The sequence below is a fragment of the Ochotona princeps genome, chromosome 1, assembly GCF_030435755.1.
Source record: "Ochotona princeps isolate mOchPri1 chromosome 1, mOchPri1.hap1, whole genome shotgun sequence".
In the NCBI taxonomy this organism is placed as follows: domain Eukaryota; kingdom Metazoa; phylum Chordata; class Mammalia; order Lagomorpha; family Ochotonidae; genus Ochotona; species Ochotona princeps.
In genome coordinates this window covers 125,246,837-125,535,194 of record NC_080832.1, presented here as the reverse complement: position 1 = coordinate 125,535,194, position 288,358 = coordinate 125,246,837, and positions in this window count along the sequence as shown.

The window sequence follows — 288,358 nt, the reverse complement described above, 5'->3', positions numbered from 1 at the left end:
ATGGCGGATCAGGATTCTGTTCATCACTAGAGAAAGCTCTCAAGGAGAGAATCGCCAAGTTGGTGATTTTTGGGAAAAAAAAATTTCTCTTGTCTCTGTGGTTTAATTTTTAAAAAGTGCAGTGTATTGATTGTAATATGAAGTCAAAACCTTTATAGTTAGGCAAAATTTTAAAATATTTATTTTGGACGCACAATATTTTAAGTGATTCTAGATGAATCGTTACTGCTTTTTTTAGTAATTTAATGTTTATAGTAAGTTACAGAATCTCTGAACTATTGAAACCATGTAAGCAGTACCTTCTGAATATGCTCCACCTTGGGAACCCTGGGACAATCCTGGGGCGCCGACCCCCTCTCCCGGGCACTGATGTCATTGGCAGCTAGGAGCAGACTTCTCTTCTCTTTCCAACTTTTCCCAGCTACAAGAAGAAAAAGGAGGTTAGAAGCAGTTCTCTCATCCACTTTCCACCATTCCTTGGCCCTACCAACCCTAATTGGTGGTCCACATGGGCATGCATCCCTCTCAACTATGTAAACATCATCAAAAATAAGATGAGGGCCTGGCACGGTAGCCTATCTGCTAAAGTCCTCACCTTGAATGCACCAAAATCCCATATGCGTGCTGGTTCTAATCCCGGCAGTCCTGCTTCCCATGCAGCTCCCTGCCAGTAGCCTGGGAAAGCAGTCGAGATGGCCCAATGACTTGGGACCCTGAACCTGCATGGGAGACCCAGAAGAGGCTCCAGGCTCCTCACGTCGTATTGGCTTAGCTCAGGCCATTGTGGCCACTTGGGGAGTGAATGAATGGACAGAAGATCTACCTCTTTGTCACTCCTGCTCTCTGTATATCTGACTTTGCAATAAAAATAAATAAATCTTTCAAAAATAGATGAATTTATTATTAAAAAACTAAAACAAAAATAAATAAACCACCAACATTAGTACATCGCTAAGAACTGAACTTTATTCTTTGTTCTCATCACACCAGTTTTCTACTAATGTCATTTTCTGTTTCAGGATCCAATCTACTAATTCACAGTAAATGTCATCTTCATGTTTAGTCTTTTCTGGTTTGTGGTAGTCAACAGTCATTCTCTGTAAACATTTCACAACCTCAAAAGGTATGGGGATATTGGTCAGGTATATTTTTTAAGATTTTTTTTAATGGAAAGACAGATATACAGAGAGAAGGAGAGACAGAAAGAAAGATCTTCCATTCACCGGGTTCACTCCCCAAGTGGCTATTGTGGTTGGAGCTGAGCTGATCCGAAGTCAGGAGCCAGAACCTTCTTCTGTGTCTCCCACGCGGATGCAGGGTCCCAAGGCTTTGGGCCATCCTTGAGTGCTTTCCCAGGTCACAAGCAGGGAGTTGGAAGGGAAGCAGAGCAGCCAGGACACAAACTGGCACCTATATGGGATCCTGGCACATGTAAGGCAAGGACTTTAGCCACTAGGCAACTGTGCCAGGCATTTAGTAGACTGTCCTTCAGTTGGAATTTGTCTAACGCTTTTCTCATGGCTACACAGTAGTTCTGAATTTTAATGAAAACTAACACAAGTTGAAGTACTTTTCTTGTCAAATAGCAGATACCTGCTCTTCATAAAATACGCTGAAGTATCTCCAATGTAACGTTTTGTGCTCTGTCTCTGGAGATGATCCATTAAGTTCAGCCCATATTTGGGGGTATGGTGTGGTAGGATGAAGCTTTCTTTCATATATTATTTGGATTTTCTCTCTAAGGGCGATTTGGTCTTGTATCCCTTCAGTTATTTAGTTAGTTAGTTAGTCATTTATTTAATCAGTATGTACTCATATATACATGCTGCATAGTCCTGGTTATCACATTATATTGTATAATTTCAAAGTATTATCAAAACTTGTGTATGGAACCATAAAAGACCTTGCATAGCCAAAGACATTTTTTTTTTTGCAAAAAGAAAATACAGGCGGCATCACACTGACTTCAAAATATATTACAATGCAAAAATAGTTTAAGTCACCTGGACCTGCCATAAAAACAGACCTATAGACAGGGGGAACAGAAAAGAGAACTCAAAAAAAAAAAAAAAAAAAACCCAATGAATCTGCCTTGACAAAGATACGAAGTACCTGCATTGGAAAACTGATCATTGGTTTTGCTGTTGTTATTTATATATCAGGAAGCAGTGCTGGGAAAATCTGATATCCATATGCAGAAGAATGAACCTGGACTCAAAGCTTTCACTGTGTACCAGACTCTGAACATAAAAACAAAGGATAGGGAAAACATTTCAGGCCATTGTAATGGGCAAACTTTTTCTGAATCAAATCCAAAAGCACAGAAAATAAAAGATATAATACACTTTCTTTAAAGAGTTTTTGCACTGCATAAGAACCCATCACCAGTGTGAAGAGATAGCCTTTAAAATGGGAGGCAATATTTGCAAGTTATAATCTGACAAGCAGCTAATATCCAGAATTCATAATGAAATCAAACAAATCAATAGCAAGAGGACATGATTATAAAATAGGCAGTAGATCTGAACACATTTCTCAAAGGAAGACATAGAAATGACTAACAGATAAAAAAAAAATCCCCAACAAGACGAATCATCTGCTAAATGCAAATCAAGACCACCATAAGATATAGTCAAAATATTACTGGACTGTTATGATAACAATGATTAAGAAGGTGAAGAAAATGGGACACTCGCTAATGGGAAATTAGTACTGCAATTGTATGGAGGGTCCTCAAAAAGTGAAAATAGAACTACCACATGGTCCAACAAGCCCTGATCCTGGGTATATACACAAGGGAAGTGAGATTTGTGTGAGGAAGCAACATCTGCATTCCTATTTTAATTGCATCTCTGTTCAGAAGAGCTAAGAAATGGAAACAGTCTAAGTGTCCACCAATATAAAGTAGGTCCTATAGACATTGGAATATTGCTCAGTCATCAAAATGATGACTCTTAGAGCTGGTTTGTGATTATCTCCTTTTAAAGATTTTATCTATGTATTTGTGTTGTGCCATACCGAGAGAGAAAGGCACATGTATACAAAGACTGAGGCAAAAAGGGAAGAAGAAGGAGAGCCAGAGGGGAGAGAGGGAGAGGGAGAAGAGAAGGGAGAGAGGGAGAGAGAGAGAGAGAGAGAGAGAGAGAGAGAGAGAGAGAGAGAGAGTGTGTCTTAAATCTGACGATTCGTTCCTCAAACTCTGGCAAGAGTCTGGGGTAAGTTATGTCATAGCTTTGTTAGGAAGCTAGGTTAGAAGCACAGAGCAGATCAGACTTGATCTAGAAACTGATATGAGAAGTCGGACTATGAGCCACAGATTAACTTGGGCCACCACTGGTCCCTGGAAACCATTGTGTTAAACGGAATAAGCTAAGTATAGAAAAAGAAATATCACATAACTTTTCATACACTGAGTTCACAAATAGATCATTTCGAAGGTGTGAAAAATAAAATGGTGATTATTACAGGCTGATGAGGGAAGTGATGAGGAAGGAAGGGGGGGTTGTTGATTGGCAGTTGCTAGGTTATAGTTATAGAGGAGCAAGTAGTTCCAGGGTTCTATTATGCAGTAATGGAAGTATAGTGTTGTCTATTTCTCTGTATTAAAAAATTCAGAATATAAGATTTGGGAGTTTTTACCATAAAGAAGTGTTAAATGCTTGAAAGAATAATTATATTTACCTTACTAAACATCACAAATATGTACAGTTTTCATATATCTACTGACATTTAAATTTTTTTAAAAGATTGAGGAAGCAACAACAGACAGGGAGGTTATATTTATCCTTGTCTACAAAAAATTAATGTATAAAATACATAAGAATATATAAATGACTTAAAATGTGAATTACATTAGATAAAAATGGGCAAAATTTCCACGAACACCTTGTCACAGAAGATGTGCAAATTGCTTCCAAACATAGTATAAGTAATCACTAGGGAAATACCAATAGAATCAAATAGGTATTCTTGCATACCTACTAGAATGACAATAATTAAGAATGATCATATTAAGTGTTGGGAAGTATGCAGAACAACTGGAGCTTCCCTTCTTGGTACAAATGGTTAAAAATTCAGGGTGAATGAAAACCAAATGTATGCGTATCTTATGACTAAAAATAATTTTGCATACACACTTTCAGAAATGCATTTATTTCATCACTAAAATGCTTAAAAATTTTCACAGGAGTTTTATCACCAATGGAACAATACTTGAAATAATCAAAAGGAGTAAATTCAATAGGGAATAAAAGTATTGATTTTTAGATAGTGACATACAATTAAGTTAAAATTCTTGCTGAATTCCAAGTTTCTGTCTCAGCAATTAGGTGGAAATTTGGTGGCATTTTATTCCAAAAGAACATAGAGGAGGGGCTGCTTAGAGGAAGTGGGTAAGCACTTCTGTAGACCTACGGAATTTTAGGAAAATGGGATCTCCAGTCATTTAGTATTTAGTGCAACAGAATAGCAAGTCCCAGAAGAGGAATTTGAAATATGGACAAAATTTTGACCATGTTCAGCAGTTAAAATGTATAAAATTTTCCATTTCTGCAGGCTGCTGTCCAATTTTCCCAAGTTACTGAAGAGACCAATCTTTTTCCTTGGATTATTTTCTATTCTCTAGTTGAAGATTGATTGGCTGTACATGTGTGAGCTCCCTTCTGGGATTTCTCTTGTGTTTCACTAATCTTTTTCTCTATTTCTGTACCAGTACCAGACTGCGTTGATTGTCACTTTCCTGTAGTGTGTCTTGAGGTCCAGAATTGTGATTCCTCCTTATTGATTTTTATTCTTCAGGAAAGCTTTGGCTATTTATGGTGATTGTGTTTATAGATGTGTTTTTCTGTCATCTTTTCTGTTTCTGAGAAGAATGCTGTTGGGATTTTGATTGGGATTACTTTGAACCTGTTCATTATTTTTGGTAAAATGGGCATTTTGAGGATGTTGATTCTGCTGATTCAATGACATAGTGAATTTCTCCATCTTTTCATGTCTTCTTCAATTTATTTTAAAAACATTTTATCATCATGGAGACATTTCATATCTCTGGTTAGGTTAATCCCAAGGTCTTTAAGATTCTTCTTTGCTATTTTAAAGAGAATTGTACATTCCTTCTCATCCATGGGGTTATTTGTGTATATTAGGGCCATCAATCTATGCTCATTAATTTTATTCCCTGACACTCTGCCAAACTCTCTCATGAGTTCTAATAATCTCTTGATTGAATCTTCTGGTTCTATGTATAGAATTATGTCATCTGTGAACAGGAATAATTTTAATTCCTAATTTCTTTTTTTTTAATTTGAATTTCTTTAATTTTTTTTCTTGCTTAATCACTCTAGTGAAGACGTCAATACCATGTAGAATAGCAGTGGTGAAAGTGGACATCCTTGTCTCATTTCAGATCTTAGTGGGTAGGCTTTCCATTCTTTCCCTGTTTAATATGATTGCTGGTAATGGACTTGTCATAAACTGCTTTGATTTTGTTGTAAAATGTTCCTCCTATAACTATGACACTTAGAGTTTTTAGCATGAAATTGTGTTGGATTTTTATCAAATTTCTACTCTGCATCTATTGAAATGATTGTACGATTTTTATTTTTGCAATTTGTTGAGGTGGTGTATCACATTTAACTATTTGCTTATGTTAAACCATTGCCACATGCCAGAGATAAATCCCATCTGGTCCAGGTGAATGATTTGTCTGATGTACTGTTGGATTCTGTTGGCTAGTATTTTGTTGAGGATTTGTTGTGTCTATGCTCATCAGGAATACTAGTCTGTAAACCTCTTTTTCTGTTGTGTCGCTATCTGGCATCGGTATTAAGGTGATGTTGGCTTTGTAGAAAGAGTTGGGAAGGATTGCCTCCCTTTCTATTTTTTGGAATAGCTTGTGGGGGATTGGAGTAAGTTCTTCCTGAACCATTTGGTAGAATTCTGCTGTGAAGCCATCTTGTCCTGAGCTTTTCTTTTTTGGGGGGAGGAATTTAATTACTGATTCAATCTGCATCCTGGTTTTAGGTGTATATAGATTATTATTTGATGCAGGATTCAATTTTGGCAGATTGTATGTGTCCAAAAATCTATCCATTTCTTGAAGGTCTTCTGATTTGTTAATGTATAGTTGATTGTATTTTCTTGATGTATATTTTCTGATTAAACTCTGTATGTCTGAGGTTTTCGTTGTTGCATTTCCCTTTTTTTGTCTCTGATTCTACTGATCCATATCTTCCTCCTTCTTTTATAAAATAGTTGGTTAGTGGGAATCTATTTTGTTGATTTTCTCAAAGAAACAGCTCTTTGATTTATTGATCTTCTGTGTGTTGTTCTTTTGCTCTCCTTGGTTTATTTCCCTCTTATTTTGATTATTTTTCTTCCTATTAATCTTGGAATTACTTGGCTATTATTGTTCTAGCTCCTTCAAACATGGTTAGTTCATTTACTCGGTGCTTTTCTAGTTTCTTGACATACGCGTTGATTGAAAGGACGTTTGCTCTTAACACTATCTTGATTATGTCCTAATTTCTAGCAATTTTTAAAATTCCCTTTTTGATTTCTCCTATAACCCATTGTTCATTTACAGCATAATGTTCAGTTTCCAGGTATTTACATATCTTCTGGGATATTTTGTTGGTCTCCATTTTTACTCCATGATTGCATGTGAAGATGCAGATATGATTTTGGTTTCATTAAAATTGTTGAGGCTTATTTTGTGGCTTATGTGATAAATCCTGGAGGAGGTTCCATGCACTGATTTAAAAATATGTATTCTTGGGTCCAGGCACAGTAGCCTAGCAGCTAAAGTCCTCCCCTTGAACACACTGGAATCCCTTATGAGCAACAGTTTTAATCCCGGCAGCCCTGCTTCCCATCCAGTTCCCTACATGTGGCCTGGGAAAGCAGCTGAGAACAACCTAAAGCCTTGGGACCCTGCACCTGCACAGGAGACCTGGAAGAAGCTCCGGCTTATGACTTTGGATTGGCTCAGCTCAAACTATTGCAGCTGCTTGGGGAATGAAGCTTCAGAAGGAAGATCCTTCTCTCTGTCAAAAAAAGAAAAAAATGCATTCTCTATAGGATCAAAGGCTATGTAGATATAGATGAAGTCCATATGTTTCCTTGTTGAATTTCTCTCTTGTCAATCTGTCCATTGATGTTAATGGCGTTCTCCACCATAATTGTATTGGAGTCTATTTCTAAATAATTTAAATCCATTAGTATTTGTTGTACATAGGTAGATGCCCTGGAATTTGGTACCTGTACATTTATTATGATGATTTGTTCTTGCTGAATGGGTTCCTTGATCATTGTGTGATATCCTTCATCTATTGTAATGGTTTTCATGTTGAATCCTATATTATCCTATGTAAGAATGGATACTCCAGCTTGTTTTTCCTTTCCTTTGGCCTGAGATATTCTTTTCCACCCTTTCACTTTCAGCTCCCACATACTTTTGTTGGTGAGGTGTGTCTCCTGTAGGCAATAGATAGATGTGTCTTGTCCAGGGTAGTGATCTATAACATTTGACTGATAAGTTTGAGCTCTTTAGATTTAGGGTTAATATTGAGAGGCAGTGATTTGGTTATGTCATTTTAGTCATGGGTTGCTTATTATTTGATTTAGTCTTCTTTTATCTTTTTATTGGGTTGTTGTCCACATATGTTTTTGGATTTGTTAGTTGTTATTCCGTTTTTTCTGTCTGGAGCACATTTTCAACATTTGTTGGGCAGGTCTAGGAGTGGCAATGTTTTTCAGCTTTAATTTGCTATGGAAGTATTTTCTTTCATTTTCAAAGACAAAGGCAAGCTTTGTTGGATGAGTTATTCTGGGCTGACAATTTTTTTTTCCTTTTAGGATCTAGAATATGTCACTCTATTCTCTTCTAGCTTGTAGAGTTTCCTCTGAGAGATCAGTTGTGAGTCTGATTGGTTAATCTATTTTTCTCATGAGTATATTTAAGCATCTTTTCTTCATGTTCAGCAGAAGCGAACTTGATTATGATGTATCGATTGTTTTTGATTGACTTATTGGGAGTGCTGTGTCCCTCCTGTATTTTGTTTCCCAGTGCTTTCTCCATGTTAAGGAAATCCTCAATTAATATTTCATTGTATATGTCTTTCAACCCAGCCTCTCTTTCTATACCTTCTAGAACTCCTAGAACTCTGATTTTTGATTTTTTGATGATATCTATTAATATCTGAATACTTTGCTTAGCTTGACTCTGTCCCTCTTCCAGCTTTTTGAGTGTTTCAGTGTGAATACAGAAGGTGTCTTCCAATTCTGCCTCACTCATTTTATTATTGAGGCTTTCCACTGAATTTTTAATTTATTGTATTGTGTGCTTCATTTCTAATAAGTCAACTTGATTTTGTTTCAATGTTGCCATTTCCTGAGTAATGTACTCGTTAAATTCCTTTAGCTCCTGTATGTGCTTCTTATTGTTTTCAGATGAATTTTTTAATACTTTTTAAATTTTTTAAGGAGACTACACATGTTGAGATAGTTCAAACATGATGGAACTGAATTGACATTTAGGGGAAAGCTCAGGAATTGTCCTCAAGAAAGTAAGAAAATATTACCAATTATATTTCTATTTTAAATATTTACTTATATGCAAAGGAGATAGAGAAAGAAAGAGGAAGGAATCAATGAATCTATCATTTGAGAGTTCACTCTCCAAATGTGGACAGTGACTTGGGTCAGACCAGGATAAGGGTAAGAGCCAGAGGCTTCATCCTAGTCTCCTACAAGGGTGGCAGGGAAGAAATATTTGTGTCATCTTCTCTTTTCTCTGGCCTGTTAGTAGGAAGTTGGATTGGATATGGGGAAACTTGATGACTTGAACATCACAATAATGATGCTTTTAGTAATTGTATACAGATTTCACCGCATGTTTTCAATTAGTATACACTCACATGTGAAACTGATGGGACATATGGGAATTCTACATTTTAATATTTTAGAGAGCCATCTTAGTGTATTGCATAATGATGACACCAGTTTACATTCCCACAAATAGCACACAAGAGTTCCAATTTCTCCTTATCCCACTAATGCTTATTTTAAGTAGCTTTAAGTAGAACAACATAATACAGTTATTGAATACTTAAGGCTTGATTTAATCTTAATAAACTGAGGGATTGTTCCACATTTCTCTGAAGAAGAACGATCAGTGATAAGAAGATTGAGGACAAAAAAAAAAAAAAGAGAAACAAAAGTAAGAGTCATCATGTAATTTAGGAGATGATTAGAAAGTACAATGGTCAACAGCAGAAAAATAATCAATGCTATTTTTCGTCCTTAGTTTTATCCACTTGAAGATGAAACTTGCCTTTACAAGATTCATTTTGATGGAGTACCTTAAGCACAAGATCAACATGCATGGGTTGAACAATGAAAATTATGTGTAGCCACAGAGCAAGTGTTGATGCTCTCTTTTCTAGGCAATGTCATAAAAGGAAAGGGAAGGGCAGGGTAGTGAGTTTAGAGAGAACACATGCTAAACAAAATTGCTTTGCCTCTAGGAGATGATTCTTTGGAGCAAGTGTGAAATGTTGATGGGAAGAAGCCAGTGGAAGAACAGGAAGTGGTAGAAGATAAAGGAATGAAAAGATTATCAATAAAGGAAAGGCATCTCTGGGAACATCTAGGAGCTCACGATCCAGCAATGGATTGGCCGTTGATGGAGGGTGGATGGAGGTGATACAGCTATGGAAGAGGATCTGCACAGCACACCTTTTGTTGTTTTTTATGATGGCATCTATTTTCTCTGTGAGGGGTGGGATTGGACGTTTAAGTCAAGGAAAGAGAATGTGAACCTTTGTGGGGGAGGAACATGACTAAAACAGAATGAAAGGATTCATTAGTACATTTGCTGTTAGAAACATACATATATTAGCTACTTAAAGGATTAATATGCTGTATAAGAAACTTGCACTACTGTAAATAATTTGCATATACTTAATCACACCCAATGATTGTCTAGATGGTTTGGTTCATGCATCTTTAACTTGAGACGGAGGCATCTATCAACTGATAGCAGCTGCAGAATTGGGAATAATAATGCTTGGAAGGAAAGAATAATCCGATTCTGAAGACAACTTTTAAACTCAAACCAGGAAAGTAATGGGACTGACGTTGTCTAAAATAAAAGAAGTACTGTGAATCACAACAAACATTTGCAGTTTAAATCAGTGTAAAAGTCTTTGGAAGTACTTCCATTATCTTTGCTGCTGTAGGATTCTTGGTGAAAGACTGAGCCAGCAATTATACACTTTACAGAGGAGGATGACACTTGTCCCCTGCCTGGTATCTGTTGCAGTTGCCCTTTATTCAATCATCCACAGCTGGAGTAATTGGAGCTTTAGGTACAGGTTAATGGGATAATTAGGCAAACATGATCAAACTTGTATACTATGAGGAAATGGATGACTGCTGTCTCCAAGCCTGCTGTTGTACACCGTGCTTGTGCAACCTGTTCTTCATTTCTATGGGCAATAAAGTAGGAGATGGATTAGCTGCAAGTGATTTCGTCTGTCTGTAATTGGAAGTGTGGCTTGATTTAAATGATTTTTAAGAGGAAGCTACTGGAATAACTTGCTAGAGATGAAATGGATGAGGTATGCCTGCTGCACAGTCAATGCAACTTGGCCTTGGTATTTCATAAAGCCCTTTGGCTATCACGTGTTTCTACAGTGTATTCACAGGATTCTCATTCAGTTTTTGTCAGAGACCTCACTGGAAGGATTAGGAAATGACACAAATTCATAGAAAAGTATCATAAGGAAGCATACACCCAGCAGAGATCACCCAAATGGATCAAAGAATTAGATAAAAACATGAAAGGCTTGTGACACTGTCTTCTAAAAGTAATAGGAGTTCATCTCACCTTTTCACCATCATTTCCATGAGTTTCTGCTGCCTAGGACTCTGTGTTATGGGAAACCATGGGACTCTGCTGCCTGACTTCCCACTGCTGTTCTAGAATGGTAGACCAACTTTAGATACACAGCTCTAATAAGGGAATATTGGCCTAATAGCACCATCTTTACCTGCTAGTGCCCTCCACTCACCTTCTTAATTGTTGGGAAGTGTCATTAAGTGGTGAAGATATCTTGTCTCCAGGCGTCCTCAGTTGAAGATCCAACTAAGTTATCCGAAGTTGCTCTTCTATCGTGTGTGTGTGTGTTACCATGGATTTGCTTATGCAAGCTCATTTATTGACAGTAATTTAGAGAGGAAATCTGATGGTTGACCTGGAGAGTCTATTGGGGATAGATGAAAAAAAATATAGATTTCCAAATTCAAATCATGTTTTAGAGTGAGAATTTGAGCAGCTTAGTCATATATACAACTTTCCTATTTAATTCTGCTTAGAGTCCATCTCATTTTTCGGAGGCCTACATCCCATATCAGGATATCCGGATTCGATTCCTGGTTCTGTCTCCTGATTCTAGCTTTCCACCAGTGTGAACCCTTGGAGGCAGCAGTGATGGCTCAAGTAACTGGGATCCTGCCACCCACATAGGATACATAGATTAAACTCCTAGCTCCAGTCATTGCAGGCATTTGGAGAGTGAACCAGTAGATCGGAACTCTCTTTTTTTGGCTCTTTCTTTTTTTCTGTGCCTCACAAATTTATATATATATATATATATATATATATATATATATATATATAACATATAATATAATAATAATCATATAATTATAATATATAATTATTATATCGGATACATATAATATATAATTATAAATATGTAATTCTATCATTATTATATTATATGATTATATATATAATATAATTATGTATAATCATATATAATTATATATAATTATATGATATGATTGTATCATATCATATATGATATGATTATATGATTATATGATTATATCATATCATATAATTATATAATATATATAATTCAAACTAGAATATTTCACTGATTTTGAAAAGCAGTCTTTCTTTGAATCAAGTATTGAAACCCAAACCAGGCATTCAGCTATAGGTTACAGTTATCCATCCCAAGTAGTGGTTTAACTTACAGCAGTCTGTCTGCCCCAGGCTTTCTGGGCAGCTAAACAGGGTGCTTGCCAACTCTGTGCTTTATAGGTACCCATGTCTTCTTTTATGCTTGCCTCATTCTCTTGATAACTCCAACTTTCCCATTGTTGTTCCATTACAGATGTTAAGGCAAAATCCCAGGCTACTAGAATAGACTCAGCCAGGCATTATTGGTCTTCCGTTGTTCTCTTAACCTCGGCCAGTTTCTATGCACATGTTTTGAAGGACTTAATGCTAGCTGGGTTGTTAATTAGTTTAGTCTATTCTGGTTGTTTTGGTAGACTATGAAAACTGCAATGGACAGACATATACACATAAATTCAATAATTTGTATGTCTTGTGTGTGAGATGTCATTTTCAACTAAATTGAACAAGAAACCTTTTAATCATTAGCTAGTTTCTGAATGTCCAGACATTAAAAATAAGTTTCAACAAATAACCTGTTTTTGCCTGTTTTTATTTCAGATATTAGTACTTAAAATATTTAGCTGTTCGATCAAATTCTTTTTTATGAAAGCTGAAGAGTTTCATAATCAATTTCCTTTTTTTCCAGAAAATTCAAATCACACCTGTAGCAATCCAGTGGCTCAGTTATTTTTAGCACACTCTTATGCCAGGCTATGTTAAAAAGAAATTCAGAGAATACCACCCTTTCTAAGCTGTGATGGTAGCATCATCCTGCCATCTAACCTGCTGTCCCCAGACTTCCGATAGCTATTGACTCAAAGTAGGATGAAATAAATAGCTACATTATTAAATGTATACACATTGCCTTTATCTTACAGACCTACTGCCAAAGTTACCAAGTTCGTTCTTTGTTCTCCCACTCTTTTTGTATTTTTAGTTGACCTAGAGTATCAGAGTGACAGACTCTACTGAGGATATTGTCCAAAGGTTCAGTATCCAAACCTTTGAAAAGCTGATTGCTGTTGTGACCATGTTGTGCCCTCTTAGCTGTCCTTTACCTTTGCTTTGTATCTAACTGAATAGAGCTAACTATGAAGGAGCGAGTAAACTTATCCTTTCTATCTTGTCCTAGGTTACAATCACAGTCATTAAACTCGGGCCACCCTGTGATGGCAAGTGTCATATCATGGGAAACAATGTTTCAAAATGATCAAGACTCTAAACTGTCTGGATACTTTCTGAATTTTCAGTTTTGTTTCTTTCATCTTCTATGCCTAATCTTTGCAGATTCACTCTTGCTCAATTTTTGAAAATCCAGAAATATTAAGGTGGATAAATATTTTAAAGGATATGAATTAGGCAAAAACAGGGCACAAAGCACTTGTTAGGAAACATACATTATGTTGCTGTAATGATGGGGAAGGTCATTATACACTTGGCTAAACTCATACAATATGTAACACCAAGCAGGAACCCTGACATTCACCATGGACTTTAATTGGTGCTGCTGTGTCAATGTAGGCTCAAGGGTTTTAGCAAATGTGCCCTTCTGGTGTGGAATGTTGTTAATGGGCGCATCTAGCCAAAAGTCAGGGCATGGGGAGGGGGTATATGAGAAATTTCTGTGTTTTCCTTTCAACTTTACTGTGCACCTACAAATGCTCTTAAAACTTAAATCTTTCAATAAGGAAAAAGAGCACTTCAAAATTTCTTGAGCTTTTCAGAAGTTTTATATCCACAGTACTGATAGAGATCAAAACCATCCTAGGAAAATTGTTAGGAAAAAACTTTTTGGTTAATTACTGATCAATGTAAGAAAATGAAAAGTAATTATGAAGAATCTGAATAGCATAAGATTAAGCCAACACAGGGAGGGGTGCTTAAGATAAATATTTGAAAATTCACTCTATTTCAACTTCTATTTTAGACAAGCCAGAGCAATAGCATGCTTACTTATGATACATTACACATACTGCTTTATTAAGTATTTCTAGAAGTCATATCAGAATATTAACATGCATAAATTGGATTCAGAGTAGATGATTTTCTTACTTTTCTCTAACTAAATGTCTTCTTTTACATTCTTTGCCATTTCTCTGTTTCTCTCAGGGTTGTTTTGACTATCCCTAACTGAAGGTTAAGGGAGCATTCTAACTCAGAAAGTTGAAATGTTGAAGTGAGCAATAGCAAAGGGCAAGGACTGCTTATAATATTGAATTAACAATATCTTTACAGGAAAATGACCTCCCAGGCACAGGGGGTGATATTTAATTGGAGAAATTGGCATGGAAGATGCTGTTGTACTGCCAAGTCCACGCTTCTACTCTCATTTTGGTAGAAATGAGATCATTGCTGAGTCAGCTAAAGGTGCTGAGGCTGATTTGATTGGATGAGGGGAAAGATGAAATGAGATTTGCTGGTCAGAATGGCCTGTCTGGGTTAATTTTTTTAAAAGACTTGTCTATTTTTCTTGAAAAGCAGAGTTAAAGAGAAAGGGAGAGAGAGAGAAGGGGAGAAAGAGAGAGGGGTATTTTACATCCACTGGTTCACTCCCCAGATGGTTATGATGGCCGGAGTTGGGCTGGTCAGGAGCTTTTTTTGAGTCTCCCTTTAGGTGCCAGGGCCCAAGGGCTTGGCTCATGCAGAGCTGCTTTCCCAGGCCATCAGCAGGGAGCTAGATCTGAGTACAACAGCTGGCACTCGAACTAGTACTGATTTTGAATGTTGGTGTAGCAGGTGGAGGATTAGCTTGATATGCCACCATGCCAGCCCCATGGGTTTAAATTTGTAATCAGCTTCCCATGTTCTGTTCCAGGTCTGACATTTTATCTACATGTATGCATTTTATCAGTTTTCACAATGGTTAGTACACCAAGTGAAGGCATGGGGAGGTTGATGACTAAATAAGAAAACTGGGACATATAAAATAAGAAAGAATATAAGATGTTTAAAGAGACAGGCAACCGCTTCTTATTGTAAAACCTACCAAAATTCTTATATCAAAGGGAGATATATGAAGATACAATTGAACCATCACAAGGTAAGAGCTTTATGGCTTTATGGGCTGAACTATTATCAGAATAAAGCATTAAAAACAGAGACGATGGGAGGAGTTGTTGGAGGACAGGCCCTCGGGATGTGGAAGATATGGTTTTCCTCTTTCCCTCCATGATTTCCTCTTTTACACTGAGTACCTGCCATCTTGGAAAGTGGCTGAAAAGAAAACGTGAGGAGGATAGAATTCTTCAGGAGATAAAGGTTTTCATTATGTGTCAGAAGTAGGATTTCTCAGTTGGTATAGAACTATTGACACCTAGCTCCAGATAATCCTGTTGTTTGTCCTGTGTGTTGAAGAATATGTAGAAGCAACCTGGTCTCTACCCACTAGATGCCAGTAGCAGCCTGCTGATTGTCAGAACCAAAAATGTCTCCAGAGGTTGGTAGATGACCTCTGAGAGACAAAACTGCTTACGAGAAAGGATCACAGATCTATAATCCTTCTTAATAAAATATATATACAGTACATTTTTAAATGTGTGGTTGGTTCTTCTCTTTATACAGAAGCCAAGTAAAATAAGGACAATGAAAATGTCCACATCAAATTTCTTACTTGACATTTTTATTAAATAGTAAATGCTCAATTAAGTTTAGCCACAATGATCTGATTCAGGATTAAATGGTGCAGTGAGCAGAAGTCCTCTGGAACACAGCTGAAATTTAATAAATGACATTAATTTCCTGAAAGTCTGTTTCATGTTACAAATTATTATGTTAGTACCTAATGTGAGCACAATGTAGTATAAGAACTTTACTAAGCAAAGGCTGAGAAGAAGCTGAATAATAAAATATGAATAATCTCTGTAGCATTCTAAAGATTTATATTTGCTAGCAATGTGTACATGTTTTTATTTATAATGATGCAGCTGATTATAAATTTCAATTGTGTAGTTTGTGTTGTCATAAATATGTTTTGGAAGTATCTAACGCAAGAGTGAAGATAAATAACTCTGAATAAAAAAAGTCCTGCAGTTATAACAGTTTGCATTCTCATAAGTGGTTCTACAATCTCTCCAACATTTTGTATATTATCTTTAATCAATTTACTCATCATAATGAGAAGTAGTGATATTTCACTGTTGTTGCATTTGTGTTTTTCTGATAACACAATGTGGCTGGTAGTGTTGCTGGTATTGGGGTCACTTGTACATCTTTTATTGGGTAGTGTCTGTTCCAATACCTTAAAAACATTCATTTATTTAATTGAAAGGCAAAGTTACAGAAAGAGAGAGGGAGAATATTTCTCAGGCTGCTTCTCTCCTCTGATTTCCACAACAGCTAGTGTTGGTCCTGACCGAACCCAGGAAACTGGATTTCTGGGTTTCTCCTTTGGCAGGAAGCCGAACACTTGAGCTGTCTTCTGCTTTCTCAGACATTAGCAGAAAGTGGGATTGGAAGTGGAGCAGCTATGGCATTCACGGTATGCTGAGGTCATCGGTGGCGGCTTAACCTTATGCAAAAACACCAGCCCCACATATCTTTTTACCATTTATTGCAGGGCTGTTTCTCTGGAAGTTTTTTTTTCTTAATTATGGTCATTTGAATATATACTTATTAACTATTTCCAATATACAGTTCCATAGTGTTGAGTAAATTCATGTTATACAACTGATTCTGGAACTCTTTGACCTTCCAAAAGCCATTAAACAACTCCTCTTCCCTCCTTCCACTGGCTCCTGACAACCATCGCCCTAGCACTTTGTCAATATATGACTACTCCAAGTACCTCCCATAAGAGCAATTCTGCAGTGTTTGCCTTTTTGTTTTGATTGGCTTATGTCATGTAGCAAAATACTCTACAGGCTCATCATGTTGTAGTCTGTATCAAAATTTTGTTTCCTTCTAAGGCAAGGCAATATTTTACTTATTCATTCATGTGTTGGTGAACTTATGAAAATGTCTTACTTTTGGCTATTGTAATAGTACTGGGAAACTGGGTTTACAGATGTTTTCAAGGCCCTGCTTCCGTTATTTTTGGGTATAATAGGTATTTTCAAATAGTTTACGGAAATGCATGTTATGAAAAGTATGTATGAATATTTTTGTACCACCAACTTGCCTTTTTTATTCAATTTAAACATGAGTTTTTCAAGTATCATTTAAACAGAAGTTGAATTTCTGGATAATTTGATAATTTCATTTGAGGGAAGTCATATTCCTTTCAATAGTGGCTGCTCCATTTTATTTTCTGCTGAAAGAATATTTATAAATTCTGGTATTTCATCCTTTTCATGTGTTGCAAAGATATCTTCCAGGCAATGGTTGCTTTTTCATTTTCAGAGTTAGTATTTCACTCTTAACTGTTGGTTTGACAATATAAGACAAAATTTACTACTGTGATTTTAATGATCTAAAATTTTTTAAGTGTATTTTATATGAGCGAAACAATGATCTTTTCATCTGATTACTGTTTACAGCATTTGCCTCAATTCCCACTGAGCTAGAGTCTTTTTACTTATGGAACTCTTCTTAGTGGAGCATTAAACCTTTGACTACAGTGTAAATTAAAAATATGTTATCCCAACAGCTAAAGTAAAGGCAGGAAGGAAGGAAGAGAGGAAAAAGAAAGACGGGGAGGAAGGGAGCAAGTAAGGGAAGCGTTTCATTCTTAGAATTTAGAAAATATATGGAGTCTGTTCTTTCTGTATTAATCACATCACATGACAATGGGTCAGAACTGTGTTGTAATCATCATGCGTTTACTATGACCCTGAGATTCTAACGTATTCTGATCTAAAGTAAATTCCTTAAAAATTTTAAAAAGATGAGTATTTTGAATATGACTTAATCTGTTATTCTTTTTGCTTATTTATTTTTATGTAAGTAACCTTTGCTTATTTCAGAGCCACAGATTTCTTTTCATGTTCTTTTAGAAGTTTTACAGCTATAATTCTTATATTGAGTCTGATTATTTTTTAGTTAAGTTGTATGTGTTTAATTTTTTTTATCTTATTATCTGGTTGGTCGCACAATATTTTGAAGATATTTATTATTTCCCCGTTGATATTTTGGCACATTTGTTGAAATTGTGTGTGTGTGTGTGTGTGTGTGTGTATACTTCTGTGGTCTCTCTTTTGTTCCAGTGATTGATTCCTATCTTTTGATCAATATCAAGCTGCCTCAATTTTTGCAACTTACTAACTGGTCTTGATCTCAGGTAGGATAACTTGTCTGACTTTGTTCTTTTTTATGAAGATATTTTTGTTTTTTATGGGCATTTAACTTTCCACGAGCATTTAGAGTTGGCTTGTCAGTTTATACACGAACCTTGCAGAAACTTACTTATGCATGAAATTCCCATCTTAATAACAGTAAGTTTTCCATCTATGAACATAGCATATGATTGCATTTATTTAGGTATCATTTTTATTTATAGTGAGGTTTTAAACTATAGCTGTTAGAAAGTTTTCTTAGACTTATTCTTCTATCTTTCAAACAACTGTGTATGGAATTTAAAATTTTTCTATGTTCTTGTTTTTCGCTGCTAATGCTGCACAGCTTATGCTTATATTAAAACCTTGTATCCTACAACCTTGCTGAAATTGTGTATCAGTTCTAGTAAATTCCCCAGTTTATTCCATTAACAATTTTATGTTCTGCAAGTGGAAAAGCAGGAACATTTTATGTCATCGTTTACAATCTGTGATTCTTTTGTTTTGTCTCACTGCTGTGGCTAATAACTCTTGCTCAACAGTGAGCTCAAGTGGGGAAACGATGTCTCCTAATGCTTTTTTTTCTGAACTTTTGCAGAAATAGTTCAGGTTTTCCTCATTGTGAATCACCTAAGATGCAGGTTTTCATAGACACTCTTTACTGGCCTGAAGATTTGTAACTATTTGCTAGCTACTTTAAATATAATGAAATTTTGTTGAGTGGTGGACCTATGTCAGCCGCAATGATTAAGTAGGCTTCTCTTTTATTGGAGTAAGATAGTGAATTAGTTTGAATTGTTTTTTCAAATGCTATCCCACTCTTGAATTCCTACAATAGATCAGATGATCTCAACATATTACTGGATCAAATTACCTAATATGTTGTAAGGGATCATTTTTTTAGCCATATGTAAGAAACAACCTATGCACTATTGCTTCCTGTATTTTTTGAAAATGTCGCGTAACTTTAATGTTTTTGGTTTACTGATTTTTTGATAGGATTCACCCGAGAAAACATGAACCTTAAATTTCTTTTTGGGGAAGATTATTGATATACTTTAATTTCTAGATATAATCTTGTTGTAACTTTCCATTCCTTCTCCTGTTGCTTATGGTAAGTTGCATAGTTCAAGAATTCTTTTTCTTAAATTTCATCTAAGTTTTTGATCTTTTGGCAGTCTTTAACTTACTGTCTCATTTTAAAATATCTCTCTTGAGCTTATAGTGTGCATACGTTTATTTCCTAATATTGCAGACTCGTCTTTTTTTTTTTTTTTTGTCTTTGTCAGCTAGGCATGTATCAATTTATTATCCTTCCCAAGATTGACTCTTTCGATTGTCATTATTGGTTTTCTTTTCTATTAGATCATGGATTCTGAACCAACATTTATGATTCTTTTCCTTTTAATTCTCCAGATTTAATTTGTATTTTCATGGACTTCAAGATTATTAACTTTTTGTTTTAATATTCACACAAACCTATACATTTCTCTCTGGTCACTGGTTTCCACAAATACTGACACATTCTAGCTTTTAAGATTTATTTATTTATTTTTATTTGAAAGGCAAAGTGAAAGTGAGAGCTTTTGTTACTCCCCAAACACCTGGAGTAGCCAGGTCTAGGCCAGGCTGAAGCCAGGAGCCGTGAATTCCAATGCTGTGTCCCACATGGGTGGATAAGGCCCACACATTTGTTCTGCTTATTACCGCCAAAGATGTGTGATAGGAAGCTGGATCTGAAGTGAAGCAGCCAGGACTTGACACTGCAATATGGGTTGCAGGCCTCCCAAGTGGCCTGCCACAATGCTTGTGTTCTATTTCTGTTAGTTCAAAATACGTTTTAACTTCCCTTGTAATATCCTCTTTAACTCATACATAAATTAATGTATTTGACCCGTGCATTAATTAATTTCTGGGAATTTTAGGTTTTCTGAGACAATTCGTTAATGATTTCAAAGTTAATTATCATCAAAGAACATGCCCTGAATGATGTTAAAACTTTATGAATGCTATCTTTGTTGTCCAGCATTTCATTTAACTTGACGAATATCATCAGGTGAACATGAAATCTACAGTTGTAAACTACAGTGTTCTGTAAATACTAATTAGATTGAAATGACTTTTTAATGCTCAACTTTACTAAGATTTTAGTGCTTTTGTTTCATTTTTCAAAGAGTTGTTAAGAGGGGAAAATGTAATACAATGTGTTATTGTCTTTTGCTCTAATTCATTATAATTTTTTCTTTGTTGCTTTGGAAATCTTTTATAAGCTTTTCACAATTTTATTTGTATCTTCTGCTATATTTCCTCCCCCTATTATGAAATGCACATTTCTGTGTTTTTTGTTGGTTTCCTTGTTTAAAGTTTATCTTGTCTTACACTAATATCATCCTTCCTTTGTTATTTGCATGGCTTACACTTTAGCTTTGGGCCGTCCTTGACTGCTTTCCCAGACCACAAGCAGGAGCTGGATTGCAAGTGGAACTGGCAACCATATGGGATCCTGGCACATGCAAGACAAGGACTTTGGCTGCTAGGATACCATGCCAGGCCCTCTAATTATTTTTTGAGGTTCTTGATTCAGATTACTGGATTTGTACTTATTGAACTTCTTGGATTATAAATTGTACATGTTGCTGAATGTGTGAATGTTTCTACCATTATTTCTTCAAATATTATTTCTTCGCAGTTGTACACTGATGTGACTCTGGTTATATACATGCTATTGTTTTTGCTATTGCCTCCCAAATTCTTGGAATTCAATGCATTTTTCATCATCTTTCTCTAATTTCTGAATGGATAGCTACCTGTGTGTAACATTTCTATGTTAACCGACTCTTCCTTCATCATTTAAAAATGGATATTAGGTATATCTAAATTCAAATATTAATTTCTTCTCTTTCGTTGTATGTTGTCACTTCTCTGTTAAGATTTGTGTCCTTTGACACATGCCAAAGATATTTTCCTTTGTGTATTGTTCACTCTTATGCTGGATGCTTTTAATTCTTTTTCTGATAATTCTAACTTCTCTTCAATTATCTGGTGTCTTTTTTCCCTCCAATTTTAAAGATTCTTCTTATGTTAAGCAATTTCCATGTGCATCACAGACATTATAATTGTGTTGTGTTCAGACAGCTGAATAGTATCCTATAGCCACTTTAAGGTGTATAGCAGCCGGTTCTGTGCATAAACAAAAACTGAAATGTCCATGAAGTAGTCACAAGATGTGGTTAAGAACTTTCATGGTTTTAACATATTGATTACTCAATACCATGTCAATTAATTCCATAATGTTGTAAATTGTTGTTGATGTTGTGGTGGGGCTTCTAATTGATCGGGATGATATTCTGCCAGCTCTATCTTCAGACCAGAGATGGTCTCCCCAAGAAACTGTTGAGTTTATCTGGACAATGAGATGATGGACTCTGTGCTTGCCATAAGTTTGCAACGAAAGAATCTTGACCGAATTTGTACTGTAATACTGCAACAAGGTGGAGGAATCCACCATGGGGGGTGGGCACGGGGAGGAATAGGGGGAATCCCAGAGCCTATGAATCTGTGTCACATAATGCAACATAATTAATAAAAAAAGTAAGGTTAAAGAAAAAAATAATTGTGTTGTGTTATCTTTGAGTTATGTTATAATTCTGAAATATGCTAAATTTTAATTTAAATTGGTTCTTAACCTTGTCAAGTTTTGATGTAGCTTCTCTCTCAATGCAGTTGGCAGTGTAAATCTCAATTTATTTTTTCAAAGTTTTTTTTTTTAATGAAGTTTCAGGATTTCTAATTGATGTTTGAAGTAAGCTTTGTTTCAATGTTTTAACTTTATATTTTATAATCTATAATGTGCATTTAATCACAACTATTCGAAACTATATTTGATCGCTAGTGTCTCTCCTCCACCTTTTGTCTATTTCTGCATTTATTTTCTTCTTTTGTTTTCCTGCTTTTCCCTACCAATCATCACTTCCTAAATAACTAACAGCACACAATGGTTTATAAATGACTGTGAAGAAGTCTGAGGCTACGAACAATACCATTCTCCTTCAGATGGGCTACCTAACCTTTACTTCTGAACAGCGATTAAGATCCAGAAAATCACTTTGCAGTGGCAGAGTTGAGTCGAAGCTGGTTTTAGTTTCTGGAAAGGATGGTTAATTCCAGTTAACCTGTTGATAAGGTTCTTGGCTTGAAATTCCCAAGCACCTGCTACGAATGCTTGACTGCTTTTCTTTAGCAGATGCTGGATGCCGATACTCCACCTTGCTGGCCTCTTAAGACTGCTGTTGTCTCTGCTCCCTTTCTGTCGTTGAGTGTCTCTTGATTACCTTCTCAGCTTGTCAGGCACTGCTTGTGAATCAGCACCTGTTCCAATGGGCAAAGCAGCACTGAGTGTTAGACGCATCTTTCTGTGCTTGCACTCCCTCCGGGTTTGGCCTCTCATGTCTTTGCTTTGTTAGTAACTCTCCAATGTGCTCAAACAGATGGCTTTCACTTTTTTCCATTCAATTTTATAGTTGTCCTCAGAAAGAAAAAAAAATTATTTTGAGCTAATTTTGCAACTGCTAACAACAGAAGTCTCCTGATAATGAATTTCAGCTTGGAAACAATTATTTGTATTTGGCATCTATTGGTTCATTGCCCTAAAAGTAGAAAAAAATGGATTAATTAGCATTTACAAATATTAGCTACTACATGCCTTATCATCATCAACTTTATCATTATCATCACCACCATGAATTATCATGCCAGACAGAGTAGATCTTTGAAGAAAAACCAAGCAAACAAATTTCCTCCCAAATACAAAGTGATTTAATATAACTTGAGCATGAATGTTGAGATAGGAATCAAGAAAGACACAGGTGGTAGCCAACATCAAGGAAAAAAGAAATTTGAATCTTCTGCTCTGGGGCATGTAGATTCTTTGAATGCAGGTGGTGACCACCTGCTCTTTCGGAGAGTAATGTTAGGATTTCACATCACCTTAACAGTTACTAGGAGGGTGACAGTGAGTCCATTTCCCTTCAATGTGCAGCACTGTTCCTCATAAGCTTTCCCTTCCTTATGCAGATTTCAGATGTCTTATTGCACATTCACTTGTATTGATTCACTTAGTATGTTCTGAAACCAGACTACAACTCTGTGTTAGATACACGTGTACTCTGTGTGCTCTAGTATCTACCATTTTTCCCACCAAGTGAACTACCCGGCAAATCCAACATAGATTATTCATTGTACTCGTGTTGGTAATTTAACCAGTAGTTTCATATTTTAAATGCTTTGAATTTTAAGTTTAAATATGTTTATTATTAATATTAATATTTGTAAAGAATTACAAAGAAAATAGGGAGAGGGAAAGAGGGAGCAGATGAAGGAGGAAGGGACAGAGTGCAAGAGAGAGAATATCTTCCATCGCTGATTCACCCTCCAAAGGGTTGCAAAGGTGAGAGTTAGGTTGGTTTGAAACCAGCAAACAGGGTTTTCTTCTGGGTCTCCTTCATCGATGCAGGAACCCAAGGACTTGGCCCTTCCTCCATTACTTTACCAGATACATTAGCAAGGAGCTGGATTGGAAGTGGAGTAGCCAGAGCACAAAGTAATAATACTAATACTAATACTAATACTAATACTAATACTAATACTAATACTAATACTAATAATACTACCACACTACATGTCAGATTCTTTTGTTTAAATTAGCTTTTAACAAATTCATTGTGATTTGTAGATGTGATTCTGAGTCCCTAGTAATATTCTTTTCCTTCTTTCTTCTGACTCTCCTTTCTCCTCTTCTGTTTTTGCTTCTTTAGTTTTTGAGATAATGTGTTTAAAAATGCATTAGGGTAAAAAGGCTTAATACTTCACCATCAAAGCATACTGCAAAGCTATAGTAATTTAAAAAGCATGGTACTAGCAGAAACTGATTCATACAACAATAGAACAGAACAGAGAGCCCAGAATTAACCTGGATGCATGCAATTGAATTCTGACACATATGCTCGGATCATACAGTGGAGGAGGGGTAATCTTTTTGAAAAATGGTGCTGGCCAAACTGAATAGATGTAGAAGAATGGAACTAGATTCATAGTTCTCACCCTATACAAACATTGATGCAAAATGGATCAAAGACAAATTTAAGTCCTGACACTGAAGTTGACAGAAGAAAACATAGTGAAAACACGCTAAGACATTGGTGCAAAGGATCACTTCTTGGATAAGACTCCCAGAGCACAGGCAAGAAGAGCAAAACGAATTTTATGTTTTAAGGAAAATGTGTCATCATTGACAGTGTTATGCACAGTATTTGTTTACACACACCTGCATCCAACTGCATTTACTCAATTATCCATTGAAATTTCACATTGCAGTATAAGAAATGACCTGTTTTGTTATGGCATGTGATATACTGCTGTCTGAATATTTACATATTAAATTATATGTTATCATGTTACTCCTTTTCTGTTGATTTACTGATTTTTGATATTAAGTCATTGATGTGTTAAGATATCCTCAAGTTTAATTTTTGAACTGGAGGTTGAATTACGAAACAAATTATATAAACAAGGAAGCGTTTGGCTTTCCAATGCCAGTTTTCAGAAACATTGTTGCCACACACGTACTTTTGTTCCACAAAATGACTTTTCTAGGAATGCAAAAAGATCACCATGTGTATAAAATTAAGAACAGGTGACTAGCTGAGTAATCATTTTGGTGGACCATGTTAGATAAAATTCTGTGCAAATCAGTTTGAGGTTGAAGAAAGGGATGTTTCTATGAAGAAGGTAGAACTAGAAGGAAATAGAACACAGAAAAAAATCAAAGCTTGTAAAATGTTCTAACTTAGATGGACCTCAAATGTTTCTGATTTTTTAAGCTACAATGTTAGATTTGTTTAATCCAAGAAATGTGAATTCATGAGAGTGATTTGTTGTTTCTTTAACTCAGCAGAAAATCTTATTACTTACTATACTTTGATGTCACCAATAGTCTAAGGCATGCGTGTGCCAAAAGAAATATATTTCCTCATGAAAATCTTTTATTCTTTTACTTTCCTATCATAACACATGCTTGGGGCCAACTTCAGCTATCTCATGTTCAAGCTGAAACTCTCAGTCTTACTGCATTTTACCACAATTTTCAATGAGCTTTCTACAAGTTCTACTGTGCATAGTGCAGTGTCCATTGTGGGTCTCAAGTGTCTCCACAGGTTTGAGCCTTGTCACCTTTTGCAGAGCCCCCTAGACTACTTCTGAAAGAGTTACCAGCCTCCAGACTTTACCATCTGTCTCTATGCATTACTGCAGAGCTGTTTAAAGCTCCGATCTAATCATGTGTTTCTCTGTTTAATGTAAATTAACCAGGAACTGATTTCTGTTTACTTGTGACTTTCTATAACTTTAAATGATTTCTGAAACATTTTCAATGTATTTGTTATTTATATAAAAGGCAGAGAGTTAGAGAGAGAGAGAGAGAGAGAGAGAGAGAGAGAGAAGGAGAGCTAGAGATAAAGAGATCCTTTTCCAGCTGCCAAGTCTCTTCCCAGATGGCGGCCTAGGCTGAAACCAGGAGCCAGGAACTTTATCTCTGTCTCACATATGTTGGCAGGACTCAGGCAGTTGGGCCATATTCTGCAGCTTCCTCAGGCACATCAGCAAGAATGTAGAGGTGATTGGATAGGAGGTGGAGCTATAAGGACTGGAAAGCCTGGCATTAATCATAGTGGCCTAACCCCATCAGCTACAACAGTGGCTTCATAAAACAGCCTGTTGACCTACATTCTAACGGTTACTTCTCTACCTAGTCCTTGGTTCTTCTGATAGTAGATTCATTTTCCTTTACCAATTAGAGATTAAATAAGGTATTTGTGGTTATTTCAATAAAATGCTTTGTGCATCACACTGTTGGTAAGAAATATAATTGTCTGTCATAGCACCTTATTCCAGTGTGAAAGTGAAATCAACTTGTATCTTTTGACTTCCTACTTATTCCTAGAAAAAAAAAGACATTCTTCATGCTGACAACACTCTGTCTCACCAAAATCAGTTGAAAATAGTAAATTATTCCTGCTAAACAGACTGTGGTCTTCAACAAAGCCCATAAAATGTGTTTAGCTTAATCAACTATTATTGGAAATGAGAATCATTTTCAAATTGCTCTAAAGGAAAACAAACCCACAAACTTGTAAACATGTACTTGGCACAGAAATTCAGCTTAATTGAACTAAAATTTTGAAGAGGGAATGAAAGAGAGCCGGAGTGAGAAGCATATTTGATGCAGGCTGGAAAACCTACATGTCAGCAATAATAAACTTGTTATTTAATAAGGTTAATAATAGTTAAAGTCCCCTAAAGATGACTTGTTATCACAATTGAAGGCCGTTTTATTAAAATGTTAATGGCCTGAAGCAAAAGCAAACTGTTCATCTGCAAGAACTGTTTTTTTTTTTTTTTTCAGGCAATATCTTAGCCCCAACACATGGGATTTGAGCAAGCTGTAATAAGCAAATTTGAAGTTTTGGTTAAACATAGCTCCTGAGATCTTAACTATGGATGTGTTGACATAGTTATCCATGGTCAGACCTCTTCCTCCTATTAGCAAAATATGGCATTGAGTTTTGCACTTAGAAATTCATTGAAAGAAGGTTTCATAGTTTCATCAGTTATTTCATGTTTCTTTTCAAGATTGATGGAAATAATCAGTGAGGTTTTCCTCACTCTACCTGCATTCACATAATAAACGAGCCAAGGGCATTTTCCAGCAAATGTAATTGCGTGTACAATGCAATGCACCTTTTCCATAATGGTTGAAATGAAATAAAAGTATTGAATGGAACCCTCAAGGACGAAAAGTGAATCAACTCGAAGCTAATTGTGTGAAAATGGGATAGATTATTATTATTTATTTCACACCCATTAGAACCCAAAAAGATCTTTTCAGAGAATTCTGTTTTCTTCCCTTTTTAAAAAAATATTCATTTATTTCTTTCTTTGAAAGGCTGAGATACAAAGTAAAAGGGAAAGTTGGACCTGGGGTGAGTGGTTGAGGTGCAGGAGACAGAGACACACACACACACACACACACACACACACACACACAAACACACACATGGAGAAAGAGAGAGAGACAGAGAGAGATTCTGCCATCCTCTGACTCATGCCATAACAACCAGACCTAGGCCAAGTTGAAGCCAGAAGCCACGCACTCCCTCCTGTCACTCAAGAGTGGCAAATGGCATAAGTAAGTGAGCCATCATCTACTATCCTCCCATGAGTACTAGCAGGAAGTTGGACAGGAAATGAAGCAACTGGTAAGAGATGCCTATGTCATAAATGACAGCTTAAACCATGTGCCAAAGCGCCAGCCCAGATAATGCTGTTTTTGATCAATGTAATTAGCTCAGAACTCAAAGGAAACTACTAACTTACAGCTTTTTCCTATCAAGGTGTTTGAAAATTTTTTTCCAGTATGAATGTCACATATGTAGTATAGGTGAATGAAAATAGTCCCTACTACGCATGCTTTAACATTGAATGTGTTCATGCATCCCTGCAAGAGAATCAGCAAGACACATTACAGATCTTTAGGCTAAAAGTGACTTTGGATTGTAAATGATCAGGATTGTGAGAACATGGAATTGACGGCTGTGTAGAATTGTTGTGTGAATATGTATGGGGTATGAATTCAGGGCAGAAAGGGTGGGTAGGAGATTTTTGAACCTCTAAAGGTTAATTTTTCATTTAAAAGGTCAATGCCCTCATTGTTAGCTTTCTGACTAATTATACATATGTTATTCACAAAATACTTATATCGAGGATTTAGTTGCATGGTTGTGTCACATAATGTGATTTCATTAATATATTTTCATATTAAGTATGCAAAATTACATATTGGGACAAATAGAATAATGTTGATTGGTGTTTTCAGCTTCTTCCATTAAGCAGCAAAGCTTTTATTATTTACTTTCTTCTTTGCTCCCACCTTCCCCTCCTTCCCTCCTGCTTTTCCTACCCCCGCATTCCTTCCTTCCTTCCTTCCTTCCTTCCTGCCTGCCTGCCTGCCTCCTTCCTTAGTGGAATCCTGAAGCTTTCATTATTTCTTAAATTTTGGATTGAAATGAAATACTTATACACTTTATCGGGTACAGTGAAATATTTCAACAGATCTATATACAGCGTCAACAAATTATACCAGCCAATTAGCTCTCCATTTCCTTTACCATAGTCTATAATGATGCCATCGAAATGTTACCTCCATGAAAATGCATAGGAGAGAGATATCTGTACACCTATGTTTATTACAGCACCAACCAATAAATGGACAAATGTGGTATGCACACACAATGGAACATTACTGCTGGGTTACAACAATAAGCATAGGTTACTGAGGGAAGAATTTGGCTTAGCAGAAGATGCTACTGAGGATGCCCACGGAGTACATATCCTTGACTCGAGCCTCTGTTCCCGTTCCAGCATCCTTGATGTGCAGCAGGTGATGGCGTATCAGATGCCTGTATCCATATGTCATCCATGTCTACACCTGTGGCTGAATTCTTTGTTCTGTTACACATCCACTCTCCTAGGCAGGAGTTTCTTTCAGGTCTCCTATATGGTTGGCCACAGCCCTAGTACTTGTGCTATCTCCAACTGTTTATTTTTAATTGCATAAATTTTATTTTTGATAATTTTTACACATTTGATTAAGGTGCAAAAGGTGACGGGCTAGAGGAAAGCTGGTGAGATATTATTTTCACATTTTCTTTTTTCCTCTCCTATTGTTTTTCGCAGGACATGAACATGGAACTGGATTAGAATTGAAGCAAGTGGGGCACAAGTTAGCATCCATATGGGATGCCAACATCATACATAGTGATTTTACCCAACACCTGCCCATTGAAATCATCTCAATAATAAAACTGATGCCTGGCTATAGATTTAAAAGTTATGCGTTCCTAATGCAAAAAGACTCCTATGCATGTTCTACTTAAGTTAAAATTATTATTCTTTAATGAAGAATCAGGAAATATAAAACCAATGATTAGAATTCCAAATTCATAAAAAGCATATATATGAGTGCAAAATTAATTTTCTAATTTAACAGTGCAAGGTTGACAACATTGCTGTATCAGTAAGATGATCAAATAGAGCAAAAGAGAAACAAAAAAAATTTGATTAAATTCAGTGTCTATTTTTTTCATAAACTTTCGATGAAAAAGGCAGCTTGCTTAATTTGATAGAGTGTCTTTGCACATCTATAGAAAAAATAACAATAATAATAATCATCATAGTAGCATCAAAATGCACATAAAAAAGAAACTAGAAGCAAAAGAGACATTTGGGAAGCTGCTATTTTCAGCCTGATGTGTAACTAAGGGCTAGGCCAGTAGGTAAGACACCCACCTTGTCTATTGGAATACCTGAACTTCGTTCTTGGATCCAGCTGTTGCATCAACCTTCCTTGCAGTGTGTATCCTGGGAGGCAGGAACGCTTGCTCCAATAAATGACTTTCTGCCGCTCATGTGGGAGACTTGAATTGCATTCCCAGAAATTGGCTCTGCCTTGGTCTAAAATTCCGCAGGCATTTGGGACACGTTTTCTTCCTGCTATATAAACTTTAGAGATAAGCCTTGATCCTATCTAGTTCCTTAAGTCACTCCAATAAAAGCTGAAATAAATTAAATGTAATATTTAAAAGCTTATGTACAAAGTTCGTTGGAAGTCTGAGATATGTGTGTGAGTATGTGTGTTTTCCTCTCCCATGTCTTCAAGCAATCACATTCAACTCATCTCTCAAGGTTAGATCATATTCTGTGTGTTCAGTGAATTCTTTCTTCAGTCTACCTTAAGGTGTTTTCATCATCTTTAAAAACAAGAAAGTTTGTTATGAAAATGAAAAGCATATTATTTATTGTTAAATTATTATCTGATGAATTTATATATGATAATCTAAAAGCTTCTATATGTGTACCCTTTGAAAAATCTATGAAGATTAAATATGCAGTATAGTATAGATAAACCTTAATAAATATATTCAAAATGGATAACTTAAAGGTGAGCATGAAATATATATTGATCAAATTATAGAATACACACACAAATCGGTTAGTACATCTGTTTTTCATATTTTTTTAAGATTTTTTTATTATTATTGGAAAGCCGGATATATAGAGAGGAGGAGAGACAGAGAGGAAGATCTTCCATCCGATGTTTCACTCCCCAAGTGAGCCGCAACGGGTCGATGCGCGCCGATCCGATGCCGGGAACCAGGAACCTCTTCCGGGTCTCCCACGCGGGTGCAGGGTCCCAAGGCTTTGGGCCGTCCTCGACTGCTTTCCCAGGCCAGAAGCAGGGAGCTGGATGGGAAGTGGAGCTGCCGGGATTAGAACCGGCGCCCATGTGGGATCCCGGGGCTTTCAAGGCGAGGACTTTAGCCGCTAGGCCACGCCGCTGGGCCCTGTTTTTCATATTTTTTATCTTTTCCTCTAAAAGCATTGATTATCTGTATTATTGATCTGGTAGTCTTTTATCAAGTTTGAAATAGTCTAGTGTATAAAATTATAATACCCATCAAATGTCATGGTAGGAATTCTGAGGAGAGAATGCAAAGAAAGAGAAATGTGTATTATTTTCTGTCAGACTGGAAAAATCCAGGCTAATTTATCTGAAAGTATTTTATGTTTTCAAATAAATACAAAACACCCAGAGATCTTGCTAAAATACAGATATTGTGTTAGTAAGGCTGTGGTACAAAACATAGCTTGAAATTGCCAGATGATATCAAGGGTATAAGATCAAGGAATACCCTGAGAGCAGTGATATAGTTTATTACATATTGTTGGCATTTAAATGAATAAAGTAATTGGAATGTTACATAGTGTTACAATAAAATTCCAAAGGCTACCTCTATGAAAAAACACAAGGTGAATATACAAAATATGTTCCGTGATTATATTTTTAAAATTTAAAGAGTTTTTACAGAGGTTTTGAATTGTATTTATGAATCTTGCTTTAGCTGCTCTAAATATCTGTGTTTGCCTATATTTCCTTGTTCAAGTGCATCAGTAGAGAATAACTTTTTAATTTTGCTTCAGTGTCTGGATTTGAAATATTTACTAGCTAAAGCTACTAAAAAAGGGACTTTTTAAAACAGACTAGTTTTTAAAAAGGACCAAGATGAGTACTCAAGGATTATTACAATATGAACTATAATGGAAAGGGACATATTTCCTTAAAAGAAATATTTTACCATGAACTTCTTATAACTTACTATTATATATTGCCTAGAGATCACTTTTAAGTTGAGAAAGCAGTATTTTTATATACAGTCACCTAAGAATCACCCTGACCCCTATTCCTCACAGCTAAATAAACTGCAATGCAGCGCTCTCTGGTGTTCTGCCAGCAGGAGCATTGAGATAAGCATTCCCACTATGAATATTGTGTTCTCCTTTTGCCACTATCTACTGATTAAACCTCAAAGGTCCCTTCAAGCTGTCAGAGGAAGCACACACAAGGCGTCCTGTGTGGATCTGTGTGGCAGGGAAGGACAGGGAATTCTTGAATTCCACATTTGGTGAACACCTCGCTTTCATCCTTAAAGCACCTTGTGTTCCAGGTTTTGGCCCTAGTGCAGAACTGTGCTGCTAGGGAGGCTTCTGGTCATAAGGGAAACGCCAGGTGCATGCTCTAACTAGAACTCAAGGGAAATTATTAGACTGCAACATATGAGGTCATCTAGAGTCACGTCCAGAGCTAAGTAGCAGAGGGCTCTGTGTCGATTAGCAAACAAACAACTTAAACCTATTGGGTCACAGGTGGCAGGAAGCTTATATTATCAGCAAAGGGAAAATACGCATCACATGGGAAACACTCAGAGGTGGAATGTAGAATAGACTCTTTCATCACTTTGGTAAGGGTGGGGCCGGGAGAAGGTTACAGAGGATGAGCATGTTAACTCACAACCTTGATCAGCATCACAAAAGTGCCCTTGAACTCTCAACACAGTAACATCATTAACAGATGTAGATCCTTTCCTCTATGAAATAGATCGGACAGGAATGTAAAGACCTGGTCTGAGGGTGATGGGTGTTGAGGGCATGTTCTTAACTCCAGAGAGCATGGAAGTTTGCCAGGTTCTCCACTTGGTGAACAGAATGAGAGCTCACTTGTGAAAAAAGATCATGCCTGAGTTTTGAGGTGTCAGTTTCGGAAACTTGCCTTAACTAAATGTGATTTACGGGAAGGGGCTCCTAAGAGAGGGGTGAGGTGGTGCCACAGCCAGAAAGCCACCTGATCTCTCGGTAACAAGGCCCTTGTGACTTTGTGCTGATTTGTTCACTTGCCTGAAAAAGGAGACCTTGTTGTTGGGTTCTTTTTTTTACCAAGGAACTTTGAAAATGATCTGATACTTTCATGCAGGGCTCTTCTTGATTGCTTAACAAATGGTTGGCCGGCATTGCTTCTGATGCTTCTTACCATCCTAGAGAGAGGTATCAGGGCAGACTATTTCTGCTCTTTTCTTCATCCTGAAATCAAAATAGATCTATTTTCAGAGATGAGGAAAAATCACTTCTTCTATGAAAATGGCTGCATCTAACAGAAGCCATTATAATAATAAGCTCTTCTTTCAGCTCCCTTCTGAGCATGCATTATATCCGGGAGTAGGTTTTTCACTCAGCTTCTGTTCTCTCTTTGGTCTGCATTAGCTATAGTCTTAGACTCAGAGAAGAAAAGATTTTTTGGCAAGGTCTGTTTTAGCAGTAGCATATAGGGTTCAGCAAGTTTGCCAGCTCTGATAATTCGTTTGTAGTTTTGGAGAAGGACAGAGAGGTCCTTGCAACTATGCCTCCAAGTCAACCGAAACACAGTGATGTGTCAGTATTGCTTTAAATGGAAGAAGTGAGAGACGTGGTACCATAGGCCTTTTGATCTTGACAAGCTCTATTAGTTTCCAGATGAAGAAACTTCAGAATCAACAGTATAAATCTTTTGTTGGGAAGTAAAGAAGCTAAAATAAAAACTTATGGAGTCCTAACCCTATTCTCTGTGTGCTTTCCGGTGTATTACCTAAGCGTGACCTTCATGCTGGGTGTCTGTAGGGAACAAGGTAATAAAGCTAGCCATGGTTTATCCGTGGAATAGCATACACTCCCTACCTCCTTTCATTCATCTGTGAACTAACTCAATGGAAGGCATATTGTATCAGTTAAAAATATTTTAAATAACAGAATGCATAGAGGTAAAAATTCACATTGGAATGAAATTAGAATTCCTGACAACACACTGGAAGGTGTATGTGTAGCCGGGGAGGGAGTCTACTTTTGACCCACTGTTTGATTGCTCATTTTGTGAGTACATATTGGTACAAATTGGAAAGCAGAATGGTGCAGTGGGATAAACATTAAGCCAAACAGATGTTAGTCCAAACCTCAAAACTCCCATTTAGATGTCTGTAAAACCACAGAAAAGTCATTGTATTTCTTTGGAACGTGGATTTTTTTTTTTTTAGGTAGAAAATTTTGGGCTAAAAAATGCTTTCCTTCTGTGATTGCTCCAAGCATTGCAACAATGAATCGAAAGTTCACAATAATACGAGTGACAAATGCTATTTAATAAATCCAGGTTTGGCTTAAAAGTTATGTGAATTAAATGCAGAAGCATAATAACCATTTCAAAACGCATTTGAAGCAATGCTTCTATGGTGATCATGAGAACCCAGGGAAGTTTTACATGGGGCTTTTGCTAATAAAAAAAAATAGTTATCAATCAAGCTGTCTATGGGTGCTATCTGGTTATTTGCATTGTTTAGCAGTCTCTACTCTTGGTGATAATGCTGAGAATACTCTTCATCACCTGAATTTTTTAAACTATTTGAGAACTAAGAGAAAGGAGTCAACACAGTATATTGATAACTTTTGAGATTTGGCTTGGAGGACAAAGTTGGCATTTGTGTAAGCCAGCTTGCCATGGCTGAATATCCCTCAGTCACAGGCAATGATGGTCAGGAAGTTCTCAACACGGGGCTGCAGACTTCTGCAACAAAAGAGGATGGACTGTGACTTTGGCAAGCCCACCAGGAAGTGGCAGAATCATGTTGGACCTATGTGTCAAGTTTCTTCTTTCAAAATCAGGAGTTGAAGTAAGCCACTTTGCCTGTTGAGCAGCCAAGGGCAAGGAAATGGAAAGAGGATGCAGGCATAGGGGTTCTCTTTAATTCACACTGATTCTTACATATATGAAATGGATCCTTATCAGTGAGGAGAAAACATTGATCATTTCTCTGGCAACATGCTCAGCACTTCTCTTTATGTTCATCCTTTTTAAGATCCTCTTAGCTAGTGAACTTTCATAGGCTAGCATAGGCACACGCTCACGATGAAACACGACATTGCATGCCTGGTTTGTTGGAAGAGAGGTTGAGTGTCAGAAAGGTGGTACCCGCGTGCTGCTCTCGTGTGCGTTTCTCGCCCTTGTCATTAGGACACCAGTGACACTGCCCTTTGCCCGCCATTGTGTGAAAGGCCACTGTGAACAGATATTAACATGCCTGTGTCGGTGACTGGCTCCTTAAACATCAAAACCTTAAAGAAAAAAGGGTGTAGTAAGGAAGAGAAGAAAAAAACATCAACATGTGCATACACAAGCGTGGGAAATGTTTTCTTCTATCAGAGATCATTTGGCATGTTTAGAATATCATTTCTGGGCCATAAAATTATCAGCTTAAACTTACTTAGCCTGCTGAAGGTTTCTTGAAATATGAGTTTTGTCTGTGGTTTTCTTGATAGTGCCAGACCAAACTATGTCTTGGGCCTTATATATTCCTTGGCTAGGATTGTCCCCATCTCTGAAAAGAATTGGTATGAGGAGGAACAATTACCATTTAAGAACATAAATGACCTGTAAAAATCCAAATATTTGGCTTCTTATCACCCACGGGCTAAAAACCACACATTTACTATGCAAAATGATTGTAGAAAGAACCATGCTGTAAGTGTTATTGCATGGCTAATGTTGTCATTACCTTTATGAGTTTTAAGCCAATAAAAAGAGTATTTCATGTTTGAAAGTCAAAACCTAAAAATAGGAAAATAGTGCCCTTGTAGTTTAGAAACCACAAGGAAGACAGAGAGCTTTCTATCTGCCACTCCCGACACCATCTCCTCCACTAAAAAAGTCTGCAATACTACACAGCTATAAATTATTTAAAACAGAGTTTAGGGACTGGCATTGTGGCCGAGTGGGTAAAGCTGCTGCTATAGGATTGACATGCCATATGGACACTCTTTCAAGTCCTGGTTGCTTGGCTTCCAACCCAACTCTTTGCCAGTATGTCTGACAAGGTGTCAGAACACGGTCTGTGTTCTTGGAATCCAGCATCCAGGTGGGAGACTAAGAAAACACTCCTACACTTTGGCTTTGTACCAGCCCAGCTTCAGCTGTTTTGACCACTTGGGGAGTGAACAAGCAGACAAATTTCTATATCTCTCTCCTTGTCTGTCTCTGAAACTCTAAAATAAATAAATGAATAATATTTAAAAGAAGATATGGTTTATCTGGGTGTTTAGTTTCAATGAACTATTTGTAACAGCTGTGGTTAAAAAAAATCACTTTTAGAAAACAATTCTAAAACACAGAAAGACAGAAGATCCTGTTGATGAACCAACAAATAATGGGCTTGTGAAAGATAACCCTGAGAGGCTGAGAAACATACGAAGAGGTGATCAAACTCATGAGGATAAAATGGCTGCTTGAATCGGTACAATTGATAAGGCAAAGGTAAGTACTGGTAAGTACTGAAGAAAGCCATTTAATCAATTCCTGCAAATTCCTAAGGGCGGATCTGGTCATTTAGGGGTGAAATTGAGTGAAAGATGCCCCTCATATGTCTCCAGTTCTCGCCTGGGTTTTTCTGCAGAGAAAAACTACTTCTGATGGTAACAAAAGTTTGGAAACATCCCTAATGACTATCATGTGTGGATCAGTACAGTATTCATGAAAAGGCATGTTATATGGAAGGAAAAAAATTAATAAAAATAGAAGCATGGAAAGATTCCAAAACATGCTACAGTGATAAATGATGAGAAATATAGCAGCAAATAAAATGTATATACCTTAGAAAAATACACAAGACATAGCCTGTTTTCACAGATACATATATAAAGAAGAAGAACTTAAATATGTGGGAGTGAGTGTCTTACAGCAGGAACTCTGGAATTAGAGAAGAGATTAAGGAAATGAGACACACTCTCTGGAACTGGGAAGGTGGTTTAACCTGCTTCCCCAGCCGGGGTCCCCAGATTTGGCTTCTGACTGATTATCAAGACATGTGTGACCAGAAAACCAGGACACTCTCTCTTGATCACAAGGGCCATCCACAAGGAGAACCAGAAAGTCATTTCAGATACAATTTCCTATATGCGAGGCCATGGAGGAGTGGACCGTTATCAGTCATGGTGACTTTCAATGGCTTTATTAATATGGATCAGTGTCCAAGTGTTTGGGCAGCTATTAAAAAATTCTGAGACTTAGAAAAAGTAGAAATGTGTTTTTATATTTAGTTCCAAAGGCTAGAAAGTCCAAGATCAAAATGTGAGCAGGTGCAGTGCCTGGTTGGGGTGGGCCTCTCTGCTCCCAAAATGGTGCCCTGCTACTGGGGTCTCTGGAGGGGTGGAGCGCTGATACCTCAAGTAACAGAACTCAAAACTGAGAGAGCAACCTCTGTCAAACTCCTGGGTAGGGTTACCTGCTCCCATTCATAGGAATAGATCCCTCTGGCAAGGCCACCTGTTAACACAGTTGCCTTGAGGAGTTAGTTCCAACATGTCTTGAAAGAGCTACTGTCATTCAAATTACAACTTGAAGAACTAGAAATTATTTGAGCAATTTCTATTTTTCTCTCTGTTGTTGATTTTGTATTGTGGCTTTTCATTTAAGAGGGATGTGTGGTGACTGTGTCCTGGAGATTATGATGTCCAGATGTGAGGATACAGTGCTGTGTGCATCTCTACTTCCAGATCAAAGATGGACTACTAAGGAAACTATTAGTTGTACTTGACAATAGCATGTTGGACTCTGCCACTGTCCATGCATGCAGTGATGAACATGAGACTGTTTATGAAGAACTACACAATAGTAATAATATAGGGGAGTTTGGTGTGTGGGGAAGATGAGGTTTGGGGAGGGGGCAGCAGAAATCCCAGGGCCTATGGAACTGTATCATAGAATGATGATAATAATTTTAAAAGAAGTAAAAATAAAATAAAATTTAAAAACAGTTAATGGAATTGGTGTGGAGGCAACAGCAAGTGAAGCTGCTGTTTCCAATGCCTGCATCCCATTCCTGAGTGCTGGGTTGAGTCTCAGCTGCTTCACTTCTGATACATTTTCATGCTAATGAGCTGGCAAAGGCATCAGAAGATGGCCCAAGTTCTAGGGACCCTGCCACTGATATCAGGGGCCAGAATGGAGTTCCTGGCTCCTGGCTTTGGCCTGCCCAGCCCCAACCATTGCATCCATTTTTGGGTGGAGGATCTTCTCTCTGTTTTTCCTTCAGTATCTGTCATTTTGCTTTTCATACAAATAAATCTTTAAAAGAAAAAGAAAAACTATTCAGTAATCAGGGCCTGATTAAATAAATTAAAATTATAACTACATGATACACCTGTTATAATCATGTTTTTGAAGACTGCTAAGGATAAAGGGAAATAGTCATAATACTTAGTGAAAAAGAAAAAAGATCAGAAAGTATTCTTTCTTAAAAATATGCCTATGATGATAAAATTCAGAAATCCCATTAAAAATGAGTTAAAGGTATATTTATTTGGTACACATTTTTTGAAATCTACAGTTTTTAATACTATGCATTTTCCATGAAGTTTTTGAAGGCTCCATATGTGCATGAATTTCAAAATGTTCTTGTGCCTAAACAAATGTATTTTTAAATCTAACTTTCCATATCCTTTAAAAATATTCTCATGTATGCAAAGGGTAAATATACCAGAATGTACAGTGGAGGGGTTTGTGTTTTTGGAGTAGGTATAATTTTACTTGTCTTTGGGCCTCTGGATTCCTCAAATTTTTGACAACAGGTGCAGTTTTTAAAATAAATAGTGGGCACAGGAAAACAATGGTAGCTGATACTGATAGCTTGCTCTGTTCCAGGCCTTGTTTCAAGTAGCTCATGTGGATAAAACTCTTTGCATCCTCACTAGAGCCAGGAGGCTGGTACTATAATTGCACCATTTATCTTGCCGTCAGGGCTCCCTGAGGCAGAGGCTGGGCACATGACACTTTGGTTTTGGACTCTAACCCTACACCTACATTCTGCCAGTGTTCTGATTCCATGCTGGGAGATAAAGTTTTCGTGTCGCTCTGTGATGTAAGACGGAGGTTTCTAAACAGCACTGGGGCTAGGGAGGATGCCAGGGTACCAGGAGAAAGATAAAGAGGGGGAAGGGAAAGCAAGCACTGAAAGAGAGAAAAAAAAACAACTTCTTACAAACTACTGTTTTTAGTTCTAGAGGCAAGTAACAATTAACAATTGCTTAAAGGAAAGGAAAGAACGAGTTTGGTTTTATATTGCTTCTTCCAGAAAGAGAATGCAGAGGGCAAAGGTGGCATGTGTTAGCATCAAGATTAGCCACACAAAAATCTGTGGAGCTGCGTGCTTAATTAGACACTGACACTGCTTCCTGATGAAGAGAGTGCTCAGTGGGGGTCCCACTTTCAAGAGTACACTAGTATGAAATTCTTCCTCCTTGAAGTGTACCACCCACGGGTTGGTCTTCATTGCTGTTGAGTTCTGGCCAATACATTGTTTGTGTCTCTGAGGCTTCCAGCCCACCCTGCCTGTACTAACTCCCTGGTCCAACTGTTGCCCCCAGCACTTGCTGCATACACTTACACTTTACTGATGCGAAGCCCCAGTAATGTCAGCATCCTAAGGGAAAGGCAACCTTCAGTAAGCTAACCAGTCCGGACAGTCCTCATCTCACGCCCAAGCAATGATCAGTGGTCAAAGTAGAAATTCAACCTTGCACCTGCAGAGGTTAGTATTCCTGGAAAGGCCGTGTGCTCATCACATTGTTGAGACCATGGCTACTAATCATCCTTCCCAGTCAGGTCAGTTCTAATTGCTGTAAGCTCTGATGCTGGGGTCAGGCTCAAGGACAGAATTTAGCTTTCAAACGTTTCCTCTGGGCTACATGGTCTCGACAACACTGGGCTGTTGTGACGCCCTTCAAAGTACTTTTTCTCCAGTGTTGTGGTGAACTGTGGGATCTTATTTAGCATGTATTAAAGAGTAAATAGCTAATTACTCAAAGTAGCTATTTACATATTGAATTTATTTTTCTTGGCATCTCTAATGTCTGATTAACATTTTTTTCTACAGCTGTAAGACACTTACACAGAATAAAACATTCCCTTATCTAATCTCTAGTGGAATATAGGATAAGTGTGATCGTTTTAATTTGTGTCATTTATTAGTGGGAGAGAGAAACTGTACAGGTGGGATGCTCTATCACATGCCAGTTAGCAGGTGGCATAGAGGGCAAGAGGGAAAACTTTTCCACTGTGGGGATTACAGAAGTTACAGAAGGAGAACTACAGCCATGGGAAACGGAAAATGACATTGGGATGCCTCGTGTGAGAGATGGGGGACACAGCTTAAAGTAATCATGATAATACTGTGCACATGTCCTCAGGGAACACCCAAAATTAGGAAGTCTGGTGCCTTCCATGTAAAAGCCCCAATTTCTTTTCTGTCATGTGAGAAGCATAAAAGATAGAGCTACAGGGGACTTTACTGACCTAATTTTAATATACTTACGGTCAGGAAACGGAGGCACAGAGAAGTCTTGTCATAATACGATTCAAGTTAGCATTGTGTATGGTTGTGAAAAAGAAGAGCCTGAAGTTCCCTCTGCCAATGAGTGTTTTAAAAATCCATGTGCTGGGCTAGGCGCAGTAGCCTAGTGGCTAAAGTTCCGCCTGCATGTCCCGGGATCCCATATCAGCAGTGGTTCCTGTCCCAGCTGCTCCACTTTCCATTCAGCTCCATTTGTGGCCTGGGAAAGCAATAGAAGATGACCCAACGCTTTGGGACCCTGCACCTGTATGAGAGACCAGAAGAAGCTACTGGCTTCTGATTTCAGATCGGCTCGGTTCCAGCTGTTGCGCTCACTTGGGAAGTGAATCATTGGACGGAAGATCTTCCTCTCTGTCTCTCCTTCTCTCTGTAAATCTGACTTTCCAATAAAAACAAATAAATCTTTAAAAAATGTGCTAGCGTTTCCTGCCTGTTGCTTTTGGGAGGGGGGCATTGATTGGTTTTCTGATGGCTTGCATTAGGGTATGTTCCTGCACTGATGTAGCAGGGAGAGATCCAAAATATGTTTCTACAAAAGTATTGTGACATAAAAAGAGAGGAGTTACAATCTGTCTGCACACAGTCTGTGGTTGCAGAATTTGGAACTTTTTTGGGAAAATAGTCACTGGCATGATGTTGTTTTTGCTGAGCGGCAGTAATCGCTCATTGACTAACTAAATTTCTTTTGTTGTTCTGTTCCTGGGAACCAATACTTGCATGTTGCAAAAATTTGTTATGATGAATTTGGAGTTCATGGCCTACCCAAGCCTATCTATTTGCTGCAACCCTAGCTCAACTAGAGAACTAAAACATGGCAATGCAATTGCTCGTATTGGTCTGTAATAAATATCTAATAGTTTTTCATTATTAAGCAATTTCAAAAACATGTAAAGACAGATTAACCGCATGTGCGTGTATTTTGTGTGTTTCTGTCTGAATGTGTGTGAGAGATATAGAATTAGAGATACAGATTTAGAGAGAGAGAGAGAGAGAGACAGCTGGACTCTCCAAGTGCTCAAAACTGCTGGCATTGAACTAGGCTAAACATAAAGATCCCTTTGGGAACAGGGGCCCAAGTACCTGAATTACCTGTTACCTCCCAGGGTTCACTTCAGCAAGAAGCTGAAATAGGTAGTGGAGCCAGTTCTAATGGCTAAGCTAAACACCAATCCCTCTCTAATTGTTTTCTGAATGGAGAGATGTGGTTCTGTCTTTTTTGGGTTATGCAGGCTGTGTTCTACACATAAAGCTCAGCCAGAGTGAGCATAAAGGAGAGAGCCCAGTCCAAATCACCTTAGATTGTCAAGCAGATGTTCAGGCATGTGGCAGCTAGCACCCTGTAAAGGTGTCTGTTTGATGCTGGTTCAATCTCAGGAGGCATCTTGATTTCTCATTTATACAAGGATACTGTCACCAATGCCATCTTGAACTACCAGCAAGTCTGTGATATACAGCAGTGGCTGATGAGAGGTTCCCAGTCTGTAAGTGTGGAAAGCTCTCCAAAGTACAGCTGTTGCATTCAGAGCTCTTCCTGATATGAGTCCAGTCAGTATGGGAATTTGTTGATTTCTTTCTTGCATGTATTATTTATCTTTTATGAACTCTATGTCCCTATGATTAACATATCATTTAATCATCAACAATATTTTCTATTTTTTTTCACTGTTTGAGATTTTCAGGTGATTTTTTACTTTTACTATCTCCAAAGGCTTATTGCAAAATCTCTCTGGTCTTATCATATGTTAGTAATTTAATAAGCATTTGTTTGTTCTCATGAATAAACTCGATTGTGAAACTCTTGGCAGCAGGAACGATGCCATACAGCTTTGTCCAGTCTTGTTCAGCTTACAGCATCAGGTGTATTATCAACTTAGTCACTGAGACATTGCATTGGACTGATTGAATCCAACATTGTTCTTGAAGGTTTCTAGAAAATACACACACTTTATTTCAAGGATGATGTTCCTGGTGTGATGGTTTATAGTGGCAGCAAGCTGTGGAAAAGGAAGCAGCTTTGACTGTATCCTCTGCCCTCACTCCTCCACCCTACTCTGTTTTGTGTTGATAGGCCTGGTCCTGCTTACCCAGATCTGGTGTCTTGCTATTCATAATTTACAGTTACTGGCCTTTGGACTAATAGAGTCAAAACTTCAACTGATTGATTCCTTAAAATTGAGACTTTGGGTTGTCTAAAATCAAATGGCTTTCCTGATGTGATCAGTTCTACAAATCCAACATTCTGTTGTATTTACATAAAATGAAGGTTCATTAGGTTTTATCCTCTTTGTACTCTATCCCCAAAAATGCTATTATAAATTTTTCCCCTGGAGTTCTTAATGGTTCAAAATATACTCTTTAAGGTCTACAGACAGTGTTCTGAAATGCAGAAATGCTGCCCAAACCCAAACCATACAACTTTTTTTGCCATAAAAGATGTCACTGTTGATATTTGTAGATTTGTCTTAAAAATGCATGTGTGTGAAATAGCAATCATTGAAAGCCAGGATGTGATGGATAAAAATGCTGTCTGCCTGTGTGTTAGAGGAAAGGCCTTGCTCATGAAGTATTTGTGAGAAGGCAGAAGGCTGCTGATTAATTAGGGGCTAAAACACTTCTTAAATGTCAAGTTAGCATCAATGATAGCATTCACTTGATGCTACAACAAATGAAGTAGCAGAACTGGGCAAACCACACTTTCCAAGGGAATAGATAGAAGGAGTGATCAGTGGGAATCTATCCACAAAGCACACGGGTGGTTCTGCACACAATAGTAACAGTTCCTACAAATCAGAGTGGACCTCTGACAGACAAGGGGAATCTGCTTGTCAGAACTGCCCTCCAGCAGGTTGTATGCTTCTGAAGGTGCCTCTAGTTGTATTGCTTTTTGCAAGATATGTCATGAGAACAGAAAGAGAACGATCGAAACTACCAGGAAACCATCCCATCCTGTACAGGTCTACCACGTGTTGGTAAGGTCATTGGGGTGGTTCCCAAGAAATCATTCAAACCCAAATTTATAAGCAAGTACTTTCACTTTAGAAGTTTTTGCATGTTGCTTGAAGGAGGAAAGCAAATGCTTACCCATCTCATTCTGTGTGTGAGACAATGTGTTGGAATAGGTGAGAAGCGGCTGTAATGCATATACAAGAATAAGCATCAATTGCTGCATGTGAACATGATTGTTGGCAGAATCCTGGGAAAACTGGAAACCACAGGTGAGAGTGATGGCAACATTGCTGGGGGGTATGCTTGAGTCAGGATCCAAATATATGGTTGGCTACAGAATATTTTCTTCTTAAAAGAAATCAGGGCCTGGTACGATAGCATAGTGGTTAAAGTCCTCACCTTGCATGTGCTGGGATCCCATATGGTCACTGGTTCCAATCCCAGTGGCCTCTCTTCCCCTCCAGCTCCCTGCTTGTGGCCTGGGAAAGCAATTGAGGATGGCCCAAAGCCTTGGGACCCTGCACCCGCATGGGAGATCTGGAATAGCTCCTAGCTTCGAATTGTCTCAGCTCCAGCCGTTGCACTCACTTGGGGAGTGAACCATCGGACAGAAGATCTCTTCTTTGTCTCTCCTCTCTGTATATTTTTCTTTCCAAAAATAAAATAAATCTTAAAAAAAAAGAAATCAAAAAGCAAGTACTTACAAAGCTAATCACCACTGATCCCTGTAGCTTTCCAAACCATTAGTCCCAAATTCAGTTGCTCTTCTCCCACAAATTTACCTTCACTCACTGAAAACTCATTAAGCTCTGTGTGCAGACCTTCCACCAACACTTATTTCTCTGACTTGCAACTTCAGTTATCTTAACATTGTGTTAGTCCCATGAAATGTAGGGCAAATTTCTTATTATTTATTTAGTTATCAACATCATCTTAGGGCTTTCTTTATAATATGAGCACATACTAAACACCCTCCTTGGCAGGCTGAAAAAATGATGAGTAGTCAATGTAGTGGTTGTTAGGCTGACCCTGACATTGCCATTGTGTTCTGGAATATTCCCATCTAGGAAAGTCGGTTGTTCTGGATGTCAGCACTGCTTGTTACCAGCTGGTTCATACTCGTAGTATTCAACGCACTTGACCTTACAAAGACACCCAAACTATGTTGCATACTGATTTACTGTGAATTCATAAAAGGACAAATGAATAAGTCGATCACTAATGACTCTACATCCCTCTAATCCATGTAGTCATTGGAGCTGAGTCTTCCCACACTGCAGATCAAACCTGATGCCAGACTTTGTTCCCAAGGATATGTAGCAAAAGGAGTCATGTCAGCATCTGCAGTTCATTGTCATGCTGATTCCTTTGGTGGCTGTGCCCTGAACTGGTCTCCCTGGTGCCAGTAACTCCGTCACTCCGTGGCATGTCTATAACACATTTGATACAAACTGGATTTCTTGTCTCTTAACTTGAGTGTTTTGTTGTTGTTGTTTGCCTGGAATATGCTGATTCCTGATCTTACTTCCAAGCACTGTGTTAGCCCAGGTAAGGCATTAAATTCAATTCTGAAGTCACGCTGTGACATTGAAGAGTTTAAATATAAATGTGTTTACCTTTCAGTCAAACCCCACAGTCATTTAGATGAATTCCTGTCTCTTCAGCGCATCATGAAAGCTCACCTAGTATCCAAACAGTGTCAGTCTGTTTACTTCTTTTCTTTGTATTCCCTGAAACACTTTTCACTACATCTACAATTTGCCATTTTGTTTCATTGCATCCCACACCACAGCACTAGTTTGAGTCCCAACTGCTCCACTTTCAACCCAATTCTTACAAATATACCTAGGAAGGCAGTGGAAGATGACTCAAGGATTGGGTTCCTGACATACATGGAGGAGATCAGGATGGAATTCTTGGTATAATTTTCTCTCCAATTTGGCATAATTTTCCCATTCTTCTTTCTCTAGTTAATTCTTACACAGGCTTCAGGTTTAATTTTTCATAATATTTATTTTATTTTTATTTGAAAGGCAGATTTAAAGAGAGAAGGACACACACACACACACATACACACACACACACACACACACACACACACAGATCTTCCATTTGCTGGGTCACTTCCCAAACATCCACAAAGGCTGGAGGGAGACGGGCTAATCTGAAGCTGGGAATGAGGAACTTCTTCCAGATTTCCCATGTGCGTTCAGGAGTCCAAGGACTTGTGCCATTCTCTATTGCTTCCTAGACCATAAGCACGGGCGGATTGGAAGTGGAACATCCAGGACACATACCAGCACCCATATGGAGGGCTGGTGCTTGCAGGTGGAGGCTTAACATACATGCTATACAGTACCAGCCCCTAAATTTAATTTTTGAAGAATATTTATTTATTTATTTATTTGAAAGGCAATACTAGAAAGACAAGAACATACTCACACACAGAAAGAGAGAGAGATACAATAGCCAGGTTTTCACCAGGCTAAATGCAGTAGCCAAGAATTCCATCCTATCTCCTCCATATCTATCAGCAACCCAGTCTTTGAGTTGTCTTCTACTGCCTTCCTAGATGTATTTACAAGAATTGGATTGGAAGTGGAACAGTTGGCTCTCAAACTAGTGCTGTGACATGGGATGTCAGCACCACAGGCTGGGGCTTCACCTGCTCAGTTTCGCCTTAGATGTCACTCTCTCTGATACATTTTCTGTGACAAACTCTCAGTTGTCTTCCAAGGCACTGCACACTTGTCCAATTAAGGTGAGATATCACACTGGCACATATCATAATTTATTGTGTTTATTTTTCATTCAAGGAAAGGCCTAATTTATTTTAAATAAAATGTATTTTCTAGAAATGTGGTCAGTAAAATGAACTGTTACTAAATAAAATGAAGCCACTTAAAAAATGTTGATAAATTCACATAGCATGATGTTCCCACCTAACCCCAGCTTTCACCTTGGGTTCTGGTTACTTCACTGTGTGAGAAACACTCACCATTTGTTGAAAGACAAGGAGTTTCTGACTTACTAAAGATGCCTAGGACCCCCATTGAAGAGCTCTGCTTCTTTAACAAACCAAAGCTCCACTTTGCCTGATTTGTAAATGTGTGGCATCCCAAAGCGAGTTTTGATGAAGAGTTCACTGATGACTTACACAAACCTTATGGAGGGCCTTGTGGCATGAGAGGCAGGGTCACTGCATGCAAAACCTGCAGTCCACGTCTCACTGTTTCTCTTTTTCAATTCATCTCTCTCTGTTCCCATTTCAAAAATAAATAAATCTTTCTAAAAAATGGTTTGCTGAATCAAGTTACAAATTGAGGAATGCGGAAAGGATGAAGATAAAACAATGAGGACCAAGCAGGGACAGGGCACTGTCATGTGGGTTTTATAAAACCACTGCAGAGGGTAGACTATTCAGATGGGTTGGAGCAGTATGCTACCTTGAAGCACCTTCATGTTTGGCTTGGGAATTCTTAGGGATTTGCAGTTTATCAGAGCCCTCGCCTTTTCCAAAAGGGGAGCGGGTTCTGAAAGGAAAGGCAAGTGGAGTTTCACCCTGCGGTAGCTGGGGCAGTTTCTGCTTTGAGAGAAACGGCCCTGCTGACAGGTGCAGTGATGTTGGCAAGAACAGGCTGCTGTTGCCGTGACAGATGCTACCGTGCATCTGACTGCCTTCTCAGCTTTCAGGAAAACAGCTTAGTAAAGCCCACCTACCTGCCCTTCCTCAGCTGGTGTGTACAGTACACATAAGCTGTTGAGTGCAAAACAGAATGTCCTGAAGGGGACATAAACTGGTGCTTTGTTCTCTGAGATGTTATATAACTCTGCTCTCCAGGATGTTAGAAACATCATGTTTCCCAAATACCTCTCCTTCTGAAATGTACACCTTGGCCATGTGGAGGCCCTTAGCGCCCTGGCTTTCCTTTTTGTCCTGTTATTCTGTTTTGGCGTCACATGAAGTCTGAACTTGGGAGTGTGGCTGTTTGAGACAGGAGCATAAAGACAGCTTCTGAATCATTAGAATAGCTAGGGGCCAGATGCTCTCTGCTGCACCTCTCTGGCTCTGAACCGAGCAGCCATTTCACTGGACACAAAGGAGGAGCTGTTCCTATTGCAGACCTGCCGCAGTGACATCTGGCATCTCTATAGACTCTGGACACTCTTCATAATTCTGCTCCCATGAGAAATTCAAGTTCACATGATGTGAGGAAAATTCAGGTAACATTACCTACTATATTTAGTCTGCGTTTAAAGTTTGCAATTGGCTTTCCAAGCCTTTCCATTTTTTGGCTCATCATGCAGACTCCAGTTGCTATAGAAGGAGTGCATGCTCTTTCTCTGTCTCTTCTCTAGGACAGGGCTACTTTTAATCTCTTTTTCGTTTCTGTGGCAATGATCTCTTATTAGGAAAAGGCATCAAGTTTAGAAGTTTCCAAGGCCACTTTTGCTTCTAACGCTGAGAGTTCACTGGTTCCCAAGACAACCAATGGTTCAGTGATCTGCGAGATGTTCTGAGAACTCACTGAAAGCTGTTACTCTCATAGTTATGATTTATTACTGCTGAAGAATCTACATCAGCCAAGGAATGAGGGCACATGCAGAGCCAAGGAAAGTTGCAAACACAGCACTTCTAGTTGTCCTCCCTCACTGTGGATGGGTCTACTTGTCCCAGTCTGGAAGCCCCCATGTGAGGGTCTCCCTGGTGCTCAGTCACGCAAGCATGCTCAGCCACTACATGTGGTTGACTAGTCCCCAGCCTCTCCAAAGGTTGACCTAATACTGTGTTGCATTTAGACTCTAGGTCCCCAGGTAAACAAAGACAGCTTTATAAGGCAGGACATTCCAAGGACATAGGGAGAACTCCCAGGAGGCAAACCTATTTTTAGGCAAGAACAAGTAGGTTATGACTCCAGTTGGAAATGTCTCACCATCTGCTTCCCTAATTCAACTGAGGCCCACCACTTACTTGCCTGATGTTCTGTTCAGTCCCTTTTCCTAACTTCTGTCTTGAAATGGCTTTATTTTCTCCAGCTGTCAGTGGTGGTAGCTTTTACGGTTAACCCGCAGAAACGTTACTTGTTTAAAATAAATGAGGATTTAGTGCCTCTTTCTTGATACAGTTGACACTGCGTCGTTTATCTCAAAGCACAATTCCCAAACAGAATTTCCACACATGCAGATCCTTATTAGCAGACAGGTAAGAAGCCACTTTTGAGATAAATAACAGAAAATAAATAAATAAACCAAACCAACGAATAAACAAACAAACAAACCAACCCAAAGCAAACCAAACAAAAACCATTTTTATAAACTTGAGGAGGTCTTGGCTCTCTGTTGTTTCTTTGTACCAACGTTGGGCACAGAGAGTAGATGTGGATGTGTTCTGGGGTCAGATGTCAGATAAAGCACACAGGGTCTTAGTGCGAGAGTAGAAAAAATACAGCATCTTCTTGAATCTGAATATAGAATCCAAGGCCTAGGCCCAAGGTGTCCTTCCTGATGGCCTTTCTTCTTCAGTCCTTACCTTGCACGCAGTGAAGGCAGGGGTGTTGTTACAATATTTTGCCATCCCCGAACTCATTTCCCCAGGGGGAAACCCATTTCCTAGCCTAATTGTGACATACTTCCGTCATGGTGAGGCCATGGAGAGAGCTGAAACTGAAGTTTTCTGGAGTGTGGACTCCTGTTGATTCTTTTCAATGTTGACTAAACACTGTGGAATAGTGTGCAATCCTAATTAAAGCATGTAGCTAACTGATCACCCTTAGGATTAACATGCAAACGAATCTATGAGGACGGCATGCCATTTATGCTGGAGTATTTTAAAACTGCACTTCAGACAATGGGAAGGTCTTTCAAGAAAAGAGAATTTCTTCAGCTCATTCATTTTCAAGGGTTCTTGGACCTGGGTTCTCAGACTCTCCTTATGTTCTTTTCTCTTTTTCATTCTATCTCATTTTGCCAAAAGACCTTTTACCAATATTGTAATATGGTTCATTTTAAAGAAACAAACGAACATGCTTATATTAATTTGGAAGATAAAGACGGAGATCTCCCCAGGTGCTCACAACAACTAAGCCTGGGCAAGTTGAGTTCAGGGGCCCAGATCTCAAAGCAGGTTTTCTACAGGGAGGAGCAGGGCCTCAACCTCTTGAGCCATCACTGCTGCCTGTGAGGGGAGATTAGCAGGAATTTGGAATCAGAAGTGAAGCCATGACTGGGATCCAGGCACTCCAACATGAGATGATGATTCTCATCCTTTCCCCTTACTCTTAGGAGTGAGGAGTGGTCAGGCTTCTTAGAAATTGATTGCAATTTCACAGCATTTGCTTCAACACATTCTAAGAGGAAGATCAGATAAGAATAAGTAAATGACACGGAAAAGATCTTGAAGATTTCATAAAGCAATTATTGCCCGTTGGCTTATATATAGCAACCCTTTGGACAGAGGATCGCTGCTTTCATCTGTAAAAGCACATTGTCAGAAGTATACACAAATCAGGCTCCTATTTGGAGTTATTTTTAACCACTGTGGGCCTTACTGATTTAAGACAGTGTGCTTTTTCCCTTCACCGAGCAGTCCTCCAAATCGGCTTGCTTCACACTGAATTTTGTTCTACTTTCAGTTTCTACTTCAAGAAGAGTAGCTATTATTTCGCACCCAGAATAAATCAAATTTGTTGAATTATTTGATGCATGTCCGTGCGCATTGTTCAATATTGTACTTTGGGGCTCATTTTCTTTTCTTGTTGCTCCCTTGGCCCCTTCATCTTTATTAATATCTTTCACAGAGGATTTGACTGTCAGGGTTGGGAAATATCTGGCCTTAGGGCATCATACAAGGCCCTGGAAGATATTTGGTGTGGCCCTGCAGAGGCAACAGCAGACAGCACACAAAATGCAGTAGATATTTATCAAGCTGATTTTTTTTTAAGTTGATAATTGTGTATGGCCTTTGAAGGATGTTACAAAATGTATCTCTTGGCAGAAGCAAGTTCCCCACTCCTGTTCAGTGATAAACTCTTCATCCTTGTCTGCTTCATGAATGGGTGCTAATTGTGTATATATTTTATTTTCTCAGTTACTGTATTGACTTTTGTTTCTGTTGTTGGTAATGAGAAGTCTAATAATGATTCCTTTGTTGTCAATTTATTTTCTTGGTCATTTAAGGGTAGGCAATAAAAAGGAAGTCAATTTAAGGTTGAAGGATCTCTCCATGAGGTGCTAAACTCCACAGCATTTATTGGTCAGAGAAGTAGAGAAGTCAGATGGTAGCAAGAGCCCCATTCGCTTGTGTAAGTGCTCAAACGTTCTTGCTGGGTTTTATACATGGGGGTGGAGAGCGCTTCTGACTCAGAGTGGTCCAACAAATCATGGCTAAGAGAGAAGCACTCAGGAACATTCATGGGCTTGAGTGAAAGGCGGACATCAGAAGCAGAGGCCTCAGCACCCCATCAGCCAATGAAACATAAGTGTATAAAAGGGGCTAGAGACACCATCTCCACCGGAACACAGTGCCGCCCATATGATAGTGGGACAGGTTACCTGGCTGAATTCCCATGTCAGACCAGACATCTTCATGAATTGACTGAGATGCTATGAGAATTTACCCTACGAATTGCATTTAAATTTTAGAAACAGTATTTTGAATGCCATTTTTTCTAAATAGCAACTTGGACATGTAGGTGGTGAGCACCATATGTTAGTAAAATACTGATATCTGATTCTGCTAGTTAGAATCACACTCTAATTCTCATATCCTGCTCTAAGTGCTCTTATAGGGAATACTATGTGGACTAGCAATGACTTAACACATCTGTTAACCACTGGGGATATTGAACTATGAGACGCCACACTTCAAGTTACACCCACACCGACACACACTTCCCTGAGCATATACAATACGTGCTCACGCTCACACAGCATCAAGGAGGGTGGTGGTGTTGAGTGAAATGCAGCACTGTCACCAAATTGAAAATCTCTGAGAAAAGGGTACTAACGCTTCGTTAGGATGCAAAGAAATAATGGTTTATAAAAGTTAAGGTCATTTTAAGCTGAGTGGTACACTGATTGAACTGCCAGCTGGAATTCTCACACCTCATTTAGGTGTGCCTGGGTTTGAGTTCTAGTCTTGCTCCCGGCTCCAGCTTACTGCTCATCCCGGGTGCAGTAGTTGATGGTTCAAGCAGCAGGGTCCCCGCTGTCTACTTGGGAGGTCTTGGTTGAATTCCTGGCTCCTGAGCATTTCAAGTGTCTTTTTCCTTCTGCTGCTCAAAAACAAACATACATCTATCTCTACATGTATCTCTATATCTCTAACTACACTTTTTGAATGAATATTCTACCTCCCTTCCCCCCACTCCCCCCCAGTTCTGGTGAATTGCCAGGTGCTGCTATGTCTTCAAGGCTGCCTTTTTTCCTTCTGTTCTACAAACTGCTTGTACCTCACTCCTTCCTGAGGGATCGCTGGACGTTCCCTTTCATCCAGAGCTCTATGTAGTCAGAGGTGTCATTTTTTTGGTGATGTTTGTGTTTGTGACTGTCTTTGGCTCTGTCCCCCTTCAGTTGCATTATAGGTTCAGAATGGTTTTGTGGTTCTGTTCTCTTCTGGAGGTGGTACCGTATATTCAGCTTTCAGTCCCTCACCAGGTAAACTTCAGTTTCTCTTAGAAGCTGGCAAAACAGGCTCCAACACACATTTGCTTCCAGCTGCCGCACAGCATGAACACACTAACGTGGCAGGGGCTGACAATTGTAGAGTCCTAAAGCCAGGGAAACTAGATCAAGGGGGAGGTTTGTTCTGTGAAAATCACACTGAATAAAAAGTGAAAGGATTCAGCTTTTTACCAGCAATTTCTAGTTCCCTGTCTTGAGCTAATCCATTTCCTCTGAGTATGAAGTCCAGTAGACATGATATATCCTAAAATAATTGATGGGGGGTTGATTTTAGAGGCGAACAAACAGAAATGATTTGTTTCTCTAAAACTGGGCATGTGCTTGCTAGGTCAGTTCAAAATTCCAGTTGAGGTATTTCTGCCTCTCATATACGTTAAAAAGTTCATTGAAAAACATTCATTCAGGTGCCAAAAAAATCTTGATCTATGCATAGTTTTTTCAGAATACGTGTTTTTCACCAGAATTTTGAAGACTCTTTTTCTGTGTATGAATTTCGTGATTTTTTTTGCACCAAGATAATTCAATTTTAGTTTGATTTTGCATGAACTTTCTGGTAACTGTGTTGTTTCTCCTTCTTTTTCTTCTTCAGAGTGTGGCCAGAGAATGAAAAATTCTGTGGTAACAAAAGAAGTTCTCTTTTCCCACATTCTTCCTGGCCTCTGCTGAGATGTCCTCTGTGTGGAACTGTGCTTCTCTCTCTCTCTCTCTCTCTCTCTCTCTCTCTCTCACCTATCCACTTGCCCAGATAACCCAGCTCCACTCTGATGGTGCTTTTGGAAGCTCAGTTACCTGCCTCCTAGATTTGATCTTGCTGCTTTGAGATTCCTCTGCTTGTCACTGTGATAAATTTCTGGCATGAAATCCCAATCTAGCTTCTTAGCTAACTTTTTTTATCTGTCGTGTTGGGAATGGGAGACAGAAACTTTTCTAGAAGTTTCCTCCATGTCTTGCTGATATCATGATAGACTTGTGGCAAGAATGTAGATAGCATAAATAGTATTTTTCAGTCCCTCACTGCTCACACTTGCCTTGAAGCCAATATTTAGGCTACCTGCTCCAGGCTGGGCTAGGTGTACAATGAGTACTGTAGGCCAGTGAAAGTGGGAACAAGTGTCCAATTGACCTAAGACCTTGGCTTTGTTTGGCTCTGTGGGAATTGGAAGAGGAATATTGTGAGTGAGCATAAACCTTTAAAGACTCTACAAAGGCCCTAACAGCCCTAAAATTCTGGCCCAAAGTGACGTTCAATAATCCTACATACACTGTAAGCCATTATACTAGAAGCCTTCAAAAGGCTCCTGTGAAATGTACACTGTAAAAAAAAGTAAAAAAAAAAGACTGCATGAAATTTAAAGGCTTTTTGCACCCAAATATACTTCTCTTTATATCTTATTGTATTTTCTTGACCAGCACCATGTTTAAAATTTAAGTATTATAAACTTCTAAAAGCCCTTGGTGGTTCATTATTACTTTAAATATTTAATTTTCCATTTGGTGTATTCTAATTATCTATTATTTGGTAATGTACTTTTTAAAAGATAATGGAGATTAAGTTTAAGGGTCCTATTTATATGTCTAGAAGAAAATAGTTTTTCTGATAAACTTGCTCATTCATGTTTAGCCATTTCTAACACGGTCATTCACACGGAGTAATTCATCTTTGTGGTATTGCAGCAAAAGAAGATAGGAGTCAAATAATTGAAACATCATTTTTGAAAGTTGCACACGTGATTGATGCTTTTAAGTGATGCAAAGTGTAGAGTTTTATGATAGGAATAGAACCTCTCCTGTCTCAAGTCCTCTAGCTTACAAAAATAACTATCTTTTGAAGTTTGGTGATGTTTTCTGATCTTAATAGCTATCAGGAAGCATGTGAGTAAGATGCAAATTAAAGTGTATCCTGAAAAAGCTGTCTTCAAAAGCTGTACATGCTGTATGCAGCCATACATTTGTTAACTTGTATTGAGGGCATGACCGTATTGTTGCTTTCTTGCAAGAGGATAATAGAACGGCATTTGATGACATGAAAGTTTACCATTGTGAATTTAGGAGTGGGGAATCCCACTTCTGCGTAGAGGAGGAATATATTCATAGGAATTAGAAAGTCAACTACAAGGCATGAATGAATATGTAAGTAGTTATAATTATGCATAGCATTTCTATCACAATTATAGCTTATAAAACATTATTTCATTTGGTCTTTACAACTAAATTTTAAGGGAAAATTTATGTCCCCTGAATTTACCAATAAACTTAGCTACTAAGCTTATTTTTTGCAAAGTGAGTCAAGTAGGAAATAAAGAACAAACTTATATTTCTGGTAATTACTTCGTTAATTAATTCCCTAAGAAGAGTTCTTTGGGTGCATTTATGAGCATGTTTAATATGTGTAAAAGGTACTGAAATAACATCATCTCTATAAAACAGCTTAGTTAACTCAGATTCATTTGCTTTAATATTTAATTAGCAACATTTTAAACATATAGAAAAGTAAACAGAACACTCATTGAGCAACTAAATTAGTAATTTTGAACCTTTCACTTTACACGTTTTTGCTGCTTTATTTAAAATAAGACTTTCTATTTCATCTGTAAATACTGCAGAGGATATTCTCTCCTAGTCTTTTCTCACTTAGCCATGGTGCCCATGGTTTGGTAGTACGCTGATAAATAAGCGTTACACACCTTCACATTTCTCCTTTTTTCCCCTCAAAAGCTCATTTGAACCTAAATTGTAATTGATTGCATTTCAGAATAAAGAAAATGTAGGAGGAGACCTGAACTAAAGTCAATTAAAAGCCACAAGGAGAAATCTCTTTCCTCTATATTCTATGTACTCTTGATCTCTTCCACAAAGTGGTCCTGATATGTTAATAAATGTGAAGGAGTTTTGTTTGCAGTCAGCGTAGCATCTTGAGAGCTCTGTGGTGGAGGGCCATGTGGCCAGGCTTCACCGATCTGCAAACAACACCCCTTGGAGTACTATTGTCATCCAGACGGTTTTCTTACTGAGCAGTTATGAAGGTTTATGACCAAGTTATAAACCGGAGAAGGAAGCTTGTGTTAATGAGGTCAACACTGTTCCTCTTATGTCTTTGACTTACTGAACAGTCCCCAAAGGGAATACCTTTTCCAAATGGACTAAACAGAGGTACACTTTTACCAGCTGAAGTCTTAAACTGCGACTGTGTCTAATGAGGCAGAGTTCTATATGGTTATACCCGAGTGAGCCGATTTAGAAGAATGCCACACTCTGATGAGATTTGAAAGTCTCTTATTTGCCAGTGGTGGAGATGGGCACATGTCTCCAAAGATCTCTTGACCCTGAACTACAGAACAGCAGGGGTTATAAAAACGAAAACCACAAATCAGGGATTCAGGGGGACTGAGCTAACGCAGAACTACCTTAGTCATGAAAAGTGAAGAACTTTGCAAGATTTTGTTGCTGAGACAAGTGAAGCTCATTGTTCTCTGGTCAAGCCAAAACAGCCTCTCCTGGGGTTCCAGCATTCTTGCTTTGCAGGGTGTGGTTGTTTTGGCTGAGTGACAGTTTCAAAGGTGGGGATGGGTACCGCACCTAAGATGGAGCCCAACTTTACATGGAATCCCTTATGTCAGGGCTGGCGCTTCGATATCTACAGCTCCATGACTTTATCTTTGTCTCTGTCATCTTGGGTTGCCATAGCAAAAAACCCTAGACTGGAAACAACAGAACGTTTTTGCTGTTTGTGAGTCTGGAAGTTCATTTTTAGGGTACCAGCTGACTCAGTCTCCATTGGGCGCTTTCTTCCCTCCTTATGGGCAAAACTGTTCTTGCTGTGTCTTCCCATGAGAGAAAGGGGAGAAAGGAAAAGAGAGTAAGGTCTCTGGAGACCTCTTACAAGGGCACCGATCCCTTGAGAGGGGTCCCACACTCATGACCTCATCTAACCTTAGATACCTCCCAAAGACCCTGCAGACACCATCTCAGCAGCAGGTTAGTAAGCCATTCAGTCCACAACAACCAACATACTTTGGGGGAGCAAGGAAATGGGGTGGAATATCCCATTTCATTAGATTTTTTTTTCCCAGAAATCTGCCTTTGGAGAGTTAGTTTGCACCTTTACTCTCTAGCTGGATTCTGTAGCAGAACAGATTCTTTCACTTTCCACCATAGGAAGCGCTGAGTTAAAGAGAAACGTTACAGAAAAGTTGAACTATTGAGTTTGTGGTTAATAGTCAACATATATTAGCTTATCCTAGCACACACTGTTGGTTGTAGTTTTGTGGTCAATATTGCAATGCCTTATCAATTTGCAGTTATAGCCTTAGCCTAAGATTTATAGAGCTTCTGATAAGGAAGCTACTAGCTTGCTGTTGGGTGGGTTAGGTGCCCAGACAGCTGCTCATGCATACCAATGAGGGTTTTGTGGATGCAAATTTGGACAGCCCTTTATGAAATTTAGCCCTAAGTGTCTACTTTGAGCTTCCCTGTGATATGTGATAGGGGACCACTTAACCAGCAAGTTTACCTCTAATTTTAGCTTCACCTGAATTAAAGCTGGCGTGATATTGCATGCCACCACAGACATCAGCGACTTTAAACAACAGGAAGAAGGAACCTGAAATTAGATGCAGCGCAAGGAGAGAATCACAAGAAAGTCACTGGCGCCTTTGTGTTTTAAAAATTTCAGGAAATTGCTGACGCATATTAGGATAAAAGAGAGAATTCGCTTCTTCGCAGGAACACATTTTCAATGCCATTTTACTTCCCCCACTAGCAGCTTAAGACAATCTGCCTACATCCAAAGGAAGCAAAACAAAACAAGCTGTTTGGGGAATTGATTCTCTTACAAATCCCTGTTGAATGAGCCAGTCTCTCCAGTGGAGAAAGAGGTTATCCATTCCTGGCTTACTCCTCTGATGCCTGGCTGGTGGGCTGTTAGATGCTGAAATAAAACTGTGGTTCCACTTTTTTTTTCCTTCCTAGATATCAAGCCAGCACAGGAGCACAATATTTGCTTTTCACGTGAGGCAAGAGAACAGTAAGCAGTCTTCTCACCATCCTTCCTAGATGATAGAAACGATGCTTGTATGTATCAGCTTAACATTACTGCTTCCTCTGTGTGAGTGCCACCAGTGTTGGTAACCACATGACAATAAAGAACTGAGATGTACCTCCCCTGCAGAGGTGGCTGCTTCAGATGACGGCAGACGGCAGACGAGCAGGCAGGAAAGTTACAGTTAGAGCAATAATAATAAAACGAGGACGCACCAAAGAGCTTAGAATCAATGAGAGCTACCTAGGCAAGAATTATGGTATCTAGTAATGAACTAATTCATTGAACAAATATTTAGTGCTGGAAAACAGTCCAGAATTCAAAGACACAAAGACATTCATGTGTTGTTTCTGCCTTTGAGAGATTGGCTGGGAGAGAGATAAAATGGAGACAAAAAAGTGTCTTATAAACTGTGATCTAAGTTCATACCAGGGAGACTTTTGAAGGTGAGCCGGGGCCATGCCTGGTGAAGCCAAGGTGGATTTCAAAGGAGAAACAAGAATGAATTGTGGGCAGAAAAATCACAATCTTATGAAACAATGTATAACAAAGATGAAATATCAAAATCTGCTTAGAGAAGGGGAAATTGCATCCATTTGAAATGGAAAGAATGTTGTCTGTTGAGTAGTTTGAAGGTGGCGCGTTCTCAAAGCTGAGCTGGACTGTGATGACCTTAACCGTTCTGGAGCATGCCAGTACAGGGGGCAGGCTTAGTCCTGCATGATATCCGGGGTAACAGAAAGTCACTATCTTCTAGATATGTGTGTGGAGGGAAAACAGAGGGCTGAGACAGTGAAGTTGGGCCTGTGATTTTCCTTGCTCTTCTCATGAAGCAGTGTTATTTCTTTTTCAGATGTTTTGCTAAATAGTGATGTGCTTCTGCAGAAACATGGGTAAAATTAACTGTTTTCTACTGCAATGAAGCTCTTTATAAAACAGCAAGAGGTGGAAGTCAGGCTTGCAGGAATCTCAATATCAAACTGTATATGAAAGAGGAATGTGCGATTTAAATCCTTTAAACAAACTCAGGAGGGAAACATCTCAGTTCTCATTTTGATTTTGATTCTGCAGCTCTTACACCATAGCCCAGATATTTTTTTTTGTACACCTATCTCTTCATAAATCTTCTAGTCCTTGGAGTCCTGAATGAATAATTTCTCCCTTGAAGACGTAAGAGATGCTTGCCACTGTGTGAAGAATGGATTCTTTGCTGGGTAGATTAAGCAGTCTCTAACAGTTGCTAAGGCACTGGCCATTGGCTTGGCAGGAGAAGTGGTATTTGGCTTCACAGTTAGGATGTTTACATTCTATATCAGTGTGCCTAGGTTTGAGTCCCAGCTTCTCTACTTCCAATCCAGTAGGGAAGATGTGAAAGAAGGTCCAAGAATGTGGACACCTGCCACCCCATGTTAGAAACCTGGATGGAGTTCCAGATTCCTGGCCTAGCCTGGGCTAGTCCTGGCAGCCGGAACCTTTGGAAAATGAGCCCAAGATTGGAGAATCTTTTTGTCCTCTTTGTCTTTCCCTCTACATGTCAAATACATAAGTAAGTCTTTAAAAAAGATGATCATTTGTAGGTATGATGGTTGTAAGATTAAGATAATAAATCTTTAAGCCTTTTTAAAATGATTGTATGTATTTCCACCTCAGGGAAACCAATCATAAGCAATAATATCTGAATGTAGACATTTATATCTCCAGGGAGGGTGTGTCTTTTTGTGGAAAACAAGTAACCAAACATGCTGTGGGTGGGTTAACAGGCTGAACAGCAACTGTAATTGATACGTGGTTTGCATTAATTCCTGCAGAGTCTTGGTGAAATTCTTTGATGTACAGCAGTCTAGGAAGTCATGTTTTATAAGCTTTTGTGGTGCGGAAGACATACCAGAGCTGTAAAAGTGGCAAGATGTGCTCTCATTTCTTAGCTGTATCTTTAATTATCTCTCAGGCCTCAATAAAGTCATTTCATCTGGGGAAACATTTTTTTTTTCTTTTTAAATAAGGTGAGTTTGACGAGTGATCTTAAAAAAAATTCTTCCTATTCAGTATTCTATGATTCTAGCAAATACACTGGAGTGATCTTAGTTTCAAAAAATACAACTTGTAAAAACATACTTCCAGTTCTAGGAACATTTGCATTGTTGAATTCCTAGGATGCCTAAACGAAGTTGACGTGCAACCCACAGCTCCACATCACGCTGTTGTGAGGCTGATACAGGATTTGGCAGTATTGTTAGGATTTTCAGACTGAGTCATGATTAATACACAGATGGGAGGAGGCAATTCATGTACGTTCATGTTTGTCATACGGGGAACAAAGCCTGCTAAAGAACACCACCTTTTTCTGCAGCTCTTGGCTGCCTCCAAACAATTCTACCTTCACTAGTGCTTCTGTTCTCTGAATTTATATTATGATGACAGAAAATCAGTAGTTGATGACGCCCTTTGATAATGTGTAAGGGCTCTGTTGTTTAAATATAGAGAAGCTGTCAATTTGAACTAAGGTCTTGCATTCATACTTTTATATGTATTTGGTCGATAAAAGCAAGAATTCGTTTATCCTAGATTATGAATAACTTTTTCTTATACAGGGCATTTTTTAAGCTCTTTAGGAAACACAATAATTGTCTCTTTTATTTAAAAAGGCCAGAAAAAAGGTAACCTGGAAAGAGAGATATAGCATATATTAAACAGTTTTAATTGTTATTGAGATAATTATGTTATTTTTAAAGCAAATGCTAATTGTACTATTAATATGATTAAAAAGATTGCTTGAGAGACTTAGGACAAAATTATAAAATTGTTAGGGTTTTTATTTGTAATTAATGTTACATTATGTATCAGAAATACCTGATAGCCTAATGTTTAGAAATTTCATCTAGTTCAAGCCTAATGGTAGAATCCCAAGTGATCCATGAGAAATACTTGCATGATGAAAATACTTTTCTCATTTTATATGAAAGAGCTGATTTTTTTCCCAAGTTGAAATGTGCAGGACAAATTACAATGTATTATCCCACTTCTTAAGAAATTCTGATTATTTGGCCTATATAATACTCTTCTCTAAATTGTTTCACCTATGTATCTTAGATACTAATACAATTTTATAGTTTAAAGGCATTGGAACTTTTATATAGATATTTTATATAGATATTTATAGATATTTATATTTATATTTATGTAGATATTTTATATAGATATTTCAGTTATGGCCTAGGATGTAGACAGAGATGAGAAAACATAATTTTTTATTGTGAATTAGATTGATGTTTGTGTCTTTTTCCAGAGTTCCAAACAGTGAGAGACTCACACTCCTTGTACTTCTGAGAGAGAATTGCCTTACATGTCCTAGCTAGCTTAAATAAGATAATAGCTGGTGACAAGGCCTTTCGAATCCTTAGTTCTGTTGGTTTATAAATTTGATCACAGCCTATAGAGTAGTTCTTAGTATTTTATTCTTGTTGCAAAAGAGATAAAAACATATCTGAAAATACAGTGTGACGGATACTACAGCCTAAAATGTTTGAAGTAGAGGTACTTACATTGATGTATGCTATGAGGTTATGGCATTTAAAATTCTCTAGCAGGTTGAAGGCAGCATAGAAACTCTTAAGAAACTCTTAGCTCTTTTGTAGATGATTTTAACAAACAAGAGATACAAATTTATGAAAATATTTAGAAATATAATTAAAACTTATTCTTTTTTCTTTATTTATGTAAAAGTAGGAAAGGGTAGGAATTTGCCAAAACAGTCCAGATGTGGTTTGCAACACCCAGCTCACATATCAGAGTGTCCCGGTCTGAGTTCCAGCTGTACTCTCCGTCTTCCTTTGTGATATGGGAGGGACGATGCTGACTCAAGTTACTGACTCCCTGCCATCCTCGTGGAAGTTCTGGGTTGAGTTCTGGACTCCTAGATTCCACCTGGATTCTTTTTTGAGATTCTTAGGGGAGTAAATTCACAGCTTGAAGACTTTCTACTGCTTCTGCATTTACCTTTTGGAAAAGAAAATAATTGGAAAATAGAAGGGAAGGTGCAGAATCTGGCCAGATTTTATATTTTATATTTTAATAGTGCTTCCAAAAAGCTTTATGATAAACTTTCTCTCCTCAAACAGGTTTTTTTTTTTTTTTCCAAGCCCCCAAGTGAAGTTGTTTCCATCAGCCTGTAAGCATTCCTGATTCCTGGGAAGCTCCACACAGAATCATGGCTTGCCAAGGGGCACTGTTCACTCCGTAGCTTGGGACGGTGAAGTATTCTAACTTTTTCTCTGGGCAAAATTTCCTTTGATTAAGCTCTGTCTTGGGCAAGATGCAATTTAAAAAGAAGAATCATTAGATAACAGGAAATGTGCAGAATGTTGGATTACCTTGAATTCATAGTTATGTCTCTGCCAGGACTTCTCACGGTCATTAATCTTTGAATGTCCTTTATGAATGTGCTTGTGGGAGATGCAATGGATATTGTCCTTTAAATGTATTTGCCAGGAGCCCCCTTTTCTTTTAAACATCTGTCAAGAGTGAAGGAGAAGATTTGGAGAAGAGTTGGGACAATGCTAACCTAGTGGTCAACGATTTTTGTGCTGAAAGTGAGCAGGCTGGGCACTCCCATTATGGTGTCAGCTTGTAGGATTCTACCCAGTGGCCGCTGTGGAGCTTCTGCGGCTGTATGTTCCTGTCTCTTGCAACTGTGTCAGAGCTCAGTCAGACCTCTGCCCTGTCTCCTTTGGCATGGAAGAAAGGAATGTCCTTTGTATCTTCATGACTTAACTTGGTCCTCTCCCCAGGTTTTCTGTTTTGTGGCTAGCTCCCTTCTCTGAAGATGGAGTCACTGTGGACTTTGTCAACTCACAGTACACTTTCCTGGGATGATATTTCTCTTTTCTGTCTCTCATTTTCAACCTGGTCCCATTGGGAATTTTCTTGTCATAGATATTCTTAGTCTTCCTCTTCTTCTTTCACTTAGAACTGTGACTTAAATTCGTAAGGACAGCTGTCAAAGTATTGGTGGGAATTTTTTTTTTTTTTTTTTTGCCATAAGGATTTTATGGCAGGGCTGAAACACTGAAGCCATCATGCACTGATTCCCAGGGAATATTAGCAGGATGCTGGGTGAAAAGCAGGGCAGTCAGCATTCAAAGTGATGACCTAACCCTCTGAGCCACAACACCCACCCTATCTCAGTATAATTCCTAGTGGCTCCACATTCTTCCAGTTGAGTTCACTAAGCAGTCCTTTTTTTTTTTTTTTTTTTAAGATTTTATTGTTATTGGAAAGCCGGATACACAGAGAGGAGGAGAGACAGAGAGGAAGATCTTCCATCCGATGTTTCACACCCCAAGTGAGCCGCAACGGGCCGGTGCGCGCCGATCCGATGCCGGGAACCTGGAACCTCTTCCGGGTCTCCCACGCGGGTGCAGTGTCCCAATGCATTGGGCCGTCCTCGACTGCTTTCCCAGGCCAGAAGCAGGGAGCTGGATGGGAAGTGGAGCTGCCGGGATTAGAACCGGCGCCCATATGGGATCCCGGGGCTTTCAAGGCGAGGACTTTAGCCGCTAGGCCACGCTGCCGGGCCCAACAAAGCAGTCCTTTTAAGTCTGTATCCACCATTCCCATGAAAGTGTAGCAGGAAACGTAAAGCTGGATTGCTCTGTTATTTTCTTCTGTTGTTTGTTTATTTGTCCTCCCTCCCTTCTCTCTTCCTTCCACCGCTTTAGTCTTTCTTCAACAAGTTGAGTGTGAAAAGGCAGCACCTGGATTGACCTCAGGATTTTGCTGCAGGCTAGGCATGCAACTTTGAGAAATGTCACGTCTGTGAATTCTGCTGCTTCTTCTAAAAGACTGTGGAAACTGGAAGGATCTGATGGGGACACACTTGCAAAGCCTCCTGCAGGGTGTCTGGCAGCCTACGGAGGGAGTCTAAATCTTTCTTCATTGCTGTTGCTTCTGTTGCTGAGCTTACACATGATGTTCTGGGCGCTCAGGGGGAGGAATTCTGCAAAATGTCAGTGAAGTCAGTGCAGCTGGACAGTAGGGATAAAGCTGATTCCTGCTTGTAGGCTCCAAGGTGCGCACTGGTGTCTGCAGGTGTGTAACATGGCTAGACCATAGTGTGGTTCCTGGCAACAGTGAATTGCCACATGAGTCACCATTGACAGCTGTGAGAGCAACTGCAGCACCGGCCTGTATTGGGTGGTCACAATGCGTGATGCTTGCCGTGCACCGTCAGTTCACGATTCAGACATCTGACTTTCAGTTCGTTGCCTGATGTGAGGCTTCTCCAAGTTGGGATAAAATCTTGCTGTAGAAACAGGAGACAGATATTTGCGCATCGAGGTGCAGTCCAGACAAATCTGACACCTGTCAGAGGTCACAGATTTCTCCCTTCTCATGTGTGTAAAGGTGTATTATTTTTCACTCTTTTCATTCAAATATAAAATGAGAGATTTGGATGGGGATATGAAATAGCACCCAAATTAACATGGACAAAATATACACAAATCAATTTTGTTCTGTAAGTTTAATATACACTATTTCCTTTTCATGTCTCTGTGTTCCTTTTGTCTGTCAGTTTTTCTCTCTGCCTGTTTTTGTCTCTTTAATTTTCCTCCTCCACATGCTAACCACAAAAAGAAGTAGTCTTGGCCTGTGAGTGCCATACAGTAAGGATCACGAGGCAAGTCATACATTCTCATGCACCACAGACAATAGCTTATCTTTTGGAAGGAGATTATGGAAAACAATAATTTTCATTTCTGTGGTATCCCAGGAAAATCGAAACACAGCCCTCACACACATAATTTAATTTGATCCTCACCCATACTATCACTACATCACAGATAAGGAAAATTTAGGGATTTGGGGAGGGTTGAACAAAGTAATTTGAGTGAAATGCTTTGGTTAGAGCTGGGGCGCAGTAAGTGGCGCCACATTTCTCTTGGTTTGCTTCTTTAGATTACTTGTCCAGGCTCATTCAATTATAACAAAGAACAACCTCTCTTTTGTGTTATGCCATTGCCTCTAGCACAGAGGAATGGCCTAGCCTCACAGCTTTGGAATAGAAAGGAGCAGAGTTTAGCTCTATGACTGTATTGTTTCTGAAAGTGGAATTCCACTCACATAAATACAGAAAAGGATTGCTTTTCATTGTATTTGCTTCCCACCCTCCTCTACTCACTTATCATAGGTGGACTGCCATGCAGAACAACACCATAAAACACCCTGTCCTGCAGGGCCTTGAATTTGAGGCACACTTGGGGCTAGGAGAGGCATATGCTCACGTGCACAGTAAGCAGTGGTACAGAAGAGTGAGTGTCAAGTGGTCATTTTGTTGGAACGCTTCACAGAGCAGATGGGATTTGATGGAGTTTCCCGAAGTTTGCAATTATGAGTCTAAACTGTTGTTCTGAGTATTCTTTTCTTCTGTATACATTTATCATATCTCTACTTGTTTTTGGTGCTTATGAAATGCAAAGACAGTTCCCCCTCAGAAGTGGGAATTGCATGGCTGTATAATCTCCTGTCAGTCTCCCCAGAAATCTTTATTCTGTGCATTGAAGCTGTTTGGCTGGAGGAATTGCTTTGACAATAGAGTCTGTCATTACACCAGAGGTATTGGTCGGGGAAGGTCATTCTGCAGAAAACCATTTAACCACTAGATCTCATAATGCACCCTATTAGTTAGCCTTTCATTGCCTAAACTCACATACTTGGGAGTAGTTTCCTGGAAAGGAAAAGGTTTGTTTCAGCTCACACTTTGGAGGTTCCTGGTGTGGGATCAGGTGGTCCTATTTATCTGGTGTCTGGTAGAGGGAGGCTCACTGTTGTGGAAGGATGTGGAGGAACCGTCACATGGTGAGCCTGTGAGCAGAAACAGAAGCTAAACCAAGCTCAGCTTAAATGACCAACCCTCCCACAGAAACTTCCTTCTGAGGGCAAGCCAGCAATGACCTAATGACCCCCCCTCCAAACCCACCTCTCAGAGACCATAACTAGACCAAGTTTCAGCACTTCATCCATTGGTTACTAACATGAGCCTGCAGTTGAAGCATCTGCGTGTTTGTGTAGCCAAGTGTGTTCAGTCCACCACTACATCACTTGCTTAGTGCCTGCTCACCCCTTCTAACCAAGGTACAGGGGTACAAGGTGGGGGAGCATGGGAGTGGGTTCCACAGTGTCACCCAGAGATCCAGGCTGAACGTGGCTCCATGACAGCCAGCAGAGCCTTCAGCAAGAAAAAGGAAGAGTCTTGGTAATCACATAGACTCTCACAGGGATCGTGCTTTTTTCGCTCCCAGATCTCGTAAGCCAGGACCAGTGACGTCTGTCTGTAAAGGAACAGGTTTTCTGCAGGCCAGTAAGGAGTAGAAAATGAAGCTTGGTTAACTTGATGTTGTATTAGTCTAAAATGATATTTGTGGAAACCCCTGAGTCCATCATCATTGGGAATTTTAGCCTGGGTACACACTTTATCACCTCTTGTCTTAATTAAGGGCAGAATCAAAAACAAATCTATTAAGAATGACTAGGGGGCCCAGCTGGTGGCCTAGTGGCTAAAGTCCTCGCCTTGAACGCCCCAGGATCCCATATGGGCGCTGGTTCTAATCCTGGCAGCTCCACTTCCCATGCAGCTCCCTGCCTGTGGCCTGGGAAAGCAGTTGAGGATGGCCCAATGCTTTGGGACCCTGCACCCGCGTGGGAGACCTGGAAGAGGTTCCAGGTTCCCAGCTTCGGATTGGCTCAGCACCGGCCTGTTGCGGCTCACTTGGGGAGTGAATCATCAGACGGAAGATCTTCCTCTCTGTCTCTCCTCCTCTCTGTATATCCACCTTTCCAATAAAAATAAATAATAAAAAAAATAAAGAAAGAATGACCAGGTCATAAAAATATCTAGTTTTGCAGTCACAGTTTGATAATCAGCTAATAAATGAAGAAACTTTACTTTTGATAAATGCACATTAACTATTGAGTGAGGAAGATTCTAAAATTTTCTTGACAGTCAGGGCAGGCCAGACTGGTAGGAATGAGATATATCTTTGATGTTAGGGCCCTTAAAACAAAACAAAACAAAAAAGGAAATTAATGTGATGGAATTAGAAATTGAAATTTTGGCCATTCCCTTGCTGCTTCAGGCTCAGAAGGGGACTCTAAATAGTTTCTTTGTCATGCACATTTTCCACTACCTTTAAATATAGAAAAAATATGGAAAACAAACCCCACGAGTTCAAAGGTGAAAGGAAATCACGTGTCTCATGAATTTCTAGTAGCATTATAAATTAGTGCACTCTTTTTGGAAAAGAGTACATTAAAATATATATTAAAAAATTTACAAGTACAGTATTGCCACCAGTAAATCAACAGTCATAAAAACGATAAGCCTCACTAATCCTAACTCCAAGAACTTAACTTGAAGAAACACAGTAATTCCTGAGCACTGTCTTTGGTGACATTCTTAAAAGCTGGTGTGTTCATCCTCTGCTCCAAAAACTACTCTGATGACACTCAAAACGGATTCAAATGAAAAATAAACTACAACGTCAGTATGTATTTTCCCAAAATGATATGACACTTTTAGAAGGATTTATTAATCTTAATATGAATAAACTAGGCTGTAAGATGTAAGGCTCTATTTCTTTAGTTTTTTGTCCAGCTAACTCTTGACTATGGGCTGCTGTGGCGCATTCACCCTAGAGTTTCATGTTCTACAGACTTTCTGTCTAGTTTGCAAATGAACACTGACTACTTCAAAATCTGATGTGTTTTCCACTTGCGTTCTTGCGAATTTCTATTAATCTCCGGTTCAGCAAAAACCTTAATAAACAAGTGGCCTTGATAAATATTGCTGTTGTCTAGTTTCACATTTGTTCAGGTATGGTTTTCCAGTCACATGTTTCTCTCTTTTTAAAGAGTTATACACAGGGAGAGACAGATAACATTTGTAATATTTATTTATTTTTCTTAAACGTCAAAGTTACAGAGAGGGGGGTGGGAAGAGACAGCTGCTGGTTCATTCCCCAAACGGTTGCAATGATTAGAGCTGATCTTATTGCAAAACCAGAATCCAGGCGTTTCTTCTAGATTTCCCACATGGGTGCTGCGTACATCTTTTGCTACTCTCCCAGGTCATAAGCAGGGAACTGGATCAGAACTGGAGCAGCTGGGACTAGAACCAGTACCTGTAGGGGATGGTGGCTTTGTAGCCCAGGGATTAGCCTGCAAGCCCCAGTTCAGACTTCAAGTGTGAACCATCTATGAATTGGTTATCTCCACATTATATGTATAATCTGCTATAATATGAACATGGATTAAGCTGGGGTTTTTTGGCATGCTTTTTGTTTTGTGTGATTAGTTTAATTTGGTTATTCAGAGAGAACATTAAATTTCAGTTTATCTTTAAACTTACAGCTTGTAGGAAATTATTACATCATAATAGTTTATTAATAAAATGCTGTTTGTCAAAGAGCAGCATAGATTTAGTTCAGCTTTATTTGTTTCAGAATTAAGTGACCTCTCATACATCAAAAGAAAACCATGCAAAACAAAATAATGAGCAATCTACTGCCTGAACAATTATGCAACTTGAAATAATTGTGAAGATTATGAACCACTCTATTATAAGATGATTACTAAATAATAAAAAAAAATAGCTACTTTCTGTGGCCACCAACTCTGTGCTGATCATGCTTTTTTCCCCAATCCCAGTCCCAATGCCAAACATGTATCATGGAAGAAGTTCAGAGTTGAAGTGACAGGGGGGCAGGCTATGGTGAATACAGCCATCTTTCTTCTCTTTGAGCACTTTTAACTAGTCTCTAGCTCAGTCTCTCTGGATCTGAAAAACTTGGGTAGCTAGTATAGATAAGCACAAGTTCTGTTGTCTTTTTCACGATCCCTAAACCCAGCTCTAAATTGGAGGCCCCATTACCAGGTCACTTTGAAGTGTCTGAGTTACTGAGCATCCTAGCAGTGGTTGGCTGTATGACCCTTGCGATAATGTGGGATTCACTGTGTGTTTATTTTTTATGGAGATCTTTAGATCTCCAGTAAGTCAAGAGGAGTTGCTGCAGTACAAGGAGAGTACAATAGAGTTAGGCGGCAATTTAAAGTATTTGAGTAAGCCATGAGGTTTACACATACACAAAAGTTTATTTTTTCTGCATAGAAATGATATAAGTGGATGGATTCAAACCGTACACCAACGGAAAGTTGGAAGAGGTTTCCTTCTGTTAGTATCCATAGCTTGCTATCATTTGCTGGATGTGTTTTCTTAAGATTTCATGAGGTTCTTGAGTGAAGTTTTGTTTAGATATGCTTCTTTGAGCATCCTCTCACTAATGTTTAAGAATCATGCTGTATCGTATAATGGTCTTTAAGTAGAGTTTATTTCGCTTAAACAAATGCAATGTGAATACCAATTGCTAGTTGTGATTCTGGTGTAAAAAAGGTGCAAGACAGGACACACAGAGTCCTCATGGTATTCACACACGAAGGATTAAGTTTGTGAAATTAATTATGTTTCTATCAAAAAGCATAGAGGGGGAACAGTTTCAATTTGGAAGTGCAAACGTATAATTTGAAATGGAAAAAAAGAGCTCTGTGTGTGAATTATGAAACGTACATTCTCAGGAGAATGTGTCATGTTTAGTTATTTTTGAAACCCTTGTGCATAGATTAATAGCAGAGTCTAGAAAGCCTTCAGCCTTCAATGCTTGTTTATTGAACAAATGAACGACTGTATGGTCCAAGAGTTCTATGTGTGGTGTTGATCACTGAAGGTTGAGAAGAATAGCAGATAGAACAGGTAGGTACAAGCAGTGCAGATATGTGTGCAGTGTTTTAAATTCTTATCATTTTATTGTTCTTCATGAAAAAGAAAATACTACATTTGTATTGCTCATGTGATGTTTACATGCCACGGGAACTGGTGATTTGTGCATACATCTAAATATAAATAGTGAGATGCATTTAGTATTATATCCAAAAGCAGCACGTGTAATGCCTTGTGTAATGCCCTGACTTCTTTTTTTCAAACAAACAAATGTAAAAGAAGAAGCAAACACTAAGCATGAATTTTTGGTTTGTGTATGTGTGTATTCTCTTCCCAATGGGCTATTAAATATTTTAAAGACATTTGTTTAATATTTATCACAACATGGTGAAAAAGAATTCATAACCTTGTTTCCTTCTTGGAGTATTTTTGAGCAGAGAAAAAAAATGAGACTAGGATCATTTTAGTCACTTACACCAATTTATGTGGTACCACAGAAGCAATAGAGTTGGATTTTTAAACCACACATGGTACTGAGTCCTCCTCTTTCAGCTACTCTACTACATTCTCTTTGTCTTCAGAAAACAAGGTGTCCATGGTTTCTTGGCTAGAGTATAGCCATTTTAAAGCCAAATGGGAAGGTCGGGGACGAACACAATAAAGGCAAAACAAAAACTCTAAAAATGGCTTTTACTCTGGCTCACTGAACCCAGCAATGGTTTCCTAGGAGAGTGACTGCTGGAATTTATCTTTAAGAAAGAAATAATAACGGTTCTTCTTTTTTTCCATTTGAATCCTGAAAAACTCAGTTTCAATGTGTTCCCTGAATGTTCTAGTTTCTCTGTGGTTTAATTAGCAGCTGTTTCCAAGTGTGATAGGTGATTCATGCTAGTCTTAATATTGTATATAATTGCATCTCTAAGGCAAATTTATCTGTCAGAGTAAAATTGATCTACAAGTAGTTCCCTCTAGCTAATACCTAAATTAGTTTCACCTGGACTCTGCCCTCTGCTTGCTTCTGAATTAGACCCCAGGAAGAAAAGCTAACAGCTGGTGTAGGAAGCAGCAATTTTATCCTAAAGATCCTGAGGTGAGTCCAAGATGATTATGAAAGGAACAAAAAAACCTGAACGTATTTATACGCCAATTTGGGGAATGTAGCTTATAATCCATTATGTTTCATTTATGTAGCATATGCCATTCTGAATGTATACTTCAGTGTGGGTCAGTACTCTTAAACCACTGAGCAATGGCAAGTTATGATGAGTAGGGTGTATGGATTTCACTGTAACAGTTTATTGTACAAACACAGGCCATATATGTGTGTGTCTATACGTATAAATATGTATGTGCAGATAGGTAGACAAATAGGGATAGCTCGTTTTTCCATGCTTTTCTCTTCTTAAGTTGAAGTAAATCCAGGAGGTTGTCCTAACCTATTTCTCACTCTTCATTTAGCAGGTACACAATGGTTTCTCATGAAATGGAAAAGAGATTAAGCCTTACTGAGAGGCAGAATAAATAATGGTTTATTTGTTATTATTGAAGGAAGTCTTCCTGTTTCCAAGGACCTCTGGGCTCCATGCAAAATTGGTGACATGTCCTCTGTGTCTCACCCCTCTTTTTACCTTCAGGCACTCACTGTAACAGCATAACAGTAATTTTGTCTTTCTGATTATAGCATGCGGCTCACTACACTTATTGTTTATGCCTCAACCTGCTAGCCCATAAATTCTCTTAATTCTGCCTTTTTCGTATCTATTCCCAAGAACAAATGACCTTACAAGAGCTAAAATTCTACATCATTATTTATTTGAAAGTATGCTAGCTAAAAATTCAGAAGACCTAGAATTGATCACAGTAAATCTTTGAGTATAATATCGAATCTCCCTGATTGCCAGCTGCCACATCGGTCAAATGCAAAAATGTTCCCATTAATTTTGTCCAGACAGTGTTCTGAAGAATAACAGCTTTGTGAGATACCCTGCCAATAAAACAATTCTTTTCCCAATTTGGAGACATTGACACATCCTTCTTAGATGTCAATGATATGGGAAAGGCTCTTAGAAATTTTCATTAATAAAATATAAACAGATTAGTCAATTTTTTAAAAATTATTTATTATTTAACTTCATTAATTACATTGTATTATGTGACACAGTTACATAGATACTTGAACGCGCCTGATCTCGTCTGATCTCGGAAGCTAAGCAGGGTCGGGCCTGGTTAGTACTTGGATGGGAGATTAGACAATTTTTTAAACCATGATACTCTATTTTAAGCAAATATCAGGATTTTGGAAACAAGGAAATATACTAGTATCTAGGATTCTAGCATCCTAGAATTCCAAGGCATATAGTTGGGAAGTCAATCTGTAAATCCCTTTCCTACACAAAGCCTTCTAAGATTTGTATTATTTTGTTTTAACCATGAACAGGTCATTGTTAAGATAAAAATATGCCCACAGAGGTAGCATATTAATGATTTCCAAGGATTAGCCTTTTGTTAGTGTCCTCCCTTTAAGAATCAGCCATCAAGTAACCAACATTGCAGGTTATGCAATGGAGTCAGTCCTCTTCATCCAAGGTTTCCTTTTTTTGTTTTAATTTTTTTTACATTTTATTATTATTGCTATCATTTTATGATACACTTCCATATTCCCTTATCCCCACCCCAAATCACTCCCCCCCACCTAGTTCCTCTATATCATTACTAAAATATAGTTCTTCCTACACAGTCATATGTCCATCATTGTGGGCATGGACAATGGCAGAGTCCAGAATCCTATTGTCAATATATAGTCAAATATAAACAGTTTCATTGTAAGTTCATCTTTGTCTGGAAGTAGAAATGCATACCACACTACATCCTCACATCTGGATGTTAGTCTCCATTTCACAGCTACTGTACATCCCCTTAAATGAAAAGTCACACTACAAAATCAACAATAGAAAGAAAAATAGAAATTTACAATGCCATGAAGTTAAATGACATGTTACTAGATATGACAGTCTCCATTACACAGCTACTATACATCCCCATAAATGAAGAGCCCCAAAGCAAAATCAACATCAGGGAGAAAAAAATTAACAGCACTAAGAAATTTAAAAACATGCTATTAAATGACTAATGTGTAGCTGAAGAAGTGAAAATCAAGAACCTTCTTGAAGAAAATGATGCCACTGCATGATCTACAAGTCATTTAATGATTTAATCAGAAGAAAGTGTTTTGAAGACATGAAATCAACAGAAAGCAACAAAACCCATGTGATACAGTTTCTGCTGATCTTTGTTGAAGTGTGTCTTCTCCAGACAATAAACGAAGGGTTTTGTTTTTAATCCAGTCTATTAATCTATGACGTTTAATTGAGTTAAGCCATTTACATTCAGAGTTTAATATACTTAGGTGGTACTTTAGTCCTGTCATTTTAGGAATGGGTTGTTCATTGGTTTAGTCTTCTGTTGTGATTTTACTGGGATGCTTTTCCCATTTGCCTTTGGTTTTGGTAGGTGCTATTCCACCTCTCTGTCAAGAGAACATCTTGAAGTATCATTTGTAGGGCAAGTTTGAAAGAGGCAAATTCTTTTAGCTTTTCTTTACTGTGGAAGAATTTTATTTCATTTTCAAAGACAAAAGAAAGCTTTGCTCGATATGTTATCCTAGGCCAACAATATTTTTCTTTTAGAATCTGGAATATGTGGCTCCATTCTCTTCTTGCCTGTAGAGTTTCCTGTGAGAGATCTCCTGTGAGCTTAATTGGCATTCCTTTATTTATCAATTGATTTTTTTCACGTGTACATTTAAGGATCTTTTCCTTATGTTCAATTGAAGAGAGCTTGATGATCATGTGTCTTGGTGAAGATGGCTTTTGATCAAGCCTGTTGGGAGTTCTGTGCCCCTCCTGGAACTTGTTTCCCAATTCTTTCTCCAGATTAGGGAAATTTTCCTTTATTCTTTCATTAAATACATTTGCAAACTCAGCTTCTCTTTCTGCACCTTCTGGGACTCCCATAACTCTTATATTTGGCCTCTTCATAGTGTCTTTCAATGCTTGAATACTTTTTTTGGCCTGATCCAGCTCTGCTTCCAGCTTTTTGTTTTCTTACCCCTGGTGACAGGAAATATCTTCCAATTCTGAGATTCTTTCTTCTGCTTACTTCTTTCTATTTTGGAGACTCCACTGTACCTTTAATTTGCTCTACTGTGTTCTCAATTTCTGATATATTAGCATTGATTTGCTTTATTGCTTCCTTAAATTCTTTGAACTCTTGCATGAGCTTCTCATTTTTGATCAGAATCTTTAAAATGAGTCTTATGGATTCTGTGTGCCCCATTTTCTCGATGTCTTCCTCAGTTAACTCTGAGGTTGGCATAGGGTTTTGCTCCTTTGCAGGGGAGTTTTCAGTAATATTCATTGTGTCTTTGTCTCTTTTTTGCTCTTGGTCATTGTACTTCTGGTTAGCAGAGTCTTCTCCTTGGTGCAGGTTTCCAAGCTGTGTCACCCACAGGTCTACAACGTGATTTTCCTTATTGCAGTTGGTATACAACTTTTTGCTTACAGCTTCTTGTGTCCCAACCTCCAGTGAGTGCCAGGTCTGGGTTCTTATGTCAGCTTTCCACCGTGGTCTCCACAGCCCCAGCTCTTGGCTTACCACTCTCCACCTCCTGTGATACCATGCTGAGGCTGCGCCGTTGTCTCTGCAACCTTTCTCCCACTTCCGGTTGGAGCAGGTCCCAGGATTAGAGAGACACCAGGTGTCCTAGATAATTAGGTTGTTGTTGGTGCTGATCTTGGCAGAACCTGTTGGACGTTAGGTCTGGGTGCCACATGGACCTATTTTGACTGGTACAATGCCACAGTCGGTATTATTTTCCTGCGGGACGAGTGCAATACACTGACCTCAGCTAGCTCTCGCAAGATCAGCACATGTGCAGTTCACTGTTGTCTCTGAAGTCCCAAAGCTATTGCCACAGTGTGCAAAATGGCGCCTGACGTGCCACTACTACAATTCTTGATTTGCTATCCAGACCAAGTGGATCCCGTACAATGCCATGTCGTTACAGTTCACTGAGTCAGAAATGAGCTCACTCCCAGCTCTGCGTATGCTCCGTCCTTTTCCTTACCCTTTCCTCCTTACGCAAAATGGCTCCTAGTTCTGCTCTAGGGGGCTGACTGGGCTATGAAATCCACTCTGTTCTTGCACTGTCCGTCTGTGCTCTGCTGCTCTGTCTCTGCTCTTAGTCAAATCAAACGGACCAGCAGGATGGGCAGTTCTTTGTCTGGGTTCACCTCCCAAGCTCCCAGTGAAAGTTCCTTCCCACCTGGTTGCTGGTGGAGTTCAGATCGCCGTGTTGGAGTATCAGTCACGGCAACACCACACTGCCATGCCCGCTGCTTTCTTGTGTCTGTCAGTCTCCAGGTACCCCTCTGCTGCTGTTCCGTCCTTTCCTATTTCCCGAAATATGTCCTCTCTGCTTCATCCTGAAGGATGTTTTCCATCTGTTTAAACGTGTCCTTACCCTATTCCGCCATCTTGATTCTCCAAGGTTTCCACATATGTGGATCCAAGTAGCTTCAGCATAGAAAGGTTTTTCAAAAATTTCACCTGTACAGAATGTACAGACTTCTCTACTTATCATTCCCTAAATTACACAATACAATTATTTACATAGTGGTTTCATTGTATCAGGTACAATGAATAATCTAGAGATGCTGTAAAATATGCAAGAGGATAAGTATAGATTATGTACATCATTTTATATAAGGAATTTGTTTTTGTGTGCAATGTAGTGTTGAGAGAGGTCCTGAACAGTAAGAAATGACTGTATGAAGACTCACAGGCATGCCAATATAATTGGTAACACTTTGCTAAAAGGAATTGGTGATGTATCAGAGGAAACCAAAATATAAACTGTGAGAACAATAAAGTATTCTGATAGAATTCTATAGTGAATGCTATGGAGACCTGAGGAGTATAGAGCAATGTTAGAAGATAAGCTATGACCGCCGTCAGCCCTGGAGACGAGTGCTGAGTGTGAACCCAGATTTCTAAGGCAAAAAGGAATGAACTTATCAGAGCCCAATCCTTCACCATAGGGAGGCAGTAGGAAGCAGTGGTGTAGCAACAGGAAACTGCTGAAAGGGAGGAGAAAAGATTCAAAGCATTGAAAAAAAAATAGATCAAGTGGCATAGAGATGCTCTGGCCAGGCAGCTTATGGGAAGTTGGAAAACACTGAGCATAAAAACACGCTTCCCTTTATAATGTGACTGTGATAAAAAACAAAAACCTGTGTATCAAACTCTGATTTCTATCCTTCAGTATCCATTTCATTCAGATGCTTCCTAAAAAACCACAAAATTACTTTTCCTTTTTCCAGGCTTCTAGACACCTTGAAGATATCCAAAGTCTTTCTTGGCAAGCTGCATAATATGTTGCCCCGAGGTAGAGAAATCCAAGGATGAAGCAAAATGGAGCTGACACAGAGATCTAGCCTGATTTTAGAAAGTATTTGTTGAGATAGAGAATGTAATCCACAATATACATTCTGGAGGAGTAACGTTCCCAACAAAGACACCTGTATTATTGTAAATACCAAGCAACTCCAGTCCTCTGTGTTCTCTTTAAAACTTATCTGCCTCGTGTTGATAATAATAATAATAATGCATTCACTACTATAGCATCTCAAATCCAAGGACTTCTGAGTGCTTTGTAAATGTGAATCAGTGTTAAAATACACTGGGGAATCAGATAAAAACTGCTACTAATATTTGATAAGGAAAGTAATAGATAAGGGACTTAGTTCACAGAGTCATCCATTCATTGGCATCTGAAATGGAGATGAAAATATTCATGTACACACACACACACACACACACACACACACACAGAGACACAGAGCGGAACCTGCTTTCTATGAGGCCACAGGGTACAAAGAGGCACGTATACAAAGAAATTACTGTGACAAAATAGAAGATTCAGTTATGGCATCTTAAGAATCCAATGATGACCTTTGCTTGGGAAAGCAAGCATGAGTTGCAAAGAGAAGAGACATTTAGTCATACTCAAGGATGATGATTTTGTGTTCAAAGATTGGAAAGTAAATGGAGCAGAAGGCACATTACATATAAAAACCACACATAGAGAAAATTGCACAATGTTTATAACTAAATAAAGGGAGTTGTCTGTGACTGTAAGAATGACCACAAACTCAAATAACCACCAGGCCAAGAAATCATGTACACGAAGTAAGTATTTCACATGGAGATCTTGGCAAGCTGCAACCCATGTCTTTTCCATAGCGACTGGCATTAATTGGGGGTTTATTGTTGTCTCATATCTTGCTTTATCAGCACAAGCCAGAGAGCAGGATTTTCTAATGAGTTCTACCTGTTTTTGAATGTTAGTGCCTAATTTTATTTTTTAAAAAAATGACCATATGCTAAAATTTCTCTCATGTCTGTAAAGTGAATTCAGCCAATTGAAAATTATGTTGCCACGTATAAAAACTTTGGAGAAACGAAAACAAAAAGATCCCAGCTTCATCTTTTTACTGGCTGTAAGCCACAGAAGCAAAACTTGACAAATTTAGGGCCTCTAATCTGGAAATTTGGAGAATATGTAGGAAGATCAGAGGAGAAGGGTAGCGAACAAGGAGAATTAGAATGAAGAACAATTGAGGTCATACAAAAGCATTGCTAGACTCTTGGCGGTGATGCACAGTGATGGGAGACTAGTGACACCCCTGTGATTCAAGCTTCCTCTCAACGACGGTTTGCAGTCGTTAAAAGATGCCCACACACTTTCTGATAACAGAGTGGCAAAAAGAGCTGCCAAAGTGTGGCATAGCATGGCAGATAATGGGGCTGCCTGTAATGCTGGCTCTAAAATGAGTGCCAGTTTGAGTCCTGGAAGCTCAGGTTTCTGCTAATGTTCTTGGAAAAACACAGAGAGTGGCCCAAGTGTTTGGGTTCCTGTTACCCATGTCGGGGATCCAGAAGGAGCTCCCTGCTGCTGGCTTCAGTCCAGTCCAGTGAGGACTGCTGTAGTCATGTTGAGATAAACCTGGGGAAGACCCCTCTGTCTTGGTCTCTGGCGCTCTTCTTTCTCTCTATCTCTGACTTCAAATAAATTTTAAAAAATCTTTTTAAAAAGGAGTTAAGAGAATAACATGGTCCAACCAATTCTGCAGTATTTTAGTGACATACATATTTTCCAACAAATGTTAAAGATAGTGGTTCAAGGGGCCTTCAGAGAGTTTATGCAAAATGCATATTGTGAAAACCTATGCATGAAATGCAAATATTTTCACATCAAAATAGTCCTATAGTTTATTCCACGAACTCCTTGAAGTGCCTTCATGTAATCAACGTTTTCATAATTGGCCTGGAAAGAGTACTTTCCATAGTAATCTTTCAGAAGATTATTACTGGTATAGGCAGGTCATTTTACTTCGCTGGGCATACTTTCCAGATCTGTAAAAGAAAGAGGCTTAACCAGAGGAGCTATCATATTCTCTCTGTAATTCAATTGGCATTCGTATATGTAAAAGGTCCAGAAAATAGATATGACTTCTGTAGGTCACATAATTTTGTTTTTTGATAATCTTAATGTACCTATGAAACCATTATAACGAATTTTAAGTGAGTTTGAAGACATGGTGAATAAGTAAAAATCAATTATAGCAGTTTCATTTCTGAAATACTGAATAAGCTTCCCTCACATGTACCCCTTCCCCAGTGCTCCCAAAGTGAAAATTTCATACTTAAAATCATACCTAAAAAAAATCTTCTACCTCAAACCACTAGGAAGAGAGCAAGAGTGAGCAGGATATGAAGACATTTAACAAATGTCAATAGAAAACCTGAAGAACTAGAGGAGAGGGAACAGCACACACAAAACCACTCTGATGTGAAGGAGGAGGGATTTCTGAAAAGGAGGCAGAGGAAGGAAGACAATAATTGTACGCAGGATTTTCCTAAATATCTGACTATCCCTTGAGACAGACTCGTCTGTGTAGAGCATGAGTAAAGCCTCAAAAAGTAAAAGGGACTGAACTGAGAGGGTTGCTATTGCTCATGACGAAGGAAATTTAGTACTTGAAATCAGTCAAAACAAAAGGACATGGAAGAAAAGCTAAGGAAAAGAAACAAAACATATCTCGAACTAAAAATGTAAGTTCCAACATAATAATTCATTCAATAGGCTTAATAACAAGCAATCAGAGTAGAAGAAAATAAACCATAAGCCATGGGAATGAAAATAGTTAAAAATGTTGTATAAAGAACGCAGATCAAAAATAAAAATAAACAGAGCCTCTGTAATTTTTACCACAACATTAAAATATCTGACTTAGTAATCTTGGAGGTAGGAGGAAGAGGAAGTATGGCAGAAAACGTATTTGAAGAATTAATTACTTCACATTTCAAACTTTGATAAAAGACAATAATTTACAGTTTAAAGGAATAGGACCTTTGTTGTTATAGAGCAGATAAAGCTGCCTATAACACCTGCCTCTTCTACGGGCAATGGTTCATGTCATCCTGGCAGTTCACTTGAGATTCAGCTCCCTGCAAATGGCCTGATAAAGCAGAATGGCCCAGCTGCGTGGCTCCCTGCCTCAAGCCAGAACCTAGAAGCTGCAGCTCCTGTCTTTTGCCTGGCCTCCCACTGGCCATGTGGTCATCTGAGTGTGAGTGAGCCCATGGGGAGTGAACCAGTGGATGGAAGAACTCTGCCTTTATCTCTCTCTCTGTAACCCTGACTTTCAAACAACTACACACATCTTTTCAAAAGTGCTAACAGAATAAGTCAAAATAAATTCATGCTGATTCACTTGATATTCAAATAAATGAAAGCAAAAAAATAGAGAACATCTTGAGAGAAGTCAGAATTAAGTGACACATTTTGTGGCAGTAAGCAACAAAACTACTGTTTGCAGTCTTGTTATCAGCAAAGATGAAGGCCAGTTGTCGGTGGAACGCATCCTTAAAGTCCTGAAATAAAAACAGTGTAACACGGGATATTTTAGTCTGGAGAAAACATGCTTTAAAACTGAAGGTGAGCAATAGGCATAGTGGCACAATGGGTTGAGATGTCGTTTGGGATGCTTGCACCCCATATCGGAGCGCCTGAGTTTGGGTGCCATTCTAACCTTCTGCTGATGCATCCTGGGAGGCAGCAGATGATGAGATGAGCATTTTGGTTACTGCCATTCACATCGCAGATCTGGATGAATTTACTGTCTCTTGTCTTCAGCCTGGTTCAGTCTCAATTGTTAGGAAGTGAAAAGGATATATAAAATATTCTCTGTCTTCCCACTCCACCCCACATACTCACCCTCAATTCCCTCCCCCTCCTTCCTCTCTCTTTATCATTTTGCCTTTCAGATAAAAATAGGAAATGAATCTTTGTTTAGACCCTGAAGGTCAAAAACAAAGACATTTAAGATGTTAGTGATAGAATCAGTGATAATATGCAAAAGTTCACTGTTTAATGTGAGGTTAACTATTTCCTTGACAAAGCGAAAAAGTTAAGTGTGTTTGAAATATTGATAACAAGTAAGTGAAGATGAAATTTGAAAAGATTCTTTAATTGTAATAGCAATAAAAATAAAATATGTAGAAGCAAATTTTAAAATTGTATGCAAGACCACTTGCTGAAAGCATAAAACATTGCTGAAATAAAAACCTAAATCAGTAGAGATATACATTTTGGGGTCACTAATGCTAGTGACAATAATTAGAACTCTATATTTTGCTGGTGAGAATGTAAAACTTTACAACTGCTTTAGACAGAATCTTACAGTTTCTTTTTAGTTTAAGTATGCAATTACCATATGACCCAGAAATTCTACTCCTAAGTATTTGTCCAAGAGAAATGAAAACCGTGGTTTACACGAAGACTTTTACCTGAATACTTGACTATTAGACCTACAGAAGACAGAACTCAACATCCATCAATGATGAATAAACAAATTACATTTCCTATATACGTGTGTTATATATATTTATATGTATGTTATACAACATACATGTATAGATTATAATAGAACCGTATATAATAAAAGATACAAAATATGGATATATTCAATTACAAAGATAATTCTAAAAACACTAGCAAGAATAATAGAAATAGACTGGGACACCAGACATAGGTTCTAGTCATAGGAAATTATAAAGTGGATGAAAATAATATTGACAGTACACTATTGACTGCTTAGGGTCAGGGTAGGGGAATTCATCAGAAAGAGCACAAAAGTATTTTGGGGGTTATTCAACTGTTCTATATTTGTTGCTATGGTGACTTACGTATTTGAGTTTGTCACACAACTTATTGTCACGTAACTTATCAATGCATACACTTGAACTGGGAGCATTTTACTGTATGCTACTTCTCTGTCAAAAAAGTTAATTTAGCAACTTAAAATTTATTGTGTGATGAGAGTGACCTCTGGCATAAAAGAGATGTACATGGAGACGCCTTACGAAGGTGACTATTGATGATTTTTCTTAAAAAAATAATAGGATTGGGCTCGGTGTGGTGGCCTAGAGGCGAAAGTCCTTGCCTTGAATGCACTGGGATCCTATATGGGCACTGGTTCTAATCCAGGGTGCTCCACTTCCCATCCAGCTCCCTGCCTGTGGCCTGGGAAAGCAGTTGAGGATGGCCCTAAGCCATGGGACCCTGCACTCCCGTGGGAGACCTGGAGGAAGATCCTGGCTCCTGGCTTCGGATCAGCGCAGCACCAGCTGTTGCGGTCACTTGGGGAGTGAATCATTGGACGGAAGATCTCCTTCTCTGCCTCTCCTTCTCTCTATATATCTGACTCTGCGATAAAAATAAATAAATCTTTTAAAAAAAATAGGATTGACTGACAATTTTCTGCATTCTCTCACTCATCATACTGTACTGTACCTGAATTACTCAGCATGCTAAAGATATAGTGATGCCTATAAGTATCCATTTCAGTTGTGCCTGTAATCTTGGTAAGTTTCTGAAGTGTTGAGAAGTTCTTTAGCAATCAGCTTGGTTCAGAACACACTATTAATAAAAATACACATGCAACAAAAACTCTAGGTAAGGTTGCATTTTCATACCTGTGTCCTACCACTAGTTCTAACAAATTTTAAAGTTGGGACAGAGTTATGCTCCTTAGTTTGGAGACAACATGTATTTCTAAGAAAATAAAACTGAAAGAGTGTGCTTGGAAATGGTTCACTGAGTTTCCAAAAGAACATTTTCTTGTTTTATGAACATCGATAACAGCAAAAGCGACACATTGCATTCATGTTTTGCAATAATGTTAAACACGCTTATTTCTACACACATAGTCCAAGTTGGACTTTGGTTCATTAGTCCTCCAAGGGGAATGGTCTGGGAAAGCAAAGAACCACAAACAGGTAGCAAGACACTCACTCGGTTTTCTCACATTATGGATTGTTTCCTCTTATTTGTCAATGAGCCAATTCCAAGTGGGCATCCATCTCTTTTAATCCATGGAAACATATTCTCATCACAAAGAAACTCTGTGATTTGAAGTTACTGGATGCTTTTTAGATTCTGTCTTCCTTGACACCGCAGTACCTTTCCACATCGCTTCTTATTTGCTCACCTTTGAGACTTCTTTACCTTGGTAATCCTGGCAACATATGTTCTCCTGGTTTTTCTCTCACCTTTGTGGTTTCTATTTTCAGTGTCTTTTGCTGGCTTATCTTTCCCCACCCGATTTTTAATTGGAGAAGTTGGTAACTTCTCCAATATAAACATTATATTCTTGTACCTATTTCTTCCTTTTGGCTATTGCTTCTCCATAGAAGAAAAGTGAATTTAGTCTCAGACTTCTAGACACTTCAAAAGTCTTCCTGAATAACATTTATACCCATATTCAAAAAGAACTATAGAATCCTATATTAAACTGTCAACCTTATTAATCTACACGAATGCCTCTCAGACATTTGTAGACTATCCTATCTAAAATACTATTTATATTTTCAAACTCTTTTCCACAACTCACACTTCTTAAACTTCTTCCAAGATTTCTCCATGTGAAGAAAATATATCACAGTCTAGCTGATTCATGAAGCCTAGTTTGCATGCATTATTCCTCACTATTTTCTTACTTCCTACACAAAAGTAGACCTGGTCTTTGCATAAACAATGCTGTACTTGAGAAGGAATACGTAAGAAAATACAATTCACCACAAAAAAAGAAATAGAAATAACTTGAAACAAATCCAACCAAGCATGTAAAAGGTCCCTTAATGAAAATGACAAAATAATAAAGAAATAGAAGATAGAAAATGTGAAAGTCTTCTATTTTCATGGCTTGAAAAAATCAATATAATCAAAATGTCTATACTATCCGAGGCAATTTACAGATTTAATGGAGTCTCATTAAAATAACAACAATCTTCTCAGATCCAGGAAAAAAATGCTGAATTTCGTATGCAAACACAAGAGCCCAGAATAGTTAAAACAATGTTTAAAAACAACAACAAAGCTAGTGGTAACACAATACTGTAGTTCAAGACATACAACAGGGCAGTTACAATCAAAAACAGCTTGGCACTGATGCAAAAATAGACGTGTAACAGAATAGAAACCTCAGAAATTAATCCATGCAGCTGTAAACATCCAATCCTTAACAAACAAGCTAAAATAAATCTTTGGAGAAAGGACAGTCTCTTCAATAAAAGGTGCTGGGAAAATTGGATCTCCACATGCAGAAACATGAAATAAGACCCCAAATTACAACTTATATAAAAAATCAACTCACAGTGGACCAAGGATCTAAAGCTATGACATGATACCCTCAAATTACTAGAGGTAACCTTAGGGGAAACGATGAAGTACATTGACATGGACAAACACTTCTTGGAAAAGATCCCAGAAGCATACTTGTTTCAAAAAAAAAAAGCGAAAATCGACAAATGAGACAACATTAAACTAAGAAGCTAATGCACTGCAAAGGAAACATTCAACCAAGTGAGGAGACACCTGACAGAATACAAGGAAATATCTGCAAACTATGCAACTGATAAAACATTAATATCCAGAGTCTGTAGAGCTCAAGAAACTTAACAATGAAACAAGCAATCCAGTTAAGATAAACTTGTGACTGTTGTTAATGGATTAAACAGTTGGTACAAAACAAAGGAAAACAGTGGAGGTAGGTGGGGGAGGCATGGAAGCAGGTGGGAACTGGAATATGGAACAGGGAACAGGGAACATGGAAGCCTAAGGAACTGTTACATGAAAAATAAAGAATTTGAGTAAAAAAAAAAAAAGAAGAAATAATAAAGAAATGAGCTAAGGACATGAGCGGGCATTTTTTAAAGGATAAAGTATACATATGAAAAACTACTTAGCATCTCTGGCAATTGGTGAAACGCAGATAAAAAAATGAGATTTCACTTCACCCCAGTTAGAATGGTAATCATTCAAAGTCAAAAAGCAGTAACTGCTGGTGAGGATGTGGGGGAACGGCATCCTAACTCACTGTTGGTGGAAATGTAGCTGGTACAACCATGACAGAAGATAGAATGGAGATTGGAGATTCTTCATAAATCTGAGAATAGATCTACTATATGACTCAGTGGTCCCACTCCTGGGAATTTACCAAGATGAGATGAAATCAGCATATGAAAGAATTACCTGTACCCTAATGTTTATAACAGTTCAACTCACAATAATTAAGATATGCAAACAACTCAGGTGTTCATTAACTGATGACTACTTAAAGAAAATGTGGAAAGATACCCTAAGAAATATTACGCAGACATAAAAAAGTAATGACCTCTTCACTTTTGCAAGTAAACGGGTGCAAGTGGAAACATTACACTTTGGGAAATAAACCAGTCTCCAAAACACAGATATCAAACTTTCTCTGATACGTAGTGGTTAGCATACAATACAAAAATTACAGAAAAGAAATGGACATCTTGAGATTTATTGTTTTATCCCTTGTTTCAACTCCTGTGGTGCTGTAGCCTTTATATATATATATATATATGTATATATATATATATATATTTCACTTGTTGAATATTATTGTTTGTATTACACTAAGCCTGTGATTGTAGAGTTAAATTACATTTTAATTTAAGAAAATAAAACTGAGATATGGATGGAAGGAGAGATAACGGGAGGAAAATGTGGCTATCTTCCTAGAATTGGGTTTAGAAAAATATGTGAAATCTATTCTTTTATATGTATCAAATTTAAAAATGAAAAAAAATAGTCTTGAATTAATATGCTATTCTTTGAAAAGATTCTTCAGTCTGTTCATATCTCTTCCTTTGATTGCCACCTTTCATTCTAGGTCATTGTGACCTTGTGCCTAAATTATAGCAATCATCTTCTCACGGATTAGGAATATTCCATTCTTGATTTATATAACCCATTGCCATATGACAGTCGGAGTGCTTTGTGGTGTTAAATGTTAATAAATTATGTCACTGTTTAAAACTTTCAATGGCTTCCAACAAATAAGTTATATTTCAATATTTTTGGTGGTCTACATGATTCTCTTTGAGTAGACATTTGTTCTTTCCCAATCCTTTTCTTCTTATTCATTAGATACTCCATTCCTACCAAATCTTGCTCTTCAACTGTCACGCATGAGACATTGTATTATGTCTGTTGCTACCACCCTTTCTCAGTTTCCCTGAATATTTTTCTTTCCTAGTACTTTAAGTCTCAGTGCAGATAACTCCTCGAGTCTCCTATTCAGATAACCCTTTTGGAATCAATGGTTTTCCTTTCTTCCTTTTATACACCAATTAATGTCTTTCACATTGCCTCCTTATCTTTTACAGTATGCCTTGCATTTTGAGATTACATTACTTGAATATTCACATAAATGTTCATACATGCCTCATCATTCAAATGCAAACTTATAGAAAACAGTCATTATCAGTTTTAGGCACAATTCTGCCTTGGGAGTTCAAAATATTGTTTTGTATGGAGGAATCCCAAAGTATTTATTGAATGAATAGGTGAACTTCACAGCCAACAGTTCGGTAAGTGGTACGAAGGAAATAGAGTATTATTCAATGTATTGTATTTTGTAGTTGCTAGATATAGTCCTTGGTAAATATCTAAAACATAGATCATGAGTCCAATGAAATCACTCTCTACGGGCAAAGTATGCAGGATTTTGTTAACTGTTCTCTGACTCTTACTTCCATCTCGTTTCTTCCATTTTCCCCATGTCTACCCCATTAGGTGTACTTCTAATTACTATTTCCTGTCCATGTTTGTATATATTATGGAACGACCTCAACTTATTAAATGCTTGGGTTTTCAAGTTGGTATTTACCTGCATTGTTGTCAGATATTCAGCTTTTTGTGCCTAGACTCCTTATCTGAAAATATAGTAAAACTCACCTTTCTGTAGAATTATCATCAGGATCAAAATAGTTTAATGGATGTTAATTGTTTATAACAATTTTTGGCATACAGTTAACACTCGATAAGAATGAGATGGTGGTGGGCCTGGTGCAGTAGCCTAGCAGCTGATGTCCTCGCCTTGCAAGCACCAGGATCCCATATTGGTGTCAGTCCTAATCCCGGCAGCCCTGCTTCCCATCCAGCTCCCGGCTTGTGGCCTGGGAAAGCAGTAAAGGATGGCCGAAAGCTTTGGGACCCTACAACTGCCTGGGAGACCGGGAAGAGACTCCATGCTCCTGGCTTCAGATTGGCTCAGCTCCGGCCGTTGTGGCTGCTTAGGGAGTGAATCTGCAGCTCTCTGTCTCTCCTCCTCTCTGTATATCTGACTTTCCAATAAAAGTAAAAAAATAATAAAAAGAATGAGATGCTGACAAAGATAATTGCTACTATTGTTGATTTTTTATTTAATTCAGTGTGTCAAACCCTGAATAATCAATGGGCCCAGGAACTACCATGCCTGAAGAAAACAGGCAAGGATTTATGCTCTTGCTTTTGTTATTGGCAACACTACGCTAGCTGAACTTGAGATCGCCTGGATATTGACTCTATTAAGGAAGGTCTTGAGCTGTTGGAATGCCTTGTAAGATTTCAGAGGAATCTCAGGTTTCTAGTTTAGTGTATAATGAATGCAGTCTTCGCAGAGGAAAAGAAATGTGGTCAACATTAATTAAGTTACTCTTTGCTATTGTATTCATTGATCTTATTGGTAGTCCTTAAAATGATTAACATCCTCCAAGATATTAATTCCCTATGAACTACATCATTAAAATATTTGAACAAAAGTACTGACATATGTAGGAATTATAATATACATTGCTTTATACTGTGTTTTGTGGGTGATTTGTTTTGACTATTTGCAACAGTTCTCTTACATTATGTTATTCACACTATTCCTCCTTCCTAGAGCTTCTGACCTGGAAGCTTCTGGGGCAGTTTTTGTGTGAGCCAAACTCAGATTCATGTTCAAATGGTTGTCTGGGAAACTGCTTATTATGGATATTGAGTTCATTGTTGGTTACATATGTTTGGGTGGGAGGCTCATCTAGTTGATATATCGCTTTTTTTTTTCTCTATGGTATACTGAACACGAGTTCTATTTTATATTCATAACAGAAGAACCAGCAAAAAGGATTTATGAAAAGAACAGCCACCTAGTTTAGCAACACATGGGAAATTGTTTATGTCCCCTCTTCTAAATAACAACAACAACAACAACAAAAGTCCTTAAATAAAGATACCTCCGAAGGCTTATTGGACAGTTGGTCTAAGGTTCCTGTATATTCATATATGTAGGCTTAAACTTTTAGAAGTAGTTTTTAGAGATAACATACTTTTCACATACTCTTATTGGGTCCAACAAATATAAAGCAGAAAGATCATAGTTCAGCAGGAATATAGAAAAGGCTGAAAAAAAATATCCATTTTACATATATAGTCAGTTTTAAAATAATCACCAACCATCCAAACTCTAACAGTATATATCACTTAACTATTGGTTTTTACAAAGATATAAAACAAAAGCAAGCCCCAGTCTCTGCTCTTGGGGATGAAAACTCTGGAAATATACTCAAGTAAGTTGAATTTCATGTCATTTTAGATTTCTAAAATGTCCTGAAGTCTTCTTCCCTGAAATTCAAGTCTGCTGTGTATATCTTCATAGCTTTTCACTGGAGAATGAAATTGATTCACTTGACATAATCTCATGATGTTTCACTAAGGTGTAAAATTCCCTCCATCAAATGAATGCCCGCCGTGACATAGGAGGCAAGATGTCAGGCACTTCGTGGGATCAATTTAATCTAGCATGAATACATTTAATTTTTATGACAATTTTCCAAGATAGGCAATATCTTGCTCATTTTTCCAAAAGGGAGACTCAAAGCTTTTGAGAGGTCAATTAGTAGTCCAAGATCATTAATCCAAGAAGTGTAATTGATGTCAGTTTTGTATCATTTCAGATCAGACGAGATCGGGTGAGTTCAGGGTGGTATGGCTGTAGGCAAGATCAGTGCTCTGGCTGGCTTTCAAAGCTGTGTATATACTTGCAAACTCCATTCTAAAACTTTTTCTCTGTTTGCCTCTCTCTCTTTGTATATATGAGATGTAAAAATCGAAGTCTCAGCAGTTCTTAGACACTAGGAAATCAGTTTCTCTTGAGCACCACCTGTTTTATTACAGCACCATTTGGTGATAACTGACACTTGATGATGTCTTCATATTTGTAATAGTAGTGGAAGAGTATAGGGTTGAATTGTAAAACACTGTAACCATTAGGTGGCTACGAAACAAATTTAAATTAAGGTTCTTCTATAATGGCATAGGAAGCTAATCTTCTACCCAAAATGCCAGCATCCCACATAGGCACACATTTGTGTCCTAGCAGCTCCCTTCCATCCAGCTTCCTGCTTGTGGCCTGGAAAGCAGGGGAGTCCCTGAGCATCTACATCCACATGGGAGGGCTGGAGCAACTCATGGCTCTTGGCTTTGAATTGGTTTAGCTCCGGCCATTGCGGCTGTTTGTGAATCAGCGAATGGAAGATCTTTCTCTGTATTTCTCCTCTCTAGCAAAAGTAAATCTTTAATATGCAAATTAATCAACATTGAATAAGGTTAACCAAATTCTAAATTTAAATTCTAGTACTTTTGCCATCCTACGCATTATTAAGTGTTCAAATACCCAAAAGCCACATGTGGCTACTAGCCGTTGTGTGGGATGTTTCTCCCACCACAGAAAATCTATTTGGCAAGTGCTGTTTTAAAGGATGTGTGGTGTATGTACTCCTGTAAGTAACTTGAAAAGCGCATGGAATTTGTGACTGATGTTGCAGATGCTGCAACAGTTGCCACATGGGAGCAGAGTCAGCAGGGGGAGGGGCTGATGGAAGGAGGAGGAGGCAATTTTCTGAGTGTGTGGCTTTCTTTTCAATATATCCAAGAAACAGCTTTGATTTTAGCAGTACTTCTTGGCTGTTTGTGATTTTTGCTCTTTTAAATGAGAGGAACCTGTGCCATTGCAAATCCTGCCGTCTCCGTCCCTGACGGACTGATGGCGTGGGCCGTTGGAAAAGGCGTGGAGAGGATGCAGTGGGCTTTTCAAAATCTTCACACCATGCCGTATATTTAAATAATAGGCTGAGATGGAGAGTGATGAGTCTCTCAAGGAAATAAATACGATGCACTCATTAGAAGGCTCATTAAGAATAAAGTGCAGGAAGGGGGCTTTGAGAGCAGACTCTTACCGTGGTATTTATTAGGACAAAGCACTCTTTTTAATGGGGCACCTGAAGAGCTCTCTGCTGCCATCATTATTAGGCCTTAGTGCTTTTGCTAATTTCTTGGGATCAGCCTTGCCCTTCTCTCAACCCTGGCAAACCGTTGACAACCACATCCTTGTGTTCCAGGCTGCCATTGTGAATCTGTTCCTGCTTTTCTGCTCTTTTCTCAATGGTTCTGTGTGTCCAGTCTGAAGGGCCAAGTGCTAATCGGACCTCTCTTCAGAGCAGCAGGAACTGAAGGGCATCACCTCACTGTATCACTTCTTTCCTGGGCCTCTTTATCTTGCATCCATTTTACATGCAACTCTGTTGTTCACTCTGTCTCTCTCTCTGTATCTCTCTCTCCCTCTCTCCTAAGCTGGGGTTCACAAACATTTTTTTAAAGGGATAGATAGTAGAGACGCTAACTGTTTTATGGTTTGTGGACCATAGGGTCTCCATTTCAATTCTGCTATTGTAGTACTAAGGCAGCCATACACAATGCACAAATGAATGGATCTGGCTGTTTTCCAATAAAGCTTTATTTGTGAAAACAAGTTATGAGTCAGATTTGAACCACAGGCTGGAGTTGGTTGTCCTCTGTTCTAAAATTTTAAGAGAAAAGTTTCTGCTGAATTTTTAAATAAAAATAGCTAGATATTATACTTGATTTTACTTTCTTTCCTACCATGGCTCACCAGGTAAGTTTTTTGAGTAGATGGGCCTCCACCTCACAGGCAATCCAATGGGCTGTTAAATTTTAGAGAAGAGTTTACATGATAATTCAATGTGCCCATCAAGGTGATTTGGGGGCCAACATGGGCAAATATGATTAGAATGTGAAGCAATTAGAGAAGCTGAAATCAGGGTCAGCTGTCTGACACAAAATGACAATTCACAACCTTTGTTCAACGAGCAATGCGGTGGGGACAGAAGGTATTTTAGTGCCCTTAAAGGCACTAAATGTATGTTTTCTTTCATGGTTTCTCCCTTAACTCTTCAAAAACTATGCTTACTACTGTCATGTCTCTTGGGTACAGGAATCTCTGCTGTTTGAGTGAGAACTTTCACAACTACCTAGCATGCTGCCTTATGAATCAGTGCATAGGAGCAGCCAGCCCACTGGCCCCTGGCACATATACCCTGCTACAGCCAGGCATGGAGAACATCATCTCTCCCTCCCTAACCAAAGCAAACAGGTGAGTTAGTAGATGGTGGATTAGTCCATGGAGCCACTCAACCCAGAAGCTTCACTGTCCCATTGGACTTTACTTGCAAGAGTCAAGTTCAAAGACTGTGTTAGGAAGAATTTCAGGTTGATATCTGAAGAGGATGCTGTAGACAAAGTTAATGAATATCCTTCTGAAAGTGGGGCTCTGGGTGACTGTCATGGTACCCTTGCCTCCTCCATCAAGTTGACCCTGGTTGAGACTTACTTATGTTGTATCCAGTCTGTGAATGAGACTGATTAAGCAGGGTGCATTTACAAGAAACATTTTAAAAAGTTAAGAGATTTGCATGGCACTGGTTACTGTGCTGTGTTGGCGACAGTGATTTTAGTGTTCAGGAAACCAAGCGGGTAGAATTAGTCTTGGGTAAGGATGTTCACTCTGTCTCATAAAGGATAACTCACTTGAAGATAGCAGACGAACTCAGGATTATTCAGGTGAACTCAGGATAATTACAGTGCAGTTCAGGGGGATGGAAGAAGAGGATGGAGGGAAATGTGGCTGCAGAAGAAAGATGTGGAGATGTGATACTACCGACTTTGAGAAAGTGGGCATGGGCCAAGGGATGTGGGCAGCCTCTAGAAAATGGACGGGGCAAGGATACATGTTCCCCACCCCACAGGAACCTCCAAAGGGGGCTTTGTAAGACCTCTGTTGGACATCTGGCCTACAGAATTGTAAGACAAGAAATCTCTCTTGTAAGCCACTGAGTTTGTATTAATTTGCCATGGTGACCACAGAAAACAAATGCAGGCCCTAAAACAAAACTTTTTAAATGTTACAGGAGGGAGGCACTGTACTTGGAAAAAGAAAATCTACCCAAGGTTTGGTCTCTTTTCCATGGGGGCAGACTTCTGATACCTTCTCCCCAACCTCTTTACTTGCCTATAAGACGTAGGTCTGAAATACGGGAATCTCTCCTAGACCTAAGGAAAAAGATCTTATGAAGTGATATGATTGTCAAACCCTGTAGCCCCTGGTGAGGTGCATACTGCAATGGTACCAGATGCTGTAGCGTCTCTTCCTACACTAAGAAGGGCGGTGATAATGGCTGGTGTTGCAGCATCATATGTTAAGCCACTGACTGACACCACCTTCTTCATTCAGATTCTGGCTGTTCTACTTCTGATCCAACACCGTGCTAACGTTCCTGGGAAAGCAGTGGAAGTTGGCCTAAGCACTGGGGACCCTACAATCCATGTGGGAAACCCAGAAGAGGCTCCTGGCTTATACCTTGCCCCGTCTTGGGTGAACCAGCAAATGGAATATCTCTATTTGCCGCTTCTTCCCTCTGTAACACTGCTTTTCAAGTAAATGAATCAATTATTTCAATAAAAAAGTGATGGTGATACAGTTTTGAGTAGGAAAGCCTACTTAAAATATTTCATAACAAGGACTCTAAATAATAAGCTTTGTGACATTCCTGGCTGGATTAACATTTAAAAAATAAGCTTATCATGGCGAATGGTTTACATTTTACATAAATGGACCTCTGTAAATTCAGTCCTTGAGGACGTAAATTGAAAAGGCTTAGAATATATAGAATAAAGTTGCTTTCAGGTAAGACTATTTCTTCATAAAATTGTTAGAAAATATCTTCTCAAGCATTTGTCTTTTATTTAGAAATCAACATACTTCCAAAACCAAATGCAGGAGATGGTAAATAAATTAACAGTGGCATTAGATGCACATTAAATTATCTTGACTGTCCACACACTCAGGCACTTTAGCACAGACTCATCAGTCAGTTAATCGCCATTTGTAGTCATGAGCTTCTAATCTTGGAAAGGCAATGATTATACACACCGAAAACAAGATAAGCTCTTTGGGTTATACTTCAGGAATAAGAAATCAGGTTTTACTGCTGATGCATATGGGATCTCTTTTAGTGACCGGCAGGTTATTTCTGTGATAAATTCTTTCAGCTATTGCCATATGATCCAAAAATGAACATAGCAGTGTTGCCAAAAAGGGAATTCTCCTTCTACTGTACAATATTCATTTGTTTTTATTAAATTAAAAGCCTGTTGGGATGAAGAACACGGAAGTTCATTCATTCAGTCCTACTAAGACTGTGTGATCAGTAAGAAGTTTTACAGAATGTACTCAACCAGTGTTTCAGGAGATGGTGCCTGCATTTTCATCCAGTTACCTCAGGCTTCCCTGTGGTTCAGTCATTAGATTGTTATTATTATTTTATGATTCTATTTTGTTTGTTATTAATCACAGTGAAAGGTAGACTGGTGGTACTCTCTGAGTATATCAGTATATCTGAAGATTATCAATGCCCAATTTGATTTCTTTTTTCATAGTCCAATAACACTTATTCTTCAGAATTTTTATGACTTCATTTATGTTGATTCTCCACATGTTTCATATTTTCCACATAATGACATCAAAAATCATACATATGTTTAGTAAGAGCACAAATCTAGTTCTAATGTACCGCAGTATGTTTTTACAGCACTAATATTGTGCAGAATGGTTGTATTAAAATATGTCCGAAGTCGCTCTATAGTAGTGATATCATCCCCCATCTTTTTAATGGCTATTCATTGCATAAATGATTAGAAGACATTAAACACCATTGCTTTTAGATACTCTTGTGTAGTTGTAAAATGATCAAATTCAGTGAATACGCTCTCAAGATTTAACCTTTCCATAACATGAAAAATGAGACCCTGAACTTTACTCGCCAAGACAACTTTGGATATGAAAACAACTCTGACAAAGCGGGATCATCTCTTGTTCTTTTCATTGTCTTCCTTCAGTCAATTCCTACAGGAAGCGGAGTAGCCTGAGAGAAAGTGATTCGGGCAGGCCAGGTCTTCACCTCGACCTGGTGGTTTCCGAGGAAATATACTGAAACATATCTTCATGACTTGAGTCCTCTTCCACAACTGAAAGGTCACAATGTCAGCAAATTTTATCACTCTTTGAGAGAGAGAAGCATTATTTTTAAAGTGACACATATGGGAGAATTTTATAAGTTTTTCTTCGTTTTCCAACCAGAGAGCCATGTGGAGTGTCAGGACATGGCATCTTGGGTATTTACCCATATATTTAGTTCCATTCTTGGCACATTGCTTTTCTCACATATTGTGATTGCCATGCTGGGCACATTGTGATTTTTTCATGTTGTCTGTACAAGCCTCATGAAAGCAATGAATTCACACCCTGGGAAAGCAACATTTCAGGAGGATGTTCTACTCTCTGGAATCCATTTTTGGATATCAACATAAGAATTCTGACAGTGTGACAGATTTCACACCATTTCTGTGAAAGGTGGAGGTTGTATGATAGGGGTCACATTCCACAAGTAGGTTTCAGGGATCAGTATAATTCTTCAAAAGCACAGGTACAAATTGACAGAAATCAAGAAAAATTCATTTTTTCCAAGAAGTCGTAAGATGGGAGAAATAAGGCGGGCCGGAATTGGTCTAGAAGAAAATGATTCAAATCTAGATTCTTACCTAGCAGCTAAAGTTCTCCCCTTGAACACGCTGGGATCCCATATGGGCCGGTTCTAATCCCAGCTGCCCTGCTTCCCATCCAACTCGCTGCTTGTGGCCTGGGAAAGCAGAAGAGGATGGCCCAAAGCCTTGGGACCCTGCACCCATACGGGAAACCCAGAAGAGCTCCTGGCGCCTGGCTTCGGATCAGCTTAGCACCGGCTGTTGCGGTCACTTGCAATAAAAATAAAATAAATCTTTCTTTTTTTTTAAAGCTAGACTCTCAGGCTCACTTCTACACTGTTTTGAACTAATAGGAGAGAGATATAGACGGCGGCATCACACACCACCCACATCGGCTCATCGAGGTAGCATGGAGGAAAATCTAAAGCCAAATCTCAAGTGTTCCATCTTTCATCGTGGATTCATGGAGCGGCTGGTGCATGCTAGAAACTTGGGAAGCCCCGGTACCCGGCTTCATGGTGCACAGCTGTCCCCGCCTTGTAAACCAGAGCAGCAGGAACGATACAAAACTGCTTGGAGATTAGGAACTGGGCTTCCTGGGCTGTTCTGCCGTGACCCTCAACAGGGGCTCAGTAAATATCGGTTGACTGATTGGTTGATCGCTATCCCTGAGGCTGCACTTTTGCTTCAGACTCGGAACACTTGGGGTTAATAAAGGAAAAGTTTAGTTTTGAGAGGGGCATAGAACTACATATACTAATTATAATAAAATATTAAAAAGCTACTTAGGGTAACATAGTTATGAACATGAAATGCATACTAATGTAAGATTCATTTTGATGGAAAGCATTTTTAAAATCAGCTATGTATCCTCAGAGTGGCCAAAATAGCAGCCCAGAGACGGCCAAGGAGCATTTCAAATTCAGCAGTCTGCTCTGATTGGCCCAGCGATGGCAATAACACAGGCAACAGCTGCTAAGAGGCTGAAACTGTTCTGACGAGATCATGCTGCCTGCGAGTCTAATTTTGCTTCAAAAATCGTCTAATTTTGTGCATTGTGGAAAAAGCGGGATATTCCTTTCATGTCAACAGACCAGATTGGAGCTCCAAGTGTGTTTTATGGCGGGAGCTTTGGTTCTGCTCCCAGATACGGCTCTCCTTCATAGATCATTGCCTTACACCAAGTGTTTTGAACAAAGTCAGTTGCAAAACCTATTTCCTGCTTCCCAAACCTTGGGATTTCTCTTCAGGCCACTGTTGCAAGAGCCTGTGAGTGCAGGAGGAGGATCTCCTATGAAGCTGTGGTCGCCGGTTTTGTCACGTGCACAGGCAAACTCTCCAGAATTGGATCCAGTATCCAAGGCTCTCACAGAATGCCATAGACACTCTGCAATTCTGAAAGCACTGGTTGGTAATTGGAAAACTTTTTTTTTTTGTAAAGATTTTTTTTTTTGTCAAAATGTCAGATTTACAGAGAGAAGGAGAGACAGAGACAAAGATCTTCTACTTGCTGCTTTTCTCCCCAAGTGGCCACAGTGGCAGGAGCTGAGCCAATCTGAAGCCAGCAGCCAGGAGCTTCTTCTGTGTCTCCCATGTGGGTGCATGGTCCCAAGGCTTTGGGCCATCCTGCTTTCACAGGCCACAGGCAGGGAGCCGGATGGGAAGTAGAGCAGCTGGGACCTGAATTTCTGTGTTCCAATGGGATCCTGACGTATGCAAGGCAAGGACTTTAGCCGCTAGGCTACCATGCCGGGCTTCTGCTGCTGTGGCTTCTTCTTCTTCTTCTTCTTCTTCTTCTTCTTCTTCTTCTTCTTCTTCTTCTTCTTCTTCTTCTTCTTCTTCTTCAAGGTTTATTAATTTTATCTGAATTGGAGATTTACAGAGAGAAGGAAAGACAGAGAGAAAGCTCTTCCATCTGCTGGTTCATTCCCTTTTAAGCCACAATGGTCAGATCTGAGCTGACCTGAAAGCAGGCACCAGGAGCCTCTTATGGGTCTCTCATGTGGGTGCATGGTCCCAAGACCTTGGGCCATCTTGCATTAGACATAACAAGGGAGATGGGTCAGAAGTGGTACAGCCAGGACCTGTACCAGTGCCTGTATGGGATGCTGACATTTGCAGGTGGAGAATTAGCCTGTTGAGTCACCATGACAGCCTCAGGAGACCTTTCTTGTGTTGAAAACAAACATGTACATGAAACAAGTCACACAGCTTTGTTTATAGGATGCTCTGCCTTTCAGCAGGTGGACTTGCAATATTTTTCTCCTATTCCCTCATATTGCTACAGAAAGTAGGATCTATTACTTTATCTGTGTTTTAATTTTTACCTCTAGGCTTTTTTCAAATGAGGGCTCATTCCCTATTTTTAATTCACTTAATTTCAAACTCCCTGATCTTAATGTAATGAGCCATGAAGGAGACCAAGCTGGAGAATCACCTGGCAGGCCTCGTAGCCTCCCTGGGGCTTGGGCCACTCTCTGGGTGAGGTGCCCTTTCTTTCCAGTGTGTACTCTTCTGTGCAGCTGCTTGTGGCTGCCACAAGTCACAGGAACCTTGCTCCAGGCAGACTGCGCTTCACTGAAAAGCTCCCTTTCTTAGAAATGAGGCTAGAAAATATTGAAGGTGGCGTGTCTTTCCTTCTAAGCGACACCATCTCAGCAAGAAGCAAAGGAAGAGGGGAGAGGGGAGGAAGGAGGAGCGGCTTCCTTTAGACTGCAACTGAGAGGTTAATCTCTCCCATGCATTTGCAGGAGCTTTGCAGCTGCCAGAACAGAAAGAATGCTGGGGATGTCTCTGGTAAAGGACAAGCTGAGGTCAGACTTGAGCCTGACTGGGACGGGCAGGTGGGTGACCTGACCCTCCGGCAGAACCAGCAGAGGACTACCAGGCAAGCAGCGGATCTTGTAGTGAACAGGGAGAACACCAGGAAAGAGAAAATTATTTCAAAAAAGCTCCCTGGGAGAATTGTGAAGAGCTTGCTTCTTTCCCTTTCTTTAACGTTCTTCTTACATTCTATCTGGTTTTAGGGAAACTGTTTTTAAGAAGTTTTCTCTAACTCGTAAAAGTTCAACAAAATGTAAGAAAAGTTCATCACGTAATAGAGTTTAAGAATTGTATTGCTACTGCCTGCGGTGCCCTATAGAATGGATGGTTCCTTGTACGCAGTACCTGGGAGTAGGATTTAACATCTTCTCATTTCTGAAATCCTTTGACTGTTCTGAGTTCCTAGCTTCTCTTTAGTATTCCGGGTTACGAACAAGAAGGACCTGCTGCAGTTAGTCACTGGAGTGTCTAGGAAACCTTCTTTGGCGTGCATGCTATGCTTTGCTGGCCTAGTTCCTCAGGATTTCTTTGGATTGAATGTAGCCAGCTATAGAAATGGGTGAAGCCATCCCTCACGCTGACATTTAATTTACCTGGGAGTACAGTAATCTGAGACAGAATCAAATACTTGAAAATTTTGCTTCAGTGAGCAAAAGCTTAACATTTCCCCATACTGAAAAGCAATACTTCAGCTAAAAAACAAAAAAGCAATAAGAGGTGATAAGATCACTGACGAAAAGACCAAAAGAATGAACAAATCCCTTTTTGGGAATTTTTACTATTATGAAGTTGAACAAAATTTTTCTAATTTTGCACATTAAGATAATATTTTATCAACTGCTATTTGGTAGAACAGGATCAGCAAGGTCTAGATACAAGATGGGATGGAAAAGCCTTAAAAAGGGAAAGGCATTTACAACTGTAATATGGAGAAGAAAACGGCTGGACCCAAAAACAGACATTATGAGGGAACCGAACGTATGCATAGGAGTTTGATGACCAGAGAAAGCGTGGATAATGCTGTCCAAATAAAAACAACCGTCTACTGTTAGCTCCAGTTATGCTAAAAAATTTATGCTTCCCTGTTGTTTCTCATTTGTTGATATTTTGGAACCAAAATCAATATGCAGGCTCTCTACTGTCAAAACTTGCATTTATATTTATCCATCTTTATTTTCTCAGCAACAAGATATCTGACACAAGATATCTGACTCCGGGTAGATGTTCAAGGTGCAAAATAATTGCATTAAATGGCAAATCCATGGCACGCTTAAGCTCTCTGGTTTCCCTTTGAAACAAATCTGGCTAGTTTTTTTTTTAAGGTCATTTTTTAAAGGTCTATTTGAAAGGCAGATCAAAATCATGGAGAGACGGAGAGACAGAGAGAAAGATCTTTTGTCCAGGTGGCCGCAACAGATAGAACTGAGCCAGTTCGAAGCTAGGAGCCAGGAGCCAGGAGCCAGAAGCTTCTTCTGTGTTTCCCATGCACGTGCAGGGTCCCAAGGCTTTGAGCCATCCTCTACAGCATTCCCAGGGCACAGGCAGGGAGCAGGAAGGGAAACAGAGCAGCCAGGGTATGAACTGGTGTCCATATGGTGTCCTAGTGCTTGCAAGATAAGGATTTAGCCATTAAGCCATTGAGCCAGGCCCAGGCTAGTTTTATTAATTGTTTTCTTTAATGAGTTGTTTATTCTGGAAATCTGGCTTGATAGCTCCTATTTTCTGCAATGCATTAAGAATAGGACACTTGGAAATTAGTATCTGCTTTAGATCAAACTTTGAAGGCAGTCATCATGATAAAAGATGGACTATTTGGGTGAAACGACCAAGTTCCCAGTTTGGCAAAGCAAGGACAATGGTCAGCACTCTCTTTTTACCAGCCTTTGTGTCACATGGCTACCTAAATATTTTATGCTCCAGATGGCATGAATAGGTATTTCAGCCATCACTCCATTAACATAGATTGTTCCTCTGCTGGAAAGATCTCTCTATATGTCCTAAACCTCTGGGAGTGGTTTGTGGTGGCGTGTTAGGCTTCTCATGATAACACGTACTTTATTCCCACAATTCTCCCCAAGGGAGGAACTGGACTCTCAATAATAATCAAAATCTAGGAAAGCTGAGACTAGACTGGTTTCACAGTTGTCCTACAAATCATGAATGATAATTCATCTGTGAATTATCATCATGATTACTACTGAGAAGTGCAGGTCAGTAGCCATACCACCTCAGTTGCTAGCTAAAGATTGTGTTTGTCTGAGATGTCAGGTATCTGATGGAACATGACCTGAAGCTCACTGCACATAAGGCTTCAGGAAGCTTATTCTCAATCTACTAAAGGCATTGAATGAAGACGTTAAGAACAAGCATTTTGGAATCAGACCCTAGACCCAGGGCTGTTTTTCAACCGTGCCCCTGTATAGCTACAACAGCTTGGGCAGGTTACTAATCTCTTTCTATTTCAAATCCCTTATTGCAAATTGGTAATAATAATAATTTTGAAACACCAGTGTCATATCATTGTGAGAACTAAATGAGGTCATGCTTGTAAGATGCTTAACAGAACATCTGGCAAATAGTCATCAATAAAATTACACATCATCACAATCATCATTATTTCATCACACTATAAACCTGTGAATTCTCAACAGTGCCAGGGTAGCATGAGACTGATTTTTCAAAGTGAAGATTTCCTGCAGATGGGAGAACATAAGGGGTCTTCATGGGCCAGGGCCACATCTCAGGTCTCCCACTGTGACCACCACATCTACCGAAAGAAGACACTTGGTGTGCAGGGTCTGCCGTGAGGCAAAAGCAGTAGAAAGACACCGAATGACCACTTTTCTGTGGTTATTTCCCCAGAGCTTTGGTGTCTGTGACTCACAGGATTATGGAGATTAATTTTTCCAACAGTGAAAAGAAAACAAAAACAAAAACAAAAACCATCTGGGCTTCTGGTGAACCATGAATTGCACCAAAGAAGTAAGGATGTGATTGGTTGTAAAATGACCAACTCAAGAATTAAAATAAAACCTACTTATAAACAGAAGTTAAACCCATCCACTGTTTACTGTAGGTTAATTTTTGGCTACATAAATCAGCACACAATAATGCTAATTTCTTGGAGATTAAAGAGAAAGGAAAAAAAAAAACTCAAGAATGCCTTATGAATAAGAAAACTTTACAAATGAGAAGGCTCTGAAAGTGCTTTGCTCAATGTCTTTATGCAAACTGCACTAATTAATCTCAGACAAACATGGATATTTTTGCAAAGCATAAGCCCAAGTGCCATTTTATGACCATGTAATTTACAAGTCCTCAAATTACATTAAAATCACCACACACAGTGTTTACAGTTTAATTACATGGTTATTTACCATTCCCAATCAAGTGTTATTCATTCAGTACCTCTTTGCCTGATCTTACCTAAAACAGAAAACACTTTTGTGCTGGATCTGAGGGGTAAACATTGAAACATGGCAATGCTCAAAGGCAACAAAGATAGGATTTGGAGTAAACACACTCCAATGAGAGATTTCAGAGAACTTCCAAGCAGAAAGAACGGAAAGAGATCAACATTTTACTGAAATAGTATTTCTTTGATTCAGTGCTACTGAAAAACATAAACTTCACTGTTCAACACCTATTCCTTATGTGAGGTCAACTCAGTATGCCATCCTGTTTTGTATTAAAAAAATGGAATTAGGCCTGGCGCAATGGCCTAGCGGCTGAAGTCCTTGCCTTGAATGATCTAGGATCCCATATGGGCACGGTTCTAATCCCGGTTGCCTCACTTCCCATTCAGCTCCCTGCTTGTGGCCTGGGTAAAGCAGTGGAGGACAGCCCTAAGCCTTGGGATTCTGCACCCGTGTGGGAGAGCTGGAAGAATTCCTGGCTCCTGGCTTTGGATCGGCACAGCACTGGCCCTTGTGGCCACTTGGGGAGTGAATCATCAGATGGAAGATCTTCCTCTCTGTCTCTCCTCCTCTCTGCATATTTGACTTTGCAATAAAAATAAATAAATCTTTAAAAAAAAAAAAAAGAAATGAAGTTATCCAGTAAAGAGAGTTGAGGGAGCATCATATATGTCTATGTTCCATTTCCTGGGAGTAAGAATACTTGTAAAAATAAAGATGATATGGCCCTTAATGAGCTCACAAACAATCTGCTGTGTATGTTGTAAATACTTCAACATGGAAGAAATGTATTTTTGAAACCCCTCATTGTTATTAAACAATGCCATCATGAAATCAGAAGCTCTAAGTATTACCATGGAACATTTGTTGTTAAGCAATTGTAAAACCTTTCCAGCTTCATCTTGTTGTCTGTCAAGCATGAAGGTAGAAAATACAACAATAACCCCAGTTTTCTTACCACGACGATGTGATTGTAAAGACCAATTAAGACCCAGGATTCCTTGCAGATCACTTCTTCAGACCCTGACTGTTGCTGATTTATATTCTCCTAGGCCAGTCAAATGGAATCCTTATTTGCTTTTCTATGTTGCCTAGCAACTCATAATGCCTCACACCTTGTTAGGATACTAGACAGTTTATCAGGAGACCGTTACTTAATGAATTAATTGGAATTACTCTTAATTCCTAAGATATATTTTTAAATTCTATTTTTGGAGGAACATTTTTTTTAATCCTATTGTTTTATCCTGAACTACCTGCCTTTACCTCATTATGTCAAGCCAGACTCTAATTGAACAAACATCATTACTCACATTTTGAATGTGAAGAAATAGTTAGACTGGTTAAATGACTTAGAAAATTTACTCAAGGCAAAATGGGGATTCATTGTGATGCCTACTTCATTGTGACTCCTTTGGAAAAGGCAAACAGCTTTTCAACAAGCAGATGATGGATCTAATTTCTCAAATTTGATTTTTCTTGAGACCTCAGCACTGTGAAGAGAAATTAGATATTATTCAATTTTACACCACATATGGTGTGTACATGATGTATATATGTATGACAAAATGCAATTTCTTTTAAAGAAAAAGTAGTGGTACAATGGTAGTTACACTATTCATTATCGCTTTTTTAAGCCTATGTCGTCTTCTGTGTGTAACAGATGCAGTTGCAATGTGGCGAACTAAATTAGGATGGTAACTTTTGAAAATCATTGGACCTATGATATACATATTTAAATAACTTTAATCTGGAAAGTAAAATAAAGATATGATGTGTCATTACTATCCAACATTTTTTTCCAAGGAATCTGAAATATAAAACTATGCCAGATATGAGGGTTTAGGAAAAGTTTTGGAACTATACATATAAAGGAATACAAGACTGCTTTTGCAGTGAATTTTGACAGTGAAAGCAAGAGAATGGCATGGCAAATTATATTTTTAAAAACATATTTGAGAGAGTGAGAGAGCTCCCATCCACTGGTTCCCTCTCCAAATGGTTCCTATGGCCAAGACATCTGAACTCCCTCAGTCTCTTCTGTGGCTGGCAGGGGCCCAAAAGCATGAGCCATCTTCTGCTGCTTTTCTAAGTACAATAGCATGAGCTGGGTCCAAATCATGGCAAGTGAGGCTTTCAACCAGTGTTCTGATATGGAATCCTGGTGTTGCATGCATCAACCTAGTCTATTGTATCACACTGCTGGCTTCTTACAAATTATTACATATTTCCTTTGTGTGTGGCTCTTAGTAAGTGAAAGAATAAAATAAGATTATAGCATTTAGAGCCTTGCAGAAAAGTGAGAGAACAAAACTAAAATAGCCCCAGGCCTGGCAGATTTTGTGTGATGTCAGTAACTGAGCATTTTTGCTGGACCCTGACTATGGATGATTGCACATCTACTGGAGGTGTAACTAGTTGATAGTACATTAGATGACACGTGTATTTCAAAGTGTGCATGTACCACACATGTCACACGTAGGTTATATGTATATCATTTATGCGTTATACATGTTATCAAAAGCACAAAATAAGTACTAATATTGACAAAAAATCAATTTATTTTTAAAAATTTCATTACTTTTATTGGAAAAGCCAATTTATAGAGAGAAAGAGAGCCAGAAAGATCTTCTATCCACTAGTACATTCACCAAACTGCTGAAATGGTTGGAGCTGGAAGTAAACCGATCCAAGGCCACAAGCTTTTTGCAGTCCTTCCACATGGGTGCACAGACTCAAGGTTTTGGGTCATCCTGTAGTACTTTCCCAGGCCACAAGCAGGAAGCTGAATGGGAAATGGAGCACCCAGGACAAAAACTGGTGTCCATATGAAATCCCAGTGCATGTAACAAGAGGATTTAAACACCATCGTGCTGGGCCCAACTGTAAACATTTTATTGGTGAAAACAAGTATTTTCTTCTCCAAGTTCTAATTAGCAAGCTGGATTAGTGGGTAAGATATTTTACAACTTATCTAGAAGAGACTATAATTAACAAATTGTTATTTTTTTTAACTCAGTAAGTACAAATTAGAATAAAACTTTTCAATGATCCAACATTTGAGAAATCTTTTCAACCTTCTGAGTTCACAGTTGAGGAAACACATTTAGAAAACTAAACATCTAGGACTGCTTGGTTAATGATAGTTTTTGAAGAGCATGCTCAAATACAAGTTTCCCACAAAATAGTAAATAAAAGCAAGAAAACAGCTCTTGCCAAAACTAAGTTAAAGAGCCCAGTGCAGTAGCCTAATGCTTGAAGTCCTTGTCTTGTACGCACCAAGATCCCATATGAGCGCTGGTTAATATCTCAGCTGCTCTGCTTCCTTTCCAGCTCCCTGCTATGACTTGGGAAAGTGGTAGAGGACAGCCCAAAGCTTTGGGACCTTTACCCACAAGGGAGACCTGGAAGAAGCTCCTGGCTCCAAGCTTTGTATTATCAGCTCAGCTCTGGCCATTGCAGCCACTTGGGGAATGAATCAGTAGATGGAAGATCTTTCTCTCCATCTCTCATTCTCTCTGCAAATCTGACTTTCCAATAAAAATAAACATATCTTCTTTAAAAAGTAAGTTAAAAATCACAATTTCTTATAAAAAGTTCTTTGTAAGAGTTTATTAAACTCAAATTGCATGCTTTTTGAAATCATAAATATATCCCAGAATTACTAATGTAGTTTAGATAGCCCTGTTCTATACTACCATGTTAATGTTGAGGATTGCACTTGGGCCAGTGCACCATTACATCTGAGAAAAGAAATCAATATGAATTATATGTTCTCAAAATCATGCAGTACATAAGAAAATCAGGATTTGTATGAAAGTCCATTTGATTCTGGGACACACAACTCTTCCACCTGGCTACACTATTTCTAGTTAAAATGGCTTAGGGGCACAAGAACATTACAGCAGATGTGGTGAGCTTAGATGGCACACTCCCCTTGCCCCTCGCCACTGCACACACACACACACATACACACACACACACAGAAAGAGAGAGAGAGAGAGAGAGAGAGAGAGAGAGAGAGAGAGGACAAAGAAAAATGATACAAGAAAAGAGTTGGAGTGAGCATCAATGAGGGCAAATGTGCAAGGACAGAGTATGGGGAAAATGATGCAAATGCGTTATAGTAGGTTGTGTCTTCCTTATCATGAATTACACCCTCATATAATTCTATCAGATGACCTCATTACTCCATAAAATATAGAATAGTACAATAAAACTCCTTGGAAGACTTAAACTTAAGTTAATTAGATTTCTCAAGGAGCTCTAACTCCAGTTCTGGTGAACAGGAATTCTAATGAGACAATTAATATTACCTAATATCAGCTAGATTGATTTAAAAGGTATGTATAATTACATGGGTGCATGTTTATAAAACTAAATGTTTAGATACATATGAACCATTCCTGTAAGTGATATCTAAAATTAAATTTCAAAATATTTTGAAAGAAAAAAAGATAGGAGAATTTTCATTTTACAGGTAAAAAGCAAATGTTTGAAAATAAAAAAGTAGGTCCATCTTAACTATGAACTATTTTATTGAAATGTTGACACGAACTAAAGAGCAAATCTGGTGAATACTTATTCAGTATTATCAATATATCATTCACTTTCAGTAAATTCTCTCTTTAACCCTCACAATCTTGGAGGGAAATATTATTATCTACATTTTACAGATTAGAGACCTGAAACTAAATTTCTAAAGCACAGCAGTTCCTTTCATCAATGTTTTTAACTTACATGAAGCCAGCTGTGGTGCAAAAATAGTCAATGGAAAGTTCCAGAAGGAAGTATTTCATAAGTTTTAAATGGTCTGCCATCCTCAGTAGTGTTACAAAATCTTTTTTATTACACCCTATTATTTAGTTAGTGTTGATAATTCTGTACTATGCCTAATTTATAAATTAAACTTCATCACAAATGTACGTATAGGAACAAGACAATACAAATAAGGTTCTTTCCTTCTTAAACGTTGAACACATCTATAAAGGGTCAAGGAACATATTCCCCACACAAAATATAGGGAGAGTCCTATAACGACCAGGGAGTGATGGCTATGGTTGCCATGCCTGAGGGATTTTCAAAAAGTTTATGGCAGATGAACTTACAGATAGCTTTTGTTCTGCTTACCTAGTGATGGATCCTGATGCAGGGTTATAATATCACAGAAAAAAACAGTGCTTTTCTTTTAGTTGCACAAAGATGAGTAATATCAGTGGGCTCTGAGATCAAAATTGGAGTTCATTTACATCTAGATCAAAAACAAGCTGTTTTTGTAAGTTCTGGAGAGCCTCTCCCTTGGAAAGATGCAGTCCTACTAAGTCCCAAGTAACTGGTGTTCATCTCCCACTGCGAGGGTCAGGTTGTCTGAACCATGAGAGTTGCTGGGAGAACAGAGGAAGCAAGGGATTGTCCATGACTCCAGCCTTTAGACAAAACATCTGACCATGAGATTTTTGTGAAAGAAGAGGGGGAAGGAAGAAATTCGTTTTGATGGGGATGCCTGACCTTTATGATTATCTAAAGTAAGCATGTGATCACTCTTTGTGGCTTAACAAATAAATCTGTGACATGACAATTAGCCCAATAATGGACACATAGTAAACACTCCACTCATACCATTATCGAAATGTGGCAAATGCTGTCTAAGCTTTTCATCAGCAAGAAAATGTTTGACAATGGTAATGGAAATGGACCATGATGTTAATGATTCCAACCATTAAAATATTAAAAATTAAAAATATGAAAGTCATGGAGACTGCATAAGGAAACAGTGAAAATCCTGGAATCTTGGCTTTTTCTATCTATTTCACTGGCTCAATACATTCCTGATGGCAATGAAGAATCCAGTCTAGCTTCAGCAATTCACAATTAGCACACAGTATGTGTGTATATATATATATATATATATACACATATATATATATATATACACACACACACACATAGTGAATGCTATTGAAGAAATAGCAATTTCTTTCCTCTCCAGTTCCTCCTGGACTATAAAGTTGACATTCTTTTTCTCTGGGAAAAAGAAAATTGAAAAGGAGCTACAAAGAAAGTCTGTTCAGAGACCAAGATATTAAAGGGCAATAGAAAACAGATTGTGTTTATGTTCTCCAAGATGTGATCCAGAAATGTCCAGGACTCAGCAAGCAGGGTCATCTCCCAAGTTCGGGCTGCTAGAAGAGGTGAAATGAAATCTTACAAGTAGAGATGAAGGAAGCACATTGTGAAGGAGGAGAGAACATTGCGAGGGTACAGCGAGGGGCTTGGAAAGCTGAGCGCTCAACTAGAGACAGTCAGAAGCCACTGACCTGAGGGGAACACACAGCCTTCAACCTTTCAAAGCAAAATGCAAATTAGGCAAGTTAGGGCCAGGAGACCTTTGCACCTGACCTTCACTGTAGTGAGAGGACTGGGTAGGGTTGGGGGCTGAGGGGCAAGAGAATCTGAAAGTGTCTAGGCAGTCTTTTTTGATATCTAAAGCAAGGTTTTAGAGATGACATCATGATTAAATTAATTTTTTTAATTATTTATTATTTAACTTCATTAATTACATTGTATTATGTGACACAGTTAAATAGATACTTGGGTTCTCCCCACCCCTCCCCAAACCCTCCCACCATGGTGGATTCCTCCACCTTGTTGCATAACCACAGCTCAAGTTCAGTTGAGATTCCCCCATTGCAAGCGTATACCAAACATAGAGTCCAACATCTTATTGTCCAGTCAAGTTCAACGGCTTCTTAGGTATACCCTCTCTGGTCTGAAGACAGAGCCAGCAGAGTATCATCCAAGTCAATTGAAAGCTCCAACATACCATCAGCAAAAATTTACATCATTATGGAATTAATTGACATAGTAATGAGTAACCAATATGTTAAAGATAAATGCGAGTTCCCAGCCACCTTCTGTGACCACCTCACCTATACTTCAATTTTAGTTTATACACAACATATAACATTCAAAACATAACATGTTATACATAACATCATATCAACTTAAATTAAGGCAAACATGTGGTATTTAACCTTTTGGGATTGGCTCATTTCTCTTAGCATTATGGTTTCCTGTTTGGCCCATTTGGCCACAAAGAACTGCATTTTGTTTTTTTTAATAGCTGAGTAGTATTCCACGGAGTAGATGAACCATAGCTTTCTTATCCAATCCTCTGTTGATGGGCATTTTGGTTGCTTCCATGTTTTTGCAATTACTGATTGTGCTGCTATGAGCATAGGAGTGCATGTTGGTTTCTCATAAAACAATTGTTCTGGATATATTCCTAGCAGTGCTATTGCTGGATCATACGGTATGTTGAATTTGAGTTGTTTGAATATTCTCCATACTGATTTCCATAGAGGCTGTACCAGCCTGCAGCCCCACCAGCAGTGGAGTAGGGATCCCTTTTCCCCGCAACCTCGCCAACAAGTGTTGTTGGTGCTTTTATTCATGTGGGCCAGTCTTACTGGCGTTAGGTGGTACCTCATTGATGTTTTAATTTGATTAAATTAATTTTACTTTGCTCTACCCAGGTACAGTTTTATATCTTAGCAATGGCTTTTTAGAAACTAATGTCTCATTCTAACGTTAGATGGTAGTCTAGAGAATTTAGCAGGAAGGGGTTTTGAAAATTTGGCATCTAGGGGGCTTTTAAACTCAGACCTTGGAAGAAAAAAATCTACTTAAAAGTATGCACAGCGGCCTGCTCTAAAATTTTACAAATTGAATCTTAAGCGTTAGCTTACTGTAATGTAGGAGGAATTTCAATGGATATAAGGAAAGGGTGTTATTGTCCTGAAAAGTCACAAGACAGCAAGGAAAATGTACAAAAATAGAGAAGAGAAAAGAGAACAGGAGAGGAGAGGAGAGGAGAGGAGAGGAGAGGGGAGAGGAGGGGAGGAGAGGGGAGCAAAGAGGAGGGGAGGGGTGAGGGAAGGTGAGAGAAGAGAGGAGGGGGAGGTGTAGGAGGCAGTGATGTCAGTGTCATTACATAATTATTGCTTACAGCTGAAGATGGTGATCATTTAATATTGAATGTCACTCGAGTTTATGGGGGACTTCTCCCTATCTTCCTGTGGATAACTTATTGGCATACACTCTTTGACAAAATCACTGTTATGCTTATGGAAACAATTGACCTTTTAGCTTGAAAGACAGAGATACGGAGATCATCCACACGCTTGTTCAGGACCTTAGCCTTCAAGATTGGGACTTACTCAGCCCCACTACCTTCTGGTTCTCTGGGATTTCCGGTGAGAAATCTGATGTGAGTGCTGGGGGAAATGATGAGGAAAGATACCTTCCTCTCAGGACTGGTGCGATGGTTCAGTGGCTAAATCCTCATCTTGGCACATGCTGGGATCCCATATGGGTACCAGTTTTTGTCTTGGATTCTCTGTTTCTCATCCAGCACCCTGCTTGTGACCTGGGAAAGCAGACGAGGACAGCCCAAAGTGATGGAATCCTGTACCCATGTGGGAGAGTTGGAAGATGCTCCTGACTCCTGGCCTCAGATCAACTTAGCTCCAGCTATTGTGGCTGCTTGGGGAGTGAACTAGTGGATGGAAGATTTTTCCTTCTCTCTGTAAATCTGCCTTTCCAATATAAATAAATACATACGTGTGTGTGTGTGTGTGTGTGTGTTTTAAAGATACCTTACTCTCAGCTCTGTGGAACTGAATAATATACCTGATGGTGTCTTGGGTTACAAAACATTGAGTCCTTTGATTGGGATTGCATTGAATGTATACATAGCTTTTGGTAATATGGACATTTTAACGATAATGATTTTACCTATCCAGGAGCATGGAATGTTTCTCCATCTTTTGAAGTCTTCCTCAATTTCATTATTGAGTTTTTTGTAGTTTTTTTCAAAGAGGTTTCCTATATCTTTGGTTAGGTTTATTCCTAGATATTTCATATTCCTCTCTGTTATTTTGAATGGTACCCTGCTGGATAGATCTTTTTCCATCTTGGGGCTGTTTGCATACATGATGGCTGTTGATTTTTGTTCATTTATTTTGTACCCTGCCACTCTACCAAACTCTCGTATAAGTTCCAGCAGTCTCTGTATTGAGTCTCTTGGTTCTTTTATGTAAAGGATTACGTCATCTGAGAATAGTGAAAGTTTGACTTCTTCATTTCCCATTTGGATTCCTTTGATTGTTTCTTCTTGTCTTATGGCCTCAGCGAGTACCTCTAGGACTATGTTGAATAGCAGTGGTGATAGCGGACATCCTTGTCTTATTCCAGATCTCAGTGGGAAGGGTTATAGTTTTTCTCCATTCAGTATGATGCTGGCATTGTGTTTTTTTTTTTAATAAAGATTTATTTTTATTTTTATTGGAAAGGCAGATACACATAGAGGAGAGACAGAGAGTAAGATCTTCCATCTGATGTTTCACTCCCCAAGAGGCCGCAACGGCTGGAGCAGAGCCAATCCAAAGCCAGGAGCCTCTTCCGGGTCTCCCACGCAGGTACAGGGTCCCAAAGCTTTGGGCCTTCCTCGACTGCTTTCCCAGGCCACAGGCAGGGAGCTGGATGGGAAGCGGGGCAGCCGGGGTTAGAACCAGCGCCCATATGGGATCCTGGGGCATGTGCAAGGTGAGGACCTTAACCACTACACCATCGCACCGGGCCCGGGCATTGGGTTTTTCATATATTGCTTTGATTATGTGGTGGATTTTTCCTTCTATGCCTGCCTACCCGAAAAACAGCCAGGTTCAGCAAAATTATGCTTCAACGCTATAAAATGCTAAATACTATAATGAAAATAGACACGAGACAGCTGAATAATAATCTGTAACCTTTTTAAGGTGTATAGAACCCGGTTGTATATAAACTAAAATTAAAATGTCAATAAAGAAGTCACAGGATGTAGTTAAGAACTTGCATTTTTTTTCTTTTAACATATTGGTTACTCAATACTATGTCATTTAATTCCATAATGTTATAAATTGTTGCTGATGTTATGCTGGGGCTTTTAATTGATCAGGATGATACTCTGCCGTCTCTACCTTCAGACCAGAGATGGTCTCCCCAAGAAGCCATTGAACTTATCTGGACAATAAGATGCTGGACTCTATGCTTGGTAGATGCTTGCAATGAAAGAATCTCAACTGAACTTGAAGAGTGGTAATGCAACAAGGTGGAGGAATCCACCATGGGGGGAGGGTTTAGGTAGGGGTGGGGGGAATCCCAGTGCCTATAAAACCGTGTCACATAATGCAATGTAATTTAAAAAAAAAAAACATTGAGTCACACTACCATGATGCCAGAGAAGGTGTGTCGTTGGTTTGAGGCCTCTCATTCAGAGGTTACAGGAACGTGTACTCTAAGTTTGGAAGTCTTCAGAAACCAAGACTTCTTTTCACTGTTCAAACCAGAAATGAAAAGGCCTCTGAAATACCCTATGGGTGTTAATTTCTCGATTAATAAACATCAAACTCTCACCAACTTAAGCCGAAAGCTGTTGGGATCCTCATTTTCTTTCACATGGAAAGCTCTTAAGAAGCTCCCCATTCACCCACCCCAGGAGTATTGCCAGCTTTGACTGGCTCCTGCCTTGCTCTGACGTCACAATGACCAACATCTGTACAGGTGCCTGCTGGATGCCCATTGGCTCATTTCCTGCACTGACGTCATAAGGAGCCCTGTGATGACACAGCTGCCACAGCCTATATAAGCCCTGTGCAGGCCTGGGTCTTGGTCTGTTTTACCAGGGAGCTCTTTTGGTGACCTGTGTGACTTGGACCCATCTTACCTAGCTTTTGCAATTGTTGGTGGTGTGTGCTGTTTTCTTGGTTTGTTTGTGCGTTTGTTTCTTGTTCTATTTGGTTTATACATTTTCCCAATTTGTTTTAGTTTATTGTTTTCTACTTAGTTGTTGTTTTGCCCCGTCTTTTTGTGCAGTTTTATTCATTTCTTGCATTCCCCACTTTTAGGTAGTTAGTGTGGTTAGATTGAGTGTGTCAGTGCAGTTACATAGTGTCTGTTGTTTTGTGTGGTTTTCCTGTTTGTTGTTTACAGTTTTGGTTAGATAGCCCTTAGTCTTGCCATTCCGTATTTTTAGTGTAGTTAGCGTAGGTAGCATTGTGTCTTAGTTATCTTAGCCGCTAGTCCCCTTATCGTCCTTTTTTCTCCCCTTAGCACAGTCAGGGCTGTGTATTAGATAGAGTTTGTCAATCCCTTAGAGAGAGTAGTTGAGAGAGAATAGTAAGGTAATTCCTAATGGAAGGTCGGGAGAACTTACTGGCAGAAGCCAGCAACAAGCTGGAGCTGGAGTTCCTGTCCTTGCTCGGCCAGGGCACTTTTAGCATGGTGGTGCTGGCCCAACTCGTGCCATCGGGGACGCACGTAGCTGTGAAGGTGGCCTTGGATGAGGCCGACAACCCCCGGAGTGTGATGGATCTGTTGCATGAAGCGGACATCCTCAGCAGCCTGCAGCATAACCACATCATCCGGCTGCTGCAGGTGGGTCGAGTAGACCAGCAGCTCTGTCTAGTCATGGAGCTAGCGGAGGGAGGCACCCTGAGGAGCCACGTGATTAACCGCGGCGGGCTGACAGAGGAGGAGGCAAAGGACCTGCTGGGCCAACTGCTAGAGGCAGTGGAGTACTGCCACGCGCAGCGCGTAGCGCACAGAGACCTCAAACTAAGGAACATCCTGTTGGACACTAACCTAAGTGTGAAACTGGCAGACTTTGGGTTCAGCTGTCGGCTGCACGAGGGCCAGCTGGTAAGAGGCTTCTATGGGACTCCCGAATACAGCGCCCCAGAGGTATTCCTGTCCCGGCCCTACGACCCTTTCAAAGCCGACCTGTGGAGTGTGGGAGTCATCCTATTTAGGATGGTGACTGCGGATTTGCCCTTCAAGGGGTCAGACGAGAAGGAGGTGCGGCGCTCCGTGCTGTGCGGGAACTATGAGCTACCCTTCCAAGTGAGCCCGGAGATGGAGGAGCTGCAGGGGTGGCTGCTCACCTGGAACCCCAACCAGAGACCCACGGCTTCACAGGCCAGGCAGCACGCTTGGTTTAAGCCCTGTCCAGGGAAAAAAGATGAGGAGGTCACCTTTGTGCAGCCCCTGGGGATTCCTGAAGCCCCAGAAGCCCAGAAGTACCTGGAAGGTCTAGGGTTGCTGCCAGCCTCAATCCGCTCAGGCCCTGGGAGCCATAGTCTGAAGCAGGACATGAAGAACAAGGAGCACTTCCTGTCCTGTGAGATCTCAGACCCTGGCCAAGGCTCTAGGCACAGCCCACCTGTGCTGCTACACAGGGTGTCTTCGCTCATGGACTGCAGGGGCCAAGGCTCTAGGCACAGCCCACCTGTGCTGCTACACAGGGTGTCTTCGCTCATGGACTGCAGGGGCCAAGGCTCTAGGCACAGCCCACCTGTGCTGCTACACAGGGTGTCTTCACTCATGGACTGCAGGGAGGTGCAGAGCAAGTCCTCATCATCTCAAGGCCAGGAGGAGCCCAAGCTTGAGTCATCCAGTAGAAGTACTTTGCTTGTCTGTTCCTTCCCCTACCAGGAGCAGCAGGAGAGGGCCCCCAGTCCCAGGGCAACCCAGGAGCCTGTCCTTGTGGACTTCCTGTCTAGTATCACCACCAGTACCAAGAAAAGTACAGAACAGGTGGAGATGGAGGTCCCAGCAGCCAAGCACGAGGAGCCTGGGACCCCAGCAGTCCAATCCATGGAACCTGGGATCCCAACAGTTAAGCCCAAGGAGCCTGGGACCCCGGCAGCCCAATCCATGGAGTCTGGGACCCCAGCAGCCCAATCCATGGAACCTGGGAATCCAGTAGTACAAGCCATGGTGTCTGGGACCCCAACAGTCAAGCCCAAGGAGCCTGGGACCTCAGCAGCCCAATCCATGGAACCTGGGACTCCAGTAGTGCAAGCCACGGAGTCTGGGACCCCAGCAGCCAAGCCCAAGGAGCCTGGGACCCCAGGAGCCCAATACAGGGAACTTGGGACTCCAGCAGCCCAACCCATGGAGCCTGGGACTCCAGCAGCCGATCCCGTCGAGGCCACCTCCTCCACTGCTATCACCTGGAACAACAAAGAACAGGTGGCAGCAGAGGTTCCTGTAGCAAAGCCTGAGGAGCTTGAGAGCTCAGCTGCGACCTCTGTCCAGAGTCCAGGCTGGAAGGGCCTGGGCAGAAGGATTGGCAGGACGATCATCAGATTCCTGAGACAAGCCTGCTGCATGGGGACACCCCCAGACACCAACAGTGGCCCTAACATTTGCAGCCGAAAGGTGGTCCCCTGCTAGATGGACTGTAGACAACCCAAGATCAGGGGTCTGCAAGCAGGGTTGCCTGAGGTTTTTCTTTCTCTCGAGGCTTGAGTGGGCTTCTCATGAATAAAAGTCCTAATCGATTGCATGGAATTGTCTGTGTGTTATTTGGGTCCCTCTGTGTACCTTGACAATGATCAAGCAAGTGGATTGTCAAGAGAATCACCATGGAAAGAGTGATGCCATCCCACCTCACTATGGGGATTCCCCGAAGGCTGACCTCATAGAAGTAGAGAATAGAAGGGTGGTGTCCAGAGGGTGGGGGAGGGGAGGAGGAAGGAAGGAGGGACAAGGTAGGAGGGAGGAGAGAAGGGGAGAAGAGGGTCAACGAGGAAGGGGAGAGGGGAAAAGGAGGGAGGGGTGTAGGTAGGAAGAAAAGGAGGGAAGGAGAGAGGAAGGGCAGGGGGAAGGAGGGGGAGGAGGAGGGGAGGGGAAAGGAGGGATGAGAGAGAGGAGGGCCAAGGGGGGAGAAGGAAATGGGCAAGAAGGGAGGGTACAGAGGGAGGAAGAAAAGAGGCAGGAGGAAAAGGCAGGGGAGTGTAGAGAAAGGGATGGAAAGGGAGAAAATGAGAAAAGAGGAGAATGAGGAAGGGGAGAGAGGAGGGAAGAAGGGAGGAGGGGGCAAGGAGGGAGAGGAGGGAAGTAAGGGGGACAGGAGGAATGGAGTGGGGAGGAGCAAGAGGGAGAGGAGGGAGGAAGAGGGGGGAGAGAGAGGGAAGGAGAGAGGAAGGGAAGGGGATAGAAGGGAGGAATGGGGGGGAAGGGAGGGAGAGGAGGGGACGGGGAAGGAGAGCGCAGAGATGGAAAGGAGGGTGGGGAGCAAAGGCAAACATTTGCACTGCTCCTTGCTGTCTTCTAGGAGCGTGAGCGGGGAACTGGCTAGGAAGCACAGCTGGCTCCAGTCATGGTTTTCAGTGCCCATTACTCAGGCATTGATCTGTGTTCATTTGCTCTTCATTGCTGTGCTATAATTGCCTGAAATCTTTCAGTCTTCTCAGAGGTTTTTCACCATTTGTGGTTTTTCCTAGGAAGTAGAAATGTGTGGGTCTGAGGAGCCCATGAAGCCCATTAAAGTTTGCTCAGGAGAAGTTAACAGACTGCAACCACACATGGAGATCTGTTACAACAGGCTTACTCCCTCAGTTTCATTCCTCTTTCTGCATCTGTCCCATGGATGTCTCTGCAACCTCCCATTTCTTTCCCATTTGTAGTTTCTGCCACTTGTATACCATCTCTGTTGTATCCAGGCATTAGAGCTTGGCCAATACCAGTTGCTCAAAATACATTTGTTAATACATGATCGATCGATCCATAGAGAGATGATATGGGCATATTCGTTGAGTGATCTTGACCTTTGTCAGTGTCAGGGGTGAGACATGAAGCCAGCAGAGGCATGCTGAGAGACAGAAAGGAGCTTCCCAGACAAGGAGGGTCTTGACTGTGAGGCATCCACAGGATCTGTGGCCACCATGGAAACAATGGCAGAGTGGGTGGGGAGTGTGTAGTCGTGGAAACACAGACATAGAGTGGGGGCCGGGGGACCAGAGGTACAAATAGAGGCAATAAAATGACATTGCTCATTTGAAACTATCCAGTATTGGCCCAGGCTGTTCTCAAGAACACATTTCATAAGTCTGAAAGAGCAAGCGCTCTGCCCCATTTCTTTAATTTCTCTTAGCCAAGATTGCACCTGCTACAGGTTCACGTGTGAAATGATGAATACAAGTGTTTCCCACTCAAGACTGTCCTCCCAGTGGCTTCACAGAAGATCTTCCCAGTCTACACTGTGTTGGGCTGGTTGTCATGGCTCCCAGATCTCTAAGAGTCTCATTTTCCTGTGGCTCATTGATTTCTGCTGTCCCTTGCTCTACGAGCAATAATTTGAATTTTCTTCTGGGCACCCACTGATCCTCTCACAGTTAAGGTAGATTCTTCTCTGCATTACATCCTACCCAAGGCCCTTTTCGTGGGTAGCCATGCTGACCTTCTTCCAAAATGCCACCACTAATGTCCTCAACTAGTGACTTAACATCAAAGAACTTAGTTCATTTCTTATCCTTCATCTCCTAATGACTCCATCAAGTCTCTGATTCCCAAGAATTGCATACCACTTAGAACAAGTGACTATAAAATCATAGTACTTCATTTCTTTCATCATGCTTTTAGGAAATAATCATTTGGTTAAGTTAAAGTTAAATTCCAGGGACTAAGCACTGGTCATTAGCTGTAGAAGCATTCAGTGCTCAGTGATCCCTGTGGGTAGGGCTGTGTTAACAGAAGCCTGGATGTGAGGGTGCTGGCTGGACAGACATCATCCAGAGGGGATCACCTCGTGGACTCTGTGTTGTTTACAGTATTGTCAGATAAGAATTAAAAATTCAGCATAGTTGAAAACATTATTCATTGTGTACTTATATTACATACAAAAGCTACATACAAAAGCATAATGCTTGTGTACTCTGAATATGCTCTCCCCTCAGCAGGAGGAGCACAGCAGGACAGCCTGTGCTGTGCTGACACGGGAGAACAGACAGGAGGGTGTGATTCACTTTTTAGGAAACCAGTCACCTTACCGCTGTGTTTCCTGGAGGATCTGGCAGTGTGGGTGGCTCCTAACTCAGATCAACACACGCACTTAAGCATTTCCTATGTGCGAGTAAGTTTACTTTTATAATTTGTGTCTACTTGGATTGATCATCACCAAAAGAAACCAATTTTTGAATATGTCATCGGTGAACAGCTTACCTGACATCTGTTTGTGGACACTCTTTCATATGAGTACCACTAGTCTCAAATTTTAGCACATATAACACACATCTCTGAATCTATATTGTTATTATTATTGTAAAGGCAGATTTATAGAGACAAGGAGATACAGAGAGAAAGATCTTTGCCATCTGCTTTCTCACTCCTCAAGTGGCCGCAATGGCCAGAGCTGAGCTGATCCAAAGCCAGGAGCCAGGAACTTCTTCCAGCTCTCTCACACCGGTGTATGTTCCTAAGGCTTTGAGCCATTCTCTACTGCTTTCCCAGACCACAAGCAGGGAGCTGGATGGGTAGTGTAACAGCTGCAACATGAACACGCATCCATATAGAATCACAATGTGTGCAAGGTGAGGATTTAACCACTAGGTCACAGCCCAGGACAGTACAGGTAACATCTGAACTTACTGTGTCACAATGCTAGGCCTGACCTCAACTTTGACTGTAAGTCTTAGCCTTACTGATCCTCAGTTAACTGAAGGCTCAAATGGTTCTCACTTTATTGATTGATGCAAAGATATGAATGTGAACATGTCTAGTCCCACATCAACAGTGAATGGCAAATAATGGTACTCTACTGACCTGCTAGAATATGCCTCTTTAAAAAAAAGGTATTTGTGGGCAGAAGAAGCTCCTGTTCGTGGGTTCACTTTTCAAATGCTCATAACAGCTAGGGCCTGGACAGGACCCAAGCAGAGTATCAACAACTCAATCCAGGCCTCCCACATAGGTGGCAGGAATCCAACCATATGAGCCTTCACCACTGCCTCTGGGGTCTGTAATTAGAATGAAATGGAATTAAGAGCTAGAACTGGATACCAGAACAAGCCAGGCACTTTCATATGGAAGGTATGTGTCATAGATGCAAGGCCAGACACCAGCTCCTAGAAAAAAAATATGTAGATTTAAAGACAAATGCAGTAAAAAAAGTCCCACCTTGGGAAGGTGGTAAGCAACGTTTCAATCTGGCCTCTTGCAGCCCCATTGTGTGCTTGCTTTCTAATACTGGCAATGGGGATTAGAGCTGACCAGAGTTGGACTGATCTGAAGTATTGGAGCTTTTAGTTTTATCATTTCGGCAAAGGTGACGAAACTCTTTTTTGGCCTGTGTTGCAATGTTTAGTTTTTGTAATGCATTTCCCTTATACTAATAAGAGATTTGAAACCTCAATACACTGGAAGAAGTATACGCACAAACTGTTGCTCCTTGGTTTTGGTTTCTCCATAAACTGGCTCCAGGGTCCCAGAAAACAAGTTGCAGCATGCATACATTCTGTAAAATGCAAGGATGGCTAACTTGGGACAAACTGCCCCTTCATTTTGCATTAAATGGGATGCATCACAGTTTGTTTAAAGTGGTCTTTTTTTCTGAAAGTGAGAGATGTGTAAGCCTTAAGTTTTGCTGGGCAAAATGATACAGTACATTTTCAAGTAATATTTTCATCCTTTTGTGGATGAGTAGAAAATACTGAACATTGGAATAGCTCAATTTGTAGGAACTGGAAAACATCCAGAGGAAAAGTCTGGCTGTTGGATGATTAAAATGTGGGATGGGTAAAGATGGTTCTTTCTGTATTGTAAGCGAAAGGACTCTGGGATGGAAAGGCAGAAAACCGAAGCTTGTCTCTGTCCTTGTCCCTGAGGTCTAATTTGTCCTGCTTGTCTTATTTTAAAGTCAAGGAAAGAAGGTTGGAATCTCCAAGCCAGAGGATCTACCTTGAGTATTTTCTGCTTTAGGATCACTTTGATTTTTGGATTGGCAGAGCAATGGTTATTGACAGAAAAAACATTGATGGAATTTTTGCTCTTAAGACAGAGTCCCACCAGGCTTGCTCCCTACCCTGGTCCCCATGCATGCCAACATGTACCGCAGGCTTGTTCAGTCTGTCCCACATCCCCTTTAGCTCTGGTAAGCTCCCACTGGTTTATGTGAGGATCGAGTATGAAGGGGTAGGACAGAGCTGGACTACAACACCCATTGGTTCAAGTGGATGACAGGGCTGGAAACAGAACTGATCCAGCAATTGCAACGACCAGTATGTGCACAAGCTGATTGGGGCAACGGACTGTGCCAGACCCTGTACTGGCAAATTCACGCAAGAATCAGGTTTGAGGGACTGGCGGCATGGCCTAGCGGCTAAAGTCCTCGCCTTGAACGCGCCAGGATCCCATATGAGCACCGGTTCTAATCCTGGCAGCTCCACTTCCCATCCAACTCCCTGCTTGTGACCTGGGAAAGCAGTAGAGGACAGCCCTAAGCCTTGGGATTCTGCACCCGTGTGGGAGAGCTGGAAGAAGTTCCTGGCTCCTGGCTTCGGATTGGCATAGCATCAGCCATTGCACTCACTTGGGGAGTGAATCATCGGATGGAAGATCTTCCTCTCTGTCTCTCCTCCTCTCTGTATATATGACTTTCCAATAAAAATAAATATTTTTTTAAAAAAGAATCAGGTTTGGGATCATCTCAGATGAAATTTCTTTGGAGATCCCTCCAACTGAACTGCTGATCTCAGACCCTCAACGATGAAGAGACTATGTCAGCCAGTGGATTCTGAATAGGTTTCATTGCAATTGGAACAGCGAGATTGGCAGCAATTCAGAAATGTTGAACTATCAAAACTGCTTGAGCAGGACCCTTGGAGCATGCCTCATATCGGGGACCTGGGATGGATGGGAGACTGGGTGGAGCTTTTCCCTTTGTTTCTCCCCTGACCCTAGAAACAGGGGAAAAAATGATATTAGTGTGGAAACAATGGTATTTCCCACTTTCCTGTAGCCTTTGACCCTTTGTACCCTAATCAACTAAGTAAGATCATTTAAAAAAAAAAGACAGGGTCCATTGTCAACTCATAGGTTCTCTGTTAACTAAAAAATCTTCAAGTTTCTCCAGATGAATGCTCAAATTATTCATATTTTAAAATACAAAATCTATCTGCATAGTTTAAGTATCATTTGTTTGAACGGCATTGTCCAAATTTCACAACTTGTCAAAATTAGCCTGCGTTGTTCAGCAATTGTTATCTCACTTAACCTGTAGAGTCCAGCCTGTCTTAAAGGTTTACTAAGTGCTGTGTGCTGTACACCAATGGGGGACTTCAAAAAAATCATGAAAATGTAATTAAAAGATTGTAAGATTATTTTGGTGCAGAAAATTATGTGTGTGCATATTTCGTTATAATACGCATTTCCCATGAAGTTCTAAAGATCCCTTAATGGAGGTATCATATGCAACTTGCTGAGTATATTTTAGTATCTCACCCATGTTCTTTTCTCTGTCATTGGACACAGGTAAGAAACCACTTTTATGGCCTGATTCGTTCAAGTCAAACTACTTCTGTCTTAAACCTTGATTGTCTTTGCAGCATGTTCCAGTGTGTCCAGCCATGTTCTTTTTTCTAGGTAAATTCCTTGTTACTATTCTTCTCCTTTTTTCTTAACCTGTTGTTTTTATCAAACACAATCAACTTGTCTAGAGGTTTTACTTTCCAACAGAGCTGATATCGTTCCGTCCTCGTATTTGGTGCTTTCATTGTCCATCTTCCAGGCATAACTTACCCTTATTGATAACTCAGATCCCATGATTATTTAAGATAAAAGAAACACGAGTTCATGCTCCCTGAACATACAGTCCCAGTCTGTGTAGCTCTTCATGTTTGGCTTCTGTATTCTTTGGCTCTGCTTTTTCTGAAGCTCATGTGAAACTTACACGGACAAGAATAATTTCAAAATATGCTTGCACAGAAAATCCAGTGTGAAATAGGGCCTAGAAATGATTGAACAGATGTAGCAGGTGTAAACATGCATCCTTATCTTGGATTCTGGATTTTACATCCTCCTAGAAGACTTTCTGTACTGCAGAAAAGGGTTATTAGTACAGATGGTAAACTGCTGAAAGGCCCAGAAGGTTCAAGCTCATCTGTGCTTTTAAAGAAGGGGAGGTTTTGCATATTGTCTGCCTCACATGTGTCTGGAAGGCTCCAAATTACTTTCAGGTTTTTCTGTTTTACTTTGCTTTAACAGATGTCTTGGGTTCAATGTTGGAAGCATCCACTCCTTATGGTGTCCAAGTGTTTCAAATTGGAAAGTGTGTCCCAAGAGCAAAGGGGTAGAGTCGAGCTCTTGGCACACTAGCCTACACAGTCATTGTGAATTGAAGCTTTGGGCCTTTTTTGTCTCTGGGCTGCTGGCACTGATATTTTCTTCTGGTCATTGGCTCTTTACTTTCCTAATTTGCAGAGTTCTCTGAGTACACTCTTTTTGACATGAACACTTGATTATTACTGAGCCTTAATGTCCATTGTTCCTATTTCTGATTCTCTGAACCTGTGCCCATCATAGGTATGAACAAGTGGTGATCACATGCTTCCATGTGTTCAGTGGATTCTGTGAATTAAACATTAGAACTATCCTGGGTGAGGCAAAGACCGGTACTGAATTCTGTTAGCTTCTTTTCCCAGAACTGAAAAATTCAATCCTCCATGGAAAAAGCAAAGCAAACTAAACTGGCCTTGGGTAGAGGGTAACACTCTTCATTTCCTACTTAATGCCTATGACATTTAACCTGCTCTTTGTCGTTTTAGTTTCTTTCATCCAGTTTTAAATAAAATGCAACATTTCATAAAGTATATTCCATCGGAACATTAATAAGTTATATTTGGGAGGAAACTCATGTTGTCACAAAAATTTGAGAAGTCCTGTGTTACATAAAATTTTTTAAGTCCTGGGTCCCGGTGTGATGGCTTAGCAGCTAAAGTCCTCTCCTTGAACCTGCTGAGATCCCTATGGGCACTCCGGTTCTAATCATGGTGGCTCTGCTTCCCATTCACTCCCTGCTTGTGGCCTGGGAAAGCAGACTAGGACAGTCCAAAGCCTTGGGGCCCTGCACCTGTGTGGGAGACCTGGAAGAAGTTCTGGGCTCCTGGCTTCAGATTGGCTCAACTCCAGCCATTGTAGCCGCTTGGGGAGTAAACTGTCAGGTGGAAGATTTTTCTCTCCTTTTCTCCATCTCTCTGTATATCTGCCTTTTCAATAAAAATAAATAAATATTAATTAAAAAAAAAAAACTCTGGATTGTCTTGGGGCATGTAAGTATAAGGTTTTGCAGGTCAGCATCTTGCTAAATATATTAAACATGATTTAGCATTATTTATTTAGACAATATATGTTGTTTCTGTTTTGTTTTCATTTGGTGGAGTTTGTCATGAGACCAATGCTCCTCAGAATACACATTTGGAGATGTTTACTTCAACAAAGCAATAAAGCCCAAGAGACCATGTCTGGTAGTTGTTTGTCCTGGGGAAGCTCAGCACAATTAATGATTAAAAAAAAAACATGGGTAAAGGGACTGACCTCTGAGGATTTGGTGGGTTCTAACGGACATTTTGATTGTCTCCCAAGCACCTCTTTCTCCCCTGCCTTACTATAGACATTCTTATGGGAAGGGATTGTTCCAAATCCTAGTCCTATTGTAGACTGAACTGCATACTTGTAAAATTAATATATTTAGCCCTAACCTCCAATATGACTCTATTTGAAGATGAGGCCATTAAAAAGATAATTAATGTTAAGTGGGTGAAAACAACATCATGAAAATGAGACTTTGACGCATCTCAACTAGTGCCCTGTTAAGAAGTCCAAGAGATTTAGGGATGGAAGTGCACAGAGAAAAGGCCAGGTGAGGACCCAGCGAAAAAGGGGCCATTTGCAACCCGAGTAGATGGGCTGTGGAGATGCAACTGCTGTAAATACCTTGGTCTTGGGCTTCTGAACTCCTGAGTTGTGAGAAACCAAGTTTCTGGTGTTGAAGCCACTTAGTTGCTGGCATTTTGTTATGGTAACCCTGGCAAATTAACAACCCGCATGGGGCTCTATGTTAGAGTTTTAGGGTCACCTTTCCTGTTTCAACAAAACAGCAATCACTTCAGATGATCCTGACCTGAGCCAGCAGTCTCAAGGAATTTCTCCGGATGCAGAGATTGGGTATGGGGGACTCTGCTGAGTACAACTCCTTGGACATGTGTCTCATGCTGAGACAAGTCCTTCAGTTCCTGACACACAGGACAAGGAAGACCAAAAATACTAACAAATACATAACAGCAGCTGCCATGGATAGGCAGCTTGTTAAGCCAGAGGGTGATTGAAGAAGAGGAGTTCCAGACAATAAAGCAGGAAAGAAGTAGACCACTGCTCTGGTCAGTTCATGCCTGAAGAATGAGCTTTTCAGTTAGTAAACCAATAGATGCCCCCCGTTGATTAAATAGCAACATATTCTTTTCTTTTTATATTCAATGGAAAGATTTCACTGATGCACAGGTTACTTAAAAATCAAAGTGAATCAAGCTTCAGGCCCAAATGTAAAGTCCCTTGTGAAGTCTTAGTGTCCTAACTGTTGGATACCTGACTTGTCATTTCTGAGCTCCTGAGCAATAAGTTCAGTTCACATTTCAAACTTTTGTTTCCTTGTCTATAACATCAGGTTATGTGCCCAAACATAGACTTTATTCTTTAGGCCTTTTGTTTTTACTAGATACATTTTTAAAAATTTAAAATATCTATAAGCATAAAATGGTAAGCGCCAGAGCAGGCACAGAGGCACACCAGGCTAATCCTCCCCTCGGTGGTGCTGGCATCCAGTATGGGTCCTGATTCCATTCCTGGCTGCTGCACTTCCAAACCCAGGTCCTTCCTATGGCCTGGGAAGTAAGTGGAGGATGACTAAAGTCCTTGGAATCCTGCACTCACATGGGAGACCCAGAAGAGGCTCCTGGCTCTCAGTTTCAGATTGGTTCCATTCTGGCCTTGCAGTTATTTGAGGAGTGAACCATAGTGGACATGTTCTCTATCTCTCCTTCTCTCCATAAATCTTTCAAATAAAAATAAATAAACCTTAAAAAAACAAGTAAGCATCAAAGTATGAGTCATCGTGTGGATATAAGTTTACTTCCAGAGGTAAGGCTGGCAAATTGAGTCTATTCAGACGAACACTGTGGCAGTTTCAAATAATACAATGTGGGATAGCCTTACTAACATAGGGGGCATAGAACAAGCAACAAAAAACTGAGATGGTAAAAGAAAATTATTGCAAGATCCTTTCTGAAGTATAAAAACTGCTAAAGAGAGTAAGAATAATGATTGATTCCTCAATATCACCTGCAACTCTTTAGAGCTTATGTTACACAAAAAGAGAGATCACCAAAATACTGCATGATTTTCTTTAGATCCTTCTTTGGAAGTTTAACACTCTTAAAAGTAAAGCATGTTGTACCCAGCACGGTAGCTTAGTGGCTAAAGTCCTTCCCTTGCACATGCCAGGATCCCACATGGGTTCCAGTTCCAATCATGCAGCCCCACTTCCCATCCAGCTCCCTGCTTGTGGCCCAGGAAAGCAGTCAAGGATGGCCCAAAGCCTTGGGGGACCCTGCACCGCGTTGGAGACCTGGAAGAAGCTCCTGGCTTTGGATTGGCACAGCTCCAGCCCATTAGGACCATTTGGGGAGTGAATCAGTGGATGGGAGATTTTCCTCTCTGTCTCTCCTTCTTTCTGTATATCTGATTTTCCAATACAATTTTTTTTTAAATCTTTAAAAAAGTAAGGCATGTTGCCAATGTGAAATCATGCTCAATGAGTTTCTAGAAGGGTATGAAGAACCTCCCAATAATCTCATAACGTTATAAATTGTTGCTGATGTTATGTCGGGGCTTTTAATTGATAGGGATGATACTCTGCCAGCTCTACCTTCAGACCCGAGATGGTCCCCCCAACAAGCCGTTGAATTTGGACAATAAGATGCTGGACTCTAAAAAAAAAAAATCTGCCTGAAGTCACTTTGCCCTGCTGCTGCTTATCCCTTTACTTTCCAAACACACTTTTCTAGCTTAGCTTCAGGTTTGCAAGAACAATCAAGAACCATAAATAAGAGATCCCAAGGGAATCAAATGAGGCCTCCTAGGGTGGAAACCATGACCTAGTAGGGTTTCTCCACTGGGATTCACGAAGATGGAATTCCTAGCTTTAGAGCATGAAACCAGGATCAGCACTTGGGCAGAGCTGAAGCTGAACCACAAACAAGATGCAGTGCCTAGGGCCTGGTTTCCCAGGGAGCTGCTCAACATGTTCCCTCCCCAGGAGTCCTGCTGCCCTAGGGGGAGCCCAGAGCTGTCCACCACTTGGGAGCTTCTGCTAGGGATGGCAGGCAGGCTCTCTAGGGCAGCTATGCATTTGATAAATTGGTGTCATAGGTCTCCTATGCTGCTGGTAGGCAACTGTGGACCCTTAGAATCTGAAGTTTTCAAGCTAAATAGATGTCTACAAACACTACTTTTTTTGTTTTGGCAAATACAACTCTTACCTCTCTGATATAATATGTGGTTAGTTAAAAAAAAGATTCATGGGAAAATGGAATGAAATGATAAGTTTATTTTGATAGCGAAGTTTTCTTAATTCTGTATTATAACCTTTTGGTAGTACTCATTGTTCATTAACTTTTTGCAGCATCATTGTAGCTCTGTGTGGAAAAAAAGAAGCTATTTCGCAATGGGTAGTGTTTATTTCCTTTTTGGTTTGAGTCTTTTAAAAGTAAACTATTTATTATTTGAAATAGATTTACAGGGATTTTAGGCATTGTAAACTTGAAAGCGTATGCTACTTTGCATACATCTTTCTGTAGCTCTGAAGTTCCTTGTGGAGGAAATCCATGCAAGACAGAAAGTAGGCATAGACATACAGAGACCAACAAGGTGGTTTGTTTTGAGCAGGAGAGCAAGAATGAGAGTGAGAATGAGAGTAAGAGAGAATATGCAAGTGAGCTCATAACCACTAGTTCATTCATACATTTCTTATAGGTCTTTCATGTGGCTCCCAAATGGGTGGCAGGCCATCCCCCACCTCCTTCCCAGAAGCATTAGCAGGGAGCTGGATGGAAGGTGAAGACCATCAGATGATGGGATGAGTGGCTGCTTAGCTCAATATGCCACCATGCTGGCCCATTCACACATTTCTAACAGCAGTGACTGGCCCAGGATGAAGTTGTTAGATAGGCACTGTATTTAGGTCTCGCACATGGATGACATGGACATCATTGCTGGAACCAGATTGTGAAATGAAAGCTGAGCATGACTTTCTGCTAATGTAAAAGGCATCTGGGAAAGGAAACAAGCATCCTCCTTCAGTTGGGATGCCCTAACTCTCCTTCTCCAATTCTGCTAGGTTGCTTTGATCCACTGCCATTGCTTGGAAGCCAGGTCTTTCTACATATCCCAGCAACGACTTTAATCAAGTTGGAGGGGAGAGGCCTTTGGTTGTGGTGGGAAAGCACCTCATCTTTCCACCAAGAAGGTTCCAGTGACTCTCCAGCTGCTTACAATGGTTTCCATTCAGTCAAAAGTTTGGAAATGAAAAGAAACCAAACAACAAATGTGCTCAACTCCAAGCCGAGCTCATGGCAGAATCAGCAATGGGAAGACTGTCTTTATACTTTGATCTCTTTCTACCTTTTTGTTGTGATTTGTTCATTCTCCTTAAGTTGCTGAGAAGCTGCTGGTAGAGGCCAAAATAGCATCAACACTTTCACAGATATACAGTGAATGGAATTAAGGTAAACAAACTTGAAGACAAGAACCAAGAGTCTAGATTTGTCTTTTTAAATATTCATTTTCATAAAAGCCCACAGGAATTCCTGATTGTACTATAAACTTCACATAAATATTTCTTATCGGACAACACTATCCAGATACATTGATTTTTCCCAAAATCAGGTTTAACTTTACAACTCCAACAGGATCGGCAAGTGTACAGTATTAACCTTTGACTTTGGAAGTTTTGTTGTGAGTGCTTCTGTCTGAATTTTGCACCTTAAAGTAAAAATATAACCTTCTCTGTTATGACAAATACACATATCCTGACCTATAACTATATAATATATTTCAAATAATAATGACTGAGCATTTATTATCTGAAAAACGACTTTTGTAAGTACTAGCTTCTTCCATTCCTCCAATAATTACTTGTATGTGGGACATGAAGCAGTTCATTGGCCTCTGTTGTGCTACCAGCAGGGTCTCCTGGGACCACCTGCACCAAACAATCAGATATAAAACAGGGAGTTAAGCGAGGACATATTTTATAAAACATCAGGAGGGAAGGATATAGAGATGATATTATCTCATTCTTCATTAATGCAAGCCTGGTGAGGGGATGAGCATGGGTTGAGATGAACCCCTTCCGCCCAAAGCGCCTGTGTTCAAGTGTCAGCTGTTATCCTCACCCTAGCTTCCAGCAAGAAGCAATTAGCAAAGGCACACGCTGGGAGAAAGCAGGGGATGGATCCAAATAGTTGAGTTGGGTCTTTCCCATTTGCAGAAACCTGCACTGAGTTCCTGGCTTCAGAGTGGTCCAGCCCCAACCTGGCTACTGTTAGCATTTGGGAGTTGTTTTCTGTTTCTCTGGCTTTCAATTTAAAGAAAAAGTCTCACGGTTGCACATAATCTGCACTGCATTAACAACAACAACAAAAGCAAAACCAAATGATCTTGAAGGTTAAGCTGACTTGAACTTGAAGTTTACAAGTCTTAGCACCGAATAGCTTGAACCCCAAATCACATATAAAAAAATTTCATTTGCACATTTGTCTCTTACAGATTTAGATATAAGAAAGAAAAAAAGATGCCTTTTGGAAATTAAATTAGTGAAGCACTGTTCTAGCTAATCATAAATTATTTTTTGCTCAATTTGTGTCAAAAGTGCATTTAAGTAAAACTGACTTACTTGTATCAACTTTAAAAACTACAGTTTTTCTAAAGGCTTTAAAATATGATGGCATTTCAAAAATCCCAAAATAAAGTGAATTGTGTTTACATTTTTCCATCAACTTAAAATGCCCTGTGGTATTTACAAATCTCAAATGCTGCAAGTTTGCTTTTTTCTTTCTCATAATTATTCATGAAATTCAATTAACTTGTCAGAGATAAACTATTAGGCTATCTTAGGTTTTTGCCCCCAACAGCTACATTTCTAATTAGTTATTTGTGTCAAAGTTTCAGTTCATTTTTCCAAATTGTAATTTATATAACTATTAACCATTTTATGAAAATACACAAGCATGATCTTAAGCAACATACTTAGAAATCAGCAAAACTGTTTATTATAGCCACATTTAAATTTTATGTATATGTAAAAATTCTTAACTTCCTAACCTAAATCTATTCTCCACAGAGATTTCTGCTTAATGTTTCTGTATCTGATGATAATTTCTAGAATTGTGTATGGTTCCAATAAGAATTTTCAGGCATTTGTGTTTTGATATCAAAACCCAATCAACATCGTCTTCTCTCTGTTTGCTCTATAGCAGGAAAGCTATGCCAATCTTTTCTTTGCTTTTTGAAGCACAAAAGACCTGCTTGCCTCCACTTACTATTTTAATCTTTTCTTTGCCCTCCCATTTCAGACAAAAAAAATCTCAGAAGGAATAACTAAAAGTATGAAAATGGTTAAGGTTGAAAGGAGGAGAAACAAAGGAAAAATACCCAATGCTGCCCTTTATAATGCTACTGGTATCCATGAAAAAACTCTGCAATGGCCTTTTCCCAACCATCAGGGAATAATTTTCCCTTCTCAACTGAGAGCTCCTCTTTGCTCTTTGAAACCAGAGTTGATGTTTATTAATTAATTTATATAGAATGGTCCCTTAGCAACCATTGCTAATGGCATGTGTTACCTCTGCTCTCTGGGTTTAAAAGTACATATCCTCTTACAAGACAGCCAGTAGATACAATGATATAATGAAGACAATTGTCAAGTGATACTTCCATAGCACCTAACTACAAAAAGATGTCTTGGAAATTGTGACATTGCTATTTGATGTTGAAATATGCTTTGAGTATTATTTTTACTTATTGTTATAATAGATGGGAAGACATTTTAATCAATGAAGAGTCAGTGTCTACCACATTTTATATATACATATATATATATTATTTATTGCTTTTTGCTTTTTGTCATTCAGTCTAATTACAGAGTAGGCAAACTCCAATGTTGTTTCACTGGTTTTGTTCACTGCATGTTTATCTAGTCTCTGCCATCGGGTAGATATTCAATACTGTGAAGAAGTACGTATTTCATATTTTGATAAGGGGACAAGTGCCAAAGATGAATAGCCATTTACACTGTCTGAAGTCAATAATGAATGACTATAAGTGCTTCCAAAGTTTTATAAATTATAATGAAAATTTTATTTTAATTTCATCGTTGTGTTTTAAAATAGGATTTTCTCATAATGGATTTTGTTTTACATTGCGTATGTCTCCCTGCCCTTGTCTATGCATACTTACTTTTAATATATGTTGGGTTTTCAAAAATTACCTTAAAAGTTTCGTTATCGCAACTGTATCTGAAAGGCAGAGGGATAGAGAAACCGACAGAGAAATCTTCCATCTGCAGGTCACTCCCCACACGTCCACAACAGCCAGCGAACATCCAGGACCACCGCATGGGTGAATCACCCCCTGCCACTTTTCAGGGTACTTGTTAGGAGGAGGTCTGATCAGTAGAAGAGGAGCTAGGATTTGAGCCAAGCATCCTGATAGAGGATGCAGGCATCCCATGCAGCGGCTTATCTGCTGAACCAAATCCTCACCCTAGCTTTAGTTTTGAAAGCAATTTGGGCTTCTGAGAAAATTTGAGAGGAAGGTATGGAGATTTATCACTTACCCTGTGCTCCCCTGCATTCCTTCCCATCATCACCATCTCTCACCAGAGTTGTACATTTGCTAAACTGAAGGGTCCATGTTGTCCCATCATTATTACCCAAGGCCCATAGGTAACATCAAGGTCCACTCTTGCTGCAGCACAGTCTAAGAATTGGGACAAGCATATCTGCCATGGTACTATCACACAGAGTAGCTTGCCCTAAAAGTGTTTTGTGCTTCACTTTCTGATCACTTCGTCACACCCCTAGTCCCTGGTAAATACTTACCGTTTTGCTGACTCCATGGTTTTGTCTTTCTAGAATATCATATAATAGGAAGCAGACAGCCTTTTTGGATAAGATACTTTGCTTCCTGAAATGCATTTAAGCGACCTCCATGTCTTTTTATGGCTTCTTAGTTCATTATTTTTTCAATGCCGAATAATATTCTTTCATCTGAATATACCACATCGTGCCCCTTCAGCTACAGAAGACATATTGGTTGCTTCCAAGTTTTGACAACAACAAATGTGTGTAGATTTAAACTTGTAGCTACTTTGGTTAAACAATAAGAACCATGATTGCTTGCTTGCATGATAAGAGTTTTGTAAGAAAATGACAAACTATCCAAGTGGCTTTATTATTTAGTTTGTCATTAATAGCAAATAATAGGATCTGTATTGCTACATCCTTGTAAGCAGTTAATGTTGCTTGCCATCTGGATTGGAGATTCTGATAGCAAGATTTCCTTGTTTCAATGGACAGTTTCCTGATTGGATAATGTAAGGCATATTTTCATGTGCTTATTTTTCATATGTATGCATTTTAATTGTTTACTGATTTTATTTATTTGGAAAGGAGAGAGATAGATACAGAGACAGGAAGAGTGAGAGCAAGAAGAAGGAACAGCTCCCAAGCCTGAAATTTTTAAATATTTTCTCATAATCTGTGTTTTCTCCTTTTAGTTTCTTGACAATGTCTTTTCCAGAACATGAATTTTTAATTTTAATGAAGTATAACTTATCATGTCTTTTTAAATTCATCCTGCTTTTGGCATCATGCTTACAAAGTCATCATGAAACCCAAGTAGATTTTCTTCTCCTAGAAATGTTGTGGCTTTACATTTTACAGTTAGCTCTGTATTAATTGCATTAGTATTTCTGAAAAGGTATCATATCTGTCTTCTAGATTTCTACTTTTACATGCAGATATCCATTCGTTTCAGCACTAATCATTAAAAAGATAATCTTGTCATCATATTTATATGAGCGTGCTTTTGGGATCTCTATTTTGTTTCACTGGGCTATTTATTCCTGATCAATATCACACTGTCTTGATTCTACAGTTTTACAGTAAGTCTGAAAGTCAGTTGGTGTCAGCACCCAACTTTGGTCTTCTTCAATATTATGTGCTTGTTCATGGATCATTTCGTCTCTTCATGTAAATTTGAAATCAGATTCTCAACAGTCACAGAGTAACTTCTAGGGTTTTAGTTGGAGTGGCATCAATATACCAATCTTGACAATGTCAATCTTTCTTATTTTTAAGCAAAAATTATCCCTCTGCGTATTTAATTCTTTTTTTTTTTACTCTTTGATGAGAATTTTGTAGTTTCTAAATGCGTTTTTAATGCTGTCTTGACCAAATTTTTAGGCCATGCATAGAAGACAATTATTTCCTTTTCTTGGTCAATCAACTCTATCTTCTTAAACTACCTCCCTTTTCGGGCTCTCATACTCAAGGGCATGATCCACCTGCCTTAAACACTTCAGGGCTTGGTGCCAGACACTACAGACACTTGAGTCCTTGTGCCTGCCCAAATCATTTGCATTAGTCAGTTCTAAAACACTTACTGTGTCTTGGAAATCCCTGTTTTCGCAGAGCTCTATGAAGTCATTTTCCCATACATGTGCTTTCCTTTCTGCCTCGTGACCAATGCCAGTGCTCCGTGTGAGTGGCCCCAGGTGGCATTCTGTGTTCTCCCCAAGGAACTGTGAAATAAAACCTTTACAGTTCCTTCTGGTTTGCCTCTTCTATTTGTTGTCCAGTCTGACCTTGTCTCATTAATTGTAACATGCTTAAAACAAGTTACTACAGCCAGACGTTCACCTGACAGAACCTGTATTTCTTCATGTGAGACCATTCTTCTGCTAGATCTAACTTACGTGTTCAGCTGGATTAACAGCTCAGCCAACACTCACTTGGGTCTATGAATATCTCAGTTCTCTACTTCTCAGATGCATTATGTCTGTGTGACATATTTTTACACTGACTTTCAAGATTTCTCTTGTAGTGTTAATCCTCAGTTGCTCCCGTGGACAACCAGATAAGCCATCTTTAATGGCTACCTTCTCTTCTGTGTCTCATTTTCTAACTTCTATATCCATACCTTCATTTGTCATTTAGTAACCTACTTGGATTTAGCTTTCATTTTCTGTAGCTGCCACAGCAAGTCACCACAACAGAAATTCATTACTCTGCTGTGCTGAGCAGCCATGCCGCTCCATGTGGACACTTTGTGGGGAGAATGCTTTCTTGGCTCTTCCTACTTCTGGTGCCCCAGGGCATTGCCTGCACTATAGCAGGGGAACCCCAATCTGTCACTGATTCTTATCCTCCTCTACTCTAGTGTCTAGTCTCTCTGTCTCCATCTTCTAAAGGCACTGAATTTAGGGTCTTCCAAACCAGTACTATTCCATCTCAATGTACAAAACTAATCTTAGTTTTATGCATGGCCTCAAAAATAAATATAATATAATATAATATAATATAATATAATATAATATAATATAATATAAAATAAATTATGATATAAGTGTTATTGAGATTATTGTTCATGACAGTCATATTAATATGATATTAGCACATTACTATTATGTAATACTATTAAATATAAAATGTAATTAATCTCAGATGAATTATGTCCCAAATACTCCTTTTCAGATCTATTCACTGGTTGAGGGTATACCTATCTTGTAAAGGTAGGGAACATTCAATTCATTATAGATCTGGATCCTTGTCTTAGCACCTGAAACCTGCTTCTTGGAGGGATCCAAACTTAGACTTTCTGCCTTGTACCATGCATTGAGATGGTTTCAGCGTCCCCCAGAACTCAGAACCCAGATTTGCGGATCTGAACCATCCCTCCTTCTGCTGATGCTCTCAGGAGGCTGTCCTCTCTGAACATGAAAATGGTTTCCATTTCTCTGTGCACACGTGGCTTCCATCCAAATGGAATGAGTAATGCAGCAACACTTCACTCTTATCTGTTAATTTTCACAGGCTTTGGAGCATTGCTGTAGTGATGGGAAAAGTGAATCTTCTAATTTCCCAAGGAAGCATTTTCTGTCCATTCCTCTTTTTCCTTTTGTTGCTTATGCTGCTTTTTTCTTCTGCTGTGGATGCCTGCCACTGTCCTCATTGGAATGATTCAGTTCTCCCAATCTTCCTGTTGAACTCATTGCTGTGTTCTTTTTTTTTTCCCACAAAATGTGTATATGTCAAAGCTCATGTATATTTGTAGGTTTGTTTTTTTCAGGGGAAAGAGAACATAGGGCAGATATGGCTAGAGTTTGAGGTATAAATGCCCTTAAATATAGTTTTAGCTAATTCGATCATTTGTTAGACTTAAAAAGAAGTAAAATCTAATTGGACAACCAGCCCAAACAAATGAAGCAAATGGACATTGGGAGGGTGACATTATCCTTGGACTGGTGAAATTGGCAGCATTTCAGAACTATCCAAACCACTTGGACAGACCCCTTGGAATATGTATACTTTGAGATTCTAGGTTGATATGAGGTGGTGGTTCCTCATCCCTGGGTACTCGGATTATGGAAAGTCATGAATAATTTTCCCCTTTATTCCTCCTTTGCCCCAGGAGCAACAAGAAGAAATAGCAAATTTGGAAGCAATGAATTTACCCAATTTTCCCTAGCCCTGATTCTTCATACCTTGATCAACCATGTAATCATTATTTACATTTTTTTAAAAAAGAAGTAAAATCTATAGCACTCAGATCATCAAAGACTTGACCATGAACAATTGTGCTACAGTGAACAAAAGTGCTATAGATGGCCTAAGCAGTTTCAGGATTTGGCTTGCCTCATCCATTTAAATTGTTTAAAACAATGTGATTTCCCCAATGAGGACTAATTGTAGTACTAAATGTATATATCCTTTATTCACTAAAATCTGGCTTTCTTTCATCTGAGGGGTGACTTCTCATGTCTTACGCAGAGGAATCTGAGTGGGCTGGGACTAGCTTTTTTTTTTTTAAGATTTATTTATTTTTATTGCAAAGGCAGATATACAGAAAAGGAGGAGAGACAGAGAGGAAGATCTTCCATCCAATGATTCACTCCCAAGTGACCTCAATGGCTGGAGCTGAGCCAGTCTGAAGCCAGGAGTCATGAGCTTCTTCTGGGTCTCCCATGTGGGTGCAGGGTCCCAAAGCTTTGGGCCATCCTTGACTGCATTCCCAGGCCACAAGCAGGGAGCTAGATGGGAAGTGGGGCCACCGGGATTAGAACCGGCACGTATATGGGATCCCTAGGACTTGCTTTTATACACAGGTCGTCTGTGTTGCCTTCTGGGAAGTAGGCTCTTTATAACCCAGAGAAGTTCTAGGTAGCAATCTACCCCAAGAGGTAAAGGCTTTCCATCCACTTTTCTAAAAGACAGAGACTATGGATATATAGTTCTGCCTTAGATTGTAAAGGGACATCCTGACCATTACGGCTTTTACACACATTGTCTAAAAAGAAGAGGAAAGAAAAGAAATGCCTATGTGTCCTTGTGCTCCTGGCAATTATAGCCCCCAGCACCCACCAGTTAGGTTAAGGGTATACTGGTGTTTTCTTCTATTTGGCTTCCTTGGACCTGATGACTGTAAGTGTATCGCCTTCAGTTCCATCTTTAGCCTGTTTCCAAGTGAGGGCTAAAACCAGCTTGCAGGGGTGGGCATTCGGCCCAGGGTTTGAAATGCTGCCCATGTCATGTTTTGGAATGCTTGGGCTGGAATCCATATTCTGGTTCCAATTCCAGCTTCCTGCTAATGCACACCCTGAACGGCAGCAGGGGATGGCTCAGATTGTTGGCTTGCTGACACCTGTGTGGGAGACCTGAATTGAGTTTCTACTTGCCAGCTTTGGTCTTGGCTATTAAAGACGCTTGAGGAGTAAACCAGGGATGGAAGATCCCTCTCTCTCCCTATCTCCTTCCACCTCTCAAGCAAAATGGCACAAAGACATGTAAGCTTTCTTCAGCGACAAAGAAATCTAATTACACTGGTATTCTGTCTTCTCTCATACCCTGAATTATGAAACTCAAAATCACTTGACATCTTTTTGCCTCTTTTTAGGTCTGGCTGCCATCTTTGAGATACAACCCAGATATATATATATAGTCACACCTGATTGGTTATGTGTTAAAAAGTTAGTAGGTGAATCCTATTCAGTGTTGAACTATTACTCTATCTTTTCATGGTATATTTTACCCATGATGCTTATATGTATCTTGTACCCCCAAATATACTTCTGTATCTGAAACTCCTTAGAGGTGTTTGTCAAGTTCAGAAAGGATTCCCTTAGAATTAGGGTTGAGGACAGATGGGACCAGACTTTCTATGGCTGCGATGTCAACTTGTACCTACTCCAGGATGGGGTCATATCTCCTGGATGCTGCTTGGGCTACTCTTCTCTGATCTTGCCATAGCTTCCCCTCAGTAGTCTCAGGTATATGTTTGTGTCTCTCTCACCAGCTCTGTGGATAGCAATTACTTCTGCCCTGGTACAATACACTACTGCTCGTTCAAGTTTGGGTTTTCTTGAAGCTCTTCAATATTCCTCAATCAAATGGGAGCAATGGTGGGTAAAACGGTGGAAATAGCATATCCTCATACAACTGAACTGGTTTTGTTTAGCAGGAGCTCACGGTGCCACAAGTGAGTGACTGAGTGTGTGTGTGTGTGTGTGTGTGTGTTGAAATGGGGGTGGGAGACGGAAACAGCACTGAAGGTACTGGCAAATGACAGATCAGGTACATAAAATGCCAGTGGAAGAGCCTGGACTTCATCCACATGAAATTTGGGAAAAACAAAATGCTTTTAGAATACAAATATATCATGCCAAATACACAGAAACCTGTATGAATTGACTCCCCAACCCCTCCTTCTGGATACATCCATTCTCTTTAAGAACAATGCAAATGAAGGTCTAGTACAAATATCTCTAATCAGTAGCAGACAAATCCCAATCAGGTTCTTTGTGCTCTGGCTCAGTAGGGTGCTATTAAGATGATTGAAAACCAGACCTGTGCACTGTGCCAGCGCTCATCCTGCCTTGCCCAATCACATCAGGTGATCTCTGCTTTTTCTCAGCTGCCAGCTCAGCATGGCTGATCCTCTGAAGAAAAACGAGTGTTGGAATTCAAGCTACCATGTGGCACAGATTTATATTTGAAAATACCAATTGGAAATACACGGTTTACTGTGTCTATAAGTAAGGTTTGGAAGTAACTGATACTCAGTTTTGGTTGGGCTTACACACATGGCACGGCACACAAGAGAAACACAATTGCAGGAACTTTCTTCTCCCTAACTCTTCAGGACCAAAATGAAATATCTGGAAGGACAAGTATGTAGACAGCTGTAAATGCATATTACTTGATGACTGGTAGACAAAAAAAGTGTTAACCTATTTTTATAGAAAAGTTACTGTTTTCTGTAAATCAAATAATCAAAATGATAGTTATCAGAATTTGGGGAATATGAGAGAGGCAGGAATGTGGAAAGGCTAAGTTGGGGGGAGTAATTCTGGAAATCTATTGCATGGTGCGATGAGTATTTCATTTTTATTCTCAAATTTCCATTTTAGATATTGCTGTGCCCAGATCTCAATGCAATCATACATCATAAAAAAGAGATTGATTAATATAATTCATACAATCTGATTATTCTCTTTCATTTTCTTGTTGAAATCTATGTTGGCATGCTCACTTAATAACCAAGATCATTAATGAATTATTATTACATGTATGTAGTAGATTAAAGAAAATTTCAAATTCTTTGGCACTTCTGTTACCATGAGTTAAAGTCTGTGTCCACTGTACCTTGTCGCCGCCGCCCAGCAGCGGCGACACGAAAACGAGGCAACAAACTCTTGAGGGTCCAGGAAAAGACAGCAACTGGACCTCTCACTGCCAAAAGTGGCTGCATTTAAAACCTTCTCTCTGCTGCGCCTGTACCCACTGGTCTAAGCTTTCCTACCCGCTTCTTCCGCCACCCTTCTTCCCACATTTCTTCCTGTACTCTGCTTCATTCCCCAGTCTTTCTCCTTGTCGCCCCCCCAGTCTTCTCGTCACCCCCAGTCTGTCACTGCGTCTCCCCCCTGTCTTTCTTCGTCGTCGTCATCATCTGTTTTGCCCGTCTGTCTGTCCGTCTTTGTCCGTCTGTCCTCCCACTAGCATTTACCTGCTACTTTTGTATAGTTCTCCACCAATCACTTCTCCCCATGGGTCCACTTGGCGCTACGTGATAGGCCAGTAATCACCGTGGGGGAACTAGCCTATCCTGTTTACCTGTTTACCTGGCGAGACCAGCTCCGCCTCCTGGCCCTGGGCCAGCCGCCATCTTGCAATGGCCCCTCCCAGTCCCAGGAGTGGCTTTAGCACCCCACCCCCACAGTACCTGAGTGGCTTCTTGGCTGCTTGACAGAACAATAAGAGCCAAGATTATGCTGTGCTCGTTTCCAGGGGAAGCCTCTAAAAACCCTGTCTCTCTTCAGCCCAAATCATCTTGTCTGAATACTTGGAGAGTCTTGGAGAGGTCAAGCAGGTGCTCCAGGTGACAGGCACCATGGACGTGCAATTCTAACTATGTCTGCCAAGATGCCAAAAACAGGAGTCAAGTCATCTTTAGTCCCTACTGAATTCATTCAGCAATTGAATTACCATCAGTGGGCCTTAGTTCGTGTCACAGGAGGCAAGAGTTGCCCAGCAGAGTTGTTCCCAAAGCTGTGCGACATGTAAAACAGGAGCTCCGCTTTTAGTTTTCTGAGGAATCCCTAATGTTTACACAAACTTGCATTCCCACTCACAATGTATTAGTGTAACGTTTTTTTCTCTGCCAGCTCAAGAGCATTTTTTAATATACTTTTGGATAATAGCCATTCTATCTGAAGGAAGGTGATAGCTTACTGCTGTTTTCATTTGTGTTTCTCTGATGGCTAGGGATCCTGAGCAGTTTTTTTTTCATGTGTCTGTTAGCCATTTGTAATTCATCTTTTAAAAGTATCTGTTTATATCCTTTGACAATTTCTTAACTTCCAAACGGCTCTGCTGTCTGACTCCTTGGAATATATCCACAGGAAGTGCAATCAGCAAAGGAAAGACATATCTACATTTCCACACTTGTAGCAGTTCAATTCACAATAAAAAGATATGGAGTTAGTTTACATGTCCATCAGCTGCTCATTAGGTAAAGAAAATGTTGTACATACACATGATGGGATATTTCTCATCTGTAGAAAATAATGACATCCTGACATATACAGAAAAATGGATAAGCTGAAGAGCATTATGCTAAGGAAAACAAGTCAGACACAGAAAGACAAATGCCACATTTTACTTTTTGGAAATTAGAATATAGAGAGAATAAAAAAGTTGTATGGATGTCATGTTATTTGTTATTTAGTTACAAGCATTACTATACTGAAAATACATTATTTTAGAAAGACTAGAGGAAATGGGCCCAGGTACAGTAGCCTAGTGGCAAAAGTCCTTGTCCTGCATGCTGCAGAATCCCGTATGGGCACAGTTTCTAATCCCGGCAGTCCCTCTTTCCGTCTAGCTCCCTGCTTGTGCCCTCTGAAAGCAGTGGAGGATGACCCAAGACCTTGGGACACTGCACCTGCATGGGGGACCTGGGGTAGGCCCTGGCTCCTGGCTTCGGATCAGCTTGGCTCCCGCCTTTGCAGCCACTGTGGACAGAAGATCTTCTCTGTCTTTCCTCCTCTCTGTATATCTGCCTTTCCAATATAAATAAATAAAGCTTAAAAAGAGAGACTTCAGGAATTCTCTTAAGCCATTACATTTATTATATAATATTTCAATATATTCATAACAACAGATAATGAAGACCAAATTTACAAAGAGGGGAAATAGAATTTTTTCTCTCCTATTGAGTACCATTGGCATGAAACTAGCAGTATATACTGTAAACACCAATAAACTGTGGTGAATGACTAAACTTCAAGGAAAAGAATATTTTTAGTAAGTTTAATAATTTTGTAAGTATGTGTTGTCATCTTATAAAACCTAGGAATATTTCATACTCTCTGCTGATTTAAAATGTATTCTTTTTCTAGGAGATTCTTAAAGATATCAGACCTCTGAAATCAATTCGTAAGGCTGTAAAACATGATATTAAGAACAGGTCTACTTAATTGTAAATGTTTTTGTCATACTATTATGATAACAGATTCAATGTAATACTGTTTTCTAGTAATCCATAGCTCTGATTTGAGTAAAATTTTGTGAAATATCAGGTTCTATTTGTAGCACTTCTGATAACTTATTTTTAGACAATAGATGCTAAGGGAAACAGGAGATTGTGGTCATTGCTTAGGTCAATTGAGTGTTTAGATGCATTAGGAACACTTAAAATAAAAATAAGTTAAGTTAAATAGCAAATGAGTTCCTTGCTAGGGATCTTCTTAACTCATATTCCAGCTTCTGTCAGCTGCTCTACTCCTCTTAACACTACACATTTTCCAAGGATGGGAGGAGGATTGCATCTATTCTGAAGGCATTAGCCATAAAATTGACATTTGAAACATGAAGTACACAATTGAATAGAGCCAATTGATATTTCTAATTTTGTTTTATTCACTATGTCTCAGATCTATATTTTAATCATAAAAATATGTCCATGTAGATAAATACTCTAATATTTTAAAACCTAATGTCTTTAAAAGCCCCATTATGTATTTTGTTGAAGTGTGTAATCATTGACATCTATTGGGTTAGAAACTTGAGACTGACTTTTATCTTCCTTTTCCCACACCCAATAGATAACTGAACTTCAAATCCTGTGATTTTTATCTGGGAAACATTACTTCTAGTCTCTCTATGCAATTTAGACTTTCATCAACTATTTCCTGTACATGTGTGATAATCTCTCTCCCTATTTTAAGGCAAATTACTTCAATATTTGTTGTTGGATGCATTGTCCAACAGGAAACAAAGTCCTTTGCCTTTTAAGATAATGGTAGAAAAAGTCATGTCCCCCATGAGAAATAGCACACATTTCTGAATAAATTACCAAGTTTAAACTTGGGGACAGGATTTGAATAATTCTCTTCTTCTAAAAAAATTTTTATTGCTATAAACAGAATAGACTTTAGAGATTTTCACAGGCATAATTCTAAGGAGATAGCCATATTTCCCTCCCTCTCCTTCTCCCATTGCCAACTCCCTCTCTCCCTCCTGTCCTTGCTTTTCACTAATTTTTCAGATATAATTTTAAGCTGCAATATAATCATAGGTTTAATTCACCACTTACCATAGTATTTAACAAGTAAAAATTATAGTAGACATACAGAAGTAAGTGCAAATCTTAAATATACAATTCATTGAATTTTCAGAAGGTGGTAACCCTTGTGTAACCATTGTCCATGCGGAAAAACATTCTAACACACTCAAAAACCCTTTTTCTACTGTGACTGCAAAGGTGACTCTTAAGGTTCCTACTGCCATCCAATTACGGAACTTAACATAAGTGAAATGATGGTCTGATTCTTTACTGTTTGCCTTCATTTGCTCTGCTACACAGGTAATGTTCATTCATATTGCACTTAACAATTGTTTATTCTCATCATTCTACAATATTCAACTCTATGGATATTTCACAGCTTATTTAATCTGTTGTCAACAGATATTTCAATTTTCTATTTAGGGTTATTATAGAATGTTTTGCGAACACTTATCAAAAAGTCATTTGGGTCAAGAGGTGCGCACTTTCTTTGTGTGTATTGCTAGTATAATTTTGAGACTGTAGGATTGCTATTGTAAAAATTGTCAAATGCTTTTACCAAATGCACACCAAGTGAATGTGCATTGTCCCAAATGTTGACCACACTTAATATTGTTAATATCTTTAGCATTAACCATTTTGTAAGTATATATCAATTATGGTTTTAATTAAAATTCTATGATGATGGTTAATAAGATTGGTTTTACTTTCATATCTTATTGACAATTTAGATATCTTTTTTCATGTAATACCTTTCCAAGCATTCTGAATGTTTCATGAAAGGTTGCCTGTTTCCTTTGGCTTAGGATCTTTTTAATGTGTTTAATACATTATTCTTTTATTGATGCTTACATAGCAAGAATCTTTCTGTGTTCAGCCTTTTCATTTTTATGTTAGCATCTTTACATCTAAAACTTGTAGTTTTAATGTGGTCAAATTTATCAAGGTTTTCATGTTGATGGATGTTTTAAGAAGCACAAAACAAAGCAGAAAACAAAAAGAAAAATCTGGATATGGAAGATGTTATTTTTCTGAATGTTTATTATTTTACGTTTGCCTTTTACTTGTGGATCTATTAACTCCACTGGGAGTTAGTTTTGATGAATGAAGTGAAAAATGAGTAAACATTTGTGTTTTTTTATATAGATATCTAATGAGTTTAATACTATTATTGAAAAGACTATTTTTTCTCATAGCAGTTTAGCATTATTTCTATGAACTAAACAATATTGTCATGAATGGGATCTTTTGTTTATTCTTTTAATTTTTATTTTGTTCCCCATAATGCCATAGCACTTCACTCATTGCATTCATCAAATAAGTCTCATAAGTAAGACTTTCGATGAGTTGATATCATTGGGTAGTGGGTTAAAGTAGTGCTGGTGGCACTCACATTCCACGCCACGGTGCCAATGTGAGTCTCAGCTGCTCTGGTCCTGATTACAGCCTCCCCAGATGGTTATAGCGGCTCAGGCTCGACCAGGCTGAAGCTACAATCAAGAGCTTCGTCTGGATCTGTCAGGTGGCTTCGAGGGTCCAAGCATGTGGACCATGCTCCGCTGCTTTACCCAGGCCACTCACAGGGAGCTGGATCCAAGGTGGAGCAGCCAGGACCAGAAATGGAGCCCATATGGGATCCCGGCATGGTAGCCAACGATTTTATCCACTATGTCACAATACCAGCTCCTAGTTACTCATTCTTAAATTGGATTTCCACAAGCCTTACTGGTGAACTGCTAAACTAAAAGAAATAAAAAGGGACAAAATCTCCAACTTTATTTCTCTAAAGTTAGCTGTTTTTCAACCTTGAAATATTATTTAGATCAAGCTTTAGTAAATCTCACAAAACTTCAGGATTTTGAATTTGATAGATTTGAATTTGTGATCTAATTTAGGAAAAACGCTTGTATGTAGAATATTAGCTCTTCTAATCCACAAATATGGTATCTATTTATTCAATTATTTACAAATTTTTACATCTAGTCATGCTTTGTGTAATGCATGATCAAAATTAAATTTTTTTTTGGTTATAAGGCTATAATATGGTCTCAAGAATTTATCCTGTCCTTATTTCCTACCAATTTCTTTCCAAATTTGTCATCGGATCTAAAATTTTAAATGGATGTTTCTCATTAGGAAACTGACACAGAATAGAAAGAGAAAGGGGTAGTAATCCACAGCCAATTTGGATTTATTATGAAAGAAGAAAATAAATCCACAGAGCGTGGGCTTACTGCCCCTGTGGATGGTGTTGAGCCAAGTGGCAGGGGCTCAGTCCTTCAGCAGGCTGGCCTTTTATAATTTTTGGCCTTTTGGTGTTCCAAGGGGTGAGTGGGTAGGGACCAGTAAGCTTTTGCAGGGTATTTCAACCTTGACAGGTATTGCTCCCTTTTAAGGAGTGGGGAGGTGCGGAAAGAAACAAACTGGGGCAGGAGCAATTTTTATTTTTTTATTTTTTGGAAAGGCAAATATGCAGAGAGGAGGAAAGACAGAGAGGAAGATCTTCTATACATTGATTCACTCCCCAAGTGGCTGCCATGGACCAATCTGAAGCCAGGAGCCAGGAGCTTCTTCCAGGTCTCCCACACAGGTACACCGTACCAAAGCTTTGCACCATCTTCTACTGCTTTTCCAGACAACAAGCAGGGAGCTGGATGGGAAGCAGGGCTGCCAGGATTAGAACTGGTGCCCATGTGGGATCCTGGCAGGATCAAGGCGAGGACTTTACCAACTAGGTCAGTGCGCCGAGCAATTTGTTCTTTTAAATGCAGTGTAAGAGGCCCCTGTGGGAGATTCTCTACTTACTACCCCAAGATCATTATGCCCAAACTTGTGTTTTTACTTATTGCTTTTACACATGACATTTTTTACTCTCTGAAGAGGGTGTTATTTTTCTGGCAATACGTTAAAACAAAGCTCACCGCCCATAGTCTCTGTGAACTCTCCCGCAGAGTCCATTGCTTTACATGCATTCAAATCAGTTCTGTCGAAAATTCTATTTAATATGTATCACTGTTTCTCCCCTAAACTAAACTCCAGGTCAGGACCTGGATGCTGTTCACCTATGTCCCACTAGTACCTAGCACAACTGTCAGCTGAGCAGGTAGTCAACCATTACTCACTAAGCGAATGGGCATATCTTGGTCACTTCGTGCACCCGCACGTGCCGCAATGGAAAGGACGCCGCTAGCCCTTCTGGTGTCGGAGTATCTCAGAAACATACATTGTCCTTGTTGCTGTACTCCCATGCCCCAGTGTGTGAACCACAGGAGGACTACATCAACGTCAGCTGCACTGGTACATGGGCTCCCCTTATGCCAAACCTGAACCCAGAACTCCTGTATCAGAAGTAAGGAGCATGAGAGTGTCCGCATCTCTGACGGACCACAGCTTTTCAGATTCATGGTGTGTCCAGTGGCATTTGGATTTCATTCTTTTAAACTGAAGCCCTAGATCTGGGATTATGGCTTTGGTCTCTCTCTGGCTTCTATTCATTCTTGTATGAAATGAGGTTTGTAGAATCACAGCCTCTGTTGGTTTAAGCAGCAAGCTGCTCCAGATGAACACAGAGTGTATGTAAGAATCTGTACGGGATTAGGAAAGAGTGTGAAGGAAATGAGTCCTGTGCTATTATTACTGTGAAAATCCTCCACAGTGGATACCAGTCTAGGTTGAAGGGCGATCAACTCTGTTTCTTGTCCATTCTGCTTTGATCACTGTGCTTCACCTGTGGTGACATGGGCACAGATCACAAAGTATCACCAACAGTTTCCATTTCCTTTGCAAGGGGGGTTAAAAAGCAGCCCCAGAGGGTCAGATCTGTTGTTTCCTGGTGGACATTATGAAAGAAATCCAAGGCACAGTAGCCATCTGTATTGTAAATCTGCCAAGATATGTATATAATATATATTCATTATACAGTCAAATCTACAGTGAGAAGTCCCCTCTATTGCCCCTTCCCATCTCAGCAATGCAAGCCATTTCATTCCATTCATAGAGCCTTTAATTAACAACCACAACAAAAGAATCTCCTTTGTCAAGTCTAATGAGTGAATGTCAGTTTGTGACACTAAAATGCTAATCTGTGGGAAAATGGAAGGAACTCAGCTGATTTGCAGGGAAGCAAAATCAGAACAAAATGAAGACTCCTCATAACTCTAAATAACATACAGACCAGAGTGGTATTTCAACGTCATTTAATTATAATGAGAATGCTGTTGTATTTCTTCATTACAAATTTCTCTCCAGGCTCTTCTTGGCTGTCTGAAGTTTTGATGCTTGTAGAGAGATGAACAGTCATAAGGCAAGAAAAAACTCCACTGGATGTGGAAGCAGTGTTCAAAGCATCGGGAGAGTGTGGTGCTGGGACATATGCTGAGACAGAAGGGCTGACCCAACTTCCAGATGGAACTCTTGCACAAAACCACAGAAGGACTGTGATGTTGATTTCACATCTTACCGATATTCATCGCGAATCCAGCTGTCTGGGGATTCTGCTTGGAAACAGATTTACAGATAAAGTTAATAAAGACCACGTACTAAAAGCTACTGTAATTATTATCAAGTCAAATTATTCAGTGACTCAAGACCAATGTGTTTTCATTGCTATTTCAGAAGATATCCTGAGCAAAATACTGACTTCCACTTTAGGGAGAGAAAATACCGAGGTGCCAAGAAAATGGTGATGCTTCCCATAAAGTGCTGTAATGTTCAGGTATGACTGAACTTCAGAAAAAAATGGGGATACTATTAAATAATATACATTCAATAGTTCTACATAACATTAAAAAAGATGTCCTGGGATTGATGATATTGGAGTGGTAAACCTGAAAGGCACAAGTTTACCTAAATGCATAGTTTAAAAATCTAGCATGTAACATGTTGGTAGTACTAAGTACCAAAATTTCTTTCAGAGAGAGAGAGAGAAAGAATGTAATACTTATCGGGTCATAAATTGTCCATAGCCAATTCCAGGACAAAATTAACTCACACGGAATGGCATCAACATTTTCCCACATAAATATTGGTTCTCAAAATATCATGAAAGCAAATATATCAGAAATACTAGAGACGATTCTCTGAAAACTGACTATACATATATATGCATATATATATAATGTATGTACATGCATATATGTATTCCAGTAAAGAAATGACAGAATCTGAAATCTTGTTAATTTCTTTTTTTTTTAAAGATTTTTTATTATTATTGGAAAGCTGGATATACAGAGAGGAGGAGAGACAGAGAGGAAGATCCTCCATCTGATGTCTCACTCCCCAAGTGAGCTGCAACAGGCAGGTGCACGCCGATCCGATGCTGGGAACCAGGAACCTCTTCCGGGTCTCCCACGCGGGTGCAGGGTCCCAAAGCCCTGGGCCGTCCTCGACTGCCTTCCCAGGCCACAAGCAGGGAGCTAGATGGGAAGTGGAGCTGCCGGGATTAGAACCGGCTCCCATATGGGATCCCGGTGCTTTCAAGGCGAGGACTTTATCTGCTAGGCCACGCCGCTGGGCCCCAGAGTTCTTGTTAATTTCATGAGTAAAACAAAAATGAGGTATCTGAGTCCCAGCTATACTGAGGTGAAATATAAGGCTACATAATATATCACTGATAACTAACATAATCCTGATAATGTTGGGATTGTATACATTGGCATTGTATAGGCAGTGCATCTCAACCCAGGTAGCACAGGCAGGGGAATATGCCTTCCCCATTCCTAACAAACTGGAGTGTGTCCTGAATATTGGTTATTTTTAAAGACTCATTTATTTACTTTGAAACTCAGAGACAGGGAGAAAATTATATACACACACAGACAGAGTGAGAGGGACGAGAAAGAGATTTTCCATCCATCTATTTTCTCCCCCAATGTCTGCCAAGGCTAGCGCTGGATCAGACTGAAGCCAGGATCCAGGAGCTTCATCTAGGTCTCCCACATGGGTGGGAGGGTCCAAACACTTGAACCATCCTCTGCTGTTTTCCCCAGCCATTAGCAGGCACCTGAATCAGAAGTGGAAGCAGCTAGAAGATAAAAACGTCCCCATGCCAACACTGCAGGCCTCCAGTTTTATGCACCGGCCAACAATGTTGGCCCTGGATATCAGTATTTTTTAAAGCTCCCACAAATGATGTACAACCAAGATTCTGCATCATTCACCACTGGTATAGGCATTACATCTCACCTTTGGGTATTCATTACAATCACCCCATAAGCCTTTAAACAATACGAACACATTTTGGACCATGTCTGCGGAACCCTTGTGCAGGAAGCCCTCACACAGGCAATCGTCAGAAGTCAGGAATCCAGTCATTACAGAACTCAGCAAGGAAAGCTCCAGAAAAACACTCAAGGCCTATTTGTTTCAGGCAGGTAACGCGCATCGTTCTCACCCCCCAACCCCCAAAGCGAGACTGCTATGGCATCTAGAGAGGGAAGCCAAAGCCCTTGACTACCTTATTCCCAGGGCCCCAAGGGCATTCCTGTACTCTAACATGGCAGACTGTGCCTCTTAAGGTCCAACTGGACCCCACAGAACAAGGACAACCCCAGTGCGGTATCCCACATAGTGCTCTGCACCTCCAAAGAGAGTAGGAGCATGACAACTGGAGTAGCTAACTCCTTGGACACTGGATGTAGCAGGTCTTCTCTCTGTTTTAGAAATTACCCTCTTCCTCATCACTTGCCTTCTCCTGACCACTCGAGACATTGCTAGCTGTGGCTGGAACCTGTACACACTAGGCTTAGGTTTATTGTACACCTACCTGATCTACCTACAGAAGCTCAGAGTAACCTGAGCACTAGGGATGATTCTTGTAGTACAGACCAAGACAAATAGGCACTGTGCCCTACTCTGGATGGTGTGAACACCCGTGAGGGTGAAAATGTCCAGGACCATCTGCTCACTCTGAATAGCCAAACTGTCTGGTCCCACTATGGACACAGAGAAGGGCTGCAAATCTAAGATTTGAACCAGTGACACCAAACCAGCCAGGGACAGCAACTGTGCCATGGTTATCCTGGGTATCACTCTGGACCAATGCCCAGAACTTTCTGGGCCCAACAGCACAGTTTCTGGGAGTTTTGGCTTGGGCATCTTCTGTGTGCAACAGCAGCTTGACCTCTGCGGCTTTGAACTGGCTCTCTGCACCCCCTCCTGGGGCAGCATGCTGCCTGTTTATGGGATCTCTGGTTCAGATTTTTCACGTTCTTTCCAGACAGCATGTGGCTCAGAGGTGAAGCCCTTCCCATGGCATATATCAGGCTTTGAATAGCACAACTGCTCATTTGCTGTTTGCTTTTGAGATGCCTGCACCGAACTCAGTTAGCAAGCTGTCCATGATGAGTGGGCAAGGTGTCATAGAACCAGTCACTCCCGTGGAGCCAGACACCACCACACACACACCTGTAGGGCCTGCCTCTTCCACTCAGCATTAGTTCCACTGTTGGTGCTCCACAGTTGGACAGTGGTTAGAAGTCTGTGGAACCATTGTGCTCTTGGTACCACCCATGATTTCAATATTCCCAGCTCCAACTCCTGACTTGGCTATTGGCTGGGAGTCCATGTGCCAGATACATCTGCAGCACCAACAGGGCCTGTTCCCAACAATGAGAAGATCCTTATTCTAGTCCCTTCCAGAGGAACTCAAAGAGAGTATTCTAAATTTTGCTAGAGAACAATGTATAAAGTAACTTCAATATATAGTTTATCCCAGGGGTGCAAAGATAGCTCAACATGTGCAAACTCAAAAATACCAACACATATCAACATAGTAAAGGATAAAATAATACGATAAACTCAGTTGATGCAAACAAATCATTTTGTAAAATACAGCATACATAAATGATTTAAAGAAAACTTTTTAAAAAATAAGACATAGAAGAGGCTTTAGCACAAGAGAGGCTGTATATGGACAAGCCCACAAACAAGCTTGTACTGAATCGGGGAAAACTGGAGGCATTTCTGCCAGGATCTGGAAAAATACAAAGATGTGCATCATTATCACCTTTATTTAACATAATTCTAGAAATTTTAGCCAGAGTCATTGGGTAAAAGATATAAATGCTGAGTGTACAAATCAACTATGTAATATCATCAAAGATAAAAGCAAAAATTAAAGAAGGTGGATTAAAGGTTGAAATTTAAGAACTGAGGGTACACTTTAGGAAACACATCAATCTCATATGGGAAACACTCAAAGATTTTGCCTAAGCAATGACTTTATGGAGAACACTCTAGAAACACAGAACGTAAAAGCAAACTCAGACAAACGGTGTTATATAAAGTCAAGAAACCTCCGCACAGCCAATGAAACAAATAGGTCAAAAGACAACCAAAAACTGGGGGAAAATATTTGCAAATTATGAATGCTGTAAAGGATTAAATACAAGGAGCTTAGGAAATTCAACAACAAAACAAAACATCCACTTAAGAAACCAAGAATATGAATAAATATTTTTCAAAGAAATACAAATGGCTAACAGACACGTGAAGAAATGTTTAGATCATTAGGAATCATGGAAACACAGATAAAAGACATAAAGTTTCTCTCATTCCTTCTAGAATGGGTATTATCCAAAAATCGAAAAAAATAAAAAACACTGGCAAGGTTGTATAGCAGCTATCCCAACCCACTGTTGATGGGCATGCAAACTTATAAAAACATTATGGAAACCACTCTGAAGGTTACTCAAAAAACAAACAAAAAATGGACTCACCATATAACCTAGTTATCCCATTTCTGGGAATATATCCGAAGGAAATGAAGTTATCACATGAAAGAATTACCTGCACTATCATGTTTATTACACCCCATTTCACAATAGCAGAGATAGGAAATCAGCCTAGATATCCTTAAACTGATTATTTCATAAAGAAAATATAAAACTCTTTCAAGACAGGATAAAAGGATAAATTCGTAATTCGGCAGATAAATGGATGGATAGCATCATGCTAAGTGAAATAAACTAGAAACAAAGATAAATTTATACTTTATTTTTTTACACACAGTAAAGTCAATACGTATAGAGAGAAGCAGTAAGAAGATATGAGAATTTTAATATAATTGTTGTGTTCACTAGGTCATATGGTCTGCATAATTATATACCCTTTTTTCTCACTTTATGATTAATATGAATCCCATAATGTGTAATATGAATACCATGATTTTCAAGAAAATTAGTATGCATGCGCCTGTATACAATATCTTCATGTTACATGAATATGCCAATATGCTGAAGTCGTTTGGCTGAAGATAGAAATTCTAAAGAGTAGGCTCAATTGAAATGCAGTTTATGAACTAAATATGTTACCAACTACATAAATATTCTGAGATGCCGCTTTTAGACACTTAGGGAGTCCACTTTTCTCTCTGAGATACCTAGTTTAGGAACTGAGTTGGTTTGTTCTACTTCAGGATGTTTTTAAACTTCTAGGCTTGCATAAACAATTGGCTATTCTAATATCTTTACGAAAGAGTATGTTAAGTTTCCTAATTGCATCTTCCGTGCATAGTGTTAGAAAGTACCATGACATCTCTGTGGCTAACAGTTGTGTTTATTCTGCCTGTCACCCCTGTTTTTATCAAATGTCTTCTAGTCTTCCCACAAAACTTTTCTCAGTTGCTGTGATGTTATGGGGAAAACTAAATGCTTGCTGTAGACAAAAGTGACAGTATTGGTTTAAAAAGATAAAGAAGAAGGAGAAAAAAGAACTGTGGGAATATGAAATAAAGGCTGATGATTTAGAACTTAAGAATTGTGGAAAGTTTGAAGTGTGAAAAAAATACCAGAGATAAATCACTTGTCATTATCAAGAGGGAAAAAGAAAAGACCAAAATGAAATGATGTGAACAAGTTGTTTCTGAGCATTGGACATGTGCCACGAGGCTCTCTGATGAAGAAAAAAATTAGGATAAGATCTTTTCCATTCTATTCTCTACTGCACTGTCCCTCTAGATTCAGAGGATGGGAGCGCTCTCCACAGCTCTTTGCAAATGCTGCGAGTATTTCTCCATGCTGGTCTTCAAGTCTCCAGATTCTTGGCCTGACTTCTCTACATAAAGTTAAAGTAAATTGGAAGGAGATTTGGAACAAACAGAACAAAATGTCTCTTTTTTCCTTCATGTTAATTGTTCCTTCCAACACATATCCGTAATGTGCAAGACCCACTTCTGCTCCGTATGTTTGCCATGAAAGCGGACCTGCATTCTGGAGGAAATACAATTAAGTGAACTTGAAATCACTCCCTACTATGGATCCAACTCCATATTTGACTTCTTTTAAACTCATTGTGTTATGAGTTCAATACAGCTAAAGTGCAGATAAAGAATTCCAGGTTGAATAGTTGAGAACTAGCAATGAGAGACTGAAACTTAACCTGTTTCTAAGACCCTGTTCTTTTTTCTGCCAAGGTCTGAAGTGGCAATATAGCAGGTGTGTGCTGCAAATTGATACTATGTATTAAGAGATGGGCTACAATGAAGAATCACAATTTTTATACAATGCTGAAAATGTTAAGAATAGCATTTTGGGGGCCGGCTTGGTGGCCTAGCGGCTAAAGTCCTCGCCTTGAACCCGCCCCGGGATCCCATATGGCCGCCGGTTCTAATCCCGGCAGCTCCACTTCCCATCCAGCTCCCTGCCTGTGGCCTGAGAAAGCAATCGAGGACGGTCCAAAGTCTTGGGACCCTGCACCCGTGTGGGAGACCTGGAAGAAGCTCCTGGCTCCTGGCTCCTGGCTTCGGATCGGCGCAGCACTGGCCATTGTGGTCACGTGGGGAGTGAATCATTGGATGGAAGAACTTCCTCTCTGTCTCTCCTCCTCTCTGTATATCTGACTTTCCAATAAAAATAAATGAAATCTTAAAAAAGAATAGCATTTTGATATAGAACATAGTAAACGGTTATAATTAGTATGAGATAACTTAAAGTATTCATAAAAAGCTAAAATTAAGATAATTTTATGATACAAAAATGCTTGAAATTCTTGTATTTTTTTGCGTATGTATTCATGAAAGTTTTGTAGAGCACATGTATTTAATGGTTTGACTTGAATTACAGCTATAGTTATTCTTCCTGCTTATTTATAAAGTATTTTCAATATGCATAAATCAATAAACTCTTGACTCAGCTTTTTTGGTTTTGTAGCTATTACAAAAAAAAAAACAAAAAAACAAAAAACCAAGACTGTGAATATCAAATCAGAAGGACATGATTTTGGTCACAAGGACTATAAAGTACAACAGACGATTATGCATTTGTTATAAAAAATATTTAAAATGAAATGTGAAATGTGGCACAAACCATAAGGTAGTGATACAAAGTGCAACTGAAATCTTTTCCACAAGGCATTCAGTGTAGTTTTCATTAAATGGTGCTTCCTTGTTCATAGATTATGAACTATTTGGTGGAAAACAAAAGAGAAAAAGAGACAAAGGTAGTAATTGGCAAAAGCCAAAGTATATAGATACTGATGATCCAGTCATTAGATTTACTGGCATTCCTCTTGTGTAGACACTGGAATGAATCATAAAAGTTACTACAGCTTAGTGGAGAAAACTTCAGATGATTGTAATAGTTTTGAGAGTAGTCATCTTCCAAATAGAAAAATATTTTAGAAAAGTAAGTTTTCTGACAGAAGAATTGTAAAATGGTTGCAAATGTTCCACTACCCTTTATTTTCAAACTCTTTGCAAGATATCATAGCTCTTCTCATGGAAGCACACATATTTGTCTGGTCCTCCAACTCTGGGAAATTGGTTCACTGTTTCTCCCATTGGTCAAAAGGATGCAAGAAATATGTTCCAGTTCAAGAATATGTCAACAATTCCATTTGCTTTTTGGCAAATTGCCACCACGATAAGACCAAGCAAAACCAGAGCGTACAGAATGTGACCTGGCTAATCTAGCTTTCCTGAATGAGATCTGAAATGTAGGAAGCAGTGTAGCTCAGAACAGGTCTTCAGCTAACACAAGCCAACGAATAATCCTGCAGCAAGCTCACCAGGTCAACACACCAAATTCATTGACCCAAGGATTCATAAGAAAAAAAAAAACAGGTTGTGATTCTTAAGTTTGTTAAGTTTAAGGGTAATGTGTTGCACATTAATAACTAAATCACCTTAAGTAAATTCAAGTTTCTTTGAATAAATGGATGAATGACAAAAGGTAACCTATGCTTCTTTAAAGAGTAAGTCTGAAAATCCATGCCTTGATTGTAGAGATGTTGTTACACAGATCTACATTACACAGATGTATAGGAATTTCAAAACCTGGGAAGACTATGGCAGTGCACAGTTAAAATAGATGCAGTTCCACACCTGAATAAAGATAGTTTTATAACAAAGTTTCTGCATAGGAATTTACTATAGTGATTAAGATGTTATTTGGAATGGCTGCATTATTCAGGTGTCTAAGTTAGAACCTCTTACTACTGCATCCTAGGAGGTGGCAGGTAATGGCTCAAGTAGCTGAGTCCCTATCCTTCTGGAAGTTGATTTCCCAATTCCTAGCTTCAAGCTCATCCAGTGTTACTGTTGGAGGTATTTGGGGAGTGAACCAGCAGAAGGGATCTCTCTTTCTCTTTCTTTCATTTATAAAATAATAAACAAATAAACAAAAAAGTTAGTTTCTTGTCCCATTTATAGTATCAGTCCCATTTAGAATATAACACACACACTATCTGTTATCTAGGAAATAATTATCTTGAAACAAGAGGAGTCTGTGGGATTATCATCTAACTAGGTAAATTAATGTCTCGAGGTCTTTTAATTTAAATCGACACTGCCTTTCTTTTTTCTAAAAGATGAGTTTTGTCTAAAAGGAAGATCCACATCAAGTACAAGCTCCCTCTTGATTGGGAAGATAATACAACATGGGACAACACCGAAGCATCCAAACACAAACTAGCTATCTAGACCTGTTACTCCTGAATGTCTAACGAGGGATGCATCTTGGGTAACTGAATACCAGGGATTTAAGAGAGAGCTAAGGAACAGCCCACTTCTTGGTAACTCCTTTGATCTTCATCAGATGTGCAAAATAAAAAGAACTACAGTTAAATCATGTGTTTGATCAAGTTGGCAGACAGCAGAGAACACTCTAGAAAAAAAAAATGAACCTTGTGTCAGACATATTGAGTTAGGTATCTGTATAATCTCTAGATGGAGATTTCCAGGAAACTGATGGTCAAAGAAGCTTGGGGTTTTAATAAAAGTCAAGGGCTCTGCTGGGGGTAGGAATGTGGAAAAAGAGTTTTGGAGATAAAAGAGAGAAAAGACTCACAATGCTTTATAGTGATTATAGTCTTATTTTCATTAACTTCCCTGGTCAAAGCAAAGTGAAGGACTTGAGGAGAGCTTAGAATTGATATAAATGATCAGACTATCTATGCACCAGCATAAAATCCAGTGAAGAAGGAAACCCAAGATAGAATAGGAAAGCTTGACTTACGTAACCTCCATGGAGGTAGAGTTTGACTAAGAGGATAATCCAGTGACAGTGTTTACTTACGAGCCGAAGAACATTCCCACTCACTGATTCCATCTCCAAAGACCTTCAGTGATCTGTCCTGGTCTAAGCCTATTCCAAAAGCCGAGATCTCAGTCCATTTCTCTCATAGGAATAGGAGGAACTCAAGTAACTTTAACACCTACTGCTGGATCCAAGAAGCTAAAATCAGAACAGAGCTTGAACTCAATCCTAAACAGGATGAAAGTCTCCCAAGTAGTGACTTAGCCACCATACCCAGTACCCGTCCCTCAATGTTGATTTCGGAAAACGTAAATTTGGGCAATACAGGAGAGATTCAGAGTGTTGTCTAACTGAGAGACCATCCATAATCTCCTACTTGAAGTCCGACAATGAGAACTTTAAAGAAGGTTCCTGAAAGTTCAGGGAAAAGAGTGGGTGAAGTTGGAGGCTTGCCCTGCAGCTTTAGGAGTCCTGAAAAACTGAAAGCCCCATTATGTTACACTGCTAATTTCCTACAACATTTATGGTGACCCAGAAGTAATAATTGACTGCCTGACAACTAATTCACTGAGAATGAATCTTAAACTTAATGGCACAAATACAAGAGGAAAATTTTCATATGAACTTTTATTTTTGAAATTCATCAAGTATTTATTGATAAGGTTTCTGAATACTGTAAAACAAGGATGTAAATTTTGAAACTTTTTGGCAACTTTTGGTTCAAGAGGAAGTAGTTGATTGGTACCTGTTGAGGATCCAAGAAGGATTAGTGCTATTGAATATGGAAGAACAACTTTCAGGATGGTTACCTTGGCTGGATAGAGGGCTTTTTACCTATAGAAGGACGTCCAAGTATGTTACAAACTGTAGAGCTTTGAAAATCATGCTAATGGCTGATAGTGTATGAAGAGAATAACCAGCACCACCTATGTTCCCGCTTACTCAGGCACCAGGGCAATGGAAGAAGCAGAAATGAAGATATGGGGAGACCAAAAGCAGATGGCATATTTTCAATCTGCCCTTGCAACTCAAACTAAACAACAGGAGCAGGGAAGAGGAGAGGAAAAGGTAGGAGTAGGAATCAAAAACCTGGACCAAATGAAAATCTAGAACTGAGATCTTGTTCCTAAATGTCATTATATCTTAATGTTAACGGTAGCAACTTGTGAGCATGTGCTCCTACACCAGAAAATGTCTTACTCTGGATTTCAGTGTATTTACATCAAACCAACTATTTATTCCATTTAGGTCCTCTCATTGCAAAATAGTTATAGTTATGTAGAATTCAGCATGTTAAGATCATTGTTTTCAAGACGTATTTGCTAACCGCTAACAGGTACTTGGTTGCTTCTGAGACAGGAAGTTTTACTGACACACTGTATTCTATAGCTACTTCAAATTCTCTGTATTTCTTACCTCTGTGTTAGAGACCTGAAAGAAGCTCCTGGCTCCTCGCATCAGATTGACTCAGCTCTGGCCATTGCGGCCCCTTGGGTAGTGAATCAGCAATGGAAGGTATTTCTCTTTGTCTCTCCTTCTCTCTGTAAGTCTGACTTCCCAATAAAATAAATAAATCTTTTAAAAAAAGAAGGATTATATGTGTGGATATCACACATACGTACAGAAGACAATTTTATAAGACTGAGATCGCAACACAATTTGATTATTACGTTAAGTGTATATTGTATGAGATATTGTATGAGGAAGGCATAGCCTGAGGTCTTATTTTCCTAAATATATGTATATAAATAATATATAATTATAAATATATGTGTACACTTATTTACATAATATTTATTGATCTGACATTTTGTGTGAAGTTTGCCTTATATCAAAGGGAACATGTATTTGTCCGTTGGAAATTAGCTTATTTTATTGAGCATAGTGCTCACTATTTGTGACCATTTTGGTACAAATTATAGAAATTGATTGTTTTAAATGGCTGTGTAGTATCCAATAAGCATCTGGGTTGTTTCCATATCCCCAGTATGAGGGTTGTGTTACTATAAATATAGAATTGTGGGCCATTTTCTTGTATGCAGATTTCATTTTATTTGGATATATTCCCCAGGAGTGGAATAGTTAGATCATATGGTAGATTGGTTTCTATAGTGCCTTCCACAATGACTGCACCAGCCTATCCTTCCACCAACAGTGGCATAGGATGTCTTTCTCCCCACATCCACATCAGAAAGTGTTGTTGTTAGATTTCCAAATGTAGGCCATTCTCACTGGAGTTAGGTGGAACCTCAATGTGGTTTTATCTGTATTTGCGTAATAGCTAAGGAACCTGAGCATTTTTTTTTCATGTCTATTAGTCATTTGAATTTGACCTTTTGAAAAAAAAATAACTGCTCATTTCCTTTGCCCATTTCTTCATAGGGTTGTTCATTTTACTTTCATTAATTTGCCAAAGCGCCTGCAAATCCTGGATGTTAGTCCCCTGTCTGTTGTGCACTGTGCAAAGATTTTCCTCCATTGTGTTGGTTGCCTCTTTGTTGCATTGATCATTTCTGTTGCTGTAAAGAAACTTCTTAGTTTGATGTACTGCCATTTATTTAATTTGGCTTTGACTATCTGTGCTTTTGGTGACTTTTCTAAGAAGTCTTTGCCTAGGCCTATATTTTGTAGAGTGCTTCCTATGTTTTCCTATAATGTTTAGATGGTTCTGGATGCAGATTTAGGTTCTTGATTCACATTACAACTTTAAAATATAAAAATGGATATATAAATGAGCAGGGACTAGGACCTGTAATATTCTGGATATATTCTGCTGCTGTCAGAATTATAATCCTTTGTACTGGTTAATATCAAGGGAGACATACATGAGTTGAAAGGGTTATCTTTTATCATACTGTAATAATGTGTCTCTACCTAGTAATTTGATGAATGGTTTAGCAAATGCTTCCACAGTCAACAGTTATATCCTAAACCCTAATGTTCTTTTCCATCTTAACTGAGTACAAAATTGTATCTTTAAAGATCGTCAAGTAGCAAAGGTTTAATGCCTCTTGAAAAGTTCAGTGAGACATATGGTGTTAAATGCAATAATTTTATCTGCAGCACACAGTATCTACAAATATGAATTAATCTTCCTGTGAAAACAAGGAGGTATTTATGCCCAAAAACTAAAGAAGAAAAAATTCTTAGCTACCATGTGAAAAACACTGAACTGTATATCAATAGAAAACAATACTGACATTTATGTATCTATAATCCTTATAAATCTTATAAACATGGTTTTGTGTCTTGCTATTCTGTTCAAGCATTCATGGTAATAGGAATCTTAAGTGTAAATTTCTACAGTGACCAGACAGATAGTATATAGCAATGAATAAGGCCTGGAAGGATAAATAAAAGCAGACCTGAAAGGGTTATCCTTCATCAAACAGACAGATACTTTAGAAAATCCAGCTGGCTGTTGCCATGGAATACTGAGGGCCTATCATTTGCAGCTGTGCCAAGTTTGAAGAAATGTCCCATAATTGGATTTAATATGAAATCTAGCAATCATGTTGGCAACAGCATCTTTAAAAGCATCATATGTTTTAAAATAGTCTTCGAGGTCATATTTGGTATCTGAGCTTCTAATTGCAACCTCTGATGTATGACTGTGTTGTTACAGGAATAAAATAGGAAATGGTAGAAGGGTAGGAAGGAAAGTAACATGGGAAAGAGAGAGAGAGAGAGAGAGAGAGAGAGAGAGAGAGAAAGTACTGGGGACAGGGAGAAAAAGAAAACAGATTTTCCAAACTATTCGTAAAAACGGAATCTTGATTATCTGAACCACTAATCTGAAATCTCAGTAAAAATCAAATGTATTAAATAAGATTGGCAGCAGATTCAGTTTTCGTTTGAGTATATTCCCCCCTGCCAGGTTCATTTTCACATGATCTCTTCGCTTCTTCTTCTTTATTTTTAAGGTTTATTTATTTTTATTACAAAGTCAGATATACAGAGAGGAGGAGAGACAGAGAAGAAGAATTTCCGTCCGATGATTCGCTCCCCAAGTGAGCCGCAACGGCCGGTGCTGTGCCGAGCTGAAGCCGGGAACCTGGAACTTCCTCTGGGTCTCTCACATGGGTTCAGGGTCCCAAAGCTTTGGGCCATCCTCAACTGCTTTCCCAGGCCACAAGCAGGGAACTGGATGGGAAGTGGAGCTGCTGGGATTAGAACTGGCGCCCATATGGGATCCCGGGGCGTTCAAGGCGAGGACTTTAGCCGCTAGGCCACGCTGCCGGGCCCTGATCTCTTCACTTCTTAAAAACAAGTTTTCCTTTTGAAGCTTGCTATTTTGCTTATAATACTGGCCTTGCAAATGTTTTGTATGCTTGTACTATTCTTCTATACAAGTTCTACAATAAATTTAATGTTGATTCTTGACCCAATTTTAGCTGTGTTCATATTTCCCCAAGACTTCTTTTCTCTCTAAGATCACACACTAGATACTATCAGATATGTTGCAATGTGTTAGTATGACTTTGTTTTGGTTCAGAAAGATTTTGAAATTCACACACAGAGTTTTCATGATATGCATTTTCATAATAGCATATTTATAAGATCCTTCATCCAAGGAGTTCTGTTTCTGTGTTGAAATTTATGGTTTATTTGACAGTTTACCACATTACTTTAATAACTATAGTTTTATAATAAATCCTTTGTAAAAATTACACATCTTTCAACTATGGTAGTGGTTTTGCTTGTATTTGTAGAGTAACCTAGTTGTACTTGGCCATGCATATTAACACATAAATTTCTTTTTTTTTTTTAAGATTTATTATTATTGAAAGCCGGATATACAGAGAGGAGGAGAGACAGAGAGGAAGATCCTCCATCTGATGTCTCACTCCCCAAGTGAGCTGCAACAGGCAGGTGCGCGCCGATCCGAAGCCGGGAACCAGGAACCTCTTCCAGGTCTCCCACGCGGGTGCAGGGTCCCAAAGCCTTGGGCCGTCCTCGACTGCTTTCCCAGGCCACAAGCAGGGAGCTGGATGGGAAGTGGAGCTGCCGGGATTAGAACCGGCTCCCATATGGTATCCCGGTGCGTTCAAGGCGAGGACTTTAGCTGCTAGGCCACACGGCCGGGCCCCAAACTCATAAATTTCAAATCATCATGTTAATTGCCAACCTCTTTGGAAAACATTTTGACACATGGAGGAACATGTGTGGCCAGGGACTTTGCTTTCTGTATATTCCCCAAAGTATTACAAGCATAGCATATCCAAAGAGGGATGCAAATGTTCACATCCTGTGAAATAACCAAAATATCCAAGAAAATGAAATTAATAAATCGTCTTCTACTAAATGAAAATAAATGTTCTATAAATGTTCTATCCACCAATGAAAATAAGCTACAGCTATAAGTAATGCAAGCATATATCATTTGATATCAAAAGAAAGAAACTAGACAAGTTTGAGTATAGTGTAAGTGAAATCCATTGCAGGTTTTAGAACTCAGTGTGAGCTGACATTGGAGAATAATGACAAAAGACAGGAAGGGCATCTAGATGGTATAGTAGGTTCCTCGGTGTTTGTGGTGGTTACATGGAAGAATCGATTCTGTGAAATTTTTTTCAGTCTGTACATTTATGATTTATGTATTTTTCTATATACGCTGCATTCATTTATTTACTTTTTTGAAGATTTTTATTGCAAAGTCAGATATATGCAGATAGAAGGAGAGACAGAGAAATACCTTCCGTCTGATGATTCACTCCTCAAGTGACCTCAATGGCCAGTGCTGTGCTGATCCGAAACCAGGAGCCCAGATCCTCTTCCAGGTCTTCCACACGGGTGCAGGGTCCCAAGGCTTTGGGCCGTCCTCGACTGCTTTCCCAGGTCACAAGCAGGGAGCTGGATGGGAAGTGGGGTCGCCAGGATTAGAAAAGGTGCCATATGGGATTCTGGCGCATTCAAGGCAAGGACTTAAGCCGCTAGGCCATGGTGCTGAGTCCTATATATGCTACATTTTAATTAAAAACATTCTGAAAGTAAAGCTTTGTTACATGTGGTATAAAGCTTTATTTTGGTTTTGTGTTATTTTTTTCCCCTGTATAACAAAAATCACCGAATAAACGGAGAAATCAGTGAGTCCAACAAGGTACTTAAATAGTTTCTTTTTATAACACAAGGGTTTGTGTTTTTAAATGGCACGTTTTGTTGGAAGCAAATGTGGAGTAATCTAAGGAAATGTTTAGTGTTACATTGAAGAGAAGTACGTGGGTGAAATATGATATGGCCCACGGGTGGGGTGGGCTAGGAACTATGGGGGGAAAGGTGGAATGCAAGTGGACAGATTAAAGATTCTGTATGATAGAAAAGTATAGACATTTTCTTTTCTTTTCTTTTTTTTAAGATTTTTATTATTATTGGAAAGCCGGATATACAGAGAGGAGGAGAGACAGAGAGGAAGATCTTCCATCCAATGTTTTACTCCCCAAGTGAGCCACAATGCGCTGGTGCGCGCCGATCCGATGCCGGGAACCAGGAACCTCTTCCAGGTCTCCCACACGGGTGCAGGGTCCCAAAGCTTTGGGCCGTCCTCAACTGCTTTCCCAGGCCACAAGCAGGGAGCTGGATGGGAAGTGGAGCTGCCGGGATTAGAACCGGCGCCTATATGGGATCCCGGGACATTCAAGGTGAGGACTTTAGCTGCTAGGCCACACCGCCGGGCCCAAGTATAGACATTTTCAAATCACGTCTTTTCATTGAAGAATTCTTTTTCTTCCCTTCCTTCCCTTTCCCTTGCCTTCTTCCCCCGACCCCTTGCTTTCCTTTCCATTTCCTTCCTTACCTCCTCTAAACTAAAATCACACTAGTATTATACAGAATGAAGTGAAATTTCACATTACTATCACAAGACTCCAAACAAACAAGTCTAAATTTGGGGGAATTTGGTCTAGTGGCCTTTTAGCATAAGCTAATCCATTTGGATTAAACAAGAACTTAATGACGACAATGACAATTGTTGTTTTCAATTTTGTGTTGTTATCAGCTCTCAGTTATCACATGTTAGTGTTCCAACAGCCCTCTGAGGTAGACAAGAAGACTAACATTTGATATGCTGTACACTAAGTTGTAAAAGTAATGAAATTCAGGCCAGGCACACATGATTTCAGGTGTTTGCAATATATTGTTTTTTTTTCCAAGTACCTTTTAGTTCTACAATTGTGTATTTAAGAAAAGTAAAACAGGGAATTGTAATAAGCAAAACAGATCAACATGGACTGAAAGAAGCAATGTTGAGACTCTGGGCTTAGAGCCCCCTTCACAGGTCCAGCCCTCAGAGGAGATTTTCTGTAGAACACAGGGTTTAGAACAATAGCCCACCTGCAGGTCTGGGGTTCCTTATTGTTGGTTTACCCTAGGAGAGACACAGTGAACTTCAGGAAATTGACCTCCTGAGAAATGGAAACCTGGGGATGCCCACATAGGGTTTACTACCTATACCAGCCTGAACTCTCCCTTGAAGTGCTAGGTCCACTCTAATGTCCATTACGTGCCTGTACAAGTGTGAAATTAGAGAGTAGGTTCCTGAGGGCAGCAATTAGAGAGTAGGTTCCTGAGGGCAGCCAGGAGAGAAAAACCCATCCAGAGAGAGTGGGGGAATCTGTGGGGCTGCTGAGAAATGGGGCTGTCAGGTTGAATTTGAACAGTGACAGTTTCTACACCAGTGGTTGGGACAAAGTTGGTTTGTGATGACAAAGAAATATAAACTAAAGATTAGGGTTCCAGAGGCCTGTCTCCCTGTGGCTAACTGTGTGCATTAGAATCAGCTGAGCACCCAAGAGACTCATAAACTGGCGTCTCCTGAGGCAGAGGAGTCACCTCAGGATTCAGGGTTCTAGAATCTTCACAACATCTTTACATGAACATATGTAAAAAAAAGGTGAATAACCACCACTGAACATTCATAGTTGAATTCACCAGTATCCAGTTTTTTCTCTGACTTAGCATCCTGTCTCAGGGATACCTCTTTTATGGTGGCTAATACTATCTCTGATCAGGCAGTGGTTAGTATCAAAGAACCCATGAAGTACTAAGGTGGTGGGACAATTATTTTGTAAATAGAGACATATGTCCCACAGGTTTGTGTTCTCCTCTGGAGTCTTCCACATTCCCTTCTATTCACATTTGCTTCAACTTCAAACCTTTTGGGTTTTGTTGAAATATTCTTGACATTTATGCCTGGATACTTGAAACGTTCCTTGTCTTTACACTCTTAAGCACTTTATTGATATATTTTGGCCTTTGTACTCTCTCCAAATCTATTTTCCCTTACCTTGCAAGGCATTTCAGGTCTAAATATTGACCAAATAATTCTCCATGCTATACTTTAGAAAATATTTTCTTTTGGGTCAGGAAAGTAAGAGGTTTTATTGCAGCTTCAGTTCCATAAGTGGTAGACAGAGCCTGGATGTTTGAACAGGGCCTGAAGCAAGGGTTTGCCAACCTTTCAGACTTGGCATAACAAATATTCTTTATTTGCTTCCTCAGGTGTTGAAGTTAGCGGCAGCTTCCTGAAGGTCATCTCTGAGGCTTCATTCCCTGCAACCCACGCCAGTTTTAAAGTCCCCCCATGAAAATAAAAATCACCCAAGGAGTCAAACTAAACTATACTCAGTGAATACCTTACTTTTCAATTAACACTCCAGCAAGGATTATTTGAAAGTCAGCTGAGAATAACAATATGAGGGGCAGGCAGATACTTGGAAATCCAACTTAGAATACAAAGAAAATCAAGAAGGAAGAAATGTTTATCCTTTTGCTTACAACTGATATGTGGTCAAGAAACTCCAAATCATGTAGGCCACCTTTATTTTGCCAATCTATAACCTAAAAGTACATGATTTTGCAAATTCTATTTTACAAAATAATCAAGGTTTTTCCAATGGAGCAAATAAGCACAGTAGATCATGTGTTTTCTCACTTTGATGCCTTTTATAGTGTGTACCTGCAGTTGTGTAGAAAGTAAAAAGGTACTTACGGTTCTGCATTGTATCTTCTGTCACCTGTTTATCGACAGTGTATGTCAAAGGTGAGGATGCTTACCCTATGCTTACTGATGTAGTTGTTCCTGCACGAAGCTGCTCGAAGAGACCCTCTTAGGTGAATTCCATCCCTTCCCAGCCTAAATCTAATTTACGATAGTGGCATCTTCTCTCCAAAAAGACAAGAATGAGTTGGTTTTCCTAATCTGAAAAAGTTACTTACAAGGTTATATTGCACAATTCAACATATAACTGACCTTGAACACTTTACTTAATTTGCAATTAGTATAGTTCTTGGCACCAAAATAGATGTGATGTATATGTATGTATGCATCTTTCTATGTAAATTGTAGCTTGTGATAATACAATAGACAAACATGAACCTATCATTTGATGCAAGTTTTTAACATGGTCGTAATAATGTTTCCTTCTATGATATCCCATTTACATCCTGAAATTCTTCCCTTATCTGGCACAAGAGATAATAATTACCTTGGATATTGCATTATTATTGACTAGTATATGTTATAGCTTCATTATATATCCAAGTGACAGATTATTTTGTTTGGTTTTGCTATGCTTTGAGAGGCAAAGAGACAGAGCTCTGAACTGCCTAGTCTGAAACCTAAAGCCAAGAACTCAGTCCAGGTCTTCCCTAGGAATGACATGGACTCAACTACTTGAGCCATCACCATTGCCTTCCAGGGTCTATACTAGCAGGAAGTCAAAATCTGGAGCTAGGATTTGAATTAGTCCTTCTGGTACAGAAGTGGATATCAACCAATGTGCCAAATGCCCTTAATGTTTTGTTTCGGTAATTGCATTAAATACAAGTAACACACAGGATATTATTCCGTATGCCACTTGCTCTTTCTCACTTTATATCATATTGTTAAAATTTATGTTTGTCGCTATAGTTCAGTTGCATATATTCCATTGAATAATGATGTCATAAGTAATTTATCTGTTCTGTCAAAGGAAAGTTACTACTTCCAGTTGTTGTTATGGACATTGTCTTGTGTCTTCTGGTATACACAGGTGTAAGAATTTCTCTATTATACTTACCAACATGTTTTTTCAACCTCAATATCATTTACATCTGGGGCAGATGATTATTGTGTAGGGCTAGCCTGTCCAAAGTAACGAGTTTAGCAATCCCTTAAAACCTACTCACTAGCTTCACAAGCTGCAGCAATCAGAAAGACCTCCATATATTGCCACATGTGCAGGGGTCAAAATCACTAATTTAGAAATCAAAGTATTGGGTAGGGAAGATCTACATATAGCCACCCTCACAATTGAATGAGAAATTATTTACCAAGTGATTTTAACATATAGCCCAACTGGCTTTCCCTAATGATTAATTTCTTCTACTATACTTAGTATTGTCAGATCTTTCCATTTGAGACACTGACATACATAGGTGTAAAATTGCACCTTAACATAAGCCACAGTTTGTATTTTTTTGATGATTAACTAGTATATGCATATTGGCCATGCTTCCTTTTTCTCTTGGCTGTGTTTCATCTTCTGTCTGTTTCCCTACTGGTTTGCATATTGCTAATTTGTAGAGAATGTCTGTGTATTATGAATACTAATTCTTTTTTTTTGTTGTTGTTAATTTGGCTGTATCTCTCCTAGCTTGTCATTTGTTTTCATTCTTCTACATAGTGCCTTTTGATATACACAATATTAAATTTTAATTAATGAAATTTGTTTCCTTCATTGCCTTAAAATTACCAAGAACTTTGTTCATGTTTTAACCCTAGATTGGAACAGGGACAACACAGCTTAGGCCTGAGTTGTTCGCTTCTGGGTTAGTCACTCTGGGGTAAGCAAGCTGACATGCAATGAAGACCTCCAGTCAGCCTGAGGGGAAGACTGCATGAAGAGGAATGACACCTTTACCTAACAACAAACTCAACTTGCCAAAAGAATGAACACCAGGAAAGTGAAACCTCCATTCCCAGTGGACTATACGTTTATGAGCAGCCCCAAGCTGTGAGATGCTTATTAGAATTCATTTTTAAAGATTTATTTATTTTTATTGGAAAGTCAGAATTACAAGAGCAGGAATGACAGAGAGAAAGATCTTCCATTTGCTGATTTACTTCCCAAGCGTCTGCAACAACCAGAGTGAGCTGATCCAAAGCCAGGCACCAGGAGTTTCTTCCAGGTCTCCTGTGCAGGTTCAGGGACCCAAGGCTTTGGGCCATTCTGTACTGTTTTCTCAGGCCATAAGCAGGGGGCTGGAAGGGAGGTGGAGCATCTGGAATACGAACTGGTACCCCTATAGGTTCCAGGTGGTTGCAAGGTGAGGACTAGCCAAGAGGCTATTGTGCCAGCCTGCCTATTGGAATCTTTTTGGCTCCTAAATTAAGATACATTTTTCGAATATTTTCTTCTTGTTTTAAAAAAGATTTATTTTATTCTTATTGCAAAGCCAGATATACAGAGAGGAGGAAAGACACAGAGAGGAAGATCTTTCGTCTGATGATTCACTCCCCAAGTGACCACAATGGCCAGTGTTGCACCGATCCAAAGCCAGGAGCCAGGAGCTGTTCTGGGTGTCCCAGCTGGGTACAGGGTCCCATGGCTTTGGGCCATCCTCAACTGCCTTCCCAGGCCACAAGCAAGGACCTGGATGGGAAGTAGAGCTGCTGGGATTAGAACCGGTGCTCGTATAGGATCCCGGCATGTTCAAGGTGAGAACTTAAGCCACTAGACCACTGTGCTAGGCCCAAGATACATTTTTAAGCTGTACTTGAGAGTTAGAGAAATGGAGAAAGAGACAAAGAACATGTGCCTTCTCCTATCTACTTGTTAGTTTTTCCAAAGCTCACAATGACCTAGGTTGGATCAATCCAATGCCAGGATCCAGGAACTCAATGTAGGTCTCCCATGAGCTTGGAACAAACTCAGTTACCAGAACTATCATTATTGTGTCCCAAGATGTACATTGGCAGGAAGCTGGAGTCAGGACCAGACCTGGAAATCAAATCAAGACACTCTTCTATATGGTATGGCTATTTTAGTGACTAGTCTATATGCCATGTCTCAGCTTCCAAATTGAAAATACCTGTGAATAACATTCATTGGCATAAAAACTTGTGCATCAAGTGGACCCTTCCTAGGTACAAATTCATTAAGAAGGACAAGAAAGAATGAGGTTATTTCCAAATTCCCACTTACAAGTCCCCATTTTATATTGAATCACTCCCAACCTTGAAGACCTATCACTAAAGAGTCTCAAATTTGGTATAGTTCCAATACTCAGTGCTATTGTGCATGTTGGTGTCCTATGAAATTCATGTTACCACCTGATGCCCATTGTGATCACATTAAGAGGTAAGGTCTTCATGAAGTGATAAACTTTTCATTACAAAGTCAGATATACAGAGAGGAGGTGAGACAGAGAGGAAGATCTTCCGTCTGATGATTCACTCCCCAAGTGAGTGCAAAGGCCGGTGCTGCGCTGATCCAAAGCCAGGAGCCAGGAACTTCCTGCAGGTCTCCCACACAGGTGCAGGGTCCCAAGGCTTTGGGTCATCCTCGACTGCTTTCCCAGGCCACAAGTAGGGAGCTGGATGGAGAGTGGAGCTACCGGATTAGAACCGGTGCCCAAATGGGATCCTGGCACATTCAAGGCAAGGATGTTAGCCGCTAGGCCACTGCGCCGGGCCCATGAAGTGATAAACTTTGATAATGGGGTTAGTGCTTATAAAAGGGGCTGAAAGGCATAGCTTGTCTTCCTTCCTTCCTTCCTTCCTTTCTTCCTTCTTTTCTTTTTTCTTTCTTTCTTTCTTTTCTTTCTTTCTTTTCTTTCTTTCTTTCTTTCTTTCTTTCTTTCTTTCTTTCTTTCTTTCTTTCTTTCCTTGCTTCCTTCCTTCCTTCCTTCCTTTCTTCTTTTCTTTCTTTCTTTCTTTCTTTCTTTCTTTCTTTCTTTCTTTCTTTCCTTGCTTCCTTCCTTCCTTCCTTTCTTCTTTTCTTTCTTTCTTTCTTTCTTTCTTTCTTTCTTTCTTTCTTTCTTTCTTTCTTTCTTTTTTTCTTTCTTTCCTTCCTTCCTTCCTTCCTTCCTTCCTTCCTTCCTTCCTTCCTTCCTTCCTTCCTTCTTTCCTTCTCTCTTTTTCTCTCTTTCTTTCTCTCTTCTTCTTCTGTAGGATATAGCAGCAAGGTGCTCTCTATGAGGCAGAAAGCGAGCCCTCAACAGGTACTTATCTTCTGGTGCCTTGATTTTGAACTTTCTGGTTGAGTTCTGTTTCTGCCTTTCATACATTACTTAGCCAAAAACTGATTCTTGTGTTGACTAATACACTTAGTCATGGGAAGGAGTTTAAGGCTGTCAGAAAACAGGAATGGGGGACTGAAGTGAAAAAGGGAGAAGAACGCTGGCAGTGGCAGAAAATTAAACTTTGCTAAATCACAGCTTGCTCAGGGCCAGCTCTGGCCTTCAAAAGGGTTTGGGGGACTTGGAAGTTGGATTTGTATTTGTATATCTCTCTGTGTATATGTGCATGCACAAAATATTCACAAATAGGAAGAATTAGCTAACAATCTTGAGAGTATGTCTTGAGCAAAAACATGATGTCATCCTATTCTTTCAGGACGGAGTGTTTTCTGCAATACGAAGGGGTGGAAGCGGCTAGGATATGGAGCTGTTGAGAAAGGCTTTGCTGTTACTTGCTTGGGTGAGTTATTTCTTGGGGGGCAGTCCCTGCCAATCCTCTAGGCTGCCACCTGCACAGCTGGCTTTGCTTTGAGCTGTTTCAGCAGGCCTCCTAGAAGAGTCGATGGTGGCAAGCTTTAGCTAACCACACACCCTTGCTTCTCTGCAGTGCTTTTTGGCAATGCTTTTGCAATGACTTGTGCAAGTAAATGTCTCTTTCTTTATCAGGTGTTTTTTTTTTTTCCTAATATAGCCCACAAATTCTCTTAATTTTGCCCCTGCCCACATCAAAAAGTGGAAACATGAAGAAGATTCCAAAGAATGTTTTATATTAAGGATTCTGGTGACCACAATCTGGTGATTTTTTTTCCAAACAGAATTTCCCCTATCCCCGAGAGGAAATATGAAGTAGGTGGGTAATCATTTAGTTGAACTTCAAATATTTCTTCTGCATGAGTTCCAGAGAAAATGAAGATGCTTTTGTTATTAGAAACATAATGAAAGGAGAACCTGAGGTTCCAGGTGGGTGGGGAATCAGAGAGGAGGTCGAGTGGAGGAGTTTTTCAACTGTTGTGTAAAGAGAAGGAGAAAATGAAGGAAAGAGAATCAGTGGATTTTCAAACAGAATGCATACCATTGATCTGGAAGAAGGGAGCAGACATCATGTATTTCATATTTACAATTTTAAGAGCATAATGATACTTTCCAGAAGTTTGACATTGCCATAGAAGTAACATGGCAATATGATCTTTTCTTCTTATTTAATATCAAGTTTTATAAAATTAGCATTTGATATAAAAGAAAATCTTTGAAGTAACAGAGGAAAAAATCAGATATACCATTCCACATATATGAGTGTATCATTAAGTAATGTCCTCCTCTCTTTCTAGGAAAACCTTTGGTTCAACTGGAACATACGTTGGGATTCTGTAATTTCAGAAAAGGAAAATAAAATAATTTATTGTCGAAGTAAATTAGCTAGCCATAACAGAGGTAGATACTGTCGTTTGGCGATGGGTTAGTTCTTGAGCCTCTTATCTCATGTTACTGTTAGTGTGAACAATTATGAAATGCTAACATTGGCACAAGTCAACCCTGGCGGTCTCTCAGGTTGATGGGTTCTGTCTGTTTCTTTACACTTAGAAGCTTTGGTTCTTATTTTGTTTATAAACTGATCAAGACTGGGGTGGATAACATCTTACGTTCTATGTTTCTAATTTATAATCTAAGGTATTTGAGTTTAAAACATACATCCTTTTCACATTTTAATAACTAAAATCAAAATGTGTCTTACAATTAATATTGCTTAATCACTGTGTTACAGCATGTTCAGCAGGCTTTATTTTTCTTTTCGAAGATATAGAAAATAATGGTGCATAATAACAATGAATGTTATCTTTGACTTAATGAACAATGCTGTGTAAATAAGATACCAGGTCCAGGCCTGCCAAACTCAGCTGATGGCATCATTCATCCGCCAATAATTCTGAAACCAACTTGATTCATGTTACTGAGCATCTTGAGCAGTGAATGAAATTTTGATTCCAGAAAAGAGTTTAGTTGCTAGGGGCTTCACAAAGAAACTCTGCTGATATTTTTCTCTGGACATCTACTGTGGAGACATTCAGTCATCTTTATCTGAAACTGTCTTATGCCTTAGTTTTGAGCAAGAGTTGATTGATTTAATGTCTACATATTCTTGTGTAAGAATGTAAATAAATAGTGTGACAGCCATTTTTTTATGATCAAATAGATTCATTTTAAAAGGTTATATGTAGAAAATGCTAACTAGTAACTGACTTGAGAACTGAAAGACAAGTAAGTTTACCTGCAGGAATGATGGGAAAAGAAGAGAAACACATTTTAAGGAAAGAAAGCAAAGTGTTTTTGAATTGAGACTCAAAAACAAAGCACACATATTATAACCAAGGAAGTACATTTTATTTAAAATGGCTGGATATGTATGGTAATGTCAAATTTTCTAAATAAAACTTTTGGATCTGAGCTAAACTCTGTGAGACTTTAGGAAGTTGCAAGCATACTCTTTTTATGCCAAGATAAAGGTTAAAATTTCAAAATGGTGTTCTATGGCAGTAATTCTAAAGAGGCTACCAAAGACTTGGTTCTCTCATTATCTGTTTACTTACAATAAACCAAACAACAGCGACCTCCTCATTGCTCACATCCATTCACTTCTCCTCTTCTTCAATCTTAATGAATATTCCTGACAACCAAATTCCAAATCTCTAAAGTATAGAAATCTTTGACATTTCCCAAATATAGTTCCTTACCACAGTATGTTGTTTTGACTTCCTCACCCTGATCTTACAGCCATACTGATTTTAGATCACATACACTTTAAAACCAAAACTATGACGTGAGGCAAATAGACATAACAGTCATAGAGTCATATATTCACCTGATAAGAAAACCTAAATTGTTTATGGAGCAAAGAGTTACATAACCAAAGTGAAAAATAGACAACAGTGCCCTGAGACAGGCTGTGAGGAACCTCACATTTTTCCATCCTCCTTGCCTGTTTTGATAATCTTTCTTCTTGACAGAACACTTCTTTTTGGGGGGATCTCATTTCACATGGTTCATGTAAGGCTAGTTTGTTCTTCCCAACCAGAGATGAGTATGTAACATCTTTCACCAATTAGGGTAAAAAAGGCCCTGTAGTTAAGACAGAATCCAAAATAACCAGGCCAGTTTGAGAACTCAATGGTAATTTATTGCTGTGTTGATACACACTTTTGTTTTTGGCAAGATTTAATAAGCTGAAGTGGTATGATCCGCTATTCCTACAATGTGAGAAAGAACATGTATATAGAATCAAGCCAAGCAGAGACAAATTAATTTCAAATAATGAGAAAGCCAGTGTCTCAGTAACATTATTTTGAAGTCCTGCATTATTCCTGATTTTGAAATATGTATAGAGGGTTTTTTTCTTGTTATTTTAGATAAGACTATTTGCATCAGGATTTTGTCGCTTGAAACCACATCATTCTGGATAAAAAAAAGCAATTAGTATTAAAACTGCATCAGTTATCTAAAGTTTTGAAAACCATGTGTAGCTAGCTACTAAATGGGTACAAACTCAAGCAAGTCCTATTTTTCTCTGTTTTATGATATGGCTTCTTGCGCATTTGATTCCTTTATATATCTGATTTTTTACATAATTCTGTGGCTCTCTCGTACTTTCCAATGATAAGAATGCCTAGGTACATTTAATATTTTCACAAAGTAAAAATTTCTGACAAATTTACATCCAAATTCCAGTCTTACAATCAGATTCAATTCTAGTGTTATCTTCTTACAATTCAGTCCAGATCTGTGGCTCTGGCCCGTGGCTCAGACCTGTGGCTCAGGTCCATGGCTCAGACCCCTGGCTCAGATTCGTGACTCTGGCCCGTGGCTCTGGCCCGTGGCTCAGACCCGTGGCTCAGGTCCATGGCTCAGACCCCTGGCTCAGATTCGTGACTCTGGCCCGTGGCTCTGGCCCGTGGCTCAGACCCGTGGCTCAGGTCCATGGCTCAGACCCCTGGCTCAGACCCATGACTGTGGCCTGTGGCTCAGGCTCATGGCTCAGGCCCATGGCTCAGGCCCATGGCTCAGACCCGTGGCTCTGGCCCGTGGCAGGAGACGAGCATGAGTTTAATCTTCGGATCACCCCTTTAGCCTTTCACACGTTTGTCCAGCTGCTGGTTTTTGTCATTCTCTTTTGGTTAATAACAAATGGTGAGTGTGTTCTCCTGTGGGGCAGGCTGCTAAAGGCGGCTCTTGCAGATACAGTTTTTCATTTTTTTGTGTCTTAGAGTTCTTCAGTCAGTCTCTCCACACACTGAGATCACTGCAGGTCATTGCCTCCTGCTGTGGAGGGTGTGCTTTCCAGCAGACCAAGGAGGGGGGACTTCCTTTCAGGCCTTGTCCATGAAGATCCCTCCTGCCCATCAGCACCAGAGTGACCTCATACCATCTCCCCCCTACTCCGCTGTGGGGCCATATTCTCTTTTCCATGTTCTGACATAAATGGCAATTCCAGTCGGCCTATTATCTTTCAATTTCCCCATTTTGGCAGCAGACATTAGCGTCTATTTTTAAGTACTGTCAAACGTCAGGGGATGCACACAAAAATCCTCCTAAATGTCAAGTGCTCCCAAGGCCCGTCTCATCAAATGCCGACGCACTGACAAAGACCACAGAGGCCGGCAGCTTGGAAGTGCCCGAGTGGAGAGGACGACTGGGTGTCTCTTCTTTGGCAGGCATTCCGCATCGGCGGAAAGGGCTTTCTGGACGTCTCCTTACTTGCTGGGTGAGGAAAGCCCTCTTTCCTTCTCCTCATATGCATTTCCCCAAGTGACAACATATGTCTTCAGGCAAAGAATTCTCTTTCTTCCATTGTGTCCGTCTCTGGGAACCCTTGTTCTTCACTGGTGTGGGTTGGATGGTGAAGGTTAGTGGGAGAACGAAGTTCCAGTTTGACTGCCTCTCAGAGAAGCCCCTAGAGCACTTGTGGCTGCTCTGCAGCACATGGAGACACTTACAGATGATGGTGGCAATAGATACATTTAATGGAATGAACTGAACTGTAAGGTTATGGCAAGGTTCTCAAAAGACGTTGACAATGCAGGGTTTAATCACTGGGTTTCTGGGTTCCTGAAATATCAAGAGAGCTCCAGGCAGTACTGGAGGGCAGTGTAGTGGTGAGGCTCAAAGAACCTGCTGTTGGCCAGCTCTGAGGAAGTCATTTCATCCTATATGTGAGCAACAGAGTGACTGACAGTCCTGTCAGTTGCTAGGCATCCTCAGGACTGAAGCTTAACCAAATTCCCTAGATTAGAAGCAAAGTCCCATTCCACATCCTGTTATATTTGCACTCTAGTGGAACCAGTGTCCAACAGAGGTTTGATACGTTTAGCATAACTGATTTAAGGTCTGAACTGTCTGAAGAGGTACCACAAAAGAAGCAGCAGGTTTCCAAGGAAAGGGAAATCAAAAGAATATTATAACCAGGAAAGTAGAATCTCTCTCTCTCTCTCTCTCTCTCTCTCTCTCTCTCTCTATATATATATATATATATATATATATATATATATACATATATATACACATATATGTATACATTTATAGAATGTAGTGGAGAAGAATTAGGGAGACTGAAGATAAAGAAAACACCTTTGTGTTAATTGACCTTCCTAGGAAAGTTCTTAGGAGAATTATGGGGCTGAAGACAAGAGGAAAAAAAAAGAAAGTGAAAGTGGAAAGATGGAGAATTGAAGAGAACTGAGAAAGACCAAGTGTGGAGTTAGCAGGATAGAAAGGAGTTGATAGGTGTCAATGCCCATTGACATGTATGAGAACTGAAAGTTATGTGGGACATATTGGACCAATCTGCTGTATATACTGGCAAGTGCAGGAACCAGGGCAGGAGGAGAGCTTGGTGGGGGTTATTGCGGGTTGCTCTGACTAGGCTGCAGCTCCCTGCGGTTTGCATGGGAGCCAAGTGTGTGGTGGGCAGGATTGGGTTGGGTTCAAACACCCACTGGTTTGTGTAGAAGATGGGGCTGGAGGCAGAACTGACCCAGCAATTGAAACCACAAAAAATAAATAGGCTGATTGGGGAGACAGTCTGTGCTGGACCCTGTATTGGCAAGCACACACAAGAATCTGGTCTGGGATCACCTTAGATGAAGTTTCTTTGGGGATCCCTAATCAAACTGCTGGACTCAGAACCCCAACCATGAAGAGATTTGCAGGTTCCCGGATCTGACCGTATAGTGCATGTATCAAAGCTGAACCTCTTCAGTGGCTCAGTCAGAGCAATGGACAGCAGATCCAGGTGCACATGAGGATACGACAGTACATTGGAGCCTTCATAGGACACCTGGTACCAGAACAGAGGAGAGAATAAGTTGATCAAGTGTAGGCAGTGAAAATTTGGGCAGGTAGAGATGCTGGGGTGGACTTTGTAAGCCACTGGATTCTGAAGAAATTTCATCGTGTTTGGAATGGTAAAATTGGCAGCAATTCAGAACAGTTGAACTATCAAAACCACTTGAGCAGTGCCCTTGGAGCTTGCCCCACACTGGGGATCCTGGGATGGTTGGGAGTGTGGGTGGGGCTTCTCCCTTTGTCTTTCCTCTACCCACAGATACAGGAAGGAAAAAAGAGAATGTGGAAACAATGGTCTTACCCACTTTCTTGTAGCCCTTGACCCTTTGAGCCCTAATCAACTGTGTAAAGATTATCAAAATAAAAATTAAAAAAAGAGGGCCCGCGGCGGCGTGGCCTAGCGGCTAAAGTCCTCGCCTTGAACGCCCTGGGATCCCATATGGGCGCCAGTTCTAATCCCGGCAGCTCCACTTCCCATCCAGCTCCCTGCTTGTGACCTGGGAAAGCAGTCGAGGACGGCCCAATGCATTGGGACCCTGCACCCGTGTGGGAGACCCAGAAGAGGTTCCAGGTTCCCAGCTTCGGATCGGCGTGCACCGGCCCGTTGCGGCTGATTTGGGGAGTGAGTCATCGGATGGAAGATCTTCCTCTCTGTCTCTCCTCTTCTGTGTATATCTGGCTGTGATAAAATGAATAAATCTTTAAAAAGAAAAAAAGAAAAAAGAAAAAAAGAAAGCAGTTGAATAGTAAGGGGAGGGTTTTGGAGAACAAGAACGCTTACATAAAATCTTGCTTTAAGTTTGTAATTGTTTGAGAGCAAAGGAGCTGGGGCGGAGTACCAACAAAGCAGCTGTGACTTATGAAGAATGTGTGTCGAAGGAGTCTCTACCTCTGAGAAGATGGTACCAAGCTCGCATGGCTCTGGGACACTGGGCATCTAGCTACCCTGAAGACTGAGTGATGGTGTAGAAATATTTACCATGGTGTGAAGATGAAATGAGTGTGAGCAGAGGTAGCAGCTTTTTAGGCTTCTTTTTAAAAATTAATTTATTAATTTATTTATGTTTACATTTTATTATTATTATTATCATTTTATGATACAGTTCCATAGGCTCCTGGCATTTCCCTTATCTCCTCCCAATTCCCTCCCCCACCAAGTTCCTCTATATCATTATTAAAATATAGTTCTTCATACACAGTCATATGTCCATGATTGCACACATGGACAATGGCAGAGAGTCTAGCATCCTATTGTCAGGATATGGTGAACAGTTTCATTGTAAGTTCATCTTTGTCTGGAAGTAGAAATGCATACTATATTGTATCCTCACATCTGGATGCTAGTCTCCATTTCACAGCTACTGTACATCCCCTTAAATGAAAAGTCACACTACAAAATCAACAATAGAAAGAAAAATAGAAATTTATAATGCCATGAAGTTAAATGACATGTTACTAGATATGACAGTCTCCATTACACAGCTACTACACATCCCCTTAAATGAAAAGCCACAAAACAGAATCAACATCAGGGAGAAAAAAGAAATTAACAACACCAAGAAGTTAAATAACATGCTCTTAAATGACTAACGTGTAGCTGAAGAAATGAAAATCAAGAACCTTCTTGAAGAAAATGATGCTACGGTATGATTTATGAGTCACTGAATGATTTAATCAGAAGAAAGTGTTTTGAAGAGATGAAACCAACAGAAAAGAATGAAACCCATGTGATATAGTTTCTGCTGATTTTGTTGGTGAAGTGTGTCTCTTCTAGACAAAAAATAGATGTTTTGTTTTTTTAATCCAGTCTACTAATCTATGATGTTTGATTGCTTGCTTAAGCCATTTACATTCAGAGTTTAATATGTATGGATGGTACTTTGGATGGCAGAATAGGGTAAGGACACAGTTAAACGGACAGAAAAACATTTAATCAGGATGAAGCAGAGAGGACATATTCCAAGAAATATGAGAGGACAGAACAACAGCAGAGGGGTACCTGGAGATTGACAGACACAGGAAATCAGTGGACACAATGGTGTGGTGTTGCAGTGACTGATACTCCAGCAGCATTCAGCTAATGGTGATCTGAACTCCACCAGCAGCCAGAACTCCACCAGCAACCAGGTGGGAAGGGACTTTCACTGGGAGCTTTTTAGGCTTCTAGGTTTCAAAGGAGAGGAGGGTGTTAGTTGACCTAGGGAAGACTTTATTTTAGGAGAGGATAGAATGGGGTAGAGTAGAGAGAGTGGTGCTAGAGCCTGCCTGGAAGGGAGCAGGAGAATGGAGACTTGGCTTCATCCATGTTGAGCAGAGTCCCTTCTTAAGTGGTTTGCTGGTGAAAATGCAGCGTGCCCAGGGGACTTTGATAAGCTGGACAAGGGATGTGCCAGGAAAGACTCCTGGGTGAAGTTGATAGTGCTTTGTCTTTGCACTTTGAAATGTGCCCAGGGCAGGGCTTTAGGGAACAGTAAGCCTTTAGGTGAACTATTTGTACCCAATTTCATCAGGCCTGGGATCTCAGGCCCAGTGTTCCAACAGCTTAAGGCATCCCCTAAAATGAGTCAAAATTGAGACCATCCAGGCCTGCTGAGGTCTTGACCACACTTTCAGGTGGGCCGCACCATCATTGCCCACCCATTTCCTAACTGATTAAGAGATCACCAATGGGGAACATCTTACCTGTAGGTTCCCGCCCAACCAGGAGGGGTCAAGGAAGGCTTAAAATCCCAAGACCCTTCCTCAAACCTTTGGTGTCTCTCTCCCTCCCCTCTCAAAAGGCACCCCATCTCCCGGCTTTCTCTTGGGAGGTGCTTTCCCCTTCCCATTCCCTTCCCTGCTCCCCTGGTCCTTTCACAAATAAACTTTTCTGTCTGCAACAGATTCCCAACTTTTTATTTCTATACTAAGCTGAGAAAAGAACCCAGCAGGCATTTCTGGTAACAAAAATGACAACTGTGGCTGAGAAGATAGAAAAAGAGAGGAGACTTTGAACAGTGAACTAAGGCCAGGTTTGAATGGGCAGGACTGATCATTGGGCAGCATGAGTAGTGTAGGGGGACATAAGGCTTGCTCCTGGGCTGGCTCTTTCTACAAGCTCTGAGTTTCAGGAAGAAGATCAAGGAGAGAGATGGAGCATGGGAAACTGGGAAGGCACCTGGCGTTGCTCAGTGGGTCAGCACACCTGAAGAAAGGACGGGAAGTAGTTCAGGCTGAGGGGAGAGGCAGAGGAAGTGTAGGATGCAGCAGGAGGTTATGAATAAATGGCTGACCCCTGACACAGGAAGCAGATCATCCAACTGGGGAATGGGAAGAGGGATTGAAGCTATTCTTTTGATGGCCTCACTCACTGAATGGCGTCTGGTGTGGGAAATCGGGAAGGAATGTGCCTACAACTCTTCATTTGCTTGCTTTTGGGTCTGAAATGAATTTAAACGGAGCTAAATGCCACAAAATAAAGAGTCGAGGTCCTGGATTCAGACAAGAATGAAGCCACATGGATGGGCACAAATATGTGTGTGTTCACTTGCTTTAGAAAACAAACATTGTGTTTTCAGCAAACAGCTTGCATCTTGTGCTTCCTTCATTTAGAAAAAGAAGAGAGAGAGAGAAATACATCCACAAAACAGCCTGTCACCGCCGGCTTCACGGGGAGGAAGACAGGCTGCTGAGTGTTTTCCAGTAACCTGCAACCCCAGCTGGTTCTCACAGGAGAAAGAAACTCAGGGAAACAAAAGATGCCCATGAAAGGTTCTTTTAGACTAAAATTTGGTGGAGATTAAAAGAGGGCAAGAGTTCAAATGAGAAGCAGCCACTGCCAAGGAAGCAGGAATCTTAGCCAAGGGGAAGGAAAGGAGCCACTGGTTTAAAATGCAAGTAACCATGGCGAGCTAAGAGTTCAATGCTAGAATCTGGTTAAGAAGTAATATCACACAGAGCCGTGATTGTTTATTCAAAGCAGGCCGTGAGAGAACAGTTGTCTCCAATGGGTACTCGCACAGCTTGGATCCAAAATTATAAGTGCATTTTTTTTAAAAAGCATCCGGAGCTTCTCCCTGACCCATTTGGTATTAAGCAAAAAGAAAAGAAAGCACGAAGTTTGTTCGCAGTGTGTATTGTGGGTTTAGGGCAGTTTTACATATGGAAAAGCATTTTGGTGTCAGCTGTTGAACTGGTTTCCCGCTATTCTGCTCTCCGTTGCCCTTGGAAACTCTGGCTGGCTGTGTGTTAACATCACCCTTTCCCAAGGTTCAAACACCACTTCCAAAGGGAAGTGCAGCATTGCTTTCTTTCCAAATGTGGATCATACTTTGCTACTTTTTCTTACAGGGGAGACAGATTTGCAGAAAGCTAAAGGAATGTGCAAATGAAGATGAGGTCCCTGAAACACCAGGTAGATAAGAGTGACACAGTGCAACAAGGGATGCTACAGTGGCCAGAAATCCACTTTCCCCTAAATGCTGATCCTGCCCACCTGAGAACCACACTAGCCACTGTCATTGCCATGTAATGCATGGGCAGTGAGTGCAAGACAGCTCTCCATAGGGTAGGGCGTTGAGAAGGGAGAGCAGGCTTCTCTTGGACCCGAACTCTTAAAACTTAGGGAAAAGATCCAGCGTCATTTTGTAAATGTGTTTTTCCAGAGCAATACATCCAGGGCTTCCCTTGGATGATCCATGACCCTCGATGCAGAATCAGTGGAAGTGGTACTCAATGGATTACTTTGGCCAAGTTCTTACATATGGAAGGAATGCAGCCAAATCATTTCTATTCTGACATTGCAGCAATATGAATAGTGTACCAGGAAATTTTCTCTCTGGTTAGTAGCTGTATGCTCAGGGAAGACACTATACTTCAACAGATTAAGCCCACACTTGGGATGCCAGCATCCCATATGTGAGGGCTCGTTCAAGTCTTGTCTGTTCTATTCCAATCCAGCTCTCTGCTAATGCACTTAGTGTAATAACTGAAGATGGCCCAAGTATTTGAATCCCTGTTACCCAAGTAGGAAACTGAGATGGAGTTCCCAGTTTGTGACTTTTGCTTGGCCCAGCCAAGACCAGAAGTCAGTTTCTTTCTTTCTCTCTCTCTCTCTCTCTCTTTCTGTCTCTCTCTCTCTTTCTGTCTCCCCCTGCCCCACCCCATTCAAATAAATCTTCACAGAATCCTATTTTTCTGCTTTGATTAGAATAAAACATCATTTTCAATACAGCTTGGCGGCATAAGTGCAGGTTCTAGAATCACGTAGCCTGGCTTCAAGTGTCTGTTTTCCAACTATTGGAAATGACCTTGAGCAAGCTGAGTAACTTCTGTGACCTTGACTTTCTTCGTATACAAAATGTGGGCTTTTGTGCATTGTTATAAAGGTTAAAAAAAAAATCTAACCAGCGTGAGAATATTGTCTGGTACCAAACATGCTCTTAGCTTTCATCAGATAGACAAATCATTTGACTCTCCTACAACAAATACATGGAAGTAGATAAATAGGTGATTAACAATCAGTTGTTGAATAAATGAGTGACAGGTCAAAGACCTTGGGAAATGCCAGGAAAAGAGAAAATATGAAAGTAGGAAATAAAAGCAAGCAGTCTGACAGAAAAGATATATTCACTTGCTATTTACCAGCATGAAAGTTTCTGAGTTGGTTAAGATAAAGTCTTAATCTTATGCTACGCATAGCATATCTCTAAGAAAAGCAGAATGTTCGCAGCAATAACACACCAATCCAAATTGAAAATGCTTTGAAAAACACAAGTGTGTGTCGTTTTCAGCAAAGTCTGATGAGAAAGTTCTTATCCGCTTGATCACTGAGGAATTCGGGCAATGTTTATCTTGTGATGCTACCATCTGATGCGCTATAGTAGAGGAAAAAAGCAGGGCTCAGATGTGACCTGTACCACTTTACTCACAGTCTACCCTCCTCCCCCACCAGCACTCATCACATCCTCTATGCAGCTGGAGGCTGGGCAGGCCCTTGCCATCTCTTTGCAGTGCAACAAAAACTTGAGGTCTCATTATACTGTTGGAGATTCACTAAATGTGTACGGCAGACTTTCAGAACCGTGAAGTTCTATTGATGTCACTACTCTAATTCTACATGGCTCCTGGAAGAGACAAAGAAATGCAGACCAGGGCTCCTGGTCTTGAGGTATTTATAGAACTGCTGAAGAAATATGGAAAAGGAAGTTAACACTGCAAGGCAATGTGGGGCTGTTCTGCAGGTAAGCTAGTATGAGAATATTGATTTTTGATAATTTATTATTTGTTATAATCAGACAGATGAAGCTCCAAAATGTTAGCATTTAATTATCTTAAACAAGTCCCTAAATCTCAAACTCTCTGTGTGGTTTATATATCACACAGCTACTATTTCTTGACTTAATAGTAACATATATAAATAATATGTTATTAATATAATATTATGGATTAAGATTAATGCTATTCCTTATTATATGTTTTTATCTCAAAAAGTAGTAGGTATTGTTTTTCCTTTTTATGAAGCAAAGCATTCTTAATGAAGAATAGATTTCCTTTTACCTGCATAGGATATAATGAGACTATCCCACTTCTTCTCCTTTTAAGCCTCAGTGAACAAGCTGACTGCAAGCCAGGATAAAGATTACTCATCTAGTCTGAAAGAATTGCTTCTAGATGATCTGGTTGACAGATATCCCTCTCAGGTGTTTTTTTTCTCTCTCAACACAGATGATGGAAAGTAACAGCCTAAGCTTACAGCATGTTTCCTGCCACATTTTGGGAGTGATGGCAGGAGTGAGGTGGAGTAAGAACAAGACCACAAAACCTTCCCCTGCCCAGGCTGCTGGGGCAATGGACTTTAGCAGCCCTCCATTTCTGCATTACTCCAGCTGTCCCCACAGGGCTCCACAGTGCCTTGCATCCTTTTTTCAGAGCTCTGCCACTGGGTTTAAGGGTGTGGGTAGAGCACATAAACATGGAAAAAGCCTATTAACTTTCTATTGTAGTAAAGGTATCCCCACTTTCCAACCTTTTAACACTGGGACATGGAGGATCTCCTTTTTCCCAAGTTCATTGCTGAGGCTTTCCAAATCTTAGTTTACAGAACTGTTATCTGACTAGGCCTCTACGTCATCTGGTTTCCAGAGTCCATTTGGAACAACAGATGTCCCGGTTGCTTTTCCCAAGCCCCATTTGTGCAAGCCCAAGAGCTGAGACCCTGGGAACGGCCAGACGTGTTGACAGATATCCCATATACATACAGCCTGACCGTGGTGAAGGAGGGGAGAGGGCTTTCTCACTTCCGCACAAATATCAGTGAATCCTTTTGAATTCTGCAAACATTTCCTACTCTTGTGAATGAAAGTATCTTCCTTCCTTCTCTCTCAGCACAGAAGCAAACAGAAAGGAAGAACCACACCCTTCTCCCTGTGTATAGCTCTTCTGGGCCCTGTTCACTGGGGGCTTCCATTTTGCTGAAAAGTCCTCCATAGACATAAATGATACAAGAGGGGATTACTATGCATCCGTCCCCCACCGCGGCTTTTGTCCAGCACTTACTGTCTCTTCAACCTGAAGCTCCCTTTGTTTGCTTATCTCAAAAGGAAGACATCACCGAACAGGTGCATATTCGCAGACACTGGAAATTGTGTGCTGCACTGAGGCAGACTGACATACAGGTAAGTTGCATTGGAGCATTTTCAGCAAAATGGGGCAGAATAAGATATTGAAGGTCAGAGCCATGACATGTGTCTGAGAAAGAGCCAAGAAGATCATTTTGTCGCCTTCTGTACACATGCAACTATTCATCACCAGGCTTCAGGATTCTGACTAAGCTGCCAGGAAAAGCATGGTGCAGAACTCTGGTGTTGCCTGTCAAAGCTACTCTTCATGTCTTTGTTTTTGACTTGTTTTTCCCTGAAATCTCACAGAAAACTTTTTCAAGCTTGAGCAAAACCTTGTTAGGATCTGTGCATCAAGAAGCCGGATTGAAACAGAGTTGGTCAGAACGATGGAAAATCTTGGAGTTTTGTTCCTTTTGATCCGCAGGTTGTAGAATTTGTAGGTGGTTCTCTTTTTTGGGAAATGGATGTGGTTGTCAAGTTATATGAACCTCATCAGAAACTAATTGTTTCCAGTGGCCAAACCACTTCCACTTAAATCTACTGTGGAAAACCTGCTCTTCTAGCTTGGAGTGCTTTGTGAATTTGAACACAACTATAAATTGTAATAGAAATTGTTTAGGTGAAAATAAAAAAAAAAGTTTTTGCTGGAGGCAGTTAACTTTCATTGATTTTGTGATACCCCATCTGACTTTCTCTGGGTTTATGACAAAATGGAAATTGTAACTACTTTCAACTTCCACACTTAGATTCAGTAGGATATCAACAGGAAGAGAATCCTTAAGGACTAAGAGAATGCCAGGCTGTTCAGCCAATCAGGAAGTGCCTTTTATGTCTCAGGAATTGATTTTTCCCATGAATTAAGTGGTATAACTGGACAAAACCGTTCCCAGGGTTCCTCCTTGTTTTGAAAGTCTTTTTTCCTTGAGAGTGTTTGCTTCAGGTAGCATTTGCAGTATGTATTTACAGTTTCTCTATATTGATTTTTATTGAGCTTATCTTGGTCTTTGTGTGTAATAGACACTAAAGTGGAGAAGGTGAAATGACCTTTGCCCTTGACAGGCTCCATTATCCTGAGCAGTGTTTGGGCTGTGCTCCGAATCAGCTTCCGATGACCCCTCTTGTTTCACTCAATAAGAAATCCAGAGAGAAGATGCTTATTATCTTTTCATTCCCCACCTTGCCGTTTCCAGGTAAAAAACCACACTGCTGTCATGTGCTTATTTTGTAATTTACCATTTTCGCTGGGACACCAGAATGCTCAGGATTTCAGAGTGTTTGTGAAAGCTGTGGTATTTCCCTTGGCCTCTCTACAGTGTTTTGATGCTAGCCACTTTCAAGTCCACCGAACCGTACTCAGACAGGATCATGATGATGCTATATAAACCACCCAGCAACATGGCTGACACATCCAATGTTTCCTTAAAGGAAATTATTATATAAATATTTTTGCCTCATCAGATTCGGAATATGGTTTCACTCTGCACTTCTTCAGAGTCTGAGAGAGACAAGGAGTTTTCAAAAGGTTATGGCGTGGCCGGCATCTTGGCTCGACTGGCTAACTCTGTGACTTTAAGGAACGGCATCACATTTGGTCATTGGTTCATTGATCCAGTTGCTGCATTTCTGATCCAGATCCCTGCTTATGGCCTGCGAAAACAGTGCACCAGCAAGGCCCTGCACCCACATAGGAGAGCTGGAAGAAGCTCCTGGTTCCTGGCTTCAGATGGGCTCAGCTCCTGTCATTGCTGCCATTTGGGCAGTGAACCAGCAGATGGAAGATCTTTCTCTCTCTCTCTCTCTCTCTCTCTCTCTCTCTGTCTCTGCTTCTGTCTGTAAATCTGCCTTTGAAATAAAAATGAGAAAGTTCATGACAAAATGCACATTATGAAAAATCTTTGCAAGGACTTCAATAATAATATTATATATAACATAATATATACAATATATAATAATATATAGTAATAGATAATACATATAATATAATAACAATATAATAATTATTATTATATTTTGCACCAAGGTAAACTCACTTCTGAATGCCATTTTCCGGGAACGCTTTAACATACATTTGTATAACCTCAGGATTCTGCTCTTGGGGAGTGCTGAGTGGTGATGCAATTGCATTCACATTTTTGAGGATCTAGGTGAAGCTGAAAGTATCCTGTATTTACTGAGCTTTTTCTACCGTATATGCCATATGTGCTATATTGGGCACACTGCAAACCCCATCTCTTCTTGTGAAGTTGGACTACTGTGTCCATACTACAGGTGCATCAGCAAGGCAAGGAGCTGTTTTGGAAATGGCTGGATGTTACACAACAAGAAAATGTGGATGGGCGGTTAAAGATCAGATTTGTTTAGCTACCAAATCCATGTGGTGGGTTTGTGATTCTTTTATTTTCTAACTAATCTCTCTGTATGCATAATATGTTTATTACAGTTATTCTTGGATATCTGATATCCTGTTTCATTTTTTTACCACTGAATCAAACACTTACAGTTTCATTGTCCACTGGCTACTATTTCACACAGAGGACCCAGATTCTACAAATATTTTTACATCTGGCATGAGGTCTCAGCTGAGCCAACCTTAGTGGAGCCTGTAATTCATGAGCCTGAAGACCTCCACTATAGCAGCACACACTCCATATCACTCTACTATCAACTTTTTTTTTTTAAAAGGAGGGCCATAATTTTTCCTTTCTCCTTTCTTCCTCCCACACTCCTCCCCTCTGGTTCTTCCTCTCTTCCCATTCCTTCTCTCTCATGTATTCACCTGATCTAATTTATCAAACCTATTCTAATCTCTTATCTATCTTTAAGGTTTTATTTTTGGGTGTGATTCTGGTTTTTCAGCAAATTAAATGGAAGGAATACATACACCCCACATCTGCACTTCTCTGACACACACACTCTCATTTGCACAGCTGCTTTCCCTAGCAGCGTCCCACAGTGGAGTGGTTCTTTCATTACAATTGATGAATCTATGCTGACCCAGGTTCCCTAAAGCCCATAGTTTACATTAGGGACTATGCCTGGCTTTTTTTGTACGCTGTGTCTAGACACATTTATACTGACATGTATCTAAACTTGCATTTTACAGAACACAAGGCATTAAGGAGAGGCTAAAGTCCTCTGTGTCCTGTCCAGTTAGTCTTCCTTCACCTCAACTCCTGGCACAGATCTCTTCATTGTCTTGATAGTTTTCCCTTTCCCATAATGACATACAGTTGGACTCATACAGTGTGTAGTCTGTTTTGAATTGATTTCTTTCAGTTAGTAATATACATTTATGTTTCCTCCATATCATTAGTATCTGGGTAAGTCTTTCATGCTTAAGCTTGAATAATATCCCTTGTCCTGCATGCATCCCAGTTTATTTATCCATTCTCCCACTAAAAGGACATCTTGACTGCTTCTATGTTTTGCTAGTTATGAAAAGAAAAACTCTGCTATATATGTTTATGTGCAGGATTTTATGTCCATCTAAGTGCAATTGTTCATTTACAAGGTAAGAATATGTTCAGCTTTTGCAGAAATTGCTAATTATCTGTAGGTGTGGGGAACAAATGTAGAGGCGGGGAATGACCCATCTTGCTTGTCGAGCCTTATAAGAGGTGCATTGCAGGCTGATTTTTAAACTGATAGTTTTGAATGGCCTGTGAATTCTGCTATGGGGATCTAAGTTGTTATTGGCAGAGTGAAGGTCCCCCACCCCTGTTCTCAAGATTCTGTGCCATTTTGTGTTCCCGCTAACAATGAATGAGCGAGGTTGTTGCTCCACATACTATCAACATTTATTGTTGCCTGTGTTCCAGAAGTTGGCCATTCTAATGTGTGGTGTTATCTCATTGCTGTTTTTATTTTCCTTTCCTTGTTGCAAGGAATGGAGTACCTTTTCCTCTGCTGGTTTGCTATCTGTAGATATTCTTTGGAGAGATATTCATGCAAGTCATTGGCCCATTTTTAAGTGATCCATTTATCCTTTTTTTTTATTTAAAGTTCTTTGTGTATTTTTCTAACAGTTATTTATCAGAGGTTTCTTTTGCAGACATTGTCTCTAATTTTGTGGCATGTCTTAGTTTTTCATCATTCTGTTTCACAAATCAGAAATTTTCAGTTATTTTAGTTACTTATTTTTATTTGAGAAAGAGCGAGAGAGAGAGAGGTCATGTTCATATCCATTAGTTCATGCCTCAAATGCCTGTAACACCTTGGCTCTGAGGAGTGAAGCCAGGAGCCAGAAATTCAGTCCAGGTCTCCCATGTGGGCAAGAATAGCTGATTACTTGATTTGTCACTGCTTCCTCCAAGGATATGTATTGACTGGAACATGAAATCGGGAATCAGCTAATAATTGAACCCAGGCATTCCAGTTTGGTACACACTGTCTTAACCAGCATCACAACCGATGGGCAAAATGCTTGCCTCCAAGGGTATTTATTTATTCTAACTTGGATGTTTCTTTTTTCTCCCTTTGAAAACTTTTTGTTTATTTGGAAGAGAGAGAGACAAATTTTCCATCTTTGGTTAGCTCCCCAAATGACTACAATAACTGGGGCTGAGCTTGGCTAAAATCAAGAATTTGAGCCTTACTCAAGGCCTGGCATATGGATCATACGTAGAGACCCAGGCCCTGGAGCCATAATCACATACTTCCACCAAGGATGCATAGTAGCTGGAATCAGGAGAACAGCGAGTCCATCCTTTGCATTCCAGTGTGGGCTGCCCAGGCTCAAGCAAGGCCTTAATCGCTATTTAAAAGGTAACCCACTGCCATTCCCCAATTTCATTTCTAATCACTTTTACTTTCATGGTTTGTCCCCCACCCTTTTTTTTTTTAAGTCATTACACTCAGAATGTTCTTGATTTTCTTCCAGGTTACCCTCCAGGAATTTAACAGCTTCACATTTTACATTAAGCTCTGTGATCTATTTTGAGGTAAATTTTAAGACGTGCACAATGCCTTTGTCATTTTTTTTTTTTTTTGCATTTGGATATATAGTTGTTTCAGCACTATTGTGAAAAAGACCATCCCTTCTTTAGTTTTTGCTTATTAAGATCAGTTGTCTAAATGGGGTTTAGTCTGTCTTAATTTCTACATTTTATAGTAAGTCCTGAAGTCAAATAATCAGCATCCTACAACTGTGTTATTCTTCTTCATTTTTGTACTTACTTTTGTAACTGGAAGAATTGTGGGACCCATTGGTGGATATTCAGAAAAAAATTTACTTGCTTGGGTTTTTATTTAGATTGCATTGTGTCTATAAATCAAGTTGTAAACAACTAACATTTTGAAAATATGGAGTCTTCCTGATCTTTAGCATAGAAAACCATATGTCATCTTTGGTTTCATTTGGTAATTCCTCACAAAGAAATTGTACATATTTTGCTAGATATCTATTTAAATACTACACTTCTGATGGTATAAAGTTAATGCCATTGTGTTTTTTAATCTCAAATTTCTCTTGTCTATTTCTGATTTCTAAGAAAATGATAGGCTTTTATGTTTCATTATTATATAATGCAACACAACCATAATTGCTTAGCAGTTTAAGGAATGTGTGCGTATATTTTGGTCAATTTGTTCAGACTTTCTACAATGCTAATCATATCCTCTGCAAATAGAAACAGTTCTATTTTTCTAACTGATCTTACACTCACTTCCATTTCTTCGCAGTTTGCTTTCACTAGTACTTCTAGTAAAATGTGTAAGACGAATGATCAGGTATCTTTACTTTGTTTCTAATCTTGGTGTCATTGGGAAAGCATCAAGCTTCTCACCATTAAATATGATGCCAGCTGTAATTTTTTTCACAGATATTCTTTTTGAAGCTAAAGAAGGTTCAGAGGGTTTTTTTTAATCACTAATGAGTGTTACATGTCATCAAATGATATTTTTCTGCATCCATTTACATGATGTTGAGTTTTTTTTTCTTTTACTCTGTTGATATGACTCCAACATTGATTTTTGAGTGTTTATGCAGCTTTATCTATCTGAGATAACTCTCACTTGGTGGTAATATTCAATTTCATTTTTGGGGATTCTTTTTCATCCATAATCAAGAGAGATTATTCAATATCTTTGTTTGATTTCAGTAATTTGGTAATTACCTGGTCAGGGTAAATCTAGCCGCCCAGAATGAGATAAAAGTATTCCCTTTAAAGGCTGATTTTGTGACGCAGTAAGCTATGCCTCGCCTGCAGTGCCAGCCTCCCCTACGGGTACCATTTATGGAAGCTACACTTTCAATCCAACTCACTGCTAAGGTGCCTAAGAAACCAACAACACATGGCTCAAATCCTTGGGCCCCTGAACTCATATGAGAGACCAGGAAGAAACTCCATGTTACTGCATTAGGATCAGTGAAATGCCTGCAGTTGCGACCCTTTGGGAAGTGAATCAGGGGATGTAAAATCTCTCTTTTTCTCTGTAAATACACCTTTCAAAGAAACAGATAGATAGATGCATATATTTCTAAAAAAAATTAAAAAGATTGTAGAGTATTGCTCTTTTCTAAATATGTGGTTGGATTCAAGTGAATCCTAATCTCAATGAAATTGTACCATAAAGTACAAAAATTCAAAATAAAAATTTATTTTTTTTCATTTTTTATTATATTTTTGACAATCTTTACCTAGTTTATTAGAGTAAAAAGGTTCAAGGGCTATAGGCAAGTGGGTAAGACTATTATTTCCATATTGTTTCCTTCATGTATCTGAGGTAAAGGGGGTATTGAGGGAGAAGCCCCACCCAGTTTCCCACCCTCCCCAAGTCCCCGATGTGGGGCATGCTCCGAGATTCTTGCTCAAGTGGTTTTGATAGTTCAACAGTTATGAATTGCTGCCAATCTCGCCACTCCAAGCACGATGAGGTCATTGAAGAATCCACTGATTGACACAGTCCATCATAGAGTCTCCATTTGCGCAATGTTTCACTGCCAGCAGATAGCTGAGGTGGTTGATTGACTTGTTCTGACTTCTGTCTTTTCTTGGTTAGGGTTCTGAATCCGGCAGTTCAATTGGGGAGATCTCAAAAGAAACTTTGTCTGAGGTGTTCTCAGACCAGATTCTTGTATGTACTAACAAGCACAGGGCCTGGCACAGTACATCACTCCTATCAGCTAGTGGTTGCAATTGCTGAGTTGGTTCTGTTTTCAGCCCCGACTTCCATTGGGACCAATGGGTGTTGCAGTCCAGCCTGGTTCTACCCAGGACATACTCGACCCTCGCATAAACCAGTGGGAGCTGCAGCCTAGTCAGAGCGACCCACAATAACCCCCACCAGGCCCGCTCCCTACCCTGGTTTGCCAGTATGTGTAGCAGTAGTCCAGTCTGTCCCACATCCCATTCGGCTCTCATACATGTCAATGGGTATTAAAGCTTAGTTCCATCTAACCAGCTCAACTATGCAGCCCACACAGACGCTCTTGGGTGTTTCTCTGTCTAGCCACCCCAGTCCCTGTCCTAGTTTTCATGCCCTTCCATGGGAGTGGTAACCCAAGAGGGAAGAGCCCACTATTTCCCTCCCAGGCCTCTCCAACTCCCTGATTATGCACTCTTCAGGTGGTTCTGTGGTTTGATTTGACAGAATTAGCCCCCAGTGCCAGTTTCTGCCAGCTGATGCTGTGGCTAAACCCAAACAACCCTCACCCACTCTAATTTTGTTTGCACCAGTAGGAATAATCAGCCAAGCCTGGTTTTTTGCTGATCTGGTCTACATGAGGCGCTCAGGTGTTGTATCCCTGCTTAGTGTGGTCTGCCCCCATCCCTGCTCACGCTCTCCAGTGGGAGTAGCTGTCCAGCAAGGGAACCCCCCCATATTCTCCCTAACGGCTCCGCTCCCGACCCTTTCTGGTTCTCACGTGTGCTGGTTGGTCACTGAGGTCACATCCGGTGCAGGCAACCTCACCTTGGCATTCCATATTGTGCACTGGTTTTTGTTGTGACTGAACCTGGCTTGACTCACACTCTGTTCTGGTGTCAGATTTGCCAGTGGATGATGTGAACTGATTCAGCCTGGTCTGCCCCCGATCCATGCCAAATGTATGCCAGTAGGAAACTTTCCATGGCTTATTCTGGGCTGTTTCTTATCATGCTTCGTGCTCTTACCTGCCGGGTCTGTGTGCTGCCAGAGGAGTTGCCCAGACTCCTCCATCAGAACCTCTCCAAATGCCAGATTTTACACATACCCGGGGGTTTATGAGCCAACCCTACTCAGTTCCCCTCCTGTCCTAGCAGGAGCAGTGGCCTTTCCTGACTGGCCTTGAACCCAATCTGGTTCTTCCTGTTGGATGTTTCAGCACAGCCACAGCTTGTCCATACCCACATACGGATCACACATGGCTCAGTAGGGATTGAGATCTAGCCTAGTCCATCCCACATCTACCCTGGTCCTCCAGGACACCAGAGGGTGTTGGAATCTGGCCTGGCTTGGTGCATCCAGTCCCAGTCCACACTTGTGCCGGGGGAGACTACAACCGTTTCCTGATTAGAATGCAGCCCCCATTCCAGCTCACGTGGCCCTTGGTGGGAACCTCAACCTAGTTAAGGTGTCCCTTTACCTCCCAGCCGGGCCTGTTCCCAGCCATAGATCACACGCATACCAGTGGTTGTTCTGTCTCAGCTTGACTCAGCCCCTCACCTGTCCTGGCCTCTACCTTAGACACTGTGGCTTAGCGTCCCTGGCACACACAGACCAGTAGGTGCAAGAGCCTAGCTCAGCATGACCTGTTTCACTTGTGGGCTAAGGTTAGCCCAGTTCTGCCTGGTACACCCCGTTCCATTCCCAATTGACACATTACCCAGCTGTTGGAGCTACTTTGCCCAGCTTGTCCGACCCCTAGGTCTGGACCATGTGTTCACCAGAGGGAGCTATGACCCCACCAGGGGAGTTTCCCAAGTTCCTCCACTTGATCTACTGCTAGACTCAGTTCTCATACATGCCAATGGGTTTTAGACCAGTGCCCGGCTCACTCTGACCTTCCATTTGGCCATGTATGAGCTGGTGAATGTTGCAGCACGGCCCACCCCACACCATATTCAGGATGCGCATTCGGCTGCTGCCTTGACCAGTCCAGACTATTGTTGGTTCCTTTTCCTGTGATTGATGGCAGGCTCCTTGGTCACACCTAGCTTAATCCATCACCACCCCAACTCTTGAGCTAACCAGTGGGGCTAGAATTTCCACAGGGTTTGGCCCACACATCCCCTGCAGAATCTATCCCCGGATATGATTCTCAAGTGCTAGTTAATGTCATGGCCCTGCCTAATATGACCCATCTGCTGATCCATCATTATGTCAGGCAATAGGATATCCTGCTGGACAAGCCTCGAGCCTTAGCTTTTGCATGGACTGGTGTTTGGTGCTCAGCATTAAGTGATTACAAGTTCTTCAAAGGAAGAGTTAGTGTCATTGGGAATTTTTAGGATTGATTCACATCCCAGAAGCACTGTGAGTTCAACTTGGAGCTACCTAAGCAGCGATTCAAAGAACCAAAACCCCAGAGCTCCTGGCTGGACTGCCAGCAGGCAGAGCCTGGTGCCAAATGGCACACTGGCCACCCAGGGACAGCTCACCATGTGCACGTGGTGCTTGGAGTCAGGTATCTGGGCATGAAGATGCCCTGGCCTGAGACCCCCAAGCAGCCAATAGTCAAAATAAAAATTTAACAACAGCAACAATAACAAAAAGTGAACCCATTTGGTATTGATGCTCTCTATTTAGGAGGTCTACTAGTCACCGACTTCTTTTTTCTGATGGTTTGGTACTTCCTGTGAGATTTTTGGCAAATTGCTTGTTTCAAGGAGTTGATCCACATCTTTTATGTTGCCAACTTGGTGGCTATAGAATTGTTAATACTATTTCTTTAGTGTAATTTTAATGTTCATGAAGCCATTATGCTCAGTGAAACGAGTCAATCACAAAAGAACAAATACCATATATTCTCTCTCATATAAGGAAGCCAACACGGAAAGTGTAATGCCAACAGTCCAATCTATACTGTTTTTTTTTCTTTTTCTTCTTTTTTCTTCTTTTTTTTGTGATTCTCTGCTCTTTTGGCTGTATCTCGTAGGTTTTGATGTTTTTATGTCAGTTTGTTTGCTTCCAAATAATCTCTTTTCTCTAGAAGAATTCATCAAGTGCTCATGAAGTATATGATGGCATCATTTTCCCAAAAGACTTCTGTGTTTCCTTTTAGTTAAGCATGTTTTGCTTACTCAGTGGCACATTATTTTAGCAGGGTGCTACAATTTGTTGTTGATGTTGTTGTTGTTGTTGTTGTTGTGATCGATGTGGCTGTTATGAAATGATGTCAATCCAAAAAACAGTAATATTATCTCAACCCCAAACAACCTGTATCTCATGCAATAAGATATTGTGAAGTAACCAATGATATGAGGCAGATTGCTTATGATCTACATCAAAGAATGTAAAACCTAATGTACTTGTAAGACCCCATGATACCTGGAAATGGGGAGGGAGAGCAGAGAAATCTTACATCACCCTAGAAGGTGTGAGGAAGACGGGAAATATAATCTATCAGGATCATAACTGGTAACTCATAGACAACAGACTCGAATTAGCATTAGACAATAGCAAAACCACAAAGGCATATGGGGGAATCAGGAGTAATCCTAACAACCTCTTAACAGGAGGTCATACGCATAGAGCAGGGAGGGGACCCCAGAGTGGAGCAGGTGGACAGGAGGAGGCTTTTATCCCAACCCTGAAGACTCCTAGATCCTCACCAAGGACTATCAGTATGAGCACTGAGGACTACATCCCTACTGCCAAGGAGACCACGGGGAAATGGAGTGCCTTCAGAGACCAAGAACTCTGAGGTCACCCATCCCCATTTGGATCTACCACATGGGATGGAAGAAGCCCAAATCCTGCCTTGCAGGTTCCAAGGTCATCGGAACAACAACCAGGATCCCTGAGCGGTCCGCAGAAACAGAAGAACAGTAAACTTCCTTCGGGACTAGGGAGAGGAGCTTTCTCTGGTCCTTACCTGCTTCCAACTTTGGGTCCCCACTTCCTCTCATAATAACCATCAGGAGCGCTCCACAAACCCCTCAAAACAAACAAACAAACAAAAGTAGAATAGATAAACAGAACAACAAGGAAAGCTTAGAAACAGACAGGAAACAGCGGGGATGCACTTATAACTCACTGGGTGGGACACAAAGATTAGTTACTCCTCACTGAGGTATGAAGATTTCTCTGCACACCCCTCCTACAGATGCTCACCTAAACAGTTGACATATATCCTGTCAGAATTATAGAGTTAGACCACCCGAAAAACAGCCAGGTTCGGCGAAAACATGCTTCAATGCTATAAACTGCTAAAGACTAAAATTAAAATAGGCATGAGACAGCTGAATAGCAATCTAAGCCATTTTAAGGTGTATAGAACACGGTTGAATATAAACCAAAATTGAAATGTCTATGAAGAAGTCACAGGTTGTGGTTGAGAACCTGCATTTTACTATTAACATATCGGTTAATCAATACCATGTCAATTAATGCCACAATGTTGTAAATGGTTGGAAATATTATGTTGGGGCTTTTAATTGATTGGGATGATACTCTGCTGGCTCTACCTTCAGACCAGAGATGGTCTCACCAAAAAACCATTGAACTTACCAGGACAATAAGATGCTGGACTTTATGCTTGGTAAATGCCTCCAATGAAAGAATGTCAACTGAATTTGAACTATGGAAATGCAACAAGGTGGAGCAATCCGCCGTTGGGGGGAGGGTGTGGGGAGAAGTGGGGGGAATCCCAGTGCATAAAAAATGTATCACGTAATGCAATGTAATTAATTTCAAAAAAATGAAATGCAATAAAAAATATATGTTTAAAAAAATGAAAATCAGATAGAAAGAAAAAAAATTAATGTTCATGAGGTCCTTGGTGTTGCCCCTGCTTTCATCTTCCTAAAGGAAAAGTGTTTTTATTTGCAGATAACCCAGTATGTAGTATAGAAAATCTGAGAAAAAATTGACTAAAATACATACACGCACTCCTGAAACTACTTAAGCAATTATGGCCAAGTTTCATTATATATGTATAAATAGTATATAAAAGTCAGTCACTTTCCTATATAGCAACAATGAATAAGAAGAATTTTAAATTAGTATCATCAAAAATGAAATACTAAAATATAAATGTGACAGAATATATATAGCTTTTATATATGGAAAAAAATGCTAAGTGAAATTTTAAAAATGAATTAGTTGACTAGCATTATTTTACTTATTAATAAATATCAACCTTAATTACTATTAATTTCCCTTTTAACTTAGTTAACCTGTTTCATAGTTTCTCTAGATATTATTCTCTAACCCATGTGAGTTTAGAAACATGTTATTTAATCTTTGTACATTTGAAGATTTTCCATTTATTTTTCTATTATTAATTTCTGGTTTAATTTATCGTGGTTTCCAACAAGTCACAGTTTAATTTTTCTTCTTTTAAAATAGATTAAAATATTAAAACGTATTAAATGTATTAAGGCTTAAAGGGACTCTTTGATACAATCTTGAGAAGAATACATATTGTGTTGTGGTTGAATAATATTCAGCTGATTGAAATTGTCAATGAATTAAACTGTGTCTTTTGCTAGTTTTCTGCCTGTTTTACTTTCCCATAGACATCAGATATCGCTGTCTGGTAAAGGGGTACTGAAGTCTGCCTGTGGAAAAGCCTCATCTTTTTCCTCTCGTTGTATTCTTATTAGTTTTTGCTTCATGTACTTTGAGCTGTTATTATGTATGTCCACGGTAACGATGGTTGTGACTTCTTACAGAATCAATATCTTATTATGCTTCTGTTTATCTCTGACAACTTTCCCTGCTTGAAAGTTTTTTCTTTCTGGAATCTATATAGTGCCTTCCACTTTAATTAGAATTGGCTGTGCTTATGTTTGCCCCCCCACACACACACATTATATTGATCACTCTGAAACATCGTTGGCTTCATTATAGAAGAGGTGACTCATTCCATCTGTCTTCAAAAGTGCTCTTCACTGCTCTCTCTGTGCAAGTTCCAAAGCCTGATGGTTGGCCACGTCTACCTCAGAGCATCCACAGGCATGGATGATTTCTGTTGAACTTGGCCTGAAGTGTTAAAACACCATCCTTCTCTCCACTCTTTGCAGCGGTGCTTGAAGTTCTGTTTTAAAGAGCAGCAGGCTGTCTTGTCTTTTATTTACATCTGGGTATTCATCCTTACACAGGTGTCAGCAGTGGAGGTCGCTCAGCCTTGTAACATGTACTCCACAGTCTGACCACATTTCCATGGCATGTTCCCTGGGATCTGAGATCCTGTCGAGCCAAGGTACTTATGTGGTTCAGAGAGCCCTCTCCCAACCTGACTACTATACCTGGGCCACCCCAATCCGGGGTTTCATTCCCCAAACCTGACTACTTCCAGCCCTGTCTCTGGTGTGTAGACACAGGTACATCTGCCTGACTGGGCCCTCCAGAACAATCAGGCTAGCCCCCAGCCTGAGTCTGTGGCACAGCTGAGTACAATTCCCTAGCTCAGTCTGCCGTCAGCTCCTGGTTTGATTGATGGTAGCAGTGGCCTGGCCCAGCCCATCCCCCAGTACCTCTCTCATGAGTTCTGGTGGGTGCAGTGGCCCAGTTAGGGATATTCCTTGAACTCTGCTAGGTCATTCCTCAAATCTAGTCCTCACGTGTGTCCTCTTGGGCACAGCAGCCCAGCCCTCTCCCAGACTTGACTTCTGTGCCCACTAACAGGTGCCTTGGCCTGGTCAAGGCAACCCTCCAAAGCCATTACCAGGTTATCCACCATACTTGGCACTAGGAGTGCTGAAGTCTGACCTGGTTAGCCCACAGACCCAGCACTTGCACATGCTGGTTGATGTTATGTCCTGGCCCTCCCCTCTCCCTCAGTTCAGCTCTTATGTGCATTGGCAGGAATAACATCCCAGTCATGGCAAGCCCTCGAAATGATACCAGGCCATCCCCTAGGCCTGACTCTTGCACGTGTGTGCCGGCCATCACAATGTTTTTGGTTAGCATTTTAATTTTATTATTTTTTCTTAGGGTTTGTATCTCTCCGCACACATTGGCCATCTGTTCTTATGTGCTGTCTACCTGATTCCATAGTGCTTTCCGTGTCTTAATCTTCATTGTTTTAAATCTCTGGTCTGACAATTCAAATATCCCTGCAATGTCTGGTTCTAATGTTAGCTCTGTCTCTTTGTGTGATTTTTTTTTTTTTTTGTCTTTTTGTATGACTTGAGATTTGTTTCTCCATAAGCAGACATGAGACACCAAAGAAAAGGAACTGCTGTTTAGTAAGCCTTGGTGAGGTGGTGGCCAATGCAAGGAAGAGAAAACCATGTACAGCCTGGTGATGAGCTCTCTGTCTCAGAACCTGTGCCAACTTTGTGAGTGCTCCTCAGCTATGGCCCTCTCTCCTTGAGGAATGCCAGCATGGGCTAGAGTTAGACATTTCTCCCCTGCGGGAGGAGGATGGGGCTGGAGGTGCGTATCACTTTCTTCTGGTCAGTGATACTGACAACCTGGCAGATCGGACTCTGCATAACTACCTTCTCTTAACACCATCCATATTAAGGACAGAATGTTCTGACCCATTTAGAAACAGTTCCTTTCCCCTCTCCCTGTTAGATGCACAAAGGGATTTTTCTTCTGTATTTACTGTGGGAACCCAGGCATGCTTCTGGAGGTATGTCTCACAAAATGGTGAGGCCTCCCACTGGAGTTTCCAACTCTCAGAGGGTTCTGCAGTGAGCCTACAGGATTTTCTCAGCTGTGATTCTGGTTTTCCTCTCTCATTTCTGGTTTCCAGAAAGGTTTCAGCCTGTGAGTCTTAGCTCCTCCAATGACATCCTATACCTGTCCCCCCACCTGCCGTGCCCCCAGAGCTGTGATCTTCCTCTAGTGCCTAGCTCCCTCACAGACCAGCCATTTTCTTCATTGCACTCATCTTTCTACTTGGTGTCAAGGCACCGTGATACTCCCAGGTGGAACCAGATGGGGACAGAGCACTGAGAGAGATGAGGAACCCAGACAAGATTGATGGAAAATAACTGGTAGAAGGATTTATCAATTTGTCAAACCAGTTTAAACATTTCAATTTATGTCATCTTCAACTAAGAAGTGAGATTCCAAACATTCTCCCACTATGATGAATAAAGCCATGCATCTGTATATAAACTGAAAATAGAGATTCTGAGAAATTCTACCAAGTGACCTAGAAAACTATGGAAATTTCTTGCAAGCACCAGACAGAAGGGGCGTCAACAGCAAAGGCAGTCTACAAGCTGCACACGCTCTGAGAATACTGAAGGTCACACATATGCCATTTAACCAGATGTGCACATCGTTGCTAATGTGCCTGTTCAGCAAGCCCAGTGGCAGACGGCCCCCGGGGAGAGGAACTTAGGCTGTATCTAAGGAAACATCCTGTCTGTGCCATCAAACACTGACGTTTAATGTTCCTTTTACTTTCATTCACCTTCAGAGTTCCCTTCAATTTTATTCACCTCCCAAGTACCTTAGTCCGACCACAGTGAGTTCTGGGAAATTCCTCCCCTCCAAAAGTTAGCGAGCATCATTTCATGACAATCTCTTATTTCTAGGAACATGGAATTCTTGGCAGATTTTTCTTATGTTGTGTTCTGGAGCAGGAGTTTTGCTGTTTGTTTGTTTTTCCAGGATCCTGTAGCTTTTTTATCTTGCTAACTTTTTTATCTTGCTAACTGCATCCCAGAAATAACAAGGACCTTCCAGAATTTGAAGTGATTTGGAAGCTCTTCATGTTAACTTAATAAGCTTGATTTTTCTTTGCAGGCTTCAGTTGTGAGTACCTGTGTTTCTTGAATGGAATTACTGGCGTTCACAAGCAAGTGATCATCCAAAAGAAACGCTCTCATCTTGCTGTTTCTCTTATAGAAAATGATAATACGGTGATTTAAAAAGATAAGAAGGGAAAGTGCCACATTCATTCAAATGCAGATTTTTGTGCATACTTCATCATACATAGTATTATTTCTCTAATAACAACAAATTACAAGCTTCAAACATTTTAAAGGTAGCTTTGTTGATAGACAAATTATCGCACAGCACAGGCCCCAGCTTCTACATTAGAATTAAAAGCCTGCTCAAGAACTGAATACATAGCAATTCCAGTCTTTTTTTTTTTAAACTACTGAAACAACTAATAGAGAAAGAAACTCTGCCTCAGAGGTTTGGTTCTCAGCCCTGATTCCTCGCTAGGACCACTGCCTACACTGCTTGGCTCTCCGTATTCCCTAGATTTGGGTTCATTGTGGGAGATGGGACTTTTTAAATTTTGTAACCTGCTCAGGCGAGTCTAATACGCAGCTCAGCTTCAGAACCAGTCCAGCTAGGGGGCTATTTTTGTCAGTGGAGAACACAAAGATGGGAGCCAGAAATGTGTGTCAGTGAGAAGAGGGGAGGGGGAAGAATGTGGTAATGTTAGTTTGACTTGAACTCCCCCATAATTATTGGGAATAATCACTATTTCATACTCCTACTCTGTGACTTGACAGAGTGAAAAAATTCTGACCTTGATGTTGAGTAATTGACCAAGTCTCCACAGCCAGGGTTATCCCAACATTTTAGATTCAAAACCTTAGGAGTCAACTTGATAGAGCTGCTGCTCATACTGCACTACCCTAAGTGGTGAGTTCAGTTTAAGTCAGAACTGAAATTCAGAAGTAAATATAAAAGCATTTTTTCCTTTACGCAGTGATGTTCATTTCCATCACTTTCTCTTTAAGAAAATGGCAATGCTTCTTTTCATTTCTGATTTGTTTTTCTTCCCAAGGATTGTCTCTTCCTACTGCTATTCTCTTCATATGCATGGGGGATTGATTATAAGACCTCTGCCAGGATCAAAATCAGGGGGTGCTCAGATCTCCTACATAAAATGGTGTATTACTTGTGAACAGCTAATACTGTCCTCCCATCTCCTATGAGCCATATCTAGATTTCTTATAATATGTTTTACAATGTATGTGTAATATAAAGAGCTCTTACGCCATCTTATTTAGGAAATACTTACAACATAAAGGGTCTATGCACAAATTAGTATGGTTGCAATCTTTTCCCTTATACTTTCTGTTAGTGACTGGCTAACTCTGTAAATTATAGTTGGTGGGGTGACTACTCAAGGCCACTAGCCCATTGTTCTTAAACATTTCAGAACAATAATTTGGAGGGAATTGGTATTGCTTTCCACAACCAGGTTTTAGGTAGGTGGAGAACTAATGACCACATGTCTGTAAAATCAAATTCTAAATTCACCGCATGAAAATGTGACTAGTCTGGGAATAGAGATGTCTTAAATGTTGTTTTAGGATTTTTGGTGAATAATGAGTCCCTGGTAGCTGCCACCCATCAGCACATCGCAACAGATGTCTTCAGGGGAGCAGGCTCATTCTGACGGTCCTTGCCATTTAATATCGCAGCTCTAGAACGAAAGGGAGATAGTTTGGATCCCCTCACGGTGCAGTGTCACAAGATAGGATTTCCTGGATCGTCTTCTGAAAACTAAGCTCAAGTAAGTAAACTATTTCAAATTCTCTGTTCCTGGGCCTCTCTCACGCCTAAATCCTAGACTGCACAATCGATAAGCCTACATTGACACATTATAATCTGAAGTCTATAGTTTATATTAGCATATGCCAGTGACGTTGTATACATTCTGTGAAACTGGACAGAGTTTCCGAACAGGGATCCACCATCGTAGTATCCTTTACAATAATTTCATTACCTGATAAGTCCTCTGTACTCTTTCTAGTCTTCCCTCCCTTCCCCTAACCCTGACAATTTCTGATCTTTTTATTGTCTGCCTAGATTCGCCTTTTCCAGCATATCACATCGCCGGAATCATGCAGACTAAAGCCTTTTTAGATTGGTTCCTTTCACTTTATGATATGCATTTAAATTTCCTCCATGCCTTTCATAACTTGATAGTTCATTTCTTTTTAGTACTGAATAATATCTCATTGTCTAAATGTGCCACAGTTTATCCATTAAGCTACTGAAGGGCATCTTCTTTGCTTTGAAGTTGGGGTAATTATGAATAAAGCTGCAGTAAAGATCCACGTGCAAGTTTCTTTTTGGACATAGTGTTTAAATCATTTGCGTCAAGACTAAGGAATACTATCAGTACATTATGAAAGCTCCGTTTTTTCCTTGTTTTTTTTTTTAAAGATTTATTCATTTTATTACAGCCAGATATACACAGAGGAGGAGAGACAGAGAGGAAGATCTTCCGTCCGATGATTCACTCCCCAAGTGAGCCGCAACGGGCCGGTGCGCGCCGATCTGATGCCGGGAACCAAGAACCTCTTCCAGGTCTCCCACGCGGGTGCAGGGTCCCAATGCATTGGGCCGTCCTCAACTGCTTTCCCAGGCCACAAGCAGGGAGCTGGATGGGAAGTGGAGCTGCCGGGATTAGAACCGGCGCCCATATGGGATCCCGGGGCTTTCAAGGCGAGGACTTTAGCCGCTAGGCCACGCCGCCGAGCCCCGTTTTTTCCTTGTTTCAGAATTCATTGCCACTGACATTTACAGCATAGTAGATTAAATCCACTTTAAATTTGTAACATAACTTTCAATCAACAGACCTGACACTCAAGTGGGACGTTGTACCCAATAATTGGCTATTATAAATGATACAAATGTCACAATTCCAGTACTTCCAGGATATCGAATAGTGTACCTCATTGTAAGGAGGATTCCTTATGAATACATTTATTCTGTTCCTAATTTATCACAAACTCCAAGGTGATAATTCAACCTATACCCCTGTACCAATGCTGTGTCTATTTCAATACCACTTCACATGTAAATAATCAGCCCTGAACTTGGAACTGGTGGGGCTGATCTGACACAGTTATCCAGGGAGAGTGAGGTAGTAAGGATACAAGATCTCGTTGCTTGTGGTGACAATGAAAGTAAGCAAATGAGCTTACTGTCATAGCCAGTTGACTGTGTGATGAGGCTCTGCATGCACCATGCGTCCTCTCTCTTGGAACCTGCATAGCTAGTGCCATGGGGAGTCAAACAGTGGAGACCAGGGGATGTACATTGAAACTTAACTTATTTATTTCCAAAAATGTGTAGAATATTGATGTATAAACCACTTTACTTCTGGACATTCACATTAATAGTATTGAAACCATAAAGAAATATATTTTTCCTGACAACATATCCACAGATAAACTCACAGGTTTTGTACAACTGTGTCAGATCCATAGCATCAGTGTTACTGCATACTGGAAATGGAGTAAGAACCACGCGAATAGACCAGGATATTGCCTGGCTGAGAGGCGGTGGGCCTGTGCAGAGCAGACTTGTTCAAGAACAAATAGACAGTAACATCTGGAAGTTCTCTGTGATTAGTGGTGAGACCAAGGGAGGGCAACAGCAGAGGGATGTGGAGCAACAAGATCGATGAAGCCTGAATCTTGGGATGATTTCATGATGCTAGCTCTGCTCATCACTCTCTAGATCATTCAATAAGAAAAGAAATGACGTTCTCTCTGGCTCAGGGGACTCTGGGTCTCTGCTAGGTTCAGCCCGTCTTGTATGACGAGAGCATACGACTCTTCCTCAGTGAGGCCATCCGCACACACTGCTTCCATGTTACTCCTACACTCCCCCAGGCCCCGTGGAGCCTCTGCGAAGCTTACTAGTTCATATTTTCCCTGATCATTTCGGTGAAAATACACATGTGATTTCATGAGTTCAGTCAAGCTCTATTTTTGGGCTTTGTTCAAGAAGTTGAAAGTTTACAAGTTCTATTTGCATTTTATTTTTTAAATACCTTTTTAGCTAATTTAAAAAATACCTTGTTTTAATCTGAAAGGCAAAAAGAGAAAGAGGCTGGTACATCCCCCAAATTCCTGCAATAGTAGCAGTTGGAACAGGACCAAATCAGGTGGGATTTAGATAGCTGAGAGCTATACCTTTTTTCTGTTTCAGAACGCACCGTACGAGGCATTATAATGTGTGGTGTAAGATATCTAGAACACTGTTATCACTTGTGATTAACATTACGGAGTGAACGATAAGTGACTCAAGCATGGGAATGCAATGGTTAATTAACTAAATCTCCACTTACTAAACTATTCATGTAGTTCTAATCCTTACAAAACCATGTGCATATGACAGCAAAGGAATTCATACAAGAAGGCTTATTTTAAATTTATTTGTTTATTTTGTTATTCCGTGATATAGTTCTATAGGCTCTTGATTTTTCTTCCCTCTCCCCAGATTCCCATTCCCCTACTATCTTCCCCGTCATTGCAATAGTATAGTCCTCCACAATAAGTCGTAAGTCCATCATTCTGCTATTTAAGTGTATCCTAGCATTACAGGCATGGACAATGGCAATGAGTCCAGTCAAGAATTATTTTTTAAAGCAGACAGTTAAGCAGAAAAGGTTGGAGGGCATACAATAAAGAGAAAGATAAAATTGATTGCTCTCATTTTGTGTTCAGCACTGTATGTATTCCTAAAATAATGTTTTCTTTATTCAGCAACAGAGTTAATTTGAGCTCCGTGGAAGGTGGGTAGGAGGGACAATTAGGCATTAACAATATTTATTTCCTCAAAAAATGATAAGACACATACGTTCTGGCATTTTTTAGCACTCATTTGAGATGCAATAGAAAGAATTTCTGAAGAAGCACAAATGACTATGACAGCCTTCAGGTGGGTGGTGTATATTTTCATTCCTTGCAGTGGATGCAAAAAGAAGAGATCTAGCTTCAACTTGTAAGACTTACAGAAGTTAAATCAAGAATTGTTCTGATTCAAAGCAATGGGTTCATTTTTATATTCTCTGAATTCTGTGTGTCTGAAGAATTACTCTTTAATTTTCTCTGCTTCTGCCAGGTTGCATCATCCAGAACACCCTCTAATTGGTTAACCAAAAACAAATCCAGAAGATATAATGGAGAACACGAAGTTGATACTACTCTGACTAGACTACTATTCCTTTGTTTTAACTCAATGGTATCTTTTTTTTCTATGACTTGTTACTAAAAGTATTTAAAGCTGGTCACAGAATGATCTGAGTGAAACTGCCTCTATCACTTCTTAATTATCTTTTCTTTTTCTCCAGGCTCAATACTTTGTACTAAGTGAATACTCCATCAATACTGATGATTTTTACTCATAGATCATTCAAATCATTGACCTGTATGCATGTCTTCCATGCATACGTACGTATTTCCATGTGTTAATAGTTTTATCTGGATCTCTTAAAATGAATATCTCACAAAAATAGTTGCAGTGATTTTACGTCAGACAGATGTTGGTGCCCAGAAACTATGAAACAGAATCTGTCTCCTCCAACAGATAAAGAGCCAAACAAAAAAATCCTGAAAGATTTCAACAACACAAAGAGGTGAAGAATGAAGAATTCTTCAGAAACTGATCACAAGTGAAATAACACTACTCTGGGTCATAATCCAATTGATAGAACTCTTCATCCTGCTCCCATCTCTAAAAGCAACATTAATGCTGAAAAGCCACACAAATCCAGAATCCTTCACAATACTGTAGGTTCTTCTATCCAAAATGCTACAAGAACCCACTTCCCGAGGAAATGCTTCAAACCCTAGAATAGTAATATATGTACATACATGCATATACACATATACTTAAGTATATATTAGCTAATATATAAAACAAAGTTTAATGTATGGATTAAGCATGCAACTGTAAGCCATTGGTTTTAATGCTTTCTGACCCAACATATTACTGCCAGTCACTTACAAATGTAATGCCTTTATACCTTAACAAAATGGTCACTGCTCAACCACAGTGGCCATAACTTCTACAGTTTGAGGTTTCACCAGAAAAATTTCATATGAAATTTTCCTTCTTCATTCTTTTGTAGATGGAAGAGTCATTCTTCCACACACCTTCATAACCTTGCAATATGAATATTTTGCTTTCTTTATTAACTTGAAAATGTTCTCTTTTTGTTTAAAGAAAGTACTTTGACTTCTTTTTTTTTAAGATTTATTTACTTTTATTGGAAAGGCAGATGTACAGAGAGGAGGAGAACCAAAGAGGAAGATCTTCCATCCGATGATTCACCTCCCAAGTGACCGCAATGACTGGTGCTGCGCCGATCCAAAGCCGGGAACCAGGAACTTCTTTCTGGGTCTCCCACATGGGTGCAGGGTCCCCATGCTCTGGGCCGTCCTAGACTGCTTTCCCAGGCCACAAGCAGGGAGCTGGATGGGAAGTGGAGCTTCTGGATTAGAACTGGCGCCTATATGGGATCCCGGTGCATTCAAGCCGAGGAACTTAATCGCTACGCTACCGCGTTGAGCCCAGTACTTTGACATCTTATTGACATATCCAGTTGCCAGCATCACCATTCTTGCTCTTTGGAAACGTTAAGTAATAATGTAAGCGTTATTTAAACTTCAACACTATTGACAGTGTAACAGTTCATCAGGTAACTGAGTAGGGTAGATAGTCCACACCATGTAGACAAACATGACAAAGGAAGGATTCACTTACGAGGCAGAGTGGTCTGCAGTTTTCAGGAAAGTGCTCAGAATGAAATGTAAAACTTCTGAACTGTTTATGTTTCTAATACTCCATTTAAATAATTGAAACATCAGGAACAAATAACCACAGATAAGTGGTGTTGTGGGTAGCTACTATATTCTCTAACTTAAAGAGAATGGGTAGAAGTATAGGAATGGGTAGAAGTGCCTTGGAAAAATCAAGATAACATGCTAACTAGATCCTCTATAAACCACATCTGGAGCTTGGCAAAAGAGAAAGGGTCTCTGATTCTCTTGTTCAGATAGTGTAAAATTTGGGGACTAGAGCAAAACTTAGGAGAGTTGCAAATTTAAGCCAAACGGAGTGTAATGGAGTCCAACAAAGTATCCGGGGGGACCTCAGAGGTGTCTACAATCAGATGCAACTGTTCGTCCCTTCCCAAACCCTGCTCTCTGTGCACTCTAGTCCCCAGGAGGAGACAAAGGATTCCAGCAAACATGGGGAGGGAATACAGTGAAGGAGAGGCCACTGCCTTATTTTACAGTCAAATCTGAAGAAAGGGGAGGAAATGATTAGAGAGCTATGAAGTTATAACACAGCCCTCAACCTAAAAATCAGAATAAGTGGCAAAAAGCATTGGTTTTCAAATAGCAACACAGTAATTCAACTTGAAAGAATGTAACCCCAAGAAGTAGAAAGAGTCTCTGCCAATGTTTTCCGTTCACTGTATAATTAATAAGGGAAGTACTCAGTAAAACAAGGAGTACATGATGTAACAAAATATTAAAATGGGAAGAAAAGGAATATTGTAAGAAAAACTGAGATGCAAAACAAACAGTGGTACAAATGAAAAGCAGCAACTAACAAATCATGATAATGAGGCTTTAATTATAGTAAATAAAAACAGGCAACTTTAATTAGAAATACCGTAGATTTTTAAGTCATGGTATATCTTCCGTAAGGTGATTTATAATGCTAATGTAAAGATCTAACAACCAGGAAAGAATATTAGGAAAGATATAACACAGGAAAAAATGATAAAAAAAAAAAAAAGACTGAATCTGGCATTTGATAGGACACAGGATTTTCCAAGAGAAATTTATGCAAAGCTAAATATAAAAACCTTTAACTACGGAAAGATTTTCTCTATACATCAAACAAGCTCAGCGAAACTCAGTAACAAAGTTTTCTGAAAAGTCTAGTCAAAGATTGGATGTTATGGTATGATGATTAAATAGTGATTTGGGATACCTAAGCCTCGTGTTAGATTCCTTGGGTTCACATCCGACCTCCTTCTAATCTAGCTGACTTCTAATAAGCAATGTGGGAGGCAGCAAGAGATAGTTTGAGCGGTTGGGTTCCTGTCTCCCACATGGGAGTCCTGGATGAAGCCCCGAACTCCTTCCCGGCTCTGGCCTCACCTCTATCGGACTGTTGTGGGTGTTTGGGAAGTAAACCAGAAGATGAAAATAATCTTTCTTTCTGTTTCTCTTTCTCTGTCACTCTGTCTTTAAACGAGAAAGAAAAAGGAAATATTCTGTAATACTAAGTGGAACCAATGAAGAGATGAATCATAATAAAAATTACAGATGTGGAGAAATCATGGCAACAGGATAGTGTGATGAATGATTAATTTAATTATGATGCTAAGATAAAACAATTGATGTGATTTTTATTGTAGACTAGATTGGATATGTTATAAATCACCACAAGTTGAATAATAAGAGCAATAAACTCAGAGTACAAGAAATATAGACTACTAATTATCTCATCTAAAATGCAATTAAAACAATTTGATGTTAACTGCAAGTGTCTACCAATCCATGTGATTAAGCAAATTTGAAGTTTCATAATTCTTTTATTCACTTTAGCAGTTTTTTCTTATGTAAATTTCATGTTAACTTGAGTTTATACCTATTGGAGTAGATCTAGAAGGAAGTCATCAAGGACCCCCGTAATGCTCATAGATTGGTAAAATTGACATTATTAAAGCATGTATGTTTTGCAAAGCAATCTGCAGACTGGATACAATTTCTATCAAAAAAACCCAAGGATATTCATACAGAACTATAAAAATTAAATTAATATAAAATTATGAAAGATTCATTATGGCCAAAGTGATTCTGAGCTTCCTCTACCCCCCCAAACACACACATCAAAATTAAATCATGACCATACCTGACCTCAAAACATAACACAAAGTCATAGTAATTAAAACATCATGATATTGGGCTAAAAATAAGGCAGGATAGCCCAGAAATTAATAAAAACATACACCTAACTGATTTTTGACAGAAGTGTTCATACCACACACACACACACACACAAGAATGGAAGGTTAATTCTTAAATAAATTGTGCTATTAAATAAATGCATATATGTAGAAGAATGAAATTAGATGCCTATGTCTCACTATATATAATAGCAACTCAAACTCAACAACAAAGACAGCTGGCCCAATTCTCCAAAGAAACTGGAAAAACGCTCAACACCATTAACCATCAGAAAAATGTAAATAAAAAACTCAATCAGATAATACCTCACACCTACCAAAATGGTAATATAAAAAAGAGTAGCAAATGCTAGTGAGTATGTGGAAAAATAAAGCATTTTATATGCACTGTTTGCAAGAAGATAAATTCATGTGAACTCTATGAAAAACTGTGGGGAATTTCTTTTTTTAAAATATTTCTTTAAAAAGCAGAAGTAGGCTTGACATATAATCCGGAAATCCCACAACTGGCTCCAAAAAGTTATGAGCATATTGTATCTAAAAGACAACTGCACCACCACGTTTAATGGTAGCTGTACCAATTACAATAACCAAGACATGGGGTCCACCAAGACGTCATTCTTCAGCTGGATGGTTGACGTAAATGTGAGATGCACACACACAGATACACACACAATGTAATATTATTCAGCCATTAGAAATGAAGAAAGCTTATAATTTTTACCAAAATATTTGTAACTAGAAGAGTCCATGTTGAATGAAATATGCCAGATACAGAAAAACAAACACTACAAGTTTCCCCCTAAATGTGGAAAATTTTTATTTCCATCTAGACTATAATTTGTTGGCAATACAGTGGATTTTTTAATAGATATAATTCATTCTTCTAAAATTTTTAGTAGTAATCTATGACACGGATGTACTTTACCAACATTTTCTACTTATTTTTCCTGTTATGACCACTATGACAAATGGCAGGAAATAAATCAATCCCACTTATTCACTTATTTAAATATCTTGTTTTTGTTTACTCAAAATCTACTCTCAGACTGTTTTTTTGTCTTTCTCTCTGTTATGTATCCACAATAATAATTTTTTAAGCTTTTCTCTTTGAACTTCTCACAGCATATGTATGTCTAGAGGGCAAGGCCAAGGAATGTGTTAGCTTCCAGCTCTGATTAGAATGCCTATTGAACTACTGTATATTTTGCTGGTAACTCTATTTAATGAAGAGGGATGTTGGCCAGAGTGGCATCAATTTTCTCTCCCTCATGGCCATTGATGTCTTTTGGCAAGGATGAAATAGCATAAACCCAGAAGTGATGAGACATAGAGAGCAGGACCAAGGTAGAGATTAAGATGAAGATTTTCAATGATTGATTTATCAAAATGACTATGATGCCTTTCAAGCACAAACATACCAACATCAACTTTTCAAAGAATATTCTGCAAGTAAGTAATCTGTATGATCACAAAAATGAGCCAGAATTGACCTGACGAGATAATAAGAAGCGAAGCTTACAGAATGAGGTAGAATGGGTGCAATTCCAACTAAAGAAGGAGGCTCCAAAGAATTATTTATCATTTCATGCACCTTGATGGTCCTGGAAAGCAAGAATATGCACTTTTAATTTGTTTGGAACCAACAACAGCTACAGCATATTAAATGCATAAGTAATCGCATTTTAAATGGGAAAACAATAGAGTTCTGCTCACATTAGTCAAGAGGGAAAGCCAAGAATCCATGACATCCTTCTGTTTACAAAATTTATGCAAGAGATAAAAATGAATCACTTTATGATTAATAAGGAAAAGATTTTTAAAAACATGTCTTGTTTTTTTGAAAGTGACATAATGAAAACAGAAATAAAGAAAAGCAAGAGACAGAAGAGGCATGAGATGTAATTGAGAAATCAAACAGAAATTATGCTTAATAAAAAAGAAATGGATTAATTTCACGTAAATCAGGAAGGAAATACCACTGTGAGGAAAAGCTGACCACCACAACTTCCAGCGCACAGAGCAATAAATACCTCACCAGCCAATGTTTGAGACAAACTACCATAGAGCAAGGGTGAAAACTGATGACAAAACTTGCAGTGGAAATACCTCTTGAAGGGACATATTCTTCACCATGAAATGTGCTCAGTATTGACAAACTCTTAAAATGAAATACTTGCAAACACTGGCCTAACCTTTCTTTGAATTATATTTGTCTCTCTACAGGGTCCTTTTCAGATCATACTGAACACACCCACACATTTGCTCCTAGGTCTTTTCAATTTAGCACTTGGAAACCTCTTAAAGTCCACATCCTGTATCCTCCAGCACAGATATCCCAAACATGCACACATGTGGGCATGCACACACATGTACACATACATTGCTTACTTAGGAGTGACGTAATGCTTTCATCTGTACCATTTCTCTGATGATTCAAAAACACATCTACATATTATTAGCCTAGTGAGCACCAGTAGAAATAGCAGCAGACCCAAGCATCCCTCATGCTGTTCCATCCCTGACTTATTTCTGTGACATGTTTCTACTACTTGAATTATGAGGCCATTTGTAAGTTAGCCTTGAATAGAAGATTATGGTTTGCCTCCTTCCCCTTTTATTCCAATGGGGTTAAAGCCAGCAGGGATTCTTCATTAAAATTCACCATAAGACCCATTTGCTTGCCATTTCCCTTCCCCCAAGTCCCATATTCTCCTATCCTGCTGTGAACTGCAAGGAGCAGAGGAATGACCCATGGAAATTTGCCTTGTTGATGTGTAAAATCCAGGGAAAAAACAGTCCACATTGCTTCTGTCTGTCAAATAGAGATGACAAATATTTACCATGTCTGGATACCCCTCCAGGTAGTTTCATATTCAAAATTTTATTTTATTCTGTATTTTAGGAAATAAGGTTTCTTCCCTCATGAGCAGGTGCAAACATTGCTGACATTTAGAGCATTCTTCAGAAGCAGGGACCAAGAGAGTCTCTAGGTTTGCCCTATGTTAGTTCTTGACAGAAACCACAAATGGAGGACATTTTTGACTAGTTAGTACTGCTGTTGGTTGTTGCATTCTTTATTTCTGTCCCGATGAGACATAGTTATGCCCAAGTCATACTTCATTTTCATCTATAGGAACATCTGGTCCATGTCTAACATTTAATTTCCACACCATTAGAGTCAAACAATACATGTACATCAGTAGATAATGTAATGCATTATCACGCAAGGCAGAGAGTAGCAATTTATTAGCCTAATTTAAAATAGCCTTCAGCAAAAAATAGTGCATCTTAATTTGGAGTTCTGAATGGAATGACATGTTTTCCAGTAAAATTCAAAAGTATATACTCAAAATTGCTTTGGAAAAACTTTCCTGTATATATTATCTTCTGTCTTATTCAAGTGTGAAATGTTTTTATGTTCTAAACCAATTTTATCCATAATAATACAATCAGAGAAAACAGAATCTAGAGGAGAAGAAAAGCCGAATTCTTGGAACATAAGTAGACTCCACACCTTTAATTCTCAGAAGTCACAACTTGAATGTGAAGGTTACTCAGAATTTCTTTGCCCATATTTAAAACCACAGATCATCACTTGCTTTGAATGTTGCATGAGTTTTTCTTTCATTTCATCTCATAAAGCTGCTTTCAATGTGAATCTAAATATATAGACAATGGATATAAAATTTCAGTTTGTCTTTATATGAGGGATTTATAACTTCTATAATAATTTAAGTGGAATAATATTAGAAAATACCAAATGGTACAGCTAGCACCAATCAATTAGTAAAACAAAACATGCATTCAAATTTATTTTTAATTCTTAGTTAGCAAAACCAGCTTCTAGTCCCTTGACACACATAGCTAATACAGAAAGATGCACAGCACTTTTAAGCACTTAAAGAAAACTCTTTCATTCCTCCAAATTTTAGAGATGGAAATAGTGTAGCCTTACAGCATAGACATTGTAGTATGTGTTCTGAATTCTGTGATTCTCCCTAAACATATTCATTAGTCATATTGCATATGACTTCAGTTTCAAAAACTATAGGGAAAATTTGTCATCTTGGGGGCCTCCAGTCACACTTAATCTACTACTGAATATCCTTTCACCACTGTTGTTCAAGGTTCATGGTCAGGCCTTGTGGGGAATTTATCTATTATTTATGAGAATTCACCATTTGAAGGAGGAAGTAAGAAATGCACAAAACTACCTTGAGAACATGGTATAAAATAGTACGCCATCGAGACGCTGAAAAAACAAAAGGGAAATGAGGTGAAGGAGACAGACGATAACAGAAAGTCTCCAGGAAGAAAGTAGGTTTTATGCTGAAGCTGGAGGACAGGCTGACTTAAACTGGAAATGCAGAGACAAGGCCTGCAATGCAAGAGCCTCATTTTCAAAGGGAGTCATTGAGCTGGCAGGTGTTGTGGCCCTGCAAGTTAACCTGAAGCTTGGACCACCCATATCTGACATCCAGAGTGCTCATTCCAGTTCCAGCTACTCTGTTTTTGATCAAACTTTCTGAGAAATAACAAATGGTGACCCAGATGCTTGGGTGTCTACCACTCAAGCTGGAAAACCGAAGTAAGAGTTGCTGGTTCTTCACCCTGGTCTAGCTCTAGTATTTGCCAGCATTTGGAGAGTAAATCCACAGATGGAAGATTCTCTCTCTCTCTTAGTTTTTCCCCCTCTGTTATTCTGTCTTTAAAATTAAATAGATAATAAATACATAGGTCTTTTTAAAAAATCAATGAGATCACACATTCTAATGCATTAGACTTAAAATATAACTCCCTGCTTCCAACTCCCCATACCATACCATGAAAGTTTCTCCTGAAAATCCCAACCTTTAATTTGTATTTACCAGTTGGGTTAGAATCATTTGTACCTGTTCATTTCTTGAGATGTATCTGAAATTTACAATGTATTGGTGATTTGTTCCCTCAATTCTATGCCTATATTGGCTCATAGGAGCAGTTTGATATAGTGTCAGGACAACCTTCACTGTGACAAGAGTGGGAACAAATACAGAAACCCCCCAAGGCAGTAGTGATTTTCACCCTAATTTCCCAGCTGCCTGAACTATCCATAGGGAACATTGTTCAACCTTTTCAGCTGAAACTCTAGAACTGAAATATCCTTGATGGTCTTCAAATAATCTGACTTCCATTACATCATTTTATTAGCCAAACAGGCTTGAGTTTATTATATATCTAGTACACCTGTTAATAGCCTTAAACACTTTCATGGATGAATCATACTATTCAATCCCTGACTCAGGTCAGATATATAATTTCAGTTCCAGTGTGCTCTAAAGTCTTCTAAATCTTGGTATATAACCTTGATTATCATTTTCTTTGTTATGCCTCATTTAAAAATTAGCATTATTATATACACTGAAAGTAAGGGTAAATAATGCAAAGTAGAAATCCACCTGTCTAATGTCCTTCTCTAACCTCATTGTTGTTTCCATTATATTGACACCTAAATGTTTATAACTTCAGTTTTCCAGTGATTTTTATTATAACTCCTAAACTAGATATTCTTGAAAAATTCATTTTTGGAAGAAGAGTCATGAAGTCCAGTTACTTGAGTCTATTTCAATTTAGTTTATATTGCCATTTCCAATTCTTCAAGTGATCACCTTTAAAATTGCAAATGATATTGGTCCTTTAGTTTCAAAATCTTCCTCTGCTCAATTCAGCATTTGGCCCATGAGCATTCACATGGGCCAAATGCTGAATTCGATTGTAGTAAATAAATGATGACGAAAAATGGGCATAAGCCCTGGTATTATGGAAATCACACTTAATGAAAAAGAGAAAGATCATTCAATAGTAAAAGCAAAACCAATTTGCAGTGACAGATAAGTTCTTAAAGTTATGAGAATTTATACTAAGTGATCGGGGTGGTTTTTCAGAAGAGATTAGCCTCAATAACTGATTTGTAGAATGAGTAGAGTTTAATTGTGTGAAAAACATAATGCAATGTGAGGACTGTGGACAGTGGAGAAACTTGTGAAAAGGCCCTGTAGAGAGAAGTCAAGGTGAGCGTTGTATGAAAAGCATCAGTGAGATTCCAGGGAAGGAAGTCTACAGGCACAGAGATGTGATATACAGAAGATACAGACCTGCCATGTACAGCCTTGCAAACCATCCTGAGTAAGTTCGCCTTCATCCCAAGATAAAATGTCTGTGTCTTGCTGACTTCTGTGACTGTCTTGATAGCTTTCCCTTCATTTTCCCTGGGAGTAGCTGACTGTAGATTTTTGGGTATCATGTGCATTGTGGCACGGTTACCTTCAGTGTTCAACAAAAGCAGCAGACAGCTTATTGAGGGGCCAACTTCTGTGGATGGACTTTCTGGTATGCAGGTGTCATCCATTATTGCTCCAGACGTATATTATCATACTCCCTTCTTGGTCAGACTTTTTAAAAAAATACCTCACCTATTGGAAGACTCTAAATTATTAGTCTGTGCTCTTCTTTTCAGGTGCTAGCACCCACGGTGGAATCCCTAACTATCCCCTGGTAGACAGTTTTCATTTCCTTACATGACATTTCTCTTTGATGTATCGTAGGACACATGTACTTGCGATTCCTGCTGCATAGTTGGAGGTGGGTTTAGGCTGATGAAATGCCACTGTGCTAGTTGTGTCATAGGAGATTAATTAATTCCTTGATTACTACACCAGCCCACTCTGAGCTCACTGCCTGACAACTTTCAACACAGAGCCTTTCATTCTGTTGTCAGAGAGACGAGCTTCCTCTTCCGTGTGATCTGACTCTGTTCTGGTGGCTTACCTTCTTTGTAGGTCACTGCTGGATCAAATGATATTTTACTTGTTGGACTACAATTTGAATCACAAGGCATAGTTACTATGTTTTTGTTCTTTTTATGAATACTTGAAAATTTATTTTGGAAACACTAATAGTTACTAAGTAGAAAGAGCCTTCATTCTAGAGTGTTAGAATCTAGGAGGATTTGCACAACATTGGAGGAGTTAAAAAGGCAAGGAGATAGCAATGAGAATGTTGTAAATGGCTTCAGAGTCAAGTTTATGATATAGCTACGTCAAAATAGGATGGCCAGTCATGCCAAGAGAAGCCTATAGAACTCCATTCCCAAGTTGTGGGTGCTGGGTGACAGTGCTATGCCTCAGAGGCCCATGAGCATAAAGTTTAAGAACAATGGAGCTAATACTGAATTGAAAAGGATGGAACTATGGAATCACCCCAGGTAAAGCCTCTGGCTTCTTTGTTAGCTGGTGTGTAGCACCCTGGATATATTCTTTTGCCACTACATTGCAATAATTACCATTAATCCAGCAGCATAAATAACACAGATAAATTGTTTTACAGTTTATATAGGCTAGGAGTCCAAGCATAGCATGAATGGTTTCTCTGCTCCAGGTCTCAAAAGCCTGAAACGACAGTGTCAGCCAGACTAAGTTTTCATTTGACAGTGGGTAAAATCTATTCCTCAGCTCATTGTTCTTGTTGATAAGCTTTGATATATATTTTTAGTTATAGATGTGAGGCCTTTAAAACTGTTGTCAGCTCCTGGAAACCATCCTGACCATGTGGGTCTCACCATATTCGTGTTCTCCATTGCCAGTCAAGTATTTACATGACTGAAGTCCTTGACTCTGTCTTCATCTTCTACAGCCAGACTTCCAGGGTTCAAATAGCAGATCAAATCCATCCAAATACTCTAACTTTTGGTGAACTCACAGTCAATCCATTTGCAACACAGTTTGTATCTGCAAAAATCCTTCTGCCATGTAACTCAACAGTAATAAATTCCTATCATATTCAAGAGTTCCTCTCACGCTTGAAGGAAACTATATTTGGCCATGAGTCTTTTAGCGATTATCTTAGAATTATGCCTATTACACAGAATGTCAGAAACTGCATTCCCCATGCTACCAACACTTATGGACAAGCAAAAATGTTAAACAACTGCTGTTCTTTTCTCTTCCATTCTCTTCATTTATACCTACCTCATTAATTTTATCCATAAGCAACTAAACTCTTTTGGAAAGAGACAAGCCAAAGATCCTTTATTGTGGCGAGGCTTATCTTTCCAGGTTAAACTGAGTGCTAAAAAAGAGATGGAATTTTTATATGATTAACCAGATAGTCAATCTGAAACCTCTGATTCTCCTGTAAAGAGAAATTAGTTGAAAAACTATCTACACTAGGTAAAATCTTATCTAGTTATACGAAAATCTACCTGCTTCATTCTGATGGCATCTCAGAATTTAAGTATTTCTATTTTGTGAATGAAAAATCCTAGAAGATCATGTGACTTGCTCAGGGCTGCAGAGGTGAAATAAAGCAGCTAGGCTAGGGACTACCACAGATGATAGCACAAGCCCCGGGATACCAACTGGTGGAAAGGACAGCTGCTTCTTTCAGAAGATGTGAGACTGGCATGGCGATGCCTGCCTTACTTTGCTTAGCATCACATACCAAGCTTCACTGACCTTCAGGACAGTGCCCGGATATCTAATTTTAGTTCTAGGCTGACCTACTGAAGTACTTACCATCCTGGGGAAGTTCTCAATCTCATTTGCTCTCAGACCATAGGTCAGTGTTACACTGGGGTGTGCATCAATGGCTAGAGTCACTCGGAGTGAGTATTATCCCTTCTTTTCTACCTTGACAAAGAGGCTCTAGTGACAGTACAAAAAAAATCCTTTTGCCACAGCATCAGCTGGCAAGTGCTGTGACTGGGGGAAAGTCCTGTTGAGCTAGGCTGCAGAATCACCTGGACAGTGCAATATCCTGGGCAGGGAGTGGCTCCAGTGGGGATGTTGTGGACTCCTCTCTGATAGGCTGCAGCTCCCACTGGTGAGCATAACAACCAGGACTGGGAGCCTGGCTGGACAGACAGTGGTATCCGCTGGCATGAATCTGGGCTGGAGAGTGGAATCAGTTGGGTAGGTCTAGGCTTCGGTGCCCAATGAGGTCTATAAGATCTCAGTGGGATGTGGGGCAGTTCACTGCACATGTTGGCAAGCACCAACCAGAGCTGGGGGACCAGTCCAGTGGGGATCAATGGAGGTTGCTCTGACTGGGATGCGGCTCTCCCTGTTGTACACGAGGGCCAAGTGTGTGGGTAGGGCTGGGCTGGACCGCAGCACTCTTTGGTTTGCTGAGGATGAAGGGCAGAACAAACTGATCAGCAACTACCCAAGTGAAGCTTCACAGCTAATTTCTGCGACAATGGAGACTTGGAGATGGACTTTGACAGCCAATCAACCTTGGAAGGGTTTTCTCATCCTTGGAGCTGCGTTACCAGCAACATCTCAGGACTATCAAAATCACAAGAGCAGAACCCCCAGAAAACGCTCCACAATGGGGACCCTGGGATGGCATCAGGTTGCAGTTCCCCTGCCCGAGTAATGTGGCTCTCGGGAGGCTGAATGTGGTTTCTCCTCTTATATTTGCCTCTCCCTCAAATACAGAAAGAAAAAGAAAATGTGTAAACAATGGTCTCATACACCATCCCCCGGATCCTTGGTCCTTCACACCCTGATCAGTTATGTAAACATCATCAAAATAAAATAAAATAAAATAAAATAAAATAAAATAAAATAAAATAAAATAAAATAAGCCCTAGGCAAGCAGATCTTATTGTCATGACAACATTCTAGGTATGCATTTGTTTATTCATGTTGTTATTTTAAAAATTAAAAAAAATTTGCATTGATTGATCTAGATTTTTTTAAATTATGGCTTAATAACATAAGTAATGAAAACAACTATCCTTTTTTTGAATTCTAATTACTTTTCTCAAAAAACAATGGTTTGATACCAACACTGGCTTTCGAGTCGGAGTCACAGGCCTGTTTCATTCACAACCCAACAAGCGACTTAAGCAGCAGCATCCATTTCATTTGCCATTAAGGTTCTACAGCCTGATGCAGAGATCCTAGACTGATGCTACACAGGTCAAGACATGCTGAAACAGAAAACTGCGCCTTTACAGCAAATGCTAAGGAAGTCTGTCCCAGCGGGGCACATGACTTCACCCCTCAAAGTTGCTTGCTGCGTATTCAATACTGAAAAATGACCGGGTTAAGAGTGATCAGGACCTTGGATTCTTTGCATCTCAGCAAAGTGGAAGGAGCAAGTGTCTCCCAACAGTTGTCGCATTTCTTCATCCCTAAGATTCCATGGGATATGTATTTTCTAAAGAGTCGTGTGGATACATCTTATTGATAGAGTTAATTTCTTGTTCCCATTCATTGATTTTTTTCAGGGTTTTCTCTTATTTAGGTAGAGAAATGATGACAAAGAGCAAGTTGTCATAATTACCTACTCAGCTACTATACATGAACTTATTCACCTTAGCAAAAAGAGGCTGGAAAACTTGGGAAAATTTTCCTATATATCTGGATCCATCAACATTTAGGAGTGCTAAGGAATTAGATAAGAGTTTGCTTTCAATTTATCTTTAGGTAATATTGTGGAGCTGATTACTAAATCCTGGGGAGTTGGACATGGTCAATTCCAAACTCAATTTTAAATTTATTTGATATTAAAGGCCAATGCACAATGTAAATTTAAAGAAAATTATTTCTGATTGTGCTTTCCCATACAGTCTTTTGGGAAGTAATGCTACTTAGTAGGAAAAATATTTGTTGCCATTAGATAGATATTATTACAATGATTTTCATCAATATCACAGTGACCTCTTCCACAGATAAATTATAGCAGTCCTATTTTCATCTAGAGCACTAGCAGTTCTTACAGTTTCATTTTAGGGATATTTAATAAGCAAATATCCATGAACACAAAATAAAAATAATCAAACTAATTGTGTCTCTAGGAAGCAAAGAGGGTGCAGAGGAATTAAAATAGATTCTATTTGATTTCATTGCACTAGGGCATCAACTTGACATATATGAACTGTGTTCGTGTCGTGAAGGAAAGTCTTTCTCTTAGATTCCAGAAGAATTTCTGTTTAAACTGAAACAGGTGTACTGTTTTCCAAGACTTGCTGTAGCATGACTCTGTGGTTCTCATGTTTCTAGAGTGATTTGTTCGTATTGTACAATATGTAGATAAATTACATTGAAATCAGATGACCAAATACTGGTATTTAATTTTGTTGGGTTTTACAGATTCAGATGTACATAGACGTTTGCTTTTATTTCTCTCACAATGGAAATTTTATATTTTTCCTTGATTTTAAAACAGCGTTAAGCTCCTGTGTAGAAATTATCTGTGGTCATCAAACCAAGGTTTAAGTTCCAAGGAACGTTAGACTCATAAAACAGGGATGACCAAACACCTGAATCTCTTGGATTGGAAAAATGAAGACAAAGAGAAAGAGGTTAAGTAAAAGCTGCCTTGGGGTACCAGCAAGGTATGGTTTGGTGAGTTTTATAACACTATTTACTATGCTGTTCAATTAAAAAAGAGAGAGACCAGTTGCCATAGCAACATCACATGTAATGATTCTTATGCTACCTCTGAGATGCAAAATACCTCTGCTTTGACCAACACAGCTTGTTATGGGAAGTTTTATGTTTAACATTAGGCTTTCAGGGAAAACAACACACACACACACATACACACACACTCTTAAATTTCCACATACAACTACTGAAAAATATTCATGACTCATTTTCTCTTTGCTGATATTTTTAAATATCAAACTCTACTGAAATTCAGAGAAAATAAAATCCATGTAAGAATAACATGAATTCTCTTGGTGGACTCAATATGGAATTCTTCCAAAGTCTCCCCTGAGAACTACTAACTTTATATGTGCTTCTATTGAAATATCACTTGTGACCGCATGACTATTAATGCAGGAATTTGGATATTATCTATGTTTGAGAGAATCAAGCATTAATTCCTGATCAGAAGCATGTGTTCAAGCCCTTCCCATTTTGTGATACAAATCTTTTTACTAAAATAAAATAAAAATATTCATTAAGGAACTTAAAAATAGCTAAATTAAATAGAAAATATAGCTCTATTGGTCTCACAAATAAATATTAAAAATATTTAAAATAGAAAATATTAACAAAAGATAAAAATGGGCAAATGTGTGATTTTTGGCATGGAAGGATATTGTAAAGATATTCTACTTTATAGTATCTAAGATTAGTCATAAAAAAGGGAATAAGACGAAACCCTATGCATTTCTAAACAACAAACAAGCATGTAACAATAGCTACCCACTTTTTCAACCACAAGTTTGGCCAGCCTGTAGCAAAGAGAACCAACTGAGAATCTTATTCATGGCCTGGAAACCTTGGGATATTCCAACCAAGCCCAATGGCCACAAAGAAATACATCCTGAAAACAAAGAAAGAACATAGCTGCTGCATGAATAAAGATGTTATAAATTTCGCTTCTGGCTCAGTGATTTAAAGATTGCTCAGAACTCAAATATAACCTGCCATCAATATAAAAGTTACTTTTGAAATAAACGTGTGTTGTATTCTGTTGTTTTTGTTGCTAGAGTCACGAATCTCATCTTCATGAAGAAACCATGTAAGAAATAAGTTTAGTCTCCTTGAAAGGCTCATAAAGCCTATTTGATCTAAGATATGAAAGACTGCTTTAGACTTGCATTAAAATATAATTGACTATACTATAAATGATGACAGATAGAAATCTGAAAAACTGTTTTTTGTCAACAAATGCTGATACTTGATATGTTGCATTTTATTTCAGTGAAAAAAATACATTAATTAGAACTTTTTGGAGCTTTGGAAAAACCTGCAGAGTCCTTTGAGAGATTTATTTATTTGATAGCTAATTATTCAGAGTGTGTTTGTTTTGAATCAGATCCTGTCCTAGTATTTCTGAGAGATGGGAAAAGAATTAAGGAAAAAAAAACACACTTAAAGGGACAGATACCCCATGTTCATCAATGATATTGTCAACATGTACACAAGGTGATATACAGACTTCATGACTCCTTATCAAAATTTCAAGGGTATTTTTCAACAAAATAGAAAAAATTTCTGAAAATGATGGAATTATAAAAGATTTCCAATTGCTAAAAATAGTTTTAAGCAAAAGGACAAAGCCAGAGGCATCACATACTATGATTTCAAAAACACACACACACATATCTATATATCTATAGATCTATGTATCTATATATCTATATCTATCTATCTATCATCTTCTATCTATCTATCTATACTGTAGGCAGTAACCTAGATTACCTTGTACCTTGGGGAATGTTACTGCTGGAAGAAAAGTATCCAATAGCTGCCTGGCATTTTGTGCTTTGTTAAGACCAAATTTGTGTTAACTATACCAGTATGCCAGCATTGATGCCTATTCCATTTGTTTTTGTTTTTTTTTTTCCTTATAAGGTATTTGGGGAAGGCTGAGGGCTTTGGGCTCAGACAAGCCATCCTGACCCCCAGATCGGGGATTTGAGCCTACAGATTACCCAGAGAGGGTGGTCTGTTGTGAGAGCAACCAAGGGAACATTTGACAGGGGTGGAATGACTTTTGGGAGCTTCCATGGCCAGGCAATGGCACTCACAGGTAGGCAGGGGAGCTGAGAGAGAGTGGTTTAGAGGACGGAAACAGAGAACATGTCCAGGTCAGGTCAAAGCACCCGCTTTTGTGTGGGAGACCAGGGCTGAGCTAAATATCATTGCCCACCTCCTGCTGGTGCACACAAAAGCTGGGGCTGGAAGGCATGCCTGGTTGGGCTAAGCTGCAATACTCACCTGCAAATGTCAGAATAGGAGGTGGGCCATGTCACGCCCGGCTGCAGCAATTACCAGAGCGTGAAAGAACCAGATCTGGGGACAGATTCTGTAGGGGACTTTGGGCTCACTTCTGTGGGTCTGTAGCAAACAGCAGTTTGAGTGAAGAGCTGGGGGTGGTGACAGGCCATGCCAACCTGGACCACAGATCTCAGCTGACAGGAATTCACCTGACATTTGTAGGAGTCGGTACTGGGAGGATGTAGCACCTGGCAGACACATGAAAAGGTCAGAACTGAGCCCAGAATATGTCAAGCAGGGTCCCTGCACCTGCCAGCACCAGTAAGATCCAGGGCTGGAAACAGCCCTTGTAGGGGAACTCAATGAACTCCCCTGCTAGGCTGAAACTTTCACTGGAAAGTACAATAGTTGGGGTTGGGAGTAGTCCAGGTCAGGCAAGAATGCAAGACCTAAAGGCACACATGAGAGTCAGAACAGGGTGTGGGATATGACAGGCTGGACCTGGGAGTAGAGCAGGCTGGGCAGGGCTGTAACAATCATCAGCACATGTGTGGATGGCATCTTGGTTTGGGCTGGCTCCAGCTGTTAGTTCACATGAAAGCCAGGTTTGGGGGTGGTCAGATTGGACTAAGTTGTAGTACTCACTGATCAGTAAGAGCCAGAATGTGTGCAAACCAGTTCGGTTAGGCTTCAGTACCTATTAGGGAGTGCTAGGACTGGAGGCCAGCCAAAGACAGTCTGGGAGGTAGCAGCACCTGCTGGTGTACACGAGATCCATTGATGAGTGCAGGCCTGGTCAGGAAGCTTGGGGAACGCATCTGCCAGGCCAAATCTCTCATTGGTAAGCGTGAGGGCTGGGAATGTGAGCAGGTCAGACCAGGCTGGGATGCAGCACTTGCTGATGTATATGTGAGCCAGGTTTCTGGGTGGGATGGGCAGGGTCTGCCCACAGTACAAGCTGGCATGAATGAAAGCCATGCCAGGGTGGGGGCCAGGCCTGGATGGACTGCAATTCCCTCCAGCTCGTATGAGGGCAAGGGTTGGGCCAGGCTGAGCTAAGCTGCTGCATGTGCTGATGCACAAGAGCCAGAGTAGGTGTGGGTCAGCCAGGCAAGGCCACAGCACTAGCTGGCAAGTGCCAGCACTGAGTTGAGTCATGCCAGGCTGGACCACACTGCCACCTGGCATGCACAAAGGTGCAGGGGTGGGAGTATGCCTGGAGGGGGAGTTGCAGACACTTCTCTGCTGGGCTGTACCTACAGCAGGTGAGCAGGTGAGCAGGGTAGGCTGGAAAAGTAGCAGCACCCGTTGGCATATGTAAGGACCAGGTCTGGAGGTGAGGAAGGCTGAGCTAAGCTGCAACACCCATGGATATTTGAGAGCCAGATTGGGATGTGCCATGGGCCAGGGTAGGCCACAGCAGAGGAGGGCAGACACAAAAACTGGAGTTAGGGTAGTCCTAAATAGGCTGCATCATTTGCTGGAATGCATAAGGACCATGTTTGTGACAGGCTGATTGGGCTGGGCTAGGCCACAGCATCCATCAGTTCACCTGAGAGATGGGTCTGGATGCAGAATTCAACAGATGCTACATCCACAGGCATGTGCATTGGCTAGTGCAGGTGACAGACCGAGCCTGACCCTGCACTGGCTGGCATACACAAGTCAAATCGGAGGTCACCCCGGTGAGGTTTCTTGAGAGACTCTCCAACTAGACAACTGGACTCAGATCTAAGCCACAGGGAAAATCACTGGGTATGTGGTGCACCCTTGGAGAGCATGGAAAGCAGAATAGTTTGGATAATTCTCTGGGCCAAGCTTTGTAGCATGTTCCTTGGTCTGTGCAAGAACTTAGGTGGATTTTGTCAACCTACAGGCCTTGGAAAGATTTTCTCAATCTAGGAGCAATACAACCAGCCATTTCTCAGAATTATCAAAACCACTCAAGCAGCAACACTGGAACACTCTTCCCGGCATCGAGGTCTCTAAGGCATTGTCAAAGGAATGTTCCCCAAACCTGGGTGCTTATGTGGTTCTACCGCCAGGAGCAGGTCTCTCCTCTACCACCCTGGCAGACACCAATGTACTTGAGGCTTTCCATCCTAATCAGAGGCTCACATGGGCATGCATCCCTCTCAACCACCTAACAATATTAAAATGAATATATATATATACATAAATTATAATGAAGCAATATGGTACAGGAATGGATATAGATATATGGACTAATGGAACATATGTGAATCCCAGAAATCAATCCATCCATACCCTGTTGAAGCTGGTAATGCTTTTTTTGTGGGAGAGGGGAGGGAGTAATACCAAAAGCACAGGAAACACAAGCAAAAATGAACTAATAGGATTATATCAAACTAAGAAATTCCTGCAAAGCAAAGAAACAGGAAAAATGAAATACAACCTACAGAATGGAAGAAAATATTCTCAAATCCTATATTTAACAAGGAGCAATATTAGAAGTGTGTAAATGAAGAACTCATGCAATTCATAAAGATCTGATTTTAAAACAGGGAAAATTGTCATCATTTTCTTAAAATTGTATTTACAAATCACATTGCTTTTGTTAAAAACTAAAAATTAATTAATACAGTCTCAAGAAAAATCGTCCCAAAATAAAAATAAATAAAAATAAAAATGGGAAAATTTCTTAAGCAGATATGCATTAAATTAAGATATAAATCACACTAATATGTAAGTGAAAATATGCCCAAGATCATTAAGTTCAGCAAAATAAATTAAAACCACAATAAAATATCATTTCACATAGATTAGAATGATTGCTATTTTAAAAAGCTGAAAGATATCATATTTGTCAAACATAGGCAGAAACAAACCATTATGTAAAAAACATTGTAAAAAAACAAACAAAAACATGTGCATGCAAATGTCAATTGATACAAAAAGGTGCTAAAAAAATAAAAGAACTTTCATATTATGTATAAATTAACAAAAATCATTTACCCAAAGGAAATAAAATCACTATTTCAAAGAGATATCTACACTCCCATGTTATTTGCAGCATTATTTGCAGAATCAAGATGGGGGGAAACCTGTGTCCTTCAAGAGAAAATAGGAAAAGAACACAAGTTGTACATGTGTATACCCAGTGGCATCTCTTAGCTTCGTTAAAACAGAAAATCCTGCTCTTTGGGACAAGGTGGAAGAACCTGCAGGACACTATGTAGGATGAAATAAGCCAGTCACAGAAGGACAAATGCTGTGCGATCTCATTTATATATGGAATGTTAAAAAAAAAAAACTTTGAAAATCCTAGAAACAAAATAGAAACTTAGGTTACAAGGGATCTCAGGATGGAGGAATTAGGAAGATGCTGGTAAAGGCATATAAAGCTTAAATTATAAATGGTGACATTTTAGAAGGCTAAAGTAGCCCGCACAGTGTTTATAGCTAATTATACTATGTTAGATATGTGAGGTTTGCTAAGTAAATAGATGCTATTCCACCCATGCTTACTACTAGTAGCAATGATGATGCTGATGACGGCAGTGGAGCAGAAAGGAGATTTTGTGAGATAATGGATCTATGTATGACTTTGGTGTTGATGGTTTCAGTGGTGACTTCTTAACCTCAATTCATTAAATTGTGTACATTAAGTGTTTAGCACTTATATGTTAATTACTTAATAAAGTAGCATTAGAGATTACATAAAAGTGAATAATGCATAAAGGATCAGAAATGCAAGAAAGCGTGAAGACAAAAAAGGTTTTATATATAATGTATAATGTGGGTTGGCTCATGGACAAAGCCAAGTAGTGCAACCATGGGAAATATTTGGGGCACTGGTTCCAGTGTTACAGCATAGTGGGCCAAGCCCCTCTGCCTGTGACACTGATATCCCATATAGGTGCTGGAGCTCACTGCTGCACTTCTGAAGAGGCTGGTCTACGTGTTTGCAACCCTGCATTCACATGAGAGACCAGGAAGAAGCCCCAGATCCTTTGCAGCTATTGGGAAAATGAACAAGGAGATGGCAAGTCAATTCTCTCTCTTTTCCCACCCTCTCTTTAAAATAAATTTAAAAAATTTTTTTAAGATATAAAGCTCAAAATCAGGACAGGAAGACCATCATTCCACTTCTTACCGTAGTTGCTTCTTGGTTACCTCTGTGAAAACAAGGAGCCCAGATTATCTTCTTGTTTATTTGTCTTCCTCAAGTTATGCCCTCTCTTCTCAACTCTTGTGCATAGTCTTCACATTTAAAGAATATTAAGGTGGAAAATATGTGAAAAACTAAACTGAGTCCTATTAAGAAATTCACATAACCAGGTAAAATTCTGTTGTGGCTGAGATGGAGAAGAGTGGAAGGATTTAGCATACGCTTTTCATGTAGTGGCAAGGGCAGAAATTGAAGAGGACACCTGGACTTTTCCTTTGATGACTGGATAAATATTAGTGTCATTAACTCTGGTTGAGAATTCAGCAAGAAAACTGGTTTTAGGAGATAGGATTGGGGGAGGAGGATCAAAGTTCCATTTGGGAATTTAATTATAAGGTAACTTTTAGATTTTTCCAGCACAGCTGTCAAGCAGGTAATTGAATAAATTAGTCTGGAACTCAGCAGAGCATTTGTCTATTTGTTTAAACCAGGATCAATATTTTGCAACATGTGTATGATTAATGATATTAATATAAATTATTGAAACCAGAATAATTTTGAGGGTAGAAGCCTGCTTCTTATAATTACTCCAGGACAAGTGGTGGAAGCCAAGATTATATGAAAACAGAAAACTGTTGGAAAGAGAAAGGAGCCAACTTGTTGAACATATTTAAAAGAAAGTGTTTTGAGTGATTAACAAGAAATGTTAAGAAGGAAGCAGTGTAATGGACAGAGTGAGCAGTTTAAAGGGGAGGGAATGATGGATTTGATAATGGGATCAAACCATAGCTATCACCAGTTTGGCATTAACCAGGCCTGGAATGTCTGCCAGCTACTCTCTGCTTTTCTCCCAGCGCTATAACACTTGCCTAGGCAGATTCCTAAAGCTGGGGAAAAACCTTGCCAGTTCTTTAGTTTTCTGTGCCTATATCAAGAGGCCAAGAAAACCAGCAAAAAAAAAAAAAAAAAAAAAAAAAAAGACTGATAAGACATTGACTATTTTGTCTGAATCATAATTTTGATAAGAACTAATTTGGCCTTGAAGGTTCTGCCTGACAGAGCAGAAATAGTGAAAGCTCAGGCTTTCTGTTGAGACAACTCAAGGGCCTCCCTTGAAGAATCAAGGCAAAGCTAAAAATAGGTGACCATTTCAGGGCTGAAACAAGGCCCCAAGCAATCTCAATGCCCAGTTGAAAGAAGGTGTTTTGCACATCTCTGTTGCAGTCAGAGGTGATTAAGTTTTCTCAGAAGCAAGATAGTTTGGCCAAATGATCTATATTTTTTCTTACACAATTTCTGGCAACTATTCCAAAATTATTAGAGTTGCTGGTAAACAGAACTAAATGACAGAAAGCTAAGAAGAAAATTTTGCAGCAAAACATCAATATATTATACCGACATTTTGCAGTCATCCAAAGCAAGCTTTAAAATACCTATGATTAATTTATTCAATGATACAGCTTTGCTAAAAAAGGCATAAGAATATCACAAGACAATTGGAATATGTAACAGATAATCAAGCACAAATTCCATGACTAAAGAAAAAAATCTAAAACTAGTAACTCAAACATAAACATTTAGCCAAGAGTAGGGGAGACTAGAGAATCAAAAGCTAGAATGATAGAGAATATCTTGAAATGGGGAGAAAAAAATGGGAAAACACAGAAAATAAAACATAAGAGACATATGAAAACTGGTAAGCTGATCGAATGTGTATTTGGAATGCTGTATGGGTGAGAGAGGGAACTTTCTTGAAGAATGCTTGTAAGGCTATTGAATGCATTCAGTCACAGGCCAAAGAGACAAGAGACTTCAAGTAGGTGTATATAAAGAAAACCAAAACTATGCACTGCAGAATCAAACCCATGAAAGCGAAGGTTGAAAAAAAAGTCTTAAAACCAATAGATAGAATATAGATTTTCAAAACACTAATGAATTGCCTGCAGAAATGACTTCTGGCAACAGATGATGTATTCACACGCTAGGGCTGCTGAGACAACATACTCACAGCCTAGACAACCTAACGAAGCAGGCATTTATTTTCTTACAGGCTTAAAGTCTGAAATCGAAGTACAATGGGGCTACAAGCTCTTCTAAACTTCTTTTCTGGTGGATAACAGTAATCCCTGGCATCCTGTATCCTCCATCCTCATTTGGCACCCACTCTACATATATCTCTTGCCATCACCCTCCCTTTATGTGTGTTTGTCTCATGTCCAAATTTCTCCTTTTAGCAAGGACTTCTCTCAAATTACATTAGAGCTCACCCTAATGATTTTATTTTAACTTCAACTTCAGGATGACCCAAGTTCCACAGGAGATCACAGTGTGAGACACTGGCTTGGAAGGCACAGTTTGACTTGTAGCAGCAATTCAATGCCATCTTCAAGGAGAGGAGAATAGACACCTGAAATGTATTCTCAGTGAAAATAATGCAGCAAAATGAAGTGGAGTAAAGATATTCAAAAACCTGAAACTAAGCAAATGCATTGACAGTACATGTGAAATAGAAGGGACCCTAAAACCCAACTTTTAGGAAGTAGAAAGTGACCCCAGAAGGAATACATATCATACATAAAAAGGAAAAAAACAAGGGGTCAATATGTAGGCACATTTAAATTAATACTAATTGTATCTCAGCATGATAAAATTATGTCTTGTGGGGTCTCAAATGCACATTGACATACAAAACAAACAAAAAAACACAGTAGCCCAAAAGTTAGAAAGTGGAAAAAAGAAAACAAACTATTCCAAAACTCTTATACTAAGTGTAATTGAAAAGCAAACTTGATTTTCTTCAATAAAACTTGCATATATTTTGAAATATACAGAAAAATTACTAATTTTTAAAGCCAATAAGTAAATTTGGACAAAAACGAAATAAAATTTTTATAAGAAAGAAAGAAGGAGAATAAAGACAATGTGGGGGGCCCGGCGGCGTGGCCTAGCGGCTAACGTCCTCGCCTTGAAAGCCCCGGGATCCCATATGGGCGCCAGTTCTAATCCCAGCAGCTCCACTTCCCATCCAGCTCCCTGCTTGTGGCCTGGGAAAGCAGTTGAGGACGGCCCAAAGCTTTGGGACCCTGCACCCATGTGGGAGACCCGGAAGAGGTTCCAGGTTCCCGGCATCGGATTGGCGCGCACCGGCCCGTTGCGGCTCACTTGGGGAGTGAATCATCGGACGGAAGATCTTCCTCTCTGTCTCTCCTCCTCTGTGTATATCTGGCTGTAATAAAAAATGAATAAATCTTAAAAAAAAAAGACAATGTGGGGTTAAAATAAATATTAAAATAATAAAAATAAACTCAAATATATATTCATAATTGAGTCCAGATAGGGAATTTTTTCAAATGATAGCTAAGGGCTGTATGAAAATAACAATTAGAGATGATTTGTAAGATACATACTTTAAGACTAGTGACACAGAAAGTTTAAAAGCATAGAAAAATAAGTACACATACATACACTGAATGGTAAAATATATGCTAATATCTGATGAAGTCAACTTTAAAGCAAAAAAATCACTAGAAATAAACCACTAAGTAATTTATTTAAAGCAAAGAAATCAGATTCTGCACTTAACAATCATCTAGTAATATAGCCCCTAATACAAACAGAAAACCTACCAGAGAAATAAAATTAGAAATGGAAGACAATTTTTTAAAATATTTATTTTATTGAAAAGGCAGATGTACAGAGAAGATAACAAGAGAGGAAGATCTTCCACCCAATGATTCAATCCCCAAATGGCCGCAATGGCCGGTGCTGCACCGATCTGAAGCCAGGAGCCAGGAGCTCTTCCGGGTCTCCCACACAGCAGCAGGGTCCCAAGACTTTGGGCCATTCTTGACTGCTTTCCCAGACCACAAACAGGGAGCTGGATAAACAGAAATAACACACAATCACTAACAACAAACTATCATGTGGACCATTTTTTTTTATAATTAGCATGTATAAATAGGATGATTTATGACTCAGAAAGTTCTAGAAAGTGAAACTTTCTTAAGAATAATTCTCTCTTGTGTATGGGGAAAATAGAAAATTCGTTTTATATTACTATTGAAAATGTAGTCATACAGGGGTATGCATGTTGATTATTGCCTTTCAAACACCATTCTGGTAGATCCTCTGCTTTACTTAGAAAGTAAGCACTTTCAAAGAGTTTTTCTCTAAATGAATAATTTTTAGAAGCAGAAAATAAATTATTTACATGATCCTGTGTGAGCACTTTCGAAATACTGTTGTGCCTTTTCAGGTATTCCAGAAAGAAAAGAACAGCATTTTTTTTTTTTTTTTTTGCTTCTCCTGTTTCAATAGCTCTTTTTATCTGCAAATACATATTCATATTTAAGTAAAAGATGAATGACTACTTACATTGCTAAATTTTAGTACATTTTAGAATGAAAGTAAGCATATGTCAAAAATTATTCATTTTTTCTGAACTTAACAAAAATGAAAGTTGTTTGCCCCATACCTAACAATTAAATATCAATCTAAAATAAGAATTAACATTAAAAGATACTCTATCTACTTTGACCTCAAGCATTCTGAACATGTTTCCCTCACTTCTACTACAATTAAACTTATGAAGGAAACTTTTCTGATTGGAACAATAAACACATTACATTTCTATTTGCAAAAAAAAAAAAAAAACTACATTTCTACTTTTCTTATGTGACCAACATTACAAAAATCCAGGATCTTCCAAGTCGTCACAGAATCTCTTCTTTGCAGTCTCCCTGGTTTTGAACATTATATTGCAAGGAACATTTTTTGATCACATAGTATTGAAAACTATTTTTGTCCCATTCTTGGAAGTCTCAGGACAGGGTCTGATCTAAGACAGAACTGAGTCAAGAGCTTAGTCTGCCCAACATCTTCTAGGAAGAGATGGTCTAGAAGCAAGGTGGAAACATACACTTTTCTCTTTCCTGCTGTTCTAACCTCCTCTCTCTCCTTTTCATCTTGATAACAAGTCCAACATATTCCTAGCAGGAAACAAAGCATCAACATGAAAATACTTCTGACAAAAATGTCCATAAGGTGGTCAACTGCTTCCAAGGCAAACACTTTGGCAAGGGTGGACATCTACGAAAAAGCAAGACATTGCAATGTGTTTGCCGTACATGCAGAAGGAACTGGTGTACGAAAAGGCACCAGTAAAGAAGGACAGAATTGGAGGACTAATGCTGCCTGACTTCAAGACATCTCAGCAAAGGCAAAACTATGGAGACAATAAGAATATCAGTGGTTTTCAAGGGTCAGGGAGATGCAAGAATGAAGAGGTTGGGCACAGCAGATTTTTAGCACAATGGAACTACTCTGTGTAATACTAGAAAGCTGGATGCATGTCATTATGCATTTGTCCAAATTCATACACTGTACAATATCAAGATTGAGCCCTACTGTCAACTTGGCACTTTAGATAATAATGCAGCAACGTAGGCAGATGAGTAATAATAAATGTACCACATGGAGCAAGATATCCTGGGGGAGGCTGGGATTGTGTGGAGACATGGAGCATACGGGAACTCCTTGTGAAGTCTGTCTATACACATTTTTTCTATGAATTTAAATTAGCTCCAAAAATTAAAACTAATTGAAGGGGGAAAAAAAGGAAAAAAGAACTGCTTTTGTCTTCTTTGCCACATTCACCTAACAGTGACAAGGGTGAAGACTGGGTACTAAGCAAAGGAAGTAATGGGCTATTGTCACCTGCCACCAGCTTTTAGACAGCCTGTCAATCAAAGTCAGTTTTGTGCTGTTGTTAAAATGAGCAGCACAGTTTCCTGTAGTAGAGTTGGTAAAGTCGTATCTGAAATTGCACTCACTTCTCTTACAGCCCTGCCTTACCAGCTATATTTGCAGTTCTCATTTTTCTCTGTCTTTTGCTAAGTAATATCTGATTTATTTTGGTCTATGATTTCTCACTCCTCTTATAATATAGATCAAAAATAAAAATAAATTTCAAAATGGAGAGGGAGCCTTAGAAATAGGTTTCAAGCATAAATTTTGAGAACATGGCCCTATTACCTTAGCTAGATGATAGTATTATTTCCCATGGGGATGGGGATTATGAGTTCTGATGTTTCCATACTTGTAACTTGAATTGAACCAGGCAGTGGATGCTTAGCAGTGGGGACGTAAGGGGTCTTACTGTTAGAAGAGATGATTATAGATAAGGCAGGAAGCAAGGGAGAATGATTCATGTGAAAATAGGTTACATAGAGAGACTTTGGTATGAATTCAAGGTTAGTTTAACACGCAGATGGTTACATCTGGAACTATTTAAAGTTACATGGCCATACGAGGGTTAGTATGCGTATGGATATTTTCTTGCTGTCAGTGCATTGGCTTTGGTACAACCAGCTAGGGATAAGAACATCTTGTACCAGATCATGGGTTTTAATTTTGATTTCCTGTAAAACCCAACCCAATCCAACCCAAACCAAACTAAAACCAAAACTAAAAACAAAACAGGACTGCTTGGAGAAATGGATGATTCTAGTGTAAAGGCTGAAAATATACTAGCTGAGCCTTGAGCATCTCGTAGAACCAGAAAGTAAAAAAGACTAAAAATACAATAAAATGACAACAAAAAAAGGCAGCGCGAAAAAGTTAGTATGGGAATATAATGCAACCTTTTAAGTTTCAATGAACGTTTACTGGAAAAAGTGATCCAAGAAGTGAACAAATAGGAGAAAGAAGACCACCCTTCTGAGCAGGTTTCCAACCTATTGTTTTTGAGACTCTTTCCTAAACAAGGTGAACACGATTACCATCCCATGAGCATGGGCTCTGTTGTTACTGCCAGAGCATAGTATGGAAAGTGGGAGGGAAAGAACAATCCCGTGCTATGATTTCAATGTACTCTAGATGTGCTCTTCAAAGTTGCATGTTCTACAAAATTTGGTCCCTAGTATGGTGGTGTTGAGTTGGTAGAAGCCTTAAGAGATTGCGCCCACTTCAGGTTAACTGGTCAAGGGACACAGCCCCCGGGTAGGATTGTGACTTGCAGGACAAAGCTAGTTCATGTGAAAGTGGGTTAGTACAGAGAGAACACTCCACACCCTCTGTCCCTTCTGCACCTGGTCTTTTTCCTTTCTCTATTGTGACATGGCTCACAACCATCATGGAACACTAACCATCATGATTATAAGCTGAGCTAACTCTTTACAAGGTAGCAGCCTCAGGTACTTTGTTATCATAATAAAAAGTGAACTGAAATAGTTCTCCAATGCAGAAACCCAACAAACGTAACTATGCTGAGTCTTTGAGGTCAACAGCAACAGGGAGCAGTTGTGTTGATAATATGAATGGTTGACGTGATGTGATGAAAATGTCTCCATTTCTGTGATCTTCCTCTCCAAAATCTATAACCCTAGTTGTTACCATAAAAAATACCAGTCAAACAATATCCAACGGATAGCCAGGAATCTTCAGAAGTGTCGAGGTCATCCAAATAAATTAAAGCCTGGGAAATGAAAGCAGCCAAGAGAATCCCAAAAAGACTTAATAACTAAAAATAAAATCTGACATCTCGTACAAGATCTTGAAATGGAAGAAGGACAAGATGCAGGAAACCTGTATGAAGTGTCAGCTTCAGTTAATATTGATGTAGCAACATTGATTCATGAATATAATAAATGTTTATTGTTAGTTTTTAATAAAAGAAATTATATATACAATGGAATACCTGTAGTATCTCCACAATTTTTCTACAAATAGTTGTTCTAAAATAAAAAGTGCACTTTGAAAATTGCAGCAGTGGGGAACTCAGGGGGAAATACAAGGGAGCGTGCCTAACCCTAATTATGGGCTATGCTTATAGAAAAAGAAGTAAACTTTGGGGCTAGACAGTGACTGCTATGATGAAATGACTTCAAAACCACAGAGAATGGCCATAAGAAAATAATCAAGAATGTTACCTGGAAAATAAAGAAACTTTTGTAGTTGGGATTATTTATGATGCAACACAATACCACTATTAAAAGTTAAGGTATAGTCTCAGGAGGTATGGACACAAATGATGAAGCGTTCCAAATGGGTTTTCCTATGGTGAAGAAACCTGCTTGGAAAGAAAATTGTTCTCAAGTCTGTCCCTGCTGGGTGAATGAAAATCCATTTGCCCATCCTCTTGAGCATGTTTCTACTGAACACCAAAAAGGAGAGTGACATCTTGGAGGATAGAATAGAGCAGGGAATAGTTGACATTCCTGGGAAATGTAAGACAATAGATAACAAAACTGAACCAAGATTCAAGGGATCAGACAGATAAGGTGCATGGTTTTGTAGCAAAGAGAGTTAAAAAGAGGAGATCTGTAGCCTGCAGAAACAAAAAAATAGATCCACATCTCTCACCATACACTAAGATCAGATCTAAATGGATAACAGATCTAAACCTGCATCCAGAAACCTTCAAACTTTTGGAAGAAAATGTTGGAAACACACTGGAACACTTAGGGGTAGGCCCTCACTTCCTAAAAAAGACTCCAGATGCAGTAGAAATCAAGACCAAAATAAACAATTGGGACCTCATCAAACTAAGAAGCTTCTGTACAGCTAGAGAAACAATCAACAAAGTAAAAAGGCAACCCACAGAATGGGAGAAGATCTTCGCACACGACATAGGTGATAGAGGGCTAATATCCAGAATATACAAAGAGCTACAAAACAACCAAAATGTCAAAACAAGCAACCCACTCAAGAAATGGGCACGGGAAATGGGCAGACACTTCACAAAGGAACAAACCCAAATGGCAAATAAACATATAAAAAAATGCTCAAGTTCCTTGGCAATAAGGGAAATCCAAATTAAAACATCAATGAGGTACCACCTAACGCCAGTAAGACTGGCCCACATGAATAAAAGCACCAACGACACTTGTTGGCGAGGTTGCGGTGAAAAGGGAACCCTACTCCACTGCTGGTGGGGCTGCAGGCTGGTACAGCCTCTATGGAAATCAGTATGGAGAATATTCAAACAACTCAAATTCAACATACCGTATGATCCAGCAATAGCACTCCTAGGAATATATCCAGAACACTTGTTCTATGAGAAACCAACATGCACTCCTATGTTCATAGCAGCACAATCAGTAATTGCAAAAACATGGAAACAACCAAAATGCCCATCAACAGAGGATTGGATAAGAAAGCTATGGTTCATCTACTCCATGGAATACTACTCAGCTATTAAAAAAAACAAAATGCAGTTCTTTGTGGCCAAATGGGCCAAACTGGAAACCATAATGCTAAGGGAAATGAGCCAATCCCAAAAGGTTAAATACCACATGTTTGCCTTAATTTAAGATGATATGATGTTATGTATAACATGTTATGTTTTGAATGTTATATGTTGTGTATAAACTAAAATTGAAGTATAGGTGAGGTGGTCACAGAAGGTGGCTGGGAACCCGCATTTACTTTTAACATATTGGTTACTCATTACTATGTCAATTAATTCCATAATGATGTAAATTTTTGCTGATGGTATGTTGGAGCTTTCAATTGACTTGGATGATACTCTGCTGGCTCTGTCATCAGACCAGAGAGGGTATACCTAAGAAGCCGTTGAACTTGATGGGACAATAAGATGCTGGACTCTATGTTTGGTATACGCTTGCAATGGGGAAATCTCAACTGAACTTGAGCTGTGGTTATGCAATAAGGTGGAGGAATCCACCATGGTGGGAGGGTTTGGGGAGGGGGGGGGAGAACCCAAGTATCTATGTAATTGTGTCACATAATACAATGTAATTACTGAAGTTAAACAATAAATAATTAAAAAAAAAAAAAAGAGGAGATCTGAAGTAAGGAAGAATAACAACTAGAGGAAATGAGAAGAGGAAGAGCTGTTGAATTTCCAGAAATAATGTGAATTAAAAATCTCAGAGTCTTGAATTACAGAACTGGACAATTGTCTGTTTTTACCCCCTCATCACTGTGTTGCTCCACAGCAATGCTAGCAAATTTTGTAAATATTGTGTTTTTTTTTTCCATCCAAGCAGTAGAAATAATAAGGGTGCCTGTTTTACATGACCATTGTGACTATTAATTAGTATTTGATCTTATTTTAAAAATCATTATGTGTTTTCATATGTGTAAAACGAAGAGATCTTCCATTAACTGATTTACTCCCCAAATACCCACAACAGCTGGGGTTGGGCCCTGCCAGGAATCTGAAACTTACTGTTAGAAACTCATGTACTTAGGACAGTATCTGCTTCCTTTCAGCAAGTGAATTAATAGGAAGTTGGATTGAAAGCAGAGTGTCTGGGACTGGAACTAGTCACTCTGGTGTTGGGATGTGGGTGTAGCAAGCAGTGGCTTAACTGCTGGGCTTTTGGGATGTTCATTTCAATGCTGTTTTTTCTTGATGGATTCCATGAGATTACTATATCCACTGCAGAGTTTTTCACTTCCTCTTAGTCTTCTCTACCTGCTAATATGCAAGCTCAGTTCCAATTTTAACAGTAAACTATTGATTGGATTCCTGACTGTTGCAGTAACAATTCAAATCATCACATAGTGTTCTAATCTACTTTTTCGATTAGAATCGATTCTGTTAAAGCATTTGTAGAGTAATACACATGGAACTCAAATGTGATTATAAAGTTTCTGGACAAAGGTTATTTTTTTTCTTTCTTTGAGGAAATAGGTAAGCCATAAAACCAACAAAACAAAACATTTTTGTCTGTGTGCATTTAACTCTAATTTTAAGTGTGATGTGCCTTGGAGAGAGAATTTTGTAAGAATAAATATGATCTTTTACCCTCTATAGCATAAAAGCAGAAAGATGAATTTTAAACCTCAGAGCTGAAGTTTAAGACATGTGCCCTCTCCTAACATATAGGTATTTTTTTTCCTTTCAGTTCCCTAAAAGCTGAACTGAGATAACACCTTAGGTGAAGTAGCTGAAATTATCCATTGGTGAAATGTTGATAATTGGCGTATGCACAGGAAAGGAAGAATGAAAGAAAGAAAAACCAACATAATGGAGCATTATGAAGTTGACCACCATAGATGCTGAACATAATTCCATTCCATAAGAACCTTATAGCAGCACTGTGAAATGGATCTCAGACTATACACTCAAGTACAGAAGAATTCAGTGATCTGTTATTCCCACACTTAAATTTCTGAATTGTATATGTGTGAAGAGCAGGTAAAGTGTCCTATTCTTGGCATCAGTGCCAGAGTTTGTAGTATACAGAAAGGGTCTAAGGTAGTGCTTTGTCTGTTGAACCCATACAAATCTCAATAAAACCAGCATGGATTGCTTGAGCCATACAAGTGATCAGGAAAGCAATGAGTGAATGAAAGTGGTGTATGAGGATAATAACCACCATCATTTAACTTCTGGCCTTTTATTGATTAATTGCATCTTCTTTAACCCAGCAGTTAACTCTGGGAACCCTAGTATTCAACAAACACTGGTTTAAATATTTGAACAATGTTCATATTTTTACACACAGAATCTATTTTGATGAAATCAAATATTCTACAACTCTCTTAACCAGATAAAAATGTAAATGCATGAAGTGAATTGAGACACAAAGCCCCATAAGTCAGTCAGAATCACAAACAACCTTCAATGCTATAAAATAAAATATGTATTTGGCCAATAATGGAAAATTCTCATTTTCATAGTTCTTGTGCATAGCAGAGGAAAGTGAAAAACCACAATACGGTAATATTTCATACCATCAAGAATAATAATGAGTAATAGTGGCAAGTGTTGAAGGTGCAGAGCAATTACAATTCTCATACACCATGATTGTGAATGCAAATTTCTACCACCATGTTGGAAAACGGAAACTTCAGGAATTTTATTTCAAAGTTCTAGCTATACCTGACTGATGATCCAACAGTTCCACTATTAGATATTTACCACGTAGAAATGGCTGGATATGTCCACCCAAAGGACACAAATGCTCGATGCAGCATTGCCAAACTAGAAACTACAAAAATGCCCACCTATTATACACTGGAATAACCAACCATAGAATAGTGGTACACTAGAAATCTGTACTTTAATTAGAATGAGCAAATTACAACCAAACACAAAAATATGGATGAATTTCTTAGCTAAACTGTTGGGCCAGATGAGAAAGGTGCATATTTCAGTATTCCTTAAAAATAAAGTTGAAAAGTAATCTCCACTATTAGCAATCAAAATAAAAAGTAAGTTTGGAAAACTAATGACAACTGGAGAGCATATGATGCTGGTAATTTTCTGCATCTTCATTTGACTGGTGGTACACGCATATACTCTTGTCAAAATTCATGAAACTACACACCTTTGTTTATCACAGTCACACACACATATGCATATACACATCGATTGGCACACAAAAATCAACTGCCTAACAGGAACATCTTTACTTAAGAGCTGTGTACAGGTTTTGAACATCACTGTGATAGATGATTTACATGTACCTCAAATTGAAAAATGTCTGAACAACAATGTACAATCGGAAATAACTATTCTGAGAAATTCAAACTGGTTTTAAATAAAGCATTTTTGATATATGGATAGAAGACAATTCATGCAGTAGTTTCAGGTACTAAATGTTGCTCTATCATGTTCCTTTTTTTTTTTTTCAGGCCCTATACTAGATACTTCAGATGGTTTAAAATGAAGTAGATGAAACAAAATCTGTCGATAGAGTTTAGAGATCTATTGAAGAGTCAGGAAAAGCAAAAAGCACTCAAAATCATACAAGAGACACAAAGAAAGCATTGTAAGAGTTTATAAAAAATAACAAGTCTTTTACATCTAGGAGACTCAAAGAGGGTTTTATGCTGGGAGAATTTTGGGTTCTTTCTCTGTCAAAATGGGCTTGCCTTTAGCCTTGCGGAGTTGAGTGGGTAAGATCAGTTAGAGATCATACTGAGCCAGGAGAAAGACGAGACGGAAGAGTGAGTCACCTTGTCTGGAGTTCCAGTGCTCTGGAGTGAGTAGATCTATCATTTGTTTAACATGAGTAGATTTATTTGTTAATTCCATAAATGTTTATTAAATTCTTCCCATGGGCTAAACCTTGGAATATATCAGAGAACAACTTTTCCACTCTCCCTCCCTTTGCAAACATTTTAAAGCCCAAGGAAAGATAAAATAAGTGAGCACAGATTATGACGGCCAGGAGGCAGGGTCTAATACTGGGAAAACTCAACAGATCCATATGAGTTGTATTCTGAAAAGGACCCTCAGGAGAAACGTCAGGCCAAGTTAAATCTGAAAAATGAAGGGAGCTCAAAGCCATACTGCAGCTTGGATGCCAGGCTTGTTGAATAAGTTAGTTTGCTTGCCTGAATGTCGGAGGAAAGAAATGATACATTTCAAACCATTTTTTATTCAACCTAACCTTGTTGCTGCACTCGATGTTTGCAACAGGATAATTTAAAAAGTTGTGCAGATCAGCCGGCATATTTTCAGAGCAGATAGCTGAAATCTGAACAAGTTTGACTAAGAAACTTTAAAGAACAGGAAGAGTCTTAGGGGAAAGGAAACAACAGTTGATGCAGCTATGGCAGCATAAAATGAAACTAAGAAAAACATCTGAACAATCTAGCACCACACAAGCAGATGCCAAGTTTCTACCTCAAGCAGACGAGAAGAAACACCTATCCCGAGTGGCAGTCTCCCTTTTGAACACATTTCAATTGAACTCTGATCTTAGTTGATGTAGACCAAAGTTCAGTTGCCAAATGCCTCCCATTTTGTCATTTCCTCAGGCAGGTGCACATGTCAAATTAGATCCCTTCTTACACAGCATGGTTGTTTATCACAGTTCCCCTGTTGTCCGGTATACTTACCAACGACATAGTGTTTCACTTTATATATGCATTTTATGTTCTGTTTTTCTGTTATATATTAAGAGAAAACTACTAGTTGAATGTGATAATCCTGAAATCAGATAGACCAGGATTTGAACATGCATTCATAATTTTCTGGCTAAATGTTTGGAAAGATTTGTTATGAGGCAAGGTTTAACTATCTCTGGGTCTCGGCTATATTAAATGACAAAGGAGAATAATGATACAACTCATCAAACAGGATCTTGTGCTGAGACGATGTCCTTGAAGATGGATAGTTTTCTGGGACAAAAAGAAGCACCCAGTAGGTATTAACAGCTATTGCCATCATTGTATTATTTGCCACCCTTTCCCTGGAACCCTTTCACAGTTTGGAGTTCATTGGAGCTATGATGACTTCTTCATATTCCAAAGAAGTGGTCTTTTTCTGGGGCCAGTATTCAACCAGAGTTGGCATTTTTTTCCTGGCAATAGGTGATGTAAGAGGTGCTCTTCATAACCACTCATTCTCCTGGGTTAATGCAAGCACTGAATTCACTACAAGCAGTATAGAAGTGACCACTCTCTCCTAGTATGAAAAGGGGACAAAAAACATGAGACAGTTATAATCATATGCAACAAACTACAGAGTGAGAACTCACAGATGTATAAGGAAACGTGCATCTTTCCATTGTAACAATCTGAATCTTGAATGAAAAATTGACCTTTCCTTTACTTCTGAAATCGTATTCTACGATTTCAAATATGAGTGTTCTGATTCTCTGCCTTCTGCCACTCTATTGGGACAACCTCAACGCAAACATCCAAAAACAGAACTGAATTATTCTATGGATTTTTGCCCTGCTTCAGAAGTCAAAAAAGCATGCCAAAATCCTCTTTGGCCTTACATGAATTCCATTGTTTGTTTGAGCTGCAAACACAGATCTATAAAGTTGTATGGCATGTGTATCGTGACAATAGTGTTACTACAGTTTCCCCTTTCAAATGTTCTTCTACAGATGGTCTCAGTACCAAATACTCGTTGGTGAAAAAAATTAACCCAATAGGATCACCCTTAATGGTTTGACATCACCAGCTTCCAACATATAATCTGCTGTTAGAATCCATCAAACTGCTGTTGTTTCTGAATAGCCTGTTTTTGAAACTTTCTATGTGTGTGTGATCTTTTTTTCCATTGTATCTTGTCTGCATGGATGACACTAATTTTTGTGAGCATTTGTGACTACCTGTGAGAAAGACACAAGTTGCACTTGGAGATGTTTCCTTTTCCTAAGGCCTAACTCTGTTTCTGATTGGTTTCTTTTGGAGCCAATGTGTGAACCCTCTGGCATGTTGATCACCTAGGCAGGAGGTCTACATGGCCTCCAACAGACACGGATTTCCATTGCCTTCCAGAGGAGTCTCCTCAAAGCACTCTGCTTTCCTCTGTCCATGCATCGGGATTATCTGCAACAGAAATAGGGCATACCAAGGAAAGAACTTCCTCTAACATTTGAGATTCTCCATGTATTTGCTAAGCCATGCATTACTTCCTGTTCAGGAGACTCCAGCAACTCACTCATTAACATGCCATCTTAGGATGGCCTGAGATGTGTCCATCACAAATAGGTAGGTAATGTTTCCGCGATATATTCATAAACAAAAACAGGAAAGCTATTTGCACTATCAGTTTGCTGGATGACTTCATATGTGTCCATGAACACGCTGATCTTTAAAACTGAGATGCTATTAGCGCCTACCATGAGACTGTAGTTAACATGACATGAGATGATGAGGCATTTGGTCCACTGTCCAAAACATAATGTTCAATAAAGGTTAATCATTACTTTCTCTTGACCTGCCGTATAGCCAGAGCATCTAATTCTCTTAGCAGTCAGGCTGCAGCCTCTCTGACACCTGAGATGGTTGTCAGCTCTTTGTCCTCAGAACCCCAGGTCAGACTCAGTGGTTCACATAGTACAGGCTCTCTTTAGATAGCCTCTGTCTCCAGATACATCATTACTATGACGACAGTGAGTAAAGAAGGATCTGATGACAAGTCACTGAGCTGGAAATAAGGGAGTGAAAAAATACATTTATGGGCACATGAGCTTCAAAGCCTCTCAGCGTATCTATGGGACTTTATTTGGAGCCAATGCCATCTGTTTGCCGGATGTCTCTGACAGCGATGTATCCATGAATTTGGACCCTTCTTTTTTTGCCCTCAGCTGTGCAGTGCAGCCAGATGTTCTTGCCTTTCCGAAGCAGCCCCATCCATCAGGTTCTTTGTGGGACCAGATCATTCAGGCTTGTGTAACTTCATTTCTCCAGCAGTGAGGCTATGGGCTTACTTACCCACTTTTTTCTCTATGACTTTTTTTTCCCCTCATGTTGCTTCAAATTAAATTAAAAGCCAGCGCTGTCACTAATTAACCAAGGGTGGCACATTTGTAAACCTGGATCTGCCTGGTTGCCAGTTGAGAAAAAAATCCCCCTGCATTCTGCCAGAACCGTGTTTACCAGGCACCACTGGCATCTTGGCAATGCTGCTTGGGTTTTGTCAGAACATGATGTAGCTGTGTAGAAGATGTCCTTTGGAGATGTTAGCTCACTTACGTTGTTCCCAGACTTAAATATGCTGTGAACTAATTAACACCAGTGTGAGAGTAAACACTTTTCTGTACATGAGTCTGTGTCTCCCAAGGATGGAGTGATGATGGTTGTTATCACAGGAAGGAAAAATATTTGGAAAATAGGGTAGTAGCATCTGCTAACAGGCATTCTCTCATCTCTGTTTGTAACACTTGCAAACTCTGGGGTACAGCCTTATTATTAGACTTGTGTGTCACGAATATGAAGACTTAACCACAAAGGAAGTATGTTTGGGAATAAATGTTTCTTTAAGATGGTTTCATTAGGGAGGAATTTGAACTTAGTCTGGGACAAAGTTTGTTTGCGCCTTTTTTCTCCCTTCTTTCCTATATGAGCTGGACTGGCAATAGGGTCACTTGAGCCCAGATATTTCTGACTTAAACTTACTTTATGACCCAAAGATGCTGTAAAGGTGACATTCTCCATGCTGGGATTTTTTAGGAAAGTGTTTGTCACTTCTGACTCTTCATCTGAAATGACCCCAATGATAAGAACCTGAGATCCCAAGTACCCAAGGGAGTTAATGTGGAAAAGCAGGAACAGACACTAGCTGTATTAAAAAAAACAACCAGCCAGATCCAGACCTGGACATTATGGCCATTTGGTGTATGAACCAGTCAATGAATGATTGTGCATCTCTCTTTGTAGCTTTGCCTTTCAAACAAGCAAACTCACACTAAGGTAGCATCAACTTTACCTGCAAATGCTTTTGTCTGAATAATACAAATGTAAATGTATTGAGTAAAACAATTGCCATCCAAGTATTGATTTATGAGCAGTTTAGACATTTCTGACCTCTGAAAGAGTGTCCGGAACTCATAGAACACTGCAGACCATGCTTTTAGAAATATTTTAGTCTTCCCTACCCTTCACCTCCTCAACACTGCCCACACATGTCAATCCTTTTAGCCCAGAGAACAACTTAGTTCTATTTTTGCAGGCCTTAGAGATAGCCACTGGTAATGATACCACCTTCTCCCCCGGCATGTAAGCTATGTTTCCCCAAAAATATCATTTAAAGGTAGCCACCAGGTTATCTGCAAGAATTTTTATGTTTATTGTTTACTCCTTTCTGTGCAAACAAGTCTATAGAGCTTCCTATATCATCCCCAAGTTCTGTATTTTCAGTTTGTATTGACAATTTTTTAGATTACTTAACCTGGAAAAGAAAGATTTATTTCTTGTTTCCTTTGCTGACTGTTTTTGTTAGGCTGTGGGTGCCTGGCAGCCACACCTTCTGCACCCTGATTGGACCGTCTTTTGGTTTCATTTCTCATCATGGTCTCTGTTCCATTTAATCACTCAGAGTAATCCTTTGGACCCATCTTGGACCATTTTTTTTCTTTTTCTGCTTAATGTACATAAAATGTTTAAGATACATACAGCTTAAGATACACAGAGAAAATATTGCATGGCTTGATGCTATTTGGGTAGATGACTACTAGGCAATTTGGAGTAAAACATCTGTCAACTTGGTATTTTAATTGACAGAGGGGAATGACCTCTTTTAGCTTTCTGGTTCTCAGTGGAAGATTGGAGCATAATGAGTTCTACCGAGATCACCTGGCAATAGCACCTGAATAGCATGGTTTAGAAGATTGTCAGACTCAGTAATAGGATTCTCCATAACTTCAATCTATTAACACCCAAAAGGTTTCTAGATGTCTGCCATGCCCTGGCCTTCCTTACGCTAGCCCGGCTCCCTCCTTTGGCAGAGGACCCATAGTGTCACATCATGTGGGGACACAATGTACCGTGCTTTCGTGCTAGGATTATTTCTGGAGTCTTGTTAATAACTGCCTAAATCCTTAAGGCCCCACAGCAGAATGGTCCCCAGGGGACTTTAACACGTTCTGAGTTTGGGATGCAGAGAAGTCTGGAGACTGTGGCTTTTGGCTGGAGCCCAGAACAATTAAGTTACTGTTATGAAAATATAATCTTCTGAAGGAATTATGGCATAGTGGTACAAGAATTGAGCTGGAAAATTAAGAAATTTCTGTTAGTCCTGTTTTTGCCCTTGACTAACTGTATGAACTTGAATAAGTAATTGATTTCTTTGGATTGTAACCTTTTTGTCTATAACCCATAACATGACATCATTCCTGCTTGAGTCTCTGGATCTCTCAATCCATATGGTCTTTTGCTTCTTTGTCCTAAAAGTCCAGCTATACTCTTGCACTTATATCTTTGACAAACAGGTTCTCAAAAATTAACCCCAAAAATGGGCCCGGCGGCATGGCCTAGCAGCTAAAGTCCTCGCCTTGAAAGCCCTGGGATCCCATATGGGCGCCGGTTCTAATCCCGGCAGCTCCACTTCCCATCCAGCTCCCTGCTTGTGGCCTGGGAAAGCAGTCGAGGACGGCCCAATGCTTTGGGACACTGCACCCGCGTGGGAGACCCGGAAGAGGTTCCAGGTTCCCAGCATCAGATTGGCGCGTACCGGCCCGTTGCGGCTCACTTGGGGAGTGAAACATCGGATGGAAGATCTTCCTCTCTGTCTCTCCTCCTCTCTGTATATCCGGCTTTCCAGTAACAATAAAATCTTTAAAAAAAAAATTAACCCAAATGTTATTCTTCTTATATGTTTATGAATGTACTGATCATGAGATGCAAATGTATCAGTGAATACATAATTTGCCTTCCATGTGTATTAAACAACAGAAACCTGGATCCAGAGCCTGTATTTATTTCAGTTAAAGGAAATAACAGTTTTCGTTAGTACTTAAGTGAAATCTAGACTCAGCAGTACCTGATTGAAGTTACAATGTAGTTCTGAATTTTTTGGTTTTACAGTAGTCACAGAATTTGTAAATACAATTTGTGAGTATAATATTGCCCTCTTGTTTAAAATTTCAGTGTCAGATAATGAGACACAGTGAATATCCATCATAGTGGTTGAGGCACTAAGGTGTGTTCCAGCATTCATGCGCAAATCACAAAAGTTCTAGCACTGGAAATCTCACTTCTAATAATTTTCCAACATGTAAGTTTGTTGTAGGGAGGTGTTTACCGCAACCTTCAGCATAATAGTTTTTCTCTGCTTCATTGAGAAAGGTTCGCCATATGTTTCCACCTGAAGAGAATGTGCTCAGAGAGCACTGGAGTAAGCAATTCATTTGCAGTGAGGCAGTGTGCTTATCAAGCCCTTCTTCACAACATCATCAACAGTATGGTATGTGATTGAGCACTTATGCACAGGGCCGGGGTGTGGGGGAGTGGTCATTTATTAGTCTAAGACCCTACAGTGATTTATATTGGAGGAAGCCAGCATATGGAATCTGGCCCCCCAAAAAATGTAGACAGAAGAATAGTGCTGTGATTTTTGAAGGATGCTTAATCAGAAAAAGTGGACTTTTAACAAGTAAGTATAACAAATGAATCAGCTCTTGTCTTAAGAAGTGGCAAGAACTGCTTTGTTAGTAAGCAGGGGTATGCCTTTTGTACTCATATATAATTTCTATTGAAGCTGATTATTACTTTTTTAACAGGCAATTTTAGCCACAAGAATTGTTAGCAATTAAATGTTCATTTCGTATGAGCAGACCTTCTGTGACATACCCTTTAACTCAATGTTGGTTTTTGTGTGTGTGTGTTCTTTTCAGATAATGCAGTTTATTACCTGCTGATTAGAAGGGTATAGTCCATATTCACTTAGAGTTTGCAATGTGAAAGAGTTCCAGAAAGAGAAGGACACACACACCACAACACACACACACACACACACACACACAATCCTCTGACTATTCACTCCTCAGATTGCTGCAATTGCCAGGACTAAGCAAAGCTGACTCTGAGGCCAGGATTTTTATCCAGGTTTCACAGTGTGTGCAAAGGGACTATACACTTGAGCTATCTTTTGTTGCTTTTCTTAGGCAATTAGCCCATTGCCCACATGGGATGCTGGTGTCACAAGGCAATGGTTTTGCCCAGTGTGCCATAATGTTGTTCCCTGATCACACTAGATTTAGCACGGCCTTAAGAATATGTACTGCCAGCTTTTTCAATCTTTAGTCTTCCAAAGACACTTGTTAAAGTGTTGCAAAAATCCCCAAGTTACATGACCCGTGACATAATTTATCTAATCAGTCTTTATCACCATGAAAAATAATCCATTGCTTCAGGGTTCTTAAGTATGGTTATTTTCTTTCTCACTCCTATCAAAATTATATTCTTCATATAGAAATACGAACATGGCATTTTAAAATGTTATGCATGTCTTATACTATTTTTAATTCCTCCAATGTGACTATGTTCTTACATTTTGATGGGCTGAGTATTTAACAAGCAGACAAGAAAAGAGGCAAAAATAAGAGCAACCAGAAAAAAAAATATGAATAATTATGTTATTGTCATAAGTGATGCATCTGAATGAGTTGCAGTTAGTCTAGTATTTAAATTAACTGAAACAACGAAACTTCTAATCCTACAATATCATGAGCTGAGTTTTACTTGAAAACATCACTTATGTTTGCCTGGACTATTCTCCCTCCTCACCAGACCTCTCAGGAGAATCTGATTTAATTTATGCGGCTGGTTGAAAGTCTGAGCTAATCGAGAAAGGACAGTTTTTACGACAGTAAATCAAAATAATATCAGAGTCACTTCTAACAATGTTTTTAAGTTCAAGTTCAGAACAATCAGTCTTAGCTCATACTTTTGTTCCTTCTCAGTTATGCCTTCATTGACACTGGGCAAAGCAACTAAAGGGTAAGTTCATTTCCATAGGTTACACTGACCTTGCAGAGCTGGAGAATTAAAAAAAAAGAATGAAAGAAAGGGAAAGGAATGAAAAAGCAAGAGGGCCTGATTTGGGCCTACAAACTAAATAAGCACAAGATAAAAATCACAGTGGAAGTGAGTGTCATTGAAATAAAGTGACTTGTTTTTATCGCAAGGCTATTTTCAGTTAAGTCCATTCTAATTCTTATCTTTATTCATCCTACAGGTTATAGATAATGCATGACCATATTAAGATTCTCTTCTTGGTCTGAATCTCCCTATCTTTGGTAGACAAGCTGAATTCCTGACAACTTGATTGTATGTGTCAACAACATAAAATCATTCAAGCTAGAACTTCTGATTATTTAGACAAAGTTGTACATACTGCTCTGATACCACATAGCAATTTTAGAAAGCCATAAGATTTACATGAAATGATTTAGAGTACACAGTAGATACCGAGTAATAAGGGGTCTGAATAACTTTTAGGTAAGATTTTAGGGACGTGTAATAGGCAAATAGCAAAGGGCAAATATCTTTAGCTGTTAAGTTTGATGAATTTACACAAAGTTAATGTATTCTTCAAGTCATCAAATATATTAATAAATAGAACCTTAGTCAGTATCTAAAACTTAACAGCGTCCTGCCCAGGCACAGCCTCACTCCTCTGAAAAGCCATCATTCTCTAACTTCTATCATCATAGCTTAGTTTATCCAATGTTTGAAACTTAAATACATGGAATTGCATTGTGAGTGCACATCATAGTAGATGTTCTTCTGTTTTGTTTCTCCAACCAATTAATTGCAAAGGTGTGTTCTTGTAGTTACATTTGACAATAGCTTGTTAATTCTTCTTTGCTGTTAAGGAGCCCCTGGTTTGCCTCAAATAAATGTCCATTGATACATGCCCTTTCAAATAGCACAATGATCAGCATTGAGTGCATGTATATGCGTTGTGTTAAACTCTCGAGTCTTCAGTTACTTGTGTTAGATACATTGGTAAATGTTAGCAACCTGTTTTTCAAACATTTTTACCAATTTGAAGCCCTTCACAAGTGTATTGTTTCCTCATTGTCTTTTACTTTCCTTTTCCTGTGGCCAACATAGTGGGAGTAAAGAATTATTCTAGATTTATTTTTACTTACGCTGCATTTAACCATTATTTAAGGTGACAATTCTTCACAGGTCCACTGCTCATTTGAATGTTCTCCTTGGAGATTGCTTGTTAATATCCTTACTTCAGTTTTCTTTAGACATTTTGATTTATTATTAATATGTAAAAGTTCTTTATATATTTGTAACACAGGTTTTGTGTTATATATGCCTTGCCAATATCTCCTCCCTGTTGCCTTGTGACACTCATAATGATGGGTTTTAATGAACATAGGTTTTAATGTTAACATATTTGGTATGCCAAATTTTGCTTTGTAAATAGTGGGGTGTTTTTAATTATTTGAAAAAATCACTCTCACCTAAAATTTCATGAAGATATCCCACTATTACTTTCTAGACTGCTTAGAGTTTTGCTTACATTTAGTTCTATGAGCCACCTTGAATTATTTTATCAGATTTTGCTTGGTAGATATATATCTTATCTGACATCACTTATTAAAAATACAATTGTTCCTCTCTCTGCCTTCACTGGCCTCTTTTTATACTGCAGAAACTTACACATTTGTGTGCCTATTTCTGCGTTCTATGCTCTGTGCTATTGACTACTGGTTCTTAAATCAGGGCCACATTGTGTTGATTGAAGCTTTAGAGTGAATCTTGAGGCCTAGTTGTATTAGTACTCCAACTTGCCATTGGTGCTTTCCTGAATATCATCTGTCATTTGTGCTTTTACCTTTTTGCACTTTTAATAGGAGTGAGCACAGATTTCTTGCATTTCACTGATGCAGTTCCAAGAATACAGTCACAATTCCTTGGCTCTTGTGCTCCATCCCCCACAGTACGCCTCCCCCACTTTCCTTTCCTCAATAGTATTTGCACAGACATAATTTTAATCCACTAATTATCCACAGGCTTAATTTGCCACTAGCTGTAACATTGAACAAGTGAAAAGATCACAAGACCACGTTTCCACTGGAGCATGTTTACTTTTGAATAAGCTTGCTGTATTATGCTTCCACTCTTGACCACATCAGTCCAACAGCAGCAACAGTTCAACCAAACTGGTACCTTGTTGGGAAGTGTGGTAACTGTATCAGCCAGTTTGGGAAGACTGGAAACCATGAAAACAGTTAAGTCTTCATGTTGGTATTGGTACTAGTTAACTCAACACCTTGTGGCAGGTACCTCTACCACACGCACCCTGGTTAGGATGGGTAGTAGATAAATGAACACTTACGTTAATCCTAGCAATGATAACTGCACACACTGCTCCTTGTCACCTGTCCATCTGACTGAGGTTTTTACAGAAATGAAAGCAAAGCAAGTTCAATATTTTGACACTGTCAAAATGCTAGGTGGTCCTCACTGGAAAGCAGGCTGTCTCAGGAATTGGAATTAACAAGGTGCTGTGATCAGAACTGGGGTATAAATCTTCAATTCATCCCCTGGCTCTGTTAAAAAATTTTAAAATAATATAGTGAGTATTAAATGAACATGGGATATGCTTTTTTGATTTCAATGTTCTTAATGTATTGCAGTATGTTTTCTGATTTTCAGTGCATTGATCTAACACACCTTTCTGATGTATTTGGTAACTTGTGTAGTATTGTAAATTGTGCTGTTATTGTAAAATCTAGATGCTGAAGGAGGAGGCAAAATATCATTATATTATTAGGATTGTATCTGTGAACTACATTAAATCTGTTCTTCATGTTAAGATCACGTAAGTAGAAAATCAAAATGCTCTAATGTCTCACTTCTTTTATTTTTTCCTGTGTCTTATTGCTGAGAAGTTTGATATCCCATAAGCCAAAAGTAGAAATCAATACCTACTTAGAGGATAAATAATTATTCCATTACCAGAATTGGTTTTTACTTGTGGAAAAAAAATGTTACCCAACAGAAATGGCAATTAAATTGCCTAACAGTGATCTTAAAGGTAATTTTTTGGAGAGAAATTGAGAAAGTCAGTTTTCGTTTTTTCAGTCCAGATAATCTTTCTTACCATGGGATTATGGAAGTGTGGTCTCACCAAAACATGGAAAAGGGTGAGATGGACTAAATCAGGCTGGCTCTGCTACAATAAAGACACACTAAATATGCTCACTATCTTGGTGTGCAAAACTCCTTCAGTGCAAATGAGCCAGACTGATTGCTTTTCTCTAACTCTGTCATTATCCTGCATACATTCCACCTCTAAGAAAGGCTGTCAGGCTCACATGCGGCTTGGGTGTTGTGAGTGACTATATTTCTCCTGAGCACTTTCTGTCAGTTGTGGAGCTATCTGCTTAAGGGATAAGAACGAGAAGCCCAGATTGACAGTGATGGGGGCTGAGAGAAAATGCGTGTGGCAGGGAAAAGCAAGGAGGAGTGTCTTAAAATTGGAGGGAAGACAAAATACAGACACCGAGAATAAAATGTTGAGTGCTCTCTGGTTGATGCTGTGGTTCCGACAGCTTGGTTGGCAAACCCCATCATTAAATAATAGAAATCTTGTTATTATTTCCTTCCTAGCCAGGAAAGCTATGGAATATCAGTATAACAAGCGAGCAAAATAAACCTCATCCCAGAAAACAATCCTTGAAGTTCACAAACAATTCAATATGTAAATAAAATTTCTGAGTACGTTTACAGCTAAACAAAAGCAAATATATGGGTCATGCAGAACAGGTGCAATTCTCACCTGATGGGTGAGGTAAAACTCGCAGAAGTGAGTGCCCTGTTCCAGAGTTAGATTCCAAAATCTCTGAACCCTAATGTTGATGCTTTAATTTTATTCTTTCTGACATATCATTCAGAATCCCAAAGCGTAAATTTAATGACCTTGGAAAATTTCTGGAGTGTGTCACAAGTTCACTCTTGTCTGGTAAAAGAAGACTGTCTGTTTTGAATGCCTTCTGGGTAGTAACCTTCCTGAGTTGCACTTTATTATTCTTGCTTCAGTGTTCTTACTGCAGAACTCAGAAGTAGCACCTCAACATTTTATGTTGAAGGTGCCCATTTTCCACTTTTTGACTATGGAATATGAATAGTGACATAAGGAAATGGCTAATTCAGTCACCTTAACTTCCAAATTGTCAAAAGAAAAAAGAAACTCAAAACTGAATCAAAATGAGAAAAGCACAATCTCTATTGACATTCATGTTTGAGACTCTTGAAATAGTGAATGTTAACTATAAAGCTAAGGACTTTATCAACATCATTCTAAATTTTATTTTCCCCCTTTCTGCTTTTACTATTTTCAATACATATGTTTTTGAAATCTAATTAAGGATTTTTTTTTAATTAGCCAACTAGTCATGGAAGGCTGGAAAATGGAACATCGCAACAAAAAAGAAATCATGGGCCAGGGTGGTAACCTAATGGCTAAAGTCTTCCCCTTGCATGTGCCGGGGTCCCATATGGGTGCTGGTTCATGTACAGGCTGCTTCACTTCCAATCCAGGAAGTGGGAAAGCAGCAGAGGATGGCCTAAAGCCTTGGGACCCTGCACCTGCATGGGAAACCCAGAGCAGGCTCCTGGCTTTGGATCAGTTCAGCTTGGCCATTGTGGCCACTTGGGGAATGAATCAGTGGATGGAAGATCTTCCCCTTTGTCTCTCCTCCTCTCTATATATCTGACTTTCCAATAAATAAATAAATCTATAAAAAGGAGAGAAAGATGGAAGGAAGGAAGGAAGGAAGGAAAGGTGGGAGGGAGGGAGGAAGGAAAAGAAAGAAACCACCATGCTGGGAGTTGAGATACACTTCTAAATTTCTGCTCTAAACCCATATAACCTGGTGACATTTATAGGGTTTTATCCATTTTGAAACTCATCTCTGAAGTGAGCAGATTTAGGCTTCATGCCATCTAGTGTCCTGGCTAGCTCAGACATCCCTGCAAGCTCCTGACCTCGGGGGTAAAGGAGAGATAGAGACATGATGTCTCTAAAAGAGTTTCCAATGCTTGGCATCTCTTGGGCTTATTATCTCATCCCTAAAGCCTAGCATTAAGTTTTCATTGCCAGATTTTGAACAGATATGGTGAAAACATTTAAAAATGTCGAATATTTATGTTAAACTGCTTGAGCAATCATGAGGAATATAAAACGACTGTGACACAGTCCCTGTTATAGAGAATTTTTCACTCTGTATGGGAAAGAACTTTTGCACACAAGTGTATGATAATGTAGAACAAATATGAATAAGCTTGATTACAGTAATAGAATAACAAAAATATAAACACCTGTTGCTATGAAAATTAAGAAATTCCCAAGTTGTACCTGGAAAGACAAGAAGATGACTTTGGGGCAGGAGCTTGAAGAATAGACAGATCTCAGTGGACAGATGTATAGAAGATGGTGTCCATTTTTGATGGAAACAACATGGTCAAGGTATTTAACACATGGACACAAAGGAGATGTTTTCCACAATGAGAAGAAAAATCAGCTTTGATCATTAAAGGTCTCTTGCAAGGTAGGACTGGAGGAGTCACAGAATTTATTTTATAAATACTCAGGTTAAAGAAGTTGAGTGTTGATAGCTCATGGTGAGGTGGCAGAGGAAGGGGATTTCAGACAACAGCAAACAGTCTTCTAAAAAGCTTAATCGAGTGCCAATTGGGAGAATTAATGAGCCTAGTGACAAGGAGTCAGGTCATACAACTATTTCAACTGCTGTGTGGAGATGAAGACTGGAAACATCAGAAACGCAATATTTCATTATTGCAAGACCTTCTTTGCTACCCTGGTTCTTTCTCCCTTCTTTCCTGATCTGAACCAAAGTAGTGGGGAATTAAGTAAAACATACATTGTTTTCACTCAAGTCTAAGAAAGTAGTCCAGTCGCTGATGGTGGTAACCCTTGCCTGAGTGAGAGAACTGATTTTGTAGCTTGCCTGGAAGAATTGGTCACCAGAATGACCTTTCTCGTGTTTGTGGAGATATGATCCAACCCCCACTCTTGATTCCAAAAGAAAGCAAATACTGCATTGCTCGTCATGTTCGCTGCTTGATTGGAGCGAGCTCTCATTCAGGATCCCCTCCCACAATGATAGTCTTGGATATTTAGTTCCCTTGTCACCCAAGACACATTCTTCATGTGATTCAAAGGAGTTTGTCTCCCCCAATCCACTCTGGACTAGCTGTCTGTAGCCCAGGGAACATAATCCAACTGTCTGAAAGAAAAATGCAGAGTTACCATGAACACACCCGTGGTGACTCAGTCCTAACTCTTGCCAGACAGCGGGCTGTGCCATTTCTTCTCTCTTCCCAGCATGCAGGCTGTTCTGAGGAAGCATCCGTTGTCTAATTCTTTTCTATATTAGGATAAAATGCTTTTTAGCTTACTGATTCCAGGCCCTCAGGAAAAGAGAGAGAGGGAGAAAAAAATTCTCTCATAAAGTTTTTATTGCACAATCGTTTGGTCTGTGTCCTGGGAACATGAGACGTGGATTCACGGATGCAGTCACAGGACCAATAGCTCAGAGACAATTGAGTCAGGAGTTGGAGAAGATGCTCTCCCACTGGGGCTACCGAGGGTATTCATTAGCTCAAAATAGTCTGCTGCCGCCGCTTTACCTCCCAACTCGTTTTAACTGGCTTCTTATCACATTTGGAAAAACTGGTCATCTTTTCCTACAAGCTAATCAGAGTGTTCGATTTGCACCATTCAAATAATTGACTGGGCAGCCAGTTGGAATAGGATGGGGTGTAGGGATAAAAACTCATTTACATATGGCTATGTCCTTGAGAATGTTTCTGGACAGCACCTGAGGGGAAAAAACAGGGTGAGATTCCCTTATCAACTCTTTCTGAACCTCTGCTCTGTCCCTGCCCACACCTTGGCTGATTTTGATGAAGAGGTGGGTATACTGCGCATGTAAGATTCCTGATCCGGCACAAGCAGCCGAGCGAGGTGGGGGTTCTCAAGGAGCAGCACCTGCTGAGGACTGCCAGCACGTCTCTGGAGCCCTGGAAGCAGCATGTGCTTTAGCCCTCTGCCTTGGCTTCCTGTGTGTCTCTAACCCGGCTCCCATGCACTGTCACTGGATCTCAGCAACACATTGCTGGACATCACTCAGAAGTGAATAGGGAGGCCTAAGCTCCCTATTCTCACCTGCAGGGCTCTGTGCTGCCTTCTTTCTCTTTAGAATATAAGAGTTAGTGCTGTCCTTCGCAATACTCTTAAGATTTTTCTAACTGGCTCATGTTATGTGTTTCCTGTCACCGTCATGGTTACAGGTGGGTAGGTAATTACTGAAGAGACTTAAACCAACAAGTCTCTTACATTACTACTTACAATGATTGTTTAGGGGCCATGCAGATTTCTGCTTCCTTGTAATGGATTTCAAAGTCAAAGTGAATTCTACCACAATCAAAAGGATTTTTTTAAATAAAAAATATAGAGGAAGAAGGATGTTAATGACACATTTGCTTCTTCATGGAACCTAGACTTTACAGTTATAGCAGTAATACACCTGTTCCCAGAGACCTAACTCTGTAGCTCTCAACGGGCTTAGCTATGGGTTGAAGGCAATCTGCAGATTTCAGCATTTTGTTCCTGGTTAGGGTTGATGGGCCACGGAATAATTTTTATTAGGTTTCAATGCATCTGTGGTGCTTAAACAAGAGACTGAAACAGGCACTTGCTCCATGCTGTAGGTGATAAGTTGCGTTAATTTTTATATCAGGCTGTCTCCCAACATGGCTTTTATGGACTAATAAAAAGCAATTTTTATAAGTTCACAAAGAAACAATGAGCACAGTCAAGCAGAAACATCTTCTAACCAAAGCTAGAGGAAAATTATAAACTAAAGCTTTTGCTGAAAATGGCACAAAAACACACAATTCCTAGATGCTTCAGCTGGACATAGATTAAACTCTCATCTGAATGGAAAATGCCATAAATGTTACTTTGTGGTAGTAGTTCCTCCCTGCGCTTGCCCTGCTCTGGTGAGGAACTCTATCTTCCTCCCTTTTAATAACTGATACTCTTTCCACTCTGTAAGATCCACTCCAGAACTTTGCACTTTAAGGGTAGTGATAGCAAAGAATGCCAGTCCTCCTCTGCATCCTTTTAATATTTACTTGTTTACTTATGAATGATTACCTACTAATTTAATTATTAATAGTTTGTTTATTGTTATTTGCGTTCTAATCTTATGGTACTTGCTTTCCTTTAACCTTAATTTTAAACTTAAAAAAGAAACACAGTGCTTCTTTTCTTTCTGGAAAAAAAATATCTCACAACAACAATCGATGCACATCTATGATTAATATTTGCTACAGGCTTAATGCTGTCACTGTGATTCAAATCATTAAACTCAGTTAGCTTGGGTCAGTTTCCTTATCCTCCTCAGTGTCTCCCATCCTGATTGTTCTGTGATTCTAGTGTAGAAACAATTAAAGAATATATATTTAGGAGTCTGCTGTTTCCTTCCTTGGATCTTATTGATAATGCAGACTCAAGGAATTAACGCTGTTATGGATCCACGTAAAATGCAGCCCAAGAGAACATCCCTGCTAGGCAGGAACCAGGACAGCCTTAACTTCTTTAGGACTCGGTCTGCTTTTTAAACTTCAAACCTAGATGCAAATTTTACTGTTTTGCTTTCAATGTCTGCAGAAAATCTCCACACAAGCAACAAGGTCTCTGGGAACAGGTGTATATTTCCACCTGCTTGTCCACATATTAGATATGTTGGGCCCAGCACAATAGCCTAGCGGCTAAAGACCTCGCCTTGCACATGCCAGGATCCCACATGGGTGCTGGTTCTAATCCCAGTGGCCCCACTTCTTATCCAGCTCCTTGCTGGTGGTCTGGGAAAGCAGTTGACAATGGCCCAAAACGTTTGGGGACCCTCCACTTGTGTGGGAGACCCAGAAGAGGCTCCGGGCTCCTGGCTTCAGATCAGCTCATCTTTGGCCATTGCAGCCGCTTGGGGAGTGAATCATCACACAGAAAATCTTCCTCTCTGTCTCTCCTTCTGTCTGTATATCTGACTTTGCAATAAAAATAAATACATGTTCGGACCCAGCGGCGTGGCCTAGTGGCTAAGGTCCTCGCCTTGAATGTGCCGGGATCCCATATGGCCGCTGATTCTAATCCCGGCAGCTCCACTTCCTCTCTATCTCTCCTCCTCTCTGTATATCTGACTTTGTAATAAAAAAAAAATTTAAAAAAAGACTTGTTGTAAAAAAATAAATAAAAAATAAATACATCTTTTAAAAAAACACTAATATGTTAATAGGCAATGTTCAAGTGAAACCGGTCCATTTTCATGCCTCTGGAAAGCTAACGTATAAATTTATGGGTAAATGACTCAGACAATAAAGTTTAAAGTATATTTAGGAGAACCTTCTTTCAAGTCTCTGAAGGTTTCTAAATAGTAAGATTGTATTACTGTGCAATTTTTAACATGTACATGAAATAGGAAGACACTATGAAAAGTTTCAGAAAGATGAAATGAAAACTAAACTTACTTTGGCACAAAAATTTGAGATCCTTACATAGTTTTTCATAGCATTTCTACGAATTGTCAGAAGAATTATTGTACATATTTTCAAATAATGGTTAACATACATGGTGGGAGAATTTCTCAAAATCTTAAATAAAAGCAAATCATAATTCAATCCAAGTCTTTTGTTTTTTGAGTGTCCTATATCTGCATTTTGACTGAGAGCAATATTTATTTCAGATTTTGCCAGTCAGGGCTCATATGATTGTCCCTGAAGTTTGGGGCAGGAATCATTGCTTTTCCTATTTTTCGAATTTAATTTTTTCAGTTGCATTATAGCTTGATCTCCATAAACACCAAAAATATTATTTTTTCTTAAAGACTTCATGCAAAAAGGAAAAGAATTCAATGAGCAGATGACAAAATATCCAGGAATGCTAATAGATAATATATCTGTCATCTTAAACATTGTCTCAACTTTCTTAGGCCTCGAGGTTGATTAAAATTCCTTGAAGTAAGGCTGTCAAATTGGTTTCTGTTGCTGCTGTTTAGGAACTCAAAAGCAATTGGGGCTGGCATTTTAGAGTAGTGGGCACTGCTTGGAGTCTTGACTGCTCTGGTTACTATCTGACACCCTGCTGATGGTTTGTATCATGGGCAGGGGTGAAAAAATAAATGCCAAAACAGAAGATCCTCCTCACACTCCCACCTGCGAAGGTGTGAGGAACTTTGTGTGTTAGATTCAGCAGCATGAATCAAGCAGATATCTTGTATATTGCAATGTCAGAGTCCTGTTACCAAGTCCCCTCATTCTGCATGGCTCCTATGTATTTGACAAGTTCTTCACTAGGTATTCTTTAATAGAAGTAGAAGGGAGGGGGAAATTGGAGGTTATGTCATAATTTCAATCAAAGCAGGTTTAGGAGTCAGGCACGTTTGCCTAAAAGCTGACTGTACTTACTAGGTATAGCATTTTCCTTAAGTTGCATGCTTGTTTGAAGAAGTTTTGGAATAATATTTGGAATAACATCTATGTTACTGAAGAACATAGTGAGACCAACAACTTCAAAATCTCTATGGTTTAAAGAAAGAAAGAAAAACTTACTCATTCACATAGCATAATACACATTGCTAACCAGGTGACTTTTATCCAAGTACTATTTCTTAGCCCATGGCTCCTTCTATCCATCTTCAACAAATAGCTTCTAAAAATACCAACTTATGCATCAAGTCACTAACAGGAGAAATGAAGGAATGGTTTCTTTTCAATAGTTCAGACCTAAAAATTGCTGAATTTCATTCATACGGCCACATTTAACTTGAGCACAAAATCTGGAAAATGTGTGTGTGTCCAGAAACAAATTTGGAATAACCTTGTTGATTAAATAAAACTCCTAACTACACGCCTTAAGTTCACACACTTCATGTTATTGTTTGATGATAACATTGGAAGGAATAGAAGACATGAATATTAACTATACTTATGCTTTCATCTTCTTTGCTTCCACTTTAGAGTTAGGCAGTATTGTTTGCTTTTCCCAAACCACAGTTTCGTGTGGAGGACTTCATTAGGAGGACCTTCTGCCAACCACGCTCTGCTGCTTCCTGACCCAAAAGTCCATGTCCCTGGAAGGAGCCAGAGCTACCAGGACTTACATGTATCAAGCATTCATAACACTTTTCTCATGGCCTTTTTCTCCTGAATTGACATGGATTTTCGTCATGATGTCATGGGTGTTTGAATTCTGCCAGTGTGGAAGTTCATATTTGAAATGCTCTTATTTGAAAAGAAAGCAAATGCTAAAAATGTCTGATTATTTTTCAAGAGCTAAAGAAGGTTAATTTTTTCCCATACCCATATAACACAAAAATGGATTACTAATTTAGTTGAAATGTTATGAAATATGTACTTTTGGATTGAAGCCAAATGTGGAAATTCCATGAACACTGCCTACTGTGATACCTCCTCAGAGACACCTGTTCACATCCTACTAAGCACACTTCTATTCCAATAATGGAAAATTTAAATATATCCAACACTATGAAAAGAAACTTACCTATCAATGTAGAGATGCCTTAGCTCTCTAAGTAAATTTGGCCCTTTGCAACAAGCTCATTTATGATACCAGCTAGAGATCAACGCCTTATTCATCGATACTTAAAAATGAGTGGTAACACCCAGTATTCTATTGTTGCCATGTTCAAACAGAAATTTCAGTCTATGGTTACAATTCCATCCTCATTTCTAGTTTCTTCCATCAACACTTCAGCAATCAACTAATCTTACAAACACTGTTGATTCTTAGTGAAATGTTTAGTGGGAGGAGAGTTACATGTCAGATGTCATATAATTCCTTGGGAGCCAGTTTCCCACAGCATTTAAAGTTCTTGGAATTCCACTGATGATGTTCTCACACTACGCATGCACAAAAATTCACTGGCAACACATCTGTGTTTACCCTTTCAATCATGGTAATGTCTACAATTGTTTTCGTATTCCTAGAGGATTAACTAATACCTTCAGGATCTTAGAAGGCAAACATGACTTATGTTGGACTTGACATCTTCTTTCCACCCATGAAAGCAAGAGACTAAAATTGGAATCCACCTACATTCAGACTGCAGAATATTCTCAGCATAGCCTACTCCGGGCTCGAGGCAAAAGACCTTCAACACTGTGAACAAACTCTGGATAGAGACCCAGAATCTCTTCTTGTTTCTCATCTCTATTCTGTTTTAATAGGAAAATATTTGTAGCATATAGAAAATATTGCTGTGTATTTGGCCAGTTTTTTGACAATTGCTACTCACAGAAGCAGGAAAATGGTCAGTCTTCCCGTGTTCTAAGGAGATGAAAAGATTCTTGATTCTTGATTGTCTTTCCTAAAAATGGCCTTAGGAAAGGAATAGAAGTATCCTAAAGTGGCTTTTCTAAAACTTGGGAGACTAAGCAAAAGCAGATGAACAGAAAGCACAGTAAATCAAATACACCGGAAACATTTGCTCCCATTCTTCTTCCTGTTCTTCCAGCTAATATCACTAATTGATCACAGTAAGTACTTCCCATTAGGCCATATATGGTTTAGATATCTACTACCAATCAGTAATTGTTTCAAGTGCCAAGTCAATATAAGAATGCATTATTATTCCTGACCTTGAATATCCCTGTTGGAGAATGAGGAGAACAGAAACATTATGCATTTGCAACTTTCCTCCGGAGGTTATTTCCTCCTGTCCTCGGGAATCTCTTGTGATAGGGACATTTGCAGTGACTCCATGAAGGCACTTAGAGCATTTGAGGGAGACCAGTTGACTTTTCATCACCAAGGGAATCTGCTCCTTCCCCTTCCACCTGGTGGAACAGGCTGTCAAGAGCCAAGAACTTCAATCACACTTCATGCTATCCATCACAGAGTGGAGCTCGAGACACTGTTATTAGGGCAAACTGGTCAGAACTATCTTATTTCTCCTGATATTTAAAAAGTAAAATCCCTGCTTTCTATTAGTTAGGTGGAAAAAAAAAGCCCAAGTCCAATGTATATACAAACCCTCTAAGCCAGGAGCAGTTTTGTACTGACAACTGATTTCCCCTTGAGTTATTTTTGTAAAGATTTATTTTATTAATTTTTTATTGGAAAGGCAGAGCTGCAGAAAGAAGGAGGTAGAGAGAGAAAGATCTTCTGTCTGCTGGTTCATACCGCAAGAGGCCACAGCCGGAGACAGGAGCCAGGAGCTTCCTCTGTGTTTCCCATGTGGGTGCAGGATTCCAATGTTTTAGGCCATCTCTACTTTCCCAGGTCACAAGCAGGGAGCTGGATGGGAAGTGAAACAGCCAGGACATGAACTGACACCCATATCGGGTCCTGAGGAGGATGCAAGCTGAAGATTTTAGCCACTAGGTTATTGTGTCTGGTCCCTGAAGTTATTTTTGGGAAATGTGAAATCCTGTTTTTAGACATCTTCAATTATTTTTGCAGTAGACACAATAAACAGGTAAAGACACATCTATACACAAATGCACTGACACATTCACCACGTTTTCTATAATACACAATTCTATTGCAGAGGTTAATAGCTTCTGAAAGTTGTTTAATCAGTTTGGCTTTTGTGACTGTTAGCTAAAGACTCTGCTTTCTGAATTATCTAAGAGAGATATGTCAAAGGTAATACCCTTAGAGAAATAGCACTGCAGATCATATAGATTTTGTAGTTACATTTATGTTCTTCCTTTTACACTTGAAGAAGCTAAAGCTATTGAAAGCATTTTGTGATAGATCTGGTGTTTCAGAAAACAGCAGAGGTGCAAAAAGCTGAATCAAGTTGGCTCTTGGCTCCAGGGGTTAGTGGTCCCCTCACAGAAGGCATTACTGCCTCTCTGTACTTTCATCTGAAATCTTGAAGCAAATAATGTCTCTCAGGTGGCTCCTAGACTGTGAAATTAAATTCAAGCAATCAGATCCCTGGAAGGAGCAATCGCTACCCTTTTTCTGCCCTGTATCATTGTCTGCTCAAAGAAAGATGGCTTTGAACTTAAGCATCTCTTCTGTTCCCTTACTCCTTTTTGCACATGGTGGAGGAAAATGGTGGTTTAAAGATTGCCAGAAAAAAGGTTCCAGTGAAAATGCAGATTTTTGCAGCCACGTTTGCTAGCCAATACTGTCCTTTTCTCCAGTGAGTCCTCAACAAATCTTAGTTTTTCAAATATTTTGCGTGTGAGATTATCTTACCTTATTTTTCAGCAACAATTATGATAAGTGTAATTTGTAGCAGGCAAGAGCTTTTTTTTATTTTATGTCTATCAACTATCATGCTCATTACCTTAGATTTTGAAACCAGTAATATTTCTAACTTTATAGTTTTTTTTTAAAGATTTATTTTTATTACAAAGTCAAATACACAGAGAGAGGAGGAGAGACAGAGAGGAAGATCTTCAGTCCAATGTTTCACTCCCCAAGTGAGCCGCAACGGGCCAGTGCTGCGCCGATCCGATGCTGAGAACCAGGAACCTCTTCCAGGTCTCCCACACGGGTGCAGGGTCCCAAAGCATTGGGCCGTCCTCGACTGCTTTCCCAGGCCACAAGCAGAGAGCTGGATGGGAAGTGGAGCTGCTGGGATTAGAACCGGCGCCCGTATGGGATCCCGGTGCGTTCAAGGCAAGGACTTTAGCTGCTAGGCCACGCCTCCGGGCCCTAACTTTAATGTTGAAATGAACTAGGTTCCACATGAAGGAAGCAGCCTGTTGTCTTATTGACAAGAGGTGACTTTTATCATCCCAAACAATAGAGCTAAACCCACTACTTATTGCACCAATATTTATGGGTCACTGTTGAGTGTATAATCCTATGATAATTTCATGTGTTATATATGCATATATTAAATAATAGGTGTAACATTCAGTATATATCAAATAATTATAATACCATATAGTATATATAACATATGCATAGTCATCTATCATATATGAGTACATGATGTTTAGTATGCATTATATATGACATACTATATATGTATGTTTGCATACTTGTGATAGTGATTATAGCATTGCAGAGTTACTGTTCTCAATAAATACTTCCATAAGCAATATTAGAGTGGGGCTGGCATGGTGGAACTTCAGCTATTTCTCCACTAGCATCCATATGACTACAGTTCTAGTCCTGGCTGCGCTACTCTTGATCCAGCTTACTTTCAAATAAAAAAAAATCTTAAAAGAGAAAGAACAATATGGGTGATTACATAACTGTGAAATCACTGACTGAATATTATACAGAAAATTGAAGTTTAAGCCTGTGAAAATCAGGATTAAACCTGGCTTCGGTCTCACCCTCCATTCAGCATCACTGTTCTCTGAGTACATTTCTTCCAGGTTTAAACTGTTAGGAATAAACTCTTGCAGATCTGATGATAATCACATTACCACGTTTGCATACCTTTGTCTTCCAAGTACGGTTGGAGATGCCAGATTTCATGAAGCAATGTCCAGAGCTGGATTGGTGTGAAGTCAGGAGCTGGGATCAACTTCCAGGTCCTCCAGGTGGGTAAACCGGCCCAAAGACTTGGACCACCCTCCACTGCTTCCTGCAACAGAAGCTGGATAGGAAGTAGAACAGCTGGGACACCAACTGGCTCCCATATGGGATGCTGATACTGGCAGGTTGAGGATTGGCCTATTACGCTATCTCAATAAAATCACCTTTTAATGTAATACTTAATGTATGATAAGATAAATATTATTTCTGTTGTTGCAGCAGAAAAAACTAGGGATTGGGGAAGGAAAGGTCCTCATCATGTATGAAGGGAATTTGACAACAGGGATCTCTGACCCAAAGGTATATAAAAAATTAATTTCTATATTTTGTATTTTACTTGATATGCAGAGAGACACAGACAGAGGTCTCCTATATAATAATTTATTCTTCAAATACTTACAACAGACAGGACTGGATGAAGTTAAAGCCCAGAGCCCAAAGCCCGGTCCAAGTCTCCAAAATAGAAGGTGGGGACCCAAGTACTTGACATAAAATATGTTGCCTCCCAGAAGGCACATTAGCAAGAAGCTATATCAGAAGCATCAATGTCAGGGCTCCAGCAGGTATTAAATTGAACATTTCAAGAAACATCTCAGTTACTGCATCAAACTGCTGCCTCCAAACAGTTTAATGCCTTGAAAAAGTGGCAAAAGCACAGAGTCTGCTTATCAACAGCTTATTTGGAAACACCATGATGAAATTTAATTGAGGTTAAGGAAAACACAGTAGAAATGAGCCTGGGAAAAAGAAACATGATTTGAGAAGCATACAAACAGGTATAATGGATATGAATGGGTGTTTGCCCCAAGCCAGGTTATTTTCTAGATAGTTTTCTGCCCATCATCTTCCTCACATGCTGGCAGATCCAATCATTCACATTATATATCTAAGGATAGTTTTATTTCCCTTGATGATGTCAATTCAAGCACATAGACTAACACCAATTATCACTCCTAATCCTCAAGACCACTGGGATTGATTTAGGAATGCTTATATGACACAAGTGGGCTAGTGAGACAGGGATGATGCTGTGAGTGCGGGATGGTATTAAAGAAGTCATATGGGAACTGACTAAGGTTTGGAGCTTATGGGGGTAAGTAGAGAAGTGTTGTAATTTGTACTTAATAAAATACATACATACATACCAAAAAATAAATCAACTGGCGATAATGTTCACGGATTTCTTTTCAGTTACATGAAGAGGTGTGAGACTCCAGAATTCAAGTTGTTTTTTTTCATCCAGAGAAGAATCCAGATGACATGAGCATTCTTAACATTTAGAAAGGGTGCGTAAAATCACTGACATATGGTAGCTAAGATGTCTATACCTGGAGTCTCTTGGTTAATGGAAATGATAAAACTTCATGGGAGCTTTGTGAGGGTTAAATGAATGTACACACACACACACACATATTCTTAGCATCTGGTATTTAATAAATGAATGACTACTATATCACAAACTACAATAGAACGAATATGTCTCCAATGCAGGAAAAAAGAAGACTGTATCAGTTTAAGGATCTTTTTATAAGGATTTATTTATTATCTTTATTGTAAAGTCAGATTTACAGAGAGAAGCAGTGACAGAAAGATCTTCCACCTGTTGGTTCACATCCCAAGAGGCTGCAACAGTTGGAAGTAAACCAATCAAAAGCCAGGAACTAGGAGCTTCTTCTGGATCCCCACGCAGGTGCGGGATCCCAAGGCTTTGAACCATCCTCTACTGCTTTCCTAGGCCACAAGCAGGGAAGTGGAGCCGCATGGGACAGGAACCAGCACTCATATGGGATCCTAGCGCATGCAAAGTGAGGATTTTAGTCATGAGGCTGTCATGCCAGACCTTCTGTTTAAGGATCTTAATAAACATTATCAAGATATTTAACATTTGGTATATACCAAATCATTATTTGCAATATGTTTTAATAATTAATTTGATTATTAAATACAAAATAATTACTATACCAAATAATAATTCGTCAAAATTACTATACCTAATAAATAACTACACATTTGGCATAAAAATTTGATTAAACAAACTACTTTGTTTAAAACTAAGAAGCAGGGTCATTGAATTCATTATTTCAGCATCTTTTGTAGCAAACAAAGAAACTAAGTAATTCAGTGGAAAAAATGGCAATATTTTCAGCAAGCACTAATGAAAAATGTGAGCATTCTATATGCAGGAAATAATCTAGACAGGAATCTTTGGTCTTTCACAAAATCTTACTCAAAATGGACTTACATATAAACTATGAAACTGTAACACCAACTAGAAAATAACATAGGAGAAAATCTTGGTGACTTGGGGTTTGGAGATCAGCTTTTCAGCACAACAGCAAAAACACTATACATGAAAAAAATAGCGGTAAGTTGAATGTTATGAAATTAAAGGCTCTGCTGCTCAAGACAAATGGTTAAGAGAAAGAAAACAGAAGTCACAGACTTAGGAAAATATTTGCCAAACACATATTTGAAAAAGAACTTGCATCCAAAATATACAAAAACTTTAAAAACTCAGCAGCAAAAAAACAAACAACTGGATTTTTAAAATGGGCCAACTATTTGAACATAGTTTTCACCAAAGATGTATACAGATTGCATGGCAAGTAAGTGTACCAGAAGATGCTCAGTATCATACCGTTGTGGGGCTGCATGCTAAAATGAGAGACCACTATATAACCATTAGGATCACTCCCCGAGCATGAGAGTACCAAATGCTAACAAGGTCACAAAGCAGTGGGAACTCTTTGATTGCTGGTAGGAATCCATACTGAGAAAACCACTTTCCAAGACAGTTTGGCAATTTCTTGGAGTTAAACATAATCTTACAATGTGATTCAGCAATCAGGTATTTATTAAATGGAATTCAAACCTATTTACACAAAAACCTGCACATGAATGTGTGTAGAAGTTTCACTAATAATTTTTAAATACTGAAAGAATCCACAATACCCATTAATAGGTGAGTGGATGAATAAAGTAGTACTTGAAAGAATTAACCATCGTTCATTTTTGTTTTAGCCCAACAGTCCATAAAAAGATGTGGGAGGGGGGCTGAATGCATATTTCTAAATGAAAGAGGCTGATCTGAAAAGGCTATATGTCGTATCATTCCAGCTGCAGGATATTCTGGATAAGGTCAAACTATGGAGATAATAAAACACACACTAGGAAAAAGGAAGTGGCTGACAAAAAGGAGGAAGGTATAGGGGAAGTGTTGTGATTTTTTGAAAGATGAACTGGTTGTGGCTAATCCAGCAGTAGGAGCTGTTTGTTATTTAGTGAAACAACTATATACATAGACAGCAAACCTTAATGCAGATTTCAGGTAATGACCACACCAATACAATACGAAAATACAGGAAAGCTGAGCAGAAGAACTAACTGTAGAAGAACTAATTGACTTTTCAGTTGTTCTGAAAAGAAATAGCCTTCTAATTTTAAAAAGCATAAACTGTATTGAAATACAAGTTTTTAAATAAGTCTCAATATTCCACGTAAGAAGTCAAACTGGTGTGACTAAGTCCTCGCCTTGCACGCACCAGGATCCCATAAGGGTGCTGATTCATTTCTTGGTGGCCCCATTCAGCTCCTGTTTGTAGCCTGGGAAAGTAGTCGAGCATGGCCCTAGATTGTGGGAGATCTGGAAGAAGTTCCTGGCTCCTGGTTTTGAATTGGCTCAGCTCCGGCCTTTGCAGCCACTTGGAGAGTGAATCAGTGGACAGAAAATCTTCCTCTCTATCTCTCCTCCTCTCTGTTTATCTGACTTTCCAATAAAAATAAATGTTTCCAATAGATAAATATTTTTTAAAAAAAGAAGTCAAACTTCAGAGTATATTTTCTTATTCAGGCAATGGCCAGAGTCAGTCAATCCAGTTTTTCTCCAAATTTGGGGCAAGGAACAGAATAAGCTGTGAAGCTGGTCATGGTATTTAAAATGACTAAGCTGAACCAACTGGAATTGACACTTCATGGCTCTCCTGAACCAGAAGTAAAAGGATACTTTCTATGAAATCCCATTGAATGAGAACTTGTGCTCTGCGCCCGTTCCAATTCGTAAGGTCTAAAAGGTCAGTATCATCAATCACCGTGGTCAGAAGTAATCAGAAAAACTGCTGGTCATCGAAGACTGCTGCGCTTCTCTTGGTTGTCAGCGGGATCCCAGAAGGTGCTCAATTCCATGTGCAGAAATGGAAAGAGGAGGAACGCATATCACAGACACTACCAACGAAGGAAGCTTTCAGGCATCCTCAGTGATTTGGCCATTTGAGTTTACTTCTTTCGCAGAAAGATACTACAGGAATAGGAGCAAGCCACAACCAAGTACTAGTTTTGAATCTGACATGAATTTAATCATAGTATTATCTTGGCCCTGAAAAGTAATACTTTCCCATAGACCTCCGTATTTTGCATACAAAAAAGTAAGACTATCATGAAGAAAACATAAGAATAATAATCCTTTACATTTCAAAACACCACTTTTAGTTTTCCTACTGTTATTTTACATTTACTGTTTAAATCCATAGCAATGGCAGAAATATTAATAAAGGAAGCAATCGTGATTTTTATTAATCATTATAATTATTGCTACATTTTCTCTTTCAACGTGCCTGGATTCGAGTCCTGATTCTGTTCCCCATCCACTCTCCTGCTAACACACAACTTGAGATGCAGTGAGTGATGGCTTTTTGGGTCACTGCCACCCACATTTGAGACCTGGATGTGTTCCTCCCTTTTAGCTTTGGTCTTGACCTAGTTCCAGATTAGCAAGCACTTGAGAATTAGGCCAGTCAGTGGGAACTCTGTGTGTGTGTGTGTGTGGGAGAGAGAGAGAGAGACAAACAGAGAGAGAGAATCTTTTTATCTCTCTCTCCTTTTTTGCAAATAAACTACATAGATAAAACTTTTTAAATACAATGGGAAGATAACCGCAAGCAACAATTATGTAACACCAATTTACCATCTTGGGTCCATTATAAGCATTATTGCTTTTACATTTCTGAGCAATAAGAAAAGTAAAAGTCCCTTTTTCACTGAAAATTAGGCTGAGGGTTGTACTGGTCCCCTGCTTTGCTCCACGACCATATATTTTATGGATATTTAAATCAGAATTTTAGTGTTAAGTTGTTTTGATTATACAGTTCAGGATATCACTATTAGACCCTAGGCCTTTCTTTTTCTTTTTTAAAGATTTATTTATTTTTATTACAAAGTCAGATATACAGAGAGGAGGAAAGACAGAGAGGAAGATCTTCTGTCCAATGATTCACTCCCCAAGTGAGCGCAACGGGCCGGTGCTGCGCCGATCCGAAGCCAGGAACTTGGAACCTCCTCCAGGTCTCCCAAGCAGGTGCAGGGTCCAAAAGCTTTGGGCCGTCCTCTACTGCTTTCCCAGGCCACAAGAAGAGAGCAGAATGGGAAGTGGGGCCGCCGGGATTAGAACCGGCGCCCATATGGGATCCCGGTGCGTTCAAGGCGAGGACTTTAGCCACTAGGCCACGCCGCTGGGCCCCCTAGGCCTTTCTTTGAAAAAAAAAAAAAATCAGCGTTTCACGAAGTTCATTTAGATATCATTCATACATCCAAACAGAGAATTGAGAATTGTGTGACATCCATTTAGCTAGAGTTGTTGAAAACCTAATTATTTTCATGAATTGTTAAAGCATTTTACATATTTCTAGACATTTCTTTAATAAGGTTTAGATCTGCTGTGTTAGAAATGTGTCATATTCATGACTGCTCTGAGATTCTCCCTGGTCCCAACTCTTCTCATTTCTGCTTCTTTAGTTTCATTTGTATCACCTTGCAAAGAATGGCCTGTCCGAAACTATCTAGTCTTGAGGTTATTTGCAGTATTATCAACTCACTCCAAGGAAAGATTAAAGTTTTTCAGAGATGTGTGGGAGGTATGGGGGTTTGCTTTTGGAATTCTTAAGTGTTGACTGAAGAGTGAATGCCAACAGTTTATCAACTTGTTCTGTCCATTTTATATTTCATCTAAAGGACTTGTCACTGTGATATTCAACTAACACAAGTCATCCTCCATATATTTTGGGGAATCGGTGCCAAACCTAAATTAATTTTCCCAGCTAATTTTGTTGTTTTGTACTTTTGTTTAACCCCCAGCAAGGTCACAAATTTGAAAATCAAAGCCCTGAGAGGTATACTGGAAATTTCAGAAGCAATTTATTTAAACTGCACATTATTTTCACTCAAAGACATGGCTTAAGGAATGAGGAACCCTTTTGACTAGCAAGCACTGTAAGAAGCTTTCTAGGCAGAGGCGAACACTGCTTTGCAAGGAAGAAGATTAATCCGTAGGCAGCAGAGAGAGTAAGCCTTGCTCCCATTGCATACACTCATGACGTTCCTTGATGCCAGGCCTCTCTGCTTCTGGATGCATTCCTCATCACTGCCTGTCCTCCTCCAAATCGTCAGGGGAAAGCAAGTGCTGAACATATTTCGATATGCCACTGTTTTTTTGGCAGTGTTTGATCAGCATCAATCAGAGTTATGAGGGGTGAAGGATGAAGACTGGGCAGTCAGGTATTCTTTCCCTCTGTCCCAGAATGAGACAGACTTTGGGGCACTGGCTTCACACACCACATGGCCAGCTTCTGCTTGTACTCTTCGTCCTCAGCTCTGACTGGACAGTCCACCTTGTCCCCAGTTTCTTCTGAGTGACTCAGCCATTGGGAGAACATGGTGTCTTGTCTTAATCATCCCAGCCTCAGAGTGAGAGTGGCTTCCTGCTATTGGAATCACAGAGTAACTTTTACTGTTATTTATCTTGGGTTTCAATACCCTTATCATACGTAGAACAAATTATCTGAACTAGTTGTACTTTTTCTCATTTAGATCTTGACCTGTAATCTTCTTTGCTCCTAATATTCACCGATATCAACTTATGTGGGATTATTTGTATGCCTTGTGATGACAGCACAGTGGAATATTGGAAAATCACTAACGGAGGGGAAGTAACTATTGCCAAGATGTTGGGCTATAATTATTGAGATTTTGCCATCATGCATGTTTTATTCTTAGTGAGAGGAAAGCATGTTTTGCTGAAAGTTTATTTCTAGTCACCCTCCTAACCTCGAAAATCTTTTCTGTTTCTTCTTAAGGGAGATATTTTGGAGGAAAATAACATAGTACTTTGATTTAAAAAAATTTTTTTTGCTTGTTTGCTTTTGATGGTGGTGTAGTATATTAAATCATCTTTTTTTTCATTGAGATCATAGTAGATCTTATTTTAAGATTTTATTAAATAATTTTAAAATCATTGAGGTTTTTTATTAAGATCCTATAAATTTCTAAACCAGTGGAAATATAGACACCTATCTAATGTTTTCATAGTATCATTCATTTTATAAGTTTTAAAACAGTGCACAAACCCTATTTATGTGTGATCATTAAAGTAATCAGGAGTATATTTGATGACTTTCCAAAATATGCAAAAGAAGATCAAATTCACTTTTATTGTGTGGAAGTTTAAACCAAAAAAATCCAAGTAGAGGCATCCTTAGTTTGGTTGTATGCATTTTTCTCACTTACCCCAAAGTACAACTGGCTGCGGGGCACAGGAGGAAGCCATTACAAGTTTGTCTGTAAGTTTGTAAGACAAAGAATATTGGTTTTCTCTGATCCCTGCTCCTTCTGTCCGTGTTTACACAACTGAACCGCATTTATAGATCACATTGCAGATAATAAGGACATGTGTCTGATTTCTGGGCAACAGAATATGGGAGAAAGTGAAGTGTTTTCCTGTTGGTCTTGACCTGTAGAAACTTCCTGAGATGTTTCCCCTTGGGTTTGATTTGTTTTCACTTTAAGCCAGGCAATAAATACTCAAAAGGATCTGAGCTTCCTAAGGACGGCAAGATGCAAATTGGAGTTGGGTGTCTGAAGAATTATATAAAGCAATGGTCTGCACACTCCACAAGCTACTTTGTGTTGGCCTGGGATATGTGGAAGCAATTTTCTTTGAGTGTATTAAGTCATAGAAATGTCAAGGTTAGGGTAGCAAGTATTTGTTTCATTAATGTACAGATAAGTTAAGCACTGATCAAACAATATGTGAGACATGTACTGTTAGTTTTTCACTGGGGACTCTTTTTAATTATCTACTTGAGAAGCAGAAGGACAGAAACAAAGCCAGGGAAGACAGAGACAGAAATGTAAGCAGAGAGTGCTCCCATCCATGGCTTTACTCTCCAAATGCCTCTGATAGTCAGAGCCAAGCTGCCATTCAAGTGTCAGGAACTGAATCCAAGTATTCTACATCAGTGGTAGAGACTCAGTTGCTTGAGCCACCCCTGCTACCCTCCCAGGGTCTGCATTAGCAGAAAGCAGAATTCAGGAGCCTGAGCTGGGAATAACCCAGACACTCTAATGTGGAACGTGAGCGTCCTCACCGTGACGCCAAACACAAACACCTAACGCTCCTTCCTCTACTTTTCTTTTCTGATTTCTGTGTGTTCATTTCTACATGGAAATATAATCTATGTTGAAGTATAAATTTAGGAGGGCACATTGTCAATGTTTCATCCAATAAGAACTTTGAAAATTATATTTTATCTTTCAAGCTATGGAATGACATTTTTCTTGAAGATTTTTTTAAAAGATTTATTTTATTATTATTGCAAAGTCAGATATACAGAGAGAAGGAGAGATAGAGAGGGAGATCTTCCATCCAATGGTTCACTGCCCAAGTGACCACAACAGCCGGTGCTGCACCGATCCGAAACCAGGAGCTCTTCCCGGTCTCCCACGCAGGTGCAGGGTCCCAAGCTTTTGGGCCATCCTTGAGTGCTTTCCCAGGCCATAAGCAGGGAGCTGGATGGAAAGCCGGGTCACCGGAATTAGAACCGTAGCCCATATGGGGTCCTGGTGCATTCAAGGCAAGGACTTCAGCCACTAGGCAATCGCACTGGGCCCTTTCTTCAAGATTTTTAAGAGGCAAAACACCAGGAGCAAATAACAAGGATTGACCCACCCGACCAAAAATAAAATTGCTTTACATTTCCACACATTGGTTCTTTCATTTAAAAAGGTATTTACTTGAACAATAAAGTTTGAGAGAGAGAGAGAGAGAGAGAGAGAGAGAGAGATCTTCTGTCTGCTGGTTCACTGGCCAAATAGCAGGAACAACAGAGCTGGACCAGTCTTCGGCAGGATGCTAGGAACTTCTTCAAGATCTCCCATGTGGCTGCAGGGATTCAAGCATTTGGGCCATCCTCTGAGGCCTTCCCAGGCTCTTTTGCAGGGATCTCAGTTGAATGTAGAGTAACAGGGACTCAAACTAGCACCCACAATGGATATGGGAACCACAAGCAGCAGTGTTACCTTTTATGTCAGTGCTGGTCCTGGCCCTGAACCTTTCTGAAAGTACCATGAGTCTATCTAACCTTTCAGAAGAGGTGATTGACACTTATTTTTAAAGATGTATTTTTATTTTATTGGAAAGGCAGATTTAGGAGATAGAGAAAGTAGGAGGTACATAGAGAAAGATCTTCCATCCACTGGTTCACTCCCCAAGTGACCACAATGGCTAAACCTGAATTAATGACCAGGAGCCAGGAGTTTATTCCTGGTCTGCCACAAGCAGGGAGCTAGCTGAATGAAAACGGTCACGCATATGTACCCCAGCACATGGAAGGAGTGGATTTAGCCACTGAGCCATCATGCTGGCCCCAATCAGCTTTTTCTAAAAAAAATAATGGAAGTAGGCATGAAGAAGTTCTTTTGGACTGTCAGGATAAGACAGGGGAATTAAATGAGGGTGTTCAGAACATTACATAAAACGTTCTAGGTTGAGCTCATGGTTTAGCCAGTAGACCAAATGAAATATTTAGAAGGAACTGGGCCACTGGGTTGGCTAGAAGATCCGCCTCATATTCCTGTGCTTCCTCAAATGTTCTGCAACCACCCTATAAAGATCTTTCATGACGTTGCAAAGCAACAACACGTGTAATGAAGCAGTCTAGGAGTTGAAGAACCAAGTCTCTGTCAAAGAGATAAACCTACACCACTTATTTTAGAATAAGTAGACCAAGAACAGAGTGGTTATTCCATCACAGTTTTTTTTTAATTGTCTCTTATACATGGATATATAATTCCATTTTCTAATATTTTTAACCCATTAGCCTTACGCATTTGCATAACTTATCCTGATAAAATAGGAAACTCTGATAGTGCAACTCCGACTTCTGCTTGCACCAAGTATTCTGGTCACTTACTTAAGTTCACCTTCTCTTGTTTGTGGCTTCTTATGTTAGATCATGGCAACTTCCTGCTGGCATCATGACTGATGAGAAAACATCCCCTCTGGAGTTAAATATATCTCTACCCAGCCATTGGGAAATCTACTTATCCTTTTTAAATGTCTTTTTTCTTTGGGCTACTTACATCATGGAATTGTTACCAGGATGAAGTTAGATAACATGAATAAACTTGCCTAGTGTGTCACCTGGCACATGGCAGGAACTCAGGAAATCTGTAGATATTGTACAATGATATCTTCTAAAAGTAAACAGACCTTGGTACTTCTGTTTCCAAGGAAACCCAAGGAGAACATCTGTTGTTCCCAGTACAGGTGTAACCAAGCTATTTTTCTCAGATTTGCTCATGCATTTAACTTTCTTCTCTTCATGGCTCCTGTGGCTCTGGAAGCTCCAGTTGGAGGGTAAGGATGTTGAATTTAGAAAATCAGACTACCAGTTTATTTGGTCTTAGGAATGCCCCACACTTTATATTTTGTCCTGAAACTTGCTCCAAATGGCAAGTATTTAGTGTCCCAATCCATGATGTAAAAGGAGCCAATATTTCCTTTATTTTTTCCTTTTGATAAATGAAGCATCTGAGAATCAAATTGTAACATGGCTTGAGCAACATCACATTGCAACTTAGGACTTGATCTAGCATGTATAAGCAGGGATTATATTTGTTAAATTATGTATATGTGCATATATAATACATTCTATATTCAATGTGTGCGTATTGTAGATACATATATGCACACACATATACACACATATATATGTGAATATATAGAAATCTAGTATATGCATATATGTATATGCATATATGTACTAATATATACACATATCAACATGTATATACACATATATACATAGACACATATTATCAGATTATATATATACACACATATATATACATGCATATATTGGTGTGATTTTTCTACTTAAAAATGCTTTACCTCTGTATTAATAAAGGTTAGCATAAAGAAATGCATTTTATTTTTGTCCTGTCCTCTCTAAATGACAGAAAGAACATTATCCTTGTGTCACTGGAATATTTGCAACTCTATAACACATTCTGGAAATAATTCTTTTTTCTTGATCCTGGGCCAAGCAATATATCGTCAGAGCTGGTGAGCATTGTGGCCATTCTGGGATCTACTAGGAGAAGCATCTCTCAGTCCACCGTTGTCTTCCTGCAGAATAATAGAGTAATTTCCAGTGAATCATGGCCAAGAAATAAAGAGGTATACCAATCATCTAAAGAATGGTTTGGCTGAAGATAAGCTTGGTATCTGTTTTTCAAAACTTTGGAGTAATCACCCGAAGTCAATACAGTTTTTCAAACATTTAAAGCTATACCATGCAGGTTATTAAATGAAAAGATACACAAAGAAGTAGAAACCAAAATTTTTGCCCTTGAGGACAATGGGTGTGTAATAATACATGGTAGCATCTAAGTAGTTATCAAAAAAGGGCCCTCAGCAAGCAGAAGATTGTGGTGTAGGGTATGTTGGGAAAGTTTCCAGAAAGAAGCATTCTTTAAAAGATGATTAAGGATTTGAAAGCACAAAAAAGGCAAGAGAAGTTTGTCTCAGACCTGAAAAGGGAGTATAGACAAAGCTAAAGAAACGGGAAATATGCCAAAGAATGGCGTCAAAATTAGAAAAAGAAACCTCGTCAAGGTGAGAGGTGAGTTGTAAAGAGACAAAAAATAAATTATTTGGTCAGAAGTTTCCATTATGAGGCATCAAAAATTAAGATAGGACAATTGGACCTCCTCCAGATGGGGACTCTGGGAGAATCGTTGCTAAAAGAAACCACAGTGAAAAATCACAGAGGAGTGTCCAGAAAAGCAAAGAAGATTCCAGTTGTTTGAGAGGAGCTGAATCTCTGGAAAAGTCCCTGGAAAGGAACAGTAAACACACACATGCGTGTGCACACAGAGCACAGTTGGATCAAACAAAGTGAAAAAGAAACACTGCCTGGAGTAAATAGTCGAAGGAGTATGGCAGGAATTCTCAAATGCGTGTGTATCTGATTTTTGCAGTTAGGCCAACACAGAGTTCTTCATTCTTATTGTATAGTGTAACAATGTAGAAAAAGTCTTTAAGACACCAGAAAAAGAAAGGTTACGTACTCAGTACTTAGTGTCAAAGTATCATATTGTATAGATTTCATGTCCTTTGAGGAAAGTAGGTAGGTGCAAGAGGGGAGATGCTGTGTCCAAGCTTATTAAATCTCCCTTGCATGTGAACATGTGAGACCATCAGTACATTTCTTTTCCCAAGCCTTTTGTCTGTTCTGTGGTCAGAACAACAATTCAAGTATCATTTTGTCCACCAACGACCTGGAATTGTACAAAATAAGAACTCCTGAAGTACATAACTCATCTTTCCCCACCCAACACATGCCTCTTACTATGCTCCTTGGACCCGCAATCACGCAAATGACATAGAAGAATAGCTGCGTCCGATGAGCCAGATGGCCACGTGGTAAGAAACAAGATGGAGAAGATTGAAGTGATTGCCTATGAAGTAGGTTAACACTGAAATTCTACTTTTTGCTATTAATTCCAAGTGAAAGGTTAATTATTTCCATCAGTATTCACTTAATAGAGAGAATGAATCTCAAAGGTACAGTAAGAACTTTTCAGTGAAATTCCACAACTGCGCATGCCAAAATAGGAAAGTGATGGAACATGTGCTGGAGATCATGATGGAAACACTGAAGGGGCTTAGTGAAACTTCTGACTCAAACGTGTGGCTGCTTTTATAGGTGCCTGGGAGGAGAATGCAGGAGGAATTCGTTCTTTCTTCTTTCTCAGTATTGCACTCTGATGAACCAAAGATAGTCTTTCGGCTCCCAGTTGTTTTTGTTCTCTGAAATAATTAAGGCTCAAATTTCTTTTATCTCTGCACATCAGTGTTGTGGGCTGAGTGTTTCATTATGCATGTGTATTGTGTAATATCCAATCAGGATCAATATATTTATTCATCCATTTAAAATCTCTTCACAGTGATAAAATCCACATTTCCCATCTTCTGTAATTTATGAAGAAATACACAGGAAATTAACACTCTCATCACCCTTCTGTGCAACAGAACCCCAGAACGTCTTATTTCTCACTGCAGCCTAAGACCCATCAATCAACATTTCCCCAGATTTCCCTTTCCCCTGTGCTTGCCAACCTCTCTAACCACATTTGTATTTTTAACTTCTGTTACACAATCAATTCTCAACTTCACAGATGAATGACAGCACGTGATATTTATCTTGGTTGTAGATGACAAAATTTCTTCACTCTTTATGATTGAATAATATTCTATCATGCAAATCACTATGTTTTCTTTATTCATCGATTGTTGGCTTTAATTTCCTGGCTATTGTGCTTAGCATTGCCACATACACAGGCGTTCAAATGATTTCTTGACCAAGGTACAATTCCTAGACCCAGTACAATTGCTACATGGTAATTCTGAGGTTTTGACATTGTCGTTTGAGATACTTCCTGTTTCACACAATGGCTACGCACACATGCAGTCTGCAATAATTCCCGTTTCTCCAAATCTTTCCCTTTGTCTTTTTCATATTAGCCGAACCTACTGAGATGAAGTGACATCTCACCCTGGGTGTGACTTACATTCCCCTGATGCTTCATGATGCTTAGCATTTTTTCACGTACCTGTTGACCATTTCATGTCTTCCTTTGAGAAATGTCCGTTTAGATATTTTTCCCGTATTTCAGTTACATTGGCTTTTTTGCAGTTAAGTTCTTTATATACTTAGTACTTTGTCAGACATATAGCTTAATATTATTTCATCATATGTGTAAACTATTACTAATTTTCCTATTCTATAGGTTATAATTATGTTGATTATTTCCATTGTAATGCAAAACTTCTTTAATATAATTACATCCTATTGTCTGGTTTTAGTTTTATTTCCTGTGCTTAGGGGGTCTGATCCAGAAATCACTCATTTTGATGTCTTGAATATTTTCCCTTTATTTTGTTTTCTTTTGATGTTTTCAAATTTTTAGGTTTCACATTTAGATCCTTATTTCACTTTGAGCTGACAGACTTCATGTTTAACTATTTCACATTTACATATCAATTCTTATGTAGGTATAGCAATAGTTAAATTTCCCTAAACTCTCCATAACAATGTTTAGACTACTGCTTTGAACTGTTTCTTAGATCAGATTCTATGCATATAAGATCTTTAATAATAGCACATTTAATCATATTTCAGTATCTATTTTAAAAAAGAAATTTATTCTTTTGTGATGGATATTACTATTTTGTGATTTATAAGTTTACTTGTTATAAAAACATAAAATTAAAAAATAACAGTTATAATTGCGGATAATTATATTTACTCCACATCTCCACTAGTGTAAAAAGAAAATGATTGATCTTTTCCCTGGCTCTGTATTCTTTCAGAAGTATCTTAAGCCCAGATCTTCTGACAGTGGTTGCACAGATTCAAAAGAATACCATACTCCATTGTTTTTAGACCTTAAAAAACAATAAGAAACAGGACATTAAAAAAAAAGTCATGTGAAAATTTATAGGAAAATGAAACGGCTTCCATGACTAGCAATCAAAAGGATGCATTCCAGTAAATTTTACCAAATAAAAGTATGTCATGAATACTTTTTAATGGTAAAAATGAATGATAATTAAATATTTTGCTTTAATCTATTACGTAAAAGTGGTTTAGAAAAATGCAGATGTATTCTTGTAAAAGTAAAGCATGCTGATCTGTAGACAATTTGGAAAAGAATCAAGTACATAAATACTAATCACAGAGTGATTCAGGAACCTGGATTCCTGGATTCAGGAACAGCTTATCCCACTGTTTTACCCTGTGAAAAGGATGGCTTATTTTGTCACTGGTGAAAGGGCAGAGAGTATGAAGAATCACATGTACCCACTGTCTCAATTTCAAAGAAACCAATCATTTTTGTCCCTAACTATTCACAATCCATAACTGTGCAGGGCTGGTGGGATTCAAAGGTACAAGGAGAATATAGAAAATTATTTTTTAAATGTATACCTAATAAAGGAGACAACAAAAATCAGCAAAGCTGGAATATTTTTAAAATTTATTTACTAATTTTGAAAGGGGTAGCAATACAGAAAGAGAATGATAAAAATATCTTCCAATTGCTGGTTCATTCTCCATATGACTGCAACAGTTGGTGCTGGTCCAAGCAGCATCAGAAACTTGGAACTTCAACTGGGCCTCTACTTCTCATGCCCTAATCCTTGGATCCTCCTCTGTTGCTTTCACAGGTGCATTAGCGGGGAGCTGGATCAGAAGTGGAGCAGCAGTATTGGATATGGGATATTGGTTTCACGAGTGATGACTTAATCCACTGTGCCACAAATGCCAGCCCCCAAACCAGGGATTGTCCAACTGTTTGCTCAAGGAAATCTATTGCTGTCAGCATCTACTAGGGATTCCTGATGGTGGGAAAGTTATTCTGTTCCCCTTCCATATTAGCCATAAAGGATTTTCTTCAATGTGTTATTTCACACTGATGTTCTTCATAAAATTTTATTTGAAGAGAAAGGATTTCATTGTGAGGATCTTTGCTCTGATATTTACTAGGGATATAGATCCCTTACATCAACACTTGTTGGAGAGGAAAAAAGGGAAAAAATTAAATTAAAAGAATAAAGAAACCAGAAAGTGAAGGCAGATTAAAAAGCAGCTTTGGAGAAATGAAGAGGCGCTAAGGGGAGAGTCCCAGAGACAGAAGTGCAGGTGGTGTGAAGTGTCTGTCAAATCTAAAGACAAGACCACACAGTCTAGGCTCCAGATGTGAGTACAGCACAGGACTCTGCAAATACTTTCCCCAGATGTCACAGCTGAGCTACAGATCCTTGAATGGGTGATAAAATTGGTAGTTCTGGTCAGTGTTTGACTTGTTAGTGCTTGACTGGCCACTCTGCTTGTGGCTTTGAGAATCTTCTTTTAATCCTGAAGTCAGCTTCTTACCTGACGCTGGAGAAGTGGGGCACAATGCTGAAGTCCCCACGAGTGACCAGATGAGAAGGTGTTTGGCTATGTTACCAAATGGAGAGCAACCTCATCTTCAAAATGTAAAATGATGTTGGAAGGCAGAGTAAACTGAACAAGCCACAGCTGGATCATAGCAGGGTCCATGTAAATTGCCTTCTCTTTCTCAGACTGTGTATTCAGAGTTTCAGTGAAAAGGTCTCTGAGTTCATTTTGAATTCTGGATACTTCATAATCCAATAAGATAGTGCTACAGAGAAGGGATAAGCAAGAAAGCTATGACCCTTCCAAATTTAATGTATATATCCCTTCCAAAACTTCACATATAAAAAAGTGAAATATTCTGCGTTGTTAAGCTAACATGGTAAAATGCCTGCTTCTGCTTTCTGTAAGTGGGAAACCTCTTGAAGCTGGCAGTGAGTGCAACATAAGAGAACTAAGATAGCACAGATCAAATAATAAAAATTGTTAAAGGGAAAGGAAATCATTAATAGTTCAACCAGATGCAATACAAAATGGATAGACCTTGACTTTCTTTTCATATTTTCAGTATTTTCTCATTTTGTATCCATTGCTAACACTTAATTTTAATATTATTTTTAATTGAAAAATACTAATCACATATTGTTTGTGATGATATGATATATTTACATTGAGAAATGAGTATATCAGGGCAGTTGAAATAAGAAACTTAAAATGTACTCTTGCAGCTATTTTGAAATACACAACACATTTTTATTTGTTACAGTTAATGTTCTGTACATTTGATTGCTAAATTTTGTTCCTTGTAGCTAACCCAAACTTTTTCCCCATTGATCAACATCCCCTGGTCCCAGTACACAGCCCTGCCTTTCTGGTAACCATCATTGTCAACATCTATGAGTTGATCATGTTTAGGCTTGATGACCAAGGTTATGCAGCCTTTGACTTACTGTGTTTGATTTATTCCATTGAGCATCTTGTATCCCAGGTCCATCAATGTGGCAAATGGCAGGAATCCCTGCACACACACACACACACACACACACACTGTTAATGGTATTCTGCTGTGTATATGTACCACATTTTCTTTCTGCACTTGTCTGGTGATGTACACCTAAGTTGTTTCCTTATCTTGCCTGTAACGAGAAACCTTACAATAAATCTGGGAATGTAGATATCTCCATTACTGTAACATCGATCATTCCTTTGGACACATATTTAGAATATGATTACTCAAATTACTGGTGCTGTAATTTTAGTTCAGTTTTCTTAAGAATATCCATACTGTTTTCTGTAATGACTGTATTAATTTCCATTTCCATGGAATGGCATTTCACATTCATACATTCATCAAAACAATACTCTACATCTGCTACATGCTATGGCCTAGTGCTTTGATGGCAAGAAAAACAGATCAGTCTTGCCCCCTCCCCACAAGGCTCACAGTATAATCATGGAAGCAGACAAGCAAACAAAACTGCACTGCAGTGTGAAAAGGAGAGTCATAAGGGAGGAAATGATGGGAGAAGGAGTTTGAGAAGCCATCCAGCCCAGCCTTGGAAGAGCAGAGATCACATAAGATAAGAAAGAGTGAGAAAATTTTCAGGAAGCCACTTGACATATATCAAGGAAGCTGCTGACCTGTTGCTTATGTGTGTGTGTGTGTGTGTGTGTATATATATATATATATATTTCAAAAGTTTGCTGGGTCTGTTTCCTTACCTGGAAAATAGAACAATATTCTGCACACAATTGTTTGCCTTAAACCATCTGGTGCATATAGTCTAACCTATATGAGCTGTTCCAAAATGATAGCATACCATCACACTGTGCTGTCCAGTTCAAACAACACAACTCTGGAGTCAGGATAATCTTTCAAGTTTCTGGTTGTGGTGATTGCGTTAATGGTGCTTGTCATTCCTTCGTTTAAGGAATACACAAACAGAAGGTGGATGAGAATGTGTAGCAAGGTAATAAATTTAATTCTAAACAAGAAAATGTGCAACCAGCAGATGGAGTGGCACAAAACTTGAAAAATTCAGAGGCTTCCAACTAAGTGAGAAATGAAGGCAAAGTCCCTGAAAAGTGACTCTATTTATCAAAAGAAATGAACTTCCAAAGGTTTGTGCTGTTTTTGAGTTATGTTTAATGTGAAGCCCCTTGGCTTGTGAGACTCAACTGTTCCAAATATTATCTCTGTCTCTCAATCTGAATATAAAACTCTATCGTGACTCCACTCCAAAATAGGATTCCCATATCACTTGGTCATATTTTCTAGGAGTTAAACCTTCTCGAGCTCCAGGTTCTTGTTTTCAACTCCCCTGCACTGAAACCTTGAGTTCACTGTGACAGAAGCAAGAGAGAATCTGTGAATATCATTTCATTAGTAAATGTCTGTCCATCACAAATCAGATACGTAACCAGCTCTCTAAGATGATTCTTCCATTGTCATTATGTCATCCTCATATTGATGCTGCTGCAATCATTTCTACTTCTAAGAAGCCAGAGGTTCGGTATTAGAAATGGAAGCACGCCTTCTGATTCTGTCCAAAAGACTTTCCTAAAATTGGGAAAATCATTATCAACACTTTGAAATTCCATTCTTCCCTCAAAGAAAATGAAGAACCAGAAGTTTCCTTTTGTGTTCAGGGTATCGCTTTATTCATAACTCCCCTTTAGAAATTCCCACCTTTAATTGCCGTCTAAATCCCCTCAGGCTGCCAGAATGGAAGACCACAGACTGAGTGGCTTAGAAACAACATAAATGGCTCTCTCGTTCTGGAGGCCTGAAGTTCAAGATTAACGTGCCAGGACATTTGATGTCTGGTAAAGGTCAACTTTCTATTTCATAGTCGGCACATTCTAAGTGAATCTTCACATAGCAGAAGTGGAAAGCAGCTCTCTCAAGCCTCCCATAAAAGGGCAGCAGCCACATCTAAGAAGGTCTGTCCCATAAACTAATTCCCTCCTAAGGGCTCCATCTGTTAACACCATCATACTGAGGATGAAGCTTCAGTGTATGAATTTTGAAAGAATAAAAACAGTCAGGTCATAGCAATAATAATATTATCCACATGTCAGTGGGATTGTGGACTACATTTTTGTCACCTCTTTATTCCGAGAGGTTGGAACACTGCATGTTGTAGATGTTCCATGATGTTACACAAAGAGCATTATGCAGAGAACATTAAAAATATTCCTTCCTCTCAAATTGTCAAATATATTGAGAGAAGGCATTGCTGTGGCTCAAGTTGGAATGCACATCTGCCTGCCTTTTCAAACACTCAGAAATAAGGGTGGACCATAAAAAGTCTTTCTAGTATAATAAGTCTCAAAAGAAAAGAAAGGAAAATCTTCATGTGGTGCAATAGTAAAATCAAAGTTAAACTTCCACTTGAGTAACGCTAAGGAGGCCTGAGGATCAGTAAATGAGAATGCACACCAAACATTATTCTCATGGACTTATGAGTGTTGCTGAAAGACTACACTGCTGTGATAATGTGGGGCTGGGGCTGGGAGTGGAGAGGGTATGGGGGCGTGGGGAGAAGTGTAGGGGAAGGAAAATGGAGGAATGGCTAGAGTGGAAGGAGAAATACCTGAGCCTATGGAGCTGTGCCATGAGTTAACTATTAATTTTAATTAACTAGTTTTAAAAACTCAAAAAGTGAAAGGAGAAGATTGTCATGTGCATGTTGGAAAAGAAGATACGGTGTTCTGTTCCTGTAAAGAGCTCTATTTGAGCTGTCTACATAAATATGAATCTCCAGATGATTTGCTCTCTGTGAAAACCAAACTAGAAGAAGTTTGGGTTGAGACTCTGGTAGAAAAACAAGGTCTGAATTTCTACCAGCAATTCACTTAAGAATTACAAATGAACAATTTCATAAACACTGGTCTTAACTGAGGACATCTCAGATCACATAAAGGAAGAGAAAACATTCTGTGTCTAAACATATGATAAAACTTCAGAAAGAAACCTCAGGGTGAGTGCTGTGGCATATGTGGGGAAGCTTCTGTCTGTGGTGCTGGCTTCCCCAGAGGATGCCAGTTTGAGTTTTGGCTGCTAGAGTTCCAGCCTAGAAGCCTGCTAATGCACCTGGGAAGGAAGTGGAGGATGGTGCAGGTGCTGTTGCACAATCAGTTCAAGCTCCCAGCATCTAGTGTCAGCCTTGCCCAGCCCCAGGCATTATAGACACTTGGGGAGTGAACCAGCAGGTGAAAGATTGCTTCTTTTCTCTGTATTGTGTAACTTCATATGTTAAATAAATAAAAGAAATATTTAAAAAACAAAGAAAACTTTTGAATCCCACTGTATGTCATTATAGTTTTTGCTAATGTCTAATGCAGATTAGAGTCTACTGTCTGTAAGCTACCTGTTACAATCTTGATAGGTTATACTTAACATTTTCCTCACACACTCTAAGAAGGTGGGAGATTCCTCTGCTTTCCCCACCCATTACGGAACACAAGGTTATATGCACAGAGCAGAAGGGACCCCAGAGTAGAGCAGGAGGACAGGAGGAGGTCTGTCCCTGGAGACTGCTGGATCCTCACCAAGGACTATCAGTATGGGCACCAAGGACTACATCCCAACTGCCAAGGAGACCACTGGGAATTGGAGTGCCCTCATTGGCTGAGAACTCTGAGGGTATCCATTCCCTATCGGATATCCCACACGGGACTGAAGAAGCTTAGATTCTTCCTCACAGGATCTAATGGCATCGGAACAACAGCCAAGAGCCCTGAGCAGTCCTCAGAAACAGAGGAGCAGTAAACTTCCTTCGGGACTCAGGAGAGGAGCTTACTCTGGCCCTTACTTAGTTCCAACTTTGGCTCCCCACCCTCTCTGGCAATGATCATCAGGGTCGCCCCAGATTCCCCCCTCCCCAAATTAGATTAGATAGACAGAGACCAATAAGGAAAACTTTGAATAGGCAGAAAACAGTCAGCTTGGACTCCCATATACCTTGGTAAGTAGGACACAAAGATTAGCTACTCCTCACTAAGGTATTGAAGATTTCTCTGCACACACCTCCTAAAACTGTTCTGCTCCTCAATTTGTTAATATATGGCATGTTTGAGTTATAAGCCTGTTTGAACTATCCTAAAATTCGTGAACTTCAGTAGAAATCACGCTTGAATATTATAAGCTGATAAATATAAAAATGAAAATAGACATGGGACAGCTGAATAGTACCCTATAACTATTTTAAAGTATACAGCAGCCGGTTCTATATAAGCTAAAATGGAAATGTCAGTGAAGTAGTCACAGAATGTGGTTAAGAACTTGCATTTTCTAACATACTGGTCACTCAATACCATGTCAATTAACATCATGATGTTGCAAATTGATGTTGAAGTTGTGTAGTGGCTTTTCATTGGAGGGAGGATATTCTGCCAGCTCTACTTTCAGACCAGGGATGGTCTCCCAATGAAACTGCTTAATTTATCTGGACAATAAGATGCCAGAGTTTCTGCATGGTCCATGCCTGCAATGAAGGAATCATGACTGGATATGAACTGTACTACTGCAACAAGGTGGAGGAATTCAATACGGAGGGACGGCCTCTTGGAGGGGTTGGGGGAATCCCATAGCCTATGAAACTGTGTCAAAAAATGAAATAAAAAAGAAAACTATTCAAATATATTAAAAGCAACAAAAGAGATTAAACTAGACCATGTACAACATATAAAAAAAATTGAAAGAAGAATGCCAAAAGGGAAGAAATGAGTGATATGTATCCATTTAATGAAGAGCTAGGATAAAATAACTGAATATGGAATTTCAACAACAGTCAATCTTTTCTAAAAAGTGTAATGAAGTAATAATTTTAGCAGGAAATTGAGGGCTGGAGTTGTGGTGTAGCAGCTAAATCTGCCATTAAGAAGCCAGCAACCCATATGGGTGCAGGTTCAAGTCCTGGCTGGTCCACTTCCAACCCAATTCCTTGCTGATTTCCAGGGAGACCTATTTTGGCCATTGAAGAGTGAAACAGATTGAAAAGGTCTCTGTCTTTCCCCCTCTATAACTCAGCCTCTCAAATAAACATTCTAACACGACTTTTTAAACTTGATCTGGCTGTTGGCAATGGCTCTAGCAGGAAGCCAAAAGACATTGGAGTTCATTTACACAAAGCTACAGAGGTCAGGCAATAACATTTTAGCAGCATTATAAACTTCAGCTATATGCATTCCATCATTCTTTTCTAGCTACTTTGCAAATCCTATTACAATTTGTTTGAACAAAAAAAGTGAGTTAGCACTAAAAACATAAATCTTCAGATATGTAACCTTATGGGTATTTTTTGTAATGAAATGTGAATTTTTTCTGGTGTTATAATCTGACAATATGGTCTTCATTATATAACTTTGCTATTGTTGACTGTTTCATCACCTAATATAACTTTAGTGTGAGAACATTGGATATGTGGTGAATAAGACTGTATAGTCTACAGTTATTCTTTCCAGAGATCAATATGCATATTCATCAAATCTAGCTTATTAATTTCATTGCTCAAATCTTCATAGGCTGTTGATCTTTCCTTTGTTTTTACCAATCTATCTAAATATATACAATATGTCCCCTTACATCTTATTTATTGTTATTGTTCAAGAAGCTATTTTGATTTCAAAAAAGATAGGTGACTAATGACATGTAGGATTTTAGCCTATTTCTATGGCAATCTCCTTACCCTGTCTTGTACCTGTGCTACTCTGCCATGCTGATCCCAGATAGCAGTACCACTGCTCCCCAAAGGTTTGTACCAGTGTGCCAAATGAGCACCTTTCAAGTGCTTTGAGTTAGGATCAGTTGGCAAAGGAGGAGAGGAAGAAGAGTAGGTTAATACCTTTTCTGAAAGAACTGAAGCCATGGATACAGGTACTCACCAACACTGTAAGTAGGCCTGCAGCCACTCTATTTCTGTTCTCTAATTTTTTCCTGCTAATTGGTATTTTCACCACAGCAGCTTCTGCTGATCCCCTGGGAAGTTTGATTCCAAAAATTCTAAACTCTACAAAACCACACCTTACTTCTATAGCTTAGAAATCTAATAGCAGTGGAAAACTTTGCTTCAAAGCAAAGAACATAGAAAGTACATTTGCAATATTTGTAAGGCTGGATAAAAGAACATCCTTTTCAGGGGTTGAACAGGAGTGCAAAGTGGCTTGTCATTTTCAATATTTAATATAAAGTTGTATTATTATTATTACATATGATAAATAGCCTAATATGCACATTACAATTACATATATATCACTCAATACTAAATCTGAAAGCCTAACCCAAAAGCTTTTGGGGCAAAGCAGATAGAGGACAAGAAAGACTAAAAATAAAGTGATACTGGTAGAGTTCTCCTATTGTCAGTGAAATGTTTGGGGTATAAATCTGTGATGCCCCAACTTGAGTCTAGACCATGAGGTATTACATATCTCAGGGAATGGATGTAAGTGCTTCTGGAAAATTATTCTGAAGATTTAAGGAGAAACAATAAAATACTACTGCTCACCAGAACAGTCTATCTTTGATCCCCGTAATTATTCAAAAATCATTCAAGTTGAGTTCCTCCAAGGATGAACCATTTTCAATAAGATGTACTTTTCAGGCATCAGAACTTCCTAACCGAATGGCAAAGGCAGCATTTCCATTTTTTGTTATGTTATGTTTTGTTTACTAAGTGTTCAACTCCTATCTTCTGACAAAGATATCTTCTGGCCCATAGGATTCTGTACAGGGTCCATCTTACTAGGATCCCTGGTTATTAAATCCAGAGCCTTGGAGTTATTTAGCCTGTGAGTTCTTCAGACTTCTGTTTTTTTATGGAATTATTTTTTTAAGATTTATTTTTATTTTTTTATTGGAAAGTCAGATACATAGAGAGAAGGAGAGAAAGAGAGGAAGATCTTCCATCCACTGATCCACTCCCCATGCTGCTGCAATGGCTAGAGTTGAGCTAATCTGAAGCCAGGAGCTCAGAGCCTCTTCCTGGTCTTCCACATTGGTGCAGGGTCAGAAGGCCCGTGGCCGTCCTCCACTGCTTTCTCAGGCCAAAAGCAGGGAGCTGGATGGGAATCTGGGCCACTGGGATTAGAACCAGCACCCAAATGGGATCTTGGCTCATGCAAGGTGAGGACTTTAGTCACTAGGTTACCATGCTGGGCCTTTATTTTTTAAAAGATTTATTTTATTTTAATTTGAAAGGCAGAATTAGAGAGAGAGAAGGAAAGACAGAGAGATCTTCAATTTGCTGGTTCAATTCCCAAATGGCACAACAATTGGATCTGAGATGATGCAAAACTAAAAGCCAAGAGTTTTCCTCTAGTGAAACTCTCACGTGAGCCATCCTCTGTTGCTTTCCAAGGCCAGAAGCAAGAAGCTGAATTGCAGGTGGAACACCTGGGATTTGAACCAGCTTCCATTTGGGATGCTGGTGCCATAAGCAGAAATTAGCCTACTATTCCACAGTGCTGGTGCTATAAGTTTAAACCCCGAAAAGTCAAGCCATAGTCTAGGACATGTAAACTATTTCCTATTACTCTCTTCTCTTTTATATTCCCTTCCTCTCATTTCTCATACCCAGCTGTGGTGATTCATATCCTGTAAACTGTGCCAATTGGGCATTGGCCATTTCCTGCTTGGGTCACGGACATTAATCCAATACTCTTCCTTGGAAATATTGAATGCTAACTTCTGGAAGAAAAAAAGAAATGGGTTAAAATGCCATTACTGAACTGGGGTCCAGATTATGTACTTTCCACATCTAATCTTATAAACAGCTGTTTGATTATCTACTAATATGAAATTTAACATAGGAGGATTCTAAGATTCAGATAAATTAGTAATGTGTCTCTGTCACATGGTTGATAGTCCTAGGTAAGCAGGACTCACAAAGGCAAACCATTGCAGTTTGATAATAGGAATATAATTTAATCAAGAAATAATTATTTCATACCCCCAAGTAAAAGTACTTTCAGTTCTGGCAGAAGCAAAAATGGAAGGGTTGTGGAATTCTTGCACATCCTCAAATTATAATGAGCGTACAATGACATTCATAGAAGCAAACTGATCCCAGAATTTTCAAGAGGAACGTCTTTCTTTCAGTTAGCCACAGTCTTTTTCCATAGATTCCTTCAGACTATGCATTCTGACCCAACTTGTCTTATAGTCAGATTGGTGTCAGAATCTGTCCTTCCAACTACAAATCTACAATGCTTCCCTGGAATGGAATTTGCTAAAAACTTCTTAAAGATTGACTTATTATTTGAAGAACAAAATGTTATAGAAAGAGGGGGAGAGACAAAGAGATCTCCCATCATTCAGTTCCCACAACAGCTCAGGCAGGGCCAAGCAGAAAGTGAGATCCTGGAGCTCTATCCAGGACTAGCATGTGATTGGCAGGAACCACAGCAGTTGAGCCATCAGCTGCAGCCTCCCGGATGTACTAACAGGAAGTGTGATGAGAAGTAGATGCAGAACTTGATCCCAGTATCCGATATGGGAATGGGAGACTCCAAATTGTGGCTTGAATATTATGTCTAACCATTACCTGTAATTTTGACATAACTCAACATGACCTACATATAAATTTGTCAGATCTTCTTGAGGCATTTAAATACTTTAATATGTAGGAAACATTGGCTTAAACCCCAACTAGCTGTAGAGTGGGAACCCCAGCACCCCATGCACCTTTCCTGAGTATTGTTTTGGGAATTTGTGTTTCTCTCAATCTCTAATTTTGCATCCTACTTCTCTCATGTTCTACAATTAACTTCATGAAAATGTTCTTTCTTTCTACTACTCTATCTTACCACTAGAAAAAGCCATGATACTGTTATCTCCCAGCGTGTTCTATTCGACAGCTATTACTCAGGGCCTTGCACTGTGCAGTGTTCACACACGGCAGCCAAGGGAGCCATTTGTTCCCTGAAATTCGTGACTGGTTCTATAACTCTGTCTCTATGGAACATTCATGGATTTCCTCATCTGTTCGGATTGCTTGGTCCTTCTTGATCCTGGGATCTCCCCTGCCCTGATTTGAATTTCTGCTCTAACCTCTCTCTTTCTATAACTGTCTTCCCACAAGCAAACTGGCCTGATTTTCATAAACACAGAGGAGTCTTGCACTCTTTTCTTACAGAATCCAGGAACATTGTTTAATGATCATAATATTGCTTTCCAGATAAAGAAGATATGACTAAAGTAGATACATAAATATGATGTAAATACGTGGTAAACTCTTATCAGAAATGGTTAAGAAATTATGAATATCACATGTATAATAAGAAAAATCCCATTACAGGGATTAATAGATTCTTTAACATTTATTTTTATTTGGAAGGCATATACAAAAAGAGAGATACATACACAGAAAGAGAGAGAGAGAGATTCTCCAACTGCTGGTTCACTCCCAAAATGGCCCAATGGCTCAGCCCCAGAGCTGAGCCAATCAAATTTAGCAGCCAGAAGCCTCCAATGGGTCTCCCACTTGGGCACAGGGATCCAAGGAGTTGCATCATCCTCCTGCTTTCCCAGGCCATAGGCAGAGAGCGGGATCAGAAGAGGAGCAGTCGGGACACAGATCTCTGCCCATACGAGATGCTTATGTTGCAGGTGCAGTTGAATTATTAGTTCACCATGCCACTGCACTGGCCACAGGCACAAATTTTTTTTAATAAAACACGGCCAAAATAGTGCTTTGACTAGAATTGCTAGTGACATAACTGGCTTATTTTTTTAATTAATAATTGAATTAATTTAAAAGAGTGACAAAAACAGATAAAGACAAAGTCCTTAAGAGCAAGATCTTACATCCACTGGTTCACTGCCCAAATGTTCACAATGGCTGGGACCAGGCTAGGTCATTGCCAGGAGCCCACAACCCCATCCTGGTCACCTACATGGGGTGGCAAGATACCATCATCTGCTGCTTTCCCAGACATATTAACAGGGAGCTGATACCGAAGCAGAGCCATCAAGTGCTCAAGGGTGCACACCTAGGAGGTGCCAGCATTTCTAGATGGGTAGGCCACAACCCTGGCCCCACAATCTGTTTATTCTGCCAAATGCAGCAAGGATTTCAGCATTATAAAGTGCTTTGTATACTAACGGTTTTGCAGTACATGGGCAGAAAGTGTTAACAAATAAATATCCCTACATACTAAAACTCTAGTCACATGAATGATGAAAAAATGAATAGAAAAAAATAGATGGGTCAAAATATATTTGAAATATCTGCTGATTACACTAAATCCACAAAAAGCCTGGATTTTCAAATAGATGAAAAGGTTGACAGATCCTAGGGGCATAAACATTGCTTTCACATTGCTTGCTAAGCCCATGTTACACTGGCTCAGGGCCTTAGTGCCGGGACCAAACTTAGAACTGCCTGGCAAGGTGAAGTTGACTTTAAGTAATGAATTCCACAATCTAAAACCAGGCGGCAAAGACTTACCCCAGGCACTGCACCCCAGGACCACCCAGCGGCTTTGCAGACTTTACTTGGAGGCCTTTTCTGAAAAAGAAACTCGTTACCACATTTGAAATGTAGCAGGGCCAAACTTTGCATGAATTTTTAGCCTTTTAAATGAAGCTCCTGCCTAATTGCTATTATTTCTCCTGCCACATTAATTTATATATTTATATTGCCCAAAATCAATTCAAAATGTTTTAATCCAATATATTTTTGGGGAAAAATACAGTTCTGAATTCAAAAGCAACCCCTATGGCATGTCCTTGGCATCGGCTGTAAAATTCCAAAGTACCTAATTTATTTGATTGATTGATTTTTGAATGTTTAAAAGGGTACCAAGCCCAACAGCATATAATTTTTCTCTTACAAAACAGAATGTGAATGAATAAAAGATAATTGCTCTTTTTTGTATGCAGTCTGTTGTCTCTGATGAGTTTGTGGGGTTTTTTTTTTTTTAACTTTCTACAGCTCTGAGGTGACTGAAAAGGGATCTTTTCCTTTTCACAGCAATAAGAGCTCCCAAATTTTCCTCAGTAAAAATGCAGTCCTGGCTCAGAGCTCTGCTGTCGCACTAACTTCGCCAGGATGCGAGCTTACTCAGGTGCAAGTACACCACAATTCCAGTGAATGCACTGTGTTCTAGAGGCTGGAATCTACCTGTTTGGTGCAAAGGAATGTCTTACTCCATGATTTTCTGGTTGGCAGATTCAACCCCAGTCTCTCCAAGTTTGCAGACTGAGCACAATGCAAAGAAATTGGGTTTTATTTTCCTAAGGAAGCAGCAGGATGCAGCCTATCAGCTAGAGACAAGCCTGTACAGTATAGCCCAGGCAAAACTAAAGCAACTCTTATCTCTCCTCTCACTTCCATCAGTCTCGAACATGGTGAACAGTATGGGGCTGGCCGAAAGAATTACATTCCCTTATCTTGCTGACCACAGCAATCACTCTTTGTAATCCCAGGGGAAAGATATCAGGTGGTTATGAAGGGGACAGAGGCTGAAGAATGAGAGAATGTTCACTAACCCCAGCAACTCTACGGGCTGCTGCTTTTCTGTTTTTCCCACAGCTCTAGAAATCCTTTAACCAAGAAGTTAAGCAAAAATGAGATTTAATGTTAAGAGCACTTTGTGGAGATGATAATAAATTTTGTTTTCATCTTTGAAACTTTAGAAGTATACTAACCAATTTCCTGCAATTTTTATTGCCTCAGTCTGCTTTGGGGCAAAGGGAGATGATGCAGAAAAATAATCCTCCCTTCAAAGTATTATGGGTTTCGAATCTGATTACATGTTCTCTCTTACATTTGGCACGATCCATAGGTAAAACAAGCCAAACTGTGACCCTTCTTTTCCAAGAGTTGTAATTTGGTTTGTTTTTATTTCTAGACCAAATAGAAAAGCACCCTGGGATGAGATGAGATGAGATGAGATGAGATGAGATGAGATGAGATGAGATGAGATGAGATGAGATGAAAGGATTTTTTTTGTTGGCCATAGACTTTGTAAGTCTCTAGAAAGAATGCGTTATCAAGTACACTTGAGCGCCCAAACTGCACACTATTAGACCACTGTGACATATTCACGGCTTTTGCATCTTCTGTAACACTGATGTGCCAAGTACATAGTTTACAACTATGGGGGAAAATATCTTCAGGAAAGACTCTGGCTGTGAAGTTTGACCCAACATGGGAGCCAAGCACTTTGTCCAAGGTCATGTCATAATAATGCCAGGGGAATACATCAAAAAAGTATCCTACTATTGTGGTGTAGGTGCAATGAACTGACAATAAGATGTGACTCCTGCCTAGGAAGAACAGCATTGTTCTCCCAAGGCTTTTAATTTTCAATACCATGAAGCATTCTTCTCAGAGTGTCTGCTTAGATTTCATTAGAAATTATTTTGGGGCCTGGCATAGTAGCTTAGTGGTTAGGGCCCTCACCTTGCACGTACGGGATCCCATATGGGTGCCAGTTCTAATGTCAGTGGCTCTGCTTCCCATACAACTCCCTGATTGTGGCCTGAGAAAATAGTTGAGTATGGTCTAAGACCTTGGGACCCTGCATCCATGTGAGAGACTTGGATGAGGCTCCTGGTTTTGGGTCAGCTTAGCTCTGGCTGTCGCAGACACTTGGAGAGTGGGTCAGCAGACAGAAAATCTTCCTCTCTGTCTCCTCCTCTCTGTATATCTGACTTTCCAATGAAAAGTAAATAAATCTTTTAAAATTATTTTGTACTTGAATA